Source organism: Aptenodytes patagonicus, chromosome 10 (assembly GCF_965638725.1).
Source record: "Aptenodytes patagonicus chromosome 10, bAptPat1.pri.cur, whole genome shotgun sequence".
Taxonomy (NCBI): domain Eukaryota; kingdom Metazoa; phylum Chordata; class Aves; order Sphenisciformes; family Spheniscidae; genus Aptenodytes; species Aptenodytes patagonicus.
The window spans coordinates 5,458,879-5,737,030 of NC_134958.1; the positions used below are offsets into that span (position 1 = coordinate 5,458,879).

General features: G+C 43.8%; 6 protein-coding genes and 1 long non-coding RNA gene across 7 annotated transcripts; 2 read left to right on the plus strand and 5 right to left on the minus strand.

Annotated features, from left to right (window-relative positions):
* Nucleotides 1-66,763: 66,763 nt before the first annotated feature.
* On the minus strand, nt 66,764-69,191 carry TLNRD1 (talin rod domain containing 1). Its single transcript, XM_076347901.1, has one exon. It carries the CDS (start codon nt 68,611-68,613, stop codon nt 67,546-67,548), a length of 1,068 nt encoding a protein of 355 aa, XP_076204016.1. The 5' UTR covers nt 68,614-69,191; the 3' UTR covers nt 66,764-67,545.
* Nucleotides 69,192-70,166: 975 nt separating this feature from the next.
* On the plus strand, nt 70,167-77,601 carry LOC143164873 (uncharacterized). Its single transcript, XR_012996157.1, has 2 exons — nt 70,167-70,547; nt 72,335-77,601. It is a non-coding gene; the product is annotated as an uncharacterized LOC143164873 (long non-coding RNA).
* A 2,171-nt stretch (nt 77,602-79,772) lies between these two features.
* Nucleotides 79,773-85,657, plus strand: MESD (mesoderm development LRP chaperone). Its single transcript, XM_076347902.1, has 3 exons — nt 79,773-79,952; nt 84,340-84,572; nt 85,308-85,657. Exons 1-3 carry the CDS (start codon nt 79,788-79,790, stop codon nt 85,570-85,572), a joined length of 663 nt encoding a protein of 220 aa, XP_076204017.1. The 5' UTR covers nt 79,773-79,787; the 3' UTR covers nt 85,573-85,657.
* Nucleotides 85,658-97,620: 11,963 nt separating this feature from the next.
* Nucleotides 97,621-213,793, minus strand: CEMIP (cell migration inducing hyaluronidase 1). Its single transcript, XM_076347903.1, has 29 exons — nt 213,691-213,793; nt 155,180-155,287; nt 152,126-152,278; nt 151,304-151,442; nt 150,271-150,507; nt 149,713-149,892; nt 144,721-144,791; nt 143,892-143,987; nt 143,143-143,264; nt 140,795-140,936; nt 139,782-139,973; nt 130,625-130,800; nt 129,826-130,035; nt 123,990-124,195; nt 120,638-120,707; nt 119,647-119,775; nt 118,846-118,931; nt 115,923-116,054; nt 113,898-113,933; nt 113,651-113,806; nt 111,942-112,122; nt 110,035-110,250; nt 108,902-109,113; nt 108,243-108,428; nt 107,332-107,536; nt 105,885-105,971; nt 105,408-105,565; nt 102,271-102,371; nt 97,621-101,341 (listed from the first exon to the last, which is right to left on the minus strand). The coding sequence occupies exons 2-29, from the start codon at nt 155,253-155,255 to the stop codon at nt 101,214-101,216; spliced, it is 4,083 nt and encodes a 1,360-aa protein (XP_076204018.1). The 5' UTR covers nt 155,256-155,287; nt 213,691-213,793; the 3' UTR covers nt 97,621-101,213.
* LOC143165209 (cell surface hyaluronidase CEMIP2-like) lies at nt 162,589-214,436 on the minus strand. The gene is made up of 23 exons (XM_076348663.1): nt 214,304-214,436; nt 212,964-213,104; nt 212,233-212,794; nt 211,723-211,892; nt 211,215-211,403; nt 210,684-210,853; nt 209,598-209,807; nt 205,599-205,804; nt 203,930-203,999; nt 203,160-203,288; nt 202,048-202,133; nt 200,567-200,698; nt 200,411-200,446; nt 199,426-199,578; nt 197,353-197,530; nt 191,838-192,053; nt 183,407-183,615; nt 171,912-172,094; nt 169,772-169,985; nt 168,907-169,008; nt 166,451-166,611; nt 165,056-165,165; nt 162,589-162,941 (listed from the first exon to the last, which is right to left on the minus strand). The coding sequence occupies exons 1-23, from the start codon at nt 214,434-214,436 to the stop codon at nt 162,790-162,792; spliced, it is 3,912 nt and encodes a 1,303-aa protein (XP_076204778.1). The 3' UTR covers nt 162,589-162,789.
* Nucleotides 214,437-218,263: 3,827 nt separating this feature from the next.
* On the minus strand, nt 218,264-221,796 carry LOC143165211 (uncharacterized). The gene is made up of 3 exons (XM_076348664.1): nt 221,742-221,796; nt 218,520-219,103; nt 218,264-218,437 (listed from the first exon to the last, which is right to left on the minus strand). The coding sequence occupies exons 1-3, from the start codon at nt 221,764-221,766 to the stop codon at nt 218,264-218,266; spliced, it is 783 nt and encodes a 260-aa protein (XP_076204779.1). The 5' UTR covers nt 221,767-221,796.
* Nucleotides 221,797-225,268: 3,472 nt separating this feature from the next.
* On the minus strand, nt 225,269-255,889 carry ABHD17C (abhydrolase domain containing 17C, depalmitoylase). Its single transcript, XM_076347904.1, has 3 exons — nt 254,905-255,889; nt 230,692-230,871; nt 225,269-226,776 (listed from the first exon to the last, which is right to left on the minus strand). The coding sequence occupies exons 1-3, from the start codon at nt 255,435-255,437 to the stop codon at nt 226,557-226,559; spliced, it is 933 nt and encodes a 310-aa protein (XP_076204019.1). The 5' UTR covers nt 255,438-255,889; the 3' UTR covers nt 225,269-226,556.
* Between the last annotated feature and the right edge of the window lie 22,263 nt (nt 255,890-278,152).

The window sequence follows — 278,152 nt, forward strand, 5'->3', positions numbered from 1 at the left end:
TGTGATTTGAAATCTGAAGAGTTTTCAGAAAAAGACAAATTTAATTACTTTCCTGTGTTGCTAGTAGTTTCTACTTAGCACTTAAAATTACATTCATGCTTTTCACAGAGCTGAGGTTTTGATCAGGGTAACTGGTTAATCATAGTGGTATGCAAATGATAAAGTGGATACACTTTTGTTCAAAGCCGCATAATATAGTTGAGCTTAAACGATTTACTTTTGCTTATCTCAATGTGCAATGTCTAAGAAGTTTCAAATCTTTTGGGGGTTTTTTGTTTCAGAATTAAGCCACTTTTAAATCAATATTCAGTAATCAATCGTTGTTATAAAACTATGTATTATACTTAGCTGTATTATTAAGAAGAACACGTGCTCTGTCTCGCTGTGCGGGTAGGTAATATAGAGAGTCCACAGAAAACTTCTGTAGTTTTGTAGCCTTATGCACTGTCTGTACATAGTTACTTACATATTCTGATGGAAATATTACATAAAAATAGGTATTTGTACACAAAATTGTGTACAGAAATAGCTCCATGCATCTCTTAGTGGCGTTATGCTGTGACTATCCTTGTCACCTGGAAGACTTTCATTTCTGATGGCATAGTATTCCATGAAAACAAACAAAAAGAGCTCTCTAGAAACGTGTTTGTAAATTGAACATCTTTCCTGCAGGAAGGGTAACAGGTCTATTCAGCTCATCTCAGTTTCCTTTTAAGCAGATAAAATCTATGTTTACTCCTAACAGTTGTTTGCATTATTAAACGGTGTGAAGAAAAGCTGTACTTGTGAAAGAATTGGTCTATGTTTTGTGTCTTAATTTATGCCAGCATACAAATTGACCAGACTTAAAGGTAGATTTGGTTTATTGGAAACAGTAGTATTTCCCTTTTTTCTTTAAGTCTTTGTTAAATAAAATTATAGTGTACTTTCAGAGACACTTCCCCTACTGTTCTAGAGTTACAGTTCTTTTCCCCTTTCTCTTTTCTCTTTTTCTTTTTTTAATGAAAGAGAACTAGATGGTTGAGAAGACCCAAAATAGCATATAGAGCTGTCTAAGCCATTAGTTTACATAAAAGGCTGGGCTGGTTAGGCTTTTAATTGCCTTAAGGTTATCGGTAATGTGTGAGATAGAGCATGTTTTAAGTACTTTAATAGATAAATGCATTGGTACGTATCAGTACTACAAATTATCATCTTTTAGTCAAAGCTGGCAAAAAGGGCACGGTCTGACTAAATACGAACATAAATTAAGTCCAAGAAAGTGGTATGCTATCTTTATTTAGAGGAAGTGGCAGAGCATTGAGTTTTTCTGTGAGCTCTTCCACTGATATACCCTCTTATTTCATGGTGGAAAACGTTATTTTTACTTGTATCTGCTGTTTGGCAATTTATGAAATTCTATTCATACTGAAAAAAATACTAAAACAATATTTAATCATACGCAGGTTGGATGAGAATATTTTTAATACCTGCCTTTACTGCCTTGGGAGAGTATCTATGTTGTTTCCTGTTTTCCTTTGTTTTTCCTTTTGAAAATGATGAATGTGCCAAATTTGATTAACAATACAGACTAAATAATACTGCACAGGAGTAAAACATATGTTCTTTGGGATGATCTGTCTCCTTTCATTTTATTATTTCATACTAGCATTATTCTGACACAGGCTATGAATCAGAGCGTAGCTATCATTTTTCTTTGCTGTTATTAGGTTTTTGGCTATTAAAATGATTAATTTGCAGGTTAATAATATAACTTCAGTTTCTTATTCTAACCTATTCCCCAAACGCTCATCTGTTCACAGCACAAAAAGAATTAAGTAGTTTATGTGATAAGATTTAAGGATTGTTGTTTTGCCAGACGCTTGTACTGATGTCTCCCATTTTGGCTGCGAATTTCAGCGTCGAGTTTTCTTGTAATGCTTGTTGCTGAGGAGCAATCAACCTGTTCGTGGTGTAGTAGTTTCTGAAATGTAGTAATCCATTAAACAGGTCTCTCAGTCTACCTTTTACAAGAAAGGGGAGCAGGATGCTTGCGTGTTGTATCGGCAGTAAGTTTCCTGATGTAGGTACACAAGTGGAAATTTTCCCAATATTAGATCTGGTTGAAGACATCCAAAATTGCTATGATTTCTCAGTTGGTGTTTTATAACCAAAAGATTCTGCTAGGGAGAGAGGGAAAGGGGAGGGAATAATTTGTGATGCGTCTAAGACCGCCAAACACTTGCCAATTAAAGTTTGGATTGAGTTACCCGCATCGTCATGGTATTTTCATTCTACCGGTCTTTAACTTAGACTTGTACAGAGCATGCCCTTTCGAGAAGTTGTTGTATAATGGAATATTTTCTCTTCAAATTGAGCTGTTTCATCATGACTGATCATGCTAGCTATTTGAAGATTTTCTCCTCTGCCTGGCTGAATCTTACTCGGGAGGTGGGCTTGAAAAACCACTAGAGCTCTGAATCTCTCAGAAAAATGTTGTCATTTCAAGAGCAGTAACTTATGAAAAGACTATCGAAATATTAAAGTATGTCTCCAAGGAATAACATTGTATTTTGCAGGGAGATCCGTATTAACTCTGAAGAAACTAGAATCCTTTCATTGGCAAGAAATAGCTCAGCTGAGAACGACTGTGTACATTAGCACAAGCAGAAACACCATTAACAAAGCTATATTGCTTCTTATGTTTATCTTTATCTTTTCACAGGACTGTGCACTACGTATGTCTACCCTCAGGTAATTTAAAAATTCTTATTTTCAAGTTATGGAATATTTGTCTAAGGTATCGTGACCAGAACAATGAGACTGGCCATGTCATTGGCTAGGCGAAAGGTTTATTTATAATTTGCAGTATTTAATGTACATGATATGATCTCAGCTGACTTCTTTTAAGCGCTATTTGCTAGGGACCTACTTGAAGAGACTTTTGTTAAGTGATGTTCCACCCTATTTCCAATATATTGAGTGCACTGCATTTACTGAACTACAAAGTTCTGTCATCACCCACAGGCACTGACACAAAATCATTGTGGGTGAGGCGTGGTCCTATTTATAACGGGTGGAAATCAGGTCATTGTCTCTCTTGTTTACTGATCTGTTTAAACTTTGGTTTCCATGAATACTCATGCTTGAGAGTTTGAAATTTGCTTTTTGTTAGCAATTTTTGCATATAAAAAGCAATAGCATGATTGTCTGCAGGGAAAAAAAAGCCCTGAACTCCATGACTTTAGTTTGACTATGGGGGTTGTTCAAGCATGCAGTCCTGCCTGTGTGAAGCTACTGCTCCTGAAACTGAAAAGCAGCATTTTTGCATGACCTCTTGTGAACCCAGATCATTCTGTTTCTTCCCACTTTAGGGCTAACTATAGATAGTGCTTACGGTGGCCTTTGCTTCTCTGCTCAGCCTTGCCTGCAGCATGATCCTTATCTTCTGCTGTGAATTGCCTTTGTGCATCAATCGTGGCCCGGTTATGTCATGTCTCTCCTTTTGGATTTTACTTCCCTGTGATGATAGCGTTAAGATAGAAAACAGTCTGTTCCCATAGTTTTCCACAGTGGAAATATCTGCTTCAGTCTCTTGAAGCAAAGTAATGACATTTAAAAGTAACACTCGAGATGCACGTTAGTCCATCTTCAAACCTTTGCTAAATTTGCTTGTTAGAAGCTGTATCCTGCTGGGCCCACAGCAGAAGTTTATTTGTGGTAGTCAAGGTTTAGAGATAAAGAAACGTTAGAGATCAGAATACTTTATTTTGGTTCAAATGAATCTGTATGTTACATAAAATGAACTGTTAAGAAATAGGAACAGAAACTGACTTATGTATTTATACCACAAAACATGAATCAGTTAAATATTTCTGGCATAACAAAAAGGAACATGATGAGAATCTTTTGTCCTAAGGGGAAAAGAACATGTGTATTGTAATTGTTTTTAACATTTTTTGCCACCATTCCACTATTTATGGTTTTGATTTGGATGACCTTACTCTGGCAGTGTATTTATGTCAGACATCACGGCCTACAGAAAATATTTTATATGTCTGAAGACCCTGGCAACTGTTCTAATTTGAGACTCTGAACATTTTGGTCTTTCTTTGTCGCTATTGGTTAGTAAATTAGCACTTCTTAGTCGGTAGCTTGTCTTTGTGCCATGGGAGAGAAATGGTATTTCAATATAATGCTGAGGACTCAAGGAACCGGCAGAGCACAAATAATGTAATAAATAACAAAATTACTAAAATGGTCATTGCAACGTACAGCGTATCTGCTGGTCCAGAATGAAGAGCTAGACCATTCATTCTTTGAACACCTGTTCTGGGGAGAAAGAACTTCCTTGCTGAAATAACTTTGAAGTATTGGTAAGCGTCCTCCAGTTTGCTCTTTTCAGTGGAATGGAACGATACAGAATTGGCCATTTTTCTCCGATTTTTACCTGAATCCCCTGAAAAACGGGGAATTAGCTGGGGCTCTTTAGAAAAGAGGCAGCATCTCTGACGGCAGGAATAGTATTTTGTGCTCCGAGATGAGAGCGCTGCTCTGTTGGTGTACGTATTGCTCACCTAGAACACTGGGCACCTTCCACAAGGGGGTGCCTGTACTCCCTTCTTAGCAAAGGGAGCCCCTGAAAGCACCACTGAACTGCATTTCTGTCTCATTAGATATAGGGAACTCTTGACTAAGGTCCACTTCAGAATAAAAGGTGTTTAAAACGTGTTATTTATCTTCATTGAGAAAAGGAAAGCGCAGCTTTCCCGCCTCCTTCAACAGTGTCTCCGATGGCAGAAAGCTATTTTCAATCATATATGCAGAACTAATTAGAAGGTAAGCATACGTTATGAAGATCACCAGGCCGTATGCATTGCCATTATTTAAACGTCTGGGAATCCATCTAGGAGGGAGGAAGCAGATATACAAAAGAATGCACAGAGTCATCCTAATCCATACAATCTGTTCATATCTTACACGGTCCCTAAGAAAATGTGTTTAATCTTGGTAGGAGTTACTGAGGAGTAATATCAAATAAATGCAGAAGTTTCAAGGCTATTTAGCTTTTTAACTAGTGCTTTCACATGGAAAGTGAAACCCCAACTATCTTTGACAAACCTTAAGCAGTAGTAGCTATAGGAAACAAGAAATGAAAGAACAAAATTAGTGATATAAAAACTAACGGGCTATATTTGGTGGGAGAAAAGCCGATAGATTTTTCTTCTTGTTGCAAGGTACACCAGTGATGTAAATGGACCCGTATTTGCATAAATGACAATCAAAGAGGGAATACATTTGCATTTAGCTCCATTTTACGTAGTCTTTTGGCGTTAAAAACTGTTCTCTCTTACAGAAGTCACGTGGGGCTGGAGTTCTCTAACAATCACTAAATCCACACAGCATTTTTTAATCTCTGTTGATCCTGGCAGCAGTCTTTGACAAAACTTAAAGCAGCAATGGTGTCTCGCAGAAGACTGGCATGATTTCCCATGATGTAACAGGGTATGTAAATGATTCAGTAGAGTCAACTCTGAGATAAAAAATTTCTGAATAGAGATGGTCATGCAGGAATGCAAATTCCAAGGCTTACGAGTACAAATATGCAACTAGGGCAACGATGCAGGCTTTTATGTCAAAATATTAGTGAATGTGCAAAATAAGAAAGAACTGGTTAAGTTAACAAAGAAGTTTCATGTGGTAATCTAGGCTATTTGTATACGATATGACTTTGGGAAACTGAGAATAAATTCAGAGAGGAGAAAGGTGAATTAACCTTGGGAGACCAGCTGGATCTGAACACTGGCAGGAAGGAGACAGAAAAGTTTGCCTCTTAGTGGCTGGATGGAGGAATAAGTGGCATTCTTCTGATTCTTTCAGACTCAGGGCATGAAGAAAATCAAATCTGACCATGTGGTTCTGGTTGATAAGGAATGCAATAGTGTTATCATGGCAGAGAAGGAAGCTTTAGAATAAACATATTTTTTTCCCCCCTCCTGTTCTCTTTTCTTCCATTGTTCTGCTCCTCTTGAATTCCATTTTATTTACTTTTGCTACCTCTCGAGTTGTTTTCTTGATTCATTTTGTTTCTTTTTCCTAATCCTCTATTTCGTAGAATCTATAAAGGCTGCTTAATCCCTTGAGAGTTCATAGGCACTTCAGACGAGACTTTACTGTTACGGGTATTTTTGCTGATAGGAATTCCTGCAGGTACTTGCTGAGCATCATACATATTCTCGGGTTTTTTTCCATTGTTTTTTGTAACCACTGCTCTCTTTTCCTTTCCTCTTGTGCTTATTTGTTATATCCTGTCTAAAATGTAGACCACAACAAAACTGAAGGGCAGTGCCTTAATCCGTTCTGAAAGGTATATTGAAAATCCTGTGGCTTCTTGCATATCTTTTATAAATATATCCCATTTGGGAGTGTATTTATAACATTATTTCTGTAGCAAGTGTCTTCTGCTGGCTGCATCTCACACATTATGAAGTATGAAAGTGACCGAAAGCAACAATGAGTTGTGGAAATTAGGTGTGGCCTTTCACAAGTTGCAGGGACATCCCATGGTTGGGTGAAGTTTGGCTAGTTTTTTTTCATAACAAGATTACATACTTTCCTACTTTCAGTAAAAGTCTTTCTATTATACAGTCTGCACTGACTTATAATAATGATTTTTAAATCTGTTTTTCTTCCCCAAAAATGTTTGTGAAGTCTTGCCAAGAAAAAAGAAGAAAGCAAACAAACTGAATAAACATGTATCTGAAAGAAGAAATGGTTGTAACATAGTATGTGTCTGATTCTTCTTTCTGTGTATACCTAGGAAATGCAAAACCAAGACCTGCAAAAGAAGTTGTTAGGAATAGCCCTGGCCATTGTAGACTTCTAGCAGAAGCTGATCAAAGTAATGAGCCTCAGTCTGTAAAATCATGAGGGATGATTCTGTTCCCATCAGCAGGAAACTATTCTGCAAGCCTGGCAGCATCTGTTACTTCTTAATTTTTTTTGCATGTCGTATTTTGTGTTGTTAGGAATCCTGCACGATTCCAGTTAAACTTGGAAAGCTGGGGGACAGCTTTGTTGCTTTAATAACTTCTGCTGCTCCTGTAAAAGGTTTATATTTACGTGCCAACTTAGCATGCTTAAGTTACTACTAAGGTTCACTGTTCTCATTGTTTCACATATCCTGGCATGGACCAGTCACTCATTTAATTTATTCCTTTGTTAGCCTATGTCCAGCTGGGGAACTGGTAATCCTAGCAAAGGCTATCAAACATGGCAAAAATTAAACTAGATTTTTCTTCAAGAAGTGGTAAAGAAGATACTTAACTACTCTGATATCCTTCTCACTGTAATGACAGATAAACCTAATAGTAATCTGCTTATAGTGCATAGCTGTGTTTACTTCAAAGCATGCTCAAGATTAGCTAGAGGAACTTCAACAGGTCAGGAAGGCAGCTATTGGTCTCTGTGCTTTACAGGTAGAGAAATTGAAATAGGGTGTCTGTGCTTTACAGGTAGAGAAACTGAGGTAGGGTGAGCAGCTACCCGATAGAAGTTGATCGTGAACTTTGAATTTCTATGCTCAAGAATACAGTCCCAATAGCTTTTGAAGGGTCTCCAGCTAATAGAAATTCTCTGCCTTCGTAGTATGTTAAGTGATAAAAGCAGTCAATAATAACTCTCCAGCAAAGCCTCACATCACTCTATTATACTTAGCTGCAGTTATAAACAAATTTTCAATTGTCTATGGAAATATACATATGTAAATAATTCTTTAATCGTTCCCTCAGTTTTTCCTTTCTCACTAATAAATATTTCACTTTAGTTCTGTGCTCAGTGTTCTTTTCCCTTTCCATCTCTACCCAACCTTTTCCCCTATGTATTTCATAACATATCCTCCTTTATTGTGTCTTCCTCTAACAATAACATACCAGTGAGATGTGTAATCTTTCAGCGTGGGGAAATAGTTTTTATAGCCCAAAAATTACAAGTTGGAAAATAGGGAGGAAATGTTACGCATATTGAAAACTCCAGGAGTTTGGGGACCACAGAACAAGCTACCAAACTCCAGTGAGCGTTCCCTTAGCATTCATCCGTTTTGATGTTTTCAAACTGAGGTCGGGCAGCACGGAGGACCAACTCTGGATTGTCATCTTTACATTATTAGGTCAGCTCTTATAGCTGTAAAAACTTCCGGCTGGAGCTTCAGCCTTCCTCACATCTGAGACAAAACCAGGGTATTGGGTACACTGGATAATACGTGTTATCCCTGGGAGGCACGTGAAAACATGGACTTTGCCGATTTTGTTGGCAATTATTACAACAGTTGTTGAGAAATGCTGATAGATTTTGCATTTTTTGGTCAGGTATAATAACATAAATTAAATTCTTCTATGTTATCATTTTCATTGCTAGGATTACTTGCAGGCTTGGAAAGAGAAGTGAGCTTCTGAGGAAAAAGATTTTAAGGGCAGTTTTCTTCCAGTATAGTTTATAATCGCTTAATGATTTAAGATAGGCATTTCAGCACAGCATGGCTAAGTGGTACCTGGAGCTGTCCAGATTTTTTGTGTTACAGCTGGAGTAACGTTGCTTATATGCTTATACCAGTCATTAGCGCAAAAAGGAAAAAAGGTAATTCAAAGCACTGAAATTAAAAAACATCATCCTTATAGTAATTTTTATTGTCCAGACTGTTATCTGTAGTGTTTCCATGCTTGTCTCTAGAAGCAGCTTGCTGGTAGCAGATGGAATCTTGTAGTGGTCTTACCATTCTTTTCAGCAACGTGTTATTCCCATGTATTCCTGTGTTGTCCTAATCCCCAGGCTTTGACATGGTAGAATCCTGAATAATATATTTGTATATTTTCTGAAAAATGTACTGAGGTGCATTTTTACCTCAGCTGTCTAGACAGCACAAAGGTCTAGAGACAAAGCAGGCACTGGAGGCGACGACAGAGATATTATATGGACATGAAGGGTGAAGACAGGACGTTTGGAAAGGGAAGTTGAAACCTGTAAATGAGATTCAAAGAGGAGATGAAATATGATGAGTGTCAGGCAAAGCAAATGATAATTCCAGCAACCTTGTGGATACACTGGAGAACAAGGCAAGGATTTCAGGAAGGAAGAGGAGGCAGCGAGGCAGAATAATTTTTCTCAGTGTGGTCAAGAGCAAATAATGCCTTGGTGCTTTTTTCTAACAGTAGCTATTCCAAAGCGCTCTGGTCCTTGGGAATTGATTTGTGCTGCAGGTTACGCTGATTATTTCTAGGGTTTGCTGAAGGTAGGAGTAGGAAAATATTTTTTAGTGGCAGTCAGTCCTGCAAATAAGTGTTATAGCACCACCATGTAATTAATGCCAAATGTGTCATCATGCCTTAGTCACTGAAAGGAATTTAGGATGGATGTCTGTTTTCTCAGTGAATAAAATACCGTTTCACCCTAATTAGACTCATTTTTACTGAGGACAGCGGTTAAATTACATTAACAATACCTCCTCCTTCAATATTGTGACAAAGAGAACAGAACATATAATATATTCTACACAAAAAAAGAAGCAGCGTCCACCTGTGGTGATTTTAATTCTTTGTTGTATGATCAAGTGAAAAACAAGTTCTGTTGAGTAGCGAGCAATACAGATATTCAATGTGCCATTGTCTTCAATGGATAACTGGCAGTTTTGTTCGGCGATCATTATGGGCAAATGTTTCCCATCATTGTTAATACCAGGGCAGTTCCTGGTAGGAGGTCCACCGTAGATAAAGCTTCTCTGCCTGTGAATAGTTTTACTCTGTCTTTTAGACCCTCTGTAAGCTAGTGAAGCATGTGCAGTTGCACAGTCTCCTCTCGGTTTGCACCACCTTTAGCTTCATTGAGGTTGGCGCGGTGGGTAATGAAAAAGGTCTGAGGTACGTGGAAGTTTTTGTTTCATATCTCAAATCAGTCTGATGTGGTAACAGCATCTTTAGAATAAAAAAGTAAGCCTATTTATTAATCCTGCATCCCTCCAACTGTTTCTCCCTCAAAAGTGGTAACTCATTCATTGCATTCAATGATTCTTAGAAATTGGGGCCATGGGTAATCAACATGTTATGTTTTCTTTATTGTTTGTATTGCTTTAAATGTGACATTTTATGTTGTGAAAGTACCTAGAGTCTTAGGCTGTACTGAAGTAGTCAGTGAGCTCATGAGCAGTGAAGGAATACTAGCCAAATAAGAAGTGAGCATAAATATCTTTAAAGCTTTTAGCCTTGCAAATTTATGGAATAAACATTTGTTTCAAGTCTCCAAAAAGCAGAACTGAGCTAGTTCATGCAATTCCTATGTGTACTTTTCAGTTCATTCATTTATCTTTATATTTGCTGACACTGAATTCACATACTACTCTTACGTTAAGTCAATTTTTATGTAGAGTTTGGTTTCTTGTACTCGTGAGTACAGCATCTTCAGCCTTTTCTTGTTGTGGAAAAAGATTTCATTCTTAAGGTGTCCTTTTGTGAGACCCGAGTAGACCTAAGCATTCAGTAAAGCAAGAACAAAACCAGAAGACTTGCAGACTCTGAATTATATTACGCCTTTCTGTTTTTCTATTTAAATTTTCACTTGTAATGTCAAAATCATACATTCTCGAAATTGCAGAGGAAGGGAATATAAGCAAACTCATTCGCTTGTTTTTTAAGTTAGTTTGAAAATGCTGGCGTCAGTGACCCTTTGATACGCATGAGCACTGAACAAACTAAGAGTTTTAAAACCCATGATCTTGTTAAGTTTTGGTAAAACTTCCGTAAGCCGCTGAGCTTACCCTGGAGTCATTCACTAACAGGCCTCTCCATTTTGCAGGTCATTTTACTCTAGGATTGTTGAGCATTCTCGGCTGTTTTTAGTGCTAATAAAATAAGTTTAGCGCAAGCAATATCATCTGTTAAATCCTCCAGGTACATTACTGAAGGTATTTTGTCCATTGCTTTTTTCATGTAGGAGAACGAAGTGTAGTTCATCCACTAGTTGTGTATCTATCAACCAGTGCCAGTCCTACATGTACGTTCTGTATTTTTCTTCCAGCTTTTGGAATAAAGTTGCTGTAGACTAACTAATCTGGGAGCTAGACAGTAGGCCTATTATCCTGCTAGTGTTTGTAATTACACAAAATCCAGCTGACACAGGTGTAAAAGTGATAGATGGGCCAGGAAATTGCGCTATGCGGCCATATCTAAAACCAAAGTGATTTATAGGATTGACAGCAGACTACCTAGTTCAAATACCAATTCCGTGTGCCATTCAGTTCCTTGTGATTGTTTCGTAGTCTTTGCATGGCCATTAGTTCGGATTTGGGTCCAGTCCAAAGACAGAATTCAGGCTGATACCATGTTAATTCGTGGGCTTTGTAAAACAAGTTGTTGCGAACAGTCCACTTCCCGGAGAGGAACATCGCAACAAACTCAATCAGTTTCTGCAGTCTTGATGATAATCTCAGTGAAGAGGGAGAGAATGGATTGGGACATATAATCCCATCAGGCCAGGACTGGAGTCTCATGGAACAATGCTGTGGAAGAAACTTTGTTGCCTTTTCTGCTTGTGTTAAAAGAGGACTTGCCTTCTAACGTTATACTGCCATGAACTTAAAGCAGCTGCTAATTCATTTGGAAAGGTGAAACCACAGACAGTTCTGAATAAACCAATTTAAAGAAATGACTGTTTCTCTTCCGTCTTCCATCATATTATAAGGGCACAGATTTGCTACAGCTGCACAGCAATTTATTTTTTATATTTTAAAAAAATGAATTATAGTTTAGATTGAAAAAGTACAAGCAAGCGCTTGTCCTTTGACCTGGAACCCTTGAAGGGAGCTGCTTGCAAGGGTTGGGAAGGTCTAGCCAAGTTGTAACAAGAGACCTGTCAAGCAATGACCCCCATTTCTGGGGTTTCCTGCTGCCCAGGAAGAGAGTCACTGGAGAAGGTGGAGGCGCCAGCTGTGAGAGCGCCTTGTGGGAGAGGACGTGAGAAGACATGAACTGACACAGGTTTTTGAATGAAAATCAAATGTCTGGAAGCTGCCTGTAGGTGATGATACAGTGTGTGAGAACAAAGGGGTCTAAGAAGAGAGTTATCTACATTAGCATTTTGGGGGCAAATCCCAGTGTATTGGATCGGTTTGCAGAATAGTTTTGGCACATGTGAGCTAGGCTGTTCTTGGAGAAAATTAAAGAAGAAACTTCACTCTAGGTTTGCACCTCGTTTGCTCCAAGCCCTGATGGGGACATTGCAGTCTGTACCAATGACTGATCCTTTGGCTGATGTAAAACCATACGTGTGGGAGACATTTAATCTGGGGACCAGACTAAATCTAGTCCAAAGTGAAACCCTAGAAAAGTAGATTGTGTAAGCATAGAGGCCTGAGAACAAATTGTTTTGGTATACTGATCCGTTCCAAATTACTTGCTAATGTAGACATAACGTATGTTGACAAACTAGCAATTATTCAATTCTATTTTTATCTTTTATTCTGAGAATTACTCCAAACCTCTGCTTTAGTGCTTTCTGGTAGAAAAGCAACAGCTACATCTGTTTCTGCAAACCGGATTGGCCATGCATTTGCTCTTTAGCCGAAAGTCTCCAGTAGAAAGATTTGAATCTCCCACCCAACCATAGATTCAGGAAAGGACATACCGAACCTGCCCTAAAATCCTGGGCTTAAGTGTTCTGTAATTTTACAGCTGGAAAGATGAACACCGCAAAGACACAATGGAACTGTGTCATCCTTGAGATCCTCATACAAATCACTCATTCCCCTACTCATCATTCCATTTTCCCTCACATTTTATGGTGTAAAGGTGATTCATTTAAACAGACAGAAGAGAACAAAATACCGCTAGGCAGAAATCAATCTGTCTGCACAGAAGCTATTTTTAAAGCTGTTTAGAACAGCACACACTTTTTCCTGAAATGTGTTCAAAGATCATCATTCATATGACAGAATGGTGTGTGTGCTCATGTAATTTCTGTTGGATAATTTGGATTTCAGAGAAAACAGGAGCTGCTTGAGAGCTAAGAATTGCTAAAATGATCAACACGCTATCATTTGAACTCTTGAAAATGCCCATAAAAATGGCATGTCAGTAGTGGATTAACATTAAAAACTCTGGTATATAACAGGAAACGATGCTTAAATCTGGGGAAAACAATAGGCAGTAAGAGCTTTTGTATCTGGGAAGGATTTCCATATTTTATATTTGCTTGTAAACATGGCATGAATTTTACTGAAACACATGGGGCAGTTTTAGTGATTTACATGTCTGAGAACTTTCCCTGGTGACAAAAATAGCAGGAATTTTATTTTTAAAACTTAAATAAAATGCTACCTAATCTGATTGCAGGGGCTACAGAAACTTCTATTTCTACCTACTGATTCAGATCTATTAAACTGTAACATTCCCCAATCAGATGTGTAACAATGCTGCTGGTTTTCAGAGCCAAATGAATCATAGAGAGATGACACACCAACCAGGTCTCAAGGTGCTGGCATTCTTTCTTACTTCTAAATTAATGATTATTTTAAACCTTATTCCCACGATTAATCTGGGTGTGTAATCTGTTTGTGTCAGAACGACAGCAGTGGCGTGAGGAAAAGTTCTAATTGTTAAATCTTAATTCCCTCTGTCTCTGGGTACTAAATGAAATAGGATATACCATCTATTTTCATTAAAGCTATTCACCTGAAATCTGCTTACAGTTCTTTTCTAGTATAGCTCTGAATTCACCGTTCACAACTGTTTCCTGGCAGTGCTATATTGTTATTAACATTCTGCCTTTTCTGTTTGGCTACTGCAGAAATAACTGAACTGGCCGAACCCCTCTGGGTGACAGATGACAGCAACGTGAGAAAAAACGAAATTCTGAAATGAATGTCCTGGAATGGGGAAATCAACAGATTGCCCAGAATCACACCTGAGCCACGCATGGATCAACCGAAGATCTGAAAACTCCAGCGTGATTGAGTTTTACTTGGGGATCTCTTTTAAAAATTCAGTGTTCGCATACATAGTTATAAATTTATGTTAATGAGAATTACTGTGGAGAAACCAAGGCCTCCAGGACTACCTGTGGTTTTCTGTTTGCCATCTTTGTGAAAAAGAAAATTGAACTTATCTTTTTAATTTGTCAGAATTCATGTTTTGTTACCCAGTGGCACAAGTACTTCCAGCCTTTTAAACCTGCTTTGCGGTTTTAACTTAGTTTTGAGAAGAAACTGATTTATTTATTAATGATTGAAGACGTTTAGTAATGCAGGATTTCTCTGAGTTTTGCCAGCTTGGATTCTACCATCTCATATAGCAAGATGTTATATCATCTGAAAAATAATGCTTGCAACAAATAATGGAAGTGAATTAGTAATCTGAATTTCAAGGTCAGTAGTACTTTTTGTGCCTAGACACCTATCGGTGCTTGGCACTGCTGGTCTCCGCAGGCCAGAATATGGGTTTAAAAAGACAGCAAGCTAAGAAACCTAACCGTTACTTAATGACATACACGTGGTGACTGCAGACATGGTGCTACTGGGAAATTAATCAATTCCTGTAGTCCTCTCATAATTAGGTTTGCAGCCTTGAGGGAAGAGCTATGGTTAAGAAGATAGAGAACGAGTTCTTCTAGAAGGAGGGGAAAAAAAGCCAACCTTGGAACTCTTTTTCAAAACTATGGACAAAGGAAAAATAGCCTTTAATTTATCAGCTTAATTAATATCTAAATATAAATGCCAACCTGACCTCTCTCTGCAGTCTAAATACTCACTTTACTGTATTTTGTCTGCTGATAAGAACTGGAGGCCATTGAGGCAGCTGCTAGACAGGCATTTTCATGCCACTGTTTTCTAGTGGGTGCTAGTTTGCCTAATGGAACCTGAAAGCTCCCAAAAATGCTACACCCGCTTCCATGTTATGCTTTCACATGGAAGCAAAAAAAAAATCTCAGAAAAAAAATCACATCAGAATGTCCAATTTATACACCTAAATCTGGACATAGAATGATGAGAAGACGCGGTGGATCTGTTACGCAGGTTCCTCTTCATGCAGACCAGTTTTAAAGGATTTGTGCAAGCTAAGGAAAGACTGATTAGCTCAGGACGCAGAGCAGAGCAGTGTGATTTGTGTTGTTCCAGCAGACCAGGGTCAGAAGCCTTGCAAGCTTGCCAGACAGTATTTTCTTTTCCCAAATTAGAAGTTGAGTGTGCCAATAGTAGGTTTCCTAGTTAATTCTGAACTGTAAATTGAGGGAGAGCCAGGTGCCCTGGCCTCATCCAGAGTCAAGAGAGAGCTAATCAGGGAGTCCGTAGTATCTCACTGCCGTCAAATTCAGCAGGAGCTGTGAGCCCCTGGTTGCCGTACAAGGGGTACGTCAGCCAGTCATTGGCGAGAGCACCCTAGAAGTCAGCCCCTCTATTACAGCATCTGGGTTTAAAAAGAAAACTTGGCTTTTCAAACATCTAGCTGATAAAAAGAAAAAAAAAAAGGGAAAAACCCCAGCACTGTGGGTGCGTGCAATATCAAGAATGGAGAATGTATGCCATAGTTAATAGTACTTTCTCACTTTGAGACCTCCTTCCATTATGAAAAAAGCAGCAAATTAACTCTGATACCTATCTACTGTGGGACTGAATCATCAGCGAAGTTTCTTTTTCAGTTCTTGATAGTCCTTCAGTACTCACGTGGCAGATACCCTCGGCCCAATCACTGTCAGACACTCGTTTGTTCTGTACGTGCATAAAATGATGGCTCACGACGTTTGGGGGTATGGAATGAATGTTACATGTTGCATTGCTGTAGTCTGCTGCTAATATTAGAACAGAATGAACAGCTCACTTCCTGGAGGCATCAGCAAGCTTTATTTGCAAATTTTTTCAGTGGTATCAGACATGTGGAATAAATTATCATAAATTGCTTGTGATTAAATGTAAAGTACCAGGCGGATTTGCAATAGTTAATCCCTTTATTTCTGGGGTCTGTGAAGAGCAAATTAAGCTGAAGACTGATATATAACTGGTTTTCATTAAAACTAATGCTCTTATATTATAGTATTGTTTTGTTTAATTATGGAACATAATTTTGGAAATTATAAGCTTTAGGAATAAGGCAGTTAGCAATGCGTACTGGCCTATAACTGCTGTTATTCTGTATAAACCGCAAGTAGCAAAAGTGATATTAGAAACATTAAGACTTACTCCGACGTTTCATAATAAATTAAATCTTACTTTGTACTCACATATTACATGGCTATGGCCAAAAGCAGATTTTTCCCCTAAATTCTGCTGAAAGGTAATCTTCTATTTCCATATATTTTGATTTCAATAAAGTTTTGGGAGACAGTTTTGCTTTCCATTTAACTAAAATAGATTAATTTCTGACATCTGAAAGGGTTTCCTGAGGTAAATGTGAGTCTATGTTAAAAAAACCCAAACACCTCAAATAAAATGAAGTGAGATTTTGTTAGCATGCAAAAGAAATTATTCTTTTTTGGGAAGCCGTGCTCCTTAATACTTTTAAAAGGCACATTTGTTTGCAAATCAGTCCTTCTGCAATGTTATATACTACACAGTAACATGACTTTATCTGCAAAAGGCTCACTGGAATTACCACGGGTTGTGTGCCTGGTGCACGGCATAGTGTGAGTGAGACAAACGTGGAAGAGACCAACGGAACCAGCAGAGTGAGGAGATTACGTGCTATGGTGTTCTTGGGTGTGCACTGATTCACCCAGATGTCAGGAGAACATCTATTTCCTGGTTTTTTAATTATGATTTCAGCTATTCTTCACTTCCAAAGATCATGAAATAGCAATAGTTTCTCTCTGGCCATCTCCGTGTATTTTAGTTATTGCCTGTTTTGGGGAGAGACAGCTGACTGGAGCGGGAGAACCAGAGAATAGCTGTTCAGCGACGTGTTACTCTAAACTGGCCCTGTCTTACTAAATAGGGCTATTTTTTGTTTTGTTCTTGCTATTGAGAAGTGAAACCCTGAAGTAATCCTTTCACAATTTATTTTAAGTAAATTTCCTTCATTGTTACCGCTTACAATGCTGAAATGTGAATTAAAGATGAACAAAAAGAGAAAGCAAGCAGAGAAAAGTAGATGCACTTAGTTTCTCGTTTGGTTCCTTCTTTCTTTCTCCTTCTTCTCCTTTTAGGTATCTACCAAAGGAGCAGTCCCCCCCTGATGTTTGGAATGGAAATGCAGCCATGTCTCGTGATCTGGACAAGAGGTGCTATCAAGATGGTCTTCTCCTTCAGTGGCGGAGAAGGGAGTTCTGAATTGCTGGTAAATTCTCTGGGTCCATACAGCAGCCCGATCCTGTTGGCTAAGCACGTTCTTTCCCCGTAGTCCCTGTAAAGACACTGGCTTAAGTGGATTATCTACATGGCTACAAGAGTTTAGAGGTAAACCTCTGAGCTTGCGGTTCCATGAGGCAAGGTGAGCTGATCTAGTAGCTTACCGCTGCTGAAAGGATAACCTTTTCCTTTGCTCCCAGCTAACCGCACCCAGCGCTTACTCCGTGTCTGGTCCAGCCCTTGACAGACTCCTCTGCGAGCCTGTTCACCCAGCATGAAAAGGGAAGAGTTTTCTTGAGTTAATAAACGGAATGGTTTCACGCAAATATTTGCTTAGTGCCATGGTTGGTGCAAAGGGTGGGACCATGGCAGAGAAGGGAGGAATGGCATAAGAGAGAATGGAAACAGAATCTTCCCCCTTTTTTTTTGTTTTGCTCAGATTCTTGTGAAACTGCGCCATGAGATACAGCTCTTACTTACTTGGGGTTTTTTATTGAGGAGGAACACAGAAGGGTTAATTCAGCTAACTGGAAAATAGTCTGTTGTTAAGGGGAAAGCAAAAGGTAGTGGAAGAGCATCGGGGGATGCTTTGGGTTGGTATGTGCGCTGCTTGTTTGCCCTGCTTATAGTCAACATTCTTTTTAAACAGGTGCCAAGCTAATTAGGCAAGGTCTTTTCTTCAACTCAGTGGCATTTCTGTGTGTGCCACATGATACCTTTGAAACACTGACTTCTGTATCGAAGGAGCAGAAGGCTGGCATCGAAAAAGGGGAGAATGTGTGCCCGCATCCTTCTTGACAAGGGAGAGCACTGGGATTGCAAGGAATCTCTGAATTAGGGTCTGATTGGTCTGATTTCCCTCTGTATGTCTTCTTTTTCCATCTGGAAATTTGTTTGCTGGAGGAATTTGAGCCTTTTCTACATTTGTCCAGGATTTATGGATGTTCAGTAGATTAAGCAGAGATGCTGCGGCTTGGAGATTCCAGATACGTTCATGCTACATGTTCAGAACAAACACAGAGCGCATTTGCAGGAAGTCAGATGGGTTTTGGGCAGTATCACAGAAGCCTGCTGTGGAGCTAATATGAGTAGTCTCGATAATTCCAACATGATCCAGAAGCACTGGACTTAAGCATTTTATAAGTATGTAGTTTTCACTGTCTGTGAAATCTTGCGAAATATGACAGCCAAACCCTGCTGTAGAGAATTGTGGGAGTGCGGCACGCAGGAATAGGAAAGAGTGGAAACAAAACTCGTAGTATCAGTACGTGCAGCGAGCCTGGCCAAAACACAAAGCATGCTACTTTTTGTAAATAGAACTTGTTCAGGGGTATGTTGAAGGCTGTGAACATCAATTCAACAGAAGGGAACTTTTCCTGGAAGGTAGGATTTTCTTCTGCTTTTCCACAAATTTTGCCCAATTGGCTGCCCCTACTTTTCAGCAGGTGCACCACGTTCTCAAGCACTGGTACGCAGTTCAGTGTGTCTAAACCCCGGGGAACAATATTCCTTGAAGTTTTTGCTGCACAGTTTCTGTTCCATGGCACTTCACACATCCTTCCCCCCAGGACCCACCCTGTCTTACTGTTGAAGGTGGTATACAATCAGCAGCCGTCTCTTTCAGTCGGATGGGTGTGCTAATAAGCTAAAGACAACAGGCAAAGGAAATACTATTCAGAGGCCTTGAGGTCCCCAGGGCTATGACTCAGATTTGGGACAGGGTGCAAGGAATTGCTTTATTTGGTATCTGTTGCCTTCTCAAGTGCAGTGTCATTGTTAAAAGTGAAAGACTGATGTACTCAATCCTTTCCTCCTCGTTTTTAAGGGTGAGGTATGTGGATCATATTCCTGTTAAACAGTCATACAAGGTTTTCCACGTTCTAGATGTAACCTGGCAAAGGCTGAGGAATCCAGAGTTAAGACTGCTGTTGCAGACATAATTAACTCCAGCGCCGTTACGTGTAATACAGCTACACAGTTCCATATGGGCCATCCAGTGCCTACCCAGTTCTGTGTAATGGGTTCAGGATACTAGTTCAAGTGTTCCGATTTAGCATGGGATTATATAAATACCTCACAACAGCTGAAAAATTTCTAAGAATGTAACGTTTACAAGATAGCAAAGTAGAAGTGGGTGCCCTAACTGCAACCGTAGCAGAAATTACTGGTGTCACGTGGCATGAGAAGAATGATCATAGTAGAATGATAATTATAATCCTCTGACCTGGCACTGATTTGCAGAAGTATTGTGGCTGTTGTTTCTGAATTCTTGGCAGAGAATTCTGTGCATCCTAAAACCATTCCTTCAATCAGATACCACATGCTTTAAGTTTTAGGTTATTTAAAAGACTTCTTTATTTGATTCGGTCTTGGGTTAAGTTTATAATGAAGGAGAAAAGAGCTCGTTAACAAACAAAGCAATGTTTTTATATGCTGTGGTTTTCCAGCTAGTGGCTCTTATGAGAGGTAAATCACTTACACGAATGCACTAATATCCACCGTAGAGCTTGTAACCCACCGCGAGTTTTTGCAACAAATAAATTCTAGCTGTCTTCTGACTGCAGTCAGGACTGAGGTTTGCTAGTACCAGCACACCACATGTGTTGCTGTACTGTTATTAATTGTGAGCAGGAGTTACTGAACAAACTCGAGGCAGGGACTGTGCATTCAGTTTCTTACACTGCTCGCATGCACTAATGATCAAAATGGAAAACTGGGAATGCCGCATTTAAACCGAGTCTGACAGGAAGGATTAACTGGGGCAAGCACTGAATTGCACTTGACCTTGAATGTTTCTGAAATATACAAGTAAGAGAAGGTAAATATTGAACGTGAGGGATATCCTGATCCTTTTATGTGAGCTCACTATATGGCAGGAAGGGGGGGAAGTTACTTTTACTTTTTGTGAATGCCTAAGGATCTGAGCATGCTCTGTCGAGCAGGATACAGAGCAGACTGCAGCTCTGTTCTGTGTCTGTTAAGGAAATGAGCCCCACCTCAGCTAAAATGGGCAAAACATCCTTGGTAAACAGAGCACTGGGCAGAGCTTACACAATTAGCAATTACTCCATGAAACCCAGGCTGGCCGCTGCCCAGCTTTAACTGAACTTTCATCCTCCCACAACATTTTGTTTAGAAACTATTTTTATTTTTAAACAATAATACTCACTAGCAACACCCATCCTGGAGGACATCAACTGCTCTGACAGCTATCCCAACGCCTGCTTAAACTGGGAACAGCAGATGCCATCTCTTCTAACAGAAACGATGAAAAGTCAGTGACTAGTACTTAATGTCCTATACATCTTCATTAATGAAAGGGAAACAAATTGCTCCTACAATGCTGTATTGTTAAACTCGGTCCTGCACAAAGGGTTCCTTTACAGTCGTCGTGACAATGCGTTCTTCATGATGGAAAGTGAATATGTTGGAAAGCTGTCAACCAGGGAACAGGCTGAAGCCCCTAAAATTGTCTCTGTCCTCAGATTGGATTCAAACTGTGCGCCAGAGACAAAAAAGTATTTTGCTGATTCCAGTTTATGTGAGCAAGACTATGCCTTAGTTTCCTTTCAACAATCAATCTCATTTTGTAATCTGGCAAAAAAATTGAACCTTGAGTCCTCTGCTACTTCCAATAACGGCTTAGAGCAGCTCCCGGGGGCGGCCAGCGAGTGTTAGCAAAATAACTGCTTGCTCTGTGGCAGTTCTGCAGTTCAGAGTAGCTGGGCACTTGCCCAGTTACTTGAAAGAATATTAACCACTGATGGTCCCCCAAACCAAGTACCTCCTACCTTTCCTACCAGCATATTCAGCTCTTCGCAATCCACAGGCTTCGCAGCGCTGTTAACTGGCTGGTTACACTGTAAGTCTAGTTACGTTGCAGCCACAGCCTCCTCTTTTTGAGAACAGAATTGAAAGCACCACATATCAATAGGAAGTGACGTAGAGAAAACACCAGGATAGAATTCACTTTTGCTTCATAATCCAATTACTTTGGATACACTGACTCAATGGGGCTATTCCAGCTCTGAGAATAAGGCCTGCTCATGTGAATACGTGCTTGGAATCCCAAGCTCTGCCAATTCGTGCTGGCACGGCTGAAGAGATTCCTGCTTCCAGCTCTCTGCCTGTTCTCCCGCTAGATGCTATCAGGCCAGCGGGAGGGGTGGCTAGCTAGACAGCGTTCCTGTCCTGAGAAGCCGCAGTCTGCTGTAGCAGAGCAAGCTGCCGTGAAGTTCAGCTTTTACTTTCTGCTGAGGGCTCCAGTTCGTGGTCCTTGGTGGGTTTTGACTTCAGCAGCTGAAAAGGTTACTATCCCACTATCACTCATAACGCCAACAAAAACTGTAATCGGAGCCTCCAATCTAATCACGGGGGGTTAAACTCTGTTCTTCAAAGCTGTGAGCAGTATGGATCTGTCAAAATCATTGCTTACATCCAAGGTCAGTAAAGTCAACTAGCCAATGTGTATTTATACACATATACGCGCATGCTTTTAAATACACTGCTGCCAGATAACTATGATCTCCCAGTGAGTGTTTGATTCCTATATGGTTCTAAAATCAAGTTGGCTTTGTCAGCAGTTTGTCAAATCATATACTGACAGTTTTTCACACCAAGAGGAGTAGTAGCAGAGCGGCATTGTGGGAAAAGTGATTTACTGCACACGTTATAAAGGAAGTTGCTCTGAATAATGTTTATATTTATGATTTCAATGAGGTCATCTGGGTTTTTTTCTCAAGAATGGAATAATTTGTACTCGGCACTGGTGAGGCCGCACCTCGAACACTGTGTTCAGTTTTGGGCCCCTCACTACAAGAAGGACGTCGAGGTGCTGGAGCGTGTCCAGAGAAGGGCAACGAGGCTGGTGAGGGGTCTGGAGAACAAGTCTGATGAGGAGCGGCTGAGGGAACTGGGGTTGTTTAGCCTGGAGAAAAGGAGGCTGAGGGGAGACCTCATCGCTCTCTACAGCTCCCTGAAAGGAGGTTGTAGCGAGGTGGGGGTCGGTCTCTTCTCCCAAGTAACAAGCGATAGGACGAGAGGAAATGGCCTCAAGTTGTGCCAGGGGAGGTTTAGATTGGACGTGAGGAAAAACTTCTTCTTTACTGAAAGAGTGGTGAAACATTGGAAGAGGCTGCCCAGGGAAGTGGTGGAGTCCCCATCCCTGGAGGTATTTAAAAGACGAGTAGATGAGGCACTTAGGGACATGGTTTAGTGGGCATGGTGGTGTTGGGTCGACGGTTGGACTCGATGATCTTAGAGGTCTTTTCCAACCTCAATGATTCTATGATACTAATAAGAAAATTTTGAATGGATGCAGTTCTGTGTTGGTGTGAGGAGCGATCTTGATTTTTTGTGGGAATGTATCAAAGAAATAAACTATTGGTCTGATTTAGAAAAATAATTTAAGACCTCTTTTGGGAGTATAGTCTCCAAATTCCTACCTGTTGGGTGTAAAGCAGGCAGATGTCTGGATTTGCTGAATAAAAAATTACGCCAGTAGATAACTGTTTGGAATTATTTTGACTGCAGCCAGCAAATATATCTCATCACTATGGTTGCAAAAACAAACACCCACCAAAGAACTGTATCTGACACAGAGAAAATAATTAAGGGAAATGGAACAATTTGCAGCCTGTATTAAATTCTTCATGTTCCCTCACACAAATCAGTAGTTAGAGAGGTGAACTCTGACCTTAGTGTGGATATTCTGTTTGAGTTCTTGCCACTCTGACAGTAGCAAATAGGGTGAACGTTACTTAAAAGTAGAAAGGAACTTGAGGTGTATCTTCCTACTCGGAACCACTCCGTCCCACATTTTTGATGATGGATGAGAGGAGGTTAGAATCACATCTCTGGATTTGAATTCAAGAATATAGTTTTGCTTTTGAGTCCAAACTGAAAATGATTTGGTTTTTACCTCTGGTTTGGATGTAGTTAAAGATAACAGGACTTCCCAAAAGTGCCTTACTCTTAAGAGTTCTGCCAGTTCAAGCTGAATGGGATCAATCCATAGTTAAGCACGTAATGCAGTTCTATACCACTAACATACATAATTTCCTATAAAATGTATTCATATGTTTTTAACTCCAAGTATTTTTCATTAAAAATAACAACAATAAAAGGAAGAAAAGAAAGGATTATATATCCAGGGTTAGATATCCATAAAAGGAATATAAAAGCACAGATTTTAGTACGAGGGGCACAGCTCACATTGGAATGGCTGCTGTCCTTCCTTGTTGATGTGTGGTGCAGCTGCTGAACCATCAGCATTTAGGGCCAGGCTGAACATGAAATTGATGCTACTTTTTCTGAGCACGGTTGGTTGTAAATAGCCATTCAGCATCATCTCTTCCAGGACCTGAGGTGACCCTTCCTAGCAGGGCAACCTTGGAGAGAGGAGAAGCCAGAGTAAGAAATAGTGCAGCTGTCCCAAAATAAGGCACCAGCATTCATAGAATCCAAGCTCTAAGATGAAGATGACACCCCTCGCCCCCCAAAAAACCCAACAAATAAACAAACAAAAAACCCCCCCAAACACCCAAAAAAACAGCTCTGTGGATAAGAACCTCAGTCCCCCAATCTCTTACCTATAGTTTTCTGCTCAAGACCGAGCTCAGTGAATCGTCGTTCACTTTGGCATGAGCGATTCTATGAAGACAAGCTATAGCAGCAATTGTAATGTCCTTCCTCCTCCTTCTCTCCCTCTGGAAAGATCCAGTTTCTCGTAATAGTTCTGAAAGATGGTGCACATCCATGGGATATGCATCCTATTCTCTGCTAAGAAGATGCAACGATGAAATAATATGTATAAAACTTCAAAATACTCTATAAATTCTTCCTTCAGAAAAATGTGAGTATTCCTTCCCCACACCCCATCATTTATTTGGAGAAACTGAATCAGGAAGGCTGAAAGACGTGTGAATCCGTATCAGTAGAAGAGCTGACTGTAATAAATTCCTGATAATGTGCTTATTATTCCAGACGATCGCATCCAAAGAAAAACACTATCTTACTTAACAGAGCTTACACTGAAACCAAATGATATGTGCATACTTAAAAAAGTACTGTAGAATTAAGTAATACAATGATGCATTTCCAAAATCTTTTTGGCACCAGCTTATTTAACATTAGAGTTCCATATTTAAATTGCAGTTCATGGATAGCCACAAATTTTACAGCAAACATTTCCTAGCTGGGAAAGGAGTGAGGATGTAGCTCTACCTTACCTCTTCTGTGTTTTGCGCCAGAAAATATCTTGAAATATACTGAAATTAACAATTTTCAAATAGTTTCTGTACTTTGCCTATATCTTTTCTAAAAGTCAATCATATAAATGCATTTCCCCCCCAGTCAGCAGTAGGAGTGACATCATATAGAGGGAATGTACACGGTGCCGAAAGCGTCCTGCTGGTTTGCGTTGGCTTCCCTGGCCAGGCACATCCTGCGTAGCGCTGGTTAAGCTTTACCAGTTTGAAAATAGACAGATAGTCTATTTGAACAAAGAGAGAACAAAGAGTCCACTGTGGAGGGAAGCTTCCCTGCACCCAGCAAAGGGAGAGCAAAGCCGTTAGGAACATTTAAAAGGTGGGTGCGTAGTCATTCCTCTTCAGACGCAAATTGGTCAGCGCGCTTTTGGTACAAATTTAACCCCTCCTCCTCCTCCTCCAAAATAGTAACAGAGTAAAGAGCAGAATGAGAGATAAAAGAGATGAAAGTTTTTATAAATAGTCTTTCTAAATGAACCCACTTCATCCAGAAAACTGTTGACGTACTTCCCAAAACAGATGGAGAAACTGAACTGGGAACTAAGGAGAAAGTGGGTCCTTAGGCAACGAGGGGAAAATAAATGCTATTGTGTGTTTGGAACAAATGGTGGGCCATGTTCAGGCCTGACAATGGAGACTTCTCACAAGGTTTGTTTCTGTGGGACTTTGCTGGGGGTTCTCTGCAGCTGCTGTTACGCTAATGTGAGCAATAAAACCACCTATTTCTTGTTATTAGTTGGGAAAAGTTCATTTTGTGAGGATGGATTTGAAAACCTCTGTGCTGCGAAGGGAGCGTGGGGTGGCATTTCTTCTCTGGATGCAAATTCAGCTTCTGATATTGTTAGTAACAGCTGCATGTGTAACTGTGGAGCTGCTACAGATGAAATGAAAGGCAACGTCAGTATGTTTTCCTTTTCTTTCCTGAAGTGCAGCAGCTATACAGCTATATCCCTCCTGAAATGTATGTATGCTACAATAGTAGCTAACCTACTTTTATTTTCATTTCATGAGGTACTGTTTGACTTAATGCTGGACACAGCCGAAAGAGCTTTCTATTAAGTCCCTTATAGAATCCCTTCTTGAATCCTTTGAAAGATTAACTTTTTGAAAACATAACCTTATCCTAAATTCCTAATTCCTTTGGCAAAAGTTTGAGCAACACAGTGTGTGTGTGTCTACGGGTGATGAAGGCGACAGCAGTTTAATGGTAACTCATTTAGCGTGTGTGTTACTTGTATCTCTACAGTAGGCGATTAAAATTGACCTGATGTCCAGCTGCTGGTGATAATAAAGGTAGTAGTATCGTTGTAGTTAATCAATGGGTGCTTTGAAAATTGAGGTCCTCAGGAAGATTAGAGAACAGGAAAAAAACCCAACCTTGTATTTGAACTGCGTATTTACCGAAAGATCTCAACCCACTAGTAGGAGGTATATTGAGCAGATGAGTTGGCAGAGACACATAGACAGCTGGTTTTGTCTGGCATACAGGTGTTTAACTTGGCTGCTTGCAGATTAGCTACTAGATGCCAGGTTTTTTGAGGGGATCACCTTGTCTAAGAAAAAGTGGCTCTTGTCCATTCCTATAGCAAGTTCAGTGAATGAGCCAGAGCCGCTATTTTCACTTCCTCCCTACTCACCTCTTTGACACAGTCGAAAAACCCCATTCACCTTCTGCCAGAGTTGGATTTAGACGGGAGAGAAAGCAGTCTTTGCAGTTATGGTAGCGTGGCTTTGCCTTTTCTTGTGGCAGAAACAGAAGATGGAGCAAAACCAGACGTTGCTGGCGTTCGATATTCAAACTATCGTTAATGTTTTGTCATTCTTCAGAGAATTCTTTTTGGTTTGTTTTTGATAGACTGACAAACATGAGCTGAGCTCTGCGTGCCTTTATTTGAAAGAATGTTTTTCAGTAGTTCCAAGATGAGCTAGTACTTGATTGTAAGTATATTGGGACTCAGTGCTGTGAAATTTTTGGGGGTTGTCCAAAAGTTAGACTGCAGAAATAGCTGTATAACATCAGCAAAGCCAGTTTGCTGTTTTCCAAGTTGTAGTGAGCCATAAAGTAAATGTACTTTATGCACTGGTGATAGATGTCGTCTGAGAATCTTCGACAACGGTGTCAGATACAAATGATTAATGAAATGCTGTCTACAGGAACACTGAGTGTCAAATGCAGACTTGGTATAAGTAGGTTAAATAAATTTGCCGCCAGCATAATATTGTCATTGGTGTACTTTTCTTCTGATGCTAAGTGTGATTGCAGCTAGAATGATCTGAGACTGCTGTTGAAGCCAAAGTTCTCCTGTTGCGTTTTTGTCTGGTATTCCAACCTGACTGCCCTGTCAAGAGCAATCACTTGACTCCTTTTGCAACATCTGTCTTTCCTGCATGGAATCAGATCTGTAAGAGGCTGGGCAACCTCACTTAAATTCAGACATAAATTTCTGACCATTGTAAAAGGACAATAGTCAAATGTTAATCTGACTTCGTTATCTTTTAATCAAGACATAGGAATATATGTAGAATGTAATATTTTGTTCTTGCTCCACAACAAAGGCTGGTTTTCGTTACTTTAAGTTATAAACACTCAAAATCCTATTAAAATGCTCTAACACTGTGCTTTATGAATGCAAGTTGTGCTGTCAACTTCCCGAACAGTGCATTGAAAATGTAATTCCTACCATCAGGATGCACTTGGTCTGAAGAGCTTGTGGCAAGCATCTGTATTCTGTGTTAAAGAAACCCATGTGAAGACTCTGAGCTTGTCAACTTAATTTTTGTTGGCACGAGATTGTAGCAGCAGCTATATTCAGTTAACAGGTAGCTCCTAATACATATGCGTGTGTTTGTGTGTGTATGATTAAATAAACAAACACATAAATGAATATTCTGTATATACATAGGAAGTTAATTCTGCAGTAAAGTTGTCAGACATCACAATTTAAAATAAAGCTACTGGACCACAGTGACAGCCACTCTTAAGTACTCTCTTTCTATGTGTATGCTTGCTTTTTTAAAGGAATGCTTTTTTTTTTTTTAGAAAGGAGGAGGTGTCAGATAACTGTAGAAAAAAGAATGGGTTTATATTTGGGATGAGCAATCCTGCTGTGCTATTTCCAAGTCTGCTTTAATGCAGCATGTTTTCATTATGTTTTAGAGAGATGGCAAAAAAGGAAAAAAAAAAATCAATGAAAACGCAGACAGAGCCAAGTAAGAGTGAAATAAAAAATGAGTCAAGAGAAGCCTGTGTGTAAAGAAGCAAAGTGGGAAAATGAAAATTTTAATGCAAATAAGTATCTGTGCCAGTCTACTTTTTAGAGACCGCTCTGTGTTTCAATGGAAGTTCAGTTAGTAGAAAACCAGGGTTATTAAAACTAAGAAAAGGGAGTCATTCTTTGAAAGCAGTATGAATTTAACTGATGGAAGAAACAGGTCTATGAACTGTAGCAAGTTTTATGAACACTAAATATAGTTTGAGAAGTTTGAACTGCTCTTTTAACTCTTAAATATCTTGGTTTCTACTGTACACTTGTAAATCGCGACAGTTCTCCAGTTATGAAATGTGTAACTCGGTGGATTTCTCCTAAAACTGCAATGCTGATTTTTTTTTAAGTGTTCTGCGTATTCATATTCCTTCCCATGTGATATGATTGACTAAAACCTTACCGCTTAATGACGTGTCTCAAGAAATGTTCTGGCATCTCTTGACCTATTATGCAACAGTCCAGTAGCGTTAGCATACTTAGCTACGCCGTGTCTGAGGTATCTCAGCATCTGCCTTTAGAACAGGCACGTAGCTGTAAACGAAATACGGTGTTTGGGTTGCATTTTAGACATCCACAGTGCTTTGTCTGAATTAATCAATCTGCTTATATGACATTCTTAGTTACAGCCGTGTTACTGTGTTTTATAGGTGTGGTAGGTGTGAAGCTATTAGGTAGTAGCCTACGAATCCAGACCAGTCGTTGGAATACCATATGGAACCTGGATGGAGTGGTAAAGGTATTATACAAATGTATTGGGTATTTTTGTGCGGCGGTATTGATTTTTGTTTAGCGGGTGGCTATTAGAAATGAAATTTGGAAAATAATACCGCGGGTCTGGACAAATGATCTCCCAAGTGAGCAGTGCTGTTGTTAGGACAGTGGCCCGCCTCCAGCCAGGATCTGTACGGGTGCCAGGAGTCAGCAAACCAGCGGCTCAAAAGAATCAAAGGGTAATTGTCATTTGAAAGGCAAATTGTAAAACGATTGGCACCTTCTTTTCATAGCTGGCGCTGGAGGCTTATCCCAGTGAAGCCCCTCAGAAGACCAGCATGCTGGAAATTGTACGGCTCTGGGAGAGGGTAAGGAGAGCCGGCTTCTCACCACAGTCCAGCACCTTGGAGGAGTTTGCAAGAGCCCATCACAGCCAGAGGTTGTACTCAGCCTGAGGTAAATCATGAAAGTTTGCTCCTGAACAGTTATTTTGCTGAGTGCCTCTAAATCATCTTTTGCCGTCGTGCCAGTTAACAAGTAGACAGTCAGTCAGCTTAACTTAAAACAGAGTGCGAGCTTCACTGTCCTCAGTCCTGTGAGGCTGTTCTGGAGGAGATGGTGTCTGCTCCAGCCTCCCTCCTGGGGTACAGCAGCTCCCCGTAGACCCCTAACCGATGGCTGAACGCCACAAGTTACACTTCTGAATGTGTCATTACTGCTGTTTTACCGTAGTGACTGATTTATTATGCGGGTCTGTGGTCGCACTGTAATCAAAAATCCATATGGCTTGAGGGAGGCAGGATAGGGTAACCAACGTTAGTGTAGGGTGGATTTGAACCCTTAGGTGTTGAGTTGTCACCAAAAGTATTTGGCTTCCTTTTAATATACTACACAGTAGATTGCCTTCTTATTCTAAGCAAAAAACTGATATTGAATTAAAAGACCTTGTTGTATATTAAAGAAACTCAGAAGACTTAAAAGAGGGGAACAAAAGGGCAGTCATATAGAATGTGATATCTGAAACAAGAGCCAAGTTAAAAAATGATTAGCTGTTTACTGGCCAAAGAAAACAAGTCTCTGTTAGACTTAACCTGCCTACTCCTCTCTTAACGCTCATATACCAACACATGGGAGCTCTACGGTGGAAATTTACATTTAATTCTGTTTTGTTTTACTTGGCGATTGTATTCCTCCAACCTTATTGATTTCAGCATTCAATATTTTAATGCTGCATCTCAATGAAGGATACCTAAGAGCACAGTCAATCCATCCTGCAAAATAATACAAATACCACTTCCACTTAATGACATGTGGCATTATTCCCAGTGACCAGCCCAGAAGAAAACGCTCCTTTGCAATATACTTGACCCATGAAGATCTAATTTCATGTCTCCACGACAGATACATGAAAAATGTACTGAATATCAGTCATTAACTGACTGTTACAACTATAATCTTAATTCTTGATTTGGAATCCATTCATTAATGAACTTGTGCTAATACAGCATTTTTGTGTTTGCACTTTTTTGGGGTGAAGTGACACGTGATTTAGTTTTCTTAGAAAATGAGAATGGCCTTACAGCCCATGGGTCCATCTAGTCCAACGTCCTGCCTCCGAAAGTGGAGCACTGCAGACAAATCTGTCGTGATTCCTGGATGCGGAAAACAGCAATATCAAAAGCTGGCATAAAATCATTTTGCCATCCAAGGTCGTGGGCCAATGCTAGACACACATGGTACTGAGGAAAAAAGATTGACCTTACCAAGAGGGCAGGGGAGCTGACAGAAGATAAGGAGGAGCATATTTTCACCAGTAGGCAGAACTCCCAGCAGCACAGGATCCCTAATTTGTGCCTCATCAGGCAGGAGGATGGCAAGGATGACAGGAACAACAGGATCATGGCCAATGGGGTGGACAATGAATTGCATGAAGAGTTGAAGCAGCTGGAGAAAATCCAGGAGCGTTGAGAACATTACTGCTTCAGGAGCTATATCACTGAACATCAGCGTGTCCAGTGTCGGCAACAGAGACCTGTTGAAAAAAAAGTATCAGGGAAGAACAAGAACAGAGCAAGAATATATGATACTTCTGCCACGTACTCTCCTGTGTTTCAGCTATTTTTAGTTCAGGGGATTTCCTGAATCTGTGGTGGTTCGTCTGTAGAGGAACCCTAAAGGATTTATTTTCCAGGTACTTGTTCGTACTTGTCACAAACTCACATAAATTTCTTGCATCCATGATATCCTTTAAAAATGAGTTTCACTATTGCCTGTTGCATGAAGAAAATCCACGCTTTTGAACCTGGCTCTTTGTATCTTCATTTGTTTATGCCTGGTTCTTGTGTTGAAAGGGACAGCAAACAGTCATTCTTTATCTAACTCCTTTATGTCATTAATGATTTTGCAGCCTTCTCCTCTTTATCCATTCTGAAGATTCCCTAGTAATTTTTTATATGAAACCTCTTACAAATCTTTAATCATCCTTCTTACCTTTCTCAGAATATTTGCCAGTTCTAACATCTCTTTCTTATGATGAGGGGACCAGAACTGCACGTAGTGTTTAGGGTGCGGATGAGTCATGTATTTATATGGTGGCAAAAACCTATTTCTTGTTTTGTTCTCTATTCGTTCCCTATTCCTCTTTCTTAGGCTTTTCTATGCGAATTTATTCTAAGAGGTATGTTATTTGAGTGTTTTGCAAAGAAAAAAGTGAGAAAACTGGTGCGTATTTCAGGCCTACTTTGAAAAGCTTGGAGCATAATAAGACTTAGATACCCTTATTATCCATGTATTCTTCAGAAACCACATAGCTTTCGTTCTGGAGTATATAATTTACGTGGAATTGTGGGTCCAATTTTCAAACAGGCATCCGTACTTGAATGTATGTATTTCCAAGGTCTGTTCATTGGTACATACAAATCTTTCAACAAAATGCTTTTCACTTTCAGCTTAATTGGTTTCTTCCTTAAAGAAATGTCATATACATTTTAAACCTCTAGCATGAAATAGAAATGTAATGTAGACTGTAGACGTTATGCTTGGGAAATCTGCGTACTTCGTATTGGCTAACGTGTGGCTTATGCAGCTCTTCTAACTCCCTCATGTAATGGGGGAAAAAAAAAAAAAGAGGTAAAATGTTCTTTTAACATGTTCATAACATTCCACAGGATGGAAGAGGAAAAGAATATATTATTCTAATCAGTTCTGTAGGTTTTCTTCTGTAATCTCTTTGCTGCTACTGGGCCCTCTTGGTGAAATCAAGTCTATTACCACTTCCTATGTCTTTTGATGTTCGTTTTTCTAGTCCCTGTTTCTCTCAGACAAACCTAATTTTTATCATGTTATTTGCTTAAATTAGACTGTCTTCACTGCAGTCATTTCTTCAGAGCATAAACATTCAAGCTAGGTTTACCTAGTTAGCTTATTTAAGAGTAATAGTTTAGAGATGGAGTAAGGAGTTTGCCAGGCTAATTTGCTGAATTTCCACAGCACGTCACAGCTTTGACTAGACCTTGACCAACCCTCAGCGAGCCAATTTAAGACTGGTTTGGGGTATGTCTACATTATGCTATGAACGTACACTTGGGTGGATTTTCTGTAGCTTTTTGAAAGTCTGGCCTCTGCTTTATGGAGTTCACATTTTTTTCAGTTGTGAAAACAGAAGAAAATGATCTAGTATTTACCTTGCTCCTTCACATGCCAAACATCTCAAATCGAAATAATTTCTGTATTGTCGTGACTCATTCAGTCAGAGAAACTTAATGTACTTTACTCACATGAATGTTTTAACCATCATAATACTTTTGTGAACTAGTTAAGTGTTACTAACCCGGCTTTGCAGCTGAAAAACACAGAGACGAAAGAGACTGGAAACCACGCTTTCAAAAATGACCTTTAAAAAACGTAAGTGCAAAAAATTCAGGAGCCACTTTTTGAATTTGGATGTCAGTCATTTTGCCAGTGTCACCTGGGGAATTCCACAATTTTGGCAACGCGTCTTCTGAATCTTGCTTTTCAATTTTGTTTGCACCTTAAACACATGGTTTCAAAATGAAAATAAACGTATACGTTACTTCACTAACAGTCAGATCTACCAAGAATAAATAATACAATACTGACTTCATCGTGCTAGTAAGTGCTATGCTCCAACCGTTTATTTAATAGTGATGCTATTTATAGAAAGCTCCTTCGTGTGATGTTGTTGCCAGTAACACAGATGTCCCTTGAATGCACTCTATTTTAAATATAGGTGAAAGGCTAAGGAAAATATAAAAGAACCCACCTTTAATATTTGAATTCAACAATAACAAGCAGGGTGTGGCCACTCTGAAACCGTGGCTTGTCAGATACCCGGGAGAAGGGAAGGGTGGGAAAGCTCTCTGCTTACCAGTTCCACAGTCTCGTTAGTAAAAACACATCTGACACCAGCGATTGTGGCCTGAAAGATACTGTGAGAATGGGTGGTGCTTTCAGCTATTGCAATGAATAAAGTGTCTTGCTAGCGCTTGGAATGTAGCCATGGAATAAGCAGTTTTACGGGCGTTAATGTACTTAATGTTTGAGAAGTTGTGAATGAAAACTCAAGAATTGTCGCCTGCATGTTTAAAAAAAAAAAAAATAGAAAAGGTTACCTTCTTTAGACTGCTTTTTTCCCCCCAAGGAGACTGTGAGGCTCTTCATATAAAGCTTATCCTGAAAGCTTCTTTCTCATGCTCAATTTGCTGTACTTAAACTGGACACTGTGATATTTTTAGCGTTTAAAACGAGACTTACAGGCTGCTCTTTACAGAAAATGCTGTCTCTCCCATTTGACAGTGGTTTGATAGTAAATGAAATTCACAGGAGTGCGGGTAGGTCAGAGACAGAAAAATGCACATTTTACACATGGATAATCCTCCCTGGAATAACATGAAGTTTTTGTTGATTGGTTTTTGTTGTTGTTGTTTGGGGGGGGGGGGTGTTGGTTTGGGTTGTTTTGTTTTGTTTTGTTGGGTATTTTTAATTAGAATGTAACAAGCTGAAGTTTCTGTGAACTGAAACTTTAAGGCTTAAATAATACGTATTTACCTGAAATCAACTTAGTAGAAGTTAGAGGCATCCTAGCCCTGGAAAAAAACCCTCACGTATGCTTCCATCCAGGATAGACTTCCAGTAACCCACAATCACCCAGAACTCGCTCTCCAACATATGAGGTCACCTGGAATAGGCACTTGGTTTTTTGAATTCTCCTTTTATTGGGGTTTGTTCATTTAGTTCTGATTCAAGAGGCGTTAGGACCTAAGAAAAAAATATTAGTGCTGTATAAAATCACAGCCAACGTGCTTTGCTGTTCTAGAAGACTCTACCAAATAACATCCACTCTGTCTTATCTAGCTATGAAGAATTTTATTCTGAGAAAAGGGAGTATTTTTCAGAGTGTGTAGCATGGTTTGAGTGTCTGCCATAAAACAGACTGTTCACTCCTCCAAAAATGATACAAGCAGGTTGTAGCGAGGCTAGTATCTAGCCAGATTTTGTCTGGGCTCATTCAGCACACGGGAAAAAATACTTCATCTCATTTCTTCACAAGCTGACACCACAAAGCCATTTCCTTCATTTTTCCTGACGCGTTGTCGTGTTGCTCGATACTGCATGTAGTCCCTCCTGACTTTGGAACAAGCTGGTAGGATTGAGCAAAACTCTCTCATTTTCACAGTTACAAGGAAAAATGAGATCATAAAAGAGAAAGTTAACTACCAAATGATGACTGGGCTGCCTGTACGGCAACATCAAGCACACCTGAAGTAAATGACTTTAAGGCTTGCTAGCCTGATACTACGCAGCTATTTCTGTTGCTTTCTATACCTTGCACAGGTACTAGGGGAAAAAAAAAAAAGGCCGCCTACAACACATTCTCACCTAGTCTTGGGCTGTCAACTTGAGAAAATTAGCAATGCTGCTAATGGCACAAGTAACACTGCTTCCCCATCTGTGTCATCTTCTAATCAAAGCAGGAAAAGATCAAACCCCTCTCCAGAGATAAGCAGCACTAAGAAACTTGCACGGAAACTAAATATTACAACTTTTGGTTCCTGCAGGTCCCAATAGGGGAAAAAAAAAGATCGGCAGCTAGCTTAGAGGAGTTTATAGCGGTTCTGGACTGAATGGTAAGTGCAGGGGTATAAAACATATGGAGCATATTGCTATCTTAGACAGGAGCCAGGCTCTACTTGAACAAGAAGAGACCTTTTTCAGAGTTCGCTATTAGTTGAACTGTGAAGGTAAAAGGAGAACAAGTTGCATTTCAAAGACGTTCAAAAGGTGTAAAAAGCTTGACTTACCACTATTTTTTTTGTATGTCTGTGGTTGTCTTCAATCTGGCACCCATGTTAGCAGCTAGGAATCGAGCAAACCTTTTTTTACACTGATCCAGCAAATGTTTGCTTATCAGTTTGTTCAAATTGCTGCATAAGCAGCACCTGAGAAAAGAAGTAGAGACACATCTGAACGAAAAAGTAAATCGATGCTAGGAAAGTTCAGGAAATGCAACGATGACAGAGGATCCTGGTAAAATGAGAGCAGAAAACCTGCAAGCAGAAGCAAGTCCATCATAAATGTGGGACCACCAGGGTTCCCCCTTCCAATGGAGTCTACTTTGAAGGTGTTAGTAAATAATTTATTTTAAGACTATAGCTCTTGCTCTTGGCAAGGACTAACTGCAAAGCGATCACAGTTCCCCTGAATTTACAGCTAGAAAATCAAAGGTCTTTCAAATGTATCTTATCAGAACTGGGACTGCTGCTTGCCTGTGACTGGCTCAGGTGAGTGGCATGGAATTACAGATCTTCTCTTATGTCTTTTATCGGCTTTTGTGAACCAAGATGTCTGCAGACTCTTAGGTATCTGGGCCTCAAAATTAATTTCTACAAACAAGAGTGCCAGTAAAATGTGGCCACTTAAATGATCCTAGAAACTTAATGCAAAGGGGAGAGGAGATGGGTAATCTCTGATAACTAAAACATAAACTATCGTTAATCAACAATGAGTTAGCTGTGAGTCACAGCACATCAGGGGTGCAACCATGGGCCTCAAGAGATCTGAGCTTAGTTTCCTGCTCTACCACAGGTTTCACTCTCTGAAGCTGGGCAAATAAACTAATCGCTTTTGGCCATCTCCAACATGGGGCTGATAATCTCTGACCTTTTGCCTCTGTTGTCTTTCCAGACTAAAGGCTCCTAAAAGGTGGCAGTCTGTCACGACAGCGCCTAAGCTCCGTACAGCCTGATTAGACGTGGGGCCCCTCGCACACTGTCATCTGGCAAAGACCATAACACAGTTCATAAATAATTATGTTTTACAATAGCCCTTTTCTTCAGTTCCCAAGGAGAGGACGTAACATATTGTGTTAAAGGAACAACTCTCATCTGGTAATATTAAAAATGTTTTGAACTGCTCTCTAGTCACCCCAGAAGTCAGATGAAGTTGTAAAATCCCTTTCAGCAAGTTGGTGCAATTTTAACATGAGTTCAGGTCTGAGCTTGGAAACGCTTCCTCTGAAGAGAGTTCTTTTGAACAACTACGGTGTGAAATGAACTTCTCAAAATGATTGTGGGTCTTTCAGGGTTTCAGGTTTTGTTCCAGTTATTTATCGATGCCTTTTGGCTTGCTAGAGCCTTTCCAGCTTGAATTCATAATTTAAGAGGGGAGAAAAAATTCGGCTATTGCAAGTACATTAATGCAAGGTGATTTATTGCACGTGCACTGCAGAATGACAGCAATGACTCTCTGAACTGTCCAAGCACAGGGAGCTGTTTCTGTCAAATACTTATGGTATGACTGGACACATGCTCAAACCAAGATCTTTGTTTAGTAAATATTGAATATTCCCTAGTCCTTTATATCCTGTCGTCATTTCCTTTGTACAGCTTGCAGCTGTAGTTTCAAGCCAATGTACAAAGGTTGTTGGTTAGGCAGAGTTTCGTAAGCGTGTTTAACCATGTAACAGAGAGATTTTCTGATGCTTTTTCCTCTCAACAAAGTTCTTGGAGTTCTGTAGCCTGCATCCAAACTAGCCTACACCGACATCTTCTGTGTGTGAGTCGTAATCAGTAGATTCATTCATTATCCATTTAAGAAGTATGAATATACTGTAATGCACATATAAATTTATAAATATATACATATATGTATAAATATATATAAAAAAGTAGGGAACTTGGCTGCCATGTAGTCAGTTTGTGGTTTTGGAAAACCACAGGCTCTAGGGTGGAGATAGCCATTGTATTACATTAGCTATTTTCTCACAGTTTAAGAAGCAGCAGCTCAAAACACTGTAGTCCAGACAGCAAAATACCCAACAGTAAAGCAGCTCCTCCGTGTAGGCCCACGTGTCTCACGAGGCCTCTGAAAAGAGGTGGGTGGAAGGGGATGTCGGCTAGTTCATGAGTGGTCACAGGGCCCTGTGTGCTGGGCAGAAATGGGAATGGGAAAAGGGGGAAATTGTGGAGCGGTGAAGCCTCGTGATAAGGGACGTACACTGAGCTGTGCGAAACAAGTGGAGGGTAGGAGGATTGCTTACCCTGGCTCTTCACAGGACTTGCTCCGCAGTAATGCCTATGTATGTGTTGGTTTTCGGTGGAAAGACGGAAACCAGCAATATTGCAGAGTGGTTTTGTCAGTTTTGAGTTGTGGACAGAGCACACAGGTTTTGGATTGAAAGTTTCCTTTTTTTTTTTTTACTCCCAATCAATATTGAAATGGATTTTTTTTTTGTGGTTTTTTTTTCTGTTATGTTGTCCTCCTCCTGTATGTATCTGCTCTCTGAGTTGAATGTGTAAGTGATCAACACCAAGCCAGAGTTAATTGCATAGTAAACATCCATGTTAGGGCTGCTGCCCCTCTCAATTCTCACTCTTTTTTTAAGCTCTGCCAGAGGGCTTTGGCTGTGTAGGGCTAGAGGGGAAGAGGAGTTTGGATGTTAACACCTCTACGTTAGGAAATGTATTGAAACTGTGAGCACCACTCAAGTATGCCACTGAACAACTCTTACAAGGTAGCATGATTCAGCTCAGTGGCCTGGAAATGGAAGGCAAGCCATTATTTTCACTTTTTCTGCCTTGTAGGATTTATATGTGCTTCAAAGCCACAGGGCGAAACCTGCAAATTTTGGAAATATTCAAACTCAGCACTTCCTTCGAGTTGTTCTATAAATGGTGCCAGAAAGGCCACAGAAAAAGAAAAAAAAACCCCACCAACAAACCCCCAAAAACTTAGATGAGGTAGAATTCATGCTCAGTTCTCTGGAAAGACTCCCAGCCTAAGCGCAGCAATCCTGAACAGGTAATGTTCAGCAGGCAGCATCCTATTTTCCACCCTTACCAACGCAGAGTGTTGTGATCCTTCCAGAGATGGTTTTTCTAGTGCTAAGACAATGGAGCAGCACAAGCTTTCACGAATATGGAAGTCTGAAATTGAAATGGTTCTTTTGACAGGGTAGCTGAAGAAAGATGATAAATAACATTATCACGCTAAGGGAAGCGATAAATTTGCAGCGTCCAGGTTATCAAACCAATGATTAGCTCATTCAGTTTCAAATTAACCTCATTAGATTTTGTAAATGTAAAACCCCTTTTGAAAAATGACTTCAAAACCGAACCTTACTCCAGAGAAATGGCTGGAATTTGACCTCTTTCTAATAGCTTTAATTTTTTCCCTTTTACTGTAATTCATTATGATGTCGCCAATAAATACAATAATCTGTGTCTTCTGCCAAAATACTTCATAAAACGTTATCTGTCTTCCAGGGGGAGTAGGGAGGGGAGTTCTGTTTGTTTAAAAATGAAGTGAATTAAAAAAAAAAAAATATTATATAGAACATGTATTTTATGATTAGACAATCTCAGAGGCCATGTTAAGAATTAAGAATTATGGATTTTTTTATCGGTCTTTCATGCAAAATGGTTCTTGCCAATTCATTTACACTGCTAATTATCTTGCAGAACTAAAACTGTTTCATGAAGGCTCGGATCCTGGATCACAGCCCGCAGCTTCACAGTCGTATCTGCTCGTGGGAATTTTAGCACAATATTCCTCCAGGTGCTACAATTGGGTCAGCGGCTCTCCTGGGAGCTGGAGCGTAGACGTGGCTCTGTGGGAGTTGGACAGCTTTAGCACTGCTCACAGCAGACGCCGTCCAGGGTACAGGAAGGGAATATCTGTTTATTTTCTCCAGGCAGATTATGGAGTAGGAGCAGATCCATATAATGGCTTTCCTGCTCCATAGTTCCCCAAGGCTGTTGCTCAGCTGGAAGCAAGGGCGCGTGAGTGCCGACTCACAGTCTGTCTCTGTCCTTAAGGTGTCAGTACCCTGTACGTTATTTGGGCAATAAAACTGTAAGATTTTTGCATTCAGCTTCATGATACGTGGTGGTGAACATACTTCACTGACATCTCCAGAATAAAATGTTGTCAGTGTAGCAAGAAGGGTAGCTCTAACAGCACAGATTTTGGGGAGTATTTTTTCCTTTCATTTCTTGAGACACTGTAGATTGAGCTCTTTCGGTGTTATCTGGCTCTCCCACCTGTTCCAGCTGCGCTAGCAGGGCTGTATTTAGTTTGCAAGGTTCAAGGTTAGCCTGAGGTTGGGCTCAGACCATGGTCAAGAAATGTAAACATGTAAAAGGCATGTGATATGAACACACTTGGGAAATGCCATATGGTGTTCTTCCTCCTCCCCACCCTTGCTAGTGAAAGCCCACGGATATTTTTGCAGTGAATCCTCTAGGAGAGAACAGATAAGCACCTAGACAAAACTGCGGCATGGAAAGGCTCAAGCTCAGATGAGAGTTTATGCCTCGTCTGAAAGCCTTAATTGGGCAAAGCTTACATGGGACTGGTGTTTGCAGACTTACTGTTTCTGCCTGTCTTATGTGAGTCATGAAAAGAAACATCATCTCAGTTCTCTGAGATGCATCCAGGCTGCTTTAACCTGTTTACAGTGGTTCTACAGGGGTATGTCTGCATTGCATAGTAGAGATACCTGTTCAGGCTCCAGGCAAGCTTTCTCCAGAGCCAGAAGCAATACAGCTGTGTCAGTGGCGCTTTGCATAAGACTAATTATCATGTGCTGATACGTCTGTGTGGCCACGCTCTGGGCTGCACAGCCCTAGTGCCTTGTTAAGGCACATGGGGGTAACTCTCAAACGGTTCTGCCTTGTGGAGCACAAAGCCTTGCTGCCCTCGTGCATTCTTAGGATTTCTCCTAACTTCAGTTTCTGCAAATGCTTCAGCTAATCGTTGCCTTTCATTTCAACAGGAGACAAACTCGCATCCTTCCCACCAGAGAAATTGGCCCTCGCTGTTGCTGAACTATGGCCACGCAGTGGAAGAGCTGGGCGTCTCCCAGTAACTCAGTTTCTGAAAAAAGAGGCTAACATCCTAGTCAGGTACGGTGCAGTGCTCATGTTCTTGCTCTAGAGGTCCTATTCTGAAAGCCCAAAAAGCTCGGCGTCATGCAGGATTGCCCTGGAAGCCCCAGCATTTACTGGGAATTGCTGCTCTCAGTCCTTTTCTCCCCAGGTACCCAACTGAGACAGAACTTTCTCCTTTCTGCCTTACCACTTTCCAGACAGCATCTGCTCTCTGCCAATAGTGTGTTGTACGGGCTCTAAAAAGGGCAAGAGATAAATGTTTCAAACCTAATAGAAGTACAAATTCACAGAAGGCCTATTTTTCTGTACATTTTCCACTGAATTCAGCTGGAGTTGGATTGCAGTGCCCTATTTCCATAGCCGATTGGCTTATTTAAGTGACTCAGTTCCAAAACCAGGTCTCCTACGCAGCATGTGACTGGCTGGAAGGTACCCCACACATAGAAATTTTCCTTTGAAGAACTGGGCACCCTTCTGTAAATTCTAAAAGTTTAAATTTAGTTTGCTATTTTTGATTTGGTTTCTCTTGCCTGAAAATTCCCCTGGTAAAAACAGCGCTTGCTCTTATCTCCTTTCCTGCTTCCTCAAACGTAGCGGGAACACACAGGCCGTTCATTGCTCCCAGCTTTCCCCAGTCCGTTTGTGTTGTACCTCTTGCCACCCTGGTGCACGTGGGTAGGTCACAGAGATGACCCGTAGCCACCTAAGGCAAGGTTAAAATTTCTGTTTGTAGTTAGACAGTGTCTAAGGTAAAACTCACCCACCTTTTTTCCTTCATTCCTCTCCCTGCTTCTTTTCTTTTCACACTTTCAGGTACAGCTCTATGAGAAGCTGGTTTCAGTGTTGATTAGACTTAAACGGTCTGCATTTGGTCTCACTCCCACTCTGCATTTCTCCGTTTCCTTAGCTGTGATCCTACAACTGTGTGTAGGTTTGCGTTAGAAACTGAATCTGATATATTAGGATTTCTCCTAACTTCAGTTTCTGCAAATGCTTCAGCTAATTGTTGCCTTTCATTTCAACAGGAGACAAACTCGCATCCTTCCCACCAGAGAAATCGGCCCTCGCTGTTGCTGAACTATGGCCACGCAGTGGAAGAGCTGGGCGTCTCCCAGTAACTCAGTTAGAGATATATATATATATATATAGATATATTAACTGAATCAGCTATCTGATATAGCTGACATGATATAACAGCTATACAGGTGGGGATGGGGGAAGGAAGACCGCAGAAACTTGTTAAATTGGCTTCACCAAGTTCTTTTGGAGGATACACCTTTCTTCTCTCTGTGCATGGCTTCCCCTCCCTCTTTATCTTTGCCTGGGCAGTGCCACTTGTCACTTGTAGATCATGTTTCTTGTAGTCAGCTCCTCACATCCTGCGTGTACAGACACGTGTCATATTAACGGAGCAAAGTCTTCAGTCTTTCTCTCGTACGCTTTTTCACCAGTACAGAGAAAAGAAAAGTGCGCTTGTACTACTGGAGCGTGCAGGGGACAGAAAATGAGCAGCACATCAGGTTAAACCAATTACAGTCCTGAGCTGTAAGGATGATGTGTTAAAGGGGCTTTTCAGGCAAGTGACTTGGCCTCTGACTGCTCATGGGGATGCTGGGTGGTATAATGATAGAATTTTCACATGGCCAGAATTTCATTACATCATTTGTTAGTATATAGAATATCACAAGGGAGTTCTACTTTATTTAACATAGTAACAATGAACAGCTGGCTGCATTACAGTCCTCTGTGTCAGCGAGGATACAGTCAAAATATATTAGTCTAGTTTAAAACATTCAAATTACGTTTTTGTAGGTTGGCCAGTATGCACCGTGAATGAGCAAAACAAGGAAAAGACACTTCAATAGTGGAAATAAAATGTCAAACATAACGAGAGCCTGAGCGCTATGCAGAAGAAATGTTGGCATGAAAGGTGTTAAAGGGATTTAACCTATTCAAGGGGCACAGATGATAAAGGTGTCTAGTTTCGAAGACTGCTCTGTTGCCTAACAGGACTTCAAGCCAAGGGTTATATATGATACAATGTTTATATCACTTTTCTGATAAAATTATGGTTTTACTTGCCTGAAAATTCCTGTGTTAAAAATGTCAGCTATTAGCTCCTTTTGTGCCTCTGTGAGTTTAACAGGGACATTTGATCATTCCCAGCTACCGGCATTGCCGGGTCTATTAGGGTTGTTCTGTGCCACCTCTCCTCCCTTCCCCTCCGGCCATCTCAGAGAGCGTCATTGCTGCTGCAGTGAGGACACTAGACTTGTCTGCCAATTTTCGTATGTACAATATAGAGAAGTCTAGAACCATCTGCACACTAGCACCGTGTGATCCGTCACAGAAACTGGTACGTGCAGTTATGGCCTCTGTAATGGCTAACAGACTACGCCACATCAGCCTCTCCTTAGCCGTTCCTGTGTGGCCTTCATCAAGTTTCCTGATTTTCCTGAGACTCAGCTCACCAACTAGAGAATTAGGTTTAAGCATGATTTACTCGGGTGTTTTGACAGATGGACAGAGTTCTGTGATCTAGTCCATAGCAAAATATAAAACTCCCATTCTCATGGGATTTTTAGTGAAGTTTACTGAAGTATATACAGTACTGTACAAGTTAATTATAGGAAGAAGGGGACTTACATGTCACTTCTTGCCAGTTTGTGGTATTGCCCACAGACCTTTTCAGGGCGCTTTACAAATGTAGTTTTACAAGCTGAAAAGGACATTGTGTTCCCACAGTTGCTATAAAAGATCTTTCTGTGATATTAAAACATGGGATTGACAGGAAGCTTTCTCTGACGATTGGCCTGATTTTTTTTTTTTTCTGAAGTATGCATGTTTACACCTTGGCATTTGTATTTGTCTAACAGCCAACAGAATAACGCTGTCATTAGCTTTTCTTGCCATTAAGCACAACTAGACGCATTCAGCGTGTCCAGTCTTACAGTCGCAGATTTCTTTGGGCATCAGTTGTTTGCGTTGCTTTTCTCAGAACAGCCTCCACCTCGCCTGTTACTCTGCTTTGGAGACAGATGTTTGGCCAGAACGAAGTAAGGGTTTCCAGATTTGGCCGTACAGGCCATTGAACGAACAACCAGTTGGGGTTTTGTTGGACAATTAAACGTAACTTAGTCATACTAAAATGCCCAGGCGAAAGGGGGTTCAAAATCGGGAAGGGAAAAAAAGAAAAGCAAGATGCAACAGTAGCCTTGGGGTATCGCCTTCAAAGAAGCTTTTCAACAAGATGTCCCAGTTTAAGGTAGAACAATTAGAAAAAGGACTGAATGATATTTTACAGTTTGTTTTTTTTTTCCTTCAGAAACAGTTTTCTGATCTGTGAAAGACACTGAGGGGGAAACGGTCTCCTCACCCCAAGTGAAGTGAAACAAAATTCATTTTTACAGTTCCTCTGAAACAAATAGAGACTGACGTTGTCTCACATCTTACAGTCACTGATGGGGAAAGTGAGGTCTGAAGGTGGTAAGGGTGGGTGAAATCGGCCTAGTGCAGAGACTCCGCTGCTTGGGTCCATAACTGACAAAGGTACTTCTGGAAATGGCCTGGAAAACACGAAACGCGAAGGTCCTGCTGACCTTCAGCAAGAAAACCACATTCCTGCCTTTCAAGCAAGAGACGCTGAAACACAAAGCTACTATTCTTGAACACGGCTCCTAGTGGAGAGGTGTTAAAATGGTTTATTTAGCTAACACAAACATGACTAGAGTCTGTGTGAAGGAAGGTGCCTGCTACCTGCGGCATCCCGGCTGAGGAGGCAGACAGTAGGAAATGCATGCGATGCCTGTTAAAGGAGGGAAGAAAACGCTAAGTTGACTCTGCTGGGCCTCTTGATTGGAACGGATAAATTAAATAAGAGATGTAGTGTTTCACGTTGGCGCGAACATTTCAAATGACAAACACACAGAGGACACAAATGTAATAAAAGTTTTACTGTCTTCAGAATAATGGAGAGAGAGATTTATCATGGTTTTTGTGTGACAGCAAATGATGTAATTAAGACTACACTATAATAACAATTGTGACGAGTTATTTTTAAGGTCCTCAAACTCTCCGACAAATTCGCCTTCTAAGCTTTCTTGCTTCCTGCAATAGGTGATTAAAAAAAATCATATTCACAAGCCCTTATTACGCTTGTTAAAAAAAACCTGTAGAAAATTAAATAAAACACATATCCTGATTCCAGGTTGCATCATTTAACAAAAATAGGTTAAGAAACACCACAGTAGGGTTCAATGGAAAAAAGTAGCTCACACGTAGCAATTCCTATGCCTACTTTGTTTGGAGAAAGAATAGCTTAACACATTTTTTGCCTAAAATTATGCATCCTAAATGTTCCAGCACTGAAAAGCTACCATGTGCATTGTTTGCTAATTCCCTTTCTAACAATTTAGCATTGCCATTATATTAAGGCTTTGATGTCAGTCACGCTGCAGTATTTGCTTAAGCGAATGTTTTGCTATATAGGGATGAAGTTAAGCATGTGCTTAATTGATGTGTTGAGTCAGTGCCCGAGTTTATCTATCCGCAGTATTCCTGCAAAATGCAGTGCCACGCTGGACGCTTCGGTCTGGGGCGTTCCGGTGCTCAGCAAGATTTGCTGCCAGGCGGTGGGCTCGCCCGCCTGCTGGGAGGATACGCGGTAGTTCGAGCTGTAGCGCTAAACAGCCTGCAAGCAAAACATTTAATAAACCAGACTGTCTTTAGCCTTCGTGTTTTCATTGTAGTTATTTCCCAGGCACCAAGAGTTGAGTTTATTTTTTGAAAGAGCCACCGCGAGTACAAACTAGAGCATAACTTTTTATTATTTGTAAATGTTACATGTTTTCATCGCTGAGGAGCAGTATCAAAGCTTTACACAGGATATCGAGTTTAGTGCTGTTAAGGGAAAATGATCCATCTTCCCTATGCAGAAAGCATTACGTCACGAAGGGGATGGAAACAAAGAGCTCTGAGGGACTGGGATAGGCAAACTTCCCTCCTTTCACAGGAAATGGGTGAAGCCTTGCTTGAAATTATTATTCAGACGTTTTGGGCTGTGAAGGAAATGTCTCCTGATAGCACAAGCTATTGGTTTCCTGTTGTGAACTAACAGTTTTGGCATAACCAGGAATGGACAGGAAGGGCAAATGACTGGGGGTCACTTGAAGAACTTGTGTTAATGAACAGACCAGCCCAAGTAAGCGGGAAGAAATTTGGCCTGAAAAAAAATTGAAATTAAAGGGGGGGGCGGGAGGAAAGGGGCTCAGTTGCTGATTGCTACAGTATCTTTGTGGAAATAAATAACAAAAAAAAAAAAAAAAAAAAAAATCCCACATCAAATTTTAGCAGGGTTAGCAGAAAGCGGGGGGGACGCTGCCGTTGGGCAGGAAGTATCGCGGGGGGAGAAGGCCCTTTGTATCCTACCGAATTAAGAGCCTGATTCAACAAATATATATCCGGCTTCTACACGGAGGAAAGCCATTTTTGGAAGGTTTCACAGATGCGGAATTGTTTTTTGTCAACCAGGGCCTTGTAACAGAGGCACTTTCAAGTGCTATTTTTCAACCGCGGTATATAAATAGCACTGCCAGCAGGTCCCTGAAACTGCCTTCGCGTTGGGCCATCTGACTGCTTGTCTCTTCGAAGCAAAAGCGAGCAGAGGGAAAGGCACGCGCGACATTTTCCTACCTCAAGGCCTTCTTCCCTTCTTCCCAGCCTACTGTGAGAGCAGAAGGGAGGTTGGCTTCCCCTCGTCTTTTCCTCAGGTCTTCTGGGGAATCTGTGCCACCTTCACGGGCTTGCTCACGCAGCGCCAGGACTGCCCCCGCGTTTGCCGTCGTTGTCTCAAGTCATTTTGGCTCTCGCTCCGGAGGGGACCGTACAAAACCGGCCAGCGCCTTATGCCTGGTTATAGCTCCAGAGGCCGTTTAGGCCCTTTCTCCTGAAACACGTGACGATGGCTGCGCTGCAGGGGCCTGTGCCCTCCTTCGCTGGAGGCTGGCAAGGCATGGCAAGGAGCACTCGCTGAAGCCATCCGTCCTGCTGCAACGCAGGTGCAGAGCTGCTTACAGGATTTCATTTTCAGGAGCAAAAAAGTAAATTTAAAAGTCTCTCTTCAGCGTTGCAGGCCGCTTTTTAAGATGGCGGCGTAAGTTTCATTTTAAGCATTCAAAATGTTTACAGGCTCTTTCTAAAACAAATGAAAACTGCGTGGATTTGTGTGTTGTGTACTTTTGGCAGCAACCATTTTCACCCTTGCAAAGATTATTTTGATTGTATGGAAATTCAAGTCGTAGAAAACGGCTGCCTATTTCAGAAAACAAAACATGAAAGGAGTCACTTTGTGTTTGCCAATCCTTACAAGGCCTTCCTTAAAGTGTTTTTTATGATGCCAAACCCACAACAGTTTGTAAAAATGCGCCTGAATTTTTCTTTGGATTTAATTTAGATAGAATTTTTAAAACCATGTTCAACAACATTTCTGCTTTCTACTCTTAAAAAAATACAACCTTCAGTCACATTTGAATCACGCTTTTTTTTAACATCTCCTTTTAAATATTTTTGTTTCCATTTAGGACTGCCAGCATTACCATGGAAACCCCCAAAAATAAAGACTTTCCCAGCCTTGTGAGAGCACACCTGCAAGAGCAAGAATTGCCTGTCAAAAGCGACTCGCCTTCATTATTGGTGTCACCTAAGGACATTTTTTTTGCGGTCAGTATGATTTGTTATCTCAAAATTTACTGAAAGTATATTCTTAGAGTTGATACAATTTGGAATCTTGCCACGGAGCAGTAACAAATGTCTGTTGCTGTCCAATGGGGCTCTCTTTAATAGACTATCTCAGTTTCAAGAAAAAACCCAACTCTTCGGTTGAGATGGGAAGCCCTGAACTAACAAGATGAAATAAGCACTCATCTCAGTGAGACGAACACGTGTGAAATGGAGTCCTAATAAGCTGATTTAATAGAAATCTTTCCACTGGCTTCAGAAGGACTTGGATCGGAATTACAGAGAGAATTGCAAGAATTCATCTGCTGCTTCCTAGCAGAGAGGTGGAGCATATCTACTAGTGAACAATTGGCTACTACGAAAACTGATCTGTTTAGACTTTTTAACATTGCTAATTTTATACATATATATTTTTTAGTTACAGAATTAAATTTTAAGCGGTTTGATCTGAAATTTTATAATTGCAACCAATTCTGTGCAGTTTTCCAATTAAAAACCCAGTGATTTAGATAATAACAATGGTTAAACATGTATTTTTTCCAAGCAGAAGGCAGCTATGGTGGTAGAACTGAATTCAGATAATCTGGCAGCATGTAAGAATAACATTTCAAGACAATGCTCTTAAATTTCTTAAATTCTATTAAAAAAACCCTCAAACTGACAAGATATTTCCATTTTTTTGCTGCCTACTCTCTGTTCTTAGCTATATGAATTGTATACGCTGCTTGCTAAATTGTTAAATTTCCAGTATATGAAGGCTTTTGATTTGCATATCTTTCTGCAGTGTAGTGGCAATCTGACAGCAAGTCTGCATCGGTAATGAGCACCACTGGGAAAATAGAGATTTTTTTGTTTGTTTGTTTGTCTTTACTAAGGAAAGACTTTCCATAGATCCCAAATCCAATGAAAAACTGAACTTTAAATAACGGTAGAAATACACCTTTGTGTTACTAACAATAATAGAGGAAAATTGTATACCTTTTGTTTGTTTGTTATGTAAGCACACTGAAAAACTTCATTTAAATGCATTCAGGTCTCACCTAGATTTGCTTTTCACCGCAGTTTTAATGAGCGAACTCCTTGGCAGAACTGTTCGTCAGCACAGACAAACCTCAGAAATGCTAACTGTAACATCTGCGTGGTATGTCTAATACCAAACGATCCTCTTCGAATCAACAGGACATTTTGGGAAATTAGATGCTATTCCACACGAACAGGAGTATCAGGCCTCACCTCTCCAGGAATATTAAAGAACAAAAGGAAAGAACAAATTCAGACCTCAAACAAAGTGTTTGCACTACAGAGCCGAGTCTAAATTCATTCAGGCAGAACGTAGAAACTCCGTGTGACAAATTAGTGTCGTGACTGTGGCACCGTCTCAGACTACAATCTCATCAGAATATTTATGTTTTGCAGGACTGGAGCTTCCTGTTGTGCACATGAGAAATTTTCACGGAGAAGTAGTCTGGTGTTTGTGAGAAGAAATCTTCCCAGAAGTGCAGAGGTACTATCAGCAGGAGCAACGGCCCTTCTCACGTGGGCAGCTCGCTCCAGCCATTAACACAACCTCTGTGCTAATCACAGCGTTGAATTACTTTTTGCTGAATTTACCAGCTTTAAGTACAGTATTGTCAAAGTTCTGGATTTTTGCAGTCTTTCTATGTCACGAGAGAAGTGGTTTCCCAACAAATGCTGATTCAAATGTTGTACATTCCCACTGCTTCAATTTTTGCTCTAGGCTAAGTAGATGATTATTTAGTGTTGCTACAAGCTGTCATATTACTTACGCTGCTCACCGAAGAGGTGGTTGTGTTTCAGCGTTAGGCGGGGAGCATTCCCATGCACGCCTTTGTGCTCAAAATGACCCTTTCAAAAGTTTTGTTGCATATGTTCGTTGACACCCTTTAAGGTGGATTGGTGTTGCAGATGGGAGTAAAAGTTTAATTTCCCTGGGAAGGTGGGTAGCAGCCCTAGTGGCGATCAGATTGAACTGGAGAAGGGTCATACGTGTTTTGAGTTCTTCAGTGGCAAATACTGTGGAAGCTGCAGATAGATGAAATGCATGGGGGTTATCATGCGGGGTTAATTATTCAGGAATGAAGTGGAGAAATGAAATGAATCGTAGTGGAAGTTGTAAACTGGCATAGATTGGAGCTCAGTCGTTGTAAAATTATTCCTGTTCCTTCGGCTGGATGCTCTGTGAAAGCTGCAGTTCCCCCTCCTAAAGTGTTAAAATCACCTCTTTTCATTTGTGTGTGTTTTCTGGAACTGATGAGATTAAAACAGCATAATACCACTTCAACTCAATAGGGAATGACTGCAACTCAGAAGCATTTATTTATTTGGTGTGAATCATTCTGTAGTACATTTCGGTTCCACACTGAAGGGGAGGTTTGTTTGTCTTTAAGGTTTACTTAAATAGGAGAGGAAGCGAGAACTAGTCCCTGGCACCTTTACTTCGCTGATGTCGCTGACACACACCTCACTTTACAGTGCCGATGTATTGCAAAAGGACATCTAGGACAGTTCTGACTATTCCAGGGTTTATTGTTACCACATCAAGTTTTTGCCATTGGTTATCAGGACGCTGGTCAGTGTGGACAAGAAATAATATTGCAATATCAGTATCATAGAAAAGGTTACAAATAAAGAAAAATAGTGGGTTTTGCTGTCATGTCGGTGTCTATTGGTTCTACCTTGCTAGTAGTTTTTTAAATGAGCTAGACTCTAAATATTAGTCACAGTTTTGTCTAAAAATAAAGCAGTTGCTTTACGGAGAAAGTTGTCTCTTTAAGAGGACTGGTGAATTGTGGAGAGAATAACTTAATATTATGGTAACCACCTGGATTTGACTTTTAACTGTATTAATAAATAGTGCCACATTAATGACAACTTTCAGAAAAAGAACTCAAAAATTGTAGCTGTCACAAAAGTAGAAAAAAAAAACCAGCAGGAGCAACATTTTCGCTGTTCACTTCCATCTCTGCCTTTTTAAGCTTAAACTCTGCCTCTTAATCTTAACCTAAAAAGACATGTTGAGAAGTAGAAGCTTCATTTTTCTATGTTTATCGCACTTCCTTCGCCTGCTTCTTACCCTGAATTTCCTCCATCAAACCGGCTTATGTTAGTGTGAACTAGTGATAACCTGCGGTCCCGTAACAAACAGCTGCTTCTACTGTTTTTAGTATTAAGAGTCGGGACCACTTTCAGTCTCCTTGAGTTCTGCCTGGGAAGTTGGTTGTTTCCATGCCAGCTGGGAAGAGTCTCCTCACCCAGGTTTGCTTCCACGCCATAGGCACTGTTCCTAGCGCTGGTCTGAGGAGCAGAGCTGGTCACAGAAAGCTGCAAATTCCAGTTACAGCCATGGATGGACTTAGGAGAAAGGACTCGTGCCCTGTGTGCTCCCACATCCTCTGCGTGACAGTGACTGCGGGCTCCCAACCCTGATGCTCGGTTACTGGGGAGGGGGTTTCTTCCTCAGTCAGCTGGCTAAGGGCTCTTACGCTAATGCACAGCAGCTTTGGCTTTTTTTTTTTTTAACTTAGTTAACAGTCCAGGTCAGATCCCTTTGTTCCAATTTGCATACATGCCAATCATTCCAAGATGGAGCTAATAATTGTATTGTAGCGAGAGAGATGCAGAGTTTGTAGGAAGGGAACATACACATAAAAATTTTATTAGGCCAATTAGTATAATTGGAAAGAACAGGCAGGCTTTTGGGCTCAAAGTCCTTTCTCTGGGTCTGAAAAGGAGTGGCCAAATCCAAGCTAGAGACAAGGTTAGGCCCAATTCCTCTTAGTTTAATCTAATTATGTTAGTCAGGCCACTTGAGAGATAAAGGTACTTAGCATGTGTAGAGCAAAGCTCCCTTCCATATTACAGCAATCATATTCTGCTGGGAAAAGTTACGTTGCAAGGCGAGCTACACAAGCCTGTACATCAGTTTTCAGAGAGACCTCCTGGGGTCCTTAATTGCCGACACGCGTTTAGCCATACTGGCAGCATACACAGCATTTAAGCCCAGCCACGTGGAATACAGGATCTGCAGTGTTCAAAAATAACCTGTTTTAACATCACGATGCGATGTTTGCACGTAGGGCTCCACTGAACCTGTGGCTTCATCGGTGGCTGTCTAACTGCCGCGGAGGCTGAGTCCCTCTCAGAGAGCGAGAGGAGCTCAGTGCCTGTGATTTTGGGAGCCTCTTTGGGACCGCTCAGGAGTCCCTCCCTGAGCTGGTGGGTGGATGAGATTCCAATCAGGCAAATGGATGGATTACCAATAAGTCTTGTTTGGCCATCTGGTTGTACTGCTGCTGCCAGGCTCATTTTTCAGCTTGATGAGCGTAATGATTTTGGCAACGGTTGTGGCTGCTCCCATTCATTCTTTTCACAATTTCCATTACCCTGGCCAATTATTTTTGGGGTCCTGGCCTTTTCTTTCAGAGCTATGTGTTTTTATGTTTCAAGATCTCTGAACAGCGATTCGTACGAGTATGTCCCTTTGTGGCTGCTCCTCACCTTCTCGGAGCAGTTTTACATACAGCATACGCCTTTTGAACTGGTTTGTGACAAAGTGACTCAGACAGTGCTGCTCTAAATAACCTTCCCGCAGACAGCGAATATAAAGGAGACAAGTCTCAGCCCTCCATTTTGCTGGACAGGGCACGCACACTAAGCATACAGTCAGACAGAAAAAAACGTGGGTTTAGTAGTGTTGTCAGTAGCAGATCCCAGCTGTTCCCTCTGATACAGCACACATAGGGACTCCCCATACAGGACTGGTTTCAGCTGCATTTTACTCTATGGTTTCGTCGATCTTTAGTATTTTGCCAGCCCCAGCGGGCTGCAACAGGCACCTTCTTGTGTATTTTAAGCTGAAAGAAAAGTCAGCGAACAAATACTGGGAGAGTCTATACGGGCACCCAGAAACAAAGCTAGCATTATAGGATATGCAATTGCTTTTTCTGAAACCTTGTTAAGTCTTATTCTCTCAGATCGATGCACACTGTCCAGCTCACATCTTAGCCCACTTGGGGGCGAGGGGAAGTTCTCAAATGTGCTTGAAATACTAAACTAGTCCCAGGAGGGAAAACCTAAACAAACACTATCCCCCTCGCTGAACACACCCGATCCTTCCCTAATCTAAACAGCCACTGACACTCTTATCACTTTCTGCCAGCAACTCTGTTTTATTGTTAGGAAGGAAGGCTTACACTGCTTGTATACGTTTTTGCCACCTCTGTACACTGCATGCCTCAGACACTTAGCCAGCCATGCGCTGCCGATTCTTAGAAGAGTTCTCGCACACAGAAAGGTATCCTGTATAAAAACGCTGCGGCACTAAGACTAGGTGGTGACTAGTGGTGACTGGTCATTAGGTCACCACCGTGACTTGCGGTGACTGGTGCCATCCGTTACATAAGGGGCCAAAGAGCAGACAGATTTTGGCAGAACGGCTTCTGAATGACATGCTTCCTATTATTAACGTATACTGGTGGTGTACATATGTATCACAATAAAATAGACCAGGCATCTCTAATTACCATTGCTAACTCACAAAAGTAGAGTTGGCTAGTCTTAGACTCTTGATACAAGACTTCATAGTGAGAATCAAAGCTGTACTTGGTGCAAATCATCAGTTACCACCAGAAATAAAAGCATTTCAGATGACATTTCCTTGAATATATGCTTAATAGTTTCAAATCTTTGAAAGCACGTACCAGCTCCTCCCCATCACACAGCTGCACCGACTCCACAGCCTTTGGATTCAGTTCAGATCTTGTTTTCAGTATGACAAGAACTTTTGTCGATGCCGTAGTTAAGCAACAAGAAGCATGCCAGTAACAAGACAGACAAACAAAAATACCTTAGCAACCTTTAGCTCCTCACCTACGTAAGGATCTGAAGCTTTAGGAAAGGCTGGGTAGGTTTTCAGCACAAACAGGCCCGTAGCTATAGCCCTGGAGGCTTGCTTAAATTTACCTGAGATGGCCGCTCCTCGAAACAGGTTTTGTGACACAACTCAACTTCTCCTTTCCAGGTGGCCCCTGCAGACAGCCTGGATCCAGACTATCTAAAAGTGCCATGTCAGCCCTTGTCAGGAAGGCCACAGGACGTCTCGTCTGTCTAGCCTCAAACATATGGTCTCATCACAAGGGCAGATGGGACGCAGGGAGGTGACGGGGACAGGTAATGCCTGCTAGCACTGCGGGATAAGGGTCAGATGCTTGGAGCAAACTCGAGTTTTCTCTGAGTATGCCTGTTAGCTCATCAGTCCCCAGTTTGATCCCGGGACCTGATCGGGAGGTTAGTTCAAAGCAGTCATGCAGTTGTTCTTTAGGCTGTACTCATCTCACCGAGCTTCCCTAGCCACTGGATCAAGGAAACTCCAAAAAATTACACATCAGGTATGCACAATTTCACAGCAAATGCAAATACACACTTCAAATGTCGTATCGATACACTGGATTGCATTCATAGCATGCTGGCGGCCTACTTAAATACTAGCATTTTCTTTTCTTAAACGCGTATGTCATTTATAATGGCCAGCTAACTTCACGAAGTTCTTCGTGCTCCAAGGCTGAAATACTTGTATATGCATCACTACCCCCAAAGACTAACAGTAAAAGAAAATAGGAAAATTCACTCCCTATAGAGAAGACTCCTCTAGGCTTTAAGGACATATAACTTCCAATTAAAGCTTTACAAGAGGGCTGATACGTGGAATGTGACTAAGGCACAATACTACCACAATTTATGTCTGTCTGATGAGGTGCCTACGGCACTGCTGTAGCATTACAAACATGTATCAGTAAATCCACCTCTGAATGCAGTTCATCTGTCTTGGGAATGAAGTTCATCTTTCACAGTACAACATGGTCTTCTAGACAGAAGGAGAAAGAAAAAAACATTTATCATTCCTGTGCCAGGCAGAGCTGAACTTGAAAGAAACCGGATGAAATGCGTATCGTTCATCACCAGATCTGTCTGAGAGACAAGTGAATGCAATCCAAAAAAGCTATCCATTTCAGAATGGGAGGCTTGAATTCAGTCCAACCAGAAAATGCATGCTGAGTAGCAGCCGTTTATTCAGGGTAGTAATGGCTTCTTTTAAAAGCACATTGCCTTGATCATTTGTGTTAAACATGGAGTATATACCAACAAAAATTCCCATCTTTGTGAATGCAGGCTATCTGCCAGCTCCGCAAAGGGATATATATATTTTTTTTTTTTAAATAGCTACTGCGCTAGGGCTGTTGCCTGCTGAGCAGGTTTTCTATGTTCAGCCTACTGCGATCATCAGGTCTGAGTGCACAGTAAATGGAATTCACAAAGCCTTTCCAAGTCACCTCCTGTGTTAAAGCCCTGAACAGACAGTCCCAGAAGTGAAGTAAGGAACGACTTCTCTCTCCGCCCCTTTGGGCAGCTCACATACATGCTTTTAGCAGTACCTAAAACAAGAAAAACACCTAGATCCACTTCACTGGGATTGACGGAAACAGAACGGAAGCGAGAAACTGATTAAGTGGTGAGCCAGCTTCACATGCAGAGAAACTTCCAACTTGCTTTCCTAGTGACTTTTTTCAAAGCGCTTCATTTTTGCTTGTATTCCATTTAAAAAAAAATAAAAAAAAATCTTGGCCCACGAGTTCTCAGTGCCTACACAGATGAAAGCTGTGAGAGGCCTTAAATGACTTCAGCAGGAAACTACTGGGAAGGGGAGTGGTCTGTTTTCCGACAGTCCCATTACACATTTCTAGGAAAAATCTTTTCAAGTTCTGCATACAAAAACGAAACAGGATTACAGCACTGCCTCTCTCTTGGAGACAATCGCAACAACACTTTTCCTGCTCCCATGCTGGAGCGGTGCACAGTAATTATCTTCTTTTTCCTCTCTCCTATCTATCTCAGGATCTTGGGCTCAGGAACAGGACTTTAGATTGAAGGAATTTTTAGAATCAATGCATTTAAAGTCTGCTCAAGTAGGACCCGTGTTTATTTCCGGTAACCTTGATGAGTACTTTGTTCTGCAGTTGCATTCATAAATCCATCTGCAATTACTCAAACCCCTCACAAACTCTTCAGTGAGCTCAGGAGTTTTCCACTTAGTAGCGATGACAAAGCACTAGACTACTGCAAAACCCATGACGGAGAAGCTGAGCAGCAATAGACGCCAGCCAAATAGATCACTGGGGTGGAAGGTCATCCTTGAACAGTATTTCCATTTATCCCCTCTTGGTAAATTGCTCTGGGAATAATCCTCTTTTCTAGCGTAATGTAATCAAGAATTAGAAAGTCACCACCACTTACACAGAGCTGCAATTCCTGGCCTGACTGGCCGTGTTGGGAATTTTAACTGATGTCTCCACCCAAGCATCATGTGGAACCAATGTAATGGCTAACACAATTCAGAGCTTAAAATGGAGTGATGTTGCAGTTCCAGCTGTTTTTGTAAGTCAGTACAAGAGATTTTTGGAAGCGTTAGAGGAGGAACAGCAACAGAGGTGAGGAGTGGCTCCCAGTCTGATGATGGACACTGAGGAATATGTGAGCGACAATGCAAAAAGCAAGACAAAAGCAAAGCATCACTAGGCAGCATTACCTAGCACCATGCTCAGGACCAAGACAGCAACAAGACAGCGATGACTGGTGGGACGTACTTCATGGGAAAGAGGTGCATTATTTTATATCTCCATTTTTAGAAAAGGCACAGCCCTCTACATATGGAAAGGTGAAGATATAACAGCCTAGGGGTAGGCAATAAAGCTTTCATTCCGATGAAGAAGAAAGGTTCACTGTAAGTAGACTTGGCCCAAGTGCCCTTAACAGGTCCTGTGACTCACAGTGCTCTACAAATCCCTTAATTATCGGAGAGCTGCATCTCCCTGTGTATCAGCTTAATCCAAGCTAACTCTGGAAGGGCCTTTTTCTTTCCTGAGAACTGATCCATACTTTTTGACCAAACAGCTTTCCACATTCTTCCCTAGTCCTAACATGCAGAGACCCAAAATCACTGGCAAGGCATGATGGCGACAAGCATTTACCTTATTACCGAATATATTTCCATGTAGGTCCCTGCTTATAAACAGAAGTTCTCAGCTAGCTGCTAATTCTGATGCAGATTTTTAGCAATTTAGTAAGCACTTAGTATTTAATAAGTATTTAGTAATAATTTGGTAGATCTGCTGTCTATCCAGGACCCCTGTTTAATGGTTAACTGCCTTTCCAGCAGACTCTGTCTTCCCAACAGTACTTACTATTCTTTGAAGGCAAGAAACATGCTATTTTGTAGAGAAACGTGTGGGGAAGAAAGGTCAGGTCTTAGGAAGGAGTCCTCTGTGTGTGTGTGTTTTTATACCTGTATACCTCATACCTGCATCTACCACACCTGATCCTTATCTGTCTGAAAGAATCCCACAAAGAATTTATCCGGTGACGAGAACCATGATATAAACTCTGTCCCCGCTGAAAACAGGAGCTGATTTGCTACCAACATCAATGGGTCATATTTGCACAGGGCGCTTGCTGTGTGTTTAGAAAACACAAAGAAAAATAAGCAATGGAAGTGTTTGAGAAGAACTAAAGAGAGGTGAGATCACCATAAAAAGCTTCTGGGGCTTTCACCCGCAAAAACAAATTTAAAAGGCCGCTTATAAAAATCTGTGTTTCTTCGAAAAATCCCAGATACCCCAATCTCAGGTAACGCAGTTAACTAGCATTACAACAACCCCCCTCACAACATGCTAAACCTGTACATCCCAGTTTCGTATCTGCAGGTAGGACTCACCCTGCAAACGAGATCTAACTAGGATCATTTTTGCTAAGCGTATTCTAAAAGGCTTTAATTCCCAAATAACCTGGTCTGGAAGAGGTAACTCTGTACTCTCTGGAATAGTGATAAAATGAAACAGTTTGAAAATAATATGCTTCAGGCTTGCAAGAGTCCTCAAACACGCTACTACAAATGCAACAGCCTTTAAAATTACTAGGTTGAACTTATCGTGCAATCTGACTTACGCAAAGCACTAGCTTTTCCCCTTAGCAATAAATCTAATATCATTTCACTTCATCATTAACCAGGATTATTTAGTTCTGAGGAAGAATTCATATACAGTCGATATGACTGAAGCACATAAACAAGCTGAGGGCTTTTCTAAAATAAACTGTAGGATGTCAATGCAAATCAACAGTAAAAAGGTATTTTAGAGTGCAATAGGAGTGGAATAACTTAGTTACACAGCATCTAATGAGCATCAGGGATATTGATTGTTTTGCAGTCCACTTCTGAAAACCGAAACAGAGGCTTTCACTTTGTTTTCTCCCCGCTGATAAAACAAACCTACTGTTTTTTGGCGTAAAAATACTTTTTAAACTGTTATTTTTAGATAGGTAGACTATGAACAGAAGCAAAACATGAAGGAAGGCTTTCACGCATCATGTAGGTTATCAATTTTTTTTGGCAGCTGAAATTCTTTTAAATACTCTCATTAATTTTAAATTAATATTCTTGAGGAAGAGGGGCTAGTTCAGACAGAGTTATTGAAAGAGAGTTGTCCATCTTACAGAATTTCCCTATAGACGTGCTCTGAACATTCTTTATGCTTTACTCTCTTGACAGGAGTGATTTTCCCTGGACATTAGTGATTGACGCGAACTCCAGATCACTTCAGTGAAACGCAGTCTTACAAGGAAGGATGTGCAACATCTCACAGATCACTGCCTTAAAAAGGATCCAAAACCAGTCAGCAACTGCATCGTCCGTAAGTGAAATCAGTCCATCTTATAAAATCATCTCAGAGGGGAGGGAATGTCCAACAGTAACATTAAATGAATGTAACAACAAAACCAGGTAAAACTATGGCTAAAACAACACTTTGGGGAAAAGCTTTGAAAAAGTACTTTGACTTTTTTGTATCATGTTTCTATCAGATAGATTTACTAGTTTTTAAAAGTCTGTTTTACTCAAGCTTCTGAGCACCACTGTACATTTGCAAAGCATATTTATCATCCAGGGAAAGTCTTCTACAGCCCACTGTTATTTTCAAAGGAAAAGGGAAAAATACAGCAAAGGCTTCAAAGACGTGAGTGAATTATTTCATCCCCTTACAAGTGCAGCATGTGCTCTCCCTTCTGTAATGTCCCAGTACAGAAAACAAGATGTAATTAATGCAATTCCTTTGCCAGTTGAGTGGGATCTTATAAAGAATTGGCACGTAATTCTGATTTGAGCTTTCTTGTCTTAAGCAAAACCAAACTTAATACAGAATATTATAATGTACTAACAGGGTCCTTCAACAGAATTCCACACCCCCCCCCCAATACAAGTGACTGCAAGGTGCTGGGCCAGTAATCAAAAGGATACTCAGGTGTCCAAAACAGCAATATTGATACAGCCAGGCATTTCTGTGTACTATGGTACAATCGTGTAAGGGAACCAAAGAAGAACATTTGGCCTTTTGTTATTTTACGTACCAAGACAGAAAAGCATGCCTTTTCTTCTGTTCTACCCCAATGAACAGATGTGGTTTTAATCACATACAAACCAAAATGCTCACAAGTTTCACACTATGACTTTGAAATTTAGGAGTAAAATTATTTTTCAAAGAAAGTGATTTTCATCTAATTATCTTGAAACTGTCCATAAAAGGCAGATAGGCAGGGAATTGGATAAATACACCGAGTAGAGTTTTGTTTGGTTCCCCCCCCAGTTGGAGAGAAAATTAACGTAATTTTGATAAACAAAAAACCTGTGGCAAGACAAGAAATTTTAAGAGAAGCCTTAGGGTCCAATATAGAACAGTTATAGGAGATTCATCGATAAAGATTTTACGGAACAGCATACATCCAGATGCTACCTCCCTGTTACTGAACTCAAAGTTGCAGATTAACTCAATACGCAATGTTAGAACAGTATAGTTAATTAAAAGAGAGACAGAAAATGCCACGCAAAGCCCAAATGCGACTCCGTCGGGGAACTGGCACCCAGAGCTGCTACAACTTTAAGCTAGCCACTGACCTATGTCTCATGGTATCCAGCTCACCCGCCACCCCCCCAACCAAAAAACACCTCATAAATACCTAAAGTCAGATTACCCTTTCTTCTGAGTAGCATTACAGCTCTTTGACAAACTGCGTGTGAAACTCGGTTCCAGCGAATATGGATTACAGGCAACTCTTCAAGACCTATTTTGAAAGGATGTATGTGGTATTGAGGTAGCTGGAATTTGCATACAGGGAGAACAGGTATGTTTCTAATGCGATCTGGACCTCAATTAGCATGAACTATCTTTCAGTATAGGGCCTGTATGAGGATAACATGCACAGAGCACAAAGGGATCTCTGTTCCACATCTGGGTGCTGTACCAGGAGCAGGGGGTGGAGGGAGGGAGGCGAGGTCTGTGACTCTGACGTGAAGGTAAGATGCACGATGCTGGCATCTGGCAACCATAAGAGACAAACGAGGTAGAGTCGGGCCTCTGGCCGCTCGCCAGCCGGGGCGTATGCGAGGGTAACAAGAGCTTTTAACCCATACGGAAAGGTCAGGATGGTAGGAACAGAATTATGGCCCACGTTCGTACTTCAACTGCGAATTTCCTAGCTTTATAGAGTTTCAGTAAAACTCTACCACAACATCCTAGAGTTAATTTTAAAACCACATGCAACCAAACTTCATCACAAGTGACCAGGTCCACAAAACATCTAGACATATAGCTCCCACTGAAAATCAATGGGAGTTAAGCCCATAAATACTCTCATGGTTCTGACCAAATATTTTAATTTTTTTTCCCTTAAAAACTATAAATCGCGCCCTCGCTTTGAAACAAACCTCTCTTGCTCATAGCTTTTTTCAGTCCTGTATTTCACTGTAACTCTTCGTGAGAATTACAACCTGCAGCGCCCTAGCCAGCAGCACGTATCTCTGAAGTTTCAAAGATTAGCACTCGTGTCTCTGGAGCTTGTACCACTCACTTCAACAACTGCTCTTCAGCCTGTTCAGATGCTACCAGCTCCATTTACAGGCTGTTGGGACAAACTCCTCTAATATGACAGTCACAAGAGAAGACAAGATTACAGACTCCGAATGACGAGTTCATGCCTCAAGTCAGTATTAAGGAAATTTCATGCAGAGAGTTTTGCTCACAGATTTTCCTCGCAATGCCTAGGACCAATCTGAGTTTCTAAAAAGCGAGTCTTTAATTACGAGCAGAGAAACAATAGCTCACTTCAACATGAAAAAGAATACACCCACTATTTTTCCATGCTCTGTAATTTAAAAATAGGTCGACCCATTAGCTTTAAAGCTTTCAAAAATATTAAAACTGAAATATAGGGCTCAATTTCCTTTTTGTTTTTTAAGCCAGACACAGAGATTGAAAAGTTTCAGACTAATGGCTACTTTAAGATGATAAAAGGGGATAAAGTTTTTGAACTATGAATCTAACATCGCCGGAACAGATTGATTCTATAGTAAATTTTTAAACAGAAAGTAAATTTTTAAACATCGACTAAATTTGAAGCATTTAAATAAGACCAGAGCATTAACTGCATGCCAATTCAGAAGTGCTACAGGGCCTATAATTTGTCACGCTGCACATACAGATCTACCTGACTTTTGTCACTTTTTTCCAGTGTGCATGTTCAGAATGCAAACAGGGGCCAAAATACACCTGAACAGCATGTCTACCAATTCAAGAGACTTCCTGTATTTAATGTGAACCAGACAGAATCAATACATACTGGAAAAAAATTACTAGGAAGTGGCATTTTTTCACTCTGTACTTTAAAAACGTAACCCTGGAGGCCAAGATTACTGTCTTTGACCGTTTGGCAATTGATGACAACAGAATTACGATTAGTGGGACATTGACTCCCAGTGTTTCCCAAGCACCTTCTGCATGAACTGGAGGAACACCTTGCCTACACTTGAGTATGAAACAGAAGGTCCCTCAGTTCATCAACGCCACAGTGCCCAACAGGCACTGCTCTTTGGAGAAACATTCCGAGACTCAGCAGTTTGCCTGAACTTCAACCAAATGAGGCCCCACACCTGCTAAAATCCAGACGAAGGCCAACCAGACCTGGCCTGGCTCCGCTGCTGGTGCTCTGCGCACTAACGCGGACCCTGTGAACTCAACTGACTGAACGGGCTGAAGAGTGAAGCGCCCCAAAGGTCAGGGGAGCAAAAGCGGTTTCAAACCACCCCATTACGAGTCCACCCTGGCATCTGTATGGGCTCCCGGTGCCAGTGGTACGGTTTGTAAACAACCTCGAGGCTCCATGCTGGCGATGGAGAACCTGATGTCAAATCTCTCCTCCTCGCTGGCTCACCTAAATGTTCAGAGCAGGGAGGCGAGAGACACAGGAGCTACCGCCGAGACTCCCGGTCATCCGAAGGCTGGTTAAACTAATTCAGGGATACACGCGGCTCGCAGCAGCCTAGCATACCACTGAACCACACCCTTCAAGTTATTTCCAGCAATCCTAACAGCCAGGGCTGTCTAAGACCGTCTTGGGGTTTCCATCTGAAGTCCAGATCCTGTAAGAAATGCTACTGCAGGATTCAGGGCCGCGTTCTATGCTTTTCAGGATTCCCTATCCTTAGGCTAAAGTTCAGGTTCCTGCTGCCCAAACAAACCTGGGAAAAAGCTGCTGGTTTAAAATCTTGGTGGGCAAGTCAAACCCCGCCAAAACCCGACTACTCTGAGGTATCGCATACTTGCAGTCACTTCACCTCAAACTAATTTGATTTTAAAACTGAAGTTGAGCAACTTGTTAGTAATCACTTTTCAAGTATTTATTTATTTTGTTGGGGGAGGAAGGAAGGGAGGGGAGAAAAATCAAGCTGTTTAGCTTTCCAAGTATTTAACATAAAACCCAAAAGAGCTCCATCTGGCAACCAGCAGGATTTCTAAATAATCTAAATAGTATCTACAGAAGAACTAGGCTGTCTATGGAGTAAGACAACTTCAACTTTTACAGCCACAAGAAGCCTTTATTAACATAAAAGGAAATTATAAAAAATTAAGTTAGAACAGGAACAAGAGTCTGGCAAGCTGACAAAAGACCCCAGGAATCTCTGCATTAATCTTGAAATGCTGCTTTTGACTTTGTCGGAATATAGCATCATACACTGTGTGGTTTTAAAAAAACAAAACAGAAAACCCCTTCGGTTCAAAGGACTCTAGTACACTAAAACCAGTTCTAGGAAAAGATTCAGATTAATGAAAATCAATATATAATCCCTCGCTTTGCAACACAAAATGACCCCTAGCATTTTAACGTAGTTTGTGGAAAATATTAATATTTCATTACACGGACTTCATTGAGTCATGGATGAGGCCCTTCATGCCCATAGATGGCCGTCTTCATTAAGAAAATGGTTCAGAATACTGCTGCTAATTATGTTAATTAAATATACCTTTGAACTACTCTTACATAAAAATTTTGATAATTCATAATTCCCGAGGAAGTAAACACCTCTCGGAGTACACAGTATTTGATTTTCCAAGTTACCCATATGAAGGATCTGGCCTTGCGCTTCATACCTAGCCTGTGTATTTTTTGGCCCGTTCGTGAATGATCCAAACCTGGTGGTGGTTTGGTGTCCTGCGTGAAGTATTTTAATGGTCTTGATGCCCCTGTCAAGTGGCCACCGGGATTTTCTGCCAGTTTCTTGGCAGAAAGTCAAAGAGTGAAACCAGTGGGCCCAAAAAAGCCATGCTACGGTTATCCTGTGAGGACAGGGCAGCCTTGAAGCTCTGCGTTTTCACTGTCCCTGGGCTACAGGAAGAGAATTTCTGTCTTTACCATTGCCCATCTGGCACCTTTCACAGGCAGCAAGAACAAAGAAGCAAAATGTACTGGTCCCTACCATCTGCTTCTGCTTGTAAAGTCTAGAAAGAGCCTCATAGGGAAGAGAGGAAAAAAACACCAACCCACCCCTTCATTTCCCACCGAACTGTTGTAGCAGGTACACATTTTTGCCTGTAATTCTTCCATATCTTAGGGGGCAACCCTACAGGCCCTTGGCTCCCTACAGCAATACAGCTGCTCGACGCAGAGCATCCCAAACGCTCCTAGCCCCACATCTTCATTCGCAAGCGTCTAACAGCCCGGAAAGAAAGGTTGCGTTGTTTGAGATTTGTTTTATTGGATCAGCCTCCGTTTTATCTAGAATAGGAAAATTCCTGTGGGTTTAATAGGAGGTATTACCCTACAGATTTGCTCTGGTTCCACCTCCTTTCCCATCAGCCACATCCCCTCTTGCTGCAAGGCTGCATACACCATGTGTTGGCTCGACCCCTTCTGTCTCTGACAGAAGTTTGGCCAAAAAGAGCAGATTTTCTGCTACTTTGATCATTTCCTGTGGTAAAAAGTAAAGGGAATTATCTGACCCATGGTCTTTTTCTTAGTTTTGAAAAATAACATGGATTTACATTTGCAAGTTCCCTTAAATAGTGTACTTGCTTTTCAGTAGCATTGTGATGCTAGTTTACTGGTTGTCTTACAGGACATTTTTTTTTTTTTAGAGTCAGGAAACACATTGCTCCGATCTCAAATTCTGAGACTCAGCTGCTGCATTAAATCAATAATGACCTTCACTATAATGAAGCAGCAACCAAAAGGTAGTATCAAATTCACAGACAATACAAAAGTGACAACTTCTTCCCTGTTAAAAAAATTCTTACACGTAAAAAATAAGCTTAATTCTCTTTTGGTGGGGATAGTGTTATTTTTGGCTACAAATGTGCATTGCATAATGTGTTTAGAAGTAAGTTAACCCTTATATTAAATGCACTATTAGAGTAGATCTATGACATATGTGATGTAAGCACCCTGAAATACTAGGTTTTCTTTTGTCAAAAGCACCAAGGTTCCAGGTCAGAAATCACATCTCACGCTTGTCTGAGCCTATGTTGAATAGTGACGCTACCTGTTGACCTAAATGGTGTAAGCATTTGGGCAACAAGGGCCTGAAGTATGACACCAAGTGATAGTCAGAAACCTTGATGTGGCCTGCAACTGCACCCTGAAAACTAGTCCATTATGTATTTTTTCTGTCCCAGAGAGTACAAAGTAAAGGAACAACATGAATATACCTACTGAAATAATGTCTTATATCAGAATTAATATTCCATAGGCATACGTTCCAAATGAATTATCACAATATGCATTAAGTCTTTATAAATGTGGCACTACAGCATTTAAAATATATGTATGTTCACGCTTAGTAGTAGAACCACACTCTTTCAGCTCAGAATATGCCACAATGTGCGTATGTATATAGAGACTCTTTCCTGTTAATCATTTACTCAGAGTGCAAAAAAAAAAGTTGTACTTGTTTGCATCAGAAGCCTTTTTTTTTTTTTTTTTTTTTTTTAAACTTTGCTGTGCTAATTATATGAATAGCACAGATTTTGACAGATACTCACTTGAGCCGAGGACAGGGAGCGCAGGGCTCCCTTTGTGTGAGTTCTACTCTGGAAAGAAACGATCAAACATTTTGAAGTGTTAAAATTACTGTTATTTTAAAATGTTACAGCAAGTTACTTTGGTGAATTTACTTTTTTTTTTTTTTTTAATCAGCCTGTTAACTAAAATCATGGCCTGGCTGCCTTTCACGTTTTATAAAACTGAATCCCCCCAAAACCCACATACTTCAAAAGCAAAGGGAGATCTAGAGCAGTTCGTTTTCCTTCAGTGTTAAAAAAGGAAAAAGAAGATACCTACTTATTTATATATGCATGCATGTACTTCACTTCAAAATATAATCAGAAAGGGGGGAAGAATCTGCAGTATCCTTGTTTAAACAAGAATTGCATTGCACCACTTAAAACAAAATCTTACCACAACAAAAACGGGCACTATCATCATTAAAAATATATTACCTTTCATAGGCAGAGGTAATAAGGAGGCTGCACTGTGATCCATATAGCCTCGATAATGTAAAAATGAATCAAAGAGAATCTAATTAGTTCAGCAGCGCCAAAAATTATTAAGTAGAAACATCAAAAGAGCCAGTGGGACGTTACTTTTTTTTTTGTCAGACATGCTGCAGAGCTGCCCTTCAGAATCCCCTGGTTTATATCGGGAAGCAGGCCTCACAAATGTAGGTCACAGTAACTTAAAAGAGCTGGAGCTAAAGGATGCCGCCCTAGTACCTGTACCCTCCCCGAGCAGCACTGCCCTGCAGCCTCCTCAGCACCATCTCCGCACGTCCCACACTAAGTTCTGCACCATCTAGGATCTATGCAAAGGAAGGGTGGAGCCGGTTCCTCACCTCCTGTCTGCAGCCACGGAAGACAGTACATCCTGAAAGCATGACGTTTGCCACAAGCCCTTTTTCCTCCTTCCCCTCAGTGCAACTGCGGAAAAGAAGGAAGGGTAGATTGGGACGGTTATCTCGGCTTCCACGAAGACATGGAAGGGAGGGAGATACAAAGGGTGGCTGAGCAGACAACCGCAAACGCTGCAGAGGCACGGGACCTCCCTGTGGATGGCCTTGGCCTCCTATGAATCCCTCCGGAGTCCTACAGCTGTTCCTGCCATCCAGATGGGAAAACGTGCGTGCGTGCACATGTGGGAGCGCCTCTGAGGAAATACCTGCGGAGGCATCTAAGTCAAAGCTAGAACAGCGTGTGTACGTATTTATTTAGTTATGAAAAAATAGTGAGACAACTTTTATACTATACCGCATAGATGCGGACACCTGTGCCTCTGCAGCGTATGCTGCTAGGCTTATATTGCATCAGAGATAACGCAGTGAGAAAATCACACCCCAGAGGAACGTGCTCGGACTGATTTTTCACAAAGAAAAGTCCTAATCATACAATTCACTGAAGTCAGAAAAGTTTCATTTAGAAATAAACAAAGCCTAATACTGGGGTCCACTGTACTTAAGTCAAGGAATTATTTTTTTCTAACCTTGACGATACGGATATATAAGCTCAGCTTGTATCTCCTTCAACAGGATGTATTTGTCCACTACCCCTTTGAAATTAAGTAAAAGCATCACGTGCAAGAGAAACAATAATGCTATAAAAGGAAGACCTTTCACTACTCCAGGACTGTTCCATATCCAAACCCAAAAGGTTTACTTCTTCAAAGGAATAAATAGGACAGTACTTGTACAGTAAAGGTTTAAACCATGGTAACAACATTTTTAAGGTACATTCTCCAACAGCTTTCAACATTGTTCAATTTGCAGACCTATTAAAACAAACAAAAAAATCCAATTATGCGATGGAACCGGGCAGACAAACAAAGCTTCCTTGCCAGAAGACTTGCTCTTCTGTCTACCTTTCATGGAACATACAGAAGGCAACAGATCCCACAGGTCCACAAGGACCAGGCTGAAAAAAATCGTCATTGCAATTATGGGAACTACTGCAGTATACCCTAAGCTCCATTCACAGTTCCCAAGGAATTCAACTGGAGGTGGACCGGGCCTCAAAAGTTAGCTAACTTCTCCTGTTATCTACAACATCAAACTCAAACTACTCTGACGGCAATCTGCACTGAGGAGCTCCAACACAAACCTCTAAGGAACCAAAGGGCCCACTCCGGCAAGCCTTCACAATCCTAAGCAGGCGCACGGAACAAGCAGGGCTATCCAGCAGGGTAAAGTTTTTCAAGAAACCCTTAATAAATGAATATGGAAACTCACAAATTTAACACAGATGGCCCACAACATCTGCAAGAGCTAAAATACAAAAAAAAAAACCTTCTCGAAAGATAACACAGAATGCTGATAAAGACAAACAAAGCCAGCCTATGCCCTGCTGCAGCAACCGCCGGCACTCTGCAGCTAGAGCAATCCCAACGCATACAGCACTGTCCAGCCTTCCATAAATACAAGTACGGAGTATCTCTGTCAGAGGCGTCCTGAGGAGGAGGGGTAGTGCTGGGGGAGGGACAGTATTTATGAAAATAAAAGAACTGAATTGCAGCCTGAATGCTGCTGTCTAGAACTACAGTTGCATTTGTACCACCCATTCCCTGGGGGAAATGACATACAATGCAAACAGGCCTAGTTGTTCAATTATTCAAGTATTAAGAGATTCACAGAAAGACATCTGAGAAACATAACATTTTAATAGATGAAATAAATACTCCAGTACATGCAAGATAAAAACTGACATTGGAAAAAAAATTAAAAATCACTTTTGTTATAGTGTAATTTTTTGTTTGTTTGTTTAAACACTCACAGTAGCTTTTCCCCCAGTTTGGAAATCAACACATGGAAAACATAATCACAACCTCCAGTCCTTCCACTCCTACACACCGAATGCACTTCTAACCTAACACTTGATGCAAAATAAAAAAAAAGTCATACGAAACAAAAACAAACAAAATAGTAGCTACATCCATCATCTATGTGTTGTTGGGTTTTTTTCATTTTTTAAATGAGTGAGAACTGAGGTAACCTTTTTCCTGCACAACCGAACAGTAAAATTTAGAAGGGAAATTTCGGAAGACAAGACAAGACAAACTTTAAAAACCGCACCCAGCGCGATTAAAGCTTTTTTTTTTCTCCTTTTTTTTTTTTTAAGATACCCCCACCTCCCCAAATATAAAAAACTTTTAAACGGTTATTACCATTTGTGTGAAGACCTTGCTGAATAAAGGAAAATTTATCTACAGATACTTGCTTGACTTTAAAGTAAAATAAAAAGAAGCCAAAACTGGCTACCTTTATTAGTACGTATAGTTTGAAAATGCTGTTCTGCTTCTTCACCACATGAAATCAAAGGATCGGGCTCATCCAAGCAAATTCTTTGGTATACAAAAAAGGGGTGAGGAGGTGGGATATTATTTTCCTTTAGCAATGACTGGGATCTAAACAGAAGATGTGGGGGTTAATTCACAGAATTGGAGTTCACTGGCGGTAAAGTCCTGGGTGAAGATCTTTCTCTTAGTGCCTGAGATAACAGGTTGCAACCATCCGAGACGGCGCAAGCTGAGTTCCTCAACCTTTCCCTGTAATCGCTCATTTTGGTGCTACTTTCGGGGTGTTGGGCTATATCCCTGAGGCATTGGGTCAGGAGCACACAAGCCGATACCACACTCATGGCTCCTCCTAGGATGGCAGTTTGCACAGCTTTGCCCTCTGGATTAATGGTGGCAGCTTTACCCAAAAACTGGGGCTCAGTGGCAAAGCCCACCAGAGCATAGACAGACTGCACCAAAGGTCCGCTGAACAAGACGCATCGGTTCCTGGTCAGCTCGCTGGGTGAAGTCTTGACCTCCTTGACACACGCCAAGAGGGCGGAGGCGCTGGTGCTCATACATTTGACACTGAGTTTGAACTGCTCCTTAGCAAATTTATCCTTGGATTTCTCACTGGCCAGCACGCAGGCGTCTGTCAGGAATTTCAAGTTCTTGGACATGTTCTGAGAAACCTCCAGCAGGAGCTGAGGGCTCATATCTGCCAAAGGGGTGGTCTTCAAGACCCCGCAGCCGTGCTCCACCTCATGCCTACATCGGGTCACCTTGTAGCGATCCACCAAGCCAGGCATAGCAGGCTGGGCCCCCGGAGTCTCCACTGCAGCCAGGTAGGCAGCGTGGGCAGAGCATTCGGTCAGGGAGACGACCAGCTCCCCCATCTCCATCAGGCTTTCCCCCACCTCCCCAAAGCGTCCCATATTGAGCTGGCTCTGGACGTCATGGGTCAAGATGGAGAGTCCTTTGGTCCTGGCAATGATCGTGTCCCTGCACTTCTCGAAGGACTCACCGAAGACAGACAGGCTCTCGGTGTTCACCGGCCTGGTCTCGCTCGACAGCAGAAGCAGATCAGCCACCAGTTGCATCTTGATCTTGCAGTGGTCGCAGATAGAGATGAGCTTCTTCCTCTGCAGGGAACTGCTGCTGGGGATGCCGCCGCCAGACACCTCGCTGCTGGACTTGCCAGAGCCACCGCTAGCCATAGCGCCGGGGGGGCACTCGCATGCCGCTCGCTACCCCGCTGCCACCGCCTCTGCCACCGCCGCCCGAGCAGTCCCGACTGAGCCCGGCAGGATCGCTCTGCCTTTTCCGCAACATCATTCCATTAATCGCCGGGAGGCAAGAAAAGGCTCTGGGCGCCGGGGCTGCCGCTGCTGCGGGGAGCGAGCTCCGCCGGGGCGCCCGCCCCGCTCCGGAGCCAGCCTTCGCTCCTACGGCGCTCCCGCGGCGGGTCGGCGCTCGCCGGGAGCCCCCGGGCCCCGTTCCGGCATCGTTTAGCTAAAAATGTATTTCTTTCTTTTTTTTTTTTCTTTTTTTTTTTTTTCCCTTTTCGCACGTTGGCTTCCCTCCCTTCCACCACCTCCTCCGGCTTCCCGGCTGCGGGATCCTGCGCAAAGTTCCCTTTACGAGACGGAATACCTCAGAGACGCCCAGCAGTCGCGCGGAGTTGGGGCAGGGGCGCAGCCCTCCAAGTTGCTACCGTGCCCCCGGCTCCTCCGGTCGGCGAGCGCCAGCCGGGCGCAGCTCGCAAGGGCCGGAGGGGCGGCGGCTGCGCACCATGTGCCGCCCCCGGCGCGCCCGCCGCGGCCCCGCGCCGCCGGCTCGCAGGAAGCGCCGCGGAGGGTGTGGCCCGCCCGCCGCCCCGCGCCGCCACAGCCCCGCCGCGCACCCCGCCGCCGGGCCGGGGAGGGGAGAGGGGGCACCGCGGGGAACCGGGACGGTGGACGGGCGGGGGGGGGGGGGGGGGGGGGACCGCGGGAGGGGAAAGGGAAAAAAAAAAGAAAGCGGGGGAGAGGGGGAGGGGGGGGGAAGATCCACCGGATCCGGGTGCCGGGGGCGGGCGGACGGGATCCGTTCCCCTTCCTTCTGCCGCTGCCTCACTCCTTCCTGCCTCGATCATTCACGCGGCCGCTGCGAGCTCGCTCCCCGCCGCCGCGGTCCATGCCCCTTCGCCCAGGGCCCCGCAGACTCGGCGCCGCCGGCCCCTCCTCGCCCGGCTCCCGCTGTGGCCGCCGCCGCACCAACTTAGGCTCTTCCTGCAAACAAGGGTGGTGGCTCCGGGCTACAGCCGCGGATGCTGCGACCCGCCCGGCCTTGCGCTCCTCCTGCCATGTTTTCTGGCTGAGTCGCCAACTCCCAGGGAAGAAAAAAAGAAAAAAAAAAAAAAAAAAAAAGAAAAAAAAAAAAGGGGGGGAGGAAATCTTCTTTTAAATTCCCTTTCCCAGGCTTTCAGACAAACTACTGGGAAGAGGCGGCTGCGGCGGATCTGCCAGCCAGACGCTGCATGGCTCTGAGGGAGGCTCCCCCCTCCCCGTTGCCTTTGCTGTAACCTCACTTAAGCCTATCGAAATCTTTTGTGCGGTGTCACCGCCCTTCGTTTAAATCCTGCCCTCCCCCCGCCGCCCCGCTCCACGCCCGCCGCCTCACGCTCCTCCCAGGCGGAGGGGGCAGCAGCGCCGTGCCGCGGCCGGCAGCGCCCGCCCGGCGGCCGCGGGCCCGCGCCAGGCACCGGCCAACGGCGCCAACGGCGCCAAGGGCCGCCGCGCCCCCTCGCAGGCGCGCTGCCCCGCCGGCGTGAGGCGAACCCCGTCCCCGCCGGGCGCGGGATTAAAGAGGGCCGAACGAGTAAATAAATGACGGCGCGGGGGCGAGCGCGGGGAGGGCTGGAGGGAGAGGCCGGTGGGAGGAAAGTGAAACGGAGCCGGAGAGGGGCAGCCGGATGAGCTCGGCCCGGGTGGGCCGGTGCGGCCGCCGATTGGGCGGGAGCGCGCCGTGCAGTCGGATATCGGAGACGGAGGAGATGCCGAGGGGGGAACCGAGAAGCCGCCCTCCGCCCCAGCCCGCCGGGGCCCAGGCGTCCCGTCCCGGCTGCCGCATTCGGCCCCGCCAGGCCTTGCTGCCCCGGGCAGCCCGCCAGGTAAGTCTGACGTTCCGGTCAAAACTGCCGTCCCTGCCAGCGCTCGGCGGGGTTCCGGAGGGAGGCGCGGGGCAGCGGGCCGGCAGCGCCGGGGCTGCGGCACCCAGCGCCCTTTGCGGACTGTCAGGCTTCAGGGGGATGAGTCCGTCCCCCGCTTCAGCCGGTACGGTGACGGATCAAAGGCGATTTCACTGTGGTAAAGACTTCCCTTCCATCAGCGGGGGGCTTAGGCTGGCTTCGCTTTGCTGTAGTTAAAAAGCCCAACCTCTTGCTAGCCATAATTGGTGCTGTAAATATGGTATGGGGTATTACTCCCTCTTTATTTACATAGAAATATTTCCCTCAGCACTGGTCTTGACCCATTTTTTTAGACCAATGAACATGAATTTGTTATGTTCCGCTCATGTTTCTGTCATTGCTTTTGAAGACTGGTTACCATTTGTTAGAATTTAGCAGGGAGAATGTAAACCTACTGACACTAACTCTGTGTGCGGAAAGCCTCTGCAAAGACGACTTTCTCCTCTGGCCTGTTTCCATTCTGCAGCACACCAAGAACTTTATTAAATGATTCTTGTCCAAAGCAAGATGTTACGCTCGGTAAATCTGAGGCGTTCAAGTAAATGCCATTAAATAATAATAAAATCAAAATTAGTAACTGGGCTGGAACAAGTTATACGAAGAGGGGTTTAATGCTGCCTGGGGTGCTTCCAAAGGGAATAGATTGGTAAATGGTGGTGATGAGAATATTGATGTCCCACACATCAGATTCACTGCTGTTATGCAGTATGTCCATCAACGTAATCCTAAATAATCAGAGTCCATGTTGAAACCACATCTTACATTTGTTATATATTTTGCTGCAGCTTAAGCTGCAGCTAAATAATAACATTCTTTTGCTCCTTTCAATCAGACTTTCCTTTTTAAGTTAGCCTCCTAATTCTAGGCATTTACAAAGCATTTAGCAGGCTCCAGAAATACATTTGTCCCAATTCACAGTTAACGTCCTGCTGCATTCATACTACTGCAGGGCTATAACTGACCTTGATATATATGAAAATTGGACCAGACTGCTCACTTGCAGGCCAGATCCAACAATGTCCTGGCACAAACAGAGCCCATCTAATGGATTGCATACTTAAAGAGCTTCAGCCAAGTTTATTTGTACATATTCTCATCCATCAGCTAGAGGAACCCTTGGCCTTCTCTACTGACTTGTAGGGAGGGCCGTGAGCAGGATGAAGACAGATGTGAAAGTGGAGGGTTAACAGGCTGTACGCTCTCGGGGGGCAGGGGAAAACCCTTGCTGTAGAGCCAGGTTTGAGGAAAGGGGCAGACACCCGTCTTTGGGTGTGTCGAAAATAATGGCAGTTCTCCACCCATCCCTCCTCACAGAAACAGTGTGAGGGAAATTCTGTTTACTTGGGTCAGATTATAGCAGGTTAAAGGAGGGTCATGATTTGGGCCTAAGCAATTTTGGCTTACTGCCAGCAACTCATTTTCAAAATTATAAATAGGAATGATTTCAGAATACTCTGAAAAATAAAAATCAATGGGCAGCAGAATCCAGCTGAATTGTATTTCAAAATATTGCCAGGTATGTCCTTAAATGAGGCAGTGAGATATTATGTAGCATGAGGAATGCCTCTCATAAATATTAACCTAGTTTATTTTTAATGAGGATTGACTACATTTAATTAGGGTTTGAAAGATTTCATTTCAGAAAACGTAGGTCTCACCCCTGGCTAAGAAGAGGCGTTAAATGACCTAATAATCTTTTCCATTTTTAGATGCTGCTGCCATGATGCTCCGTATGATTTGTGCCATTCCCCAAGGACAATGCGGAGAGTTCCTTGGTTTGGACAGTTCCCGCTGTGGCTCCTCCACCAGCCTTCCTCCCAGCTGCCCGCACCAGAAACACAGCTAGGCCGTAAGCCATGGCAGTTCCTGGCAGCTGACAGGGCCACCAAAGCTCTTAGTAACTGCTATAATATAAAGCAAATATTCTTTGAACTCCTTTAATCCCTCTACAAGACTGATCCAGTGCTTATCAGCCTCAGTATTAGCAAGGGGCAAAACCAGTAATTGTTGTCACGTAGTAGGTGTTGCTTGTGGACAGTCTGTCTCCAAGGCAGTCATTGCCAAATGTCCTTTTCCTCCAGTAGTAGCCCTGGGTGTTCTACGTATGAAATGTGTGATAGAGTGACCTGACCATCGCTTTTGGTTTGCTGTTTGGGGAAAAAAAAAATTTTAGAAAATACCACCTTAATTGGCAGTTTTCACGATGGAAGAGGCATTTCTTGGAGCAGCAGCCTGTTAGATCCTTCCTACACACTGCGTTGTTGCTTCTTCATAGGTACACCTGGCCTGGCTAGGTTCAAGATCACTCATAGTCTGAATTTACCGTCGTTATTATTTGACCATCAACACTGTAAAAGGGAGCCTTGAAGACAGATTCTCTTGGGTCCAGTAATTTGAGTAGAATTAAGGATCAGCTAGTTACATGCTTTAAAGGTCCGGTAGATGTATCTGTCTAGTTTAGGAGGAAACTTGGCGATGTTTGGGGTAGGTATTTCCTTCGTAAGTCTTCCGCACATCTCTTTCAAGGAGAATGCATGCATACCCATTAATTTCATGGCTGCTGAGTCCAAAGGTGACCTGCAGGACTTGGGCAACTCTGTGAGGTGGTGTACAGACTTAGAAGACATGAAAATCGGGTGGCCATGCATGGCTTTAAAAAGATTTCACTGACAGAGTCTGAATGAAATAACTCTCTGGGGCTCAAAACAGCAGGCATTGTCAGATACAAGGGATTAAAAGACTTTTTAATGTGGCTTAGTAGTGAACAGAAGATTGGCTTACTTGTATGAGCTCTTCTTCTGTCACATTGATCTTTATTTTGCATTGTGCTTAGTACAACAGAAACTGGCGGCTGAAGTCTTCCTTCCCGAACCGAATCACCTGACAGGACTTGGCCCTCTTATTGCTTAGTAAAATCTGTTTTTGTGAAGGAGGAATTGATTTTTGCCAGTGTTGAGTAATAGCTGAAGAATACCAAGTTGTAATAATTTTATGAACACTGTATGTGGCCAGGTTGGTGAGAGGAAGTTACTATACAATGGGTTATACTACTTTATATTACTTTCCTGTATAGATGTATCAATCTAACTTAATGGGGAGCTAGCTGATGAAAGAATAAAAGGCAATTCACTGGTTCCCCTGTGTCAGCTATATGTGACTAAACCCATGAGGTAGTAATTACAAGGCGATAGCTCCAGTTCCGAGGGATGCAGCTGATTTGTCAGGCTGAGAACTAAAAATCAGAGGAGGATAAAGTTGGCAGAGACTGATAGAAGAAATAATTTAACACAGAGGCAGACTTTGCAGAAGAGGCTGGAAGAAGCTGGGCCTTCCTCTGCAGCAGTGGACTGGTAAGTCATACGGAAGGAAAGGCAAGTGTGTTGACTGGTTTATTGGTTTTAAGATCTATTTTGTCTTAAATGGTTTGGTGCTAAGTAAGTGTTTTGTGGTCAGTACTTAAGAGTCATTTACTTCATGGGAGACAAACTGTGAGGTCTGGGTCTGTCTCAGGTCTGCAGAGGTAATCATGGTTGATACACTAGGCATGCAACCTGACAACTGGTCTGTGTGTAGCAAAAAAGACAGCTAGAGATCTGGAGGAACAGTTAACTGGTCACTTGCCACAGCAAAATGCAAACACAGTCACAAGTTTTGTTTTTTCTTCTTTGAAAATGATTTTGTGTATAAATAATTAGCTTTTAGAATAATAGGGCTTTCGCAGACAGGCTTAACCTTGGTGTTCTAATGTGTTTTGTTTTTCTTTTTTAAATATGGCATAGTTAAAAACACAATATCAAAGGTAAGAAGAAATTTATTACACAGATACCAGTAATGTCAATATCTCAGTTATGTCTAAAATACTGGTTAGCTCCTGTTGCTCAACTGAAAGATAATACAGCAAAACTGGTTTTTATTTTGTTGTCCTTTTATTCACAATTTATTGTACTGTTGTTTTCACCACTTACCATATATAATTGATTGGTTGTCCCCTGCTGTTACTGTGGCTGTTGAATACACTGGCATGGAAAAGAGACATTTTTATGAAGAGGAAAATGCAGCTACAAAACTCCTCTTGCACAGAATGGAAGGCTGTGCCGTATTTTATGGTGATACAGCCAATAATGGCTTTCTGCTTCATGTTCTTATCTACCATCTACACATATGGGTATCCATCCTACGCCTCGTGTTTTATGAGGCTAGCGCCCAGGAGAGCGTTAGGTGCAACATAGCTCCTTGTGTCCATTGTGCCCCCCTGGCGCAGGCAAGAAGGGCCAGGTTTGTAGGTCGGTCGGCTTGAAACTCAGAAGCACTTCATGGAAGAGTGATAAATGCTATTGATAAGAATGGTCCAGCATAAACAGGAATCCAAGGCCCTATCTTCAGACTCTTTGGTCTGGGTTTGGGTTTTTTTTTTTCCTTTTTGAGATCAAAGGAGAACACAGTATTTTGAACAAAATGTGCAAGGGCCCACCCTTCCTGAATTGCATTTTTGGTAGTCTGTTCTGTCCTGCAGCTGTAATACTCTACAGGAGGGTTTGGGGTTTCCCCCCTCCCTCTCCTTTTTTTACTATATATCATGAGAGAAATTTAATAGATGTTTTCATAGGAGTCTCTGTTCCTACACTTTTCTGATTGTGCCTGTGTGTTCTATGAGGAGAGCTGTTGATCATTACCGGTTTAAGTCTAGCACCTTTAATTCATCAGAAGTTCGTGTAATGTATTACTTACATTAGATGTAGGTGCCAAAACTGACCTGTAAACCTAAAATTAAATTGGGACTGCAAAATTAATTTCATTTAGAATGAGGAAATTAGACTATAAATGGCATTCCTGTGGGAACTGTGTAAACCTTCTTTGACATTGATTTAATGTAATTCTTTTCTTAATAGGGTAACTTTAAATTGTGTAACCAGTCCATAGTTTTAACCAGCACAGATTTGTAGCAAATTTTGCAGTAAGGTGAGTATTAACAGGAACATTCTGTGGTGTTTCTGAATTTAAGGATTACAGATTTATTGCAGATGACTTAGGCAGTCAGGCATCATATCCCCTCCCCAAACCTGATCAGATAGGTAATGATACAAAGCTAGCATGTCACTTGTCAAACATCTCCATTCAGTCAATAAGTTTTAATTTATAAAATGCACATGCACAGGATAACATAAATTTAGGGTAAAGATTTATTTTGTGGTCAAAATTGAATTCAGAATCTGAGTTTCAAGGTTAGCACCTGAATCAGTATTTCATGTCCAAATCATAATAATTAACCCCTAATTTGAGATAATTTTGAATTAAAAGCTTAATTTTTCAAATTGGACCCGCGAATTCAAGGTCTGACTAGCTCTGGAACAAAAATCTGCATTCTCTTAATAGATGGCAAGTGAGCGTGCTCGTTTTATGGATGAAATTATTTTGAGGACTGAAATTATTCTGAATCATTCAAGTGTTTATGCTCTAGATGACAGCGTATTTTGCTCGCTTTGCTGTAAAAGTATTGAAAAGCATATTTTCTTTCTTGAGATTTAGAAATAGTCTTGTTTTTAAAGATAACATGTTCAGGTCTGATTCTTCAAGTTTTTCTCTGAATGTGACTGCATTCAGAGGTCTGAATTAACACATGCACTGTCTTTGCATGAGAGCTCATGCGTTAGATTGTCTCTGCAGGGGAACGTTTAGGGTACTTAAGATAATTTGACCTATGAAAACATTAATTTTGAATGTTTTACTGAAAGTAGCTCAGAATATCCTGACATTCTGTAAAACGTATGACAGTGCTTTTAAACAGGGTAAGAATACTCTGAATGCTGGGTCATCTCAAAACTTGCTTCAAGTATTCTGGGATCTGTTACTCAGCAGGTCTCCTGTATTATTTAACACAATATTGTCCTGGTCCTTTACTAAGCCGGTAGGCGCAAAAGCAGTTCTGATACCTAGCAGGCTGCATGAAGAGCACAGCTGTACACCAGACCTCAGTCATTTTAGATATTCAAAGTAATCACTAAAAGGCTGCCTTTCGCACCACTTCATTCATCTGAGTAGAGTTCTTAAAATGAATTAATTCTTCCAGACACGGCATGTGTTGATAGCAGGTAGCCCTTGCATGTTCATTCTCCTTTCTGCGTGCTTAGGGCTGATCTTCTGATCCTGTTAGTTTAATCTCCTAATTGTCTCTACGTCCTTCCAAGAAGGCGCTGCCCTTTACTTGCTGAAGACAAGTTCTTTGTTCTTTCCAAGGTTTCATTCCAAGGAATGTCAAGGGACAAGCTTTAAGACCCTACTGTACTGTATTTGCAAAGAAAAATAAAATGTGACGAATGAGAATCCACTTTAGACTAGAAAACTGCACACAAAACCCCACCACCAGCAAAGACTTGAGAGCGCTTTTGGCAGCTAAAAAGATACGCAGATTCTTCTCCTAACTCATAAGAAATAATGGTATGGGAAATATATTTTGCACAAATATAGTTCCAAAAATGCAGGTTATATTTAAAAAAAAAAAAAAGAGAGAATCCCAAACTTCATTAACACAAATTTAGAACACCCTGAATCCTCTCATATTACAGCTTCACCCAACCCTACTCAATAATGAAAACAGTTTACATCAACAGGGAGAGGTAGCTTTGCCTTTCTGATAAGGCGTAACTTTGTAACTGAAAGTACTACTAATAAAATTTGTGTGTTGCAGGAGTAAAAATGACAGCCTCAGCTTGAGAGGTTCACTGGCACGACTAGACGGGACTTTAAGCTACCCCTTACTTTTGCAATCTGTAATGAAAGTAGCCACCTATTATCAAAGATGTTCTGTATTGCAATCGTAATAGTGTTAGGTGCTAGGACTATAAAAACTGTTAAGGAATATGAAAATGCTTAAGCTATAAAAAGCATATTTGTATGATTCTATAGATACTCTGAACAAAACACAGTGTGCTTCAATAAAAAGAAAATGCAATTTAATTTGCCCCTGTCAGTGATACGTATTTCTGGCTGCATTGCTTTTGTTTCTTGCATGGGAAAGAACAGCAGAGTACAGAGAGAGGCTGAATAGGTGTTTGTCCTGCAGCTGACTCCACAAAGAGCATACTTTGAGCAAGTTCTTCCTGGACACAGAATTCTGCCTGAACAGAGATAGTTGCAAGGTGAGAGACAAGCATGAAAAATATCTCCCTTTCAAATTAAAGCTTTTATATGCATGACAAGGAAATGCATAGTGTCGTTTGGTGCAGTGCTGGATATACTGAACGACTTGTTCACTTACCAAAGGGACTCGGATTACTTTCGAGATCCACATCTGAATGTAGCACCAGATATTAAAGAAAGTCAAAGTTGGCTTGGTTTGTTATAATAAGAGAAAACAGAATTGAACAAAATATTTCCCAGTAGAAATTCAGTGAAAATATTCTATGCTGTAAGTCCAGCATTCCAAAATTGAATCTTCAGTCTTTTTTTTTTTCCCCAATGAATGTACGCATGATCCAGTAATAACAAAAGTTACCAGAAACATATTTTAGTAAAACCTCATTAATCAGGGCAATCTGATATAGTATACCTGATGTTCATTATATTTAATGAGCAATCGCTGAGCAAATGTGCTCGTTAGTGACTTACTGGACAGCTTTGTGAAAGGTACTTGACTAAAACCCCGTTTCAGTTACTGTACATTTAACAAGCTCCATGAATAGCTATGGTCTAACTGCTTCCTGTTGCTCAGGTGCACTGGCAGTACGTCTGAAATGTTTTAAAACGGTAACCCCTCCGTAAGGAGGCTGCAGACCAGGCTGGTTGTTTATCAGGGTGCTGAAATCTTAGATCCCACATCCTCCTCTGCCGTTTCTCGTGCTACGCGTGCACTTGGCAAGCTGCTGCTTCATGTGGCACGTATCCCTGGCGTTCACAAGCTACATAGCCCTTCGGTGTCTCATCCTTTCAGGAGTTAGTCCGGGCTTTGGAAAGCCTCCCGAACCCACGCCCTGCCTACTGACTGCTTTTGGTTTGTATTTGCACACTGTGCTCGTAAGGGCAGTGGGCTGCTGGTCCATTATAGGACTATACAGAGTAACAGAATTGGGGTTGAAGTGTTCACTCTATAGAATTAGTTCCTCTGCTCTGAACCTGCTCTCCCTTCAATGCTTCCACTCGCATGGAAAAGCACCCTGTTCGCTGATCGGCCTGACCACAATTAGTATCTATCAGTAGCAGCTACTGTGATGCTTCCTTGAAGTCCCAAGTTCAAACTTCTTGGAGCCCAAGTCTAAAAGGCAAAGGAGTGCTATTTATAATTAAAACGGCTTCCATGACGAAAAAATGAAGACCGAGGAGTGAAATAAGGCTAGGCAGACATCAATCTCTATAATTTGGTTTGGGTAACAAGAAAAGTAGTCTGTACAAAGAAAAAGCCGTGTCAATTTTTTATGGTGTTCAGACGTTCTGGAGTTGCACTTTAGCAACAGCTTTATTTTTAAAAGTCTTCTGAAAACCTAGTATCGCCGAGATACCAGTTAAAATTGGAAGACTCGGTGCAGTGGGGCCCAGTTCCTATCACATAGATTAGTGAACGCAGATACTTGTCATCCTGCTTTAAAAAAAGCAATAAAAAAAAATCGCATAGCTTGTATTCCAGAAGCTGGTCCATCATACTTTAAAAAAAAAAAACAAACAAAAAAACCACCACAATGTCCATCTTTCATTCAATAAACGGGGCCAAGATCTGCAGGGACTACACCCAGAGCGGCCCCCGACCGCAGCAGGCCGGGGCTGGGCGGCAGCCTCCTGAAACGGCCCATTGTGTGGGGACAGCGCGTCACACGCCGGGGTGCGACATCACGGTGGAGGAGGAGGAGGAGGAGGAGGAGGAGGGTGAGGGTGCCCGCACCCCCCGGCTCGCTCCCGGTGCTCGGGCGCGCTTCGGGAAAGCAGCACAACCTCCCCTCAGCGCGGAGCAGGCGCACGTCGGCCGAGAAGGCGGTTGTTGCCCATGTCCCACCCCCCCCGCCATCCCCTAGTCCCTGCCCCCGGTGACGCCCAGCCCGCCCCGCCGCCTCTGTCGCTGCCCTCTCGCCCCTTCTCCTCTTTCAGCTCCTCCTTCCCCTCGTCCCGAGCCGCCGCTGCCCCCGCCCCTTAAGGCAGCCGGGGCCGCCTTCCCGCGGCGGCGAGGTGCGGGAGAAGATGGCGGCGGCCGCTGGCTGGGCCCTGTTGGGCCTGGCGCTGTGGTTGTGCGCGGCAGCCGGGGCCGGCGAGCCGGAGGGGAAGCGGCGGGCGGGGCCGGCTAAGAAGAAGGACATTCGGGACTACAACGACGCGGACATGGCTCGGCTGCTGGAGCAGTGGGAGGTGCGGGGAGGAGCCGGGGACCCGCGGCGGGGCTGCGCTTCCCAGAGCCCGCAGAAGGGACCCCGCGGCTGCCGCCGGCGCGGGGAGCGGGGGCGGGGGGGTGGGCTCGGGGCGGCACTGCCGGCTGCTCCGCGGCCCGGCGGCCGCTCTGCCCGGCCCCGCGGCGCCTCCGCCGCGGGGAAGGTGGGAGGTTCGGCGCCCGCGGCCCGGCCGTCCTTCCCCCGGGCCTAGCTAGGACCCTGGCCCGGCGCGGGCGGGAGGGATCCCCGAGGCCTGGTGGCGTGAGGGTGGCTGATACCGGTTTCCTTCCTCTGAGGCTCCGGGCTTGTGTGTGGGGAGGTTACAAAATCGGGCGAGCGGGCACAGAAGGGGCTCCTGGGGGAGCTGGCCTCACCCCGGTGCCCCCAACCTGCCCTGCTGCCCCCTTCCCTCCTCCCAGCGCCTGAGCCCCAAACACCCGCTGTCGGTGCATGCCAGCAGCCTGGTTTGACTTAAATGTCTGCTGTTTCAGGGTATTAAGGGATATACATTCTGTGACCGAAGGATGGATAGTGGGAGAAATACTCATTTCGCGTTTGCAGAGTAGATATGTAGTTGTTTTTTTGGTTTGGTGTTTCCTTCCTTGCCACTCCTCACGGTAACGACTTCTTCTAATTCTAGCTCTCTCTTGTCCCCCTTCATCCCCATCAGCCCGCAGCCTTAACTTTCTTTGACCGTTCCCCATCACTGTTTTCTCCATGTGGTTGTCATGCCACTGTTCGGCTCTTTTCACTATTTTTGTCTTCCATCATCTTCTGACAAATGCCAGAGCACTCATCAGTGTCTTTTATTCTTTCCCATGAAGCTGTTCCCCAGAATGTTTTGCACAAAAGCTGGAGGAAATAATAGAGTGAAAACTTCTGTCTCTGGTAACACCAGTTACAGCTGTAAGGCAAGGTGGAGAAGTAGCTTTTGTACGTGTAATATAGACAAAGTAACTTCTGTGAGAAGTAAGGATGTCTGCCTTGGACCTGGTTGGCAGGTTATGGACTTGTTCATCCCATGGACTGTTGCTGGGGCCCTCCCTTTAGGAAGGGAGATTCTTAGAAAATTGAGTTAAAGTTTTAAATAAAATTACGTAAAAAGCTCAAAGTTCACTTTTTTGTTAATGGTATCAGCCGAGGACCAGGTAGTCCCAGCTGCTAAAAAATCAAGGCTTAAATGATAATATTGGCCAAATGATATTAAATGATAATATCAACCAAATTTGGCATTGTAGGAAAAATCTTAAAGATGAGCATCTCCGAGTTTGTGAATTAGATGCCTGGTTGAAAGGGAGACTCAAGTTAATGCTGCCGTGACTCTTTGGCTGTATATTCTCTTCCAGCCATGTGGCAGGCAGGGTCAGGATGCTGTTCAGGGTTTTTCCTCTTTAGCTGGAGCAGGTCTCCGATCCCGTTCACCATGTGCTGCACAAATGCTTGTAGCCACTTTGCGTGCAGATGCGGCTGAGCAGCTGGGGAGTTGGCTGCTCGGGTTGGCATTGCCACTGAGGAAACGCACATACAGCCAGAGCCCTGGAAGAACAAAGTTACTGAAGCAGGGACTCAACAATTAACAGTTGTTTGGTCTTCGGGATGGTCAGCTGTATGGCATTTTGCCCGATGATGATTAGGACGCATATAAGGAACATGAAAGACTTGAGGGGGTGGTGGCTGGAGGATAGAGGAGAAGAAAGGGCATGAGCGGACTTGCGGGGGTGGGATGAGAAACAAAGGGGCCGTTATGAATTCAGATAAGAGCAGGAATTATGCTCGGGAGCGAGGGGCACAGGGCACAGATCTGTACAGAATCAAGTGTCGTTACTTTCAACTGAGTGGGATGACTCCTAATATTTTTTTATTTCCCTGGCAATTAGTCTAAAAGCATTGGAGGATGGTGGCTGTAACAACCTTGGGTTCAGCCACGAGCCTGGCGAGGCTGAGGCTGTGGCTCCCGCAGCCTTCCAGAAGGAGCAGCCACCTCTCTGTTCAGGCTCTCGTGCTGCCCCTTGCACCGTGCTGGTGCAACCATGCGCATGACTGCCCGGTGAACTGGGAGAGTGATCTAGTGGAAAATGAGCATGGGGAACGGGGAAAAGAGATAGAGGTTGCTTCAGCAGCTCAGTTGCACAACTGGAGCTTGAAGGAAGCCGCCTAAGGATTTCATTTCCGTCATGGAAAGGCACTCTCCAGCAGCCCTGAGTCCAGAGGAGCTGGAAGCAGAACTGAGAATCTGGTCCAGAGGTCTTTCTGTTACTGAAATGTCATATTCTTTAAATAGTTCATTATTGTTATAAGCTCAGGGTTTCTCAGGCTTGACTCTGAGCTAAGGTTATTGAATAGGCTAAGGAATTAGGTGACATGTGTTGCTGATATTTTTAAAAACAAAAGTCCAGGGCATTGATGAGAAATGCGTGAGAATGGGAGCTGAGGGGAGGAGAAAGAGAAGGAATGTCTTTGTAACGCTTCCCTCTGAAGCCTCACATTACTGTTTAAATGAATGAATCTGCTAGACTTTTGAAAGCAAAAGCTTTACACTTTCCTTCCAGTCTTTTACTTTATAGATAGCTTTATAAATACAAAACTGCATGATAGTTTGTACAGGATCAAGAAAAGAAGTGTCAGGTAGGGGAGCTTTTGACCGCTTCTTACAATATTTTCATTTAAACTGTGACAATACAGCTTTATGAACATTTAGTTGAATAATTAAGGGAAAAATAGATAATATATGTTATTACTGTGTTGTCACTAAATCCAAAGTCAATTTCTGTATTATGTGAGGCGTATTTGGAAACATTTGTTTCTGCCTTTGTCTTTCAAACCTGTGAAATAAGTTGGTTTTGCACTAGCCAAACTGGTCTAAAATTAGAATTGATTTGCTTTTACTTCTGAAGAGTGTTTTTTATTCAGTCATGTAAGATTGTGTATTTTCACAGTACTTTGCCAATATGAGCATTTTCCAGCTTCCTCTAAAATAAGTATTGTCCCCACGTAGTGAGGGCAGCGGGACTTTCCTGGGGCTCTCCTTTGCTCCCAGTTAACGTGGAATTTTCAAAGGCATGTGAACTACTTGAAAGCATGCTTCAGACTTGCAAAATTGAAACAGATGTGTAATTAGTAAGGAAAGAAAGGATGAAATCTAAGGCTTCTACTTTTATTCTACAGTAACTAAATTTTAAACTCCCTCATCAAAAAAACAGCAAATTCTACGTAACTCAGATGTGAAGAGAAGGTCGCTGGTATGGGATGCTCCCTGTAGTGGGATGTTGTAAGAGGATGTTGTTGAGTTTGTATGTGCGGAGATGAGAAGGTAATGCATACTTAGATCTAAAAAGCAAGCTTGGCTCTCGAAGGGAGTGTCTTTAGATATTGCTACGGTTCATGTCCCTAATGGAGTGATGCATATTTTCGCTAAATGTTTGAAGTCAAAACAACACCTAAAATATCTGCCTTAATTCCTGCTGATCTACTAGTGCTTGGGTGGATGCCGGTATAAGACTTCTGTGTTTTTCTGTTCTTTTTTTTCCCTTTTTAATTCTGTGATACAAATACTGTTTAAGAAACCAAGTTCTAGCTCAATGTAAGTTGTCACTATACTCACTCCTCTCTGTCGGGAGCTGTTTTAAGGGGCAGCAGTTTGAATTCTGCCTTTCCAAATATTTAAATGCCTGTCAGCCTCCGCAGAGGCATCGAGTGTTTTTTCTGCTTTCGAACAGCGAGTTACTCGTGGTGATTATGTTGTCAGAATGTGAGCTGCTCTTCATCTGTGCATTAGAAAAGTCATGAAACCCTTGATAAAAGTTTTCCTGTGGCAAATTCTGAATTCTCGCCTTTTTATTTATTTAAAGACACAAAGTAAGGAAAATTAAATTCTCAAGTGATCGCATGATTCCCAGAAGTGAGTTTTGACCTCTGAAAGCAATATGCAGATGGATGACTTTTTTATTTATGTGTGTATGAGGCTTTTTAGTGCAACTTTCTCAGTCCATCTTGAAAACTTAATAAATTTCTGTGAAACTGTGAAGAAAAAAAAAAAGTGTTATTTTATGAAGTGCCTAGAGGGGAGCTGTATTGAATTAGCCTTGTGGCTGAAATATTTCTCAGTACATGGTAAAATGAGATTCTACCTGTCGGTATCAATATGTGCATCATTTTGAGGGGAGGGTTGTAAATGGGAAGAGCACTCTCGGTGAAGTAGCTTGAGAGAAAACTCACTATTTCTTTTGATTCTCAAATCTCCATCATTAAACTACACAATGCTTTCGCTTTATCAAAGCGGAGTTATTCTCTAAACAACGGGAAGTTTCAAGAAAGAACAGCTTTGTGGAACAGTTGAGTGTAAAGCCTCCTTTTCCTTTTCAAAACAGAAAGACGATGACATTGAAGAGGGGGATCTTCCTGAACACAAGAGGCCTCCAGCACCAATAGATTTCTCAAAAATTGATCCAGGCAAGCCTGAAAGTATCCTGAAGCTGACAAAAAAGGGGAAGACTTTGATGATGTTTGTCACGGTGTCGGGAAATCCCACAGAAAAGGAGACGGAAGAAATTACTAGCTTGTGGCAGGGCAGTCTCTTCAATGCAAACTATGATGTGCAAAGGTAAGCTGTTGCACGCAAGGATAAAGTTCTTGCTTTTACAGAACCCTTGTTTCTCTCTTCCTGAAAATCTTTTCAACTGTTCATCCTGTGCCCTTCCCCACCTCCATCGTCTGTCACTATTCCTGTTTCTGTATCAGTTTATATACCAATTTGGTTTAAGTCACACTACAAAAATTCTGGTGTGGTGCACAAGTCCTTTTTAACACTTATGCATGATGTATGTATAGCCTACTTTCTTTTTATCTCATTACGTTTCAGCTATTTATCAGTTCTAGTGGCAGTAGTTTGCCTTTATGTGCTCAATGGAAAACATCACACTTGGAAGACTTGTCACCACAAAAGGCTTTTTGTTCCCCTGGCAAAAAAATGTAATTTTTCTCTCGGAGAGAGATGATAATTGTGAAACAGAGGAATGTTGTGCTCTTGAGTTGAAGCTGAGAAGGGTTGCAGTGAGTGTCTAAAGCAAATTTAATGCTCATTAGTGGATTTTACATAGTGCCAAATTAGTTCTTAAGTTTTCTTCGTATTCTTACTCCTCCTTGGTTATTTGTAAACTTAATACAGTTTATTATTACATGTACTAGAAAATTGTTCTCTTGTCCCCTATCCCCAGGCAACATCAACAAGACCAACTTCTTGCTCTTAAATGTACGCCTCAGTTGTGGAGGTGCTCTGAATTAAGCAAAATGTTGTAGTGCTTGAAAGGCATGGAGCTAACTTACCTCTTTCCTCTAGGTTTATTGTCGGCTCAAACCGTGCCATCTTTATGCTACGTGATGGCGGTTATGCCTGGGAGATCAAAGACTTTCTGATAAATCAGGAAAGGTGTGCGGATGTTACTCTGGAAGGTCAGGTTTATCCTGGCAAAGGAGCAGAAGAAAGTGAGAAAGTGAAAAACAAAACCAAACCTGAAAAAGCAAAGAAGAAAAAAGACGGAGACAAGAAACCTAATAGCATCAAAGAGGACAACCGAGCAACCAAACAGAGAGAGGATCTATGACAGATACGTTAACCAGACTGAATGCTGCTCTGCTGTTCCTTGAAGGGAAACTAAATTTCCATAGAATTCCTGGCTTTATTGGGGGGGAAAGAAGGAAGCAGAGATTACTGAGGTTGAAAGACTTCTATGCTGAAATTCACCAGTTTGCTTATTAATGTTGGCCATTTGTTTAGTTACAGGAAAGGTAATGCGTAATACCAGCAGTTGACTACTTTAGTTTGTAATTTTTTACGCTTTTGTTGTTGTTTAAAATTAACATACAAATCTGTGTGTCTAACATCACAAATCTAAATTAAGTGGAAAAGAAGAAATACAGTCTCAGAATACACCGATGTTCATCTGTAGAAGCCGCATCCATCTTGGGTATGCAAGTTGGTCATCGATTCATAGCTGCTGTTAGGTGGCAGAGTACAGTGCTAGAAGATTCTCTTGGAAGCCAGTTTGCTAGTCTCAGTTGGCAAAGCTTCCTAAAATTGCAAAGAATAGTGTTACAGTGGCCAAAGATGCCTGAAATCGCAGGGTTTAGGACACGTCTGGTTAGACTGCCTGTTTCTTTAAAATAAGCAAAACCCCTTCGGTCTGTCCCCCGAAGTCCACGGAAGTGCTGAGAAGCATGGTAGAAGCTAGGCAGATACTTGGCTAATGCACTCCAAATCGGTGCGGAAAGGAGATTCTGTACCCGTCAGAAGCGGTGCTGGGATGTCAGTGGACTTACGGTACCCACACGAGCGGTGTCGGGGTGAAAGGGAAAGTCAGATTCATGGCGTTCAGGTTGCTACTGCTGCCAAAGAACTGTGCCTCCGGAAGCAAATGTTATGTATGCCCCATTAGCTAGACAGTGAGCTACAACAAAGAGCTTTAGCTCTGAAATTAATTTCTCCTACTGGTTTAAGGGTTCGTTTAAATCTTTGAAAAAGCACTAGTTACAGTACAGAGTTAACCTTTTGAGTTAGACATATCACTTACTGATGTTTAATAACCAGATAACTTTTTTTTTGGGGGGGGGGGTATGGATTTCTGAGTGACATGGTCGATTGTAAATGAACATTTGATTTAAATACTATGAAGTTTGATGTATGGGAGCAAATTCAATTTCTCCTTAAAAGACTTTGTATAATTAGGAAGGTTTTCTTAGATTGTGTTCAGTCAAATGCATCACTGAATTGTCTCCCTTCTGCCTTACTATGTGTTAAGGACTAAATGCACCTAGTACGTATGGTCCACGTCATTTTCCAGAGGATGAGCACAGTATTAACTGTCTTCATTCGATACTACTGAGATGTTACTTTGACTCTTTATTTAAGGTGCTAAAATCCAAGTGTTTTGGATAAAAGGTCCTAACTGAACCATAATGGTTGATCTTGTTGGAATACTTCAGTATCAAAAGTGGGAAACTGTGACTTACTGAGTGCTTGTCGTAAAATAAAAGATGTCACTAAACTTACTGTTTCACTGAGTAGTAAAACCTTTTAAATAATTACGCGTTAGTTAGCTATTCGGGAGACAGACTAACTCGTCTTTGGTTTCTGTGCATAAGGACTAAATGATGTTGGTGAAGGTTCCGGGTGATCATTTTTATTTAATTTTAATTATATTTGCATGAATTTAGGGTTAAAGAAGTCTTTCCTGCCACACTTCATTAAACAGGTCTTTGCCTGTTTGAGTGGAAAAATGAAGAGAATCATGTATTTCTTCAGGTTAAACTATCACTTTTATATTCTACTATTAATCCAAATGTGTAGCGGGGTTGAGAAGAGTCTCTGTAGATACTTGGATATCGCATTGAATTGGGGAGAGATGCGCAGTCCATTTCTTGTTCATAACTCATTTATCATTTTGTCAAGTGTTCTGGGTTTGCACCTCCCCCCCCTTTTTTTTTTTTAAAAGAATATTGCTTCTCATCTTGAGATGAACGGAGGTCAGCTGAAACTATAACTATGAAATACTAATGACTTTTCTTTTTACAACTTTATGGTATAGAGATGACAAGTCAGATTATGATCAGAGATGTGTGGAAATGCAGTTTCTAACTGCATAGTTTCCTAACGTTATGAAACATAAACATGATTTCATTTTTGGTCAAACTGGGTTCTTCCTGAGCTCAATAATTAAGCAATGCAAAACAGTATACAAATGATACAAAAGCAAATGAGCCAAGGAGGAGAAACAATTACTACACTATAGCTGTAGCCCAACTTTTGAGAACAGATACTTGTTTTAGTCATTCATAAATCTACATTTACAGTAGACTGGGTCTTTTCCCTTTATAGTTAAAAGGAGTGTGCCACAGAGCTTATTTAAATTTTAAAGGGTTTGGGGTTTTTTTTAGGTTTTTAATCAGAGTAATGACTTGAGAGTTGCTTTTTGATATAAAATATGAAATACTGCCTTGAAGTAGCTTTTTTGTCTTCCATTTTTCTTCTCCCTTTTTCATGCTTTACACTCAACAAATAATTAAATGTGCTAGTAAGTACAACGTGGCAGTCTGGCAGGAGCTTCTTCACCAGCCAGTCTTTCTCTGGTATCGCAGTTCATAACTCTACTCCAACACAACTTAACGTTCCCTGTTAGAACTGGTAGGTCCTTGAGACCCTAGCACTTGTCCTGGTGCAGTGTTACGTAAGCAGATGTTATTTTGTAATGATTTAAGAGGCCCGAATACAATATCACTTACATATAAAAAAATAAATACCTTCAGAAAGTTACTTAAGGCCATTAATGCTCTATAAGACACCCAGCAGACGTTGGATTCTGCTTCATAGGTGGTTTTCATTTGAGTCTCGTCAGACTTCCAATAACAGATTTTCGGCTTTGCATACGGGCAGTTCAGATACAGCCTTTAAAACTGATTTCAACAAGTAGGGCGGTGATTATAGCTGCTCTTATTTCCTTATTTTTTCAGTACTACACAGAGGTGCGTGGAAAAACATCTGCTTTCGTGACAGCTGAACGGCTGCTGCCTTTTCTCCACTCAGCTTGGTGGTTTTCCCTGTTCTAGTGCCACAACTAAGTTTTCTAAGTTACTGTATTTTTAACCCAGCTGTCCTCTCAGAAAAAGCAGGTTGTCAGTGACGCTACACAAGATGTGGTTGCACTTGGTGAAAAATTTCCAATGGACAATCAACTCTTTATGTAATAAAATACCGGAATGAGTATCTTGATTTTTTCGGTTTGTTTGTTTGGAGATGATGCTAATGTATACTGTGTGCCTTATCTGTTTTACTGGAGAAAAAAAAATAAAAATAAAAATTCAAATTCCTACCTAGAAGAGTACGAGTCCATCCCCTGTTTTTGAGGGCTGAGCTTCATCAGGCAAAGTAGGAAAGCTGACGTTTAAATTGCTAGGGCCAGGGCCCAGAAGACCCGAGAGAAGTACCGTGTGCAGTAAATGAATAAATGCTGGCGGTCAAATTTATAAGAAAACATCCTCACCAGCTACTAAATCTTACTAACTAGAGATGCAAGCCGTGTCAACATTCATTTAAAAAAAGATGAGAATTGCAGGTGCGGTCATTATTACATTGCTAAGATTTATACGTGATGGTGCAGTAAAGTTTCCCATAACACCGCGCCTATGGCCAGTCTTCTCTCTCCCTGCTGCAGTCTTTCTCTTCGCACACAGCATTTGCTAGCAGGGAAGTTCGCGGTTCCCGTCTCTTTTGCAGCTTCTCTTAGTTTGTCTTCAGCTTTGTTGCTGCGCTTGTTACTAGGTGAAGCACCCATTTTTCAAATTCTATCTTCAAGTCTGTTAAGACACGCATAAAAACTACAACAGGATTTCTGATCTTTACTTGAGTGGTCAAAGCATTTCTCTTCTCTGAACAGACAGCTCAGCCTTGACTTCAAAAAGTTCCTCTACGTTCCTGTCACCGTTTCTGAACTCTTTCAGTTTTCTCGCGGAAAGGAAATCGTAAATTAAAATAGCGTTTTGTTAAGATACGGAACAGCCTACTTTTGATATTTGGCTACTGTTCTCGTGGGGTTTGTAGTAAGGCTTGGAAATTATTTCTAGTCTTTATCTGTGGCTCATTTCCTTTTCTATTCAAAGAGTAACAGTGCTTGCCTTTTCCAGAGGGTTTTTTTTAATTGCATTGGACGTTTATAGAAATTCGAAGAGCCCTTGCCTGAGTAATGGCGATGCCCCTGTTTTTACAAATGCCTGTTTCATTGGTACTCTCATGTTTCTCATTCTCAAGATTGCCATCCTACTATGTCTGTTGATACACTTTTATCTGATAATTCTTACTCTGGGATAAAATGAACTATCTTTGCAGATCACTATTTTCTGTCTTTCATACCGTGCCATTTTAACAGGGACAAAACCCACCGGGTTCAGGTAATATTAAATTGCCAGAAGGTTAGAGCTGCTTGGATTTCTGAAGGAAAAACACTCCACTTGAATTTTTTGGTGGTGGTGGTTTTTCTCCTTCAGTAGAGAAGTCGGGTACCGTGGACACACCATCCGTCTCCAGCAGAAGGGGTCTGTGCAGGCTAGTTTCTGATTAGTATTTAAAAGGTTGATGTAATGCATTACAATCAAGCTTTATAGGACGCACCAGCCTTTATCCAAAGACAGCCGGTAAATGCTTTGTTTCCTTCCCGTGTGATGCTACTTAACAGACCGGTATTTTCACTGTTGATACTGGTGTCAGCTGGGGATCAGTTATCAGTGGCGTTCTATCAATGGATTTCTGTAATACCAAGAGCAGATCTGTTAACCATCACTTAAATTTATGGTAATAATTGTAACAAAGAATTTTTTAAAAAATTGGGGATATTTTAGGGGTTTTTTTTTTAACTATTACCCAGACATTGGTATTTTGGGAGGGAGAAATGGGACAGCCAAAGGAGCTTCAGCCTCTTCCCCATCTTACTGGCAAAGGCCAGCAAATACGTGTTCCTGCAGCACATGGTCTTGCTACGCAGCCTCTGTTAAGAAGAGGACGGTGATAACGTGGTAACGGCAGAGCCTTCCTGCCTTGTGAAGAGCTAAAATTCATCCCATTAGGACGCCTTCAGATGCCGCCGCTCCGAAACAGCAGCCCGGAGGTGACCTGTGTCAGGGTTCCTAATGTTCAGGTGACTCAGTGCTGGCTGAGGCTGCAGTAACAATCCTATTGCCAACGTCCCTGGCCTGAACATGGAATGACATGGGGAGAGTGCGTTACTTCAGTTCTCAGAAACAGGAGCTTTTTCTTACTCCAGAATTATTGTGCCTCTGCTCTGTTGCAGTTGGACAGAATAGACCCTAATTTTTACAGCACAAGGACTAGAATGCTCTAATCCATAAGGTTTATAACCAAAAACCTTTTTTTTTTTTGGCTTACGATTTCTTTTGTAATTTAGTTGTACTTCCAAAAAAACTGTGGGCCTGTCTCTGCTGCCTGTAACAACTACTGCTTTTAAAGATAATTTTCGGTAGTGTCTACAGTTGGCTGGATTTCTGTGTTGGTGAAAGGCCAACTAATTCTGTGGAGGCCACTGACCAGGGCACTGAGCACTCATGAAATCATAAATATTTAGATGGGTGCAGGTGCCTTCGTTGACGGCAGTGTTACACGTCGGCAGGCCTCCGCGTGCTTTGGAAAGAGGTGAACAGCAAGGACCCAGCATTTGCTTGCAAGGTGCAAGGCCATTAGCAGAGAGACGTAGCTCTTTATTGAACAGCACCACGAAGTAACCTGGATCTTGCTGTAACCTACGTAAATTCTTCTTCGTAATGAGAAAGGCCGAGTTATACATGAATAATTGTATTGCAAGGTTGTATTGGAAAAAAAATACCGCGGTTGAGCGCTTGCTGAGTCAATAAACAAATACATAAAATAAAGGTTTAGTATGTGTATTCATGTGATCATTGCTTATTATTTCCCAGCCCCATGGCCGCAATCCATCCTGGATGGTTTTTTTTTTAACTTGTCCTCAGTGCAGCTCTATTTCACTCAACTTCTTTTGCAAAGAAGAAGTCAGTTTTCATCCCCTCATCTAAAATGAAATCTCACGAGTATCCAAAATAGTGCGTACTTTAAATTACACAAGACTTTTGTATGAATATTTTATTATTCATCCTGCCAACTGTATCCACAGCCATACCCTACGACTTCTCAACCCTCGATAGTCAGTGTTTTGGCACTTAAGACAGCAGTTGAGTTGATTTTGAAAAAACCCTAACTTTCATTTTATCCAGAAGCATTTAATGTGGCAGCCAGGTATTTTGTTGTGATCTAATGAGCTGTGTAACCTAACCCAGGGAAAGGCCACGTTCCATCCTAGCTCCGCTCCTCCCCAACCCCTGCTCCCACATAGCATCACATCATTGCCCAATTCTCGGATAACCCTAGTAAGGCCTGAAATATATTTCAGCCACGTTATTATTTCCATCAGTAGTGATAAGCCAAGACAGTCTCACTTCCTGGGATGAGAAAATCAACTTTACCAGGGAAGACCATGCTCAAGAAATACCCAAATGATGTAGCGGTACCAGTTGAATACTGGAGGTGGAATACAGAAAAGCAGAAATAAAAGTCAAATTAGCTGCATTAATTTCCCAAGGTGTCGCTATCAACTGACAGGCTCTTGGGTTTTAGGTGAGGCATCTGCACTTTGAGAAACACTATCCTGTACTGCTCATTCAACACTAAGACGACAGAAGATGAGATGAGGTTACGGTTGTGCTGGGAATTTTGTCACGATCTTGCATTACACCCTTCGCCAAAGGAGGAAAGATTTGTAAGGGGCTTTCTCCTGTTGAGCCCTGTCACTGCTTCCTCATCGCAGGCCCCTTGCTGTGTCCTGGTACTGCTCCCGACTGCTGAGATGATACTCCAGCTGAGACTCAAACTCAGAAATCACAAATTATCCTATTTCCAAAGCGATGGGGCTCTCCCTTGGGTTTGGTTTTTAAAGTGAGCATACGTGCTGGATTCAGCTCCATGGCTAAGGGATCACCGCAGGGAGGAGCTTCCGAAGGTGTGTTTTGTGAAGAAGACATGCAAGAGGAAGGAAGGGTGTAGCTGCAGTGGTGGTTTTTACACATCCCTCCCCCATCCTTTGGTCAGAAAGAAGGTGGTGTGACAAAACAGCCCCTGAGCCAGCTGCTGGAAATGGCCCTTTGGAGCTGACAAAGCCTGGACACGTCACAGCGGCTTCAGCTTCTGGTGGAGGTGACGGACTGGCTGGTCCGAAGACCTGCAAGGGTTGCGTGAAAAGCACTTCATTCGGGGAACGGGACGAACAGTGTTTCTTATCGTCCAGCGGATTTGGGAGACTTGAAGCTCTGTGAAGCGAAGGGGGGAGCTTCCCTGCGTCTTGTAGCTGTGAGCAGAAACTGAGACAGCTCAGTTGCTTGCTTGCTGCTCAGAAGAGACTAAATATAAGAGTGCGACACTCAGCTGGGAATATTGCTGTCATGCTGGGATAAGAAGGCATTTATGTAAGAGCCAAAATCTCTGGGTTTTTCTTGGTTTGTGATTCAACCCATACCCTCTTTTTTCCGTTGTCCAAAGAATCATAGAATCATAGAATCATAGAATCATTGAGGTTGGAAAAGACCTCTAAGATCATCGAGTCCAACCGTCAACCCAACACCACCATGCCCACTAAACCATGTCCCTAAGTGCCTCATCTACACGTCTTTTAAATACCTCCAGGGATGGGGACTCCACCACTTCCCTGGGCAGCCTGTTCCAATGTTTCACCACTCTTTCAGTAAAGAAATTTTTCCTTACATCCAATCTAAACCTCCCCTGGCACAACTTGAGGCCATTTCCTCTCGTCCTATCGCTTGTTACTTGGGAGAAGAGACCGACCCCCACCTCGCTACAACCTCCTTTCAGGCGGTTGTAGAGAGCGATGAGGTCTCCCCTCAGCCTCCTCTTCTCCAGGCTAAACAGCCCCAGTTCCCTCAGCCCCTCCTCATCAGACTTGTTCTCCAGACCCCTCACCAGCCTCGGTGCCCTTCTAAAAGGGCATATAAAAGCAGCATATAAAAGAAAAGAAAAAAAACCCACCAAACCAACAGCAAAAACCAAGAACCCCCCTCCCGAACGCTCTCGCTGCACTTCCCTGGAAGAGGCAGAAGCTGCAGCTAGAAGCGCGAGGGTAACTTCTACACGATTGCCAGCTGCCACACCAACTCACGGATTTGAACGACGTTCTGCCGAGTGCTTGATGTGCCAAAAGCTGCGTTCCGGAGGGCTGAAGCCCTGCTGGCTGCTGGAACGCTGCAAGGCCGCCCGTGCCCCGTCCCCCCGCTCCAGCCGCTCCGCCACCTCGGCCTTGCCAGCCGCGTCGCCGGAGGTTTCCCCCCCGTCACCTTCGGGCGCTGGCGACGGCCGCCGGAGGGGAGCCCGGGTTCTGCTGCAGGGCACGGCGGGGAGACGGGCACGGCGGGGAGACGGGCACGGCGGGGAGACGGGCGCTGTGCGACCAGCCCGCCGGTTCCCAGCCTCGCGGGCGCACGGGAACAAACCCACCCTTCCCGCCGAGGCCCCCGCGCCTGTCGGGCCTGCGAGAGGACGCCCCGCGACGGGGTCGAGAGCGCCCCGGCCCACGGGACCACCGCCGGCCTTCGCGGGCGGCGGCTTCGCCGCCCACGGCCCGCGGGGCAGCGGGGCGCTGCGCCCCAGCGCGGCCGCTAGGGGGCGGGCGCGGCCAGGCAACGGCCGCTCCCGCGCCGGCGGGGGGCGGGTAACGCCCTTAGCGCGAGCGGTGACGTGGGGCCGGTACGGCACGGCAGGAGGGGGTGCGGGGCGAGAGCGGGCCGGGCGGCACGAGGCGATACGAGATATGATGTGGGATTGCTACGATACGAGATACGATATGGGATTGATACGAGATATGATATGGGATTGATACGATACGAGATGAGAGACGATACGATGTGATGTGAGATACGATACGAGATATGATATGAGATTGATATGATACGAGATGAGATATGATACGAGATATGATATGAGATTGATATGATACGAGATGAGATATGATACGAGATATGATATGAGATTGATATGATACGAGATGAGATATGATACGAGATATGATATGAGATTGATATGATACGAGATGAGATATGATACGAGATATGATATGAGATTGATATGATATGATGAGATACGATACGATGTGATGTGAGATACGAGATACGAGATTGATATGATACGAGATGAAATATGATGAGATGATATGAGATACAACATGAGGTATATGAGATTGATATGATACGAGATGAGATATGATATGAGATGATATGAGATACGACATGAGGTATGATATAATTGATATGATACGAGATGAGATATGATATGATATGATATGAGATACGACATGAGGTATGATATGATTGATATGATACGAGATGAGATATGATACGATATGATATGAGATACGATGCAAGATATGATATGAGATTGATATGATACGAGATGAGATATGATATGAGATGATATGAGAGACAATACGAGATATGATTTATATGATACGAGATGAGATATGATATGATATATGAGATATGATATGAGATTGATATGATACGAGATGAGATATATGATATGAGATACAATATGAGATTGATAAGATAGGAGATGAGATATGATATGAGATGAGATTGATATGATGTGAGATATGATACATGAGATTGATATGAGATATGGCATGATACGATACAATACGATATTAATTAAAACAGAGAAATATGCTTTTTGATCTTTAGTAACAAATCAGGCATATTGTCGTACAGACGATAGCACATTTAATGTACAGTGTATTCATGGATGGGGTGTATCTGGTCTATATTTAAATATATGCATGTAACTAAAAATGACGTGGTAATTGTAGAACTAATGTAATGAATTGTACATGGTTATGTGCAGTGTGTTGTTAGTGAGTTCTAATGGCTGGATATACATAGACAGCTACACACCCCGTCACGCACAACTACGCGCACACAGATCCGTGCCCACGCAAATACACGCGCGCGCGCACGTCTGGCACACACAAATACACACGCACACACAAAAACACTCACCGAAATAGCCACACGCACAAATACACCTATATATCCACACACAGCCACACCCCCCTTACACACACCTATATATCCACACACAGCCACACCCCCCCTTACACACACCTATATATCCACACACAGCCACACCCCCCCTTACACACACCTATATATCCACACACAGCCACACCCCCCTTACACACACCTATATATCCACACACAGCCACACCCCCCCTTACACACACCTATATATCCACACACAGCCACACCCCCCTTACACACACCTATATATCCACACACAGCCACACCCCCCTTACACACATACATATATATATCCACACACAGCCACACACCCCCTTATACACACCTATATATCCACACACACACACACACCCTTATACACACACCTATATATCCACACACAGCCACACCCCCCTTACACACACCTATATATCCACACACAGCCACACCCCCCTTATACACACCTATATATCCACACACAGCCACACCCCCCCTTACACACACCTATATATCCACACACAGCCACACCCCCCCTTACACACACCTATATATCCACACACAGCCACACCCCCCCCTTATACACACACATATATATATCCACACACAGCCACACCCCCCCCTTTTACACACACCTATATATCCACACACAGCCACACCCCCCCTTACACACACCCCTATATATCCATACACAGACACACACACACCCTTACACACACATACATATATCCACACAGACACACATATATGGGGGTGCATGTGCATGTGTATATGTGTGTACATGTGTGTATAAGACGTGTATGTGTGCACGTGTGTGCATACATGCAAAAGCTGTGTGTACGTGTGTACAAGATACGTGTACGCGAATGCACGTGTACGTATAAACTACGTGCACGAGTGGGTGTGCGATGACTCCTGGCCTGCCCACCCTGGGGGCCCCCGCAGGGTCTGCCCCGCCAGCAGCTCGCAGCTGCCCTACGGCCTTTTGGAGGTGCCTGGGACCTCCCTGTGCCACCGTCACCGTCGCGTTGCAACCAGAGGCTAAAGCCCAGCTCTGCCCCTGCCCGCCCCCCGGGGCAGCCTCTGGAGCTCTCAACATGGAAGGCTCTGATCTTATCGCACTATTAAATAGAGGTTTAATTTTTTTTTCCCTACGCTGGTGGTGTGGAGTGAGATTTCTGCCTTGACTTTCAGCTCCCCCCCCCCCCCCCCCCCCCGAGTTAATCTGCAAAAGTCCAATGTATCAGTAATTTCAATCTGACACGAGTGGGCAGGGTGCGTTTTCGGTTTCCTGGCCTGGCGGCATTAAGGCGGGCAATCTCCTCTAATGCACTAACTACTATTTTGATAGTAGTTTAATCAAGGTATCTTGATTAAAAAAGGTGTGCTTAGATGTTAGAAATGCTGATTGCTGCCACCAAAAAAAAATCCCATTCCGGTTTTGGAGCCTCCAAAAGGTTTTATAACAAAGTCCGCCCAGCTGGCACCATCCCAGGGTGGAAAATTTACAGTCAAAGTCATACTTGACTTGATAGCGAGGTTCTCATGAGCCTTAATAGCTGCCCGCTACAAAAACTTCATACATGTTTTATATATAATTTCCATGTGTGTTTTTACCCCATGTTCACCCTATTCAATGAAAAAAAAAAGTTTTGTGAACAGGGGAACAAGACTTTTGTTTTAAACTACTAATAGTCCCCCACCTGCCCCAAATACAGCCCTTTCCCACGTCTGCCCACTGTAACATCCCCTTTCCCGCTCCCACCCCCTTCCCTTCCCGTCTCTCTGCCTCGGATCCTGCGAGTGTGGCTGGGCAGGCAGTGAAACGCGCTGCCGTCGGTGCAGAGCGGCCAGCAAACGCACGCAGGGGTGGTTTGGCCCCTTGGTTTTTGTCTTTTGAAGTAGGGAGCTGCGTGCCTTTCTCTCCGCTGACGTACTAAGTCGTGTGTGTGTGTGCGTGTGCGCGCGTGGCCAGCAAACGCTGGTTCGTTGTTACAGGGAGACACTGAAGAGACGAGAGACAAAAATAAAATAAGAAATTTGCATTGAGTATTTATTTTGATAAACACTGTGTACTCCGAACAACTACATGTTATTTCAGTTTTACGCCACGGTCTGTTGGAACCAACGTCCCAAGAGCTCTTGTCATCATAAACCAGTCAATGCATTACCGCGGTCTGCCGACTTAGAGACCTTTCAAGTGCAAAGCAGATTATCAGAAAAGACACATTGCTGACCTCCTTAACAACCTGGACAATGCTAAACTCCAGTACAAATGCTTCATATGTCTGCAATTTAGTTGTCTTAGTGCCATTGTAATAAATTAATAGAAAATATATCTTTTTTCATTGGAAAGTCTATAAGAAAATGTACAAACATCTAACTCCGAAAAAGGACCAGCTATTTCGGCGACAGGTAAAACAAGCATTTGAACAGAGGCAAAAAACCCAAACATCCAAACGAACAAACAGACAAACGAACAAAATGCAATCAAAAACCCCCACTCTGCCAAGGGCAACTGTGAGGGCAAACATGGAAACGTTTGCAGTAATGAAACCTTGCGAAGAGGGGAACTGCAGCTTGTGCAGGGACTGTTAAAAGGATGTACAAAGAACAAGCAGTCAGGTAATTCACTAGCCAAAATGTGCACGTGCAGTTTCTAGAACAGTCAAAGATGAAAAAGTAATCATATGGCACAAAACTATTGCTGACTGGCGGTGGCATTAGGCTTCGTTCTGTCTCCAGAGCGACACACTGGCTTCATCCCGTAAAGGTCGATGGGAGCCCTTTGCGTTTCGCGGGTGCGTCTGCCCTGCTACACTCTGCTACGATGCTCTATTATCCCTCAGGCTTACAGACTGCAGTGATCCCGTACTCCGTATTCACAGCGTGAGACCCACCCTAGCTCCAAAACAGGCCCCATGTGACAAGCTTTGCATGATAGAACAAGCTACTTAAAAGTTTTCTTCTCTTAATAAGATGAGATTTTTTTTAGGAAAGGGGGGAAAAAAAAAAAAAGGTTTTCCTAGAGCCAAGTCTTATGATTTCACCCTGAGAATTCCCAAAACAGCAAAATCAGAAGCTACACTTCAGCACAAAGGCAGCGCGCTCGTAGAAGCCGAACAAACCAGTCTAGGGGATGGACCCACCCGGCATGATCCTCCCGGGCATCTACAGGGAGCAGGAGAAGGGAAATCGCTGGTGACCCAGTGACTCAGTGCACCACAGAGGGCAACCCCCTGCCCCGGGGGGTCGTACAAAGCCAAATCCCAAACCAGGTACATTCTGAGCCCGGCTTTCCTGCCCACCGTTTGTCAAGTGCTCATGAAAGAAATACTCCTGCTCTGGTCCATCTCTTGAAAGCAAGTGTGTTCCACGAACACCATGATATCAACAGAATTGCCTCAGGACAGTGAAGAGGTTTAGATAACCCAGACTAACGTACTCAAGGGACTTTTTTTTAGTCTATTTGCTTGATTTCAGGGATCTGGCTCTACTTTGGCTATCAAAGAACGTCAGATAAATGACGTTTGGATAATCACCGTTGAACCACAAGTGAGACTGACTTTTTCGAGGAATAGTTTGTGAAATCCCCAAACCATCATAAGCCATTGGGGGAAAAAACAACCCACCTTACTTGCCTTTTACAAGTGTTGCCCATTCATTCTGGAAACGGCACAAATGCCTAAAAAGCATTCATTAACAGACTCTTGTTGAGAAGTAAGGGAGGGAAAGCTTGGCTCTTCTTTTTTTCTTTTTTTTTTTTTTTAAATACAATACACATGACATTCAGCAAGTTCAAAACAACTATATAATAAGTCTGAAAAGAACATTCCAGTTTCAAAACCCAGGAGAGGCTTGAGGGGAACAAAACCTACAGTACTATCTAAATGTTGCTCACGGTTGCTTTGACTTTCAGAGCAATTGATCTAAACTAGGCTATAGAGTGCAACACCTGCCCAGCCTTCGGAATGACACGCAAAATGGTTGCTCTTTCGTTCTAGCTGCAAGATAGCATTTCAGATACTGTGGAGAAAAAGCAACTTAATTACATGAGCTTTAATTAAAACAGAGCAAAACGAAGTAACCATCAGCAACTAGAATAATTTCTGTAGCAATGGGGGGCAGGCAGAGACACAGTGGGGAAACAAACCCAGATATGATTGGCAAAATTGACATTCTTTGTGCTTTGAAAAGCTCCTAACCCTATCTTTTAGCCCCTCTTAGATTTCTTAGAATAGCCACAGGCTCCGGAGACACCTCCATGGCATTTCTGAGCAACAGACAGAAATATCACTGAACACTGGAAGTGCTTACAATGTTCTACAAGATAATGTTTAATCTCCCATCCCCAGAGATGTCCCCGCAGGAGTCCTGATTCACACTAATCTGCCTTCATTACCCAGATACTGCTTTGAAGAAGGGGGAAAGGAGGTACAAGACATCCAACTAGCGTATGGGGAGTCCCACTCTAATGCTTCAGCTACCTGGTAAGACCTCTGTCACCTTCCATCCAGATCTCATGTAACTCTTCCAGGAGGACCAAGACACTCACGCCCTTAAGCCTGAGGACACGATCAGAAAGCAACACGCAGCAGAGCAGTCTGATCCCGTTCCCTCTGACCTCCCTGGAAAGGCAAGGGCCGCTCATCCTATCTGAGGCAGAAAAAGGTGAGTCCCAGTATTCCCAACTAAAAACTGGAAGCCTTGAACAGGATGCTGTCTTTGACTGGCTACCATAAACCCTCCAGACTGATCCTGAACTTTATTACATGGAGGGACTGTACGGGAAGGGCTGAGAAAATGTATGTGCTGATTGACATTGCTTTCCTTCTAGCCTACAGCTGCTTGTCGAAGGAAAACTTCCTTTTGAGCAACCACTATTAAAAAAACCTTGATCCATAGGAGAAATGCAGTTTTCTGAGCAAGCAGAAAGATGTGGTTTCATCAGTCTCCGCTGGCATGTTTTATCTTCTCCTTCTCTCATCCCTTCCCCAACTATGTGCCGTGGGTTAGCATGTACAACACAGACCCCAAAGAGCTTGATCAAATATCATAGAAGCTTTAGGAGAAATTCTTACTGTCCAGTTATGTTTCCCAGCATCTAGGTAATCCTTCAAATACACTCTTTCCATCTTAGATTTTCAACAAGCCTTTGAACTGGCATTCCATGTTTATGTGAGCAGCTAGTTACACTATGGGAAAAAAAAAGTGTTTGGACAACTTAGAGGCTGGTAAAAACAATAATCCTCAATGGCCTTCAGATCTAGAACTCCCCCTTCGAGAGGCAGCACATAAGTTAGTCTGTCACAGGGCTGCTGATAAAACCAGCACCGTGTAAAACAGGTCAAACCTTGCTTAGTAATACGAGAGTCAACATGGCATCGGTGAGCAAGTCAACCGGCGAGGAGCTGGTGATCACAGAACATACGCTGATCACAGAGGAAGGCTTTTCTGTCACATGTGGCCACTCTAGCTACTTACAGTAAGATTTCTTTTTAAACAACGACAACAACAACAAAATGCTACACCTCTGGAGCTGGCAAGGTGCCTGTGGTGAGCAGTCAGTAGTCCGTCCCATGGGGGCATGCTGGCAGCCAGAAGGCAGAGCAGCGTGTCCTCATAATTTCATTTTCTTCACCACAGGAATTGGCAGTGCTTGATAGATTTTAGCTGAGTCCTCATTAGTGACCAGCTTCACCCAGACAGGGCGGAAGCTGCCTTTGAAGCTGACGAAAGCCATTTTTTCTGCGAATCAGAGCAAATATATTAGGAGTGTGTCGGGGCTGCACCAGAAAACCACCCGTGTGCAGGGCTACACCCAATGGCTGGCTGGATGCAGGTGAACAAGAGCACACATATGCACACAAACTTTGCCAATTATGCATTCTCCAGGTATTAAAAAATACTTTCCTAGTGAAGCTTAATTAATATCTTATTTACATGTTGTATGCTTCCATTAATTAACGTGATACATAGCAGAGGAGAAAGAGGAAAAACCCTTCCTAGCAGGCAGCTTGAGCTACCTGTTGAAGCTATCATTATTTGCATGGTGGTTATACTCAAAACCCTTTCCTGCCTGGGGAAGGTGGGGGGATGATGAGGGACAGGACAACAGACAAGACCTACGTTAGTGAGTATAACACACACACGAAAGAGGAAAGTGTGCCAAAAGCTCACGGTTAGAGCTGATCAGAGCAACGTGCACGAGAGAGCAATATTCTAGTGCAATATGTGATGCTTTGAAATCGATATGCTTTGTGCCATCAAGTCAGAATTTTGTTTCAAGAGAAAATCAGCCAAAAATAAGTTCAGACAAGTAAAAAAAATCCTGTTTTGGGGCATTTAGGGGGGAAAAAGTCCAATATTCCTATTGTTAAAATGCCTTTTTATTTAAAATGAATCTGGAAAATCAACCCCCCTGAATTCTTTACTTCTAAGAACAACTGCCAGAGCACTTTTCCCATCTACAGTATTAAACTGAGTGCTGTTACCCAAAGCTGCAGTGGATACAACCTCACTGAATAAATAAATGACTGCTCCCAGGATGTTGGAGCACATGCTGATAGAAACAAGCAAGGCGAAGTTTAGAAGAAGGAAAAAAGGTCCCTTTACTGGAACCATGGGAGGGGGCTAGATCAAAGGGGTTTAGAATTGCATTTTTCAAAAGTGGTTACCTTTTAACCTAAAACCCTCTTCTGCACCGAGCTTCTCCAGTACTTTAGTCCATGGTCCTCTTGAAATGAATCTTCCTTTAGATGTCACCAGCACTATGGAGCTGAAGGAAACAAAGCCATTTATAAACAGGTGAAGAGTCAGAACACATTCCTCGTTTGTCTGTCTTGAGCACTGGTAACTCCTGCCTGTGTGACTCAAAGACACCGATGAACTACAGTGGTTTCTGCTTTAATGGCTTTTGTCAATGCTTTCCAACAGCTTAGTCATATACTCACTTTTCCAATCATGCAAAACCCATTAGGAAGCCGACAAAGTCACTTTTTTTTTCTAAAACACTGTTTTCTATAATGTTTTCAATGTTTCCAACCAGCAGTTCCATCCTGCTTTGCTCAGAAAGGAACATGCTCTCCCTGGGATGCACTGAGCGAGTCTCAAATAATTTATTGTTCTTGCAGCATTAGCAGGATAAAGCCTGAAGAAAGTCACTGCTTTGAGATTTTTGCTGGCCTGATGCTTTTCCTTCATTTTCAGCGTGCTTTTGCTTAAAAAGGGTATTATTATTATTATTATTATTATTATTATTATTATTATTATTATTATTGCCTTATTTGCATGTACTGTATTTCACCTCAGAATTCTCAGGGTCTTCTACAAATGCCAAGTGATAAACAAAAGACATGAGGTAAGTGTGTTAAGCTAATGCAAATCTGTAAATGCTTGGGTAAAAGCCAGCAACTGCCTAGGCTGAATTCTGAAAGGGTAGAATAAAAACTCAAATTAAACATGAGGGGTTAATCTTACAGTGAGAATTGTCCGTAGAGAAGTGGTGATGTTAACCTCCTTACTTCCTAAAGATGCACAAACACCTCCAATGGTTATCTCAAAGCGTATGGAGGAAGAGCTATGCTCCAGTGAGTTCAGTGGAAGTCCTGCTCTTAAGCTCAGTGGGGCTGGGATATCATCCTTGTTCAGCTCCTAATTAAAGCTGCATCACGGACTAATAGAGCAAACGCTTAGGTGAAATTATTTCGTTCCACCTTGCAGGGTTTCCGTGAATGAAACTTGCCTGACTCCAATGGCATTTGCAATCTTGCAGAATGCCAGCCTTGCTGGGTCCGCTTTCCTGCATCACGGTGGACACAAGTCGCCAAAATTAATTAGGCAACAGCTCCTGCAGAGCTCAAGGCCTGAGCTACTGAGTGCAGCAGTTACATCTTAACACCTCAGCTGGAACTGGAACTGTTCGGGGGAAAATAGCAACGGGTGGTGGCAGAGGAACAAGAGAAGCAAAAGAGTTAAGAGTCATCAGGACTTTTCCTATAATAAACCTGAGGTGTTAAAATACCCTAGTGCTTACAAGAGTGGATTGAGCTGGCAGGCTGGTTTCGAGTACTTTGTGAATGCTGAATCACCTCTTTTTTCTTTCTTCAGTTCACTAAAATCGTTACTTTCTATTAAGCCTTTCCTGCTATGGAAGTTTAAAATAAATTCACCAGATGTTTTGTTTTCTTATCCCTGGGAAACTCATCAGAAAAGTAGATTTATTAAAAAAGAGGAATTTGGCCTGCAGAGTTGCTTAAATGAACAAAAAGGCTTGTCCTTGCTAGAAACACCTCTTCTCACATCCCCAAATCCATAAACATAGAAGTTGTTCTAGCAGTCTCTTCGTGAGAGGCTGGCGAGGCTGGTGGGGCCCCTTCCCCCCCGTTAGCACCATCTCTCTGTACAGTCCGTGCTCTGCATCGCGGCGGGGAGAGGTGACAAGAAGCTGCTGGCTGTACAGTCTTGGCATCTGCACGGTGTCCACATCTGAATCTGAACAACACTTCCATCTGGCAAATGAATGAAAGACGTCTCATGGCTATAGCTGAAGCCCTTGCTTGATCCGATTGGAAAGGCTTGCAGGGGATGGGCTGGGAAAACTTTTGGTGAAAGAAGGACAATAATTTGGGGGTTCAATCCTTGCAAAGACACAGCTGAGTGAGACCTGATACGTGCTGACCATGTTGGGTCAACTTCCAGTTCTAATCCTAATCTTAAACCTAACCCGGTTCCAACGCTAATCCAGAGAAGACAATGAGGCGCAGAAGGATTTAAATACACCTGAAGTCTAATTACGATTCAATCCTCTAAAGAAAGAAAGAATCCAGGAGCTGGATTTAGCCAGGACTGAGATTGGATTTTTTGCCAAGGAGAATGATGGCCTCTCTGAAAAGCTCTCTTTTTTTTTTAATGAAAGTGAGCAACTACCATGCTTCTCTGCACTAACTACTCAATGTATTTTTTGCAGCCTTCAGAATTATTTAAGACAGTAGAAACACATCTGTATCCACCTGCATGGCACCCTGCTGAAACTTCCCCCAACTCTCTGGAATAAATGCCAGAACAATATCCTGTCGATCTGCCCACAGTTATTTCAGATGATTCATCAACAAAGCAATCATATTTGTATGAAATGTTACATACCAGATTTCAAATCAAAACAGATTTAATAACAATGAAATATATTCATTTCCCAATAGGACTCCACAAACTAATATGAGAACAACCCCTTTGGTTAAAGGGTTTCTGGTGTTGTTCCCAATCCTACTCCAGCAGATGAACCTGCTGTCCTCCAGGATGCAGGAACATGTGTTGGCTACTTACCACCCACCTGCAAAACTCTGCTTTTCTGGCTGCCCATACTTAAAAAATAAAAGCATCCAGCCCTTAGGTCTGGGCAGGGAACATGTGCAAAGAGGAATGTATTTTATTAGTGGAATTTTCTGTGATTGGAGAGAGTATGCAGGCAATAGAAAAATGTAAACTGTGCACATCTGTACCGATAAGCGCTGAGAGTTTATTTGTGAATTTAAGTCTGCAGTTTGTCTGTAACCCACAACATAAATGTAGCTCTGCAGTTTATTAATCAAATGTAGCTCTGCACTTTATCGGGGGCTCGATCAGTTCCTAAATCACAGAGTCTGCATCCTTCTGCTGCCTGCTCACATTTGGACTCTATTGGAGTCGGCAGTACAAAAGCACGTTGTTAGCGGGTCAGTCTGGCCCATGTTGGGTGGCAAAACCCAGGAAAAAGATGAGTGGTGTACAGCATTCTTATACATTGCACCTTAGTAACACCGGATTATTTACTCACTGATCTTTGATGTTGTTGACATAGTTTTCTATCTGTGCTGGGATTCCTTGTAGAATCGAGTTTTTGAACGTTACTCGATCAACAACTTTTCCATGATGTCCGTCAATCACAACCAGCTGGATACCCTCATCAGTGAGGAAAAACCTGACACCGTCAACCTGCGCGGGGGGAAAAACATTCTTGATCTATCACAGTAACACAATTGCAAACAACCACCTGCAAGAAGCACTGATAGTGTTGAGTCACGGGACTACTCTTTCTATCAAAGGGTGGAATTCCAGATCTCTGAGGTCAAGCTGTCCTGCATTTTTGCTAATATGGAGAAGTTACAGCCTTTTTTTTTTTTTTTGCACAATATGAAGCAAAAGTGACCTGAATCTAACTATGCATGGTAACATTGTAAGCAAGTTTTCCATAAAAATGAAGCAAGTATCTTAGAATTTTGTCCCATAAAGTTCACTGAGAGGACCTGCTCACCTCAATGTATGCAAAGTCATCCTTTAGGTGGAAGTACTGTTTCTTATAAGTTTCTATTTTCACTTCCAGTAGGTGGTCCTTAGTCTTCTGCTCACAAAAAAAAAACAAAAAAAAAACCAAAAAAAAAGGAGAGAAAAGAGGTTTTCTAGTGAGGATGTCCATTACCTGAACACTGCATTTTCAGAAAGCATTTTAAACCTTGAAATTCAATCAACAAGAAAGCTACATAATAAGCACTGACTTGCCAAATTACATTGCTAATGAGACTGGGCACAATGGTAACCTCTCTGCTCATCCTGTCAGCATTTAAATTGTTTCACCAAATGGCAGAGTACAAGTAATTCTCACTTTGCAGAGCTGACACATAGTTCTCTGAGGCTTTGCTGTGCATTCCTGCTTCGAGGGTGATGAGTGAAAAAGGCTAAAAGACAGATAAATATCCCCCTCCCTCCTCCAGAACTAGACTGGATTGGATATCATAGGATCATAGAATAGTTTGGGTTGGAAGGGACCTCTCAAGGCCATCTAGTCCAACCCCCCTGCCGTGGGCAGAGACATCTTCAACTAGATCAGGTTGCTCACAGCCCCGTCCAACCTGACCTGGAATGTTTCCAGGGATGGGGCATCCACCACCTCTCTGGGCAACCTGTGCCAGTGCTTCACCACCCTCAGCGTAAAAAATTTCTTCCTTCTATCTAGTCTAAATCTACCCCCCTTTAGTTTAAAGCCATTCCCCCTTGTCCTGTCGCAACAGGCCCTGCTAAAAAGTCTGCAGCCATCTTTTTTATAAGCCCCCTTTAAGTACTGACAGGCTGCAAGAAGGTCTCCCCGGAGCCTTCTCTTCTCTAGGCTGAACAACCCCAACTCTCCCAGCCTTTCTTCATAGCAGAGCTGTTCCATCCCCCTGATCATTTTTGTGACCCTCCACTGGACCCGCTCCAACAGGTCCGTGTTTTTCTTATACTGAGGGCTCCAGAGCTGGATGCAGTACATAGGAGACAGTGTTGTACAAAATGCTTTACATGAATGAGATACTCGGCTATGCAGTCCCTTCTCTGACACTGCAGTTCTTACAGCCTGGAGGAGCTGGAGGCCAGACAGGAAACCTTGTGTCTCTCCAGAATCACATTCCCTGGACCAGCCTGTCTTCCAGCTCATCACTTTTCACCCTGTACTTTTAAGCGCAGCACTTCACAACAGAGCCCCAAAAGACTAAGTACCCAACTTCAACAGAAGTTTTGGGTGGCTTCGTCCTTTGAGGACCTGTGCTCTCTACACGTGCAAGAATCTGTTTCATACGTTTCACATACCTGGACCATTTCAGAAAATCAGGCACAGGAGATACTGAACCTGGTACAAAGTCTTTCTATGTCTGTGGGCACAGTATGTGCCGGAACTACAGATTTACGCTGGCGATAATTCTGTGATAAGAAATCAACTACTTTACCAGTTGCGCACTAGAGAGTTTCTTAGGCATTGGCACTTCTACTATTGGTGTCTCAATGTACTTGGGATAGGCCATGGCTTCACAGTCGCTGACGCCAGCCGTCTTTGGGATCACAGCTTTGATCCTTATTCGTTCACAGCCTTTGACAGAGCAGAAAGCAAATTTCTCCTTCTCATTTTGAGCTTTGAGTTTCAGAAACAGCAGCCTGCAGGTAGGGGAGAAGAGTGAACAGCATCCTTGAGACTTCTGTGCAAAAAATGGCTAACTCCCAGTTTTGATGGACTCCTTCCGAATGCTTTGCAATAATGTGCGTTGCAAACCCTGTGCCGATGTCTGCATTTATAGTGCTCAACATACCACATGCAAATAAAAGGGGGGACACATCTCAGAAATGGTTTGGGGAGGTCAGGGAACTTAAGACAGAGAAATTAGATGACACCTCAACTCCCTTTGAGCTCTAGTTTATAATGATACATTTATGTAGAAATACATGGTTTGTATTTTAGCGCTCTCTTTCTTTCCCGTTATTTTAATTCTTTAAAAGAAAATGACAGGCTTTACACTCTTAGTTCCTGTGCATCCCTGTCGTGGTGTTTACACATGGTTGCTGTTCAAAACAAAAAGGGTTGGGTGTGTCTCCAGTTCAGTTTCATAGTCTGCACTTTGCTTTTGTCTTTTTTTTTCTAATTTGTATTCACTCGGCAAAGCATTTCCCAGAGTAATTGGCAGTGCAGCAGAGGCTATGAATGACTGGCAGCCGTGGGAGTCCCAGGAAAATTAAACGCTGGTCACATTCCCAGAAAGACTTTCTGGTTTTGTTGTGATCCCCGCTAATGGCATTAGCCAAACGGCTCACGAGTCCAGCAGCTTTCTCAAAGCGGTGTCCAAATCGGCACGGCCTGCTTCCTTACCCAGTGTCCTCATCCCAGTAGTAGTATCCTTTGCTAGGGTATCTGTGCTCCAGTTTCTCCATTTGAGAGGTTCTATAGAAGGTTCCAGTTTTGTACGTTTTCTTCAAGAGACGATTGTGGATGTCTGAGAGAATGGAAAATGTCGTCCCTTTAGGATAACAAAACCCTACTTGGATCCAGTCGTTCCTAAAAATAGCAAAAAGACCCACATTATAACAAGTCGACACATGACTATTATTTTCCTGGTCACGCTAGAAGCCAAACTAAATAATTCACTCTGAAATGTAACTTAATTTTTTCCTGGCCGGTTAAAATTTTAATGGTTTTGGATGAATCACTGCAATGTCAATTAGATATAACAGCCGTGGGTTAGTTAAGCAATGTGGGTCAGATCTGCTCCTGACTTCTACACCTGTGACTTCCATGCACCAGGAATGAATTAGCTCTAGGCTTCCAAAAATGAACCGTGTTATCTTGCAGGGCTTCCCAGGGGAGGAAACAGGAATCTGAGATGTCAAATGGAAAGATGGTGAACTCAACGGACTTCCTGGAACAAGCATGTTCATTCTGGAAGAGCTCATGAGGTGATGACCTCACCCATTGAAAATGTGCAGTTACATTATTGGGCTGGAATGTTGGAATTTGGTCGGATCACTCACTTGTTGAAGTTGATGAGCCATATGGCCAGCTCTTCAGGGGCTGTCTTGTCCCAGTGGATGGTGTAGCCTTTCCTCAGAGTTATAACTGGCTGATACTGCTGGTAATGAGTGCTTTTGCTCAAAGCCCCTTCCAAGTAGAGCGGGTGGTTGTGGTAGTCATTTTTTATTATTTTCATTTTCAGGTTGGCTGGCTTGTAGGCTTGGATGTATATCTAGATGAAAAAAAGATGACCAAGTGTTTAATGAATGATAGTAAAACATTAAAGGTGCCGCTATTCAATAGATGTGAACTGGTGCAAGGCCTGGGACTTCAGCAGTGACCTGTATGCCATACACATATTTAATTTCTTAGGCTTCCTTTTCAACAAAGTGAACTGTTTTCAGAAAAAAAAGAAGGATCATTTCCTCACCCACTGAGTTCAAGAGTATGCGCCAGTCAAGGCTTCAAACAAGCCTGCAGTAGGGCTGATGTATTTCACAGCGCTAGCGGCAACCCTCAGCAGTGGGACAGTATCTACCTCAGACATCTGACTTCTACTGAACAAGGACCCTTCTGTCTGGATTTCAGAAGCATGAAAACCAGCTCAGTGGTTAGGAATTGGCTTTAGTGGCACTACACAGAAAAAAACCCCAACAGTTGCAACACCCAAGACAAAAACAGGCGCTACTCATCAGAGGAAAGTGAGGACTCTCTCAAGGCAGCAGCACTCGGAGCTCGTGTGGTAGGAAGAATGGTTTGGTGGTTACACAACAGGATGAAAGATGATGAAAGCTGAAGTCTAATTTCAACTGCTCAGCACATTTCCCATAACACTGTGGGCAACACTTCCCTCCATAAATCAAGGAAAAATAACTAGCCGGCAGCCCATAGATTTATGAATATTAATCTGTTAATGCCCATGGAGCTCTTAGGGGACTTCAGGCAGAAGTTGTTAGAGCTGTTAGCAGTCAAGGCCAAAGTATCTGAAAATGTACCACAGTATGCTTGTGTTCAAAACCACCTGCGCAGACATGCAGATAAATAAACCCTGAGCACCCTGAAGAAAGTTCATTTCTAAAGGTCAAGCTTTACGGTGCCAAGAAATTTAATATAAAATAAAACGATAACGATACTGCAAGGTAGGCAGCTTTACCTGTGCAAAGTGTCCGCTGCAGATGGAACCTCTCCAGTCGGGCACATCAATGCAGTCAGGGTGCTTGATTAACCAGTTATCTTCTTTTATTAGGTATGAACCTGGATATTCTGACACAGAACCATCCACATCATGAAAAACTGATGTTTTATCACCATCCATATCCAGATCATTGAACCAGGGGCCAGGTTCTCCAAAGAAGACTCTTGAGGTAATCTAAACAAACAGTGAAACACACTTAGATCTCCAGAAAGGAATTCATCACTTAGAGTACAGAGCAAAGGATGGCTATGGTCACTAGAGTGGCTCAAAGGACCCATTTTCTGACTTTATTTGGCATTGGAAAGTAGCTTGAACAAGAAATAGCGTTGGGTTTGCGGGTCAACTTGTGCATGAAGAAACCTGTGTATGCACTAACATCACCATTTTTTAAATGGCCACAGATCTTGGCTGCTCAGCTTGAGACATCGTAAGCTTGATGTTCAATGGCTCTGAGGCCCCATGACTCCAGATGAAGTCTGGCGTTGCAGGTCCTCTGAGATAGCACTTACGTGGTAATAAAACTATGAGCTTCTGGAATTGACCACCCAAAGATGGAAGCACCAAAATAATTTTCAGCTGAGCTGCTCATGTTAGTTGGCAGGAACATCAGTGCCATTTGGTGCAGGCATATTAGGATTGTCTCTGCCTGCACACTGCCTCTTCGGTAAGCCTGAAGTCAGTGTAGAGCTGGGTCACACACTTAAAAGGTGTGTTTGATTTGTCAGATTTCCCTGCTGACCATGGGGGAAAGGCTAAAACCACCAGAATTTCAGCCTCAGCTGTGAGAGGTTTGTTATAAAATTCTGGAGGAAGGTTCAGGAGACGGGGCGATTTCACTAAAGCCACTTCACTCATTGTCTGCTGTTATATTTTCAAGGTTCCAAAGCCACATAAAGTCACACTGATGCTGGGAATAATCAGCGACCTCCCCTGGGAAATGGCTGCTCAGGCAACTTCTGACTGATATTTTTATCCAGCATAAATAAATGACATGTCACCAGCCTGCCTGGTGCAATGTGAGAGAGTGACCGACCAACACTTTTAGGGGAATTTTTGCCTTTCCCATCCCATTTAGCACTAGTCAGCACTTTTCCTGACATGTGAGCAAGTCTGCTAATTTTTTGAAAGTTAAGAAACCCAAATCATTTCAGTCTGAACCACTTTACTTATTTATTTGTTTGTAATGTTTGGCAGTTGGATTTCACAGCCGCTAGAGGTGAACCTCAGCAAACCAGTTAGCACGTATTTGTGCAAGCAAATACAAAAATAACTCAAAAGCACAGACCCCAGGAAGGGTTCAGACCAGCACCCAGAAGTTCATACTGTAATTCAAAGTTTGGCAGACCCTTTTTGGCTGAGCTCTGCTCTCACTTATGTCTGCAGAACTGGAGTCCATGGAATTACCCCGGTGTGCAGGGCTGCACAGCCCTGCATCGGCTCAGTTTCACTGGCTGTTTCCCAAAATCAGTATTTTCTGCTTCTAGGTGAGTTAGACCTTCCACAACAGACTTCCTTCTGTTGTTGCTTTAATATTATACTGCTGTGGAAAATAGAAGGGCAGATTCACAGTTTCTGAGACATACAGAAATGGAAATTATTTTCACTTGAATGTCACTATTGTTTTTTTGAAACCGATACCTGCTTCTGGTTTGCCGTGAACCTGTCAGAGAATTGGATTTTCTTGTTATTTCACCCATCCAATTTTCTCTTTCTTAGCTGCCACCCTCTTTGTTAAACTTCTGGCAAAGACAACGGGCAACCGCCTGAAGGTCTCGTGTTTTCTCCTAAAGGCTGCTACACCCTTTTTGCCCACAACCCCATTTCCAAGCCAACTGGAAAAGGCCTTTCTGAGAAGGATAACTCACAGGGACATCTTCAAAATGAATGTCAGTGACGTTGTTGTTGGGGCAGCTCTGCCAGGCGTTATTGAGCCGGAAGGCCAGGGCACTCGTGTGCCGGCCATCCAGGGCAGCGAATTTGCGGAAGGTGCAGTTCTGGACGTTGATCGGTCCGTCGTAGAACTGAATCCCTCGAATGGGAAAATCCCTAAAACACATTTGGAGGAGACAGAGAGACTTGGTCATGACACGTTAGCATGAGGATGAGAATGTATTCTAGACATGTACAGTCCCACAGCACTTGTTTCTCAGCTGCTTTCATTTCTCACAGCCCTTAGGATGACTCCTGAGTTCATGTTTTGGAAGAGAAGGGATTTCCCTCCTTTTTAGGTCTGTGAAGTCCTCTTATCCTTGCAAGTTCAGCTCAAGTTCTCTCATGTCTGAACAGATCATCTTTATTTGGTCTGTGCTCCTCCAGGGAAGGAACTTACAGCAACGCCAAAGCATTGACCTAAAAATGAATAAATTTGTGTTTGCCATCAGAAATGAGTTCTGCAGCAGTGAAACCTGAGACTCATCAGAGCCATGCAGACTCCTTGGGCTGAGTAACGGCAGGGCTAAAAGAAGTCCCACCACATCTTTCAAAGGAACTTGGAGAGAAACAGTGCGACTCAACTGCAATAAAAAATGGATTTGAAAACAAGGAAAGGTCTTACAATCTATATGGTTGAAAAGAGGTGAAGGGGCAGACTAATGAACCTTTATTAACAGCCTTTTCTGATATCACCTGCAAGGTAAAGACGGCACCATTTTTCACACTGATTAAGTGAACGAGATGCTTAAACTCCTTAAGAGGCTAAGATAAGATGTTTCAAATTTCACTTATGATAAATAAATTTGATCCCTTCCTCAAATGAATGGTTTCCCTTAGACAAGACTTGCCTGCTCCTGTGCATTTGTTCTGTTTCTGCACGCAACACCCAAGATGAGATATGCCCACATGTATATACATAAAGGATATTAGAAGGAGAATCGTAACAAATTGGGTTTTCATTATTACTACAGTTAATAATAAGCCTCCTGTATCGCTACTGACAAGCAAAGTTGAGGCGCATAATACGGCAGAAAAAACCAGCTGAGCTGTTTGTTCACTGTAGGGCTACTGTTAGGATAACTGTTTTTAGGAATAACGACAAAACATTATTGCACTTGCAAACCAAACTGTAGGACTAAGGTCTAGGAAGAGGCCACACATGAAGTTCACTGGCCATTTCAAAATATTTAACAAAGGCATCAAATTCCTGTAGCACAGCAGCAATAGTAACAGCAGCTCTGAGGACATCTATGACCACATCTGGGCCAGTTCAAGCCCAGGGAAGGGCTTCTACGAGCTTTCCTGGCAGCTGACTTGAATGGAGACCGCCACATTGCTCAACCACTGCTGACCGCATATACAGAAGTGCCCAGCTAGCACACAGTCCTCTTGCTGTCTTCTCAACTCTGTTTGCAAAGGGGAGGGGGAAGGAAAGAGGAGTTTGATGCTGTCTTGGCAGCCTGCAAGTATGTACCTGCCAGCAGCAGCTGCACAGTGAGGACTTTGGGATCGGGAGACATGAAACCAAATCCTTTCTGTGTAATGGTTATTAAACTGAACAGCGCTGAAGAAACCTCACTGGGCTGGAGTTCGCACTGAGAGTGGGAGCAGCGAGCGCTTTGATGTGCTGAGCTGAACTTACGGGCCGATGGGCAGGGTCCTTCCTCTGTGATCCAGACCTCCAGGTCCCCAGATCTCGTTGTCCATCGTCTCGGTGCCCAGGTTTCCACTCTCGCCAACAAACAGGCTGTTCTTGATTTCTTGCTTTGAGCCGTCATCATGAGGGAAAGTCCCACCACTAGGAGGGAAGGGCCGGAGGTGAAGGGGCTGCTCCCACCCATCCCTACCAGCTGCGCCCCAGGCTGCAGCACAACCTGCGCCAGACTTACCTTGCCAAGGTCAGGCCAATGCCGTTGTCAGCAAACCTGCAAGGAGAAGAGAGATGCTTCAGAAGAGGTTTGGTTTTGCTTTGTTTTATCACGTCAAACTAAAATAACCAAATCAATAAGGTGGAGGGCAGCAAGGCTTAATTACTAAACAGTGCTCATGGGGAGGCTCAGGCTTTCCCAGGTTTGTTCCCTGTCCAGTTTTGGAAGATCTTTTTTGGCACATCTTGCAGTACATGCAGATCATATGAAGCAGCAGACATGCACCTGATTGCTCCACGCTGAGGTTAAGCTGGTGATTACTGGGTGTAGTTTACTTGTCTGATCAAGCTTTTTCTCTGTATCTAATGACCACGCTCTTTTCACTGTTAGGTAAAAAGACCATGCTTATCTCTCACTCCAACGAGCTTTTATTATTTAGTTGTGCTTTGCCTTACGCACACCTCTCTGCTCCCCTGTGTTCATGTATCACATACTGCTTCTATGAAATAACTTTATAAGAGGAAATGTTATAAAAGCAGAGAAGCTTGACTTCTCTTTCAGCAACAGGATGATAGAGATTAGATCTTCCTTATTAAAAAAAAAAGACTAAAATGTCCACCCATTTTGCTGAAATTCCAAAGCTTTTAGATGAGATAAATCACAACTGTCGGTCCATGACTTCTGCTTATAGCAAGGCTACAAATAATATGATAGTATGAGTGAGTCTTGATGGTATCTTCACATCGGTGTCACTCTTAACATGTCTGTCGCTGATCTCAGCAAAACCACCAGTGGAGATCCCGCAGCAGAGTAACCCCCAGCTTTGTCCTGCTTCTGTCTGTAGGTGGCAGCCCTTTACACGCTATCGCCTCCTCTTTCCTTCCTCCAGCCCCATAAACATACGCCGTAGTTTATGCACTGCACGCCACATTAACGTTTGTTTTGTTAATGTAATACATAAGTCTTTTTGTAGCAATAGAAATGGAAATTACTGTGGCTATAAAGACAATTACAGTTTGATGGCTGCTTCCTCGAATTCACATACGCTCATAGGTTTGCTGCTGGAAACTGATAAAGTACTCGGTCTTTTAGCAACCTCCATACACTGCATTTGCTCCATAAGCAATGCAAATACCTAAATTACATGAGTGTGATCTGCGAAGACAACTCTTGCTGGCCATGGGGTGTGCTAGGTGCTTCTGGTTCATAAGTTCGTAAGAAGCACAAACCGTATTACGCAATATTACGATTCCGACCGTTCTGCTACAGTCTCATTCTCGCCAACCCGACCGGTCACTAGAGCCAGTTCATACCGCTGGCTGCTTTAAGAGGTTTGGGTCACTCGAAGGTAAGGCAGCTCTGGCTGGGAATTGGACACAAGCTAATGGTGTGACAGCTATTCTTACTAGGCTTATCGCAATATGCCTTGTAACGTAGCTTTTTCCTTTTTCTCTTTCTTCATTGAGGTTGATATCAAGAGCCTGGCTCAGCAAAAGAAACTGTAGAAGATTATCTGTTTTCAAGTGCGAAACAAATATCTGTTCTGACCAGCGCAGGAAACGGCCTTCAAAGAGCACAACATGCACTTGCCCAGTCCCTCTCCCTTGCTGCTGTGATGCATAGTTTTATGTCTGCTTCGTCAGTACTCACTTATTCAGCATAACGGTGAACCACATAAAACTCATCTGTGACCAGGCTTAGCCAGGAAAGGTGGTGGATTTTGCTGCTTTCTTTTCAAAGCACCTCGTTTTTCATGGAAAAAATTAGTTTTTATTTTCAGTTATTTGCGTCTGTGTGTCTGTGTGTGTATGTGACCATTTTTGAATGCTGGGCAGCATCACACAGAGAAACAATCTGAGGGATCTTCAGTTCAGACAAAGCAGGTTTTGCTTGTGTAAAATAATGCCTGTGTTTACTTAACGTTTCATCTTTATTTCAATCTTGGCCACACGAAAGGTGCAAAGCAATATAAATAGTCTGAACCACAGTTATGCTCGCCATAAACACCAGGCTGAACTCCGAGAGTTGAAATAAGGCAAAACTCACTGGCAGTTGTCCAGCCACACATCTCCACCCCGCAGCCAGGCCCCATGATCCTGATTCTTGTAGGCAATAAAGCGCTCAATTATTGCAGGTTCCCTGGGCTTCAAAGGATCAGCATCTTTGTGTGGGCTGTATCTGTAACCAGAAGGAGAGAAGAAAGGTTGGCGAGGGAAGGTAGCCTTGCTCAGTGCATGGCCCTGCTAAACATCTGGTTTCTGCTAACTCAGGAACAGCTTTGGGACAACAGTCTATCCAAGTAGCGTGTCTAGTCAAGCAGCGATGGCCAGACCCAACTGCCAAGGGAAGGACAGTCCAGGCGAGGCAGTTGTAAAGACCCGCTCCAAGTTTCCTTTCACCTTTCCATTATGCAATTGCTGATATTTTGCTGAAAGCATGGAAAGTTTATTATTGCTCCCAAAAGTCTGAGATATTTTTTGATCCCTTACTGTTATCCTTTAGCATATTCCTGTTATTTAGATAAATATCCTTTTGTTTTCCCTTTTGAGCATTCTTATCTCCTAACCTTGGCTATACTGTGGCAATGAGTACCACTGCCAAATTTTCCTTACTGTGGAAAGGAATTAAAACATCTTGGAGAGGGGCTGAGTGTATGTCCTTCACTATTCCCACTATATGTTACACAGGACACACGCACAAGATTTATTAACTCGGAAGTTCTCAAGTGTGATGAAATATTGGCCTGACGTAGGAAAAAAGCAGACACAAATGGAAACTGCAGCAATGTGTGCCCTCAGCTGCTGCCTTTTGGCCACCGCTCTGGCCACAGATCTGAGCAAGGATCTGGCTTGCTATGGTGATGCTGAGCTCGGCTGTCATTTACCCGGTCCTGAGGCACAGCTCTCCCTTTTGCTACTGAAGGAGCATCTTCCATCATACTACACAGCTTAGAAAACCTGACAGACGAGTATCCAACTCAGTGCCAGCAAGGGATGGTCCAGAGATTAAAATTCACGCCTCACCAATGGGTAGTGAGGCCAAGCTGTCAAATCGCTAACAGATATTCAATAGCTCTTTGCTTTGCTTAATAAGCCATCATATCAATCTAAAACTGAGCATCAGGCTGATAGGGTTCCAGTAAATGAATATTGCTTTGGCAGCTTCATCATAGTGAATGTGAATTTGCTTTCAAAGAGAGATTTAGTATCAGCCCTTGTGAATTCCCCAGACGTTGTTAAATACAGATATTTTGAGATGGATTCCAGTTTCATTCACGTCCATGTGTATCTGGAGGAACACTACAGAGTACAGAATTTGGCCCAGATATTTAATGCTGTAACAGAATGCAGAATAATCTCTCCAACTCTGTAACTGCCCAGCCTACCTCAAAGTTTGCCCCAGCCAGTCCGGCTATAATCACCTCTTCAGTCTTTCTGTCTTGACACATGAAAAGTGGAAAACGGTATAAATAATCTGAGCTGCAGCCTGTGCTGGTGCGCAATCCCCGAGCATAAACGTAACTGCATTATGAATTGCTTGGCTTCCAGGGGTCATTCCTGCCCTTGTATGGCAAGGGACAAATTGCCTTTTGTAATCACTTGCTGCGCCTGTGGCAGCAGGCAGATTCCCAAGGCACGTGTTCAGCTGTATGGAAAAGCAGCACCAGGCTCCCAAGAGAATTTGGAGATACTTGCAGAGCAGGCTGCTCTTAATAAGTTATTTTTTTAGCAGTTACTTTTATCATTGAATTAATCATTTCAATTCATTGAGCATTAAAATAATGTAAACAATATTCACTTCTGAACATCTTTTAGCACCCCATGCTAGGCAGGGCACTGGGGTGGTGCGGATCACAGGACAACCGATATCTGAGCTGCTGGCTGGGTTCCCTGGGGGAGGAGGACCGATCCCACCCCTGCAATGCTTGCCCAGTGCGTGACTACAGCAATATGGGCAACCCACGCCCTGGAGATGGAAAGGAGAAAAGGAAAAAATTGTCATTCTCCCCTGCTGAGCAGAGGTTTTCAGCAGGTTTCTCTTCCCTACATGGTTCTTCTGTCAAGAAACCCAGTCGTGGGGGAATGCAGGTTGGGTGCAACTGGAGGCAATTGGTCTGTCAGGAAAGAAAACTATGAAACTTGAGAATATTTAAGTCCTTTTCTCTCCGTGGGGTTGGTGACCAAGTTAAGAGCCAGACTCAACCTCTAATGAGATAAAAGGGTGCAAGCGTGGTCCTAATGCTATTACACTTTGCCCACAAGAAGCCGCCCGCTTACATCAGCCTCCTCGCTGGGGTCAGCTTTGGGGAAAAAGTGGGGATTCTCAGAAGCCACCAGACCATGGTAGGTCTGCCGATACAATACGCTCTATAGAGAGGTTCCACAATGACTCCATTATGCCACACAGAGGCTGTGCAGGGATGAAGGGTCGCTCTGTGTATTTAATTGTAATTATTATTGCAGTGTCAGATTTGGAACTAGGCAGAAATTTGAAATCGAAGTGTGAGTTCCATCACATAAGCAATTCCTGTTCAAGCAGGTCTTAAAAGAATGAAGAAAATCAACAGCATTCCCAGGAAATACTTTAATCTTATTCCTGGGAAACTCTTGCAGCAAGTTCTGCCCAGCGGGGCTGTTGACCAGAGAGCATTTAATTTTCTTGCTTATCTAAAAAAAAAAAAAAAGTCAATGGAACACCCTAGAGCAGATGTAACATCCACGCCAGCTCAGCTCAGAGCTAAAGAGCAAGGACAAAACCAGAAGGGTGTGGGTGCTGGGTGTCCCTTAGGAAGGGGAATGGAGAAGATGAAGTTCGAAAGTGGTAAATCTAAGTGAAGACCTTGCCTCAATAAGAGCCACCCCAAAGGCATTGCAATGATTCTTGTCAGCTTCCTTGGGGGCAATTTCACAGCTTTCAGTCAGTGCTATAGAGAAGTCTTTTCCAAACCAAACTGTGCAAAACACTTTACCTCCCCGAAATCAGTGTCAGGATAGGTCTTTTGTCCTTGGCGGAGGCTGGAGTGGTTTTAACGCCGTTATCGATGATCATTCCAGCCTAAAAGAAGAGAGAAATGCAATATTACAGTATATTTATATATTCTACAGTTCTTTCCATCTCCAGGCTCTACCTCCAATTGTTCTAAGGCAAAGTCACTCGCACGATCCTAATAACTGCTTCTGTTAGTAGCATGTGAAACAGAGGGTTGCCAGGACTATCCAGACTTGCATATACCCCCCAAAATCGCCGCACATTTCCAGAAACTGCACCTCTCTTGTAAGTGCATGTATCCCCATACACATAAACGCCCTGCTGCAGTCTAAAGCACTCAGTAACAGTAACACACAGCCCCACAACATGGCATGCTAAGGGTAAATAGGTAAAGAGAAGGCGATTAGACACAGCGGCCCGTATTTATGCCTCTAGAAGCTGTTTGGTTAATTGCTAACATTGGCAGTTGAGGTCTATAATTAGACAAGCTGCCAATAGATGCTCCTGGAGGCACTATTTTAGGAGTGCAGAGGCAGAGAAGCAGCCTGAGCAGAGGGAAGAGCCTCTCTGAATGCCCAAGAGCCAAGTGAAGCGGGTGCTGGCCGACTCTGAGAGCTCCCACGCCAACACGCAAGCTGCTTTATCTGCAGACACAAACAAGCTTGCAGCAACTTTTAGTGAAACAGAAAGCACAGGCATTAATAGCTTGCAGGCCCAAAGAGCTTGAGCGAGAAGGTGGTGTTTTTTTCGAGGGCAGCGTTCCCGTTGCGTGCAGACTCACCCGGTAGTTGGAATGCGCGCGGTTGTTGGAGAATTTCCCCATCGGCATGTGCTCTGAGTAGCCGGGGGAATACATGCCCGCTGAGGGCCCCGTCGGCACGTGGTGCAGAACAAACCAAAAGCCTGTTTCCTGAAAAAGAGAATGGACATCTGAGACTTTGCTTGAACTTCTTTGCTGGTCTACATTAGCCCAAGGGTTTATCAGTAAAGCCACGAGACGTAAGCCAGAAGGCTTCGGGACAAATCACAGCTAGCAGCATTGACCTGTATAACTATACGCAGCAAAGAGTTTAACACGCACATACATTCACATTCACACTCCTGCATCTTCGAGGTGCCTTAAGTTAAGCTTTGACATCTATATTGAAGCTATAAGCGAGACTTTCGAAACCCGTAACACACACACGCATCCACTGATGTCCTCCTATCACTGCATGCGCGGATCTTAAAAATCAGATCATTTTTATTTAGTTGCCTAAAAATGTATCTAGGAGCCCGAATCTAGGTACTCAGATTTGGAAGCTTTGGAAAGACCACATCTCTCTGTTTAAGGCTTGGTTTGCTTGTTTATTTGTCTTAGTAGGAAAATAAAGGCTCCTGATGTGACCAAGAATTCCTGTGGAATTTGCGTTAGTGCTGATTGAAATTTCAAAGCACCACTACTGTACTGCAATCAACAGAATCGTTGCCAAAGACTTCCCTGGGACTCCGCAGTCACATTTATTTAATTTATTCAGGCTGCACACTATGCAAAGGTTGAGAATTTTTGTTAAAGCCATCCAGCTCTAGAAACAGCAAGTGACAAGAAGTGTGGAGCAAAAGGAAAAGCATTATTTTTTATTGGCAGCGCTAGCCACATTAATATATGCCTCGATCTAGCAGTTTCAAAAATGCCTGAGTAACAGAAGCAGGTTTTATTCCAGCAAGAGCCTCAGCCTTGCAGGGCTGTAACCGGTCTGAGTTGTTACCAAATAAGAAACTTCTGCACTCACTTCAGATCCCGCAGCTGCACAATTTATAAGGTTGTTGTGTGGGTTGGCTATCCAGAAGGTGGATACGGCGCTGCAGGTCAGGAAAACAAAGAATAACATGAAAATGACACTTCGAGCACACACCAGAGTCACCGATCAACTCCCCCCAGTACAGGCAGGGCTGATAACTCCCCAGATAAGGGGTCCTGCCTAGGGGGCAAAGGGAATGTGGTTTTTTCTTCCTCTTGTCATACCACATGTGTCCTCTGCGGTTTGACAGAGAGCATGGCCTTATCTTTTAAAACCCCGAGTATTAAATGAGGAATTTTGACTGCAATTCCAAGCCTGCTATGAAGCTGTCAGTTGTCAATCATGTTTTATGATAAGGTAAATATGTTGTTGCACAAGTCACAGAAAGAACTTTGCCCCCACATAAGCCCTCAGGTTCATTAGAGACTCGTTTAATCAAGGGACCCAACAAATTGCCTCTTAAGGGCCTTCCAAGTGTGCCCCGGTACCTGCCTTTTCCAAGACCTGCTGTGACTCATTAACTTTATTTGCTCCCACCCTCCTACGCATTTCTTTTGGGACAAAAGGACTCCATTTGTTTAATGCACATAAAAGACTCTCAATTGAAAGGTTCCCATCAAGGAGGAAAGATCAATCCATCACTGTCCATCCTGTGACATACAGCATTCATTAACCAACAGGCACATGAACTTTGGGAGGAAAACATCCAGCACTGACAACCAGCAGACTGGGTCCCTAAATTTGCTGGGTGAGATTCGCCCTTCTGCAGAGGAGGAACCTACGGAACCCTTATGTCTATTTTAATCTTGCTGTGAAGGACTTCGAGAGGGCTTTAGACCAACTGATTTTGCTGGCCTGAGATGAAGTTCCATTTTGTGCGACTTTATCATGAAAACATAGCAAAATTTTTCTCTTTTGGGCATGGGACTGGCCTAGAAAGAAACCATTTAAGATTATTTATAGACTACCTCCTGCTGCGTAGGCAAGGGCAAGGGCATTATATTTCCACAGTGACCTGTCTTTCAGCCTGATCCCGTTCCTCAGAGCCATGTGGATTGGGCAGGTTACTGTGTCATTTGGCACAATCCTATTGTCTTAATTCCTGGCAGCAGCTGCCTGCCTGCCTCTTCCAAGCTGATGGAGCTGCAGCCGGTGCTCGTCCCTCATCCCTGTGTTGGGTGCCTTGGCCGCTGCCCCAGGGGTAGCGTTAGTGCACTCATGCACTTGCAGGCTGGATGAGCCCAGTGCAAAACAAGCTGTTTTTCTGATTAGACCTTGAATTCTTTTATAAAGGAGGACATCGCAGATCAAAGTACCGTAGGACCTTTTCATTAGATCTCCGCCTATCCTTCCTAGCGCTTTTTCATGTAAGAGTCTTCTAAATGACACAAAATATGTCCCTCTGACTATTAAATGGATTATCAGTGGAAAATGAGCACAATGGCTGATTAACTCTTCTTTTATGAATGGAGACATTAAGTGTAATTTATAAACAAACACAGATGTGAAAAAGAGCATTGCATGAATTCATCTCTTTCCCTTGCCAAAGTAAAAGCTAAAAATGTTTCTTTGGACAAAACCCCAGCTTGTTCTGAGAACAGAATGGGTGATACTGATACAGTCTCAGCAGATTGAGAGTATTTCCAAATAAAAGAAATCCCCCGAAGATTTTTAGCTGTTAGGCATCAATCAGCTTCTAACTGTCTCATTTTCAGGATGGAAGTCTGGCTCCAGAGACTTTCTCGTTGATTTTTTGTGGGTCAGAAATTTAGGGGTTTTTTAGTGTAGATTTTCCCCCCCTCCAACTACAGCAGAATAAATTCCTGGAGAAAAATCTGGACTACGGGCAGAAGTGTTCCTGTATCCCAGGAGCTTCAACATGGCACCAATACTTTGTGGTCTGAAGACAAATCTTCACCATGGAAGACCTCCCATTCTGTTGCACAGCGGTCTTGTCCTCAAGATGATCCACCATCAATTTTAAACTCTTAAAGGCAAGCGTGACGTCCAGCTTTTAAAGGAAAACACTCTGAAAACAACATGGTTCCATAGATCTTCTCCAGACCACTTACTATGCTCCCTGGACTACAGCTGGGGGTCTGCTTGCAGACCTGCTAAGCACACAGGTTTTCCTTTAAGAATTCAGTATTCTCTCAAGAAGAGTTGGAGGGATGGGGGAAGAAAAAGAAAGATAATTAGCTGCCTGATATGCATCAAAATGTGTAGGTTCCCTGAACAGCCAGTAATTAGCAATGAAATCATATTCCTAGGTTGTGCACCTTGATTTTTGGGCAGAAAAACAGCTGGAAAATCATGGAAAGGAGGGCTAGAATGGCCTTCAAGAGCTCAGTGAGTCCATACCGTGCCTTATGACAGGGTCAACTACAACTACAGTATTTGTGACTGGCATTTCTCTAGCCTGTGCTTAAAAATTACTGCTAATGAAGAATCCATGTATTCCTCTCAGAAAAAATTCTAATGCTTAAGTGTGCAGGCCAAGCTGGTTGTGTTTCTTCTATACTTCACCTGATTTTTTTTCTACAAGGCAACAGAATGGCAAAAAGAACTTGTAAAATCCCTTCTTATTGCAAATGCTTCTATGATCCTCATCTAAACCTCAGTTGGCAGATCTGCAAGGACACTTAAAGGAAAGGATCTTGCAAAAAGGGGGATGAAAGGCATTCGGCATTTTTCAAGTTTAATACAGTGTTTGTGGCAAATAGAAGTTTTGAGAAGTTCTCATGGAAAGGTTTTCATGAGCTCGTGTATAGACAGACTATTAGAGACCCAATGGGCATATACAGTCTTTGATCTTTTATTGTCAAGTTCCAATTCTGTGCTAAACTGCATTTATTATATTATTTTGGTTTCACTCCACAGTTTGGGTAGACTGTGCCAAATGAATACATAATGCCAATGCTGTATCATCAAACAGTATCCGTTCTTCGCATATAATGACTTCTGAATTAATGGGAATAATGGGAATATTTTCAAAATCAGCTACCATTTGACGTGAGCACAAATGTCAGATCCCAGCCCATTCTCAACTCAGCAACTTTTTGCTGAGCCATTGGGGTCAAGACTCCAAAAGAAAGAGAGATTTTCAATATCTGAGGTAGCAAACATCTCAATTGACTTCATGCTAAAAATGAAAACTACACCCTAGGTGCGTAGGTATCTGAGTAGCACAAGCATAAAGACCCCAAGGACACTGCTCTCCCAACCTTTGGGGCATGCAGCGCAGACCTCTACAGATGACTACATAATCATATACACGTAATGCTATCTTTTATGGCTAAGTGCTGCAAAGAAAAGAAAGAAGAAAAGGAAGGCTCCCACTCACCTACAGTCCTGCCTGGGTTTAGGGATGTACCCCGGGTAAGCGCCCTCCGTGATCAGCTTGCACATCCTGCTGTCTCGGTCGGAGGGGAGCAGAGTGCTAGGTTTCACAAGCAGTCCAAGGCAGTGATCAAATGTGTTGCGCTCTTCTGGTCCATCCTCCGTAAAGAAGCAATGGCCCAGGGCATCATAACCCACAACATCCTTCACCTGCATGTACAAAACAACGGTCAGTGTTCAGGTTTCATGCTTCAGCCACTGCATAATAAGAAGAAACTTTACAGCAATGGCACATGGGAACCTCAGTACCCTCTTGAACTCAGGGTGCATAAGCAAAACCAAAAGCACAATCACTCTCTGCTCTTCAGAGCTTATAGTCTAAGCAATAACTCCAACACTTAAATTTAATTGGAATTTGTCATCCCCTAGGAAATGCTCATTCCATTCTTTTGTCTGCTTGTGAAATCAGAGACTGTCTTAGCATGAGGCTGGAAAAAACACGGGACGGAGTATGAATGGAGGATGTTAGATGTTCAAATCACATCTGGGCTCATTCATCTTCATGTGGAGTTACATGAGCAGCTACATAAAATGCATCTGAAAAATGCAGCTGAGCTGAAAAAATATTTTTTCAGGCTATCAGAGAGGTGGAAAGTTGTTTTCCAGACAGGCTGGCTTGTTTTAGGTTTGACCTGATCCTTTTTTCCAAGTTGTTGACAGCAGCTTTACTTGACCCTGAGACAAATCAGCTGGTGTTAATCAGTGCTGTTCTGGTTTTGGTTTGAATGTTGTTAACATCGGGACACCGTTGTGTTGGACAGAACAATACCCATCACCCCACTGAAAGATCTGAGAAAACAATTTCAGGAGCAGATATGTGAATTCGAGGCCTAAGGCTAGGACTGGCTGGGAAACAACAACCCTCAGACACACTGTGTCCAACAAGTCAGTTATTAGTGGATATGTCTGGCATACGGAAAATTAATTTCATGTCTCCATTGGCCAGGTGAAGTGCTGGCTCTACTGAGCTCTCTCCTTGCTCTTCACATCAGCCATCACCCATCAACCACCTTCGACTTAGGAAACCTTCCCGGCAAAGCTCAGCCTGGCGCCAGTGTGTTCCTACAAAGGTGTCTGATGAAACAGCGACTGCCAAGGGGCAAAAGACAATATTAAATTGGATAGAAGACCTATTTATGGTGTCATTGAAAGACCTGGGTGCTCAAGCACCTGAATTGCTTTTGTAAACAGGCCTGAGACTCCTCTGTCATCTTCATGCCTCATTCTCAAGGTAAGAAGCACCAATTTCAAATAAAATCCCAGGACTAGTGTTGAAATGATTACAAATATGTTTTCACATAAGAAAGAACACTTTGCTTGCCAAATCTATTACAAGCTTACATCTGCACACACATCTATTATGTATCATCCATGCTCCAGTGTAAATACTCAAATCTCTGAACACGAGTCATCACAGTAAATTAAACACAGCTAAAATGACCTGCAAAGTGGCGCATTCCTTTAAGCTACCTCACTGAAATTTACTGCTAACTTCCCCAATCTAATTAGATAATAGCTTTTGCAAGGCCAAGGCTTCTTTATTTAGGTGTAAAACGTACGCGCTAGACTGAACTGTTCCTCCTTGGAAGAATGAGCTGTCCCAGCCTTGTAATTGTAAAGGGTTACAGAATAGAAGAACATTTCAGGAGAGTGAGCTATCTTCAGAGGAAGTTTTCCAAAATGTAGAGGGAGCCTTTTAACGACAGAGATGTCAGAATTGCACAGAAACTGCCACTGAAACCTATTAGCTTTCTCTCACACAACAGTAATATTGGAAAGACACATAAGTAATAGTGCTGCAACATTTAGATGATGGAAAAGGTTTCCTTAGAGAATATTAGCCACTTTGTATGACCATGTCTTTTTCTAGCCAGCAAAGCACAGCACTAGGACTGGGACATGAAAACCTGTAGTGACCAGACCATAGCTGGGGCAAAGCCCACCTCTGTGCAGGAGGAGTAACATCGGAGGGGAACGCATCGCCCGGTACGGCGAGAGAGGAGTGAAGCAGGGAGAGGAGTGCACACTGGCAGAGGGGCTCAGAGCCAGCAAACGCCCGTTGTTCGCCTAACTCATCCCTGAAAGCCCACAGAACAACATGGAGTTATCAGCCAGGGACCCTAATGTATTTGTCACCCTCCGTTTGATTAATTACTTTCCCCATATCTCATCTCTCGGTCAGCTCTGACTTAGTTTCCTGTGCATGTTTTCACGTGCAAACCAAACGCTGAAATGCTTGGATAGCAAATGAGATGCTTGTTCCAAAATCACTTTTCCAATGGATTTAATTTTTTGTTTGATTAAAACCTTCCTAATAGTCTATAATCTTACTTTAACCATGAGTAATTTATGGCCAGATAATGCCCTTCATGGTAAAACAACTGCTGTGTAGTATAGCTGGATTGCTAAAAGCAGATACCACTGAATCAGTTAGATAGCACAACCTCTTATTCCATGAAGTACAGCTCTCCCCTGGATTCTGCCAAACTGTTTATTGGCCTCCATTTAATCTCCCTCCCCAGTGGCTGTTTCTATTTTAGCTTGCACACTGGGATCCAGTGGAGAGAGTGGGAATCAGAGCAAAGTTTCATCCCTGGGATTGCAGTGGCGTAACTAGGTGGTTTTATGGCCAATGTATTAAAGAAAACATTGGGTAATTATTGCATTTTCAAGCAATAATTATGGTGAGAAAAGAATTTCTACAGATTTGTTTCCAGAAGGACCCTCTGTGCCTTCCAGTGAATATGAACTTGTAGACAAGTGCAGAAGAGCCCATCAGTGGAAGTGAGCTACTGTTGAGATAGTGACTTTTAGCACACTGTACAGACCCACAGAAAAACATTTCTGTCATCAGGAATAACTGGACACTCTTTTTTCCTAGTGTTCTCCATATGAGTATCCCTGAAGTGACATGAGAAAAGTGATAACAAAGCCAGCAGGGAGGTCGGTATGCAAATTACCAGCCTGCTTTAATGAGAGTTAAAAACAACTGATGCCCCTCTCCCACTTGTTAAAGCATTTGCGCAGATACTCAACCACAGTCACGCGAGAAGCCCCTTTGAAATCAGTGGCCTAATGTTAAGGACATCATTAAGTGCTGTGCTATGCTGAGGTTTAATAGCCCAGCTAGATTTTTTTTTTTGTATGGCTATTTTCAAAGTGTGGTTTGTGCACATCATCAAGGCAAATCTTCCCTCAGCAAAGTATGCTTCGGATCTACCTGATCTCAGAGGGAATGAATGTTACCTGGGGACAGACAGAGCTCATCGCTGTTTGCACAAATGGTGTTCATGCATGTAGAAACGGGTAGTGTTGCCCACGTAAGAAAATAATGGGCAACTAGGAAATGTACAGAATAACCATTGTACTCATCAGAGACCCATGTGGGTGTTTGGGAATATATCTGGGGAAGAAGGAAGAGGAAAGGAAAGAAAATAGAGTCAGAAAGCAGATGGGGAGATTGTGGTGGGATCACCTGATGAATCAAGGCATGGAGCTGCTTGACTACAGATGTCTATCACAGAGCAATGAAACAACATTTAAGTGATGCAACCTTTGGAGCATGTCTTCTGTGACGCAACTGAATAAACTCGGTCAGATTGCTTTATTTCACTGGGGCTTTCTTTTCAGCTGTCAGCAATAATTATACGGTTAAAATAAAAAACAGCTTAAGTATTATGAGTAGAGTTTAGTATTCACACATTTTGATAAACTATAGTCAACAGAGACTAAATTTTTGACTAATGTTTCAGATTATATGTTCTAAATTCTAAGATTTCTCTTGGGTGCCTTGTCATGGAGGCAAAAGCATGGTTATTTAGGGAATTGTGGCTGTTGAGTAACAGTAAGAGAATCAAACTGCTTTCATCAGCTACATCAGCCTGTCTAAATTTCATCATGCCACCTTGGCTGGAAAACCCTGAGCACATGGATTCCTATGTCATGGGTCCTCCACGGCACAGCTGTCACTTGGAGAAAGCACAAGACACAGAACTATTTCCAAATGCTCTATATGAACCCATCCATCTGACCGATAAGAAAAATGCCAGGCTCTGGGTGTTTGGTTTGGCAAGTATTAATCAATAGGGAATGAAGATCTCACATTAGATCCAGAAGCAGGGCTTCAGCTGACCTGCAGCTCATCAACACTGTGCAGCCTCTGGGCAGCCAGAGAATGCGTTGATGGTGCCATCGGTAACAGCCCATGATGGTGTGACAAATGAATCCCGCAACGCTGCCCTTCCACTCTGCACATTAATCTTGTACTGAGCCCCTGTACTGGCGACTTCGAATTGAGACGGTGACATATGACCCTGAATGCCTTATATAATTTATATAGTAGAATGTCTTTTTTCTTCAGAAGCCATGTTCACTTGGTAGGTTTTTAGGATCACGTTATAAACTTAGAAGCATAGCGGTCAAAAACCAAAACCTCAGATCCATAAATAGCAGATAAAAGCTGCTCTGCTTCTGGAGCTACAATTTCAATGCCTTCTTCTCTTCAGCTTCTGTGCATTTTAATTATGCCTGTGACTCCCCCTTCCAATGTTGCAACTTTTAGAGGTTGTAGCCTGCAGTCCTTGCCAAAAGGAAGACTGTAAGATGAAGCCCTCCATGTGCTGGGGTCAGTAAAGGAGGAAGCATTCGTCAGCAAGTGAAGGGCAAAAATCATGTCTTAGCTAGGTACTGAAAGCAAATGCTATTCCCCAAATACGTTCAAGGAAAATAGATTCCTACAGGCTCCTACTATGAGATGGTACGATAACTTTAAAACAGTGGTATGGATATGAACTCCTAACGCACAGTGACCATCCAGGTTACAACTGCCAACGATGTATCTTCTCTTAAATCTCTGTTATAGATAGTAGCAGGGCTCTTGACTGTACAAATGCTCCTCCTCTTCAGGACTCTCATACACTTTTTTCCTTTTGGAATACGCTGCCGTCTCACTGAATGGGTGAGAGTCCTTTGCCTACAGAAATCTTGGCATTTAAGACTTCATATTTGAGCTGACACTTGGGGAAAAGTTGTCTAGTCAAACCTGGTGTTTATTTAACACCTTTAGCAGCTCTGCTTTTGGGATAGAGTTCTGCACATTTCCTGAATATGGGTAAGCAGAAGCCATCAGAGGTGGGATAACAGTGAGGAAAGCTTTTTGGGGTTATGGGCCAGTCTCCAGGATGCTCAGTAAGGTAGCGTTGTTTTCCCATTGCATCCTTACCCCAAAGAAGAAGGCACCTGGGGAGAATCTGAATGCGTTCTTACCATCTCTGGTGTACTGTAACTTGTCTGGTAAGCATAGGTCATTTTATAGATTTATCCTAAAGGATTTCTTGTTTTGGAGAGCAACTCTGACAAATCAGAGCTCTGTGAGTGCCTAATGTTGCGAACAGCTTTGCAAACACAAACCTTTATTACAGGAAAGATGAAGCACACTTAAACCTTCTAATTATCCTCTTTAAATAGCAAGCTCTCTGTCTATAGATAGACCCAACTACTCATTAGAGATGGGCTGGTGCGCAGACATCACTGCACACAGACAAAAGCTCTGCCCGCTCTGAGTCACACACAGCCTACAGCGCCACATTGGCCACCTCCTTTTTAGTGCAGGTTGAAATATGCCTGGAATATATATCCACATAATCAGGATGGGGAGAGGAGTCAGACACTAGCTCTAACAATAAAACACATCACCTTGCAATAATTAAGCTGTATTCATGCTATGAGGAAATATTTTGACTGGTGCCTTGATCTCTAAGGTAGACATTGGGGCTTCTTACCAGTAAACCATTGGATCCATGGACTGTGACGCAGCGGGAGAAGGTATGGTGGATGGAGACATCCTTCACGTACGTTGGAGGGTTGTAGCCTCCTTTCTCATCTACATCTCCAGCCATATGGAAGTGAATTGGGTAATGTCCCATTGTCTGCTGGCCCATATATTTTAATTCTAGACCTTCAATATGGGTAGCTTTAAAATCAAGACCAATCTGAAGAACAACAGAACATCAGTCAAGAAACATAAAAGGCTGTTGAGGGTAAGAAGGAGGGGGAATAGAGGGTTAGGAAGGGTTGTACTGTATCTGCTAGAGAGATTTACTGGGTGTGGAAGGGAGTCTATGGCTGCAGGGTGAGGGAAAGAGGGTCATGGTGGCTAAGGGAACCATAGTTGCTCTGTGATCCCACCGCTGCTGCCATGGCTACATTTGACTTATTTTTAGAAGGAAAATAATTTGCATTTAATGTTTTCCATGAGTTTCAGTCAGCTGGGCTCAAATCGAAGTCCCTGGGCTGAGCACCACCAGAATCTAGGGAAAACTGGGATCGGGATGTGGAGACTGTATCTTGGATGGGTTGAGCATCAGCGTGGCTGGCTGAGCAATGTCTGCAGGGGCGTGAGGTGCACTTCAAAGCCAAGGGACAGGCGGCAGCAGCGGGGTGGATCTGCTGCACTGTGGGGAGAGGATGTTTGCTCAGCAGCTGACACAAGGGATTTTTCCCTTTCTGCATCCTGGCTTCCTTGGTATGTGAAGGTGTGGCTGGGAGGAGGAAGGTGCAAGGAGAGGGCTCCAACCCTACCTTGATGTGTCCTCCAAAGGTGTCAAAATCAAAGAAGGAGCATAACTTGCTGCTGTACTCATAGCACTGCCCCTCCATCTCGCCCATCACCACGACGTTGCGGCTCAGCAGCCCCACTTCTGCCCGCATGTCGACGCCGTCAATGACTTCGCCAATGTGGAGGTATGTTGCTTTTCCTAAAGGAACAAGATCCAGTTTCAGGGTTACTCTGCCAATGCTGCTGGTTTCCCCTTGTGCCTCTGGTGGGGTTGGCGTGATAATGAAAGGAGTAATTGAGTCAGCAAAACCTGTTGGCCCACACCTCAAAGGAGGGAGGGCTGGAGCACAGGTGACACCCAAGGTCTTGCTGAGATATTTGTAAAACAGGAAGTGGGATTTTTGGTCTTAAGTTGCTTCATTTAGCCAGGGAGTTAAACCGACAGTCTGTTGGACAAAGCACACTTCCTACCTTGAAAAGGGACTGAGATCACTCAAGAACATGAAAAGGGACTGAGGTCACTCAAGAACTTTTTGCTTTGGATAACAATCAGTTGTGTATGAATGTCCAATGCAAAGAAAATTGATGATGTAGCTACTGAAGAGTCTAAATCCCCAAGGTTAGCACAGCATTTCCTATAGTGAGACCCTGGGAGCTGCTCAGATCCTACAGCACTGCCCACAGGCGAGCATCAGTCTGATCCTGCTAACGCCATGGCTGTTAATCTAAGCAAGGAGAGGACTGGGCAGAAAGCCTTGTGGAAATTGTGGCTTTGGACAATTGCAACCCCTCATCCAGCTTGTGGGTTGCAAAACCTCCCGCTGCCTGCCCTCCCAAACCTCTCAATTTTAGATCCACCCGCACGTTTCCAACTTGCTCTCAACACTTCCCTCTGCCCTGGTGTAGTCGGAGTTTATGGGATCTTCCATTTACCCCATGCCACATCTCCCTTTGCCAAGCCACGTTGCTCATAACCTCCTCCACACACACACCTGTCTCCATGGGGGGGTTAAAAGCACAGAAAGCCTTCCCTGGCTGGACCAGAAAGGGGTAAAGTCCAGGCAGTGCGGATGTCTAGAAAGCAAAATAATCTCTTTGCTGTAATTTCATTCAAATATATTCATACTCCCTCCTTCCTTCCGCGGCTTTCTGCAGAGAATGCAGCTGGGAAAAGGTTCATCTTACTGACTACTTTCTGTATTATTCCAGTAAAAATAAGTAATAAACTCTTTAAGTAAACACTGAACTTTAAGGAATGCTACACTTGCATGTATTTAATTTCAGTAGAATCGTTCAAAGCAGTAATCAGAAACAAATGGCAAGCCTGAAGCCTGACTATCGCTGTGAAGCACTTTATGCTTAAGCAGAGGTGCCAAGTCAAGGGGAGGATTTTGAACACTGAAATAGCCTTGTTTTTAACCAAAACATGATGCTTTGACTTTATAACAAAGACAAGCAAACACCATTCACTCCCTCTTTCTCCTGGAGCTGGGAGTAGTGCAGTTTGATGGTTATATTGGGATTTGGGAAGGGCGAGTGCTCCGCCTTGCTCCGAGACTGCTGCACTGTGGGACGGGGTTCACACCGCTACGTGTGCCCTCTGCCTCGGCACCTCCGTCTTCAAGATAGTGTGATCACGTGAAAAAACACTCTCCATTAACTAGAGGAGTGGTGATGGCAGGACAGGTGGACGCTTTTACCCAGGGCTGCGGTGGGAAGACGAGGCTCCTCTGAGCACCGTGCTCAGCCCCAGAAACAAGGGGCCGCAAGGGGCTGCAGCTTTGCACCTCGCCCATGTTTGCAACTGCCTCCCTAGAAAAGCCCTGGGCTTCCCCGTGTTGTTGCCCTGAAGCCAGCAAGCCTCAGCAGGTGTGTGGCCAAAACCAGACCCAGCCCATCCGAAAAGCAGCTTTGCTTCCCTTATTCACATACATTAAAAAAGCTGCTGCAGTGAGTGTCCTCCACACAAGGATATCCTGTGCTGGATCCTTGAGTGAATCTGCTAAGCAACACAGCTTGTCGTTATGAAACTGTTTTTAAGCTGTTATTTTTCAGTTTCCCCCAGAGCTGACCTCTCCTTGATTTACTGAAATGCAGGAAGGAGTTCAGATAATCATAAGAACATCCTATTTCAAGCCACATCTCCAGGATTTGTGGCAGTGAAATTAGATAGGCAGTTTTGTTATTCATATGCTGAGCCCTAGAATAATAAATGTCATGCTTGCATGTATTTAATTTAATTTAACACCAGTCCAGACATGCAAAATAGTGTAAGCACTGACAGGAATGTTAAATACTAACCAGTTTCTAAATATAACTTCTTGGGTGCATGTTTTTCGCTTTGTGCTTTTGCTGACTTGACTTGTTTGGAGATAAAAGGAGAGATAGAAAGCAATTCCCTTCCAACGTAAGAGTGGATTTTGAATAATAGCTCCTTTAACAGAGTTTTGAAAAACAAACCTCTCCTTGAGGCAGCCAGAAATTCAAGCTCCCCATGGCAATGGGGCCGTGCTCCTGAAACGGGTCTTGGGAGGCAGACCCTGGCACGGGAGCCCTCAGGTACTGTAAATGCCTGCTGGAAACCAGCACCGGGCACTTCCCAGGGGGCCGGGAGCACCACAATGTGCATTTATAGACATGCGGCACTTCCCGGGAGCCGCTGGGGCACGTTTAGTGATGGGCATGAAAACAAACCAACAAAAGAGGGTGCTCCGTGGCGAGTTCAGGGCGTTCACATGGGGATGGGAACATCTCACTCTGCAGAGCTGCAAATTTGAAGTTAGGCTGCTGCTCGCAGCCAGCACGGGCAGCCACGATGTCTGAGACCCTGACCGCTGATCATGGGCAAACCCGAGCCAGGGGTTTGCAAACCGGCACTGAAGTGGTTTGATACTCAGAAAGGCAACACTGTGCTTTGAACATGGGAGGAATGTGTCTGCTGCTTCAGCACCAAAGCCGATGCCTGTGATTGCCCAACCGCTAACAAACCCAGGGGTTACTGATTCACCATCTCCTCCTTTGGGCTTGGGCTTGCTGCATCCCTCACAAACAGATGTTGCCTCGCCAGCAAGCCAGGCTCGTGCCATGTTTTAATCTAAACCAAACAAAGCCTTGCAGTGACACGGATTACATCTTCCCACAACAGGCCTGTGTGATGGACTAGGAAAAACGCCCTGGGTTTGCTGCTCTATTTGTCATACCGGTGCCTCCAGTTACTCCAAAATGTAAATTCACAGGGAACAACTTCTTTAATGTGTGGGCTTGCCTGGTAGAAGTCTTGATTCAGCAAAATATGAGCACATTTCCATGCTTATTACTCAAGACAGTGACTATTAAAGTCACCAGTTGTTGCTAAGGACAAGGTAATTATTAAAAGAAAGCACGCATTAAGGTAAACAGATGATCCACTAATCAAGGGCATGCTTATGTCAACATAGCAATCCAAAGCAGAGTCTCTCCAAACTGTACAAAGCTCCAGGAAAACCTGCCATACTTGAACCTAGCCATAAAACCTGGGTCTTGGGCCTTATCAAACCTAGGAAGGGTGGAATTTTAAAACTATTTCAGCTGCTACAGATGTGGAAGAGTGCTCAGCTCTTGCGAGTTACACAGATGTCTCTGAAAACCCTCCCAGGTACACTCATGCATTCCTAAATGCCTTGGCTCTAAATGACACAAACTGCTAAATCTCCCTTTCAGAAGTGAAACAGGCACTTGAAGGTCTGGGTTTGGTGAAGATAAAGTGGAGCTAAGATGCTGCTGGATTTTTTTTTTTCTCTACAGGGTCTTTTGTTTTCCTTTGGGCTCTCTAAGACTAAGACCTTCTCTCTCACGGTCCTTTAATGTTTCCTAAACAAGAGTTTTTAAAGGAAATGCTAAACACAAACTTGCCTGTTCAACCCACGTAATCCAGTGACAGTGAATCCTTCAGGTTGTCTTTAAAAATCAGTGCAACTCATTGTAGATGCCAGCCCAGACCTCTATCAGATTTAGCATTTTTGTCAAACATTTGTCACCACTGGTGGTAATGCCCCTATTGCTTATATTTAATAACCAACAAATGTTCATACAGGCATCCTGTCAAATCCTCATTATTCTGAATTATCTTGATGGGGTTTGCTATTGCATCCCTAAGCTGCAAGCCTGTAATGCAGCGCAGCATGGTCTGGGTGAGCTGACCAGCTTCCTGAGTCATGCAGTACAACCTGGTGTCTTAACAAATAAATATTCCTCCGATTCATAGCTTTTTACATGGAAAATTAAGTTTCCAGTAAAAAGACATACAGCAGAAAGGATGAAACTTATAAGGAGTTCAGAGCTAACTAAGCCTTCTTGGGACAGTTTCCTGCTGGGTAACTCATCCTATTACAGCCCTTCGTCCCTTTTCTCCTTCATGGTCCTGCACGGTGTCCCGCGAAGGTCAGAAATACACCCTCTGTTGTAGGAGTGTGAAGAGCCTTGAGTTCATGTGGCTATTGTTAAGTGTATACTTAAATGCTGTGTTGGATCAAAGCCTCTGTAGCTGTTTGGTTTCAAGGCTGAAATGATCTTATTGCTGCAGATAGGTGCGACAGGAGGATTGATGTGGACTGAGGGCAGTGCCTCTGCTCGTGCTGGCTTTAACCGAGCGCTGAGAGGTCTCTGTGGGGTCTATTAGTGTTTTATCCCAATGGCAGTGTCATGCTCTTTCCTAAGCCCACTCCTGTCCCACCTCGTGCCCTCTTTGTGCAGCAGCTACTGGGCAATCTACTGACATACCTCTGTAAATGCTAGGTTTTCCCTCTCTGACCTTCCAGGTTTTTCCTCTCCTTATCCTGACATGTAAGTTCTTGCAGCTGGGATGGGAAGATTAGGCAGGTCTGGTGGACAAACAGATCAAATCCTTACTTAAATCAGGCCCAAACTCCACCCTTCTGAACTGCTATGTAAACTTGAGTACGTTTCTTTCAACTCTGCTTCTAGGCAATGCCCAAAGGTAGAAAAAAGAGCTCTGAAAGACTGTTAGAAAGGGCCATTTCACAACATTTCCTGCCCAGCCCTCAAGCACCAGGGTTGCCTTAAAAAAAGAGCTTCTGGCAAGTTCCAGACAAAATGATGCCAACTTCTAAACAGAACCTCCTGAATCCCTAAAAGTATCTGAATTTGGATAGCGGAGTAACTTCTCCCATCCTTACAGCACAAGATGAATGCTGACACAGGCCATGAAGTTGTTAGACAACTATGTATTTACGTTTTTAATTCAAAGTTCTCTGCGTGAACAAGATCACAGTGAACTCCATCTCTCCCTAGTATTTGCAACCCAATAAGCAGGATTTAAGATACGTGTGCTTGTAATCATAGATTCACCAGTATGTGGGATAATTGGAGTAATTATGCCAGGCACAAATAGGTTTTTCATGCTTTATCAAGAGCATATAGGAGCACAAAAGAGCGTTTCATCATTTTTGTTCCATGGTGAAACTTATCAGCATTAGAGGTAACTTCATACAGAGCAACCAAGATGCAGATAAGACTTGTTTCCCAGGGAAACTAGACAAAATACTTGCTCTTTCCTACTATCCAGTTCTATCATAACAACACAACCCTTGCTTCCTTCCTTCCTTCCTCCTCCCTCCCTCTGCCCTGTACCGTCGTCCCTCCCCAAACCTTGTGAAGTTGGAAGATCAAACAGTTTTAATCTGTTCCCACAGAGAAAATAATCTAGGCACAAAAATTAAAAGCAAAAAAAGTTAAACAGAGGACACAAGTGAAGAAAAAAGTTCCATTTAGGCGAGCAACCATTTGACCGGGAGCAGGACCTGCAGAGCTGAGCCCTCATGCAGACCACGCTTACTCATGGGAGCCGCGGTTTTGACATTAGTGTAATTATGCCAATAAAGGAGTGCACAAGATCAGTACCTGGGTGCCCTCCCTCACTTTCTACACTGAGATTTGCAGAAGTTCACAGCTAGACATCTAGACCCTACAAAAACCTGATGGCAATTGAGTATTTATGCTTTTAAGTTCTTTTGAAAAGACCGGCCTCTAATCAATCCATTTCTAGCAAGTAAAGCAACTATGAGTTTTTAGCAGGGAGTATCAAATATAAACAGGACGTGAGCTTACTAATGAGTTTGCCTTATTTTGCACAATACGCTAAACCATGTCTATTAAAATATTATTAAACGATGAGAGCATCAATTATAATTAAACCTTGGTATGCCAAGTGGCTGCCACACCAAATTGTCTGTCCACAAAGCAGAGGTTTTCTGCCATTTTTCAAACAAAGAGACTCTTAAGTAGTTCAGACGTGACATTTAGCTTTTGTTTTTAAAAAAAAAAAAGGAAAGGAAAAAAATAAAGATTGAAAGGGAAATAAACCATCATAGGTAGGAATAGTTTTATCATTTGTCTTTCAGAGGGCAGACTTTTGGAGTTCTCAGCTGCTAAACTAAACCTCTTAGGAAAATTAGGCCATTCCAGTTATTAGAAATGACATCCCTCCGAGACCCTGTATATAGATGTATCTGTGTGGAAGTCTTTTTGCAGAAGGAGCAAAGCAATCTTGACTCTCTCACATAGGGAAAGGCAGGCAAACATTTCTGACAAATGTCTTCTGCATGCAATTGAGAACCTAACGCAGCCACGCAAGCACAGGCTGCGCAGGGGCTGCTCACCCGTGCTAAGGCTAGAGGCCAGCCCATTGCTTGCCACGATGTTTGAGCCGCTGGGACAAATAAAGCTCTATTTAAGGCCGGGGCGGAAGTCTCACAGGTAATTAACTGAATCCCAACAAGTTTCCCCAAAGTCAGCGCTTGATCATGGGAGACTTATACACGCATGCCCGTGCACAGACAGGTTTCAGTGTGAGCCAAGCGCTCAGCGCGGTGGTGTTCGCCTCCTCCAGCGATGAGCACACCTCAAAACCCTCCACCGTGGTACTGCCGCTCGCCTGGCAGGGCAGGGAGAGCGCAGGCAGAGCTGTGCAGGCTGCAGGCAGCTGCAGGCATCACGGAGGGGAGGAGGCGTGGAGAGCACCCACCCCCTGGCTTATTAGTGCTCCTTATTCTGGCTGCCTGTCACAGCATGGGGCAATGGATGAAGTTACACCATGGCCAGGCATAGAGCAGCTCAGGGACCTCCTGGCTCCTAAAGGCAGGGGAGATCTCAGCCTTCCCCAGGTTCTATTTCATCTAGACTGAACTTAGAATCAGGCAGATTATTTTATTTTCTAGTGTGAATGTGCTTTTGTTACAAGAAAGTTGGATGTGATTTTTATTACTGGACCAGATTTTGCCTTGATTTATATAATCAGTGAAATCCCATTGACGTCAATAGAGTTGCCTGGATATAAGTAAGGGTAGACTTTGGCCCTGGTGTTCATGTCATTTGTGGTAATAAAAGGAATGTCCTAATTCTCCTACAGAGTAATCAGAGACCAAGAGCACAATTACTTTAACAAGTGTTTCCACTGCTCCTTTACTTGAAATTCACATCAACTTTTTTGTTGTTTTTAACCCTTTATTCATTTCCTTAAACTAACTTAGTTGCCATTGTTGTAGAAGATAAATGTAATTACATGAATTTCACAGATCCATTAGATTATGGGAAGCCTAAGAGAAATATTCCTATGTCATCTTTATTTTTACTGACGATCTTCCAAGATCATCTTCACGATGTGACTTGTATCATACTAGTCTGGTACAGTTTTTCCAATAGCTCAAAAGTTGCTCAAGAAAAATATTCAACTTGGACATGTGTCTTCTTTGAAAGTACTAGTCATTTTAAGTCATAAGACTATGATACATTCAAACTGTGAATAACATTTTTCTTGGCTTGATGAACATCTCTCTTTCAGGCCATCCAACAATGAATGGCTAGAGCTCTGTGGGGAGGCAGTTGCCAAAGGAAGTATATTTGTACCTTCCAGAAGATGTTGCATCAGAGATAATGGTGAAGCAGTTCATTTCACAGAGCTGAGCAAACTCCCTGGTGCATTGGATGTTCCAAGTGCCCTCATGGTTTCTCAGAAAGATCTTACTGTAAATGTAGACAAAACCTCTGCCTAAAGCAATTGCCACTGTGTAAGCAAAAGATAACATAACATGCATGATTTACCACCAGAGAGATGGTGCCTTTGCAACGGCCTCAGCTGTTACATGCTTTTATATTGTAAAATAACTTTTGCTTTTGTAAAGTATAGCAATTAGAAGTTCTTGATCTATTCACGGAAGAGGCAGTTCATGTGGTATTTCCATGCTCTGTTTATCAGCGTGCCAAAATCTAGTTCTAGAAGGAAAAGACCACTTCACAGACTCAAGTGGAGATGCGAATCTCCTGCCCTGGATTTCACGTTTATGCTCATATTGGTAATAGTCTTGTGCTTCATCATGGTTATGCTACTTAACTGGACTTAGTATCTGAAGGCCACTTTGCAATCATTAGTCTGCAATGTCTTTTCATCAAAAGCAATTTGTTCTGGATTTGAGCTAGTCACCTTCAAGAGAAAAATGCTGTGGCTCTGCAGAGCTTCCTGCTCCTCCTGCTCAGACTAACTCATGCAGCACTCTACCCACTCCATCTCCCCCAGTGCTGTGGCTCAGGACAACTCGCTCGCCACGTGATGCCAGAAATGTTTGGTTAATACATCACCTCTAAGCAATGCCATCTAGAGACACAGTAAAAGAGAAACAGTAGCTTCAGTAGTACAAAACAGCATTTCTAAAATGTAAGACTACAGTTCTTGTTAAATATAACTTTCTTAGGAAGATAGCCAGCTGCACATTACTTCATAGCCTTACAGTCGCTCACGGTCTGCTCCTGCCCTAGCCCACTCTTCAGATCAGCTGTGCTCATCTCCTGCTTTCTAGGAAGTGATACATTTTCAAATACAGTTACGTAAAATTGAACATTTCAAATACATAACCTGTATTTGTTTCTCTTAAATAAATACATCCATTCAATAGTGTGCTTGGGGACAAAAAAATGGAGTCGGCTATGAAAAGGGAAGGCAGAAAGGAACCAGACTCAAGTTAGCTTGCTTTCAAGCACGAAAGGCTTATGCTTCCCGAAAGCATCTAAAAACTAGCCATCAAATTCAGGTGTCTTTCAGATCTTCGCAATTCTTCATGGAGTTATCTCAGTGCAAATGACAGACTTTGCGTACTGCCAACATCAGCATGACAAGATGAAGCACCTTACCTGCTACCTTGACCTGGGTGGGTCTGCAGGCTCCGCAGGGCAGTACTTGGAACTCCTCCGCCTGGTACATGGAGTAGTCAGTGCTTGCAACCACCAGCCTGTCTCCGGGTTTCCATGAGCTCACGTCATCCACCAGATTCAGGACCGTGCTGTTCACATTGGTGTCAATGGTTACCGTAAGCTTTGGTTTCACTGAAAAGCCAAAATGGAAGGGTGGAGAATTCAGTTAATCTTATCAGAAAATGCTTGCTCTTTTTTTTTTTGTTGTTGCCTGGAACACCACCAAAAACGATGATTTCCTCATGCAACAAAAAATAGTTAACTCTTCCAAACACGCTTTTTACTGGCTTTGGCTTGGAAAGCAAGCAAACAAGAAAGTGTTTTCCTTTAGTTGCAGGCAGGTGGATTTTCCACTAACCCCAGGACTAAATTTAAATGTAGCCCTTAGTGGCTCATTTTCACCACACCCACTTAGCAGCAGCACTTGTGGGTGCTGGGCACTGTTATTTACAGCAACCAAGTGGTCTTTAATGTAATGACTGTTTTTTCCAGCAAAACAACCGTCTTCCACACTCCTTTTCCCGCCAGCTGAGTGCCAAAGAATCCTGATGATCTATCTAATGACAAGGTTAGGGACAGCAGTGTTGGAATTAACAACTACAAAACAAAGTATTACTTTCAAAACCTGTTGTCTTTGCACACTCTGATTGACTAATCCTACCTCATTCCAAAATGCTTTAGCAAAAGACAAGATATTTACAGGAAGGGACTTGCCAAGTATTTGCCATAGCCTTGCTGGGTTTTTGAGACACCACCCTGTTGTCTCTGTTAGTGCTTAGGAATTTTTCCTGAGATAAATCTTCAGCCATTTTATCTGTGTTCATGTCCATAGCCCAGCCGAAGTTTTAGCTTGGGAAATTACTCAAGTCGTTCTTACACCGAACAAGAGCCAGTCATCAGAAGACAGTATTTCAGATTTTCCCTGGTCTGGCTTTCAAACATGGGGCACATACCAGATCTGCCACACAGGAACCGTACTCTGTAGTTCTGGCAGCCCTCGCCCATCTGGTCCTTGCCGTGGCACAGAAACCTGTAATCATGGCCACTCTTGTAGAAAACCTCCGTTGTTAAATTAGCTCCATCAAGCGTCATTGCCTGGAATGAGAATAGAAAAATAAAACAGGAGATACTTTGAGGTGAAGAGATTTCACCAAAACATCAGTGCTGTCAGAAGAGGCTTTTGCTTTGTTTTGGGTGATGCACAAGAGCTGTATAACAAAACAGGGTGACTGTTACGTGTACTATCCAGAAGGCGCTCCAGTTGGTGCTCAAACACAGCTATTTTATCCGCAAGCTGCATGGATTATTGCTAGGTGCATGCCTTTCTCCTGTATCTATATTAAGACCATGTGCTTTTTTGGGAGGAGTATTCTGAGCTTCAGCAACATCTGCCTTGGTGCCCTAGATTTTCTCTTGCCATTGGTTTGAGGGCAGATGAAAACACTGAACACAGATGCTCACACCCAAATGAACTCATGGTTTCAAGCCTCTTCACTGCACTCATTTCATTGCTTGTGGCCAGACTATGTCTGAAGCTTGCAGAAGAAAGAGGTGGGGGTCTTGTTTCTTCTTTGCATGGAACAGTCTCTCTAAGAAAAAAACAAAGCTGCTCCAGTACCCATTGCTCCAAAAGGAACAAGAAGAGGTTGCCTTTTCTCACTTCCAAGTACCAGCCTGTAGAGCTGCCTTGAGAAAAAAGGCTGTATCACACCAAGAAGCAGCGCGATATGTAGCCTCTCCTGTGTTCCTGCTGGGGCAATGTCACCCCTCAGGGTCATGTTAAATTTCACAGTCCGGCTCTATAGCTTGCAATTCTCTTGACCCTTTCACAAAAACGTGATGCATTGCATTGGGCAATCCAAAGAACACGTGCATTTTTAACAAGGCACCAGGAGATAAGCCATCTTTCAATGAAGGGTCTGATCCTGATTCTCTCACTCAGGCAGACCTTCCTTATTAATGCATACAGCCCGCTGCCATGTATAGGATTAGCACCGTCAGCTGAAGGAATGTGCCTCTGGCTGTGCCATGCTTCTGTTTTTATTATCGTATCTTCAATTTTCTTGTAGTTAGCATAGCTGGAGCAGGCCAGCTGCTATAAATCAGTGTAACTTTATGAGGGCAATGAGCAACACCAGATTACACTACCTGAGGATTTGCCCTAAGATCTGCAGGATAAACTGAAAAATGTTTTGCTTTTAATATACATGGAAAAAAAAGTAATTGTCATTTAACAGAAGGTAAAAAAAGGTTTGTTTCTTGAACAGAAGAATATCTTTCTTGTTTCTCTTTTAATATTCATGCTAGAAGGGGCTGTATCATAACAAACATCTGACCCCTGTTTTGAACTAAGTTGTCACTTCTAATATATGTATATGGAAGCAGAAATTAATGTGGATTTGCTAAGACCTGGCAGAAAGCTATAGGGCATTTTTTTTCCTCTCTGTTCAAGAGGAGATTCTTTATAACATCTAGCCCTGGAAACTTTTGCTCATACTGTCAGCAATCCCGTTTACTTCAATAGCCGCATTCTTTGTGAATAAGGAGAACTCCACCGCTTCAGAGTACGCAGGAACCTTAGGTTCAGCCTCCCACAGATATGAAGTATTTTATTGTCTTTTGCTAGACAATGCTTCTGCTGTAGTTGTTTTACCAGGTAGACTTATACGCATTTACAAAAAAAAAGGAAAAAGCTCGGGTTTTGCTTTTTTTAATGGCCTTAAAGAGGCTTTTGCAATCTCAGAAAAGGTATATGATTTCTCCTCCTCAGCATGCTGGCCTGATGGCATAATTATAATGTTTAGCCCCCAAAAGAATTCAAATTTCTTTCCACAGAGAAAAAACAATTGACTCCAAGAAATGGCTGCAAGCTCACCGACATTTTTTCCAACCTACTACAGCTGGTAGCTTTACCATCTCATTATATTTTGTGATTAATTTTTTAGGTAGGGTCCATTCCAGGACCATTTAAGAACTTTGAAATTTTCATGTGTTTTTTCCTTGTAATCTTCCAGCAGGGAACCACATATTTCATGATAGCATCTGTGCTGTCCGTGACCCCATCTGTACTCCTTTTCATGCCAGAAGCCAGAATTTACTGAAAGGAGCTCAATTCTATAAACTTTTGTCGCAGAATGATACAAGATTGGATACCAGGTCTTGTTGGTTATGTATTAGAGCAGTAAAATAATCGCTGTCTTTTATTTAGAAGCAAAAATTACTGACAAGCACAATTATTTTGGGGTTCAGTGTCAGTCCAAAGAGGATTCGCCCCTCTAAAGCCAGTGGTAAGCTAGCCTACCTGGATGTCAATGGGTTGCCTACAGATTTTATCAGGATGAGCAGCTTTGAAGTCAGAAAGCTTCTCCATGTCCTTAGATCTCGCTTTATCAGGCTTCTCAAACCACTCTGTCCATTCTACATCTGGAGACAAATGCAAACAAGAAAAGTCATTTGAAAGTCAAGATTAATGAATGCAGCAAAAATGCATGAAGCATAATATGATCTCAGATATCATTCACAAGCTTCTTCGCTGACAGTCTGATTCCTGCCTCTTCCTGCCAGTCTGTCGGCCGCTTTTAATCATGCCGTGAAGTGTAACCAGCCAAGGGAGAGCGGAGTTATTAAAAGTTACATAATTGGAGTATGCAGTATGAGCATTATTAATAGGTATGGATTTTGGATCTGTGTCCTCCTTAGCTGCCTTTTCTGATCTTCAGATCAAGTTACAATCCGTTACTGTACGTTGTCTGAAACATGGACATGATGACTATGCAGTCAAAATAAGTAAGAGGTTGTATGTGATCTCTTAGATCGTAAAAGATGGAATTTCATACCCAGTGGAGTAAGGAAAAAGGATCCCAGTTATTCAGAGTCCTGGAGACAATTGGGGAAAGAATCTGTGTGTGCTCTTTAATTGGGTTAGCAGCGACGTAAATAGCAGCTAGCAAGTCCACTCTTCCCAAACGGAAAAGTATTGCAACAAAAAGGATGATCCACCCTATTTGTCAACTGTCTACCACCGAGTTAAATGGCATGCAGACCTCTTACCTTGAACCCACTCACTCGTCGAAGAGACGTTAAAATGTTCTCCATTCTCAGCTTTGAATAGTTTGAATACTTTGGCCACAGCTGACCCTTTGTGACCTGTAAAAAACATTGGTAAAATCACTGAATGCAATCGATAAAAGTCAGAACAGAAAAGGTAATGGTCCACGTGTGTGTTTGCATATCTTGGCTACGTTATCCAGAATTAGCCCTGCACTACTTCCAGAAAAATTTACTGATCTTGGAGTGAGGCTTCAGACACTTTTATAACTGCTTGGACAATCAGGAGGAAAAATCTTCAAAAATCAAGAGAGGATAGGGAAAAAAAAAAAAGATTTGTAATATACTGCTATTTTTATTTGATGTTGTAGCAAGCCATGTTGTTAGTTGCTCTTGAAAACGTCATGAAAAGACACAGCCTCAAAAGTCTTCAGCTTGCAAGAAAGTGGTTTTGCAGGAGTATTTGAGGCTACCAATGCAGGATACACGGATTAAATTTTCAGCTGGTGTGAACTGGGTTTGTTCCCTAGCTTTGTGTCAAAGGGAGGCAGAGTCTGAGCTCAACAGAGTTACATGGATTTACACTGGTGCAGGATCCCACCTTTTATCTCAGGGTTTGGATAACCTAGGTTATACCCCACTCAGCTGCTTCAGCTGCATTAGTGGGAAGAAGCAATATATACAGAGAGCATTCAATTAAATACGTCCAACCATCAATTGCTCCCAGCTTCGATGTAATGCAGTGTCAACCACCATTGACCAAATTAATCTCAGCCATAACTCCAATAACTTCCAGAGATAATGTCAAGCCAGCATTTTGTGCATGAATTACCTTGATATTCAACGTGGTCTTCAACAGAAGAGGAGGGATTTCCTTTAACGGTAATAAAACTCCATGGGTGCCTGGAAAATGGAAATGAGAAATGATCAAGTTATGTCATGTATGAGATGCATATTTTTTATAGCACAATGTTTGTGTGTTTCTCAGGGGCATCATATTCAAAACAGTCTGATTAGCGTGACAGGCAGCTTAGTTAATATTAAAAATATCTTAACACTATATTTCTTCAGTAAATATATCAAAAGAGAAGGAAGTTTGAAGACAAATCCCCGCTTAATACACTCCTATAACAAGTGTGTTTCTCTTTTAAATGAGTGTTTAAAGAGGCTTGTGTGTGACAGTGGCACCTCCCTGGGGAGCCTGAAAATCTTTTGTGTGTGTGTGTGTGCGCGCGCGTGCGTGTGTGCACTAAAGAATATGAAAAGAGGCCACTTCTGCTTAAATAGATTTAGCTCATGCTAAAACCTTGTATATCACAATTGTCTTTGGAATGACCCATGAGAATTTCTAATAGACAGACTGGCTGGCAAAGGGCAATAAAAAGTAACCTAGACAGTCTCTGGGTATCTAGTTTCCTCATTTTGAACATTGAACATGGATAAAGGTTTATGAATCTGAATTGTCTGTTCAAATCTGATCCTATGTCAGAAGTAAGTTCATTACCGCCTGATGGTTATTGGTTGAGTAGGTTCAATAGCTATCAGCAACACTGGGAAATGACCACATGGATAAGTAAGCAGTGGAGACGGAGGCTAAAGTGCCTCCCAACCTTGGAGGTGAACCCAATTAGTGGGGCTCAGGAGGGAGTTTTATCTTCGAAATAGAAGAAGTTCGGGCATATCTGCTCTTAATGACTAACAGAATAACAAATATGCTTTTAGGGTGGTAGGGAGACTGTCACCCTTACCCTGAATTTAGCAAACAGTCCCACAGATTAAATCATGTCTCTATAGGTATAAATATCCAGTGATTTCAATTGCATCAAGATTCACCCTTGAGTCTTGCAGGTCACCTTACATTTACCATCTGCTGGTATAAGCGAAGTTATAAACCACTCTGGGAATTCAGAAGAAAACTTATACAGACATTGACAGATAGCCACTAAAACACGCACAAATCACGACTGGCATGAGCTGGGCTTTGCTGGGATTTGCAGCCCCGGGCTTTGGGGTCGGCAGGAGCAGGCTCCGGGGAGCACTGGTGCACCCCATGCCGTGCCGAGGCCCCACGCGTGCACCGGCCACGGCTCCTCGAGGGGAGGCAGTCCCAGCGGCATGTCCTCGGCCTGAGCACAGGACAGGCTCAGTGGAAGCTGCCAGCACAACTGCCTCGGGAGCCTGCCAGCGAGCCAGATGCTCCTGCTGGAAAAATTGCCTGTGCGCCAACTGCCGAAGGCACTGCCGGGCTGTGATCTCCATCCAGGGGGAGAAGGGGGATGGGGGCAGGAAGGACACACTATCACTCAGCAGGCAAGATACTTTAATTTCTATTATTATTATTATTATTATTATTATTATTATTATTACTACTACTACTACTACTACTACTACTACTACTACTACTACTACTACTACTACTACTTTTTTGCTCACCAAATTTGAAACAAATGACAAAAAAGATGATGGCCCCAAAATAATCTGAAAAATAATCTAAAGAATAAGAAGCTAGCTAGTTCTGCAACTCAAGGTTTCGCCCGATTTCGTATGTTAAAATACTTGTTTCTCCCAGTTATTTTATCACTAAAAATAGTTTTAAAGTCATTCATCCCTAACACATAAGGACACATGTAGTCTGTTTGGGCTATATGAAATGAAGGGACCGGTAAACCCAGAGCCAAACCAGTGATATTTGGGTGGGATTCCAAAGAGAACAACTGTGTCACCAAGCGCTGAAAGGCCTTCTTTTAATTTATTAGTAGAAGGAAGAAAAAAAAAACTCATGCTCGAAAGAGCAAACTCACTTTTCAAAAGGACTACAATAGAGGAGGAATGCAAGATTTTCCTTTCATTCCTAATGTTCTGGACTCAGCAAATAGGCAACTGAAAGAGATGCCAGGAGCACAGAAACATTTTTGCATAAATCAGCGTTGCTCATTGGCTCTTTTACAGCAAGGGGGAGTTGCACAACTTTACAATCTGGCTGAATATGGAGCAACTGGAGATAGACAGGAATTTGCCCACATAACCCCCGCCACCAGCCCAGTCAGAAAACAACCCAGCTGAATAGCCTAACTCAAGTGGCACCTCACGAAATGTGAAACAGAAATTTCCTATGCCAAATCACTGCCCGCGGCTTACACCGTTATTGTCTCAGTGACGCCCACGGTCAGCCCCAGCCGTCGGCGGGGAGCTGAGAAGACCTGAGAACCAGGTGCTGGATTCAGCCAGCAAACCCCGGGTGCCGGGCAGTGAGTGGTGAGAGCGTGTACATGGGCATGCTAGAAAGAAAACTCCATCCACTCCCCTCTGTCAGAGCCTTCCTTTGCCATATGGGTTAAAGTACGTACGTGTGTGTGCAATTTTCTCACTCTGAATATTTTTTTTTAAGATCTTCCAAAAATTTCTGAAAGGCACCTGTCAGGTATATACATCCTTATTCATAGTTGTAGGTATGTCTGAAACGTAAACCAATATGTCCTGCCAATTGGGTCCTGCACTTCGGCCACAACAACCCCATGCAGCGCTACAGGCTTGGGGAAGAGTGGCTGGAAAGCTGCCCAGCAGAGAAGGACCTGGGGGTGCTGGTCGACAGCCGGCTGAACATGAGCCGGCAGTGTGCCCAGGCGGCCAAGAAGGCCAATGGCATCCTGGCCTGTATCAGAAACAGTGTGGCCAGTAGGAGCAGGGAAGTGATCGTGCCCCTGTACTCGGCACTGGTGAGGCCGCACCTCGAATACTGTGTTCAGTTTTGGGCCCCTCACTACAAGAAGGACGTTGAGGTGCTGGAGAGTGTCCAGAGAAGGGCAACGAGGCTGGTGAGGGGTCTGGAGAACAAGTCTGATGAGGAGGGGCTGAGGGAACTGGGGTTGTTCAGCCTGGAGAAAAGGAGGCTGAGGGGAGACCTCATCGCTCTCTACAACCACCTGAAAGGAGGTTGTAGCGAGGTGGGGTCGGTCTCTTCTCCCAAGTAACAAGCGATAGGATGAGAGGAAATGGCCTCAAGTTGTGCCAGGGGAGGTTTAGATTGGACGTGAGGAAAAACTTCTTCTTTACTGAAAGAGTGGTGAAACATTGGAAGAGGCTGCCCAGGGAAGTGGTGGAGTCCCCATCCCTGGAGGTATTTAAAAGACGAGTAGATGAGGCGCTTAGGGACATGGTTTAGTGGGCATGGTGGTGTTGGGTTGACGGTTGGACTCGATGATCTTAGAGGTCTTTTCCAACCTCAATGATTCTATGATTCTATGATTCTATGATTCTATGTCTAAATCTTTCTACGCTAAAGTGAAGTGGAAGTTCAATTTCTATAAGGAGAAAAGCTTGGATGAATCTGACAAAGTTGCCTGTCTTCCACTCTGCCACCTAACTGCCTTTGCAAATCTGGATCCAGCTGCCATCCAGACAATGGGGGTTTTTTTTGAAAGTTGATGAACTTAAATGCTGAGAACACTCCTAAAAATACAGTCTTTTAAATAATGCGCCAAGTTGCAGGTATTTTTCCACATGCCAGTATGCTGGTGGGAGACAATCTTTACCAACTACTACCACATTATGGTACCCACAATGTCCCTATTATTTACATAAGGAAATATTGTGGTGTTTCAGATAACAGCATGGCAAGGATTAGCTTTTTGACTACAAACAAGAGCAATGTTGAAAGTCACACTTCCATGGTATTTCCATGGTATTTCCATTATAAGCATTTATGGCAAAGAAGTGAGAAACTAGCTTTAAAACACCACAGCAGCCTAAAAACATCAAGTGCAATGTACTTCTATAAACATATGCGAAACCCATCAATTTCTTCCTGTTGCATAACTGGAAAAAAAAAGTATAATGTTCAAAAATCTTTTTCTGTTTCCCTGATTTCGGTCTTTTTGGAAAGAAACCCAGCAGGGTACTGGGCTTTGGTATGGGTTCTGGGTATTTGAGAGCAAGCATTGCACTGATGGAGTTAGCCTGGTTTTGGAGACTATTTCTGCAGCCTTGGTTGATTCTTTGTAATGCATTCTCAGGTGCACAGGAGTCCCTGTAATATTTGACACAACCTCTTCATCAACCACCCCAAATCTTACTCCCTCTGCACCTGCTCAGCTGACACTTGTCTGTTCCCACAGGCTGCTGTATTGAATCACTTCTCCCTACAAGGCAGATTTTTTTTTTTCATGTTCTGCAGTGACCCTTGTAGTGCCTCTTAAAAAACCCCGCCTACATAAATTCAGATAAACACAAAAAATATAATGGCTACGGTTCGGTAAATAGCAAATATTCTCAACAGTGCGTGTGCCAACATAGACACTGTATTGGCCACAGAAGTATTTACAGTCCACAGCATAAGTTCATGCGTGCTAAATTTCTGTGCTGCACGAGTCCCCGAATACGTATTGGACAAGCTGAAGAATATGCTGTACATATGTCTATATGTATTTAGCCAGGGTTACATGGCTATTATTCTACCCTCCTTAATGTTCAGCCCATCCAATCCACTGTGTGTATGTAGAAATGCTTCTTAAATCTTTGGGGGATGGCTTGAAAAATAAATTGGAATAAGTAACTTGTGGGAACAATATCTTGAAAAACATCTTTTTTAACGTGGATCATATGCTATTCCTCAATCTACTAATAAAAATATCCAATATAGACACTGAGTGCTTCTTAAACTATCTAATTAACTGCTAAAACTTCACATTGAGAAATTTCCCTCTTTTTTTTTTTTTTTTCCCCCATGTGAAAGAACTTTGTGCCTTTGAGAGACTGGAATTATTTGGACATCTCAGGAGCATAATAAAGCCTCTGTGCTGGGAGAACTGGCAGGACTGGCACATACCTAAACCCAAGGTGGAGGAAATGCTTGCTGCCCAGTTTGGTCATTGCTTTCCTGGCCGAGTCGTCCAAGTTTCTAGATCCTTCATCATTCACTGCAACCGACAGGATCATGCCATTTGCAACTCTGCCCAAATACTGGGCAAGACGTATGCTTTCCTCTTTTGCTCTGTAGGTATCAAACCTAAAGTGATAAAAACACCCGAAAACATTTACTTCAGTGAGTGTTGCAGCTTTATGTACTGAAAAGCAAGTGCTATAAAGAAATAACTCTTTTGTATTGTTTACAATAATGATATTATCCCGTTGCAAAACCACTTGCAGGGTATATTAGGGGTTTCTGTTAAGCCAAATTGATTAAACTCTAGTTGACAGAATAGCAAGGTAGTAACACTACTCACTCTTTGGTTTCGGAGATTACTGATCTAGAAAGAATTATATATACATGCAACAATACCCATTTGAACAAGGTGCCAAAATGTGTGTTTCTGAGCTTGCTGAGATGCTGTCCCCAACCTGTTCCCAAAGATCCTCACATCTAGACAGCTGAAAAGTCACTCACCGATCTGAATGGACAACTGCCCCCGTCTTGGGGTCAATAACATGGACAATGACACCTCGATGGCCCCAGCTCCTTTCAAAGTAATATCCACCTTCTTCCATGCCACCAGGATGAAGAGTTTTGTTTAAGAAAGTCCAGGACAGTTTTTTCTTTCCATGGATCTCAAGAGTGCCACCCTTACTTACTCCCAGATACTTCTGCCCAAAGTAGGGATTCGGCTGGCTGCCGTCATCCGCCCTGCAGCAGCAAGGGAGGAAAGGAACGAGTTTTGGGTTTGTATCTGACAGTCAAGGAGCCTCTCCCCTTGTTCTGCTATGGCCCAAGGAGAGAAGTCTCATGATTTGCATGGTATTTCTTTCAACTACCCTAAGAATCAGCAACTGCTCACGTCGTACAGAAAACAAATTATTTTAAATAATACTAGCAACTACTGAAGACCAGCAGCAATCTAGAACTCAGATAATCTATGTTATATGTTATATTCATTATATCCAGGCCAGAGGAGACCTGAAGCCCAGACTGAATGATACATTTGTGTTTTGGAATTCTGGTGGAAGTTAGGGCCCTGACCAGGAGCTAGGAGGTCTAGTCGTTGTTAAATATGAGTTTGGCATCCTTGAAAATCTAAGAGATCCTGTAGCAATCTGCAAGACGTAAACGTGTTATCCTTTGGCTCACCACTTTCATGCAGAAAGAAAGGAAGTTTAGGGAGGAGAATTTTCAGAATAAAATAACTCTTTGGGCTTTAAGCCTATTCTGGAAAATCAGCTTCGCTGGTGGCAAGGTGCATGCTGATTTTCTGGCATGCCCAAATACCCTAATGTTCATCTCCCAGTAGTATTTGAAACCAGAACCAAAACTGCATCCATTTTTTACAGGGCATTTAAATTGTTTAAGAAGCTACTGAACTTTCCACAGAGCACCAATGATAAGTATATCTGAGAAAATGTCATTTTAAGGAACATTTTTGTTCCCTGTTGTGGAAGAGAGATCCTAGAAAGCTCCAACATAATATTCTATCACGCATACGTACCGCCCATATAAGATGATAACCACATTACTTTGGTAAGGGCACATCTCACTGCCGATATGTAACTCTCCATCATTTTCAATGAGTATATGTCTAGTACGCAAAATGATAGGCTGCACATCATCTTTAATGACCAGTTTTCCTAAGTAGAAAAGGTTATGACATTTGCTTTAACACACAGCAGCTCATCAGAGGTTGCGAAACCATTGTACTAAACCCAGTGCCGGGCGCTCATCTCAATTTTTGAAAAATTCTGCCCATCCTCCCCAAAACAGCTCTCAATACAAATCCTAAAGACTTTACACGCCTTTTATTGAGTCCAATTCTTGAAGAATGCAATTAAGATTTGGTGGAAGAGGACTCATTCAAAACTGAGACAGAAATTCAGAGTTAATACGAATAAAAGCTATTCATGCTAGCAATCGCCAGCAACACTATGACTCTGTCCTTAGAGACAAAGAGGCACGTATGTATCTGCCCTGTCCTGCGACCCTGAGAACACAACTATTGCAGTATGATGTTATCGGGACAACGATTTCGTAAAAAAATGTTTTTGAAGCAAATCACAGAAGTAGAACTAATGAGTATACTGAGGTACTTTTGTAAATTCTCCAGAAAGGGCAGCAAACAGGTTGATTATAACAGCTAAAGAACTGATAGCATCTCAGCTACCACCCACCCCTGCACCGAATTAAAGCTGGGTTTGCCCAGTAGCCACCCAGCTCTCAGCAAGAAGCAGAAAGCTCTCCCAGCGTGAGACAGGGTGATTTAAATAGCCACAGTGGAAAGCACACTTCACCCAGCCTTGCCGCCAGCACGTTTTACCTCCGTCAGTGATGTGGATAGAGTGGACTGTCGCGGAAGAAGAGAGAAGGAGCTTCCTGCCATTACGGATTTCAATGCGTTTTTCTTTGTTGTGACCTGGGTTCCAGTTTTCTAACTCAGGATCCTTATCAGGACATGCGACAGCTGCTTCTGCTGGGTAGAGATGGAGAGCGAAGATGATTACTGTTTGTTCAGTGCAAGACAGAAAGCTCCATATCTGGGCATCTTTACAGTATCATTCTTGGTTACCCCCCCTTTGCTGACTCCCTGGAACACAGCGGTATCTCTGTGCAGCAGAATACATGTGGGTCATGACCAAAAGAAAACAAACAAAAGCTTAATCTGTATGGTTTTCTGTTTTCTGGAAGCATGGAAAAACCCGCTACCCGATGCAAAGGAGCCTTGTGAGGGATGCAGTTTCCAGAAAACTACCGAGAAGAGGCTGTAACTGAGTCCTCCCTGCAGTGACATTCAGCTCCGTTCATACCACCCAGACACAAAGCCTTTCACAAGCCCAGGGAAGATGCTGATGGAAGGATAAAACAACTACGACCTTTAAAAATGCCCCCAAAATACCTGCGAGGTTTGAAAAGCTTTGTTTAATGTAAGGATGTTAAAATACGTTTGCGTACTGTTTTTTCACTGGAGATGGAAAGTAAAAGTGCTCAAACTAACATGAAAACACCAAGCACCAAGGAATTACCAGTCCACCCAGTAACAGAGAGCAACAGGAATCTCACAAGAGAGAGACTCTGGGTTTGTGAGCTTTTCCAGGCAGAAGCAATAAGGATTCATTCGCTTTGGGTTCACACATCACCAGTCTCCACACACAAATTTGATTATGGGCTGCCATGACGTGTTAGTCTAAACGTCTCTCATAACAAATCCGAGTGTCTCATGTTATAAGTATTTACTTAAGATAAAATATTTCCCTGATACAATCTCACTCGATATGTGAGCCTCACATCTTACTCTAATCAACAAAACTGTGAGTGTGAGTCCCATGTGTGATGCATATTTTCTGAGGGTAGAAACCTTTCTAATCCTAGGAAGCTGAGGTCAGTGGAAGTTTGAACAATGAGCCCTTTGCCATCAGAAAGGGTTGGGAGTTCTCACCAGCTCTCCGATTTTTGTCCTTTAAAACAAAAACACCATAGGAAAACTACAGGATCCACAAATCAGTGATAACAGACATGGGATAAACCCCCCGACTTCAGCAGGGTTATGTCTCTGGCACTTAGTATAGTAAAGCTGGGTGGTTTTTGCCCCGCAGATACTAATGCATTCAGTTAATGGAAAGAACAACGATGTGAATCCATGCAAGGAAACATGTCCCAGTCCTGGTGTAGTTGACAGCGAGCTGTTGTGTGCTGCCACTGTGAAACTTGAGGGACATCTGTAATTCCACGGCAACAGAAACAAAATCTGTCCATCTGCATTCAGTTTCCTCTCAGATTCCTCCACCAGTTTCATGCCTTAAGAAAACAATAGAATTGGACCAGCCACTGCCTTAATGTCTCCAGAGACCCGTTAAATACCAGCTATTCAAGGTAAGCAAGGGACATTTCATGCGGGCAACATATGCCTTGGCTCTCTGCAAACCTTTTCCGTATACGTGAAGTGATCAAATCAGAGAGAGCTGATAATCTACCAGGTAGCAAGTCAAATACTGATAAACATCCAGGACCTGATTTTGATACTGCTTGTGCCAGCTGGAAACTGGAAGTATATCAGTAATGTCAGAGGCACTTCTTCCAATTTACAGTAATTGAGGAAAATAAGAAGGAGTTTCTGGGTTCCTACCAGAAGACACACAGAATTAATAAGAGTTGGAAAAGCGAAATACTTCAGGCAGGAAATGGGACTTGCATTGTAAATAGATGTTCAAATATAACTGTAATACACGCTGACAACAAATTCAAAAAAATGAGCTGTTATTCCCATAGGAATAAGGATAATAGAAAAATTTGCTCATGATGAGAAGCTAAATAAAACCGAACGAGTCGATTCAAATGTAGAGGTATAATTTATCAACTAGATTAAGTGGACAGGATAAAAGCTTGTTCATTTTTCCATTTACTTGGCTATGCTAGTGTCCAAAAGAGCTTCCTGCAGTCTCAAAAAATGACTTGTGCTCCCAAATTTCATTATTTAGAAACAGAGAGGTAGACAGTGAAGCCGAAGGGGAAAGCAAGAGGAATTTACGCTGATGATTGGGATGACAATGAGCAAAAGCCAACACAATCCAGAACAAAGGACCCAAATTCCCAATCTCATTAACCAATTCGCACCAGAGAGCGGGAGCGGTGCACAGCGCTCGCATCCGCTGCGCCGAGGACACCGGAGGGCTGAGCATCTTCTGCCAGCTGGTCCAGCTACCTTGCCAGCTTGGACTATTACTCTCATTGTCATTTTTCAAATTAGAGTGCAGCTTCTACCCAGCACAAGGAATTAACTGAATATTTTGCTTCTTGACCAAAAGGGCCTGAGCTGCAGTGTTTGGGGCAAGACATATGGTGTCTTTGTTTTAAACAAATACAAACCCTCAAATTAGCTCTATTTAGAATATGTGTATGCAGCTTCCCTTTTCCCCTTTCCCTAACCGCTTAGGAGAAGTGCTGCTTGGAAGAGACAAAACCCAAAGGGCATGTCTGGGATGTCCCACCCCAGAGCTTTTTGCTCTCCAAATCTGGGCTTGGACAATGCAGCAAAATGCTCGACTTCACCTCCCGCAGCCACAGCTATTAGGACCTGAGGTTTCTTTTGTTATTTCTTTGTGGCAGTTTGTTGCATTTGGGTTTGTTTTAAGAACGCGTGGCAGAGTCTGAGGGATTTCTGAGGGTACTTTCACCTGCTCAGAAATTTCAGCCTTTGCCACTCCAGCTGCCCTCGATCGGGAGTAGAAAACTGCTTTTCTCCTGAGTTTTCTCACTCTGCCCTTGATTCTTCTCATACGAAGAAGAGTGAAAAGCTGCTCAATCTAAACCAGCAATGTCTTTATTTAAAAATTGTGTTACAAACAATGCCCTTTTTCCCCGTAGCAGGAAAACTTACCTGTGCTTACAGAAGAGATTACAAACAGAAGAAAAATGAGGTTTTCGGCTAGATACTTGGAGGTAGGTAGAGCCATTCTTCAGGATTTTTAATCCTCTGGATGGATACCTGTGAAGAAAGAATATCAAGCAAATGTCGCTTTTTTTTCCCAGCTCATGCAAAAACCATTCACTGCACAAAAAAGGTCATCCCCAGCTTTATGCCAGCCCACATCCACTCCCATGCAGCTCTACGGCTGAGAACACCTTCACGCTGCTTCGGGACCAGCCCAAACAGAGCAAGAAACCAAGGGCAAATCCTCACCCTTTGTTTGGTTTAGGATAAACCCACTTGGGAATCCAAATAGACACTCAGAAAGCAACCACCAGATGTAACCAAAGACGCCTTAGGAATGCAGTATAAACACATCCAGCGTCAAGACTCTCTAGGGCTGAATATTCACATGTGCAAAAAAGTAATGAAACACAACAGAGAAGGCGTTTGCAGAGTGACAAATTTTCATGAAGTAACCTTTCAACGACACCTCTCTCCCCCCGTACTACCCACACATTTTTAGCAATGGTGTTTTGTGCACCCCCAAGATAAACCGTACTCACACTTCCAGTCTGAAGCATGCAGTTTCTTAGATTTCAGATCCAAGAAAACATTATCTATTTAATGTGCCAGCCCAGAATTTTCTTGCAAAACCAAAAGCTGCTTTTGAAACCGGTCTACCTAATGTTTTCGTTTCTTCAGTAGCCAACCCCCAGCAAAAACAAACAAGCAGTGTCATGAAAGTCAAAGTTAGAATTAATGTGATTCTCTCCAGTGATTGATTCTGTAGCTCTGCCCCATGCTCATGACAATTTATTGACATGCATATTCACACTGAGGCAAGGACACCCACTTCTGTAAGCGTCAACGCTCTGTATTCATAAGGCACTGTTTAAAATTCACATGTAGTCCTTGGAGCCATTAGGTTTTATCATGTAAGCCAGTATCTGAGGAATATCGAAGAAATTTATCTGTAGCTGTCATGTCACATCACAATGATGAAATAGGATAAACGTATGCATCGCACAACATAGACGCAAAAAAAGCAATTGAAAAAAACTCCGGGGTGCCCCAATTTCTTTAGGGCAAAAAACACATGTTATTTTTCATGTCACTTGTTAATATAAACCAAACAAGAAACACGAGAAAAAGATATGCAAGAAGCCAGGATTTAGTCTGGAGCAAATTTTACAGTGTATATATGCAAAACACATGTCTGTACTTTTCATAAAGGTGATATAGCTCGAAGTGCAACGATACGTTCAAACCACATGTAATCCAATGATTATACTAAAAATAGCATTAGAACCAGATTTGTCAGGAAATATTCCAGCAGGAAAATGTTTGCTTGTTTTGGTATAGTGTATTTGACAGACGTGAGCTCTGGAAACAGCATAAACTCAGGGCTCGGTACAGCCTATCAGGTGCTGAAATGCTGTTACAGAACAGTAGAAAAAAGGAATGCACTTAGTAATGCTATAGCTCTGAATGATATACGTTATCAGAGCAATACCGTCGCCATGGAATCTGTGCCAGAACCAGGCTGCACGTGTCTGACATTTTAACAGCATTAACCATCAACGTTTGATAAGCCAGGGCTCTTTTAAAGGAACATTATTAGACGTACGCCCAAAGTACAGCAGTCACCATTAAAATGTCAAGATTTATTAGTGGTTATTACACAGCCTAATCTGCAAACCCAATCATTAGATTCTGCTTTAACGATAGAGGAAAAACTAAACGAGTGGTAATACTACAGGATGGTCATTACAGATAAAGTGTTTCTTATAGCGTGGACACAGCTGTATGTTAGTGTTGCATAAAGCCAGATTCCGACTGGCAAGGTATTGGTCATAAAATACAATCAGATGATGTAAGAGTTCACAGAAATAAAAAGAAGGGACTGAATTTCTGACAGCGATGGCATGCATTTGCTCTCCTGTTGCTTCACAGGTAGCAAAGAAATTTCTCTGCTCTGGCCCGTTAAAAACTCAGAGGAGCGTCTCTGCTCCATCCAGCCCATGATCTTATTTCTGACAGTAACCTGTAGCAAACCGGTAGGAAATTAGTGTAAGAAATTTCACAGCCTTCGCTTTCTTTAGAGCCAAGAACTGCACAGTACTTACCATCAGGCTGTGCAAAATGGCTTCTGCTATTATATCCCCGGTTGCTCCCCGGGGACTGCTTCCCTGATTACATCCATCTTCATCAGCACAGATCAAAACAAGCGATCAGACACTGGAAAGTCATGTCATTTTTGGAGGCGTCAGCTCTGTGCCAGGCTCCAATGTTTTTGTAGTGTCTGATCTGCCACAGTCCAAAGAATATCCTGCTTATTTTGTGACTGAGGTAGGGTGTTTGATTCGGCTCGCAGCGAGCCCGAGTTCATTGCGGTGTTAGTATTAACTGGCACTCGGGTTGGAAAGGCTGAGAGCCGAGCAGGCCAAGAGGATCCGACTCCTCTGATTCAGCTCTGACTAACACGCTGCCGGAAAAACGCTGCTCGGAGGATAATCTCAGGAATTTTCCTTCAAAGGCTCTCAATTAAGCATCTTTCCCAAATATTAGACACAAACAGTGACATGTTTGATTTTACTGTTAAATGTAGGAGGAGGAAGAGATAGCGACTCTTTTCATTAATGTCGCCTGCTGGAGAAGACTCAGGAGCAGTTATCTCCTGCCAGCCAGCCGTTTCATTAGCTCAGTGCTCAGAGCCGCGTGGGGATACAGCAATACACTACATCTCACTTGAACAGGCGCCACGTGGCTGAGTTCAGCTCTGATGTAACCAGCTATGTCAACAAATCTCCCTGCAGATTCGGGCACTCTGAGAGCGTAAAGGCCATACGAGTGTCCTCCTAAGTCTATCATCTCCATCGTTTCTCAAATACCATCTGTGACTCCTCTCTTGGGTGAGAAAAGCTTTTTCATCTAGCCATTAAAAGCTGCCTGGCAATGGCAAGTGGGACTCGTGTGCCTGGATCTGGCAAGGCAGACTTTCTGAAATGATTCCCAGCTGCTGGATCTTTCCAAAAAGTGAACAATAGCAGCAGACAATGCTAAAAGTAGATGCAGGAAACCATTAGTCCTCAGCTGGCTGCTACCACAGGTGTCAGCAGCGATACTGTACTAGAAAGCGCACTGCACAGACAGGAATCCCGATCCACCGCCCTCCCTGCAGTTTTAACGCTGGAGGCAACACAGAGCAGACAATCCCGGGAGCCAAATGGCGAAGAAATGCTCTGAGGAAGCTGGATTGTCACAGGCATCGTGGTGGGGTCACACAGACACCCTGAATCCCGGGCGGCAGAGCAGAGATCTCCGGAGCGGCACAGCCAGCGGTTCAGAACGACACGCCGGGCTCCAACCTCGACTCGCCGCCTTGCACGACTCTGGGCCAACCACCCAAGCCCGGCACCAAAATTTTAAAAAAGTAACTCATGATATTGGCTATCTTAACATACTTTTTAAGACCGGCTTGACACACTTTGGAGGATGTACCTTCAGCATCTGCTGCTGAAGATGAGGCTCCTTTCTGGTATGTCAAGCAGGGCATAACAGGAGCATTAACCATCCATTGCAAACATGGCAAGGATGGGAGAAAAGCAGCAGCTACCTCTCCCCTGAAAAAGATGTCAAACAGGAGCAAGAAACCTGACGGCTACTACTGCTGCTACTACCCAGCAAGAGAGACCACAGACCTTCACGGAGGCAAAGCGGGGGCCCAGAGCCATCCCCAGAGAAGAGCAGGAAAAGTTCACATGGAAAAGGCGCCTTTCAGCCTGCTGGAGAGTGAACCCTCAGCAGACTCTAATTTGCACAGGTACTTGAAAGGACCTGCGAGTAAAATCTGTGTTCCCCAGGGACCGTCTCTGCAAGGTGAGATGCTCCAGGAGACCCCGATGGGTCAGGGCCAGGGCCGTGGTGCACCCCTAGTGCTCCGGGTGGCCAAACCCGGACCCTCCCGCTGCCGCAGCTGATGCTGAGGTTTTAGTGGCTTGATGGCAAGGTCTGAAGCCTTGCTGCTTGTTTCTTCATTCGTATGCAAAGAAGCTAACGTGGATTTGGAAGCTGATTCCTGAGAGAGGGAGGAGCTGTTTAATTAGTGCCTCTGCTACCTTCTTGCTGACATTGCATGGCACTGACTGTCCTCTTGCACCTCTCGGGGAATTTTCCATTTTAGCCCCAGCTGGGAATACGGATTTGAGGAGCACATTTGCCTTTCTGACCCAAGGACATGCCAGCTTTTGCTACAGTGACATTCCTGTGCAGGGGGAGCCTTCGCAGACACAGCCACAAGCACAGCTAAAGCCTTCAGGCGGCCTTACAAATAAACAAACGCATTTCTAGGGATCGCTAATGAAAATGCTTTCCCAGTCCCAGTGAATGACAGCACCGTAGCTGCCTCTGCTCTTCATCTTGACCTTGTGCTTGCCACCCAGCCATTATCTGCTCTTTTTTACTGGCAAGTAGAGGAGGATTAAACTCAGGAACAGATTCTACTTCCCAAAGAATTCAACACTGGAGTCAAAAGCAGCACTCCAAATTTTTTCTGGAGGAACCTTGGTTTCTTATAAATTCATCTAACATCTTTCCCTACAAGGAAGAAGGTTCTGCTCACGTATTCTATATATAAACATCACTGCAAGTTCCTTGATTCCTGATGTTCATAAAAACAGATTTTAAACGAGGAACAGGAGTTAGAGGAAATTTTTACGATGAATTAATTAAAGGAAACTAAGGTGTTTGCACATTTGTTGTAATATTGGCAAACTATTTTGAGACAGAAATGAAAGGGAAAAAAAGTTACTTTAAAGCTATGCTTTTTTTCAGAATTATCTTTTTTTTTTTGCAGAGGCTTACAGACCTTGAAAAGGAAAGCAAGCAATTTTTGGCTCAGCTCAAACAAAATCATTTGCAATTCACATCACTCCACCCATCTGAGGCTGACTGACTCCCAGTTTCACATGCTTTTGAAGTGCTCAGCATTTCGCTGGATTAAACCCTCATCCACTGCATGAAATTTTCAAAGCATCAAAGTGGTGGGAAGCTGAACCCCATTTTCGGAGGTTCAGGATGCACTGGCTTTGCTGTGGCTGCTGACGGTAACTCAGCGTATAGCCAAGCTAATGCTTTCAGGGAGTGACAGAGGTACTGTGTTCCCGCTGCAGAAATGCTCTGGGGATAACCAGGACGGCCATATATCCTGAATGCATTAGATGTACTCAACGTGCCTGGAATAGCTGCAGGTCCACGTGGACATGCACGGTCCATGTGGACTCCAGCATGAGGGCGGAGATCCTCCCGCTCAGGAAATCCCCGGGAGGAATATGACAGCTTCCCACGCGACACTTACCCCCGCAGCTTCACAGACTTCTGGTGCATGCCAAGTTAGCGGTAGCCTTTGAAAACATCCTCTTGAACGTCCCAAGGGTCCATGGAGGAATTGTACCCTCTGCGGAGCGTCCCTGGTTTTGAAGCCTTTTTTCCCTCCCAAGGTAAGGAAAGCGCGTGCAGTGGCTGAAGAGGTTCACAGCATCCTGAATCCTCTTCAAACTGCTGCTTTTAACTACCCAAATACTGCATCAGGATGTAAATATTTTTCTTTTTGCTTTTGTGGTACTTTACTGTTTGCATCTGGCTCGCCACAGCTCCACGCCTTCCTCTCCAGGACATTTGCCATTTGCTCTCCTTCTGGGGCAGGAGGAGAGATTTTTCAGAGGTTTAGGCACATGCCTCTCCTTCCTTCACCAGGCTCTTCCTTTGCCAATTGTTTAGTCTCAGCCTGGGGTTAGAGCTCTGCAAAGTTTTATTGGGATCCAGGGTCTGGACCTGTCACAGATTATCAAATAAATCTCCAGGAAGCTAAAAGCCTGCTCTGTAGGTACTTGTTCCAATGTTGGACTTACGCTCACAAGCCTAAAATATCTTGCTTTTCTTCCCCTGCACAGCCACAGAAATCATAACAATTAGGTACTAATTCAAAAGGACTTCAGGGAGCTCCTCGGAGGGTCAGTCCCAGCCACTCAGGCTCTTGTACCACTCCTCATCTCCACCGAGGACATCAGTCTCCATTGCTCCCTGTGGGGGCCAGCTCAGGCCCATGATGTCCTGTGCATCACTCTTTATCTTACCTTTACTGAGCAGCATCAGTGATTTCTTCACACCTTCTAGCAAGCCAGGACCTCTCCCCTGGCCAAACCTGACTCTCACCTCTCCTACCTGGTGTGGGGATGGAGCCACGGTCTCCTCCTCTGCCTGTAAATCTTTCAGGTGTTTTCTCACCCCACATCCAAGGACCACTGGGCGGTATGTGTCTGATGGAGACAAGCGTCCCAGCCGAGGAGTTCAGTCCCCGTCCAGAGGCACAATATCAGCTGGCTGGTGCGCAGATGCCAGAGCGACTAACTCACCAGGGAGCAAAAGTCTGGCCAACAAAACACTAACCTTTCCCCGCAGCAACTTGTTTGGCCATTTCTGAGAATTTCAAAGAAATGACGGGACATTAGTAACAAAGCCTTCACCTACCTGTTTGAGTAACCAGCGTGACGAAGACATGGATAGTCTGAAATCGCCCGCCCCTTCGCTGCTGTCACCAAGTAACATCATGTTCAAACCAAAATGTCATCATTTCAGGGTAACTTTGTACTGAAACAGTAGTCAGTGAGGTCATCAGTTGTTTCTCAGTTTGCATACAAAGCTCTATTTTTGTCTTTACTTCAAAAAGCAGCAGCATAAACAAAAAATCAAAGAGAATTAGCCGCTATTACTGGCAGTATTTCAGTCCTCAATGGGAGCAGAAAGTCAATACGAGCATTGTCTGAAAGGAACGCAAGACTTTACCCAACACAGCACATACTTTATCCTGAGTTTTATTCCTGTAGGTCTTTAATTAAATGTTCACATCAGTTGGACAAACATCATTCCACCAGTCATTAGCTAGAGACAGAAACACATTTATAACTCCTTGTTGCACCCTATATATTCAGTTCGATTAGAAGATATTATTGTAAGATCACTGCATGCTCACCCATCGATGCAAGCAGATGTTACTGAGTTCACCTAAGATGTCACGGCAGATGGACACTTAGGTTTTTTAAAAGCAGACATTAATGGAGGGAAAACAGGACCGAAGGGAGAATTCCCTACCTCTGCTGAAGTTCATCTGTTTCCCTGGATGTTGCTAAGGCTTCCACGCCAAATTTCATTTCCAGTCCTTGTGATACCGGAGAGCAGGTTTTTGCCTTTGAAACTTACCTTTTGATACCGAATCACGGATATTTTGAAACACTTCTCCTCAGGAAGGGCAGCCCACAGGCTTTTCCTATCCTGCCCTGTGAGGCACTGCTTGAAAAAGAAAGCTCTACCACAGCGGGTGAGATGAGAATATATTTATTAGTTATAAAATATACAAATGAACACCATCGGTTTGGTACAATCCTGTAAAAACAAGAGCAGGTTTTGGTGACAGCGGTGGGCTTTGCCTGGCCGGTGTTGCCCCAGCGATGCTAATCCCGGGGTGCTGCGGGCTCTGCAGAGATGTGCTCCGAGTGGTTCTGAGAAACAGCGAATTTCAGCTACTCGTCAGCATTAGCTGGACATTGATATTCTTTCAGCTCCAAGGGAACATAATGCTGTAAAGAAGCAGCTTTCTGATAACCAGCATGATTAAGGACTTTGATCCAGGAGGGTTTGGCTTGTCCTTTATAGCCAAGCATGGCAAAACTCCCTGAAAAACAGACACAAAGAGAGTGACCCTCTGGATGGGTCGGTTCATTTATTAGCAGCACAGCACAAACTCCCTCCACGCATCACGGAAACTTCTTAGCCCTTCTTTTTTTCCTTGGATTAAAATAACAGAACGTTTAGGAGAGAAAAAGGGTGATGAAAGTGGGAATGAGCCTCGCTGAAGCCATAACCTCACTGCATCCCAGATCTGCAGGTATTTCAATAAGCTAAGATCGATTCCCAGAGGTCAGTTAGCAGGAATATTGTTTTACTCTTTATTTTTAAGCATTGGTACTTTTTCATATTTGACTACGTGAAAATGGTTAGGCACTTTGAATCCTTCTTTTATTAGTTTACATCAGTTTCTTCCTGTTATGCCTAAACTATTCCCCATGTCGACTCTGCTCTGGTCCTCTGCTGTCACAAAGTACAAAGGCATTATGTATTCTTCCATTTTAATAATAGTGTCTTGTGTTTATATTATGCTTTTCATTGCAAAGACTCCCAAGGCTATTTGCAGCTGGTTAGATCGAGACCATTCCTGTAAACACTTCTAATTTAAATAAGGTTTTGCAAAACCAGGCAACAAGACCCTAAATCCTGATCCTGCTGGGGTCAAGGGGATCGGGGTTTTTTTGCATTATCCCTGGCAGGAGCAATATGCGCTTGGAAAAAATGCTCTGGCCTGCTCTGAAACGCAGCCCTCCCCCACCCCCCCCAGCACGGACCAGTCCTGCGTGCGATCGCTTTTGGAGCTGTGAATTCAAATAGCGCGCATAGCTGAACCAGCGGGAGAAAGCTCATGAAGCAGAACATAATTACCCAGGCTGGAAATCAGGGCAGACACGTGGGTGAACACCCTTGCCCTTAGGAAAAGCAAAACAGGGGTGGCACGTGATCGGCCAGCAGCGTCTCAGTCACACCGCCAGACACCAGCATCCCACCGAAGCGGCAGGGCAAGGAGATGGCCACCAACCAGCATGTCCCCAGGACGGCGGTGGCCCTGCTTGCCGCTTTTTCTCCCCCCGGAGCAGTCGGGGCTGGAGGCTGAACCGAGCTCCCAAAATGCCCTGGAAGTGCTGCGCCCAAGCGAGCGGCACAGGTGGTTCAGGGAAGAAAGTTTGACAAAAGACAAAAAAGATTGCTTTTTAATCAAAAAAATTCTTTCAAAAGTATTCAGGGCTTTGATGAAAGAATGAAGCAATGAAGTTTCAGGACAAAACCAAAAAAGAAAACCTCAAATTTTTGCTTTTAAAAGGATGAAAGTAAAAACAGCTTCTCAGGAATCAAACAGGCACTGAAGTGAAATCACTGTCTCTGCTGTAAAGACTACGCCGTCCTCCCCTGGCATGGTCATAGCAATGAGCTTTGAAACTTGAACCAGAAATTGATATAAATTTCAGTAAAGCAGGAGGGAAAAAAAATCCCCAAACCCCCAAGATAAAAAAAAAGAAGCTGGAAATACAGCCAGTTCTCCATCTGATCTCTGCTTGAGAGATTGCAAATGAAATCTTAATCAAGCTAGCTGGTTGTTTTCCTGATTTCCTTATCACCCAAATTATTCATCCAAACCTGGACTCAATAGGCCCCAGTTTTCCGGTAGGACACCCAGCATGGATTTCCTGGACTAATGATACCAATGGATTTCTTGCAGCAATCCAAGGGAAAACTGTAATAAGAACTTTCCAAAACTGGTGGTTTCACCTTCCTTCCATCCAAAAAAATAAATAGCTCCTATTTCACTTCAGACTATTTTCTTTTTCATCAACCTTTCAGTTTATGATTGTTTTTCCTTGCAAAGCAGTTGAATTTTAGAGATGGAATCTTTATCAAATGATTCTTTTGGGGGGGGGGGGGGTTAGAAAAACAAACTCCCTTTAGGATGAAAAGTTTGCACCATGCAGCTTCTCATTGGTGAAGTAGGGTCAAAACCCCAAAATAACTCTCCTATTTCCTCTCACCATCCCTAAGCCAAGAGGTTTTTACTAGGCTACACTGGCATATCGTGGTAGGAAATATATTGATAAGCACTATATAAATATCTGTACATTTTTGGTAGGGAAACACACTGGTAATTCTTAAGCAAAAGAAACATGGTAGAATAAATACATTTACCTTCCTTGTGGAAGCCAATAGGCTTTGCTGAACCTAACCTGGTAAAAACAGACATTTCAGAGCTCCCCGCCACATCTGCAATATCTCTAGAGCACACGAGAACAAGCGATCTGAAAAGAAGAACAGTGATTACTGCACGATTGCAAAATATTACTTCATTAAGAATCTGCAAGACCCTTAAGCTCCAATTCAGAAAGGTACTTTAGAGCTTGCTTAACTTTAAGAACATGCTTAAATCCCTTTGATTTCAATCACACGTAAGCTTTCCTAAGTTTAAGCCTCTGTTTAAATGTTCCTGAATTAAACCTGTGCTTCACACGGAATCAAACCAAGCACAAATGACTGTTTGCAAGTGCATCCCTTATGGGAACATGACACTCAGCCGCAGAAGAAATTCAGTTGCTGTACAGTCCTGAGACTCTGAAGCCATTTCTATCCTGGGTCTGATTTTCAGTCAAGCCTCAGCCTGGCTTTGGCCCTCACAGATGTGCTCTCAGCCCCCAGTGAATTGTACCTGCACTGAACTACAGGTTGCACAACTGGTTGCATTTAGCTGAATGCCTAGACTTGCAAAATACACATCCTACCAGAAAATCAAACCGAATGCACAGGCATCATATGGATATATGTCACTTCATGCACGTTTTATACATGTACACACTCATGTGCATAAATACAGATGTAATAAGTCAGGAGCGTTCGAATCTTTGGTCATGAACTGCTCAGAAATGCCTTGGACTGAAAGTCTGTTTTCTGGTTATTTGACCTGCTTCTGCCAGCAGCCAAGAATTTATCTATAAATCTCTGTTGTTCCACGTTTATGTGGCGACACATAAAACCACAAGGAATGTGGGACAGACACAAACAGAGATGATCCAGACCACTGCCAGGACACATGCAAGGTTACAGAGCCCGCAGGCAGGCAGGTCTATTCATTGGCTCACCCAAGAAAAGTCCTACTGGAAAATCTGGCACACCTAGGATTTTCATCTGTCACAAGAGGCAAAAACAATCAGTAAGGGTAAACAGAAACCAACTCGTTTCAGAAATGGAAAACTGAATCATCGGCTGCCAGGAAATTGCTGGACACCGGGATAGGTGTGCAGGATTGCAAATGTCATTGCATTATCTACTCCATGCTGGAAAATGAATGGTTAACTTAGAAGGCATTGCCAGTTTTCCAAAAAACCTGTCTCTGTCTGCTCTAATCTGTGCAATCCTGGGAGAGAGACGCTGCTTCTCCTATTATCTGGGTGATATTTGGGGTTTGTACATATTTAATCCGTGCCAGATTTCTTCAGAGCACAGGTTTGATTATGAAAGTAGGTCATTTTCCTTTCTTTGTCTATCAGCCACGGGTTGCTACATGAACTGGGCTCCCAGCAGTTTGCTTACCTCTCTTTTATAAATGTTTGAACATAATCAGTTATTGCACTGGCAGCGTTTTCACCAGTAACTGTGTCAAAGTGCCGCCTACTCACGACTGCTCCTGAACATGCATCCAGCACCACAAAGAATATCCCACGGCTATTGAACAGGAAAACTGTGTCATTTATCTGAAACAAAAAACAGAGGTAGGTTTTATGGAGGCAGGCTGGGGAGTTTCAGACTCTGATCCCGCTTTTCCATAAGAAGGGAGTTACGAGCAAGGAAAATATCAAGGGTGTACACCCTATAATTTTAAATGTATAATTAGTACAGATGAAGTGACATCACTGATAGATGGTCGGTGGCAGGAGGAAGCAAACCCCCTAGTTCTCAATGGGGTACAAAACCGAGAAATGAGGTCATCGGCATCTTTTGTGTATTAGGAAGATACATTTGGGAAGCTGAGAATCCTGGGAGTAAAATGCTTAGTTCAGTCTTAATACAGTTTCTTTCCATGGGGGGGAAATTACTGTCACTTGGCAAAGTAGATTTGACCACGGAGCAAGGGAGAGGTGCTGAGACAGCAGATGGGGGAATAGAGGCGACACATGGACTTTTTTTGTTTTCCCTGGAAATGTAAATATCGAAACCAAAATATTCCTTCTTGGTAGGGCTGCCCCAGTGCCTCAAAGAAGTTGTAGCACAAGTGGCTCCTACTCTTCTCCTTTCCTACAGCAAGGGCTCCTTCCTCAGGTTACATCTCTCAGGATGCGCCACTATCTTTGCTTTTAGAAAGGCAAAGGCTCTCTGAGATGCCCGGCACCGGCGCATCTCCCCAGCATCCCAGGGGACAGCCCAGCCTGGGAGGACACACGCCGCACAACCTCCGCCAAGGAGAGCAACAGCGTACCAAGGTCAGGCTGTCAGAAAGCTGAGCCCAGGATACACAACGCACCACTGCAATCCACGTAGTCGTGAAAGCCCGCAGGCACCCGGGAGCTCAGATACATCCCATCAATCTGAGACATGTGAATGCCTCCAGGGAATATAGGGCCAGACTGAATGAGGGAGCCAAGTGTTAAAAAGTGGCTTCTGCAAGACGTCAGAGGATGCTGAATGCAATAGGGGGTCAAGGGTAAGGGAAACATGAATGTCCGGGCCATGAGTGGGCAGAGGGCAGTGAGGAGGAGCAAAGACAGACTAAATCTTTTGCCTGGTCCTGGCTGTCTCACGCTCCTAAGCCTGGGAAGAGTGTCAAAGTCTGGATACAGACGGAGCAGAGAGCAACCACCACTGCAAACCAACCTAAATGTGAGCCGCTGGCAAAAGAAACAGCCCTGCTGCATGTCTTGCCCCTGTCCGCACGCTGCAGACCTGCTGAGGAGCCAGCACAAGGGCTCACGCCGCCCCACGGGAGCTGGAGCAGGGCACTGCTGCACCCGGTTCACTCAGTCCTTGGGGAGCTTGGATTATAAATTTAAACCACTTCTGACTTTTTCATTTCATTCAGCAAAACAAGAACAAAACGTGTGCTTTGGTACTGGGAGCTCCTCTGCTTCACTTCTTTATTTCCAAATTTCCCGCACCTTTTAAGATTTAGGGTAAGAATCCTCCTTTAGACATGAATCTTTATCATTTGCCTAGCCCAGCCTTTACTTCAGCTAGGAGTACATGTGTCGGAAATAAAACTGCCTTTGAAAAATAATACTTTGCATTAAAGCTTTAGAAAAGGCAAAGAAGCTTTGAGGATACTACGCCTGTCCCACGAGTGCTGCACACCCGCAGGTCTCTGCACTTCACCGCAGGTGAGGATGCTGCCGCCGGTAACACCCGCTTGCTAACGGTTTTGAATAAATTTTTGATGACGCAGCCAGTGCACGTGGCAAGAAACCTTGGCTGCTCAGACTCCTTAAGGATGCTGTACCAGCTTTGCTTGGCATTTGTTAGCATTAATTATATTTCAGGAGCACACAGGCATGTAAGCCTGGACAGTGACCTTGCAAGCATGATTTCAGTCACCCTTAACCATCTAGACAGACATATTAGGCATGTGCAGGGACAACCTGACAGCTCCAAACCCCTTCAGTAGTGAAACATAGTTATTTTTATCTTTTAGTGCAATGCCAGCAGAGAAAAACAGAAAAACAAACTTGGTTTTTTTCCCCACATCCTTTGTAAACAATGACTTCTGGTGTGCTTTTTTTGCCCCTTCCTCTACATTAGAGTGGTGGTGTTAATTCTTCTTCTGAGGTGATAAAAGGCCTTTTTTTTCTGCTAAGGGCTCAAATCCTTATCTGAATAGAATACGAACTCCCAGTGACTTTAATGGAGCTAATTGTAGGGGAGAACAATGCACTTGCCTCTTCCAGGGGAACTTCCCATTTCCTTCCACCAAAGCTCAGCAAGATTTTGCAGTAACTTTCCTTGGAGATAAAGTTTCCCCTGTTTAATCACCGTTTGAAATGTGGTAAAACACAACACACCTTAATGAACGCGGATGTCAAGTGGTTTTGTATGTCCGCCCTGCTGAGAGACTGGATCTGGATCCTTATATACTTGACTGAGGGTGTGCTAGTGACAGCAAGCTGCAATTACACCAGAGACAGAAACTTAAAAACTGGCTTGCTAACTGGTTTTCATCAACGAAATGACACCGGGTACCAATGCTCGTAGATATGATCACAAAACTTTAAGAATTCTTTTTTCAAACGTAATCCTGGTTCACAGGTAAGTGCTCATTATTAAGACACCATTTATCAAAGGATCGTGGCAATGCTGGATGGAAGGGACCTCTGATGGTCGCTCTGCCAGTAAGTAAGTTTAAAAGTTGAATAAGAATTTTGTATATTTTGCCTGGCTATAAACTCAAGTGCAGATTTGTATGAGCCTGAAACAATTATACAGGATTTAGACTGGGGCGATTTTACAGTAAATGAGAAGAGAACCTGGCTCTAATTTTCCAGTTACTGCTATTAACCAGAATTACTTCCCAGTTTGAAATTCAGCAGCAACGTCGTACTTTGGAAGTCAACACTAATCCAATCTGAGCCCTCTCAAGAGTCCTTTTTTTCTTGTTTAAAAGAAAGAAATGGGGAAAAAAGGTGCCATGAATGTGCATTCACATCCTTCCAGTTGGGCAATTTCTTTGAGGCTATCTTTGAAGCATAGTACAAAAAGCTGCAGAAATTCAGAGCAAAACCCTTCCCTCTACACAGGTTACATGATGCTGGGCAGATTCACGAGTGGGAATTCCCTACGGCTTTTCCTTACGTGCTGTGAAAAGGGATCGACCTCATGTGGATGCACATACACCGCATAACCTCAGATGCCGTTTCACGTGGCGGGTACCTGCGGGGCCCCACACGCCCTGCACGGCCCAGGTGGGTGCTGGGACACGGGGCGCTGGGCAGCTGCTGGCCTCTCCGGGAAGGGGTTTGGGTCACAGCTCCAGGAGTCCCCTGGGTACATATGCGCCATGATTTTAATACGTTCGCAGCCTTGCTGAGAGCAGTAACTGTGTCCTTTCCGAGCTTCGTGGGCTTGCAGGTGAACAAATAGGTACCTACAAATGAGAGCAAACAGAGGGATCAGAGCCACCGTGTGCTTAGAGGAAAAGCTAAGTAGAGGCAGGGTCTGCACTTGCTAAATTGCATTATCCCTCCCATTTCCCAACATCACAAACCAACTCTGTCTTAGACCGGTGTAATACAGCACAGCCATTGCAAAATGGGTCCTGCAAGGATGCAGGTCAAGCTCCCCTCTCATCCTGGCAGCACTTGCAGCCCGTACGTCCAAGCCAGCTGCCTTCACCAGGCAAGCGTCGTGTGGGGCAGACGCCCCCTCCAGCCCCAGGCACCCCACGCTGCCCCCAGGCGTGGAGGCATCCCACCAGAGAAAGAGCAGCGGTGGTGCTCAGGCTATTGTGCAGAAGGAGACAGGCTTGCCTATATCAGCATCTCCCTTTCGGTTGTCTGCGTTGCACGGTCCCGGCCTGCAGGCAGAGCTTAGCCCTAGGCATGCATGACAAAAGCTCGAAGGCAGCCAGGTCTTCTGGCCTTTGGAGTTCATTTTTTTTTTTTCTAGCTGTTCTAAGTATGTTTTTAATCGTCTCCATTCTGCAATTCAGGCTGGGGAAATTATATAAACAGCTCAGTTCAGCTCCAGGATCAAAAAGATACATGAGCTTTAAAGGGATTTTTCTTTCTATTTCTTTTAAAACTAAATATTTGTTTCTATTTGCTGGAAGAAAGAATGAGTAAGCTTGGTTCCTCTCCAAGGATCCAGCATGTGGGGTTAAAAAAAGAAGGGGAAACATCCCACTCATTATGAAATAAAGTCTAAAAAACAACAACAGGAAAAGAAAAAAGCCAATCCCCTAACTTCTGTACTCTGAAAGGCTAAAAAAATCACTGCTGAATTAAAGAGACAACCGAAAGTCTGACACTGCCAGAATTAAGTTAGGTTAGACTCATCAATCTGCATGTACCAGGTTCAGATGGCTGCTGCCAGCTAATTGCTCTTCCCCCCCGCAACCCACATGTGTAACCATTTTCCCCACTATTCCGTAGTAAACAACCTGTTTACAGAATTTGGGCAACTTTTTTTTTTTTTCTCCCCCCCAAAAAAGGCAAAGGAGGATTAATTAGCAAATTGTTATTTCACAGTTCCTATCATGAGAGAGACCTGGCCATCAGCAAGGAGCCCGGTTAGCAGGGAAGGCATTCCGGGATTTGATTGCTCATGTGTTATGGTTGAATGAATAAATAGGTCCCATCTCATTTTCAAACCTGGCACTTGTGGATTGACTCTGAAGTAGCTACTTAGTCAGGTGAACCGTCATGGGACCCATGATTAGACCACAAAACACTTTTTTTCCTCCCTAACTATTTTAGCTGACTGAGAAACACGGTTTCGTAACATGTTTTTTTAACCGAAGGTGTCCTGGAGTCTTATAAAGATAGTGCAAGATCTCTAGAACTCTTTTCATGCCTTCAAAATAAGAGATGTACCATGGTGCTCTCCTTTTTTCACAAAATCTAATTTTTAGAGTGTGACGAATTTAGAAATACATCTTTATGGGAATATGAAGAAGTTGAAACTTCCCAAATTATCTCAGTGTTGGAGCTGCAGCAGTCACGAGAGGGCTCCTTTTCATGGCCTTTTGGGGTCCAGTGGATTTTAACAAATATTTACACCGTGCCCACACCTGCAGCAATCTGAGCAGCAGGGATGCCTCAAAGGAGCTAAGCCCAGGCAAGAAATCAGCCATTTTCTTAACGGCAATGCAAATCACTGCTCAGTGATACAGAAATAGACCTCACCCAGGTACTCCAGCCTGTAAATCCATTTTGACCCGAAATCAGTGAAAAGACCATGCAAGATGGAGGGGCCTGAAGTTTAACTATGAGAAAGGGAAAGGAGGTGCTGGGGCTGGTAAGAGAAAGACACCAAGGGTTTGCTGCCCATTCAGGGGCAATGCAGGGCTCACCCCGATGCTCTGTCGAAGTAGAAGAGCCGCTCGCCGGTCCCGTTGAGAGCGCTGGCCCGGGAAGGAGCGGCGAGGTAGTGCTTTACACTGTGCACCATCCCTGTCCGTCGCTGGTAGATATCCGCCACCACCTGGAAAACGGCTTCCCTGGGATAGCAGAGGGCAACACGCAGCCAGTCTCCTCTGTCGGCAAAAAGGGGAGGCAGGGGGAAAGAGAGAAAATGCACTTAAGGGCTTGAGTACGGGAGAGATGGTCTGCAGCCAAGAGTACAGTCTTCAGGGGAAAACAACGAAATGTCCTTTGAGGTTCTCTTCCTCCTTTAAAAAAACACAACAAATCCTCAAAGCCAAAGAAAATCAGATTTTTTTGCTTTGTCTGGAAACAACGGCTGCTTATTACGAAGGTCTGATCCAGGGACCCCGGCTGACCCCAAAGGACTTTGAGTCAGGTGCCAGGATGGCTTAAAACCAGAGATTTTCTCTTCCTTGCCCCATAAGGCTGCAGTACAACCAGTCACATATCCACTCGTGTCTCCTGAGGCAGCCGGGGCTTGTTTTAGTTCATCCGGAGCTGCTGCGGGAGAGGGAACCGGCATCCAGCAGACGTTTCACCGGGGGCACAGATTCAGGAATTAGAAAGTAATCTCTGACTTGAACCAGAGCCACGGTCTAAAGAGACCTGCTTCCTCCACTTTACAGCAAAGTTTATTATTATGGTTTCCATTAAAATCTCCCTCTCCCCTGCTCTTTCTTCAGCGTCAGTTTAGAATAACTAAGGGTAAAGTTAAATCATCTTTTAACTTTTGTGTATCACAATTTCAGCACGCACATTTACAAAAAATTGCCCCCCCCCCGTCGCTTTCCTTTATCCTGTGATTTGCAACGCCACCCTCATGGAGGGAAAAACTGGCTCCAAACTAGAAACCTTTGTTACACGACTCGGAGCCAAAAGATGCAGCCACGGTGCACTTCGGATACTGATGGGAAGGATCTTCCACAAAACCCAACACCCTTTCCTGTCTGCGGGATGCACTTGTACTGTACGAAGCAGAAAGCCACAAGAAGTTTACACTTGAAAAGAAAAACCAAATACCAAGATAATTAGCTTAATTATTTTTTTTTCTTTCTACCCTCTGAAGTGGCTTAGTGTACCACACCAAAGTGCCTGAACCAGTACCACAGTTAGCTTCCCTTATACTACCAAAACCATCCAGGCTTTAAATGTATTCTTTTCATTACCTGGCTTCCTGGTTAAAGTGTGAGAATATAAATTTGGCTTAGAGAAAGACAAATACCACCTTCATTGGCTGTCTTTCTGGGCTCTACAAAGCTGAGGAAGACAAAGTTTCTCCAAATGCTCCCCTGAAATGACCCGCCACCCATTCCTGCCTGCAGCGCGATAAATGGGGGAAACCGCTTCGATTTGGAGAAATCCGGGAATCTGCATGCCTAGACCTCTACTTTGCATTACACATGGAGAGCACAAAAGCAAAGCTATTTCAGCCTTTTTCTGCTTTTCTCATTAAAACAAAACAAAACTATCGACAGGATGGAAGAGGGGACAGGCTGTTCTAGAATAATAAATCAAAGCTGCACAAAGACCCATCAGCTTAAGCCAGATACTGCCCTCTAGATTTTAACCAACTCCAGCTGTGTCATAACACAGGACAGCTAGAAAACGGATATATTTTCAGATGATTTGGCCTCCAACTAGAGGAAATGAAAGAAATGCACCAGAGCCATATTTGTGGAATATTTTTAGGACGGAGTCCCAAGACATTTGGTTGTTTCATAAGGGTGATTTGCATTGCGTTAGCACATTTCATCCCCTGAAGAAACCATCAAAAAAAGGGCTTGTCATCTCCCTCAGATGCTGGGAACCAGCTTTGGTTCTGTGCTACACTGACTGCCACCTCCCTGGGGAACGAGAAAGGCACTAGAAAAAGCAATTGGAGGGTGAAAGAAAAAAAAAAAAAAAGCGTGAAAAAACCCACAGCTGCGACTGTCTTGAGTCGCTGGGGCATTTGGGAATATGAGTGCTAGAGCCTAGTGTGCACGTGAGCAGGCTGAGTGAAACGCTGAAATAAATTACATCAAGATTGAAAGGATCAAATGCAAAGCACCTACTTTGGAGTTTGTAGAGGAAGAGATGGAAATAAGTGCATTCCCACAACAAAGGGCTTGGGAGGAGATGTGAGAAGGGAAGGCATTAGAAGTTATCCTTTATGTAAATACAGGGAAGAATAAGGCGGTTATTTTCTCTTTAATTTAGTGGTGTTTTAACAGCTTCCTATTTAGTTCTTTACTTCAGTTCTGTTTCTTCAGCTTGTACAAAATCCTCCGTAAACCCTCCCAAATACCTGGCTGTGTGGCTGAACTGGGCTCCACCATCTCCAGGAAAAGCAAAGCAAGGAACAGCAGCAGCGCTACTGCGGGACGGTCCGCAGGACTCTGCCTCGCAGCTGGCCGGCGGTGGGGGGGGTTAGATGCCCGTTCTCCAGCCACTACCAAAACTGAGGGAGAAATGCAACCTCAGGCAACAAGCAGTAATCAGGCATGGGACGTCGTGGACATTGCCTCCAAAGTAAAGCAGATGTGCGTGTGCCTTCCTCAGCCACTGCACTGGCCACCGAGGACCTCCTGGCTGGGTCTCAAGTGCAGGAAGCCTTCGTCTTTTTCAGGGGGGTCAATAAACTGTGGCTCCTGCTTTATTTCTCTGCTTAAACCCCTCCATTCCGTCTTATTTACCAGCTGCTACTCTGGGGTGAATGTTTGCAGACAGAATAAGAAAAATAAGTCCTTGTTCTGCCACTCTCAGTACCGGCACGTCAGCTGGGATCTTTGCAGATGCCCCCGAGGCTTGGGGACACACGCAGCACTAGCAAGAAGAGAAAACACTGAATTCGTAGTAGATCCCAAATTACGAATTCAGAGTAATTTCAGACCCCTGCCTGAATGCTGTGGGAACATCTGTAGCTTTAGATGCTCTTCTACTTAAAGACCAGCACAAACAAAGGGGAAAAAAATCATTTAAAACACAAGGGGTAGAAGTCGGACTACCGATACACAAAATGCTGTCCAATGTAGCAATACACAGGACTTTCTTTTTTTTTAACTCTCATTCTTAGGAGTTTCTTACAAGAAAAACAAATAAAAGTATTCTCAGGTGGAAAGTCTGACTTTGGAATTAGCTGTCAGTTTAAGTGAAAGCCATATTAACATGTGTAGGAAACTAACTTGAGCTATTTAAGATATTTTCACCCCAAAACTAAGTAACTGTGTTCACAACCTTTTCTAGTGATAAAGTTCAGTTCATTTTAGAAGTAAGGAATATTCTTCTTTCTTTTTTCATTCTTGTTCTTAATCAGGCCAACATTTTCCTATGCGTTTTTACCAAAAAAAAATTGGCATTTGAAGGAGAAAAGCTAAATATGCACTAGCAAAAAGTCAGGGTTTAGTAGGCCCTAACACTTTCAAACACCACTTGGAAAATTTTTGAGAGTCTGCCGACACCAGCATGTATAAAACCTGACACTTCTGCCCCTCTGTTACTGTCATTCAACAATCCCCACAGTGTGTTTCATGCATTTTTATGAATGTATTTAGCCTGTTTATTTCCTTTTGGAAATGGCTGGGTGAAACAAACCCAAGAAGCCTTTCTTTTTTCACCAGGATACTGACATTTGCAGTTCTGGCTCTTTCAGGTGAAGTAAAAACATCAGGCAAAGCGTTAAAAAAGTATTCTTATGTTTTGGCAATGAGCAGGCTTCCTGGGATAAGCAAAAGCAAAAAAGGATGGGGAAAGGCAAAAGAAGCAGGCAAGAGGTTTCCTGTTCTTGGACATGTGGTAGATACAGATCTGCACGTACAGACATACATACCTCATTTACAACCCTCAGAACAACCCCCCCAGCTCAACCCCAAGCTCCCAAAGGCAAAGCCACTCAGAGAAACGTGATCGAGCAGGCAAAGGAGGGGAGACTTTTGTGAGTGGTGGGATGTGAAGTGAGTTGTAACTTGGAGATGAGATTTGGCCGGAGTAAACATAGAAAGAGGGCATGTCTGGGACTGTCACCGCCTGGGAGAGGACAAATAACACTTGTTCAATATTGTGAACGTGCCCCCTGACTACATCAGATGGAGTATCAGTCCTGGGCAAATGGGTATGGTCTAGTGCTGGGGTTGGTGGTTATGCTGGACGTCAATCCTGGCTGTATTTTAGCTAAGGGAACTTCTAAGCTGATGAATATTACTCTAGAAAACATCTCCACCTTGTTTATTGGCATGGTGTGTCACGTAGCTGATGACCATGGAAGTGCGCAGTCTAAATCCTGATCTCAGTGATGAAGATCTGGGGTAAGCTAATGAGGGAAAGCCGTAGAGTACAACTAAAAATTACTTATTTTTTCCTTGGGCTTGAAAAAACAAGAGACTTGCATCCAGTGAGTCAGTCTCCCCCAACTGTTATTAATCCTATTTAAAAACAACCGCTCTGACATTTTGGTCAACATCTACGTGAGCTGAGCTTTCAAAGGGAGTGAGACAACTGAGAACTTGAAACTTTCCTGTTCATAATACGGGAACTAAGCAGAAATCCCCACGTGCTGCTTTGGTAAATTTGTCTCTCACAGGCTGAATTTTGAACTTCAAAAGACAAAAAAAGCAAAGCCACCATTCAGCCTCCAACCCATCCCAAGAACAAATCACAGGAGGTCAATGCTCCTTGCTCTCAGTCAGGATACAGCTGGTTTTTCTCTCCAAAAACATCTCCCAACCTCACAACAACCTGCCCAGCACCAGGCTGAATCTCCTCTGGCACAAAACCTGCTTTCAGGACAAGCCACCTCCTCTCCAACCAGCATCACTGGTGGGGAAAATGGAGCGAGAAATACCCACACAGTTCACAGGTGCTGAGAAGAGTGGAGAAAGGGCTGCAGGGAACCTGGCCATGTCCTCACCACTTTCTCTCAGTTCAAGCTCTTTCCCTTGAACCCACGTTTCCCACCGGCTCCCTGCAGCTGTCACTTGCTCCTTCTCTTTTTCTAAATTTCTCTTTAATTTTCTGCCTTCAACTCAAGTCCATTAAACACATCCAAACCCCCTACGATGACAAACACGGCTACTGGGCGAACATCCAGCAATTTTTTTCAAGACCTTGTTATTAAGGATAGACTCTTCTGGAAGACCGCTTGCTGCGGGGATAGTAACAAGTTAGGTATGTGTTTAGCTAACTAGAGTTGTGTGTATTGGGATTTAAATGCCTTTCCTAAATGTTGCCATTTAGGAAATGCCATTAAAAATTCAAAAGCATGGGCCATCTCTTAATATAAATTAAAATTTTTGGTTTTACCCACGTGCCTCCTTAGGCAAAAAGAATGATTTTTGCCTTTGTGAAGCTCAGCAAATAATAGAGGGGATCCTGCCCTGAGGTACACTTCTGCTGATACTTATGAAACCTGGGTCTGACTCAGACAGCATTTGGCTCACAGACAATTGTATTCAAGCAAAAATAAGAACTTCCTGCATTTAAATACAGTACATCACTTTATCATCTTTTTTCCCACCCTACATGCTTTCGTGGAGGAATCGCATCCCAATTCAATTTGTATCTTTTTTAATGCGTTCCCAAGTACTCTATTGCTGACTAGTGTGTATTTTGTATTTTCCTGCTGCTGTGCCTCGGATGCGCATCAGGTCAGGAGAGGCTGGTGGCCCTGAGGAGCCCCAAGCCCCACTCCATGGGCCAGGAGAAGGGTGAAAGCAAGGAAAAAACCTTCAGGTTTCATGTGCCAGGCTTCAAAGTGACGAGCAGCCTGGTTTGCCACGGCCATCTGGGGACTGTCAGATGCTCAGATTGCTCTAATTCATGCTGTGAAATGGTCAGCTCAGGAAGAACATCTCTCCTCCGAGTTACCTTGTTAATCCCGGCTGCTGCCACCGGGCCAGCTGCAAGCGCAAGCCGCGGAGGATAAAGAGCAGCAAGGGTTGCAGGCGGGGAGGCAAAGACGGGGCTTTAGGATCACTCAAACATGGCGATGTCAGCACCCGCTTTGGCCCAGCTGTAGTAAAACGGTGCAATCTGCAACCTGGTGTTCTGGCAAATGTTTTAGCTTCTTTCCAATTTAAAAAAAATATCTTGTGGCTTTCATCTGCTGGTTGACCTGTGGGTAACTTAAGGGATTTAAACAGACAGAAGGGAATTCAAATATATCTCCCGACTTCTGTGTCGTGCGGATGATTAACTCTGAATTACAGATGTTATCAGGAGGGGCAGGCTATGAAACCCAAGTAACGCTTTACTTATTATTATTGGAAATAGTGCTGGTGTTACTTGTATTACATTCAGATCTGGGGGATCGAGGTCAGAACTCATGTACGTACAAGAACAAGAAAGCAGTCACAGCCTTAAACTGTTAGCTCCACTTTGAAATACTAATTTTGCCTTCCTGTGCATTTATCAATCTGGGAAGCAAGAGGAAAAGCTCATCTAGAACTAATCTGAAAAAGAAACAATTTAGGAAACATCCATAAACTGGGCAAGTCTGCAACAAGCACATTCTAGCCTTGTCTCATTATCTTCGTTTTCCTCCAGACCTTATCACCGCTAAGGAATTTAATCGCAAAAATGACAAGTAGCTGAAAGTATGAATCAGACTGGCGTTGAATAAGAAGCCGTAGGATAAACACCTACCTACACAACCCTGACAAATACAAATATAACAAGTCCCCCAGAGTCTCAGTGCAGACGTGGGCTGCATAAGTTTGCTTGCACTGAAATCTCCCCCTTTGGATGGGTTGCGGCATCCTGGAGGCTTCATATCACCCAGCGTCCAAAGGCTCCACTATTTTTAATGAAGAATTTAGACACAAACTCATTCCAGGCTCTTGAATTTTCAGATAATTTGGGTTGTTCACTGGTGAATATGATAACAAGCCCTAGCGCAGAACTCCAGCCTAGCAAATACAGGAGTCAAGCAGTGCACCTGTGCCCATCCCTGCGCAAACACCACAGCGGGGAAAGGCTGAACACATGCCCAGGCCCACACATGGACATCTGCGCTTTCGCTTGCTGTTGACAAGAAATTGGGCCCTCCCCTGCCAATTTCTTTTTTTTTTAAAGGCTCTCATAAGGTTCCAACTCCTTCAACAAGGCACCGAAGAACATCAATATTATGAGCCTCACTGTACCCCTCCAGGTGAAGCTAAGAGGGTGCCGATGAAGAGAGCCTGGGGAAGGCTGCCCTGCGCTGTCCTTGGAGCCAGCATCTGTCAGGAGAGGTGCAGTACAAAGGAAAGCCCCTGCTTGCAGGACTGTGGCAATCTACCTACAAAAAAATACCCTCTTTATACTATTAGCTGCTCACATTTCCCTGAATTCTCTCTGTCAAACCACAGCAAAGAGCCTTAATAAGAGAAAACCCTTCCCTCTGAGCCTTAACAGACCACGTATAGAGATATTTGCCTGTGCTCATTAAAAACAAGGAATGTTTAATCTAATTGCCACTGCTTTTCAGGCTGCTTCAACAACACAACTTATTACACTATACTTCAGATATGTGCTTTGAGGAGATTTAATTCTTATCTTTAGATGTGCTGATAGCACAAAGAAGCCTGGCTGATTTACTGAACAGCACTGTGCCTTTGATAACAGTATTTGCCTTAGCTTCTTCTGCGATTAGAAAATTTGCACAGGCACAAAGCCTAGGTTATTAAATTGAAGAACTTCATTTCTGACTTTGCTTGCTGTATGAAGTGCCAATCTTTGTATTGTTTTCCAGCACCTGAAAGTAGGGACTTACTTGCAACCAAATAATGTTTTCCGTCCCCTCCTCCTGGCTTACCAGCCTCTCCCCTCTCTTGTAACAAGCTTGATGCTCTCTGCGGGCCTTTGTGCTTCAGGATAGTAATTTTGAGGAAAGCCCTTAACTCGGTCTTACACATAATTCTCATACTTCTGTGAAGCAGAACCCCCCCCCCCAAGAAAACATACAAACAGCTCTGAAGGGGCGGAAACCGCTCCAACAAAGAGATGAAGCCCATGGAGAAGGGGTCTGAGGTCTCCTTTCATGAAGGTTGAGATGAGAGCAATCCTCAGCAGATCTGGACTGGTTCTGGAGCACACTTCATTCCTGGTCATTAAAATTCCAGCTGGCGCTCTCCTTCTGTTCACTTGCCAAAACATTCAGAAGTTACTTGTCCCGCGTTACCTCTTTCCAGAAGCAGCAATACCCATCCGCCTTCTCATCCTCACAGGCAAACTCCCAGCCGTTAGACAGACAACCCTATCTATAGCTTAAAAAGGCATTTCTGCTGAGACAGCTACATTCCCCAGCAGCCTGAAAACACAGCCTGTGGGTCTCCGCCATGGCTTTATATTTGCTCATCGGTCAGCTAGTGACACAGCTACCCTGGCGAATGCAAACAAGTACATCTCTCATTAGAAGGGAAGCTGGCGTGCGTTAAACAGCTCATTTGCACCACATGGCTGCAGATGGCAGCACGTGGAGACACAGCAATTTTGTTTGGTTTAGCCACATATTTTGATGGAAGTGAAGACACTGAAGAATTACGGTAAACACGGTTTGAATCAGTGCGAGGAAGATACAAGTCCTGCAGCAACCCTTCAGGTGCCCACGATAGAGAGAAAAAGATGTGCTCTGTGACTGTACTGTAACCGGCGTCCTCCTCCGCTGAGTAAATCCACCCAAGCGGTGCCTCTGAACTCACTGGACAAGATCCGCAGCTCGCAGAAAGCAGCGCTGCCAATTTCAGCTGAGTCATGTGAATTCATCCCGACCAGCTCCTGCCCACCCCAGGAATCTGGACGTTCCAGTCTTTTAATAGACGTCTGAACTGGCATGACTTCTATTGGGTCTTTCTACAGCACTTCAGAGGCAGGGAAAGCGTTAATCATGCAAGTAGTCAACATCAGTGCTATGCCTGACCTCCACAGAAATCCAAATCCTGGTACACACCTCCCTGTCAAATTCCTTATTTCCCCTCTGACCTTCCTTTAGCCAGCGTAGAGCAAATCACTCCAGAAGCATGAGAGCTGTCGAGCTGCAAAGGCAGCATCCTGGATATATCTATCCATCATTTTACAATGACAAGACTAAAAATAGTTTAATTGTTCACTCAGGTTATGTCTGAAATTATTAATCCTAGAATGTTGCTATTAAAGTTCATCAAACATTTTTTTGCTTTGCATCACATATTCTGCACAGATGTTGCTATTTTAAGAGCTCATTTTTTGGCAGATTATTCAGTATTTCGGATTAAAAAAGAACAAACAAAACATAAAGCCACTTGAGACAAGTAAAAGTCTTCCCTGATTTGCTAACTCTGATTACTCTGGGCTCCACAACCTGAGATTTCTTCCATTCCAGAAATGATTGGAATACAATGTTTAATAAAGGTCATACATGGAACTGCTTAGGCAGGCACTTGTTTTCCTTCAAGCTCCTAAATCCTCTTTTTCACCTCAATTCCTTTACCCTTCCACAGGAATCTCATTTCTCCATGTTTTTGCATGCAGTCTGGACATTTCACTATTGCCATTGCACCAGCCTTAAGTCTCGGATTAGTTACCATCCAGCATGCTTGAGGTGTACACAGAGCAGCCACACATTTCAATGCCAATTATTTCTTAACAAGAAATCTTGTTAAGATTTCTCTAAAAGAAATGAAGTAAAATTGTGGTTTTCCTTCGTTACAGTATATTTCTGGTTTATAGTTCTTTGAAACACATACCTTGCCAACTGTTTCTGGATCAGAAAAATCTACAAACCTTCGCCCCATTCAAATAACTGCTTTCACACAAGACAAAGAGAACCGCAACCACATTGTGGTTTTCAACAGTAAAATGTAGTTAAGTTGCTGCTTGAACAAGAGCTAAGCTTCAAGCTGAGTTTAACCAAAGACCCAGTGCTGCCTTCAAATTTGAATCTGTGTTTGAAGACCGTGGGCCAAAGCTTTGGCAAGTATTAATTGGCACCGTGACAGAGTAACCACCAGTTACCTGGCAAAAGACTTAGCTCTGCAATTGCAAGGAAATAGCTAATCATTTTAAGACAGATAATAATGGCAAAGCTCAGCTTGTCCGTGGGTGACTAATGGATTTTCCTCTTCCTTAAAGTGCACAAAGAGATATTAATACAGAAAACAGTGATATCTAATAATTCCTCTGTGACAGGAGTGTCCAAACACTGATCCTCCAGTGACTCGGTCATGGCCCTACAGCCACTACATCTTTAAATCAAGAGGACCAGGTTTATGTCACTCGCTATCATGGGCATGTATAAAGAGGAAACACTGCCCTTCTCAGCTACATTCCCATGGGGCTTCATAGTGGAAACTAAGGACAGTATTTTTCCCCAAATTTCTTCAGCTCTGAAGTTCAGGGGAACCAAATAGAGCTCAAGGTTTTGCCAAAACTATCCTAAGCTAAAAGCACAGCAGTGATACTCTGCTGGAGGAGCAGAAGATGGGTGTGGGGTTTGGTGGATAATACTGGATGGACTTGGGAACCCACCAGATTTACCAGCGGTACGTGCTGCTTCACGTCCTCGGTGCCTCTGACCTCTTTCATGTCAACTATCTAAAACCTGCTTTGCAAATCTAAGCCTGTGTGTGGCTGGGTTGTGTGTAATCATGGAAGATTTCATTTGCATACCTCTGTCCTTTTATTGTACTGTGTTTTTATCAATAACTGAGGAGTCACATAAACTGCAGAGCCCAAGGCGATGGCCTGGTTTTTTTGTGGTGCTCATTTCTTGCAGCATCTCATCTGTGCAAACCATGGCAATGTCTGTCACAGCTAAGCTGACCGGATTGCAGGACTCCTAACAGTTGTACCAGTGCAAAGCACAAGTAATTTCACTAAAGTAAGAACAACAGTACTGAAAACCATAAAAGAAATTATGCAAAAATGAAACAGATTGCAAGGAAAAAAAGTAGTATCTAAAATGGATATACCCTGCTTTTATATAACGCTAGAAGAAAACATGGGAAATAAATACAGCACAGCCTACAATTTTGCTGTACTGAGACCTAACCTTTTAAAACTTTATGTAAAAAGAAACAGTGACTGCAGTGCTGTTTGGATTACAGAAGATGCAAAGCTCTGTGCACATTCTGATGTATTTCTGCACTTTATATAGATGGGAGATAAATTATGTGAGCAGCAACTAGTACAAACAAACGAACAAGAGCCAGAGCTCTTCTGGAGGGATTTCAGGGACAGCAGGCCAGCACTTACTTGGATTCTGTTTCAAAACTTTCTGGAAAGAGAAACGTCTCTGCACATCAAAAAAGCTGGAATAAAGTGAAAGCAGAGGCATCTCTTTGCATCAGTAAGTGCCAGCCATTAACACCTTGCTTCCACGCTCTCAGAAGTTGCTGAGACATTTGAAAGGTCACTTGTAAATAACCTGGGAAATTGTTAAAGCTCCAGACTTTTTGAAAACAGAACATTTTCTAACAACATAGGGCAGTACCTGTTGAAGTTGATCGGGTACAGGATAACATCCTCAGGTGCTCTGCCGTCCCACTGGATGATATAAGCCTGCTCGAGCATGACGACAGGCTGGTACTGCTGGTACGGTGCTCCTCTGTTCACGCCTTGCAACCGCAAGGGATGGGAATGGTATGCTGCTCTGGCAATGGATAAGGTCAGATTCTCAGGGCGTCTGGCCTGAATATAAAGCTGAGGGTGAAAGGAAAATGACAAACATATCCATTAAACCAGCCAGGCTCAGCCATAACATGTGCATTTGATCATTGTTGCCTGTAAATGGTTTTTGCCAATGAAGAGCTCAGAACATTTGGAAAGTCACTGAAACATTTCCAGTTCAAATAAAAAGGTAAAACAGAAACAGCATCTGCAGCCATTCGTGGGGACACCACGAAGTGAGGTATGAATTGTACAGCGCCATAAAAATGTTCACTATTCAAAATCTTAAGGGAGAAGGGTAATCAAGGAAATATCACAAAGTAACTCTCTTCTGTGAATTCAAATAGCTGCACTTTAAAAACAGGCTTATTCCATTGAAAATACAGAAAACTCTTAAGTTATTTCAACAGGCTTTGGATTAGGTCCAGTTATCTAATGGAATCCACATCTTCGCTCTCAAGCAGCAGACTAGGCTGAAATTTTGGGGGCTAAAACTCAATGGTCTGACTATATGACCTTATAGACTAAATACCATGTTCCACAGGCTTCAACAGAGAGCTCTTCCGTGCAGGGACCAACAGGTGCCCTTGGCCTGTAGTTCAACCCTACAGACCAATTACAAAACTACACGCCGGTTGTATGCTTTTTCTGTCCTGCCACCACTCAAATGAAGGCCAATTCATGTGGCAAACATTAGTTTTAAGGCTGAACGCATGATGTTCACCTGCTTCCCCCCGTGTGAAATTCCAGCGCAAAAGGAGGATGCACAGCTAGTCATACAAATCTGTCTCGGCATGCGGGGTTGTAGCAGACACCTTGTCATATTCCCTGAAGGGTTTGAAATGCACCGAGGACAGGTGAGGACTCCTATAACCCTGCTTCCTTCACTCTCCTACGGTGTAGAATAGCGCTCTTTGCATCAAGAACTTAAAACATCCAACATAAAAATCCATGTTAGCTCAGAAATGCCTAAGCTTCTACCTGAGCATCCATCCAGCAAAATTATTTTTAAACTCAATTTCTGTCTTTGAGGTAGATCACAATGGAGGCAGTAGTCTCTTAACAGATTTTAATACCACAGGCAAGGATTCAAGCACAGCCAAGACTAGCTGAGAGGGCGAAACTCCATCTATAAGGATATCCGCCTTCTAATGCAGGGCTATGAGACCTTGGCCTCTCACATCTCTGTATCTGCTTCTCTTCCTCTTGTCTACGCAGATTGAAAGCTCTGCAAAAACAGACTCTCTCTCACTGGTTTATATATGGGCTTATTTTAGTTGGGGTTTCTAGCCAGTTCAGCTTCCAGTTCCAGTTTCGTGCCCAGAAGGACTCTACGCTTGCACCTGCTCCTGGTGTTGAGTTTGAGCTCCTCAGGACCTCCGAAAGACAGGCTGTCTCTGCCTACCCCTCACCTCACCCCTGAATCCAGCAGCCTCATGCTGAAGGCTCAAGTTAAAAATTTGGGTCTTATGTCAAAAAAATTAATCCAAAAGTGGTTGTAAATGTTTCTTGGATAGTCAGTCCATTCCTCCTTTCACACCGTTGCACTTTAATGATGAGAGCCTATCCTGAGTGGTATCTGCAGACCCTTGGAAATTAAAGTGCATCCCAGAACTGCATTAAACACAAGCTTTTCTTGATGGTTGGAACTATTGATCAAGTAATTCACCCCAAACAATCTCTGAGCAGCAGCCCATTTGCTCATTCTTGATAGCTCAAGGAAGAATAAGTTATTTTTACAGTCTGATAAAAGACCTTTTTTATCTATGAAACCAAGGAGGAAAACCTATTTTCCCTTCACATTCAAGTGATTGGAAATTCAGTAACGTGCAATGCAATAAGCCACATTTCAATCTCATTTGTCCCCACCCGGATGGGGAAATGCTGAGGTCAGAGCAGGTGATAAGTAAGGTCCTTTTGGACCTGAAATCTCATCAATGTATTAATTGTTCTCAATCAAAATAGCATTTTCTGATAAAGAACAGTTGGAATGAACTCTGATACTGCAAAATAATAGCCCACTTGTGTCTTTCTGGATAAGAGGCAAGAGTTTCTGTCCTATCACTGCAAATTTTGACATTATTTCCTTCTAATATGTGTCTCCAGCAAGCAGAGAATATTAAGGTGGTAGCTGCTGTGCACTTACTACAAAATTAAATGCACCAATGATAAAATAAGCCAAGAAAGGAAGGAAATGCATTCAATGAGCCCCAAAAGTTCCTAAATTACCGACTACCAAGAACAAAAGATTCCTATGTACTTTAAGGTATTTGTGTAAAAAGAAAAAAAGAGAGAGAGTGCTATCCATGGCCTAAGCTGCTCACTGTAATGACTGTTAATGAGTTCAAGAAAGTGTTGGAAGAGTTCACAATATGCTTCAATGAGATGATGAGGAAAGCATGTCAGAGATTTGTTGGTAACGTTTTCCCCCAAGTGCCTAAGGTCCATGTCACAGGTCTGACATTAAGGATAATGGTGACGGCTCTTTTGAGAGTGAAACAGTAATTACTAGAACAAGGAAAAATGCCAGTTCTGTGTTGATAGAAATATTTGTAAACTGACTTTGTCTCCTGCAATGACCAACAGTGGCCACTGAGTGAATGCCTTCCAGAACTGCAAGCCACCAAGGATGTGATTTGCAGTCCCGCAGAAATACAGTAGTATATCTGGTGGATCTTGCAAAATGTTTATCACTAAAGGAGGCCACAGTAGGTAAATGCCCTGATCAAGCAATCTAGATCCTACACGAAGAGACTCTTTTGCCCAGGTGGAGCATCACTAAGTCCACAGGACTCTGACTGGGAGCAGGGACTAGCTGAGATGTTTCCTGCAGCAACTGGGCTCAGCTCTGGAACAGTCCTGGTGGCTTGGTCCTTCTTGAACGCACCAAGCTGCACAGAAAGCAGCACCCCGCATTTTCCCATTCATTCCTTTCTCTAGGCCTCCCCCTTCATTTGAGGGAACAAGGGACAAGAGGGGAATCCAATCTCTCTCCACGAAAACCCTGACCTCCCTTCCGTGATGCTGACTCATGTCAGTCCTAGTACTTGTTTTTTGTTACCCCTTCAGGACTGCAGTCAAGACCAACAGATTACTTGAGAAAAATCCCAGAACAGTCATCCACCAAAAGGCTGCTTTTAATTCCCAATGAGATGAATGAAGTCAGAAGAACCCTTTGAGCTCCACTGGCCCCAGGGAGGTGAAACATCAGCCACTGTCCCAGCATAGCGCTCTTGGGATGTCACAACGCGGCCTCTTTCTTCCTCAGCCTTTACTCTGCGACACTTTTACTCACTTGAACTGAACATGGAAAACTTTATCACTTTTCTTCCTTGTATCTACCTTTGGAGGGGCAAAACACTTGTGAATAGGAGTGAAAAGGAGAGTAACAAGAGAATTTTTTTTCTAGAACGAAAAATCCATCTTCCTTAGCAACACCTCCATAATTTTTGGTTAGATCTACCGAAATATTTAAGAGAAGAAAGTGGGTCATAAAGATACTTTAAAATATGAGAAGTGGTGACAGCTTAATGTAGTAGGAGAAGAAGAGCTAGTTAAAACGTTATAAAATGTGAGCCTTCTACTTGCCTGGATGGTTTAATGGACATAGTTGTCATTTTAGCTGCTTAACACTTCATGCTAAAAAGATGTGTCAGATTTCCCTGTGCTGACATGGCAATTTTCCCAAGTAGATTGTGAAACTGAGAAGATAAGTTCTCTTAGAATTCATGGAGGATCTGCTATTCAACTGGAGAGCGAGTATGAAGATAAGCAACATGCAAAGTATTGGAACAGAAAATCTTGGTTTCTGAGAAAAGGTTTGCTTGCTTTCTAGTTTCTTTAACATTGCTTTTGTCCTACTGTGCTGTCAGCTGTCAAGCTGGGGCAAAATGAGAAGTTCAAAACACACCTTCTCCTCTTCTGGTTGTTTGACTGTTCAAAAATGGTTAATCTCCCAGGGCAAAACATTTTCTCTATGAAGTTTCCAAGTGAAGACCTTAAAATTCTTTCAGAAAGAAAAAATGTATCTTTCTTTCTATAAGACGTGCTAGGACCAATTTTGGCCCTAAAAATGACAGCAGCTTCACTGACATCAGCAAAACTACTTTGATTTTCCATTGCTGCACAGCAGAGATCAAAATTGGACCTCTTTGTCCAAATACGGACACCATTAGCTGAAAAACATCTTGCAGGCTTTTCCTTCTTCCCAGTCTGTGAGGTGCTGACGATCCTCAAGCATCGCAGATACCCTGGGGTTGTACGGTTTTGCCTGTGCTTAGAAAAGCGCCGTTCGCTACCTACTGCATCTCTTGCTTGCTTTGCATTTAGAAGCATCAGTACCAAACCCAGCTACACGGGCACTGAGTACACAAGCAGATACCAGCTGAAGGTACGTAACTTGGAGGTGCAGGATCAGTGCAATTGCAAACATTCACTGCAAGAACAGAGCTAACAGAAGTGGAAGAATTTCTACTTCAGCAGCCTGCAGTAAGGTCGTGACTAAGTGAGCTGGTGAAAAATCAACAGCATTGCCTGAAGTGTTTTATAATAGCAAGGCATCAATTTTTCGGTAATTCAAAACTGACACTAATTTAGCTATGTAGCAACCTCTTATGACTGTCTAACACCTTTTTAAGCTTATAAAAGAAAATAGCACGTACTGCCAAAAACTCTGCTTATTTTAATAAAGACTAATACCAAAAAAAAGAAGTTTCACAGCCTCTCCTGATGAGTTGCTGTGAAGTCTGCGAGGAAGCAGTAAATGCACAGCTTCAACTGCCCAGTGGGAGCCAAGGCACTTGTCTTATAATTTATATAAAAATCTGAAATGGTTTAGGAATCTCATTTACATTTTAACAAGTAATGCAGGTGTTGAGGAGTCTACAGTTCAGTGCCTTTGGAAATCTCACCCACCTACATGGAGAGAACTATGGGATGAGCCTCTCCCTACATTTTTCTTTTCTTACTGGTCTTTGCAACAGCTGAAAGTCAGGTTGATGGGCCACCGAGGACCTCAGCACCCTGCTGACGGAGTCTGAGTGACTCACAGAGATTGCCAGAAGATGGGGTGCTGCCAACTTTTGTGATTTCCCTGTGAGTCGCCCTCGACTTGGTGTTCTTCCTCAAAGCCTCGCTTTATTTACATTACAACATGAGAGTTTCAGCTATCATTAAAAAGCAAAGGGGTTGGTCTTGTTTGGACCACACCAACCCTACAGGCTCCAGAATCGAAAGGGGAGGACAAAAAGACCTGATAGTTCTTGCTTGTGCAAATTTTGGGATTTTAAGCTGGTCCCAGAACCCTTTTTTGGTAGTGAAAGGCAACATCGGAGCCAAAGCACGAGGCATTTATTAGTGCTCCCTGCTGAAGGAAGGTCTTGGACACCACGTGGGGAAGGTGGCATGATGCTTCTTGGAGACAGTGAGGAGGAAGGACCATGAACCAACTGTAGGAAGGTGGGAATGTCAACCTGAGTTGCCAGATTAAAACACCTTCAGAAAAGTCTGTCCCCAGGATTTTGTGAGCTAGAAACGCTGCCAGAGGAATAGGTTTTCCCCAGGCATTTCCTTTCCTGGGCAAGTTACACCCAGGAGAAGAGGAGCATGAAAAGTGAATGAAAGCAAGCAAGCAGAAAGGAATTAACTGGACTCTAGACACTTTGCTCAGAAAGGATTTGGCTGCAATGTTAGCCGAAGGACTTGGATCTCGTTTTTCCACGCCAAGTAGCCCATCCCTAGGCTGACTATCTTGGGCCCAGTTCAGCAGTAATATGAGAGTCACTATTTCCTTGAACTGAAAGGACATTTTCACCTGCTTGTGCTAGGGAAGAATAAAAGTTCTTGTCTACCAGAGCTACACGAAAAGGAAAAGAAAAACAGATTTTGTAATAGAGCTGCGAAGATCAAAGCAAACCATCTTTCTCCATAATTGGATTCACTCTTTTAGGCTTTTGATCTAAAATATGACACTCAGAATTTAGCACACAAACAAATCATCAGTTTGTCAAGGTGCTGAGAACCAGGGTTAAGCTGAAATACTCCAACATATACACCCTCCAAATGAAATCAAACCCTGCTGCACGGGACCAGGTTCTTCTACCCTGCACACATATATATTTCCCTACCCAAAACCCATAAAGTGAAGCATTTAATATGAGCTTTACTCATCCTGCTGGATGCTGATTAGTTGAAAAATGCTGGTAAGTAACGGATCCCAGAGAAGCAAATGTTTATGCTTGCCTAAACCTAGCCAAGGAAATTTTCTATGGTGGAAAAACTGCCTCACCATGTAGAGTGCCATAACCGGGAGTGTATTAATAGAAATAAAAATATAAATGCCTACTTGTTTACAGTTCTGAATTTAACTGTTAGGTTGCCAGAGCAGAGAATATCATTTCTCTAGAGACACAGAGCAAAACGTAAGTGCCAAGCACAAACCCCTGATTCAATGGGAGTGTTTCATCTGAGCCCAATCCTGTTTCTGCCTAGTCAATAGCAAACCAGGGGGCGTAAGTCCAGTGTCTAGACGCTTAAATAGCAACTCCTGCTCTCTGCTGTGCAACTAAAGCAAATGCATATAAATTTTTTTAGCTGAAGGGGACACTCATAATCTGGATTTGACTGTGCACATATTATGTAGGCATAGAGGTCTCAAAGATAATTGCATTCCTAAAAGTTTCATGCGTAAAGTTCCTTGGAGAAAGGGGAGCAGAATGCTCTGTCTGACTACCCAAAGTGCAAGCCCACACCTTACTACACATCAGAGAAGCCACAGAGAAAGCACCTTCAGAAATCTCCCAGCGTGGAAAATCCATGAGTCTAGGTTTGAAACCCATCCTGAGGTGCAACTGTAGGAAATCAGGCTCTGCTAATCCCCACGCTCACAAAACTGCGTGTTACAAAGGGAAATCTGACAGCCTGCTCCTCTCGAGGCAATTTTAATGCTGCCCAGTCTTCGGTGACTTCAGGCAGAGTTTCGTCCTGTGCCACACCTGCTGATGTCTGGGCAATGTCTGCTGACTCCCAGTGAGACAAGAGTTTGCAGCATGCTCCCAAATGCACAGAAGACTCTTAATAAATAAATAAATAGATAACACCTGCTGCATCTCATGAACTCTGATCTTATTTTAAGATCACTTCATATTCCGTTCCTGCCTTTCATATCCAGCAGTGCACCCCACAGCAATCTTTATTTGACAGTGCAGGGCTGTTCTCAGGGGTCAGGAGAACATAATGGTCCTTCCAAAAGCCACATCATGTGTGAGGACTCCCAGTACCCACTCTCCAACCTGAAACCATGTGATGCTGTGTGCGCCCACCACACGCAGTCTTAATAGTTGGCTTGTTCAACACAAGGAGAGAGGAGACCTGGCAAGATGTCCAAGTAACTGGAGTTTTAAAACAGGCCTGGATACCTTTTTTGTAAATATATTAATATCCTTTAGAAGTGGAGGAGCAAGGAGAGCCATCTGCGATCTCTTACAGGTGACTGTGAAACCTGTGGTGAGTCACGTATTTACAGTATGCTCTATCCACAAACAAAGGTCTTGTCGAAATCTGAGCAACATACAATGAACCACAAGCTGATTTCGAGTCACATTTTCCCTCCATTTACCATTCTCCTCTTTCCTTCTTTCCCTACTGAAAGGTTACCTGGGATTTGCAGCCCCTTCTACCAAGGTGTTGACATCTCAGCTAAGGTCTCTAACTCAAGGGTGCTGAAGAAAACTGCCGCGAAGGTTTAAGACCACCCTGGCCTAAGACTGACCATCCCTCAGCCAGTGATTTCTGGATGGGAAATAAGAAATAAGTGTGAGTTTGTGTCTCAACCACCCATTTCACCATCCTGAACACACTGGGATGTATCAGAGGAGTAACATCTTCCATTACTGAAACTTGATTCACCAGACTTATCCACCAGACCCCATGACAGAGTGGACAAATGCCTGGAAGCAAGAACTAGAAAACACCAAGCCTTCCCCCAACTCAATTTTGACTTGCAGCTTCTTGTGGACAATGGGAAGAGACAGGGCTCCTTACAGCCGTGGCTTGCAGGCAGCGGCACAATAGGAGCTTTACTGAGCCCTTGGAATCAGGCAGATAACACTGAGGGGAGTAAAATTATACCCAATTTATTATTCACCTCTTATCTTATGGAGTGTTGAGTAGGTTTCACTCCATCACCCCTCAGCAGAGTATCTGAGGACACCCACCCAACACGCCCAGCGACGTTGCCTGCAGCCGCCCCCCGTTACCTGTGCGAATTTCCCGGTACACATCACCCCGTTCCAGCGCGGGACAGTGAGACACCCGGGATGACGCAGCAAGTAGTTGTCCGCTCTGCCTATGAAAGTGTCCGGATACCCTGTCACTGAGCCGTCCAGATCATGGAAGACAGACATTTTGTCACCGTCATTATCGTTATTTCCAAACCACTGGCCTGATCTGCCAAAAAACACTTTCAGTCCAACCTAGCAGGAGAAAATAAGAAGAAAAATTACTGGTTAGCTCTAAGCAAGGACTTGGGTTTGCACTGTTTTAACAGCCAAAATGGTGATACAGCTAGAACTAGAAAGCTCTATTGTTTGAGTAAGAGTTGTGTTTTGTCTCTTCTATTTAGAAAAATTTCTGACTGTATTGGTTTTCCCCCTCATTTCTTAATGCTGGGAGGTATTTTCACAAAAATTAGACTTTTGGTTCTTTGAAATGCACCCGCACAACTACGTATTCCTTGAAATCACACGGCAATAAATTATGCAGTGGCAAAAGGAAGGGGATGACTCAAAGGTTAGGGAAGTACTGGAAGATTATGAAATTTACTGAGGAATATCGCAGCTGTGATCAAAGAAACAAAAATTACTAGATATTTGGTGAACTTTCTCATATATTTTCAATGGCTGTTCTAAGCAGTTCTGTGAGTGCCAATTTTTTTCTAAATCTTCCCCTAAAACCTTATAAAACTCACAAAAGTGACAGCAATTCTCAGAATTGTCTCTTGTGCACATTCTAGTATATCCCCTGAGTAGTTTCTTTTAGGAAAGAGAAATAACAGGAAGCAGCATTATCTTCATTATGCATAGCTCTGTTTTCAAGATTTTTCAGTAGCTCAGTAAAAGAATCTGTCCTGATATGAAAATCCAGCAAAAGAAGGAAACTGCAGATGTTCAGCAAAAAGGCATGGGATATTTTAATGTATGCAGAGAAAGTTATCACAGCGTGCGACGATTAAGTTCTGAAGTAATCAAGAAAATAGTTACTCCAGGTCAAGCACTCTGAATGAATCCTGCAGCAATGTGTATAAAAGCAGACGGCATAACTAACAACTGGATCACGCCAACCCAAAGGACTGTAATTTGTTCCGTTTAGCCCAAATAATTTTAATTGGACTGTGCACATAAGTAAGAATTAGGGTCAGCAGGATTAGGCTGCAAGTTTACTAAGGGCTTTAAAGGCTTTATTTTAACAATAATAAACAGAACTTAGAATAGGACGGTCATTGTGATTCTGAGTTAGATAGAAAGTCCCATTGGCTTAAAAAGAATGACCACTGCAGCAAGAACTACTTGCAGAATAAAAGTCTTTATTCCTCTAAAATTAAATGAGAGCCTAGGACCATTTTTCTGCCATCTTCTTGTCTAAGTATGAGTCTCATAAACAAACACCTGAAGCAGTCTCATTTAGAGGAGGCTCAGACACATGGAAATTTAATGTGTATTTCTGAGCGTTTTAAAACCTTTTCTTACTGCACCGCAGGAAATTTTTGCCCAAAGGGCTACTTGGCAAAGCAGGAGGATCCCAAAAGTTGTCTTTTTTCTTCCATTTTCATTTATAAAAGAGGAGACATTAAAAAAATGTAAACACTGTGCTGCAGCTCAAAGCTCCATTATAAATACTTCGTGACAGTGCACTTCTGGAGTTGAATACGAAAACGAGCACTTCACTGGGGAGGAGAACAGAGTCAGCTGTACTTCAAAACAAACTAAGGCACAGCCAGCCCAGCTTACATTTGATTAACACTCTCAGTGGTTCCATCCAGCAGCAGACAGTTTTGGTGCTAACGCTAATCTGATCTCTAACATTCTCCTCTAAAAAGTCTGCAAGTCAGAACCGAAATGGCAATGTTAATGAGCAGTGTCACTTCTTGTATAAGTCTCAAGGTTACCTTACTTTTGTACGCTGAGGGATCGGGGTGCACTGAGTTTGCAGTTACAGCTATGGCAACATATATTTTTTTCTAAGTGAACATGAACACACATGAAGAGAGAAAAGATTCAGCTTGTCAGGTATGCCCATGTGGAGCTAGGAATGAGCCAGAAGAGGGTGCAGAGACAGGTCATGTCTAGCTACCACACTACTATTCAGACACCTCATTTTCATTAGGTGTGGGCTTCCTGGGAGCGATAGGGTATACAGGTTACTTGAATTACCTGTCTGAAGCCTGACAGGGAGACCTGACAGATGATGGTTATGTGAGTACGTAATCTCTTAGGAATATGCTAACTCAACCTGTCCAAAGGCAGCACACCTAACACAGCTGCAGACAAGTCCTGAAGACTGCAGTGGAAAACACTTTCTATATTAAAAATTAATAAGGTACTGGAAAACATCATCATAACTTGCAACTTTTTCCAAAATTCAAGTATTGGCACAAGCTGCCAGAAAGAGCCGTATCACTGTTGTCATTTTAAGGAAACCACTTTCAACAAGTGTGAATCTTCCTCTATTTTACCACCCAAGGACTCGGCCCTCGTTAGCATGGCTTTTACTCTGCTGGAGTGATGCAAGCCCTCACCCTGCAAGTTCCCTTTGGTCAGGAGTCTCTTTAGGGTTTGGTTTTGGGTTTTTTTTTTGCTGCCCTCTTTTTCAGGGGATAAGAGACTTGCATTTTAACTCAGTGTCTGCTTTTCTTTTTCCCATCATGAACTGTTTGCAAACTTCTGCTTTGACGCAGAAACCCAGCACTAAGCCAACACAGGCTAAACATAGTAAAGGCAACATTAGGAAGCGCCCATCTCTTAACTAGGCAGGACTGAAATCCCATGGGAGTCGCTAGACCACAGCCAGGAGCCAGTGCTGGCCCCTCTGAGCTCTTCTGGGGACCACAAACCCACCCGACACAGACCGGGTGGGTTTTCTTTGGCACAAGTAATTTCAGAGATGCCGTAGTGTTGGCACAGCTAGGAGTAGAATAGGCTTGAATCCACCCTAAGCTCCTGGCTGCAGGGAAAAAACAACCAGGGGGACTATTAGCAATGGATGTGAATTGGGACAGTTTGTGAGTCTTCTGCACCTGCTGGAGGTGGCCTTGTTCATGGGAGCCCAAAAGGTCACGTACAACCTCTTGCTCCTCACTTCACTCTACAGGAGCTGTGCAGAAAAAGGACAGAGGGATGAATGGGTTGCTATTTTATGACTACAAAGAGATATGTCAGGTCTTCTTAAGAAATTATGCACAAGTGTCCTGTTTGGGCATGGCTCTGTTCTGGGCTGGGGCCATCTCCTTTGAGCTCTCCAAGTCCTACTGACTGACAGTAACCAGATCTACAGGAGACCACAACCATCAGTCATGCCCTCAGCTGGGTTAAGACCAACTACTGCTTCCACTGCTTTGAAATAACTTTTTAAAAGCACCCTTTTAAAAACAAACAAACAAACAAATGAGCCTAGCAATAATTTTGCTGTTGATAAATGCACAGGTATCTTAATACGTGAGATTTAGGTTTGTCAACGGAAAGGCAACTAGAATACTTTTTATGGAGCGTAATGTTTAGGTCTTCTGTTCTACTTGACTGTTATTTTTATGCTGGAATTAAACAAGACCTGACTGGCTTTATAATTTTGTTGTCTAACCAATCTGCTGATTAGTCTGATTAATTATACACTTATTCCTTCAGCATGACTAATAGTTTTGTCATCACCATACAACTTTCAGTAATGTTTAATTTCTTCTTAAAAAACAACTGTAAAATGATTGTCCTTTAGGGAATTAGTACTTAGCTACCCTTTAAAAAGTAATAAAATGAAGATTGGAGATGGAAAATTAATTAAAACAGTCTACAGGCTCTATCTTAACTAGTCAAAGACATATCGTCCCATATAGCAATTAGCAACAAAACAATAAACTAACCGTGGTCCTTCAAGTCTGAAATCAGATTTAGCACGCCTGGGTTCAATCCAGATAAAAAAGAATCGAAGTGAAAAGTGCTGGGATGCAGGTGGTTACAAACATAAATGGTTTTTAAGTTGGCAAAATGCCAGCTTCAGAAATTGATATTTCTTGGAAATGTACATACAATAAATAATTATTGGGATAATGTAATTAGGGGTTTTGTAATAGGCTGACACTGTACCATTTTAATTTGCTTTGCAGAAATATTTAGTAAGTCTTCTGACCATTTTTACCTTGAAAACCTCAGATCTTAAAGGCGTTGCAGTACTAAACTTCCTCTCAGACAAAAAATGCTGGGATATTTAACAGGCTCACTGGCCTCAAATGATGCAACTGTATTAAACAGCTGCATTTTCAGCCGTTCAAGAGGTAATCATCCCCCTTGCTAATGTGCACAGATACCATCTGTCTGCAACCATTCTGTTGGACAGAGTCCTACATCCATTACTGGAGGAAAATTTCCACTCTCTTCCAGTCCACCGATCGAACTCTTTCATCATACATTTTTCTCTAAGCTCCCCTCCCCGGTTCCAGGTTGATTTTCTCATTCACGTTCCCCATGATCATCTTATAGCCATTTCCCCAAGGGAGGACATAAGGAAGGTACAGCAAATTAGCCCTTATTCTTGTTCCGAAGCTCCCTAAAGCATCTAAGGTAACTAAGATGTCTTTACCGAAATGCACAGGAACTGTGTTTTCTTTAGAGGAGCAGTCAAATGACTCCAGTCAACATCATCCTTTCATGAAATACCCTCCTGTTGTTGGTCTAAAGTGTACCAGAGAGGGGACAGACAAACTAACTGCTTGCCAGAGGGAGTGATATTGGTCAATCCCAGAGCAATGGAAATTTTCCTCAAGATAAAGCCAAACCTCAAGCCAAAGTTACTACAGTTCATGGAATCCTAACAAGCATGGACCTTGTTTGAAAAAAGCTAAGGAGAGGTTATGATCCCTGGGAGCGAGCCAGGTGGAATCTATCATTTCCCAAGCCAAATGCGCAGGGCCACAATCCCTGCAGGAATCCAGGAGAAGGACGGGAATTGCTCAGCACCCTGCGGCTCCTGCCAAGGCGGAGATAGAGAGCCCCATTCTGCTGTCACTGCTCAAGGGAAGTCCCTGTTGTGCTCAACAGGAATTTCACTGCTGACCCCAGAAACTGGGCCATGGCTTTGCTTCTAAGTGCATTTGCTTATTTCTGTATAAGAATTGCATTGCAGCTTACTGCCTCCTGACATCTCATTTGTATTTCCCTCAACCTCTGAGGCCAGGTCGTCAGCGTATGAAAGCTGGTAATGCTGCACCAGCTAAGAGTGATGTTCTGGATTTTCTGGTTGCAAGGTGAAATCTTCCTCTAATGCAGATTTTTTAATGTATGTCTGCCCAGGCATAAGACACCTTCACATTTTACTGGCGTATAAATAAACTTCATTAAAAAAAAAAAAAAAGCGTTGCAAAATGAATCGATGGTATGCACTGATGTAACATGCACCACTGCCTGGAAATTCCTGCTCTAGGATAAATCTCTCACCGCTTCCAAAAACTTCAAAAGCTTGTGCCTAACAATGCATCTAACAGCATGCATTCCTGCTTTTCTTACTCACAGTTTTCTCCATCAGGATCTGCGACACATTATTCTGGGGGCTTATCTGCCAGGAGTTTTTCATGAAGAACCCAATGGCACTTGAGTATCTGTCAACGGTCGGGGTGAACTTCTTGAAAGTGCATTTTGCCATCCTGACAGGCCCATCATAAATCTGGAATCCACGAATAGGGAACGTCCTATGAGATTTAAAAACAAACACAATCCTGTGTTAAAAGCTTAGGCAAACTCTGAGTCTTCTCCTGAAGGCACAGAAAGATATTAACAAGTAGCAAAACCACCTTTCCTTTCCCCAAACTGGGATCTGGATGCTCATCACACAGTTAACGAAAGATGAAACTCTGCTGAACATCCTCTACAGGATAAGGCTCAAGAGCCAAAAGACAAAGACTCATACAGCTTGCCTAAGTCTTGTAAGCTGGGGTAAAGCAGTTTAAAACCCTTGTCCCCAGCCACCCAGGGGCCTATCTCCATGAGGAAGACCCAAAGGGCTGTGTGGCAGCATTACCATCAGGTTTCCTGTTCCAGGGTAGACAGGTTTCTCAGGAAAACATCAACATGATTGAAAAAATTACATGTCAGACTCCCTGGAGGCAACAGTGTCTCCTTGGAAGCAAGTACCAAGTGGTGCAGCACAGTTTCTCCTCTCCATACAAGCCACTTCACACGAGATCCCTAGGACCTAGTCCACAGCATTTCGTAAAGAAAAGTAATTGCTGCAGCATCAGTCCATGGACATGTTGTCAAGACATCAGTGTTGAAGGAGACACCACTGGAGTCCCAGGTAAGGACCTGCCTCTTCCACGGTTTGTTTTGAGAAGGTGCCGAGTTTTGCTTGGCCCCGGTTGTGTGTGATTAAAGAGTGGCCTGCATCAGCTTTGCAGATGGTAATGAAGCTGGCTAGTAGTGGCATGGAAGAGTAGGTCAATGCCTACAGCGTCCAGAAAGAGTTGTTCAGACATGAAAGCCACAAAGTGGACATCACATGGGCACGCAGGCTCTCTCCAGCCTGGGGGTCACTGAGACCCAGGTTCCCCCCCAGCCCTGATGTTTTTTCTTACTGGTTGGCTCCAGAGATCCAGAAACACTTTGCCAATTGGAAACACCAGGCACAAACAGTGTTTCTTGACCAAATAATTCTTCTTCAATTTCCAGAGCTGTTATCCCAGTAGTTGGGTCTGGTACAACCCCCACATCCCATTTTGCACTATGGCGAAATGAAAGGACAGATGTCAGATGTTTTGGCATACTCCTTTCCAAGAGTACATTGCTTAACAATATCACAGATGATTAGAGCTTGTTTGCACTGCAAAGGAGCTTTTTTGCAATCGCAATTAAAATAACAACACCGATAATAACTGAGGATAGCTCTGATTATTCTTGCTGTCCTACACAAATCCCATTCCTGTGTCGCTTATGGCTGAGACATGTATAGTCAGGGCTGTGTGCGTGGCATATCTGCTGAGTACTGCTTATTCCTTAACTTTATATTCCTCATAGAGGGATTAATGATTGGTGAACGTCACCAAAAACATACATTAGGGTAAAATTTAGGCTTGGGGAAGCACGCCTTGCTATGGGGATGTGGGTAGGCACCGCAGTTGCTAGACAGGAGGCTGTGCTGCTATCAGAATAGAAAATAACATACAGCTATTGAAAGAGAAATAAGATGCAATAATGAAAAATGGTTTCTCCTTTGTGAAACCGGCCATGTTTGCCCAGCTACGCTGGCAGGAGGGACGGTGGCACGGTGGAAGGGAACTGCACCATCAGCTCGGCGCTGTGCTACTGAAGCACTACACAAAAGCCATTTGGTATCTTTCAGATTCTCTAATCCGTTCTCCAGTGACTAATAAATTAAGCAGAAAATTAAATCAAACACATTCAGTCAAGAATGCTCTCAAGCTGTTGGCCTGAAGAGCGAGTTTATTCGGATGCTTATTATTTCTGGCCTGTACAATAATTTAAACACCCGGTATAAATTACTCATTGGTAGTCACATTCACATTCATTCCTGAGGCTTTTCTTTTAGCTTATGCTAACGCCAAGAAGAAATGGCAGAAGAATAACTCACTTGTTTCTGGGCAGTGTTCTGTATTCTCCATTTGCCCCTTTTCCCCAGTAGCTGTTTTGGCCTCCCTGGGAGCCAAAGTTGCTGCTTTCTCCAACAAAAATGGAGCGCGTAACCTCCAGGCTGGAGCCTTCATCTGTCGGGAAAGTCCCATCACTACAAGCAGGCAAAGAAACACCAGGTAACTATGCAGCACACCACAACCGATTAATTAACACTTTTAATTACACCACAGACACAGTAGAATTTCTTTCTTAATTTGGGAAAAAGTGCATCCACAACCTGCTTTAAAATCTCTTTAGAAACCAGCAAGTGAGTGCGGAGGTAGCTTAGTGCTCGGGCATCAGTAATACAGATAACAGTCTGGGTAAACCCAGCTCTACCCTATATATATATATATATATATATATATGTATAAAATTGCTCTATACCGAGTTGCTTCATAAATTTTTAGCCACATCCCTAAAGCGAGAGCTTCACTGATTCTCATTGCCTGCAGTGGGCTTTGGACATGGCTTATTTTTGCAGGTCTTTTGCAAGAGGGGTCAAGACGAGAGCAGCAGGAGCACGGCAGACACCAGCAGAGGAGGCAGGAGACCTGCTGTGCCACCACGTGGGACCATCCCAGCCACCCTGTCCCGGCAGCACACGAGCTATGGGTGATGCTGCTCCACCAGGCCAGAGCAGAAGAAAAGTCTCCCCAAACGCAGAGCCAGATGTTTAGTCTACTGGTTCAGGACCTACCGTCCAAAAGGAAATATTCAGCAATTACAATGTATTCCCCAGGCATGCTGAGGCAAAGAGAATGAAAGGCTAAATTTCCCCTTGTATTAACGGCTGTGCAGGGAAGACTTGATGTGGTCTGGGAGGGAAACGTGAGGTTTTCTCCTGTCTTACAGGAATTAGCAGGGGAGTGTCTCAGCTTCCATTCTTGAGCCTCTTACACTGGGGGAAAAAACCTGGGGGAAGGTCGATTTTAAGAAATTACCTTGCCAGAGTGAGTCCAATTCCATTGTCTGAAAACCTGGGACAGAAGAAACACAACGGTGTAAATGAGGAGGAATGTCTGCAGTGAGTTTGGCCTGGAGACCTATTTATGTCTGCCACGAGGGGAATGATATAACACGTAATTACAGTAACCTACCCCGAGTTGCGGAAAATAATGTCGCCGCCCCTGGCCCAGGCCCCATGGTCATTATTTTTAAAAGCAATAAGACCATCAATCACGGCAGGAACTCGCGGCTTTTCAGGATCGGCATCTCGATGTGGGCGAAACCTGAAGCAAGGAGCTTAGTTAATGCGGCACAGGAGACATAGGAACCGACCTCAGACAGAGGAGGTCGTGCCTGGCAGACCTCGTTTGGCTTCCAAATATCAGTGGATGGGCCTAAAGAGGTGATATGCCCTGATTCAGAGTCAGGCTATTAGCTTGATTTCATCTCTGTACTTTGGTACAAAGCAGAAAACAAGAAACGCTCATAAGGGTGAAATTCTGGCCCCAGTGAAATCAACAGGAGATTTCTCGCTAGACTTCAATGGGCCCATGGTTACTCCTTAATTTGATTCAGTGTGATTTAGAGGCATAGAAATCATTTTTCCCAAGTCACTTGGGTCCTTTTGTAATTGTCCTTACAAGGCCCCTTGAGAATCCCTGCACTGATGCTAGAAAATCAATTAGGCACTTTCAAGAATCTCATTCAGCAAAGATAACGGAGTAATTGGAGCTGCTTTCCTTGCATGTACAGACCAGACCTCCATATGCTTCTGTCTCTGCTGACAGAGAAGCTGTCATACGAAAAAAGGATTCGCCCTGGGAATCGGGCGCTTCCCAATTACTTTCAGGCTCTTTCTCGCCGCACTGGCTGTTCACGGTAGACTTGTGCCGTGTTTGGAAAAAAATCACCATTGCTTTTTCTGAGTCTACCCTCACCTCCTACTTCTGCCAGCTGATGTCCCGAGGGACGTGCCACCTCAGTGCCCAAGGGGGTGGCCCGGGGAGGGAAGTCTCACAAAGGGATGCAAAGCCGCCCCTTCCTTTCAGCCATACGGGAGCACTGAGAGGGTATGATGGAGGAGGAAAAAAGCCAAGGCTTGACCAGGAGCAGTGGCTGATTTCTGCCACATCCTCCTCACACAGACCCATAGGGCTGCAGTGAGCGAGAAAATGGCCTTGGTTTACCTGCTTCCACTCTGCGAAAGGAGGCGCAGAGATTTTAAAGCAGCTGGCAAAAAGCTTTGAGGCTACTTTATTTTCCTCATTAATCCTAGACCACTCTCAGCAGTCTCTTATGTCATCTTTCAGTTGTAAGTCCTTTTAAGCAATTAATAATAAATGTTGGAGTTTACAAACCCACTAAAGGAATAATGGGATCTGGATCCCCTTTCACGTGCTTCACTGCTGAGTCCTCATAATCCCAAGTGCCCATGTATCATTTTTGGTCAGCAATAACACAAACAATTCAGTGCATAGCTATGAAGTATTTGCCACGGCACATCAGAGATAGCTTGTGTGGTTTTTTCAGATGCTCCGGCCATAATGAGGCATTAATGATCTGCTAAATACAATGCAGAAGCCAAGCAGCAATACAACTGTCCAAAAGACTTAGCCATACAGCATGTGCTTACCTGGCATTATCGACAGTGAGATACTCTCTGGGATCTTCAGCGCTGGCTCTCGTTGTCTTTACTCCTTTTCCAATAAACAAACCAGCCTGAAAATGCACGCAACTCCAATTATTTTAACAGCCCGCCCAACAGAGACCAGAAATCCCAGATTTTTATCAATGAACGTGGGCAGCCGGTGCGTGCAGGCACGGCGAGCGGCTGCAGCCTGGGCTTTCTTTTCCCTTTCGATGTCACTTGGCACTGCTCAGGGTGACATTAGCACAGGATGTAGCACGCTGAAGTCAGGACAGAGCCTGCCCTGCCATGTGTTATGCATCAGCATTTTGGGCTGCCTTCTGACCCAAAGCAAGGCACTGAACTCCCACTCTCTCCCTCCCTCGCAGAAAGCAATAGGGGACTCTGCCAAGCTCTTGACAACTTTTTGGAAAAAGAGTGTTGTTAAGAAGTAAGGCTTTAAATAAAAAGTGACGAGTCCCCTGACAGTCAAAAGAGAACATGAGCCGCTGTAGCTAAGTTAAAGACTTTGGGCTAGAGCAGCAGCTGTCATGGACCAAGATGTAAAATATACAAGGCACAGAGAACAGCACTGATTTCAATCTAGAATCCTGAGAAATAAGTTAAAAACGCTTTTTATAGCATATAGGTTACGTTTGCATGTCAACAGTTGGGGGGGGAAGTGTTTTTCTTGGAATTACCCTTGAAATCTTGGTCTCATTTTTCAAAGGTGATGAGCAGGCCCTGGCACAAACGACTTCTGCTCATCCCCCCGTATCCTTGCACCACTGTGGCCAACCGCAGTGCTCGGTGTCCTGCCTGTCATTCCTTAAATCTCACTTAGAGATTTAATAGGTGTACCTATGGCCTGGGCACATGCCCTCTAACACGGGCACCCAGCTGAAGCACCTGAAATGGGAGCCCCATTCTGCTCAGCTCCCTCTTTGATCATTAGAAAGAGCATCATCCCAAGAAGTTGATTGTCTCTTGATATAGTGTTAAAAGACCACTATCAAAATGGAAGACACCCATGGTCATCTGATTTCAGAGCACCACGCATGGTCAGCCCTACGCCATACTATTTTATAGATAGTAACATATAAAGATCATCCACGTACCTTGAAATTGGAGTGGACTCTGTTGTTGTAAAATACTCCCAAGGGGGTATGTTCAGCCTGTCCCTCTGGATATTGCCCCTCAGACTGTCCAGTTGGAACCCGGTGGAAGATGTACCATATCCCAACATCCTAAAAGACAAAGAGAGGTCTGAGAAATGGGACACTACAATTAATGATACAGGTTATCCTGGGGACTTAGGGTTTCCCGCTATGCCGGCCAGATTTCTAACTGAGCCTGCCAAACATGTGCGAGTCCCAGGGGACACACACCAGCCCATGCTCTTACACCTCCCGACTTATCCTTTGGCACGGACAGTGGGCCCCCGCTGCACACACACATGGGTTTTAAAAATGCATATATTGTGGGTGAAATTCAGGTGGTTTATTAGAAAGCATAGCCTTCTCTACACAGGCACATTAAACACAAACATGATTTGGATAAACATCAGAGATAATAACAAGGAGAGAGTATATATTTTTATATATAAAAATATAAAATTTTATTGGGCATTTAACTATTAGCTACTAATAAAAATCAACATTTGGTAAGAGTCACCACACACCATTTCCAGCCACAGTTGTAAGAGAAATCAATGTGAGAACTGTAGGCCAATACTTGTTCTTAACAGAGACAAAGGTTGCAGAAATACATAGCCAAATTTTATGATGACTAACTAAAAATTCATTGCCCTCGCACTGATGATATCAATAAGGGTAGAATATATGGGAACTGGAGGCGAAGTATAGCTCTTGCTGTTAAATGATTTTACCTGAGCACCAGCTGCTGCATTCTCTATTAAGTTGTTGTTCGGATTTGCAATCCAGAATGTGCTGACAGCCCTGAAAAATCAAAATCAAAATGATCCTAAGCAGTTAGCAAACAGGAAGGGATACATTTTCATGGACTTGAGCCACAACTCTCCTATTGACTTTAAAGCTCCACACAACCTTTTAATGATACTCTTTAAGGAAAAGAAACCATCTAGTGATGTCAGACGTGTTCATTTATGGAGCCACTTGTTGAACCTATTGTAAATTATATGAGACCATTAACACAAAATCCATGCTCTGTTAAGTGGAGCTTAAGGAAACCCAATGTCGTCTTTTCTTTTTTTTTTTTTAAGTTAGGCAGCTTTGGAAAATATCTGAAAAGTGAACTTCTGGTTTGTTTTTTGGAACTTCAGGGGCAACGGCAGGAGGTAGGGGATTCTCTATGGATTTATGAAGTTTCTACGTGGAAAACAAAACAAATGTCCTTGCAAGCCGCAAATGGCTCGTTAAGCAGGAGATGAAGGAGATATTATTCTGACATTTGTTCAAATAAGGAGTTTTTGCTTCAGAAGGAAGATCAGTAGTGGCACAAACAGAAGCCAGATATAGCTATGAAAACATTGTCATCTGTTGACTTGCTTCATTTGATAACATCTTTTGCAGTAATAAAGACCACATGTAAAAACACTGTAAACCTTTTCTCATGATCGTACCAATTAATGTGATCATTCTAAGCAGAAAATCTCAATCATTTTTTATCCACCTTAACTATTAAATAATCAAGAATCCACACTCCTTTGGATTAACAGAACCACTAAATAGATGCAAAATAAATCTGTATTAACCATACAAGCAACCTTAGCTTTTCAGCAACAATAATTGTAATTAATTCGGTTGGATTATTTATGCAAATTAAAATAAGTAGAGTTTGGCCACTGCATCCTTTCCCAGAAAACACAAAAATACAAATTTCCTTGGCTAAACCGTGTTCTTGCTTGCAAACACTAGCCAGACCCAAAATACCTGGGTTCCTGAGTGCCCATGTTACAGCTCATCAGTCTCCAAAATAGAAGCTAACTTCGGTCAGCTGTATCAGGATATTGTTTATTGTTAAATGATGCTCACTGTAGTTTATGCTAATCTCTGCATTCTCACTAAATCTCCTGATGTACTCTAGATATTCATGCACTCATGTCCTATTGACCAATTTACTCTCGCTCCAGCACCCATTCAGCCCTGGTGAAAAAAGGCAAAAACTCCCTTTGTAGTAAGTGATATTTTTGCCAGCCTACACCAGGGCTGAAGCAACTTGCATTTATCAGACAGATTTCACGGAGCCTTCAACATCCTACTTAAAAAGAATCGCAAGGGGTTCAGAAACGAGCAAAGTGCTCTAACATACTTCTGCTTCTCAGGAAAGAGCGACAGGAATAACCAGCAGCAAATATTCCTCGCTTAGGATTCCTGCAGGTGTTAACAGACATCTTCAGAAGCAAAACATGGTCAAGCGGCTAAATTATTTTAAAATGAGAAATGGTAGAAAAAGCTACAATTTTTCATTTAATATCAAATAGCAGCTTTCAAAAGTTTGACCACAGCGTTCTTTGGGACCCAGCTGTAAAGCGCAACGTAAGTGCAAAACCTGACTACAGCTCCCGGAGCACTTACATGCAGTCGGTGCTCGGCACAGGAACGTAATTCCCATAGACGTGGCTGCGGATGGCAAGGCACATAGCCTCATTGCGATCCGAAGGCAAGATCGTCCCCGACCTCGTGAGGAGGCCCAAGTTGTGACGAAATGTATTGCGTTGCTCCGTCCCGTCTTCGAGGAAGAAACAGTGCCCCAGAGTGTCGTAGCCAATGGTGTCTTTTACCTGGGAAAAAAGTATACAGGCCATAGATCGCAATGCTAACAGCAGTAGGAACTATAACTGATATGCTTTGCTTATCAATAAATGCCCGAAACACTCGCGGAGTGGTTTTGCCACACCTCCGCACAGCGAGAAGTGCCTCCATAGGCATCAGTCCTGGAGCTAACTCGAACTACATGCAGTTTGCATAACTGTGCACTCATCTTCTTACACAGCGAAACTGATATTAAAATTACTCTGAGGAAGATCACATGCATAATTAAAGGAAAATTGCAAAATACTGGATTTAAAACTGCCCTCAGCTCTAAGAGAGAATATTTGATTCAGTGTCATGGAGTAAATATCTGCCTAAAGATAAGTGTCTTGCATGATAAACCAAGAAGTTAGGATGGTTAATCCAGAAATTTTCATGACTGCAACACTTCCCCCCAAAAATAAGAAATTCTTTAAAATGCACCATGTGAAATAATTTATATTAACGAGGTTTCTGTTCTTTCTCCTCCACTCTCAGAAGGCGCAGGGCCACTTCATTCCTGTAATGATCAGCTTGGGCAGAGACGGTATTTTACTGTTTCAGTCTATTTAATATTAACTGGCATGCACAGGGATATTGCATTAAACCCTCATTTGACCACGAGGACTTAGCACAAAACTCCTTTGATGTACAGTCTTATGAAGATAAATTCAGAAATCCTTCTTTTAAATGTAAATACTAAATCGGGCTAGCTAAAATACCAGCTATTTGTTACTAAATCTTACTGAAACCGTAACTTTGTACTCAGATGATCCCTGTCAGCACACTTATTCACTCTTCAGGCATAGAAAATTCCTGTTGACGTCAGAGTTATGTCTGTGTCAGACTGCAAGATTAACTAATATTTACCTACTTGGTTATTTCTGTGTACAGAGGGACACTTGAGCTAAATCCATTTCAGGCTCATATCCTGTGATTTCCCCTTAATGGGCTGCAACTGTACATAACATCTGGAGTCACAAACAGTATAGTCCCCATAGGTATATCTCTACTGGATTTCATTGTTTTCCTGGCAGTCAGCCCTCAAATGTGTCATCTGCTGCTCTTGTTTCTGCCCTAATGAGGTGTTCAAGAGAGAGTTAAAAATAAGGCGCAACACAGCCAGGTACCCAACTCCTAACGGATACAGTTTTGGAAATCCACCGAGACCCTGCACGCAGGTACAGTAGCTCGGAGTGAGCTACAAGGAGGGTAACGGAGAACCTACCTGCAGCGACACTGGACGTGTCCCTGCCAGCTGAGTCTTGGAAATACAGGTAGGAAATGGATTTAGATAAAAACGCAGGTGTCCTTGCCAACCTGCTAAGAACAGTAATCCTGGCTACTTCTGCCCTTCCAAACGATGGGCAGAAGCTGCGCTAAGGAGGCCGTGGAAGACTATTTTTGGAAAGAAACTGTGACAACAAACTGCTCGCTGTTTTAAACAGCATTTCAATTGTAGAGTTTCATTCTTCTGAATTGAGCTGAAGTTTGGCTAATCTGTTCTTCACACAGCTGCATGAAAAATCAGCCTTGTATCCGAAACCGGATTTTAGATTTAAGTAATATGATTATTCACAGCTTCAGAATCGCATGACAGCCCTGAAAACTTACATACGCAAAACTATATTGATCACTCTCCTAACCAGAAATAAGATAATTTAAAGATCACTTACATTTGCACTGAAAGAGAAGGGCCTATGCCATTAGAGCAAAACCCCAATAACTGATCAATTCTGGCATATCACAGATAGGAACGAAAAGCTTGGAAATGAGAGCCCACCTGCGGCACCGTGACAGTAGCGTATTACTGTATGTGTCAGCATGAAACACTGTCCACAACGCAGGCTACAGCCCCACTGGCGTATCCAACACCAGATGATTAAGATGCCTCTAAACGCTGAATTATATATATAGTTCAGCAACACAATATAAGTGACCTTTATGCACTGCAACATTAGACATGAAAGACTACAGTAGTCCGTGTACGCCTGACGTGCGCCAGGGCAGCGAGAGGCACGTCGCAGCCTGCTTCCCAGCCACGGCGAGTAACCCAAGCTGTGTGCGTCCCTGCCGCCGGCTTGCAAAGCGGCACAAGCCTGGCACACGGGAGCAGCAGATGGGAGAAGGGCCTTGCAGACAGCACGGCGTGGCCAGTACGCAGCGAAGCGCAAACCGCAGCACTCCGGCAACGTACTTCTACAATTACATCCTCTAAACCCGCAAAACAGGAGAGGGAAAAACCACCTATCTGGTTTGTTCCGCCTCAGAGGCTGAAGTTTCATAATCTAATGCTAAAACGGGTACCCATCTATGTTATTTAACTGCCTCGCTCTGATATACATGCCCTTCTCTGGAACTGCAAATTATTTTAATTTGTTTTAAAGCGAGGCTTTTTATTACATTTTAATTACTTTATATCTCAATGACTGTATTGAAGCCACACGATTCTTCCACAGAATCACATATTTAACCTTTGCTATAAAATCTATTCACTGATTCATGAACTCAAAGCCCCCAGCAGTCAGATGCAGGGGGGCTGGCTCTCACACTCGGATTCTTGATTTCACAACTATTGCATCCCACGCATCCAGATAAACCCTTGACAACCTCACTTCTGATAAAGAGCAAGAGCATACACCATTCTTCTCAGGACCAATATTAACGTAAGGCTTAATTTTTCATCCCAGGCAGGTTCCTTCAGTTCCAGAGGTTTAATACCAACGAGAAGAGAAAGCAAGTTAAACCATACCCACACATACTGGGCAAGCCTCCTGCCACCTAAGGGCTCTGTACACAACAGCAGGCTCTACAGCCAGAGCAAATCATGTATATGAGAAGGCAACCAATATTTTGAGTGGCCTGGACACTGCAAATCCAGTTTAGGATACGTGAAAAGTGTTCCCAGTTGTACAAGTCCAGCATCACATTTTTGTGAACACATCCTTTCAGGAGGACCCTTTCACACAAGGGTCCCACCAGGGTGCATCTATGTCGTGTCTTGCACAGCTTTATGTCCAGGGTTGAGAAAAAGTTGTCAGGAAAAACGCGGGAGGTGATGGGTGGTTCAGGGAGTGCCTCTGCCTAAGCACACATCGGGTGAATGAGGAAATGCCCACAGACAGCAAAACACCGTTCAGGGTCCTGCAGAGCACATAGCAACTGGACGTGTCGGGACTGGAGCAGGAATCTGTATTTTCCAGCTGGGTCACATATGGCTTTTTTGTGGGTTTTTTTAAGTTCCTCTCCACAATGCCCTTGTGAGGATCTAGGTCAAAGCCAAGTTCCTGAGGGCTTTTCTGGCACTGAAGCGGCCGTTTGGGTCAGTCCCTCTCATATTTCATTCCCTTTGTCATGTGAATATTTTTGGATATATCTCACATTGCCCTGACTTGAACAACCCCTGTCTTTTTTATCTCCTTTGCAAATTAAAGGTCCGCTGCTTCAGTCAGGACCAGTAAAGGTCCATCACTTTCATTTTAAATGAAAGTTCCTATTATCACAAACTGTCCAGAATAACCACGGCAAAGATTTCACTATATCTGATCACACCATTAATAATATTAATTAGGAAGCTGAACTTCATTTCAAAGAGCTGCACTACCAGAGCAACAGTCCTAACCTGAATACCGGTCAAATGAAGTTGACAAGTCAGGACATTTCCTGGGGAAAAAAAGCCTTGCTTCAATATTCCGATTTCTCTTTGTATCACAAATGGCTCTTACTGTTTAGCAGTGCCTAAGCAAAGAAATTAACTTGGTACTAATAAAATATGTCTCCTACCAGAAGGCCATGAGTTCCATGTATGGCAACACACCTAGAGAAGCAGTGGTGGATAGCCAGGTTATCAAGGTACGTTGGGCGTTTGTATCCTCCTCTCTCATCCACATCCTCAGCCAAGTGAAAATGCACAGGGTAACTGCCCAGGATTTGCTGCCCCATGTTTTTTAATTCCACTCCTGACATGTGAACAGAGCTAAAATTCCTTAGGATCTGTTGAGACAAATGTAGATCCAAGTAAGTCATTACAATATAAACACGCACAAAAAGGAAAAAACCTTTTTTTTTTTTTTTTTTTTTTCTTATTAGGCAATATGTTTGCAGAGTAAAACAGGGCCTGGTCCCAGAAGGAGGTGTCAGCTCCCTGCTCTGACTCACAGCAGCGCAGCACCTGCAGAGCAGTGTGCCAGTGGCTGCACGCCTACGGGCACGGGGCTGCCGAGGAACAGCCGCCAAACACCACGCGCGGTATTTAGCAATAGCAGCGTGTGACATGGCTACGGACAAGGCACTCCTGCCAGCTCCAGAAAGGGGTAGCATTTACCACCAGGCTCTACTTGCTGGCAACTTTATCTCTGTCAAGTGATTTTAGGCAAGACCTGCACAGCTCCCCAGTTTCCACCAATTGGTGGCGGAGTAATTTTACGCAAAGCCCCTGCAACGGCAAGACTTTGCACCTCCACCAAGAACACATGGGACAACCAAGAGGAGGGAAAGCAGAACGGGGCGAGACCCAGCACTTCTCTGAGCCGTGAAGGGAGCAGGTCTGCCCTGCAGGAAGCACAATTTCTTCAGTGACATCTCGTGAACTATGTAACTTCACACTGACCCTGCTGACAGCGATGCCGCTAAAGAATTCCCTCTAGCTCAGAGAAGGGTATGTTTTTGTATACGCGGTGAAGAAAATGGCACAGCCTCATCGCAAGTCTGGTTTTGCAAAAGAGGCCAACAAACTTTTCCCTTCTTCATAGACAAGTATATTTTTCCCCCAGATACAACGGTATTTTCATGCATTACATTGCTTGTTTACGAGCCAGGAAAGGAACGATCTGAAACCACCTACAGGCATATGCATTAAAAACTACTCACTTTAATGTGTCCTCCAAATGTGTCAAAGGAGAAAAACTGACATTGATTTTGTCCATAACAGGAGTCTTCCATTTCTCCTTGAATAAGTATATTTCTAGTCAGAAGACCAACCTCTGCCCTCATATCGACACCATCAATGACTTCTCCAACGTGAAGATAAAGTGGGCTGCCTGTGAAAATCAGAAACCTTTTTATTCAGGGTGAGCACAGCGTCTTTCTTCATTATCACATTGTTCTAAGCAAGTGTACGCCTTTCATTTAAGCAATCGCGGAGTTTGGGGACGTGCCCAGTTGTTAATATTCGATCCCAGAGGAGATTAGCACTTCCCCTGACTTCTACAAGGGACTGCTGCCCCTGGTCAAACTTTAAAGTTCCAATATCGGGGCCTTCAGCTTTCATATGGCAAGTGCCCCTCTGTTTATGGAACAAAAACTAGCTAAAAAGACAAGTAAATGTAAATGTAGAAGGTTAAAGACAAGACAATGTAAATATTTACCACAAATGAGTAGCTTGCTAAAAATATTTCATACCATCAATTTTCACTTGATTACTTTTACATTCAGGGCAAGGAAGGAGATTAAACTCTTCAGCCTGATGCATAGAATAATCTGTACTGGCAACAACGATCCGGTCGCCAGGTAACCAACTTGCAACCTCATCCACCAAATGAAGAATTATTCCTTTGGACACTTCCACTTTAAATCCATGATGAGGCACCCCTGAAGAACGAAGCAATCAATTATTTTTACACTTGCACACGACAGAATCATGCGATTAGCCAAAGAGCATACCAATTTCATTTTTATCCAGATAACTCTGCGTGTGATAGAAGTGTTCTAGCCATTAAATATGTCAGTGTCATCTCTCTGTAGGCAGCTAAAACGTTACTTTGCGAGAGTACTGCCGTTAGTTTGGTCACCGTGCGCGTGAGCAAAAGTCTACGCTGTTATTATCATTGCACCGTTCAGATTCGCAGCAGCCAGAATAAAAACCAGAGCAAAGCAAGAGAAGACAAGCAACCGTCAGGAAAGACTAAACCTTTTATCCATCCACTGAAAGCAGTAACAGTAAAACGGGTGCCATCGTAGGTGAGGAAATCTCTTTGGGCTACGGCTAACCCCGTTGTCCCATTCCCGTGATACTCCCGCTTATCTTCTGCCGTGGAAAGCCGATCCCCTCCGAGGATCCCCACCAGCGCCCAGGGCTGCCTGAAGGAGACCGGGAAGGAGCAAAGCGAGTGCCATCCCGAACCCTCCGTCCCCCAAAGCGCTTGGGCAGGAGGGGAGGGCGCAGTTCGGCATGCCTCCCCTCCCTCCCTTCCTCCCTCCCTCCCCCGGCCCGCGGGGCCCGCCCGATCCCTGCCCGCGGGGCCCGGCCGAGCCCCCGGTCGCTCCCCTCCGTCGGGGCGAGCCCCGGGCGGGCGCGGCGGCCCCGGCGCGGAGCTGTCCATGGTGGCGCCGCGGGCCCGGCCCCGGCCCCGGCCCCCCCCCCCCCCCCCCCCGGCCCCCCGCGCCCGCCTCCCCGCCCCGCGCCCGCCGCCCGCCTCACCTGTAGCCCAGGCGGGCGATGTACCTGCTGCCGAGGCGGTCCCGCAGCAGCAGCCGCGTCTCCAGCGTGAGGCTGCGGGCGGCCGAGTCCCCCACGGCGGCCGCCACCACCCTGCCGGGGGCCTGGAGGGCCAGGAAGGCGCGCAGCCGCCGGCACTCGCCGGGCCGCAGGTGGGTGTCGAAGCGCCCCGCCGCCAGCACCCGCGCCGTGCCGGCGTCCAGGATGCGGAGGTTGAGCCCGCGGCTGCCCCACCGCTTCTCGGAGGAGTAGGGGCCGTGGCGGAGCCCGCCGGGGTGCAGGGTTTTGTCCAGGAGGGTCCAGGAGCGGGGCCGCCGGCCGTGCAGCTCCAGGACGCCGCCGCGACCCACGCCCACGAACTTCTGGCCGAAGCCCTGCACGGCCGCCCCCTCGGCGGCTCGCCCGTACAGCGAGATGGTGGCCCGCGAGCCGTAGGGGCAGCGCTCCGAGCCGATGTGCAGCTCCCCGCCGTCGCGGATGAGGATGTAGCGGGCCCGCAGGGTGATGGGCGGCCCGTGGGGGCGGTCGGCGAACACCAGCCTCCCTGGCGGGCGAGGGGAGAGGAGCGGGGTTAGGGGCGCGCACCGCCGGGGGCTGGAAGCGCCGGGCGGCGGGAGGTGCCAGCCGCCGGCAGGCACAGCCGGGCCGCCCCCCGCGGCGCCCGGGCTCCGGGAGCAGCCGGCGGCCCCGCGGGGGCGGGCGGCCCCGCTTACCTCCGTCGCGGATGACGAGGGAGTGGAAGGCGGCGGAGCTCTCGAGGCGCAGGGCCGCCCCCCGGCCCACCACGGCGGCGCGGCGGGTGTCGGAGCCGGGTCGCCACGGGGCGAGGTGCGGGGCGGCCTCCGGGCAGGGCCCTGCAAGAGACGGACGGCGGCGGCAGCGGCGGCGGGGCGCGGAGGGGCGCGGAAGGGCGCGGAGGGGCGCGGTACCGACCTGATGCGCTGCCGCCGCTCGCTGCTCCCCGCCGCGTCCCCCGGCGGCGCCGGGACCGCCCGCGGGTGCGGGTCCGGGTCCGGCGCGAAGGGCAGGAGGAGCCGGGGCTCCCCGCGGTCGGCGCGTCCCGGGCGCCGCCGCAGCCGCTACCTGCTGCCCGCAGCCGCGGAGCCGCGGGGCAGCCCCCGCCCGCAACACGTGCGCCGCGCCGGCTCCTTCGCCGCGGCTTTGCACGGAGCCGGCGCAAAGGCACATTTTGCTTTCGATGCGTTTTGGGGTTTTTTTGTGGTGGGTTTTGTTTTTTTTTTTTTCCTTTTTTTCTTCCCTCCACTTAACCTAGCAAGACCGAAAACAGAAATCCCCCCCTCCCCGGCTCCGCACAACCCCGGACACGGCGAGGCAACCACAACAGCAGGACGAACAGAGAGCCGGCGAGGAGAAAACCCCAGCGGCAGATCGACGAGAAGCACCGGCGGGTTTCAAACTTCGGCTGCAAAGACCGCTTACCTATCCCCGGCAGCGCCGAGCCGCAAACTTTGCACGCCGCCTCTCGGGAGCTCCCGACCCGGGCTGCTGGGCACCCCGGCTGCAGGCAGCAGAGGCAGGGGCAGGCAGGCGCAGGCAGCTCCCGCTCCTCCGCTCCGGCTGCCTCCCCTCCGCCTCCCTATTTATATCCATCTTCCAACCGCTGGCGGTGCCCGCACTGTTTACGGCGGCGGAGCTGCTGGCTCCTCCCAGCCGGGGACGCTCCCTCCAGCCTGGACGTATATCTGCGACCGGCGCCCAGATGCTCGGGGCAGGGGAGAGCCCCGCTGCCCGCACGCAAAGGTCTTCCCCGGCTCCGAGCTCCTGGGGGCTGCGGGCTCCTCGCCGGACTGACCCCCCGGGGGAGCGGGGAGCGGGGCGAGTCTCAGCCCGGGGAGGGCCCTTGGGGCTCTGTGCAGCCCCGCAGACCGCCCGGCTGGGCTCGAACGCCCCATGCAAAGTGTGCGGCTGGGGGGCCAGCTGCCTCCCCGAGAAGGGCAGGGGGCTGAGGCACGCCAGCCCCCAGACCCTGATGTGGTCACCGGGGCTTGGCATGCCTTGGCCCTTCTTGGGAGGCAGCTGGCCACTCCGGCACCTTCCCGCGGGGGTGTTTTGCCCTGTGCTGTCCTGCCGTCTGGCAGATCTACGGAGAACGCTGTAACCTGGCGGTTGCAAAAGTTCCCCTGACACTGGGTGAGCAGAGAGGTATCTGCCACCTCACCTCCCATCACCGGACCAGATCAACCTGTAGTCAGAGCCCGTGGTGAAAGAGAGGAAAAGCCTTAGAAGGTGCTCTGACAAGACACGGCCTCAAGGAAACCCCTGTGCTTTCATCCCCGTGGCCTGGGACTGCGTTCCTGGCTTTTGCAGGTTCCTGCCTGGACTCCAGTCTCGGTGGACACGGCACCGCCTACAGAAGGACCATCACGCCCTGGTTTGTTTCCCATGAACCAGAATATCACATTTTTTATGGGCTCTAAAATATAGCATAACTGAGCTTCCTGGGGACGCATAAAGACAGGTAACTGGTTGCTGCGGCCACTGCCTTCTCCCTCCCAGAGTCCACACGTAATCCCTCAGCTCCGCTCCAGAGCCCAACGTCCAGAGAGGACGAGCCAGAAGCAGGCAGGCAACAGTGCCAGCCACTGCTCCTGCCCAGGGCCAAACCCAAAGAGGTGCAAAGCCACAGGTGCTGCCGATCTCAGAGACATTTGTGTGCCATCATCTGGTCAAACTGTTCCAATCTGTCACCTCGGAAATTTATTCTGGTGCAGGATTTCTTCTGACGGAGGGCACAAAGAGGCTATAGTTATGTTAATAAGGAGCAAGTGCTGTCAGACAAAATAGGAGAACAGACTGGAAGCAGGGGGGTGGGCGAGGGGCACGGCCATGCCCCACGCTCCAGACAACAGCTCTGGAGCGGGAGCAACACTCACTTGTGCTAAACAAAACCCATCCGCTCTCTTACACCCTGTCCTGAGACCCAGAGTATTGCTGAATCTGAAGATAAGCATCCAGCCTAGAGAAACAAATCCAGATAACACTCCCTCATTTCAATACTCCATAAATACAGGGAAACATTAGAGCTGCCACCTTTGCTACCGGCTGTTCATCTATCATTTAGTGCTGGCACTTCTAGTCCTGTCTCAAATAGCTTTTGTCATTTTCCTTCCAAAAAAGCGGCATTAGTCAGCGTTGTGCCTCCTTCTTATCTGAATATGACATATATGAATGCGGGTCATGGGAAAGCAGAGCTGTTATCAGAGGTATAGGAGGCTGTGCTCAAATTTTTTGGAGAAGGATTTATCTGCTGGTGGAAGTTTCAGGCAAGACAAGACAAACAGGAGTATTTTGTCTTAAAACACACTAACTAAATTCTCTGAATTCAACGGTTCTAGAAGTGCAAGATTTGAGGTAGGAGAGGACTTGAACCTTTATTTTACACCTGTCGGGGCCCTAGAGATCTCATACCTCTTTATTTAAAATATTTACTCTGTGCAAAAGATTTCATAGACTCGCAATCTAAATAAAAGGCAACAACGATTAATCTAACATAGGAATTGTGGAAATAAATGTAGCACAAGCTTTGGTTCACGCTAAACTTTGTTCAGGCCTTATGAAATGATCAGCAAAGCCAAAGTCACTCCGGCTTACGTGGGACTCTTCCTGAACAAGAACCCAGTATTTTTAAGGCGCGAGAACTGTTTAAATCCTTCAGAGCCATTTTCCCTCTGTAGCCTCAAAATCCACAGCAAGACAGTGGTCTGTTTCTTTTTTTTTCCCTGAAAGAAGTACTTTCAGGTGAATTATTTCAGTGCCATTTCCCCCTGTATTAAGTTTTCAGTGGCCTGAGGAAGAAAATTTCAGAGTAAATGAGACTGGACGTATCATCCTGTTTTTCTAAAGACTCCTGTCTCGTTTTAAAGAAAACACAGAAGCACCTATTGTTATCTGTAGTTTGGCGCTCAGGAGCTAAACTGTTTTCCTTTCACTCTTTTCCAAATTTCATTTTTCGAGGCGATTTTTGTTTTGCAGCAGCACGGGTTTGAAGCCTACACCACCGCGCTCGGTTACAGGACACATCCTCGGCGCAAGAACGTTTCCAAACATCCTCGAGCTGGCAAGCGGGAAATCATGACTAACACTCACTGCCTCAAACATATGGCCGGCGTAACTCTTCCTCGCAAAAATAACCAACCCAAACCCTCCTTCGAGTGTTATTGTTGGTTATAAACTAAAGTTTAGCTTTCTAACAAACAAAAACGGGTCATTTTCTGAAATGGGCCACCAGGTATGAGGCAACCTCGACCGTCTTGCGTCTCGGCGTGTCGCAATGACTGTGATGCTTTGCCTGCAGACACGACCGTAACGTTCAGTAACAAATATCGATGGCTGGCGAGGTTTCATTTTAAGGCAACGGCAGAAAACAAAGCTGCTCTAAGTGAGTCAGCGGTGGATGAATTGACTCCCAGGGCACAAACGCCTCTTCCCAGAAACACAGGTCTCGCACACGAACGCAGAGAGGATGGTTCCTCCTCTGTACGTGATTTCCCCGGGCACGCTCCCTCGCTGGACGGTTTCCTGTTTCCTTCTTACTACTTAGAGAAAGGAAGGAGAAGCGGAGTCAGCATCCCCTGAGCAACACCCCGTTCCCACGGAGCAGGGAACTGGCGGCATCACGGGGTAACTCCGGCTGTGCGGGGCCCGGGGCGCCGGTTTGGCTGCCCCCAAACCTCCGTCTCCGGAGCGCACCCCCACCCACCCCTCAACACCACCCCAAAACGGGCACCGTTCCGCCGCCTGCCCGCACGGGGAAAACGGGCAGCCACGGGCGGCGCGCGCCCTGCCCCTGCGGCGCCGCGGACGGCCGGGAGGCGTCGCCCTTGCACAGCCGCTGCCCGCCCCGCGCTGCCCGTCCCGCTGCCCGTCCCGCTGCCCGCCCCGCGCTGCCCGTCCCGCTGCCTGCCCCGCGCTGCCCGTCCCGCTGCCCGTCCCGCTGCCCGCCCCGCGCTGCCCGTCCCGCTGCCTGCCCCGCGCTGCCCGTCCCGCTGCCCGTCCCGCTGCCCGCCCCGCGCTGCCCGCCCCGCTGCCTGCCCCGCTGCCTGCCCCGCGCTGCCCGTCCCGCTGCCCGTCCCGCTGCCTGCCCCACGCTGCCCGTCCCGCTGCCCGTCCCGCTGCCTGCCCCGCGCTGCCCGCCCCGCTGCCTGCCCCGCTGCCCGCCCCGCTGCCTGCCCCGCCCGTCCCGCTGCCTGCCCCGCTGCCCGTCCCGCTGCCTGCCCCGCGCTGCCCGTCCCGCTGCCCGCCCCACGCTGCCCGTCCCGCTGCCCGTCCCGCTGCCTGCCCCGCACTGCCCGCCCCGCTGCCTGCCCCGCGCTGCCCGTCCCGCTGTCTGCCCCGCTGCCCGCCCCACTGCCTGCCCCGCCCGTCCCGCTGCCTGCCCCGCGCTGCCCGTCCCGCTGCCTGCCCCGCGCTGCCCGTCCCGCTGCCCGTCCCGCTGCCTGCCCCGCGCTGCCCGTCCCGCTGCCCGCCCCGCGCTGCCTGCCCCGCGCTGCCCGCCCCGCTGCCTGCCCCGCACTGCCCGTCCCGCTGCCCGTCCCGCGCTGCCCCGGCTCCCTCCTCCCGGTGCAGGTAAACCTGCCTGTGCATCCTGGAAGCAGGGGACGCGGGCCATTAGCTCCTACATTATACTAATTAACAAATGAGATTTTTGTCATTATTATTTTTGTTCCTCTTCCCAGCCGCATTTCCTGCAATTCTCCACTTTTTTTTTTTTTTTTTTTTTTAAATTCATTTTACGTTTTCACCACAGCGTTGCTGTTATTTCCGCAGGTAACCCCCAGCTCGGAGCAGGGGAGCGGAGCACATCAGCTGCTGGGGGGGGCTGAAGGGCTGGCACGGCCGGGCCCCTGGGGAGCGGTGAGCAACACACCGCGAATGCTCGCATCCGAGCTGTGCTCAGGGGCCGCCGTGGGCCTGGCAGCCCCACCGAGCCAGGCACCGCCTTACCACAACGTGGCTTTTATAGTGCCTGTATTGACTCCCACAGACCGTCTCCTTACAATGGCCCATCTGCGGCGACTGCCCTCCGCACGCCGTACAGGCCCTCGTCTAGCGTCTCCTCTTCTGCAGAGAGCGACTGCCTCCTACCCGCCTCATCACAGACCTCCTGCTTAGGGTTGAGCACTCTGAGCCCTGGCTCTAGCTCAGCCCCAATGCTGAGTGCCGGCTCCTGGCACAACACGGGACCACCGCGTACCGGATTGCAGCCAGTGATGTCCACCCCTCGCCGGCACCCCTCGCCCTGGCAGCACGGAGCCTGGCCTCACGACTCCGCTCAGCCAGCACCAGAAAGCATTTGAGATACCAAAATCACCTCTCCTCCTTATATACCTACCACTTTGTTCCACTTTGGGCTTTAACGATGTTTTCCTTGGTTTAAGCATTTGCTTCTTGAGCAGAGAGAAGGCCTTGGACTGCTGAGCTTCAGACAACACTCCCATATTCCTGAGGAGCTGAAGCACCCTGCGTAGCAAGAACGGCTTCACCTTGTGCTGGGCCACCTTGAGAGGACCGATACGAATTTTGGGCAGGTTGACTTCTCGATCACAGTTATAAAACCGAAAGAGATTCCAGGCCAAGCTAGGTCCAAAGGTATCCATTAAAATATATCTGGAAAGTTTAAGGAGCATGTCACAGGACAGCCGCTTTTCTTGTGGTTTCTGGCCCAGGTTCTGACTTAGCAAACTTCTCCTTCCTTGGTGACTCAGGAGAGAACGGCTCCTGAACAGGCTGGAGGGTTTGTACGAGCCCACGGTCCCGGGAAGGGTTTTCTTACTGTGCAACAGTCCTTCATAATCCATATCCCACAAAGAACTGTTGGGATTCAGGCTATGTTCTGAAATAATCGTAAATACAGTAAAACCTATTAAACATAAAAAAAACCCGGTGGGTTTGTTTCTTTAAACAATACATATATAGATCTCGCTATATTTATCAATGTTCTGCTGTAGCCCTGGATACAGTGCAGATTGCTACGCTACTTTGACAAACTTACTGAATGTTTCGACAGGCCGAATCAGTAGATTTGCAATAGATAGGGTTTTAGGTACTAGAATGTAGTAATGATTATTTGTAATTTTTTATTTAAACTAATGTTTTCTGTAACGCTCAGGAAAACTATCTTTGTTATACATTACATACACTCCAGAGTACACAGATTCCTAAAATAAACCCCCAGTCACCAAAAGAGTACGTACTATTCCATATACATTTTCTGAAAAACATGAAGAAAAACAATGATTCCTATATCAAAGACTATAAAAGCCTTTTTCAAACATGACTAAGGAAGGAAACTTCTGCGCTCCTGCTGGGCTGTTTGCATGTTGGGTCCAGCCCCAGGGCCCAGCACAGCCTCTAGGTTTCCAATAGATACAGGCCGGGTTTAAATGAAAAAGGCTCAGTTTTGCTTTCTAGGCGCTCTCTCTAGTCTCTGCCTGCTGATTCAAGCCGTTAGCCTGGTGTACAGGCTTAAGCTGCAGCTGCTCAAAGGCCACAGTAGCTTCATCCTGCGGACAAGAAGGTACCGGCACGGGAGAATCCCGACTCTCCGGAGCTTAAATTTGCTTCTAAGGCAGTGCCCCTACCCAGCTCTCCTTCATTCAGGCTGAGCCTGAAGGTTCAATTCACACCCTGAGAATTGACCAATAAAACAATTAAATGCAACATAAGCAGGCTGGGACTTCATGATAAGTAGGGCTGCAAACACACAAGAAAGCTCTAATAATTAAAAGGGACAAGGGACCCAAAACTTAATTGCATCTTGCCAGAAGTGTTTGAAATAGTTAATGTTTTAACATAACGGCATACTGCTAAAGGCTGGAGGTCACCTCCTGGGAGCCCCGGAATGTGCCTGCAGCCTTCCCTTTCATTTCTAAGCAGAGGACAAGATTTTTAAGAATGTTCTTCTGTTTCCTAGAGGTGGATCCCAGACCAGCATGTTTGAGAAGCTTTGGGTGTTTTTTTATTTGATTTCAAGATTAAGGTTATCAGCTTCAAGTAGTCGTGACTTACGGTCCAGGGGATTGCTTGCGTATTGTGATCGTATTAGTTAAGTATTCTACTATTACGTTGGAATTTTACGTATCAAAATGCACATTTATGGCTGTAATTCATCCCTGAAATATAACCCTGTAGTACTTAGGAACTGCAAAATATGACTGCTAGGACTAGATGGCAGCGGATAACTCAGGAATGTCATAACGAAAGCAGCATTTTGCATCTTCACTGCGTCTTTCATTCAGAGCAATCAATAGCTATTGCGAGAACCCTATTCATAAGACCCCCGAGAGATCAATGAGCTCTTCCACTGCTTTACCGATGGGCTGGCGCGGAGGGGAGCAAACCGCTTGTGCGAGATCCCCGGGAGGAACGAGGAGAGAAGAAGGAGGGACCCAGCTCCGGGAGGACCCCAGTAATACGGGGTCCATATTAACCCCCTCCTCCTGCGCGGATGTGTTGGGGGGCAGATGGTCCCTGCAGAGAAGGACTGCACGTACCGCTGCCATCCGACCGGCGCCGGTCTGAGCCGAAGGGAAAGGGCTTTGGGGCAGACCCAAAACGTCCCTAGGTGCACCTAATGGCACCGCTGCAGCGGAGTGACTTGAAACGTAAGCAATGTTAAAATCTTTAAGCAGGTCTGCAAGCCTTCTAGAAGAAACTGCTGTGTAAAACGTTATTTTGAAGAAACAAAACTTTGGATCAATGTCTTGTCTTCAAAGGCAGCCCTTAAACTAAAAAAGGCCTGAGGAACTAAAGGAGAAAATAAACTCAGGGCCCAGTGCACGCAGTCACCTCCAAAGCCACAGTCAAATCATGCCGTCTGTGTCTGGAAGCCAAACTGGAAACCAGAGGCGTGTTTCCCTCCGCTTTTTCTTCAGATAAAAGTAAGGGTTAGCCCTGGCAGCCACCCTCCTTCTCCTCTCCGGGGACAGCTACAGCCTGGGCAGCCCTCGCTGCCAGCCCGGGGCCCCAGCCTCGCCGGAGCGGCCTCAGCCCATCCTGGGCCATAAATACCAGCGGCCGAGGCTGCGGAGAGCGGACCGCTCCCGGCCCGCGGCACGCACCGGGGGGCTCGGCCCCGGGGCGGCCGCAGCACCGCCTTGCCTTCTCCTCCCCTCCTCCTCCCCCTCCTCCTCCTCCTCGCCAGCACTGCCCACCCCACCGCCGGGCCCTCGCCGGGAGACGGTCACCGTGCGTGGCTACTGACTGTTGACGCTCGTCGCCTGCGCCCCGGGCCTGGCGCCCACCAGCAGCAGCAGCAGCAGCAGCGGGAGCAGCGGCGGCAGCAGCCGGGCGGCGGCGGGGCTCCTCGGGGGGCCCAGGGCGCTCCTCGGGGGGCCCAGGGCGCCCCGCGGCCGGTCCCGCCCGGGGGGGCCACCTGCAACACAGACACAGGGGTTGGCCCCGCAGAGCCCCCCCCCCCCCCCCCCCGCCGCCTCCCCCAGCCCGCTTCCCCCTTTGCGGCGGCTCCTTACCTGCCTGCGCCCGGCGGAGCGGCATCGCTGGCGGCGCTCCCTCGGCTGCCGGCCCGGCAGCCCCGGCGGAGCGCGGCCCGGCCCCGCTGCAAACCCAGCTCCCCCTCGGCGCGGAGCTCGGGCGGCTGGGAGGCTGCCCGGGCTGCGGCAGGAGGGATTTCCCCCCACCTGGACACAAGGGCTTGGTTATGTCGAGAGCTGCCGCCAGCCGGCACTTACCAGCGCTGCCCCGCGGCACAGCGAGGAGCGGAGATGCTCTGGCCTCCGCCGAACGGAAAAACTTCAGCCGCGTCCCACGCAGAGCAGAAGAGCGAGCACACCTTTCTGTTCAGCAGACCCCCGGTAAAGCTACAAGGGCAGGGGACAGAGCGGCCCAGACCAGGACTTGCCGACTCTACTACAGGGACCCAGAGTTTTACTTTAGAAAGCACCGTGCTGCCCGCTCACAGCCTACCACACCGCTGGGTCGTAAGGAAATCCAGAACAAAGCGTGTTTACCTTTACAGGCACCAGAAGACAATTTACAATTAATGTGCTGAAGGTATAGGGGTCTTCTTGGGTTTTCCTCTTTTTTGTTTGGGTTGTGTTGGGGTTTGTTTTTTTTTCGTTAAAGACAGCAGGTACGTTACTCTAGCACTTTCTGCAAAATTAGTCTGGTTACTGCAGGAACCCAGCTTCAAAACCAGACGTTGCCAGAGGCCAAGTGTCAAAGGAGCGGCGCTCACTCTCCTCACGTGAGGGTGAGCTTGTCCTTTTTACTGGTGTGGCACAGCTACGAGTCCCAAACGTGGCACAGCTGAAATACAACCTCCTGCTTTGAAATTCACACCCATCTGACCTAAGAATTACTGCCGGACTTCGAAAGCAATAAATAGTAAGCAGGTAGTTTCAGTGCTTGGCCTCATTCCCCAGTAGCGGAGCGCCCACCATCAAAGAGCCCCCCTACCCTTAACCAGTGCTGGGAGTACAAAACGACTGCATCTGCAACACAAGAAATTTTCAATTAAAATGACAGGTGAATTCCACAAAGAAGGACATACAGAGAGAAGCTAAATGGACTTAAACGAGATCATCAATTTACATTCATGAGAATAGACCTAGGGAAGAAAACATTTTCCAAATGAGAACAATCACGGTTTACTGCCGAACGAATAACCAGGGGAAGAAAGTGCATTGGTTCTCTACTTCTATGTTTAGCACCATTTAGAAAAAGCAAGTAGGATGCAGAGTTTACAAAAGATGCGTACAAACACTAAGCGTAAATACAGGTTTGGGCATTTAGAAAGCTAAAGGGTCAGCGCCCAAGTTACAAGAATCACATGGAAGAACGAGGAAGAAAAATGCAGCAGAGGCATCGCAGGTAACAGGTCTCCATGTGAACACAAGTTAAATTTATAACAGTTACATAAATTTAAAAAGGATGCATACCGAACTCCTTGGAAAATGCTACCTTTGAAGTTGTAACAAATATTTTCCTCCGGCTTTTTCAAAGGACAAACACTAGACAACTACTGACAGAAAAACAGATGTGCCACATCTTACCTTCCTGAAAAAAAACTGTACGTCATACATGGCTGTACCGTATGAACAAAGACAGCAAGTCACGCAGGAAAAATGGATAGAGCATCCACATCAAGAAAAAAATGTTAGTGATCGCTTACACCCTTGGAAGACCCATTGCATAATTTATCCAGGCACAGACAGCCATTTTTACAGTGACACCTCGGTAGCTCTAAAATAGGCACAACAAGTTCTCGTAAAGGCCCACAATACATTTAAATGAGAGAATGTTAGCAGTTTGCTGGAACAGACTATTTTTTTTAGCCCAAAGTTTCTCTTTCGTAACCTCACATCATCCCCTGTCCCATCATTTAAAAATTCTGTTCTGACCTTTTTTCTTTAAGCAAAGTAGTTGCTTTAAATTACTTTAAATAAGTAGTTTCATGAGTTGGCTACAGGTTTTTCAACCAGTAATTCTGATGTCGACCAGCAGTAGTGTTTTGAAATGCCTGAAATAGCCATGCTTTGATACAAGTTTACAATATAAAGCAGCTCACGACTACTATTTATTTTGTGTAAAGGCTGTGTCAGAAAATTATAAAAAATTCAGAATTCACTTAAGAACTATTGGATGGGAATAGGGCTACAAGGAAAATTATTTAAGGGACCAAACAAGTAAAAAAATTATTTAATTAAAAGAGAGGGAAGAAGATCCATACCAGTGGATCACTGATAGGTCATTAACATTTTAATTAACAGCAAAACGTGTTAGTTAAATGTAGATGAACTTTGCAAAGCAAAACAGACGACGCAAAAGCTAGAAGAAACAGCAAGGCACCTCTGAGAATTAGTTAGGCAGGAATTTGGACAAATAAAAGATAGAAGTAGAAATTTGTGTTCAGCCAGAACACCGTGAACTCAGGCTGCATGTGCAGAGACCACGGGACACGCATGACAGTGTTGAATTCAGATTTGGGGCTCGCATTGACAGAGGAATACTGACAAAAAGCAAAGCAAATGCAAGGACAAGTCACAAAATGACTGCAGGAGTTAGAAAAGTAGTAATTTAAAAGAAAAAATTAATCAATTTATAGGGAAAAGGTAAAAGTACCAGTTTGAAGTTAAAAGGGTAGCTAGACGGGGTCATGAGGCGAAGAAACATTGTAGGCTGAAGTTTTCAGAGCAACACAAAGTTCCATGTGGGTCTCAAAAACCACTGCCTAACGAAGGAAAAATCCCCCACGTCATCACTACACGGACAGGCTTACGCTTTCAAACGTTACCTTGAATACCTACACCACAGACATTAGCTTTGTTTCCACAGGGCTATAGTCTCAGGAAGAACACGTGTAGAAATGGAAGAAAATCCACGGTGGATCTACGAAGGTGCAAAATAAAACAAACAAACAAACATGCATCTGAACGTTTATTTAAAATACAGGCGGGAAGCGGCAAGCTTGAGGTGATGATTAGGCAAAACCTGCCAATTTTGGCTGGAATAGTCACCAAGAGAACAGCTGGGGGCCCTGCTGCTTGGGACATTGAGAACTCAAGCCTGGACGACACAGATGCACAGATCCAAATTCTAAGGATCCAGACGACGTGGAGCAGGACGGGTGTCCTCATTTCCCCCCACTGTAGAGTGAAAATAACAGTTTTTCTCCTTTTACAGTAATAGGCCCAAGTCAGTAATCAAAGACAATAGACACACTCACAGTGCCGAAAATTAACTGCAGGCCTGTTATAAGGACTCACGACAACTATGTTCAAATGTTTCTTCTAGGCAATGAATCATGATTTTTTTGTTACTTAAAACCAGCTGAACACCATTTAAAAACAATCTCTTTTACATTTGATTTACATACCAAGCTTCATGGAAATGTGGCTTTGTACTTTAGGAGAGTTTTCCTTGAAAGGAAGGAATTAAATAATGAATTTCAAGTTACTCTATCAAGTAATCTGTACTTCACACTTCCCTTGTGTATGAAAATTATGCGCCAAAGAAGATTCAAAAAAATTCAGCAAGCTCTAATCCATGCATCCTTTATTCCATTACAATCACTGTGTTGCATTCTAGCAACAGGACACAAACTGCAATCAATCGTGATCAATTTATACAACAATCTGAGGCTTACAGTACATTTAAGGCCTTTAAATTTGGAAAAGTTAGACCTATGCTAGTAGTGTAACAATTTTTAAGTGTCTTGCATTTCTGATGCATAATCTGTGCGATTCCAGTGTCAAAGAATCAAATTACTTCTAAACTAAAAAGATCAGCTCAATGAAAATTTAGTTACATAAATTCATCAAAACATAAATGTGTAAATTGTTTTTGTCCTGGAAACTTTATAAAACTTTAATAGCAAAATAATATAGGGATAAAAACATATTTTAACAAAATGTATTCAATCATATACAAACCAGAATTTTGCAGTTTATTGTAACTAGGCTTAAATTAAAACTACCAATTAAGAATCTATGCACAATGTAAATTCAAATATGTACAGTACTTTTAAAAAGTCTACAGGAATGCTTTACAGAAGGAAATGTCTGTTATGGCTATTATTCAGACCATCTGAATATTAAAATGAGTTTTCTAGTAGTAAATTTACACATTTATTTTTAAACAAAAGCAATTTTGTCCCTAGTTCCTTTAAGAATATTCCAGTTATGTTTATACAGGTAATGGAGAGGTCGTTACAGAGTTTAGCCCCATATAGTAGTTTGTTTATTTTCAGGAAAAAGTATGTTTAAATAATTTACTCGGGAAGATCAGTAAGTTAACAAAAGAACACTAGAAGGGAGGAGGGGGAACTTCATCACAAAAACTTTCCAGTTACAATACCACAGCTAGAAATTTTACAGAGAAAGTACTCCCTTAGATTGAACCCATGACTGATTGTTCAGAACAAGCTGTAGCTCATAACAGTTGTGCTCTCCGCACTGAGAACACTTCCCAAAGAAGTCTTTGTAGGACAGAATTATAAACGATCTGAAGGGAGACAGAGAAAACTGATCTTCAATTAATACAGCACTAGGTAAAAAGTGTCCCCATAAGCAGCTAGTATTCCCACTCCCTTCAGGGCAACGAAGCTAAAAATTGTTGGAATTACAGTAGTTGACCATATTTGTGTGCATTAGTAGAATAACTTCCAGATATAAAAGACAAATTTCATCAGATGTTTGATTAGAACACCCTCAAGACAGGGCATTTCTTCATAGTATAAAGCTATTACAGCTATCCAGTTAAAGCATGTGCAAAACCAGGTAATTTCTTCCGTTCACAGTAACTGAGGTAAAATCAGGTAGGCTTCTTCAGGAGTTGGGAAGTTCATGAGATATGAACTGTTTTAGTCTCTCCAAGTACTGTGCATAAAGCTCTATGTCATTATGCCCAGCCCCTTCCACCCAGAGGGGCTCTACCGCTCGTGGACATCGCTCGTACATGGCCAGGCCGTGGGAGAAATCGATTACTTCATCTTCGGTACCATGGATTACCAACACAGGAGAGGTTACTTTAGATATCTTGTCAATGCTGGGGGATGGAAAAGAAAAACGTAGCTCAGTTTGGGGCTTTAACTTTCATACCGTTAAAGAAAGCAAGCTTAACTATCGGATACACGAGCCAGCTACCGCTGCGTGTCTTTAAATGGCTGCAAAACATTGGAATTGTGCCCAAGTGATACGGAACAAGGCTCACTCCCAAAATGCACGTGTAAACAGGAGCCCGCACTGCCATCACCATCATCCCACCAGTTCTAACAACAAGAAGCTCGGAAGGCAGCATGCAAATAAAAGTTTGGCACACCACCACCACCACCCTCCCCTTCCCCCTCCCCCCCAAACAGTGAGTATATCTATCACAAAAACCACTGAGAGGCAAGAAGGATTCCATGGGACATGCTGCCAGTGCGGACTCTTCACGTTACGCATTATCACCTTCCAATTTAACAGATTAGAACTAATTAACTACATTCCAGTCATAAGACTTCATTAAAAAAAAAAGCCTCAGCTCCTGAGGTTTGAACCTGTCTTTAAACCCCCAAATTAGGCAGATTCAGCTAAAGAAAAACTATCTGTTCTTTGAACTGCTTGTTTAACTTCAAATGACGAAAGAGAAAACTGTGGGAGAAGAGCGTTACACAAGGATATTTAACTGCAAACCAAAAGAAACTCACGCAGGATTTGACTTCATGCAACCAACTTCTTCGCCAGCTCTGACTGCAAAGTGGCCTTAAACTGTTTTCCTTTTGTTCCAGCTACACTTAGCAGACCGATACAGCTCGTGACTACCTCTCACAGGAAAATGGGTTCAGAGGAAAGGGAAGAGTGACAAAGGCACCTTCACACCTAAGAGTTCAGGCCAGAAAACCCCAATTATGAAGCATACTGGTAGCACATGAACTTCAAAGTGGTAAACAGCAGCTTTCTCTGACTGTCTTCATGCAGGCACCAGCTTTTATTTCCAGACAGCCATTTCATGTTGGTAGTCACCAATAATTCCAAATCAGTACACAGACACCAAGTGCTAATGAACTCTCAGCTTCCTTCCCGCTCCACTTACATCAACAAATGGAAGAATTGGCTCAGGACATTATGCAGAGTATGGGATGAAGTGGGTGGAAAAATGAGTATCGGCAATATTTGCTTTGACAGAAGGACAAGTCTCTTTCTGTATGCTATCTAATAAAAGGCGTTTGGATTTTCCTGCTCCTGAAGAACAAGAAAGCATGTGATTTTGGTAAGACTAGAGATTTTACGAAGTGCTCAAGACTGCTTAAAATGATTAAAAAATACAGATGCCACCACACACTGACTTAAAAACAGGTTTAAAGAAGCTTTATGAAAATATAAAGTTAATTAAAAATTAAGATGTAGACTGAAGCACTAAACCTCACGCATACAAATCTCAGCATTTAGTATTCTAGAGAACCGTCATTGGTATTCCAGTAAACAGCTGAGTGTAAACACATTTCTGTCTCAATACTTCTCCAAAAAAACAGGCTTCATGTCATTTAAAGAGGAAAAGTGTTATTTAAATTTAAAATACAGACTATTTCATTTTCCTGTCTGGAACTTGAGTTGTGTGCAACTACGCTGAATACAGAAAAATATCCCAAGAACACGAGACACATCAGAATAATGCAGCTTTTTTTTTTTCCATAATTTTCATCCCCAAATTAACATCATAGCCAAATGTAAATACATTATAATCAACATGCTATATAAACTGAAGTCTTAAGCCCATGAAGGGTCTGTCCCCGAGTTCCACGATGTGACAGGCATGTCAGCTACGTACAGCTACAGAGATGTTTATACGCAATTTTAGTGGCTAGATACTAAGTTTTCATTTATTGTAGGAAACCAGGAAACCCCTTTCACTTCAGTATTTAGATAATGAAACTACTTTTTTCACATATATTCACAGACCATTAAGCTAGATAATATTTGTATTTTGCAGAAAATTGGAAAGCGTCCCATTGCCAACTCAGCGACTCATAAGGCAGTATTTAAACTGCACATTAGACTTAGTATTCTTAGCCACACCGCTCTGCAGCTAGAAAAATCTACGGAGACCAAGTTCTCATGGAGTCCCAACATAAAATGCACATAATAGCAATTCACTGTAGGTGCACACAGAACTATTTTGTTTCCCGCTGTGAAGACAGACAGTTGAGCTGCACACATTCATAAAAGTGCACTGCTGTTTATTTTCACTGCTTACAGTACAAGTGAAGTCAGACTGACAGCAATGAACAGCTCAGTAGGATAAGAACAAAATACCCAAGTGCTACAGTACATCTGTTGTCACTGTTCCCCCCTCCCACTTTCTCTTTTTTAAACTGTTATTTGATTTGGCCGATATCAGCTAATCGCTGTTACTTTTGTAAGCAGAACTGTTTTTAAGGCTTTGGTTTTTTCCCCTCTCGCAGAAGCATTTGTAAATATTGGATTTCAGGTTTGAGGATGATGAATGAGTTGGAGTATAAGCGTTTCAAGTTCTGACTGCACCTTCAACAATTTAACTACTTATTTAATTAATAACCTATTTGGAAGAATTCTAAACATGGGGATTGGACATAGATACTGCGAGAGCCACTATTACTTGGTCACTGTTACTTCTAGCTGTTTTGGCATACAGATTCATACCTACGACATCCCCCACCTTCTAATGTTAATCTGTTGTAACCAAAATAAAACAAACATAACAAATGCTATGAATATCCCCTACTACACTTATTGCAAACATGACCTCCCGAAGCAAAGCCAAGCTTTGCACAAGACTTCAGTGAGTCTCTGCTTAGTCTTCTCCCTTCCACGGACCACTTAGCTTTTTATCTGTGCCTCCCCTCACCACCACCCCCCCCAGGTCTATATACACTGCTATAAAGAGACTGGCTTCCCCTCTCATATTCTCCCATAATTTAAACTGGGTCAAATGAGAAGTTTTAAAAGATTCCTAGAACATCTGCTATTCCCAGGACCTCTACTATTCCCAAATATTTGGATACTCTAATTTAGGTCTGTTGCAATTGCTTTTCAAATGAAACACCAGGCTATAAAGACAACTGTTTTATCTTGAAACCAGTTGTATATAGCTTTCTGTATGTAAAGTATTCTAGAGCTTCTTAAAACAAGCTCAAAGTCTTCCAAAAGAGGGACAGCAACTTACTTTATTTCGGTCACAGACATTAGGATCTTACATGATCTCCATCAGGGAGGAACAAATACAAGTCTCGGTATCTTTAGTGATTTTATACGGACAGCATACCAAAGATGCAGGAGTGTTTTTACTTACAAGGACCAAAGGCAAAGAAACACTAAATGCACTCCCTCGAGATTATACATGAAATGCACAATCAAGCTGAAAAGTGAACCACACCAGTCTAACAGTCTAGCCTCTGACCCTCTCTTGTTTTCTCCCTTTAAAAGCAGCAATTATCTATACCTTTTTCTCTGCTGATCTGGTAAAACTATAGCAATATTTTAACAAGCAGCTTGAAAACAGCACATCCATGTCATGATATCATATTACCTTCTAAATCAAAGTTGACCGAGATGTTAAGAGTGTACAATTAATAATTTGTTAGTCATTAGCCTGAAGGACTTAATGGTATATTATCCGTGGTTAAGCTACTACTCCAAACTTGACAGCATAAAAATTCTGATATTAACAACCCATAACACAAAAAACAGGAGAAAAATTAGTTGTAAACACTAAGACGTTATTTGTTCATTGAGCTGACTATCATGTCAGTTTGAGACTGACATCAGCCTCTTTCTTACATAGTGAATCTCTGCTTGGATTTAGGAGATGTGCATATCTGAAGTTTAAAATGCAGGTGACAATTCAATAAAGTTCCCTGGGAAGTTACACCATTAGCCCCTTCTAAACACCTAAAGAGCATGTTGAGTATAGAACAACCCTCTTTGCAGCGTTTATACGTACCTTGGAAAAGCATCAAAGCAATAGGTTTTCCTAGTGTCAGGAAAAGCTACCCGTAATCCAGACATCAAGGGAGAATGAAGGATTACTGCTGCACACTCGTACCGAGATGCCAGGTCTACTGTAGGGACAGTACCAATACTCTGACCATACAGAATGATGTTCTCAGGACTAACACCATACCTGTAGAGAAAAGAAACATCCCTTTTAAAAAAAAAAAAGCAAACAACAAAAACCAACCAAAACAAACCACAACACATTTCGCATCACAAAAGCAAAAAACCAAACAAAACAAAAGGAGAGGGGAATAAAAACCAAAGCATCCCTCCTACCCATTGTAGCTCTTTAAAACCTATTCGTAGGAGACATGAATTTACAAGTCTAAACTTTAAGACAGTCCAGTAAAGTAAATAATCAAAATATTACACAGGCTGGAGAGAGCTATCCTCAAAGAAGGAATGTCAGTTTGTTCATTAATCTTCACCATCTTCACGAACACCTCTTATCTTTCACTCCACAGCACCGCAAATTATAAATGAGACTTCCCCCCTACCCAGAGTCACTCTCAGGAATTTCAATTAGATATTCTGGAGGCTAACAACCTTTCCACCATTAAGTAAGATAGTTACTCCTCTGCCCACCTTTCTTTCCACGCAGCTGGAACAAAAAGACCAAGCTGCCTTGTTAGTGTAGCTAAAGACACCAAGGAGGATAAACATTTGAGAGGACAGTTCTGTTCATTTTTTCAATTTCTGATCAGTGTAAGTTATTCCTCATTTTTCTTTTCCAGTTTAAAATATGTCAAGCTTATTTTGTAACTATAAAGATACATCATTCCGTAAAATTCAGGGTTCATAGGGAGTCCTGGATGGCTCCCCAATATTTCCATCCAGTCTATAAAACTGTCCTAGCCTGTGTGCTGTTTCACAGCTGCGAAAAAGTTGAGGATGATACTAACTCCGTTTTTACTTGAAGTATTCAAAATATAAAGGAATTTGGAAGGGGCACAGGAGGAGGCGACAGCAGCTAGGAAGAAATGAAAAGTACAATAGTATTTGGCTACCACAACTCGTTAGGAAAGCTGCAAATCAATGCAGCTTTGGCAATCTAGTTAAAGCCATTGGCATGCTTCTGTTAGCTTGTGCAGGTAGAAATCAGATATCTATACATGGCCACCTACACCAGTATGGCTTCTTGCTGCAGAGCATGTGACTTGGATTTGGGTGGGTAAGACTCACTGGAAAGCTTTACTGCAGTGTTTTCAAGACTGGGGAGTTCACCGGAGGAAAGGGAAGATGTGTATTTATAATATAAATTATAAAATATTTACGAAGATGTCTATGTGTAACTCCACTTCCTATTGCAAGCTGTATAAAGAATCATTGAGTACAGAAGAGAACACATTTCTAGTAGAAAATAATTTGTGCAGAACATGTCTTTTTGCCAGTCTACACTGTCTACAGTCCTGCTGTCACTGCTACAACAACAAAAATCAAAACCTACAGTTTAGGCTATACCCAATGTACACCTGGAAGATTTCAACTCCCTTGCCAAGCTGATAGCGAGGCGCATGGCAGGCCTGGATAGTACTTGACTTTTACACAGCTAAATGATTGGGTATGTGCAAGAGAGAGAGAGAATCACAATGGAAGAATAATCAATTAATAATTAAAATTACAATAGAAGAATAATCCAGTACTAATCATCCAACTACAGGCTGTCAAGATTGCCTGGTTTTATGATGAAGTAAAACCAGACTGGATTGTAGCCTCTGTGAAACTGGAATTTTCTTAGTATTTCTATACTGCTGAGCATAAGAGTGCTTTTTGCATCCACTGTAATATGAATAAGCAACTGTATAAAAATATCTCCCTGGAGTAAAATTTTATCCTCTTGGTAACCAAACAGCAGCTCACGTTGGTGGTCTACCACCACAGCCATGGCCTGATGTTTTTAAAGAGATGTTGTGAAGCTCTTTTAGAATTTTTTCTCCCTTACTGTTAGAAATAGTCCAGCACACAGTACAGCCTAGCTGATTTTGGTATGCATGTTAACAAGATCTTGGAGCCAAGTCGTCCTCACAGACTTCATTCCAGCTGTTGGCTGGGGAGTGCTGGAGGCATGTACCTTTGAAGGCAGCACACACATCCAATCTGCTGACCTACCAGCTGTTGCATCGTGTAAAAGACAGGAAGAAATCCATCAATATCAGGGAATAGAAGAAAATGGGACTGGAACGAGATCCTCTATGTGGAACTTAAGGAGGGATGGAGTGATATTAATGCTGGTAGGTTTTGCAATACCATCCTGAACTCCAGTATCATGATAAATGTAAAGTCCCCTTTCTAAAAGGTTTACAGTCCAAGCAGAACATGGAAACAGATGTTTGAATGAGAATCACAGGATAACAGGACAGCATAGGGTGGCAAGAGAATTCCTTCAATACATACAATTGCCTTAGTATAGCAGTTTTCTTCAACATTGATCTGCTTTGGATTCATGCCTTTTGATGTTATTTTGTTTCTGAAAACAGCTCATATTTTAAGTGGAGCACCTTGCTGCTGTGGCAATAGATACTCCAGAAAAAAAAAAAAATCTCAGTTTCATAGCACGCCAATTAAAGTCAGATACAGTCTATAGCATCATTAAAAAACCCACAGAGATCTCTAAATTTAAAGTAGCCCTTCATCACTAAATAAATGCTACAACTATTCAGTATCTAACTCTGCAGAAGGGCAACGGGACAATTTTGACCAAAAAAAACCATAAAAGGGTATTAGGACACTGAGTTAGTGCACTTGTAGCCTGTCATTAGGTCAAATATCTTTTCTACTTTGTATTCCTACTGACTGACAACTAAAAAAAAAATCTCTGGGACTGTTTCAGTTAGGGACAGTCCAACTTTCCAAGACAGAAGAGTTACTTTAACAGATTTATCTTTTTAAGCCCTTTACCATTAGGCCATCAATCAGAAGGCGAGACATCAAGTTTACTGCAAACATCAGCAGAAAGAGCTACGTGTAAAATTTATTTATTGCAAGGCCAAAGGACATATGACAACTCATAAGCAAGGGCCATGAATAATTGACACGCGCGAGGTTCTTGGAGCTGAAGGCCAGGGCTTGGCTCCGTGATACTCTGCATCTTCACAAACGCTGCCCAGCTGGTGACTCAGCAAGCACCGTTCAACTGAGGTACAAAATGACCTGGGGGTTTTATCTTTAAAATACAGTATCCTTTAAGCAAAGGCTGGGTCCCTTCCCCACTCTCTGCAAAGTCCCTTGTGGTATCAGATTCTTGTGCAACAGGAGTAGTGATACAGAAAGTGAAAAAGAAGAGAGGAAGAGCAGAAACGGATAAGGAGGCGGCAATGAAAGGGAAACTAAGTGACATAGAAAAAAGGAAAGAATGTGATAGAAAAAGGCAAAAGACATACTGAGAAAAGAGGAATCCTGTTACAATCTGCTCTCCTATTAAGGAAGAAAGTCCTTCCACCAGCTAAACAGCAGCTCCTAAAAATACCTTCCTTGAAACACACAAGCTTTGGTCTCTGTGGAAACAGAGCTCCATCGGACGGAGCGGGAGACCCAAGTTAAATTTATGGGTATGCTCCTGCACTTCTCCTGTGGAGCCCATCAGAGAGTTCAAAACAAGGAGGGCAACACTGCACTGTGGAAAGCAGCCTTCAGCAGAACCAAAGTAGGAAGCAATTCAAACAGTTACTGTAGGCATATGTAAAACACTGATTTCACAAGGGGGGGGGAAGGAAAAAGACAAGCATGCTTTTTTCCCCAAGGGAAGTCAATTACTGAGAAGTGCAAAGCTACTATGGTTTAAAATGATTGCAACCATTTCTGCTCCCCCTTACCCACAAACACTTACCAGGTGGCAAAGTTCTCCAGCCTAGTCTACTCTCAATAACCCATGAGCAGATTATGTGGATTATGGATTACGTTTCTTATGTGTGCAGAAAAAAACCCCAGCTGTACAATCAGTACAGTTATCTGCACCGACAACTTCCCAATTCAGGCCAGGTCTAGCTAAGGCACCAACACACTCCACAGTTAATAGTAACACAGTATTTTTGGGTTTTTTGCCATGTTACTGCCTCAATTTATACAGATTAGGTTTACCAGCAATTCTGGTCTCCTTATGCCAGCACAAACTATGCGCACAGAAGTTGGCTATTAAGAATCCACACCCCAGACTCTTCTACTTACTTCTGCGCAGGGTAATGAAGACCTCAGTCACAGCAACAGGTCAGCGGGACAGATTGCGAATATTGCTGACAGCAAAGGAGCATGGGACACAATTACTTCTAGTTCAGTCAGCTGTATGGTTGTGGCTCGGTCCATGCCCCTCCTCAGTTTCCTCATACAACACAGATGATGGTATCAATTGCCTTTGTAAAGTACTTAATGCTTTCTGCCTGACAGCACTATGTACAAACTATGTATTATCATAAAGCATCTTTAATTATGAGCATAAGATACCGATTCCCTCCCCCCCCCAGGGCTTCAGCTTTGAGTGATACGGATGGAAAGTTTACAATTGCTATTTTTACTCTCTCCTTACTCAGTTGAAAGCGCTAGCGGAATGCTGCTTCAGGGACTACAGACATGTCATACAGCTGAAGCCCTGCAATGTTCACAGCCAAAGTTACAGCATCTGTGCCAATCCTCAAAGGTGCTAAATACTTATTCATTAATGAGGCCAGTTCTTTTTTCAGGCTTACTGAATCTGTGAAGTTAACCACACCTTATATTTTCAGCTTTGAAGTTTTATGCTATTTGCTGCCCCAATATCCCTTACCTAAACTGGAAAGCATACAGAACAGCATGGATATAGCAACGGCAACAAATTAGTTTTCAAAAACAGTCACAGTAACCATCTAGGCAGAGCATTCTGACCACACAAACTCCATTTCATAATGCTGTTGAGACCTACCGCTTAACTGCTACTAAACTAAGGCAGCTACAGGCGGTCAAGTTCTTCCTTACACCACAGTATATAAAGATAAAAGGCCAGGAAAACCAGGTAACTAGCTCGTGTGTTCTTGCAAGAAGACTGAGTTCGAAACTCTGCACTCCCCTCTCAAGGGAAACACCACAACAAAATAGTTCATTTTCAAGACACAAAGAAAATCCAGCATACATCTGGAGCGACACAAATCATGCCACATTTGGAGGAAATAGTGACTTTGGAGTATTTTTACTAGAACATACCCGTGCTCAGTTATAAGAAGATCTTCTCAGGCTATCCTTCAAGTCTGTTTCTTCCTGTTTATACAAACCCATGTCACAACATACTATTCGTTCCCTTTTCAAAATGCATTATCTCTAAACTTTATAATACAGAGAAATTTAGATTGTTTGTTAAGAAACACAGATAGGTTTTTCTATAGCATCATTATATACTTCCATAAGATATGCATCTGCATTTTCAGAAATAAGTGGTTATTTAATCTGGTATGAATCTAAAAGTCTAATTTTGGGGGTAGAAAGGAAAAACAAAAATCTTCAGTTAAGTAAAAATCCCACATGCAGATTGCATACCTTGAACAAGAGTTTATGTTGTAGGACCTTTAAGTTTAAAAAAACGTCAAAAAGTGAAGTTCTGTCAATAAATATTATCGCAAGTAATTTACAATATCAGAACAAAACACCGAGTTCCACATTGTGCTTCAGCAAGTACCACTCCAGCATGTCAGCCAAAACACCATAGAAATTACAGCAGATTTTCAGCCTAAATGCCAACACTCAATTTAGAGCAAGGCATTAGATTAAGGATTTTTGGTGTTAACCATAACAACAACTGTCAAATGAGAAGAATCAGAATTATTTCAAGATTCACAGGAAACCCTGGCACACAGCAAGAGTCCCTGTGCCAGTTTCTCACTCCAGTTTCCTTGAATTCACACAAACATAGGTCTAAAATTCCTCACTGTTTTACTGAGCACAATATACACCGATTCTTTAAATTATGCGACGTTGTCTTCCTCCTCTACCTCCTTCCTGTCCAAGTCTACAAGTAGTAGGTGATTCACGTTCAGGTACTCTTTGACTTCACATTTTCATTGTCGTAAGAGCCAAAACCGGTTTGCATAGTATTCTGGCTTATGAAGCCGCAAAAAAGAGACAAATTTTTTTGGCATATATCCCAGCACACTGTCACAGGAACAGACAAGTAATTCCACAAATGTGTTCACACTCAAAATAATTTCAATGGCTGCCAGAGAAATTTAATCAAGGATTCTGCCACAGTTTTATATCACTATTATTTTACTGCCACACCAGATAGTCATTTGGTTATGCTATGGAGAAACCCCAGTGCTAATCAATATAGGCTGACTAACACTGGAGTTACAGAATGAACCTATGACTCTTGAAAATGCCCTCTTAAAGGCTGTTTTGGAAGTTTGTTATTTGCAAATATCACACTATTACAGGCTTGCTGCACTATGTGACTGTAGCACTAATCCAGTGAGGTACCAGCTCGTCTTTTCCTATAAAGGAATGGATCAAGCGGAAGCAACTTCTAGACACTTCTTAGGATGATCATTTGCACTGCAGTAACTTAATTATACCGAAGCATGAATCACTACAACAGCTTCTTGATTACCGTCTTGGGGTAATCAGCGATCTGTTAGCAAATATTGAGAACTGTGCTCAAAGTTCAACCAAGTCCTAACAAGGATATTAAATATCGCTGGTGAGCTCAAGCAACCATGACAAAAGCAGGTGATCTACACACTGCTGAGTAGCCAAGCCACTGCAAGTTTGCCCTGAAAAACCAGGGTAGGTAAAGGAAGGCTATTTCACGGCATTCTCTGGTACAAACTGTAATGAAATTACATTTTAAATTAACTGAATTATGCTAATCTACACTGAGTAGCTTTGGGGTGAGTGTTGGGATGTCTTTTTTTTTTAAATAAAATCCAAATAATACTAGTTCCTCTAAAAAACTGCTCCTTTTTCAAATGCAATCTTAAATTACCTTGTGCTCATCTGCCTTGAACATAGGCTCCTGAAGACGTCATGTTTCGAAGTGGGAAACACCTTCCCTAACTAAAGTAAATCTGCTCACGACTAAGAGTAAAACCAAGCACTCTCCAACAGTAAATCCATTCCCCTCCTTTTTTCCCCCCTCAGCTTCACCTTTACAAGCGAGTTCCTTCTCCCCCTTCAACACCCATTTTGTTGGAGGATTTTGTGCCACACTACGGCAGCACTTCCACGTGCTCGTCTTGCACCACACGTTTTTGAGCCAACTTACCACCGCCCTACCGCCAGCCCAGCCTTGCTGCAGCTAAGGGACCCAGCAGGTAGCAGGTCCAGTCTGCGGTCTGTCTTCTGTTACTCATAAATCAGGCTCTATCCTCACAACCATTTATAGTTAATGATCTCTCAGCAGAGATCTTTTGACAAATGCAATCAAGACTGCACCTACCCATTCTAATTTTTCAAGCATTTTTCAGAAATAAGAGTCAAAAGAGAAGTGAACCATAAGAGCATAAAAAAAAAAAAATAGTACGCATCATCAGCCAGGAAAGAAGACTTCTGCAAACTTGCGTTCTGGAAGAAATCTCTTCCAAGCTAGCTGAACAGTAGCAAAATGTTGTGATACAACAGACAGAATGGGCAGAAAATAAGCAATCTGTGCTTGCAGATCAATTTTTAATTTTTTTTTTAAGGAGCTACAAAGTAAAACCTTCTTTGTTTTCTCTCATACCGAGAACTCAACTGTATTTACAACATGACTTTTCACCACCACAATAACCCAGAATACTAAATTTTGGTGTTTGGTTTATGTTAGGTTGCTCATTTGTCTACCACATGAACTAGCAGTTGTACATATAAACAACAAACAGATTTGGAACAGTTGCTTCTGCCTGACTGCAGGTATGGGATTTTTTCTTCCCCGTAGATAGCAGGGAATGAGGAAACAGAGTTTTCATTAAGTGTGCATTGAAATTTAAGCAGGAACTTGTGCCATGAGCATGCTGATATAAAAGAACAGAATAACTTTGCGTCTATAATCCCTTCATATCAAGTGAAAGTTAGCAAGAAGGCCACTGACAAGCAAATCCAGAGTCTTGTAGTTCATCTAACAAAAACAAGCAATGACGTGACTGAGCCTTCTGTTTGAACTCCTACCTTTATCATTCCACTACTTTATGACAAAAGGTGGATAACACTCCAATACTTGGTGTGCATTCATGCAATGAGAGGAAGGGAGCACTTTCCTAAATGAAGTCCTAAATAAACCCCCCTAAATGTTGGGGGTTTATTTTATCTCCCTAATCACAGGAGCAAACGCAATCCAAAACCACTGTAAATTGAAAGACAAGAAGCTAGTAACAGTGGCGACAGGAGTTAAACACATGGATGTATTCAAATGTAATTCCCACCTCCCCCAACTTTCTTTGCTTTAGCAACCTTAGAAATCAACCAGAGTTCTGCAGCCAGCCCTGTGTCACTAGGTTATGGTTTTGAAGATACACGTATGCTCTCTACTCTTCATAGTTTCTTGTTTCTCCCAAAGTGCTTTCTTAGAGCAATCTTGATTTACACCATTTAGTCCCAAGACACAACGGGTAGATGGCACACTAAAACGAATCTCTCGCTCCAGTTATTTTAAAAATAGAGCACTGGAGTTCACTTTAACAAAGTATTTTGCATTTAATTAAGATGCTCTGTAGCAAATAAACGTGGAATACAGAAGTCTTAAGCTTTATTTACCAAAGACAGGAAACCTTTACTGGCCACTAAGAACTATCTTCATTCACCACAGCATCAATAATTCACAAAAACTTAGTCAGCTACGTTCTATTATATACTCTTTACTGTAACCGGTGTACAGAATCTATACAGCCGTCTCTGAAGTCCATTTAAATAACCTGAGACAGCAGAGAAAACTCTGTTGCTTTCACAGAGAAGCTCAGTCTATAGTATCTTCTGGAGTGAGGAATTCATTATCTTCACTCCCAGCTTCTATCTCATCTCTGTCCTGCTGTGGTATTTTTATTTCAGCTGCACACATCATACTATGTTTTATAATACAGCAGAGCTAAGACAGGTGAGCATACTCCTCACAACATTTAATAACATGACATTAAAACTTTGACAATCCTTTTACTGTTGCAAAAAGCCTGCACTTTCACTTGGGATATCCTACACTCAAAAGCCAAAAGAAGAAATAAACTAGTCCCTAAAATTGTACTCCTATAAGGTTGTTATGAAGAACAAGAAAGATTTGATGATATCCATGTACCCAAACACAGTATCTTTTTATATAAAGACTTCAGGTAAAACAAGTATGTGTCAACTAACCAGAAACTGTGCTTGAAAAGAAGTCTCCTCTGATTCCCTAGGAAACTTTAAAAAAAAACAGAGTGCAAATATTAACACTGGTTACACAGTCCCACAAGTTTTGTGCTTTCATAGCTGTTTCTTAGATTTCAGTTACTTGCAAACTGGAGAGCCTTGCCTTATTCCTGAGGCTGAAAATTCACAGTAAGCCAATGCATTCTGGCTCGCCTCCCGTGCCCATCACATAACCCTCCTCACCACCCTTGGCTCAGCACTGGGAGACTGAGGGTTTACAAGCCTGGAGGAAGCAATCTTGCCGCTCTCCAACAGTTCTCAAAGCTTTTTTGTTCAGAAGCACTGTATTATTCTTTTAGTACTCCCATCTGTTTATTGGAGCACCTCTGACACCTCAAGCTTGAGCACTGCTCTTATCCTGACTCCTTGACATCAAACACTAAATTAACTTTCTGATGTGTTTCCCTTATTTCTACATACCTATAGCACCACACAACAGTTTAAGGCCATCCTGCCCCAGCACTAATTGCCACGAGCTGCACCTATGCAAGACTTAAGCCTCTGACTCACGAGTTGGGATTACTTCTCCGAGCAGGAGCGCAGTGGCTTTTGACCCAAGCTGCTGCCTGCTCCACCCATCTCCGACATTTCCACCCTTTCGCCAGGTACAGCTCAGCTGCTCACAAAGCGGGGAATTACTGCTCAAGTGCACAAACCAGAACAGTCAAGGCAAAAAGAAGTGGCACCAGTTAAGTTTTCTTTAAATATATCAGGCTGTGGTTTCTGAAAACACAGTTATCACTGTATAAGCATATAACGAAACAAGACTAATCCTAAGCTGTAATCAAACTGCAAAGCTCACCTAAAATTCCACACTTCTAGGTTTGCACAGCTGATTAGCTATACACACTCTAACTTAATAAAAAAAGGCATTCCCAACCTAAGGATCTTAAAACAGAAGTCTATGTGAATTCTGCTGAAGGCAATTGTCTAGATGCTCTAGAAGAATTAAATGTTGTGCTAAGATGGAGTTAATCCTTTGGAGACTAATATTAGGAAGGCTGGGGGGGGGGGGGGGGGGGGGGGGGGGAATCAAAGTAGGCCACTCAAACTTTGATACCTATAGGGCTTGGCCCTGGAACTACTCAGGTAACTAGCCCCACCAATGAATTAAAAGGAAACTACTTAACTTTCTTTTTTTTTGGGCGGGGTGGGGTGAGGTCTGTTTTCTAGTTTGTTTGGTTTTGTTGGGTTTTTTTTCCATTCTTGCCTTCCTTTCACATTCTCTTCCACCTATTTATGGTAATTTTATTTATGTTTCAGTCTCTAAGTAAAAGCTATTTCATTTACAGCTTTTACAAAGAACCTCACGTTTTCAAAGATTAACAGCATTAAATGACTAGTTTTGCAACGATTCTTTGATACAGGTTACAAGCCATTAAATATGAAATATGTGGCATTGATACAGCATTCCCCTTACGTCACTTACAGACAATCGTAACTATATCCAGAAAACAAGCTGATAAAAAGAGATTCAGGTATTATCCCCACAATGCTAACGGAGGAGAACAAAGAAAAAGTTGAACAGTCTCAACAAACAGCAGGTGTTTGTATCCCAAATCCTCTTACAGCAGACAAAGTTAAAGCCAGTTTCACACTGGTCTTCAAAGATCCCTGGAAATCTGAATGCAGTCTCTCCCACAGAGCACCAGAGCCAGCGTCCAAGGGGATTACATGGCAGCTGGAATGGATAAGGCCTGGCAAGTATGCAAGCAGACAACCTGGACGCATCATTTCTTCCCATCCAGAAGCATCAGTATAGCTCTGGCAGGGATTTGAGAGTCTCCGACAGAAAGGGGATGAGAGGGCAGAAAGGCAGGATGGAGGACGAGAACGGCAGAGAGGTCCTGATACAAAAGTGATTAGTACCAATGCACTGGTCTAATATTCCTAAAAAGAACCGACTGCAGATGAATGCATCCGTCCCCAGTATATGAATATTTTATCAGCCAGCATTATTTTATCAGCCAGCATTATATGAAGATGACTCAGCTGGCAGTAGGATTTCTCTTTCCCTTATATACTTACATTAATATGCTCAAGCACTGTAGAAGAGCAAAGAAAGTTATTAAATAAGGCTAGGCTTCTCTCAAAGACACGCAATATCTCATAAACGCTAAAGGGCTCTATGCAGAAGCCAAGTGAAGAAGTGTCATGGCCTGTGTAATCCAGGAGACCACACACCCTGCTTGGATAGTCTTCTTTTAATTCTCTGGAAATATTTCATGTTCCTTTGGGTTGTTCTAACCACTTCCACAGATTTAAAGACGAAAGGCAGTATTTTCTTTTGATTTAAAAAAATCAAAACAATCGGCCCTTCCTCTGCACTGACATGTCTTGTGAATCATAAATAGGAAGAAATCCTACTTGGATAAGTGACACTGTAACCTCTATTTTTCCCCCACCCCCAGATAAGTGGAGAAAACACATACCAGTTTCGTAATTGCTCCAAACACTGAGCTTTATTACAGTGTGAATCTGTATGCGCTTAAGCATCTGCTTTCAAAGAAGTGGCAAATTCACAGCCTCACAGATAAACACTACTCTCCTGATGAGTCTCTCCTGCCTTCTCTCAATTATCCATTTTCAGATAGACTCATTAAATATTCTAACAAATACCAAGAGTGATAACTGCCAAATGGAAAAGACAGTCATTTCATGAAAGCAATCTATTACTAGAAAAGATTCTTCCAGCATCTTTCTGAAACAAGAAAATAGTGTTGTTTCTCACCATTTTTTTATATCTTCTACATCAGACTCAAATTCCTTTCTTCTTAAGCATCCTCAAGTTCTTCCATTCCTGTCACTCAAAGATGGGCTGACTTGACTCTACCAGGATTAAAGATCTGTTGCTCCACAGAATCTATACGTTATCAAGCCAATATTTAAACCTGCACTGTTTTGCACTTAATTTTCGTCTTGCACATGTTCCTTTTAGCACAAAGAATGTTCAGGCCTCAGTAACAGTCAATATAAAGCTAAGATGATTAAGAAAATATACAGCAATCACCAGGATTAACAGTACCAGATGTTCTGAAACAGCAGACCACAGATAACTAGTTCAGAGCTTAAAAATCAAATTTCCTAGCCAAAGCCTTTATCATCACAAACCCAGGGGCGAAATCCCTTCTCCCAGTAAGTACTACTTAGAATTGTGAACAACAAAATTTAGCACAGCGTCAAAGTTTCTCCTGTGTACTTCTCCTGTTCGGTTGAAGCGCTCACGAAACCTGCCTTGTGCTCCCCAGGAACTTGAAAAGATAGCACAAAAAAATAATTTATTATAGAAACAGATACCTGCGTTGAATTATATGCAAAAACATTAAGTATCAGTAAATTTTAACATTTGTTACTTTAAAATAGGTAATCTAAGAAACGGGAACAGTACTTCTGTGCATTTAGAAGAGTACTAACTTTCTCATAACTTTCCTAAACTCACATCAGAAAATTCAGTCCTGAAACCAGGTCATATATACTTGCTCAGCTTATCCAGCTATCTCATCTGGCATCATCTGAGCTTCTATGGAGTAAAAGACATTTTTGCCCAGATTGTGCAAATCAAGAGGTTTTAACGATAGTCAGAGAACATGCTTGCATACTTTGTCTTCTGCCAACATACCTAGTTAATGGGGCCAATTGCTTTTGTAGTCTTTTGGTGAAAGATGCCTTGCTAGTCAACTTTTTCCCCTCAAAAAAGGATGCTTACCAATTAACAGCTAGCTACTGCACAAGCAGCAGAAGTACCTAGCAGTGGATCAAGGACAATTGTCAACACAATCAGTTAAGTGCGTTATTCCAGCTGATGCTAAAGGCAGAAACTGACCTGCAGATGCATCTTAGAAAATTAAAAAAAAAAAAAAACAACCTAAAAGTGAAAGGGAAAAGAGAAGCAGCTTCCTGATGTTACTCAGTGTTCTAGTTGCCTCTATCTGTGATGCAGTCCTTGTAAAGCAAGCAGGCTCCCTACTTGATTGCAGTATCACCAGAGAACAACTGGTTATGCAGAAAAAAAATGTTAGCAATTCCAGTATGTGCCACACCGGCACGTAACTGCCTACCAATAAACCAGCATAGCATAAAGAAGTCTTGTGCTGTTGGAGTTTCTATTTTCGAAATAACAGATAACAGTGCAGTGCCTGGAAAACTAGGTGTATTAATGTCTACATTATGGCCAGACGCCAATGGGGATAGTAACATTTTGGCTATGTAGGTTTTCTGCAGTTCACCATTTCATGGCACATGCACTTTCAGTTATAAGCTACTGCTGTGTTCTCCCCCAACACAGACTTTTCATATTTAGCTCTCCACACAGTTACATTTTACAAATGAATAGTGTTTCCCTTTCTCCTAGTACCACAAAGCTTCCAAGACAGAGGCAAAATAGAAATATTTAATGAGAGTTTTAAAAAAATATTTGAAGCAGCTGCCTGATCAGTTCTACAGTGAAGAGCAGGAAAGAACATAGTTCACATTAGACTATTGCCCAGAATAGGGAAGGAAGAAAAACAAGAGTAACAAATGATGAACAATGCTTGCTAAATTGAGTTCCTCCTCTCCCCCTCAAAATCCCGGTAATAAAATTAGCTAAGTTTAAGCTAACATTGCTTCCTTTATTCCAAATTAACACTCCATAATAAAAAAAGAACAGAAAATTGCTGTGAATGTCCAACCAAAGAGACTAATAATCTTTGGTTCAGTTTCTCCTGCTGCTGAAATGCAACAAGTTTAGAACTACATCCAGGTAAGAAACATCCAAGATCCTTAGGTTTAAATGTTCCTCATTACAAACATCATTAAAGTGGATTTTTGGATAGAAAGGGTAATTTCCCGAAATAACTGGAAGGTGCCAGATCTTATTTATATCAATAGCGTCTGTTCAATGCTCTACACAGAATGGTCTACAGATCTTAGATGAGCTTTGACAGAAGGGCAACCAATTTGGAAGGGTGGTACATTTGGCACCAGCTTGCTTAGTCTCAGGATAGAAAAGAACTCGATAATTACAACCCTCTCACCCTCTACAAAACTGGCCAAACATTGAGGATTTATGACATTCTTATCTTTCACATCAAGCATTCAGATCCAAGTTATACTGAAATACATTCTATCATCTTTGTTCATGCAAATACAAATTACAATCATTTCTATTTTTAAAAGACAATTATATTTGTGCCTGTATTCCTTCACAGATAGTAGTTTCTGCATTATCAGACTGATTTTTAGCACAAATTTCAAAAACAGGATAAAAAACTAATTGTACTGGTTTTATGCCTAGGGGGCTTTAGAACTGAACATCACATTACATGAATAATTAGCAAGAGCTCAGGGGAGAGGGCAGAGGGTTTCTGTATCAGAGAAACAGAAGTTTGGAAGCTGGCAGAGATTCAGCAAAAGTCAACACCTTTTTGGCATACTGGCCAGGCTTAAGGTTAAACCACTTAATATCTTAAACCACTGTACTGACTCCTGAAAGGGTGCTTCTTGAATCCAAAAAGAGATGTCTGCAATCTATGCTAAGTCACAGTGTAATTATTAACCAGTCTGAGGCAAAGGTTACATGTTCATAAACCAGTATGCATAAAAATAGCAAAACTGTAGCTGAAACGCTACCCCACCTCTTCCTACAACTTGGGTACTTTTACAGTTGGTTAAACTTGCTAAGATGCTCATACCCAGACTGAAACACTAACTTTTTCTGTAGTATTATTAAGACACATTGAAAACCATGCTTTACCAGAAAAATAGACAAGCTTTTTACAGTAGGGAACAACAAAAAAATATTACGAAGAAAATGTCTAGTGCAACTTAATATGCAAGGTGAGGTACATTCCAGTCTTAGAGGAAGGAGGAGACTGCCTGGCTCTTGACCAGCTGCCTCAAGGTAAGAATTGTTCAGGTAACACCTCCAAAATAAATATTATACCAAATTAGCTACTTCAATTAAAAAAACCCAACACAACACACCAAAATGTACACACGCTTCTGTGAGAAATGAAGCTATAAAGAACAAACAGCATGCAGAAGACGACTTGTAAATTTGCCCTGATGAACATGCTGCTTTTTTCTTGAAAGATGCCACTTTCCCCAGGCTGTCATACAGCCAACATCCTACTTCAATGAAGTAATCAGATGTTGGGGAAGACTATACAGAGATGGGACAAAGATTAAGATCTGTACAAACAAACCAGTCCAATGCTTAAGGCGGCAAGTTAACTACTCAAAATTTCCTTTAAGGTGTAGATGGTTGCATACACCATTTTGGTTGCAAAATGCTTAACAGAAGTCTAGCCCCATATTACTGTTGGCTCCTCTTTTATTTTGCATATTATTAAGGCTTGCAATTTATTGTATAGTATAATAGTTAAGACAAAGTGTCTTGTTTAATTTATTGCAAATAGCCATTAAGATTCATGGAATAATGACAAAATAATCTAAACCTTATCTCAGTTTATCTATACACTGGAAAAAATATGTAACTAGTTTTGCTTCTCTGCTGATATTGAACGCCATTTTTCAAGTTCTATGAGAACATCCAAAGCAAAGCTAACTAGAAGTCAGCAGAGAGAAGGAATGTCCAGAAAGATCCTATAACAACCTTATTAAAAAGAGAAACATCTCAAGCCATACTATTTAAAGGGTGCTTTCCTGAGAAACATGTTGAAGTTGGTCTCAGAATTTTCAGACTTGTTGGATCCCGTTATCGATTACTCCAGAGTAGTTCATTTGCTGCACACAAAAAGACATGGCCACAGCATGTCACAAAATTAAATGTAACTGGTCTAACATACTGGGATCTTAAGAAATTTGGCAGCGTCCTGTAAAAAAACCCAAACAAACAACAAACACCACCACCACCCCACCCCCCCCTGCTTTGAGCTACTAGCTGACACTGCTTGCCTTGGGAAGGGTTATTTGCCAGACACTGATGTATGCAGCTTGTTTCAGCAGCATGCCTTGGCTGATAAACAAGGCTCACAAGAGTCAAAGTTCTTAAAGTAACATTTCTATATGTAAGCAGGATTTTTTTAATCAGGCACGGTAACACAGATCTTCCTAAAAGCATACCCAAAACTGTCTAAACCAACAATCAATTTCAAATTAACAGTTTAAAAAAAAAAAAGCATTTTCATCTTGAAAGATATACCTAGAAAGAATTTCAAGAGACTGTACCAATAAATAATATTACTGTCAGGAAGGCACACATGAAGTTTTTCTAACAAATTTGCAATAGAAAAAAACCCAGAGGCAATACTTTGAGATGACCTCTAATTTAATTTTTTTCCCCTCTGGACTTTGAGGCAAGCGTACTAACTTAAAACCTCGTCTTCCACATCAACATCATTCTTCATTTGTGAACCCCCATGGAATTCCCCTTTTTGAAAGTTGAGATGTTACACATTTATTTCGCGATTGTAGGGATTTTCCCCAAAGATGTGCATGTGCTCATCAGGAGACATGAAGCCAAGGGTGGGAAGGTGGGTGGGCACTGAGCCAGGTCCTACTGTTTAGCACAGTTTTGCGCCTTTGTATTATTCGGCCTCATGGTCCAGCAAATCCAACCACAATGTTTAACGCCAACAGGAGAAGCTTTGTTCTGTAAAGCTAACATAGTGGTTAAAAACCCATAGAATAAAGATATGGATATAGATAATGCCAGTATAACACTGTCATTATACAACTGGCCTACATTTCCACTGTCTGAGATTGTTTGAGGGTTGCATAGCTTCGTGTGCAAACATGCCACAATAACCCATTTTTCTCAAATTAGCCTTTGGAATACAGAATGCAAAGACGTTCCTCAGTCTGTAAGCTGACACTGTGCACTATTCATCCCATTCTACATTCTTAGCCTTCTGTTAAAAGCACCTTTATTCCTCTGTGTTCATACAGAGTTTCCTGGGTTTACAATCACACACTTCCATTGCTCACAAAACCTGACACATTAAAAAACCCACACCAACAAAACACTCAGTTTGAGAGCAGGAATGAAATTCAGCTTCATCATCAGATGTCAGGCTGAGCATGCAAGACATGTAAGTCATTCATCGAAAAACTGGAAAGCAGGAGAGTCAAGATGAACTAGGAGCAAATGGGTCACTTGAAACTGCTTATTCAACTCACAAGTATAGTCTCTAGCGATCTCAATTATCCACTATCCACCGACGCTTATAGATATGAGAGGTTTGCCCACCTATTGTATTTTACACCATACAAACCCAAGTTTTTAGAGTTAGACAGAGACAATCCTTAATTATTTCTATTTCAGATCAATGTAAACTCAAATTAACATGAAGAGACACTTAAGAGTCACCAGCGTTCAAAAATTGTGAAGATGTGCCTTTCCTAGGTTCAAGAAAACACAAGGAACCCCTCATCTTGCTCATGGACAAATGCCTTCAATTTCTCTCAAGTGCAGTGGCAACTGAAACTATCTCCTAATCAACAGAGAAAGATTTCTGCCCTTTTTAGGGGCTAGTTGGCAAAAGCAAGCCTGTATATGCACAAGCACGTTAGGTACAACATATTCGCAGCTTATTTTATGACTCATTTCAACTGCTTCCAATGCAGCCTTGTAATTGATTTATATTTGTGAGGGAGGGCAGAAGGGAGTGTTAGTTATTCATTAAATTTATTACCGACTTCAGGGAAAAAAAAGGCTATGTTATTTGTTCATTTAATTTATTAGTGCTACATAATTTTGAGACTGTTATCTTCAAAGCCAACAGAGACTGCAACTAAGGAACTAGTTTCTCGACATTTTGCTTAGAAGTGTTTTTTGGGGCAAGGTTTAAAAGTAAAAGTTACTATAATCACACTGCCCTTTCCACCAGGCAAATGTCATGTTAAAACGAAATATGAAATTCAGACATATGCTACAGAAATTAGGCTCCAAACAGCTAATTGCTTGGCACTGCCTTTGTACTAGTCTATCTCCATGTGAGGAAGCATCACAGGAAAAAAAAAACAGAAAACCAAAAAGAACCTGTTTTCTTCATTCAATATGGAAATACAAATATCCATTTGCTCAAGAACTGTCAGTTTTCCCCACAAAACCAGTTGCTGGCAGATAATTCACTTTTGTAGCTTGGAAAGTTCTCCACCTATACCCACAGGTATCTACAGTCCTGGATAGCATTGTTAATTGGGTTTTTTTTTCCTTTGTTCTTTTTACTTAAGTTCACAAGTAATGAGCTAGTGTAAACTTAGCCCAGCACTTAGAAACACTCCAAAATAGCAGAGTAACAAAGGATAAAGGTTGAATTTTGGAGGGATTTTTTCTTTTTTGAAGTTGCGATGGACTGGAGATTGACCCTGGCTTCAGAGCAAAACCAGAGGTTTACGCGGTCCAGCTCAAACTCCACTGTTTGGAACAAATTGAACAAATCTAAGTGCTACCAGCAACATGCACAGGTCAAACAGCCACCCTGCAACAACCACCAGCTCGGTCTCAAAAGGTGACACGCTTCTCTCTCCAGCGTGAGAAAGGGAAAAAGCTTGCCTTTCTCTTTCTCGTACACTTCATGAGATTTAGCAGCGCTAAAAGCAGACAAAAACCTTTAGTTACTTCAGCATGCAGGATTTAGCAACATGGTCCTCTAGAAACCTTTGTGTTCAATGCTCTGATGATGTTGAGAACCAGATCCTACAATCTTTGAATGGCAGGGTAAACCGACATCTCCGGTTCAGGACCCTGAATTTCAGAACTATCTACACCCAGGATAACAAGTATTGTTAGCCAAAGGCGCTTTGGCAGCTTATTTTTCTTCCCAAATAACACTAGTGGCAAAACATTCTTGACAGTGAAAAACCTCCTTTTTTTTTTTTTAAAAAAAAAAACAAGCTTTGATCTTGCTGACAGAAATAGGGAAATATTAAACAAAACTACTTTTACTTCAGTGACTAAACTATGTAATACAACACCAAAGCTCAGTAAACATTTTGAATAACTTTAAACATCAGAGCACCTGTTTTAAACAGTTGTTGGTATTTGTCCCTGGGACGCTCATCATCTGCATTAATCTCTGCTCACTGCATAGACAACAACAGGAGACTATTCTGTATGTTTCTATTTTTGAGCTAAGTTGTATGCAGTTTTTCCTGAAGTACTGACCACGGCAGGTAGAATAAGCTGAGTTTTAGATAACAGCCTCGTTAAATAATCCTTTGCAGACACCGTATCAACATTATTAAAAAAACTGGAAGTGGAAAATACCCTATTAAAGTCAATGACAGAAAAATCTACCAGGTGATGCAAGGGGAACACTATTACTCCAGGACTATTTACAGCGACTCTGCCAAGCACTGCCTTTGGCCATCCCAGGAATTTAGTTGGTAACTTTTTATCAAAACCTCTAGGTATTCAATCTAAAGAAGACAGGTTAGATACGCACAGAAACACAGTGCTAGTGAAAGAAGATTCTGTCGCAAAGAAAATTAAAGTAGAAGTTAACTATTTTGGTAAAACAAGGTAAAAAAACCTGAAGCTATTCTTCACCTAGAAAGCTGTAACCGCTTCAGCAAACCAGAATGGAGACGAACTAAACTGACACAACCTCAGAAGATTAGTTATCACTCTAGTCTAATCCAATTAGGTGCGTTTCCTAATTCTACCCAAATGAAAACTGTAACACACTTCCACCAACTCCTGCAAAGGAAACAGCAATAAGAGGAGACTGATAATCAGCACCACAAATAATACGATTCCCATATAAGAAAAGGTTTGGGGTTTTTTAACATTAAATTTGAGGAAAAAGTGTAAAAAACTACTTAAACAGCCTAAACTATCTGCTATCCGTTGATCAAAAGCCCTTGCATTTTACTATACCGTTTTACAATTCAATTCCTTTCATCCTGCCATATTAATTAAGCAGCTTTATGAAAAATGGAAGTGAACCAACGCTCTCCTACGGACTGAAAGACAAACCCAAAGGTACATGTTTTGAGAATGAAGGATTTACACGTTACAATAACATGTATCATTTAGCAAAAGCTGAAACAGAAGATACTAGTTTATATTGTGCACCAGGAAAAAAAATCAAGCTATATTTTGTTAAATACAACAAGAACAGCTCTTCTAAGCTGTTTAACAACTACATCTTCTTCACCTCCTTTCAATATCCAGAAGTTGGACTCGGGAGGTTCTCCTCTTTGATACTCTACTACAGAGGCAGAGAGAGTGGAGAAGCAGTGCCTTCTTTCATTTGACCGGGATTTTACAACATTTCACAAATCTCCAGATTTTCAGAGAACATACAAACTGATTTTAATACGAATAGCATGCAATCAACAAAGCAGTCATGCTTTGGTTTTGCGCGTAAGCACTGTACCCAAACGCTAAGTGTGTATCCTGTTTTTAAGTACTGAACATCGTCTTAATGTAAAAGCGTTAGAAAGTTCAACCTTTCCATGTGGAATTCAGGAAAGGGGGGAGGAGGATGACAATCAAGTCACCCTGTGCAGATGTTGTACTAAGTCAATCAGATATTAGGGCAAGAGTTAATCACATCTCCATAAAAAGCAGCAACTTAAAACCATATGGACCATGAGGGAAGACAGCGCGCAATATAGCTCCTCTTCAATCTGGTTCTGGTTTTGGAACAAACAGAACAGAAACAGACCAACCTGCCTAAAACAACACTCACAAAAAATGTCATCTGAAGCAATGAAAACAGAAGATTCTTTCTGAGAAACATTTAGATACCAGATGGAAAATTTGTTAATCAAGTGGAAATAAATATAGATATATACAAGCCCAAATTAATTACTCAGTAATACTTGATATTGGAACTAGAGCAACCAATGCTACAGTTAGACCTCTGAAGGAACATCTATAAAAACTCATTTTAAGGGAATAAAATTCTATGTCAACATAGAATTAGGCTGAAAGGCAGTTAGCATTCAAACTTAGTAATTAGTAAAATTATCATTTAAGAGTATACTTTATTCGTGAGGAGAGATACTAATTTAATTAGAATTAAGGAAAATAAGTTACTCCTTACAAAGACTAAAAGAACGGAGAATAGTTGACACTGTTTCTCCAAAGACAGGCTGAAACTGAACAAAAAAACCAACCTCGATTTTATTTTTCAGCCACTGTTTATGAGACAGTTTTATAATCATTTGTTATATAAGGTTTAATATCTAAATGTGTATGTGGTAGCAAGATTCTCATTTCAGTACCTTGAAAAAATACAGTAAAAATTTGCAGCCATGTTTGCAACCGCAGTCAGCTCACCATTTCTAAAATTTGGCGGCAATCTGTTTTGTTCAAGTGTAGGGTTAATTCCCACCTTACTCAGGGCAACTTTCAAAATACGCTGATGACTTAATATTTGCTAAGTATCAGTGGTACTTCACAGGCACAATTTAAAAAAAAAAAAAAAAAGAAAGAATCTCAGACTTCCAACATTTTAATGATTCCTTTCTGCTGCCAGGTGGAACGTCTGGTGGATTCAGAAGAGCAACAGCTTCCCACAGAACTTAGCACTCACTAAATGCTTTCGATGGTTTAGTGAACCTCTCCTATTTTAAGACTTGACTTTTAACTTTGCATTACAGTTCACTACCATATGACTGCAGGCCAAATGTTAGGAATTTGCATTAAGAATGAAAGCATACACAAACTCTTGGAAGCTACCAATGAACTGCTGCAGCAGAAATGGTATAATATGACATTTTACCTCAAGAAGCAGACTTCTATGTTACAGTAGAATATTTCACTTAATTGTGAGCCACTTGGACTTACTAGAAAGGGCTAAGAAATTATCAGTCTCAAAGTTCACACTACCGCTTAAGAGAATTCCTCAGCAGAAAGACTATCGCTTTGGCTCATATCTGTTACGAAGACACTTATCTGTTAACAGACAGACTCGATTAACTTTTTTTTTTTAAGCTTACATTTTACAGTAACCGATTTCTTTACTGGGCACCTAAAATACTGTAGTATTTCCTTTGGCTCCAAATAGTCTAACCGATGAAAACACAACTACTCTAACAGTACTCTCAAGGTAGCACTAAGATGTGGGATTTACAAACATAGCAAAGTTAAGAGTTGGCAAATTTCAACCCCTCAATTTAAGGAGGAAAGCAGAATCTAGATCATGTATAAACTACAAAAAGGACTCCAATATAAAACCATAAACTTCCTCCGGTCGCACTTTAATAGAAGGAACGCAATCCTCTCAGAGCAAGCTGGGCACGTGTTGGCATCACCTACTGGGTCAGGCTTCTCAAAAGACTTAAGCGAAGGAACCCCTTGTTTCTGGATCTACGTAGATCTTAAACATGTACTAAATGCCTGTCGAGAGAGGAGCACTTCCAGGCAGATGTGAAAGCACTTTTTCAGAGCTCTAGAAGGCTTTCATGAAAAAATATGATCAACTAAACATTAAGTGAAACAGAAAGAAAACACAGCAACTGAAGGACAAACATTAACTAGGCTTGGCTTACACATAATACTTTTCCTCCTCTAAACCTTATTGACATCATCCATATGCATAACGGTGGCATTTAATAATTTATTCTGCATACTGCATATCAAAATTATCTCTTTACATAAAACCATATTATTTATATTCAATAATTTTTTTTTTTTTTTTTTTTTTTTTTTTTTTTTTAAGAGTCCTGGAAAATGAACCCAGAATCTGGTTTACTCACCAAACAGACAGAACTCATGCTACAAAAGGGTAACGTCCCCCTACACCTTTCTCCCCCACGCTTTTAACCTGACTTGGGCAGACCAATGTCAAAGGCTGTTTGGACTCCACAACTGACCAATCCCCGGATCCTTGAAAAGCCAATTATCTAAATTAGTAACAACTCCTGTCACTATTTTTGAAGCTGGCACGTATCCCTAAGACATTAAATACTCATTTCATGTAGGCCAAGTTCATCTACACAACCCCAGAGCCAAGAACGGAAAACGTTCATCGTTCTTTCCTCTTGCCCTACTGCAACAATTTAAGCTTTTTAAAGTTCTCCCTTTCAGGATACGTTCTGCGAGGTCCTACTTTAAGAACCACTAACACAACAGCAAAAGGAGCTCATTGTTTCTATGGACAGAAGAAGCAACAGAGGCCCAGGGATGGCAATCAGTTGTAGCAAGGATCCAGAGGAGGCAGCTCTGCTCAGGATTTCCTAGAAGCCAAGGACTCCCTGTTCCTACTGACCGTGCTGCCTTGCCAGAGTCTTCTCATTGCCACTCCATCCCTTTGGATGCCACCTGCTTCGGCATCTCCTCCTGGCAGAATCCCCAGCTCCACTTCCACCTGTCAACACTTCTTCCTTCCACCCCGCTACTCTACCCAATTCCATAACAGTTTGTTTGGTTGCCAGAAGAGAAAGACATCCATGTCGCACAAGCTTGCATGAAACCCCAGACGCATCACAGAACACCAGCAGTTTCTTGGTAAGCACTAGCCTAGACTACCGCCAAATTCAGTCAAGGTTTTGGCTCAACTGGGTTACCTCTAAGCGTAGACAGTGGTAGGCAAGTCTCGAACCAAAGTTTTTGGGTTTTTTTTCCATCCTGCAAGCTCAAACTGCAACCAATGCAGTATGTCCTGCTTAAGATGGAGATTTGTAATGGTACAGCTGACTGAACCCCTAAATCTAGAAAAAACCCAAGGATGAAGGCTTGTGCATCCTTTTAACAAATGAAGCCATCCAGCAAATCGCGTTGTAGCTGTTGATGGAATATGTGGTGAGGCCATTGAAAAAAACCATCTACAAACCCTTCCCCTCCACCTCTCAGCAGGTTAACAATGCAGACACCGGACTTATTAGGATTAAACGGATACACAGAAATACCTCGTCCCCAATACCCATTTACCTTGTCCTGAGGGCCTGCCAGGCTGCATCAATGTCTGCGTACAGGTTTTTCTCAGAGGGCTTGCCAGTGCTCACCCCGTAGCCAGAGTAGTCGTAAGAGAAGACGTTGCAGTTGATGCGGGAGCCAAGGCCAATGTAGAAGCTGCACATCTGGCCCAGGTCCACAGCATTACCATGCGAGAAGAGCAGCGTGTACCGGCCAGTGGGGGCACAACGTACGAACATGCAGCCCAGCCTGTTATCTCGAGCCGTGCGGGAGAAGAACACTTCCACGGCATCCAGTTCCCGCTGCGAATACTGCCAGTCCGCCCGCTCGCTCAAGTGGAGGCTGCAGGTGCCTGATCCCGTCGGGGTCCCTGCCCCGGCTGCCGCCCCAGCCTCCTGCTGCTGCTCAGGCTGCAGCACGGTGTAGGTGGGCTCCGGGGGCAGGAAGGCCAGCTTGGCAGCGATGCGGCTGGGGCAAGGCGGGCAGCAGAACAGCCAGCAGAGCTCGCCCAGAGAGAAACCGTTCATTCTGGGGCCTTGTTCTGGCATCAGAGACACCGGAGAAAAACTAACCTCTACTGGAAAGAAGTCAAACCAACCGACCCAGAGCCCTCCTCCGATGCAACCTGTGCACCTTCCTGCAAGGCTAGAAGCTGCCCTCCCAAAATGCAAACAACAACCTTGGAGGAACTACAGTTCAGCAAAAATAGTGCAGCTCTTCAAAGCCTGAAAGCGTGCTTATAGCAAAAAAAAAAAAACCAAAAACCAACCAACCCCCCACAAAATATAAATTAAGTACAACCGGCCCTTAAAAACCCAACTAACGCTACAGTAAATGCAACCCTCTAAAGCGCCACCCTAGATCCCCTCGAAGAAAATAAACCACACGTACATGTACACATTTACAAAATGACTTCCCAGATCCTACGGCTCAGTGCGGCGCGCCAGAATTAAAAGCGGAGGCCCCCCGCGCCGGAGCCGGCCCCCCAGCAGGGAACCCGCAGCCACAGCGGCCGAGGGCCCTTCCCCCCTCGCGGCACCACACGCGGCCCCCCCGGCGCCTGCCCGGCTCCACCCCGCTACCGGCCCCAGCCCCCAGGGACGCCCAGCCCCGCGGCCCCCGCAAGGCAGCAAGGGGCCCCCCCTCAGCGCTACCGCCCCCGGCCCGGCCCAGGCAGCGTCCGAGCGGCGGCGGGAAGAGGAGGAGGAGGAGAAGGAGGAGGAGGAGGAGGAGGAGGAGAAGGAGAAGGAGGAGGGTCCGTCGGGAAGGGGAAGACAAGGTCGAGGCTCAGCCGCGCGTCGCCGCGGGCAGGGCCATGCCGGCTGCGGCGGGCAGGCAGGAGCAGGCAGCGGCCATGTCCCGGCGCTTTCCCCTCCTCGCGGCCGCACCGCTTCCGGGTTACGGGCGCGGAGCGGAGCGGGGCCGCCCGCCGCAGGTGCCGGCGGGGACGAGGCGGGTGCCCGGCACTGCCCGCAGCGCCGCCCGCCGCGGCTCGCGGCTGCCCCCTAGGCCTCGCGCCCGGGGCGCCGAGCAGGTGCGCGGGGAGGGGCGGGGCAGCGCGGGAGGGGAAGGTGAGCGGGAGCCCGCAGACCGAGCCGGGACGCGGCCGCCCGCGCGGGGAGCGCGCCGCCTGGCCCTTTAAGGGAGCCCCCCGCCGCTGCCGCGGTCACGTGCCGCAGGAGCGCTCGCGCCCGCGCCCCCTCCCTCCTCCTCCCCCTCCCCGGCCGCCCACCGCTCGCGCATGCGCGGCGGGGCCGGGGGCAGCGGCTGAGGGGCAGGCGGGGCGCCGGGGGCCATTTCGCGCCGCCTGTGGGGAGGGATCGGGGGGGGGGGGGGAATTCTGTGGCCTCTCGATTTTCGCTTTCGGGGCCGCTCTGCCCTCCTCGGGGCGGCCTCGCTGACCTCCCGCAGCCTTGGGGATCCTCTGGCGCTGCTCCCGAGCCTTCCTGCTCCAGCGTGCCCGGGTCACCCTGAGGAAAGGGCTCTTTGCTGCTGAGGCCACGTTCATCCCTCGCAGCATGGCATGGCGGGCCCAGGGCCCTCCCGGTCACGCCAGGCTGGCGGGTTGCTCCCCGGGCAGCCCGGATGAGGGGTGCTGGGTGGCCTTGAGTCTCACTCCTAGAGTGTTGCCGATGTAGTCGTGCAGAAATATAAATAGAGCTGCTCCTCAGCTGGTAGCATCCAGAGCTCCTGGCGTCAAGCGTGCTGTGCATCCCAGACTTGAAAGTTACGGAGACCTCTATATCTTTGTTAGATTTGGCTGAAATTGGTCAGCAGTTTTAAGAGATCCCACAGAGAACTTAGAGGTACCATGCAATTGTGGAAGCCTCATTTCCTTAGAAAATCAGGCTAATAACCCATATCCCAAATAATTCACTGAATAAATTAACACATCATTTAGGGCATATGGCAGAACCCATATATCATCGGTTGTGGTACTGTGTCTCCAAGATGTTTGTCGATCCAGAGAGCACAAAGCAAAAGATTGTGGGCAAAAGACAACTAGACATATTTATGTGTAACATTCTGTTACTAAAACTGGTTACGACTACACCCTTAAATTAATTAACAGCGCTTGCTGAAAAAAACCTGTAACGTAGCGTTAGCTATAAACAGCCCAAATGAAAATACAAGGATAATTATACCCATGCAGCTGTACTTACCGTGTAATTCATGTACATCCAACCAGTGCCCGACTTCAGGTACGCCAAGCGCATCCACCCCTTTATGGTGCTCTGCTAATGTATGTCCATTACCTGACTTGATACCTATGAGGAACAAAGTTTCAAAAACTCAAGAATATCATCGAGCTGAGGTCATTTCATTAGGGACAAGCCTGAGACAAACTTCTCTTTCAGTGCTAACATTTGCCAACTCTCAGAAAGTTAGTTCAAAACCTGTATACAAAAGAGGCAGTCATGCATGATACTCCTTTGTCTTTGGAATGTCAAAAGTAGGACCAACCCCCATCCACATCAATCTTTCATTTAGTTTTGCTAACAATGGGAATTTTAGAAATCCTAAATTCAGCCAGCAGTGAAGGGAGAAAATGAAGGCTGTGTATCTCTAGCCAGCTTGAAAGCGTGGCCTCTGGCATGGACGGACTGTTTCCTCCAGAGGACAGAGAATACCGGGTTTATTACATGTGTCCCAGGCACGTCCCGCTGGGGGGGTGACAGGGCCCAGAGATCGGGTAGGGAAATGAAGCATGTCCCACCTACTGACGCTGGGTTCCTTCAGGTGGCAGAGACGAAGCCAACGCGCCCCACGTACGGGCTGTTCGGACGTCCGATGAAATGTTGAAAGGGACTCCTACTCCATAGCATGTGATAGAAAAATCTGGATAAAGAAAATACGGAATAGATAAATGAGGAACCCTGTGAAATTCCTTGGGGATCACAAACTGCCTCAAGCTCCACCCACGCTCTTACAAGAGGCACTATTGATACTCTGCGGGAAGACTGATACAACCCTGAGAAAACCCTGGATATACCCTGAGAAGTGATTTGGCTGATGAGATCTGAGAAAAGCCCGTCTAGTGCTGCTGCTACACATCCCTCTCACTGCACACACACTGAAACCAAGATAAGAGCTGGAATTCGAGCATGTAGCGCCAACTGAAACTAACATTTCTCAGAACCCTCTCAAAGGCAGTGTGACTCGCCTGGAGCCAGACAGCAGAGGCTGTTATATCATAAGTAGATTGCTACTCCAAAGAATAGACAATTAAAAGGACAGTATTTCCCATGCTCCACCCTGGTCCTTCCTTAGGTCATGTTTATAGTACTGAGATTGAAGTGTCCTCTTTGAATCCAAGGGGAAGTGTCATGAAATTTGCTCCTCGAGTGAACCGGGCTGTGCAAACCTTATTAGAGTTTCTTCATTGTTCTCGTCATATGCTCCCTGTAGTTTACATCAATCTCAGTCCATCTCTCGTACAATAAAATAGTTCCTGCACAGTGGGTGCCTCCTCAAGAAAGGTAACATTTGCCAGTCTTGGAGAACAAAATGAAGAAAGGAGCAAGAGGGAGTGACTGAAATGGAAATTATGCTGGATGAGAAGGATGGAGAAGTAAGAAAAAGGAGTTCCTGAATACTGCTGCCATCGTGGCAAGCTGAAAACACAGTGTCCAGGAGTTTGTAGCTCCAGAAAGTAAAGCAGTCAGGACTTCAAATTACCACTCATTTAGTGTGTATCCTGTATCCCAAGTTGTCAACAGAGACCTGTAATGCACAAGTGCTTAAGAGAGTGAAAATTAAGAGAGTTTTTATCCATCCGTTTGTGTGCTGCTTGAGTGGCAGCCACTTCTCTAACCTTCCAGGATCCACGGTAGTCCTGGGGGGTTGTGTTGCAGCTTGCTGGGCTGAAGGGGTGGCTGTGGAAAGTTGGGCACAGACAGCTTCGTGCCTCTCACACGCACCCTGTCCCTGGCGCTGCCCAGAGCTTGGTTTGTTCTCCTAACGTTTTAGACAAGTCTCGGGGCTGTCCTAATTACAGTAGCCCTCCAAACAACCGTGCTGGCTACTTCCACCACCATAGCTAGCTTTGGTTCCTCATAGCATGCTCCCTCCTTCCTTCAGCCACCTCTTTTGCTAAAGATCTGATGCTTTCCCTGGGATGAGGATGCTTCCAGGATATGCAAATCTTCCGACATCATTATGTCCAGGTACTCAGCTATGGTGGGCACAGAAAGACAACGGGTAGGGAGTGTGCCAATATCTCTCATGCTCAACATCTGAAATTGCTACTTGAAGAATGTCTGTTTTGGATCTTTCCTCTGTGTGTTCCCCTCGATGCTGCTGCTGCAGTCCAGCGGTCCCTCTTGTCTCATCTCTCTTTTCGCCCAAGCCCGTACTTCCCTTTGCTCTTTCTTCTCCTTCTCATTTTGCAACCAGCAGGCGTCTGCATAGTTTTCACTTGACCAAATACTGTGAAAATGCTCAAGAAAAACAAGTATTTCTGCTTGTTCTGTTACCGCAGAACTCATCTTTTTAATGTTCTGTAAATAAAGAAGTCCCTACTGCTGTGCCTTGTAACTAACGTGACACTGAGACTCAGTGAAGTACCCTGCTTCTTCACTAAATGTTAATATGTGGCCTGCAAGGGTAGAATATGCAAGCATTTAATAATAAACAAATTGTCAAGCCCACTAAGAGATGGGAAGTAACCCACAGGAAAACATGTTATCTATGAGACTTTCACCATCGGCCTTTAATTAACTGTTGATGGACCTAGAAAGATGTCTTGGGTGAGCAGGGAAGATCTTCAACTAGCTACCAAAAAGGTAAATATAACAAATAGAGCACACAGTGGTTGGTTATGTCTTGATTATTTCCACCATGTCCTGTAGTCTCACCATGCCTGTTACAAGGGCAGAGCACTTCGCGCTCCACTTCCTTTTCCTGAACACTAGATAGACAAAAGAATAGGCGAGAAGACAGTGAGATTGAAGCCAAAGACGACACCTGGCAGCAGCGCTGTGAAGATTATGTATCTTAAACATTAACCATGCCTGACTTCCTGCTGCCGCCTGCCAACTGTGTGACTGTTACAGCTGGATAAACAGTCCACATCTAATACCTGCACACGTGCAACCATCCTCTGATTGCAGAACTGGTTATAAACACCAAACTCAGACTAGGAAGTTCCTCAGTGCATTTTTGCTTATTTCCTGGACAAATAGTGCACGAAGAGTGCAAGTATTATTTCTTGCTGTTCATGTCAGCATCTGTGTATCCCAGGCCTGTTCTAGAATATGTTAAAGCAGTAGCAACATGGAAAGGCAACGTTTCCCCCAGTTGAAGCACAAGGCAAGAGATCACACTGGAGTCTACCAAACTGAGGTGCTGGTAGACTATTAATGAAGCACTATTAATCCGCATGCTTGGCTGTGTTCTCATCAGCCAAGTCACCGTCAAGTTCTTTACAGCTTCCAGGCAAAGGTGTGCTTGAAGGAAGGATTTGAAAGAGAAACAATAATTTGCCCTGGGGATAGAAGAGGACCCTCCCAAACACAAGAGAAGCAGATGTCGCGTTAAGTGGTGTGTCTGAGAAAGACAATGCATGGGCAACAGATGGTGGCACGAAGAACTTACTGGAGACATACATCACTCTTGTGCTACCAAGAAGAAGATGGAATGTTGCATGAGGACACACTGTGAAAACCTTGTCAATGAAGTCAAGAATGCTGTATGGGATGTGCTACAGGTACAGCATTAGCCAGTGGAGTTAATAAAAAAAAAAAAGAGGGATCATATGATGGGGATGTATTAGAGCCCTCAAGAAAGAACTTGTGATGCAGCCAAAGCTGGTAGGGGATCAGGATTTGAAAGTGATACCTTCATTATGCACTTTGACCAGCAGTGTCTTATTGTTTCCATCTATTCTTCCATTTGCTTGTCTTTAGTTGTATAATTAGATTTTAGCTTTTGGTCTTTTTCTTCTTAGCTCCACAGCTAAAACTCTAGGCACTAATAAGGAGTAATAAAAAGGTGTTGATAACTTTAAGTTTTTTTAAAGTGAGCAGCTCTTTAGAAACATAGAGCCAGTTTCAGGTTTTTCGCATAGGTATGTAAAATTTACTGTTGCTGCCCCCAGCAAACCAGTGCCAGGCTAATGCTAAACCACTGCTGCAGTGGAAGCAGAGGGTAGAGGGAAGGGATGGAGCAAGGAAGGAGAGCCAGACACCGAGCCCCCGAGAGCTGGCCTTGCTGCCAGGAGGAAGGGAGAGTCAGGGCAGTAACTGCTACTCCTGGGACATGACAGATCCTCCACCCCGCAGAGATCAGCCTCCCTGTTGGCAGCAGCGCACTGTGTTCCTTTCCAAGATGCTGCCATAAACAAAGCCGGCATTGGGGCCATGGCTCTTCATCCACCCTTGGCAGTCCGACACAGCAGCCTCCTCTGCAGATAGCTTAAGCTGGTCCTCGTGCTTAGCGTGGCCTTGAAGCTCAAGAGGGTGGTGGATGTTTCTGATCACGCAAGCTGCCAGGGTGCCAGACCCTGTTCTCTCTATAGTCAAGACTTTAAGATGTAACACCAAAATTAGTCACGCAGGGTAAGCAAGCTAAATATAGACTTCAGTAGATGGCCCATACTTATGTTTTTTCTGTTGGGTGTATCCTTCCCTGCATTGTGCCAGTGGAAAGAACTTTCATTTCTTATTTCTCTTTCTGCAGCTGAGCAAGATCGTAGCAATTTCCTGCCATGTAAACCCATGTCGCATTAAACTTACAGGTCTATATGGACAAAAGTGCATCAGTTACTTTACCGGAATGAATAAAAAAAGGAAAAATAGTAGAGAAAACCCACAGAGCTTGAATGATCAATTTCTTCAGAATTATGAGTCTAAGACAAATGACACTATCCAGGGTTTAAAAGAGCTTTCTCTAAGGTTTGCAGGAGTTTAATCAAGACCCAGCTATCCTCAGATTTGCTGTGAATACAGTATGAGAAGAATGTGGAAAGGAAAACAAAAATGTACAAACATCAAAACTTATGGGAGGGATGGGGGGGGGGGGAGAAGTGGCAGCTATGTGATATACAATGAGGGTTTAGAGTCTAGATTTGCAGTGACTGCATTTTATGCCTGTCACTGGCAAATTGACATTTCAAAGATATGTTCTTGACTGCTTTTTCATGTCAGTATCTTTGTTCAGGCTATATCTGGGCGGGTGAAAGGAATTTCAATTAAGGATGAATCCTTTCCTTACCGTATTGAAATGCGCAGGGTGGGAGCAGAGGGAAAATGGAAGCAGTGAAAGCCCTATAGAGAGTTCTTAAGGCATCTTGCTGACACAGGACAAGATAGTTTAGGAATGCCTGGGACAGTGCACTCTGTAGCATGGTTTACTGTGCCTTTACAAAGAAGCAGTGTGCATTTGCCTTAATGCCTACTGCCCGAGGCCACATATCATTCAAACAGGGGGCTAAGGGTTTAATAAATCCCAATCTAGTTTAGTCCGCAGAACATCACAGTTGTCCTTACCGGGTTGCGTTTATCCACTTCTAATACAATCAACACACTCGGCACCTGCAGAGTTGCAAACAAATACAGCGCTGAGTACAGGGGCCACGCTTAGGTCAGCCCTGCCTTTTTAGGAAGCACTTAATATTCTTATTTTCAGACCCCTTCTTTTCCATAGATGACACGTGCTGCTACGGCTGTCGGCCAGCCAGGGTGACTGAGGCGGTCTCTCTGAGAGCCCCTTACACTGGCCGTGGGTGGGCAGCAAGTGCACTGCTGCGTGGCAAAAGGCCGACCCTACCCCAACCCATACCCCACGAGTCAGCCCGCTACACCTGAACATTGAAAAATGACCGGCAGAAGCAAACTCTCACATTTCTCTAAACAGATGAAACACTTCACTTCTCATCACCAGAGGAAAAAACCCAACAAACATTATTTACCAGCCTATGAAAAAATAACTATTTTCCCCTTTTTTTGCTGAACCTGCTGTACAACATCTGCTGTTATATATGAGGTACTTTAGGGCAAATATGCTTACTCAAAAGGTAGGTTTTTTCTGAAGTGCATAAAGCCTTCTACAGATTTGCTCCCAATCTTCCAAAATCTCGTACTGTTTTGTATATAATTGTCAGACTTTACACATACGAACTCTCTGGCAACAGAACTGAACGGAGCTAGCTCAGTCATTCTTCGTGCCTTTGTCTGACGTGAGTGTTTAAAGAGATGTGCTGCTAATCACTTTGACTGCAGGAGACTGGGTACATAGGTAAAAAGACACTCATCATTTACCGGTGAAGTAGCAGTAATGAAATTCAATGACAGTGACATGGAGGCCAAACCCAGAAACGAAATAATCCAAGTTACTGTGATAGCAGATTGATGTTAAGTACGCAGTTAGATATGGCAAAACGAATGAAAAAGGAAACAGATGTAAACCAGCTTAATAGTTATTTTGTATCTGCCTGCCAAACATATCTTATTAAGGGTCTGTTATTGCTGCTTTTAAATCTCCGCTAACCAAAACATATCAGATAAGGGGGAGCAATGACATTTTCCTTCAGGGGTTACAACCCTGAGGTTCTGCCAAGCTAAGCTCATTGCGATAACCTGCCAGGATGCTAAATAGTTAATGAGGTAACAAGAACTACATTTATAAGAAAAAAAAAAATCAGTAAATGGCCAGTTCCTTTTAGTTTTAAAAATTAACGTCAAGGTACTGGTAAACTACACGGTAATTTCCTGAGGAAAGATTAGAGGCTTGTGCAGAAGATAAAACCCAAAGCGTATGTTTGCCTGCCTCGGCTTTCACGTATTAACCGTATATAGAATGATGGAGTAATTGGAACAATTCTGTGACGGTCACAATTTGCTGAGCGCCATACTACAGCTAAGGACACATTCTTTATTCTCCCGTGACCACCAGAATCTGAGTATCTCACTGCTTCCGCTTCATTCAATAATAAAAGGGAGTTTGGTGCTCGTGTTTGTCAGCAGGTAATAAAGACTGAATACTACAAATGCTACGTAGGAGATAATGCCTCACAGCCCTTCCGAGCGGTGCCCAGGCTGACAGATCTTCTCTGCGCTCTGGGTATTAAAAGAAGACGCCCCCTTCCCACCGGCTATCAGTCTGATACACATCAGCAAGGCTTTCAGCGACCGCGTTCAATGCCAGAGCCGCGTTCTAGACCAGGGGCTCACTAGCTTCACATTGACGCTGAAGTTACATTCGGTAGTGAAGGCACTGTTGAGTAGGCGGACCAAGAATGGTACATAGCTCTGTGGATCTGCTGGTCCACTTATCATCCCTTTTCAGTCTCAACACAGCCACTACCAGCTTGCAGTAGAAGTACTGCAGAGTTAGAAAGCAGAGGAGGAAGGTCTGACAAGTTCAGGAAGATACTGGAAAACTTCCTGTGTGAAACACATCATTTTCCTCTTCCTGCACATCTGTCACTCAGAGGAAAAAAACCTTTCGGGCCGAGTCATTCACACTATACTAAGAAAAAAGACTTGCAACTGTACTCTAGGGAGTAGCGTTCCACGAGAATATGGGAGTACTACGGCGAAGTGGGGCTCCTTTGTTTTACAGTAAATGTCACTACCTGAATTCTGTTGTTCATTTCCGAGCACCTCTGTGATTCGGCCTGGGAGGTGTCTATTTTCACAAATTGCTATTACTCTCTATATTTCAAAAGGGAAACTGGTTAAAGCACAGTGCACTTCTTTAGCTGTACTGAGATGGGAGTGATTTTTTTTCTTACAGAAATTTGATGAATGTTGGCTCTGAACTGATTACGTACTTCATCTGGTGCTTAACTCGAAACAGTGCGGTACTTCCATTGAAATGAATAAAATTGTCCACATCCACTAAGTTACTTTCCTGTTTTTCTGGACTGGATCTTTTTAGAGCTGATCATTTAGCTTAACAAATACAACTCTGAGCATAATTTTAGCCTGGTCTAAAAAGAAAGCGGGTTTAAAGGGTAGATCCTGTGGCTTCTGTTCTTTTTTTTTTTTTTTTTTTTTTTAAACAGAAAGCTTTCTGCTTCCCAGTTTGGGCCAAAAGGCAGTTTTTTGAGGGATGGAAAGTCCACTCTGTCACAGTTCAAATTTCAGCAGTGATGGCAACATTTGCAGTTTTGTTTGCAGTAATTTTTAACCGAAGGATTATTTCTCCCTCTTGGATACATTTGTTTCTTGTCAGCCCTTGATGCGGTGCATCCATTGGGCAGTAACCCCCTCGTTGGGGAGTTACAATCCGCTGGTTTTGTTTTCTGTCTGAAGCTTTTAAAACAGAGTAAATCCTGAGTTAAGTTTATCTGAAGCAACATACATATGGTTTGCACAGATGTTGAGTCACCAGACCCTCCTTTTTCTTAGTCATAGTCTGGTGAAATAGAGGTGAAAATGCAGCTTCACATGTCAGCTCCTCTTAAGCGAGGAGAGGAGCTTAAGAGGAGCTTAAGAGAGATTCAAGGCAACCTCCCACTGAAGCCGCGGTGTAGGCGATGCACGGTGACCCACTTCTCCAGCTTGGGAGGCTTGGCCAATCTTCACAGAAATCCGTGAAAGCAGGTCAATTAACCGCAGTGAAAGATCTGGCCAAAGGAACAAACAGGATGGAAAAGGGGTGTAAGTGATAAAGGAGCTAAGCACGGCGTGAGCTGAAGTGTTCAGGGACCGTAATTCATGTGGCAAGAGGATAAAGGTGAAGTTCAATGACAAGGTTCCCCTTGAGCCTCTTTTTTTCCCTTGAAGCGCGCGATTTAGGGTGACCCAGTTCCCCTTTCGGCTGTTGGCATTGGGAAAAAAACACAGTCCATTCCCATCATGATCTTATTTCTAACTCCACTGGACTGAAAGGAGGCTCCTGATTTACACTAAGAAGGGAACTTGGCCCTTGGGGTTAGATGGTGGCTTAACACCCCCCGTCCTCTTCCCAGCAGTGGGTAGCTCGGCAGGAAAATGTTAAAACGATTGGCGGGGCTGGCAGATGTTCAGTCTGACTTCAGAGGATGAATGAAACCCTGGATCTGCAAATGTTGACAGTTTTCTGATTAAAACCCCTCCACTGACATATAGATAGATAGATTAAAAAAATTATATATTTCTATAAAAAAATGGAGACCACAGCACAGCCGTGATTTACATATACACGCCCAAAAGTTGTCACCAGCTTTGATAATGCGTTTCCTTCCCCAGCACCTCACTAAACATGCAGTGCAGAGATCCAGCCCGTCCTCTACCATAAGGGAAGTTCTCGGGATCTCATTACGGCCTCTCAGTTCGGAGGCATGGGGCATTGCCTGTCACGTCTTATTGCTTCAGCGCTATGACAGGAACCGCATTGCTGAAATACAAAGATGATTGAAATGTTAATTGCTTCGAGGAGAATGTCAGCAGCAGCATTTGCCTGGCTGAAGGAAAAGCCCCAGGGCATTTACCTGAAGGCGGACGAGGATCCTCCTTACGCCGGGGGCAGAGCAGAGCAGCTCCATTGATTTCAGCCGAGCTTCTGCTTTTTTCCCCTGGAAGAGAGAGGGCTCAGAATCTGTTCTCTATTCATTAGTACAGCCTGACATGGAGAAACTAACTTAGCAAGATGGGAAGTCAGCCATGAAATAAACTGTTAATATAAGTAAGGAAGCAGCGACAGGCATCAGAATTACTGCTGCTATGCTTGTGTTTTGGGAGATGACAGAATCCCAGCAGATCATTAGCAGGGGGCAAATGCAGAAGTCCTTGGGCTAAATCTTGCCATTGCTCCCAGTAATTGCCTTTTAAGCAACCGGGAGTTTGAAGGTGAAAGGTCTTGTACAACCAGAATGAACGTTTTGCGACAGTAAATTTTTCTGACTGTAAGTCAGAAGCATTGAGACCCTAAATATACACGGCTTTGCTAATACTAACAGAGCAACACAGTCGTCTTAGAGGCTTAATTCTCTTGTAGCTCATACAGCCAATAAACAGATCATGCTAGCTTATTGCGAAGATGTATTTTCTTTGCACACAGATGGTATTAGAAAACATCTCTGTATATAAAATCGGTAAATACGGAATAAATTAGTTATCTGATACACAATGAATTAGTTTTCTGTGCAATATCCCCAACAGGAAGCAAAGCATGTGTAGTGACTAAAACCAATATTATTACTTGCTTAAATAGAGGAATGCATCCTGCTGTTGTGAAGGGTAAGCTTTGACTGGAAAGAACTGTTATTGCAGCTTCAAATCATTCAAAACACTTCTTTTTTTTTAATTAAAAAAAAAAAAAAAGTAAGTTTTATTCACTTCCAAGCAACAACTGTTGGCATATTTCCTCACAGAACACACTGTCGTGTCCGGCTATTACTCAATCAGTAACAGTAGAGACATTAAAGTTGCAGGAAACACAGTTCATCTTTTGCGTAGTTAGAAAGGAGTTGGCTTCCCAATTACCCTGGTAACTGGACTTGGTCCTGGGCAGAAAACCACAATTCACAGCAGAAAATAGCAGTTGATATACGAATATCTACCTAAAGACTAATCAGCAAAACAAACAGCATGTGAGGAAGATGACCCACATGACGTTGTTGGGGGGAAATTAGTCACCAGTATCCTCTTGCTTCCTTTTGTTTTGAAACGTTAAATCACTGCCCCTCCCCAATTTAGTTGAGAATGGGTTAATACAATGCGTTGTGAATAAGAAATCAAGCTGTTTTCAACAGACAGGCCATCTTTTACAAGCACCTGATGTTGACCATGTGCCTGCTGACTTCCAAGGGTTGGTGCTTCAGGCTAGCACTTAATTCCAGGTGTTACTGCACATCGTGCGGTGCTAAGGGTCCTAGCAAGCATCAGCACCAAGAAAAAAAAGACATGAGAAACCGGGGGTAGAGGCAGGATCAAGTTTGCTTTGTGCATGGTCCCAACATTATCTTTTGTGGTTTCCTGCCACATTAATTGGGTCAATGAACACACTTCTAAAAGTTTTCTTTCCTCCCGCCATTGGCTTCATGGCATACCATTTAGGGAGGTTAACAGGCTAAATATTGTAGTGAGAAAAGCCTCTCTGGAGCTGAAGTAACTGCACCGGCTCTATTTGACTTCCAGCTTAATTACGCCAATGCTCAACCAAGAGCAATGGTCCCTCTCATGCCAACTGCGCGACGTACAAGCAATAACTCTGAAAGCGTATGTTTTCTTCCTTCTCCATTGAGAAGCTATGCGTAAAACATTCTGGACACCAAGTACTACAGGACGTGTGTAACAAACAAACAAAAAAGGCCACGAGATGAGTCCAGGACCCATTGAAGTCGATGGAAGTTTTTGCTGTTCGTACCACGATGGCCAGTGGTTCACCTGTCCCCAACCCACAGACGAGACAGGATGGAGTGAAGTTGGTGCTTGGGAGCTTCGGGGGCTGTGTGGCTTCTCCTTCAGGGTGGTTAACTGCTGCTTATTTTCAAAAAGCCAGTGCATCTTTTAGTTGTCAATGCACGCTGCTCTGTGCGTTCGCTTAGCTCCGAGGCTGGCAGCCCCTTTGCTTCTTTGGTTTTAGTTAGGCTCTCATCTGTAGCGAATTAGCTTGATTGCAGATGACCACTTCTGTTAGTCAAAGATCTAACTAACACATTTTACTTACAGCTTTCTGGCAAAAAAAGATCCAGACTCACCACTATTTTACACTAGGCTTCTCTAGACCAACAGCACTTATTAACACGTAAGCTTTGGGGACAATAGCCAGCTTTGCCCTACGTCCACTACAGTGCAAAGGCATGTGGCTTACTGAACTGGAAACCACTGCCAAAACGGTCCGTTCTGATGTGTAAACCAGAAGAAAGGTCAGCACGCTGCGGAGCAGACAGGCACCGACACCAGTGACGTGTGTAGGAGCTGGAAAAAGCATCAACCTCCGCGGGTGGATATGATGACAAGGCAGTCTGGTGCTTGGCTGCTTTGGCAGGTCTCATCCTTCACCCTGTACGCCGCCTTGGGCTACCCAGTACGGACACCCATTTCTGTGAGCAAAGAGCAACCCTGGCAGAAGTTTAGGGGCTGTCAACCTCTGGCTTTTGTTTTCATGCTTTTTTAAATGTAGCTGTTTCATTGATAGAAAGGAAACAAACAGACAAAGAATCCTCAACCCAAACCCCAAAACACTGTTTTGAAGCTTTAGGAAAAATGCTATTTTCCTCCTGCCCCCCAGGAAATGACTTGGTACTAGAGAAACATCAAAAAAAAAAAAAAAAAGATCAGTGTAATTGTCTGTTAGTATAAAAATCGACTAAAAAAAAAAAAAAAAAACCACTAAAACATGCCGTGAGATCTGCAGCTGGCTTGGCTGAATGAGTCTCCTAGCAGTTGTCTTCCCTCATGTTGCCTCTTTCTCCTTTGGCCTCCTACCCCACAGCTGTGTCTGCTCCGCTCCCTCTCCTTCCAACTGCTACTTCTTCAAACAAATCAGTGCTACTAAGAGTCGTGAAAAGGCCAAGCTCCAGCTCTTCCACCTCATCTCCTGGTGTCAGAAGCTCCCGCAGAGCTGCCTCTCTGAGCTTACCTCCTCTTTCCTTGGCCACTGCCCCCAGGATGGGAGCCGTGGTCATCCCGGTCCTGCAGGAGTTCAGGACAGAGCCAGAGCTGCTGCCAGAAGACCTGTGGGGAGTGAACAGGATCTTCTCCCCTCTTGCCCTGAGGCCATGATTTGGTTGTCCCAGCAGCAGGCTGTCTTAAGCAACTACTTACTGGTTGTACTTGGTGGATATATCCTTTAAACCCCATGACTTTTCATGTCCTGATAAACAATGCAAATATTTTCTGTGATCACTACCCACCCAACATTTTCAGCCTTGGCTATCCATCAGCCACCACACAAGCCCGGGAGGGATCACACTGGTCCCTAGAAATCACCATGCTTCGACACTGCGCTATGGCCGGCCGTGCAGGGAGATTTCTGTATTACTCATTGAGCCACCACCGCTCCGGACAGGGCCCTGGGGAAAGGGCTGCCTCACGCCTGAAAGGGAGCTTCGGGAACGGGCCGGATCCTTGCCAAGTTTGGCAGCTCCCCCAGCAGCTGTAGCTGCAGATCAGGGCAGCAAGTGGTCAGGGGGTAATGAGCTCGTAGCAAAGAGTGAGCGTGCATCTGGTGCGGATCACAGGGCTGACTTCATTTCCTTCCTCCTGGCTCACTTGCCACACTCTGCTGCCCGGCCACTTCGCCCAGGCCTGGCCGTTATCCAGTCGGTACCTAGTTTCCTCAGGGCAGAGCCACAGATAGCACTGGTTTCCCAAGGTGTGGGATAGCTAGGAATCACTCCAGTGAGCCTTCATGGGCATAATATTTTCTTTCTCAGGAGCCACCAGGTCTCCCCAATGGCATCTGGAGAACATCCAGAGCTGATGGAGCAGCAAACAAGCACTTCCCTGTTATACCTGCCTGAACTGGAGACCGCAACCAGTAAAACAGAGAGGAAGATCTCCATTCACTTGGCCCACAAGGGTCTCTTAAAAGCTGGAGACAGGAAACATAATCTCTTAGGGACTGATCAGTATTTGTGCTGCAGCAGCTCTGGAGGCTCCCACTGACATCCTGCTCCTGTTATTCTGGGCACAGCCACCAGATTGAAAACAATCCTGGCCGCAAAGACTTTGCAATTGAACCCACCTACAACATGACTAAATAGGGCCTGCCCCACCAGCAGACCTCACAGCTGAGGGACTCAGCTCTTCCCATTTAGCCAGGGCCACCAGGGATCACTGTATCTGCAACCTGCCCAGCCTAGTCCAAGTCCAACATACCCATCCCCGACCATGGACAATGCTACTGAGTCAGTACCTGGAAGGACAGCAGCAACGCTGGAGGAAACCCAGCCACCTCTAACCCTCCTTTCCTTCCCCAATAGCTCCTCATTTGATTTACGGTTTTGATGCTTAACCTCACCGTCTTTAGTAATTCCCACAGATAACAAAGCTAGGCAGACACCAGGGCTGGGTGAGAGAGAAGTACCACCTTAACTCAAGGTCACAGGGTGCAGGTCCACAGGACAGCCAAGGGCTGAACCCAGGACATCTGAAACTCAATCCTGTGTCCAGTCAGCTGAGCCAACACCACTTCTCAAGCTTTACCAGCCTGCAAGTTTTTTACTTACGTATTTAGGAAATGGTTCACTCTATTTTTCAATAAATACCTGTTGCCGGCAACGATGGCATTGCAAGGAGTTATTTGACTGTAGCTGTGCTCCTGGCAGCTTCCTCAAACAGAGGCTTAACAAAATTTCACATTAAATGCAGGCGTCTGCTCCAGTGACTCTCCTGGTAAGATACAAGGCAAAGAAAGGAGTTTTGATTTAGGTTCTACCAGATCTTCCCCCTCTTACTCACATCTTTTATACCCCTCAAACCTGTACAGGGGGATACAAGACAGTGTTTGTTTTCCAGGAGAGGTTCAGTTGCATTTCATCTCTCCAACAACATCTTAAGTTGCTACTTCATTTATGACAAAAATGGCAAAAAACTAGATATACAGAGAAGCTTTGTCAGATATCCACTGGTATCCATCGATACCATCAATAACCAATCCACTTGTATTTAATTTCAAAGTCATTGGTACATGCTTGGCTTGGATGATACTAGGCTTGTGTTATACTTAGGAGGGATAAGGAGGAAGAAAACAGAGGGGAGATAAACTAACCATTTATGGAATATTCCTGAAGTCTTTTCTTTTTCCTTGTGTTTAAATGACAGGAAAAATGTTTTGTCACCGTGATTTTTTGGGGTTTTCAAATTGGAATAAGCAGCTCCCAAGCCCTGCAGACCTATCTGCCTGTGAATGAAGTGCTGCTTCTTGTTGTTGAATGGGAAAGACTGAGTTAATTGCCAGGAAGTGGAAACTGTGCTATAATATCTTGACGAAAGTGTATATGATGAAGAGCTGCTCGCTCTGCTGGACTTGCAATGCTAGTAACATACATGTGTCTACTGGACTATGTGCTATTTAGAAGTCAGCTGTAACTGGAGGACCTGCGTGGTGTTGGCGTGGATCAATCATTAACCAAAATCTGACAGCTGAGCCCGGGACGCTGCAGTGAGGAGAGTCAGCTAGGACAGGCAGAGGAACACGCAGAGGCTCTCCCCGCGCCAAGTGCTGCCTGTGCTGATCCTCCCCTGCAGGCAGCATTAGTATGAGCCAGATCCAGAGCACACAGAGACTTGTGGCTGCCTGGATCTGGCATCCTTCTCTGGTCTGAACCAGGGCACCAGGGCAGAAATATCTCACCTTGGGATCAGTCAAGCACATGCATTAAGTGGCTGTAACAAAGTGCTTATCAGTCTCTCATTACTAAAGATTATTCTCCGATGTCTGCACCACTCGCAAAACCGGGAACCGGCTGGGTTTGTTCCGCTCTTGTTCCTCCCAGAAGGTATACGCGCAGTCAGCGCTACTCAGCCGTGCCGGGGAAGAGATGAGCTTTCCTGACAGGAAATCAGTGTTTCATCCCCACCCAGAAAAATCAGGAGGACTGGATGCAATCCGCAGCCTGAGGTCTGTACGTGAGCCCAGGGGCATGGTTAGTGAGCATGGCTGTACGAGCCCTTTCAAGTCCAAATGAAACATTCATGAAAAAAGACTTAAGCCTCCGAATTTCCGTACTTTCAGTGTGAAACAGAGGAAGCCCAGCCCGGTTCGGCTCCCCCGATCCCTTTCTTTCCCCTTGGCTTCCTGTCATTGTCTTTGGCAGAGGTGGGGTGGCTGCGGGAGCCCAGGGAAAGGGGGCCGCTCTCTTCTCTTGCCCACCATACCAATTATTCGTAGCCCTTTCAGGTATTTTCCAGCCCATATATGTTTTGCTCGAGTGTCTATATACACACAGACACATGGGTATACATTTATACATGCACACACACCTACTTTAGACATATATTCCTGCATATACACACACTTGTATGGTGACCCTGCTCCTTCAGAAAGTGCATCAGACTCATTTCTGCCACGCTCATATATTTCCATCAACAAATGTACGACTCCCACCTCTTTTCCCGCAAAACGATGATGCAGAAGGGTAGGATGAACACGCCATGGGAGCGTGGCCCACCGCTGCCTTACACACTGGCACCACAACACAAAAACGGGGGGCAACGGGTGGCCAAACTGGGCTTGTCTTTGGTGGTTGTGTAACACAGCTCGTCACAGCTCAGCTCCCCATTGCTGTCTCCATCCAGGAAGGACCCTGAACACCTACACAGCTTTTGCAACAGCGGGCCTTCAGGACAGGCTCTCGGGCTCATCGGGGCTTTGTTCAGTGCCCCGGAGCCCTGGGCGTCCTGAAGCAGCTTTCAACATCCTCCCTCCCCTCCGGGCAAATCCTGGAAGCAGTCCAGCCCCTGGAAGCTGCTTCACTTTGTGTCAGCAGTACTGGTCCCCTCCGCTGCCTGCACACACCGTGTTTCGGTGTCACAAACACATGCCCTTCCCGGACTCCTCTATAGCTTGGGAGACCCTGGGTCCAGGAGCAGGTTCCTGTAACTTTAGATTTTCAGGCTGCTGAGGTCGGCTTTTCTTCCCTTTCCTGTTCCTGGGACAGGCCAAGGCATCTGGCTTTCATTAGCTTTTGGTGCTCTACTCTAGGAAGCAAATTCTAGTTTGAGAAGGACTTTTTGCTTTTCACATCTTGCTTTGAAGAAACTACTGTTTAAAAAAAAATGTTTTCTCATCCAATGTCATCACTGGTAACGCTGAAAGGCTGCTTTCAGCCTGGCGGAAACTGGCCTCGGGGAGACCTCAACACCTGCTAAAATCCTGCCCTGAACCGGGGCCTCAACAAAAACCCTCCGCCGCAGCCCCCGTCAGCAAAATTCAGAGCCAGTCCATCGCCTCGGACAGCTTACGAGGCAGCTGGGTGCTTTTCCTCCAGCCTCAGCGTAACAGAGAGCAGAGGAGCCTCACGTGAGAAAGCCAAGCAACGTCACGCAGCTGCCAAGAGGCGCCCAGTTGGGACGGGGCTGGTGAACCAAATGGCGTCTCCTCGTGAACCCGGCACAGCTTCCCCAGCCCACCTGCTGCACGGCCGCACCGTGCGAGGCTTCACGCCCGAGCGAAGCTCGTCTTAGTTCCTGGTGTAACATACAGGAGAGGCCCAGACCTGCCCACCCGGGTGAGCTGAACAACTCCACCAACCTACCAAGGCCAGATAAGAGGTTACATCCACTGCATCGCTAACGCTGGGGCCCAGCACAGCCAGCGTCAGCCCCAAATCACTACACGGGGCATATATCACACTGAATGCATCCAGGGAGGCATTTTCTCACCCAGCGGGTGGGGTTATCCCCTGGAGACAAATCCAGACCAGAAAGGGCTGGGGGTGGGAAAGGGGAGGGCAAGGAAGAAGGGGAAAATCATGGAAGTGATGGTCCCAGCAGGAAACCCAGATAAGAAATAAGCCATGAAAACTCCCTACCCGTGATTTGCTGCGTGAGAAATATCTGCTGTCAGCCTTGCCAACAAGGCGGTTTTTTTAGCATCCCACACTCAAACTTTCTTCCTGCCTGTACTAGGCATTCCCGCTTAATTACCACACCTGGAATTTCCGAACCACCTTTCGTTTACTTCACTGGGACAGAAACTGCCTTTCTATTTTTATTATCCGCTGCCTAACACGATAGCATGAGCGGGGCTCGCAGGCTCCAGCACATTCCCACTGAACAAAGGATGAAGTAATACATTATCAATAATCAGAGCCGTAGCCTGAGCTGAGCCGGCCTGCTGTGCCATTCTGCAGTGCTCGGCTCATTACTTACTGCTGTCATTCAGACTCCGGCCCGAGAAGACCTCTGTGGACCTTGAAGACCTTGTGGGGTGAGCTTGCTGCAAGTGACACAGAAGGTGAACGTTTCTCTTTCGTGTTGTCACCGTGCAGTCAGCAGCACAGGAACAGCGCGCTGGATCTCCCGCCCTGCACGGGTGGAGCTCCCCGGGGAACCCGGCTCTGTATGTAACTGCTGGAGAACAAGAAAATATACTACTGATCAACGCTGCAGAAACAATGATACATGCCTAAGAGCAAAGCTGAGAGCTGAAACACGCCGTCACAGTCTGCTCCTGTGGATAAAGCTTTCCGCTGCTTCGGAGCAGAGTACGGAGCGGTGGGATCAGGGAAACGCTGTCACTTCGCAACTCCATTAACACCAGAACCTGAACCAAACTGGTCGGAACTGAGAAATGTCACTATTTTTTGATGCAGCTGTGCCCACGCGCTGGAGCAAAGGGAAGGGATTTGAGTCCTGGAGTGCCTGTGCCACCTACACAGCCAAGAGAAAGGCCCTTGACGGTGAACTAGGAAGCAAGTACAACTGCCTTTTTTCTTTTAAGACATACATGAGTCCCACTGAAGCCTGAAACATTTGGTCAGAGAGGAATCAGCTTAAGCAAGTGCTGGGGCACTTTACTTACCCAAAACCAGCACTTTTGATCCTCTCAGAGTGGTAGGAAGTGGCAACCCGTCCTCTGTTTTTTATAACAAAACCCAGGAAAAATTCATTGATCGGATGTTGCTACAACCATGTTTGAGAGGATGGGTCACACTGGTGTTAAATACATCACTTGTTTTGCTGTACCCTGCAATGCTCAGGCAGAAAAGGAGGATTTTAATAAAAGAATAAAGATCTCTTGCTGGGTGGTTGAATGTGTCCTACTCTGGGCAAAGTTTTGTCTTCCCATAATACAGGCAAAATGAGAAAACATAATACTGAACATTGAGGGCGCTCAGACCTCATTATTAATCCGGAGTTTCAGGACTCATTAACTGGTAGGTTTGATTCTTACAGCAATGTATTTTCAAGCGGGGGAGAGGTGGTTGTTCGACGGCTGAGGAAACCTCGTAAAGTGAAAAGAGAGGTGCCTTCCCCATCCGTCCCCAAAATAGCTCTCAGACGAGAAGCCAGGTTGGAAAGTAGAGTCTGGTGGAGGGGAAGAGGCTCGCTGTTCAAGGGGAAATGAACTTGATCATGTCACCCATAGTCCCAAACATCAAAATTATCTGGAATTATTTTGTTTTTCCTCATTTCCCTATTTTTTGTTTGTGAAAATATCATTTTGGAGGAGGGATTTAGGATTTGTGCTTACAAATAAAATAGACTATAACTTGCATAATGGGAGCAGTTCAGTTTTACACGGTTGTCTCTTGACATGTTTACACAGCTGGCCAGATACCATTAAAACATATTTTCTCAGGAGGCAGTGTGGTCTAGTGGAATGAGCATGGGCCTAGGAGTCAGGAACTCCCACGTTGTAATTTTGGGTCACCAGTGATTTGCTTTGGTGCACAGAGAGAGGCATTTAACCCCTGTGTATGTCAGTGTCCCAAAAAAACACCTCCTCGTCACAGCTTGCTGTTGAGGACCAATGCGTTAATGCCGGGGCGGGAGAGGACTGGTGTGGTACCCAGGGTCGAAAACATCCAAATAAAGACCGCGGAGGGGTGCGTTGGCTCCAACTTTCTTCTCTGTCTTCACCTCTCGGGGGTTTGGGTTAGCCAGCCTCTGAATCAGAAATGATGCGTCTGACACGGTCTTGTGCAAGTCTTTCTGCTCCGAATTGCGATCATCCATCAGCACGCTGCAACAGTTTGTCACTTTTCCTGGCAGTGAAGGAACACAAACCTTCTTGGTAAGACCACCACAGCTTTGCAGATCCTCAGTGAAGCGAAAAAGCGAACAAGCAGCAGTGCTAACTTTCAGCCCAGGAACATTAATGATTAAAAAGCATCAATTTCCAAAAAGCTGGTGAGCATACCAAATACTACATCCGATCAGGAGCTTGCATAGCGATGGGATTGTAACTACCATGAAATGGCTGGCTCTAGTTCCAGCTCAGACAGTTAAAAAACAAGTAAAACCTGAATTGGTGTTGAACTAGGGCCTACACTGTGACACCGTTGGAAATTACAGCCTTCCTTCTTAGATTCCTTCAATTCAGGATACTTTTGCCGTAGCTTCGAGATTACTGAGTAGACTTCACATTTGACCTAGAAACTGCATGCATACCAATCCATATCGCTTCTGGGTGATGATGATGGAAATAACCCTACAGGAAGATATTTTAGCTGGTAGCTAAACTGTGATCTTACCCATTAAATATCCTCGTTGTTTACTTCTCCCACTGTTGTTACGTCTGGTAACTGCCCTGTTTGCATTTCACTCTGCTGTTAATAAGGGTTTTATTTGATGGAATATTGGAGATTATCCAGCAAAAAACGTTCCAAGTCAGGCAATAGCTATTTTGCTGCTTCACTCCGGTTCCTTTCTTCCCTCTCTCGGTTTCTCAGGGCCTGTAATAAAAAGGAAAAGTTGCTTGCCAAACTCAGGGACTGGCCTTCCTGACAGACTGTACCTCTGGGGTTTTGTCAGCAGCTCGAGGGGATTTTTGTCAGCAACTTGGGTCATTTTAGAGAACTGGTCTGCTCTTTGTAAAGCAAATTTCTGCAAAGGAGGATGGGTGCGGGAACCGCTAAGCGGCGCAACACCTGACAGGCAGCGTGGTACAAAGCACTTTCTCAGGGCTTCTGGGTATGGGGAAAGGATGCGTCAAGCCGGGAAGGAGACAGAGCTGGAGGTGGCCACAGCCCGAGAAAGTCTTGTGGCCGCGTATGTTCAGTCCTGCGGCTGCTCTAACTTGCTGAGGAGGCCAGCTGGACTTTTTAACTGACTCAGGGCCAGTGACCACGTAAGGGTCTTGGTGCCTTCTCCGATTCTGCCGTTGTGCCGAGGGCTGGAGCTGACCCCACCGAATCCCAGGAACGCTGGAGGTACAGGAC

Excerpts from the sequence above, each read along its gene's own strand:
- TLNRD1 (XM_076347901.1), bottom strand. The coding sequence starts at position 68,613 with ATGGCTAGCGGTGGCTCTGGCAAGTCCAGCAGCGAGGTGTCTGGCGGC.
- MESD (XM_076347902.1), top strand. The coding sequence starts at position 79,788 with ATGGCGGCGGCCGCTGGCTGGGCCCTGTTGGGCCTGGCGCTGTGGTTG. Across the intron at positions 79,953-84,339 it reads GGCTGCTGGAGCAGTGGGAG|AAAGACGATGACATTGAAGA; the intron begins GTGCGGGGAGGA and ends TTTTCAAAACAG. Across the intron at positions 84,573-85,307 it reads GCAAACTATGATGTGCAAAG|GTTTATTGTCGGCTCAAACC; the intron begins GTAAGCTGTTGC and ends TCTTTCCTCTAG.
- CEMIP (XM_076347903.1), bottom strand. The coding sequence starts at position 155,255 with ATGGCTCTACCTACCTCCAAGTATCTAGCCGAAAACCTCATTTTTCTT. Across the intron at positions 130,036-130,624 it reads CCTTTGGAGGACACATCAAG|ATTGGTCTTGATTTTAAAGC; the intron begins GTAGGGTTGGAG and ends GTTGTTCTTCAG. Across the intron at positions 119,776-120,637 it reads GTGCAGCTGCGGGATCTGAA|GAAACAGGCTTTTGGTTTGT; the intron begins GTGAGTGCAGAA and ends TCTCTTTTTCAG.
- LOC143165209 (XM_076348663.1), bottom strand. The coding sequence starts at position 214,436 with ATGGGAGGTGAGGTGGCAGATACCTCTCTGCTCACCCAGTGTCAGGGG. Across the intron at positions 213,105-214,303 it reads CAAAACACCCCCGCGGGAAG|GGCCCTGCCCGGAGGCCGCC; the intron begins GTGCCGGAGTGG and ends CGTCTCTTGCAG. Across the intron at positions 211,893-212,232 it reads ATCGCCCGCCTGGGCTACAG|GCAGCCCTGGGCGCTGGTGG; the intron begins GTGAGGCGGGCG and ends GGTCTCCTTCAG.
- LOC143165211 (XM_076348664.1), bottom strand. The coding sequence starts at position 221,766 with ATGCCGCTCCGCCGGGCGCAGGCAG. Across the intron at positions 219,104-221,741 it reads GCTCCGCCGGGCGCAGGCAG|AACATAGCCTGAATCCCAAC; the intron begins GTAAGGAGCCGC and ends CGATTATTTCAG. Across the intron at positions 218,438-218,519 it reads GAGTCGTGAGGCCAGGCTCC|GAGCCGGCACTCAGCATTGG; the intron begins GTGCTGCCAGGG and ends GTGTTGTGCCAG.
- ABHD17C (XM_076347904.1), bottom strand. The coding sequence starts at position 255,437 with ATGCCAGAACAAGGCCCCAGAATGAACGGTTTCTCTCTGGGCGAGCTC. Across the intron at positions 230,872-254,904 it reads TGGCAGGCCCTCAGGACAAG|GTATGGTGTTAGTCCTGAGA; the intron begins GTAAATGGGTAT and ends TTTTCTCTACAG. Across the intron at positions 226,777-230,691 it reads TGCTTTGATGCTTTTCCAAG|CATTGACAAGATATCTAAAG; the intron begins GTACGTATAAAC and ends TCCATCCCCCAG.